This window comes from Meles meles, chromosome 11 (assembly GCF_922984935.1).
Source record: "Meles meles chromosome 11, mMelMel3.1 paternal haplotype, whole genome shotgun sequence".
In the NCBI taxonomy this organism is placed as follows: Eukaryota; Metazoa; Chordata; class Mammalia; order Carnivora; family Mustelidae; genus Meles; species Meles meles.
In genome coordinates this window covers 25,158,973-25,447,330 of record NC_060076.1, presented here as the reverse complement: position 1 = coordinate 25,447,330, position 288,358 = coordinate 25,158,973, and the positions used below count along the sequence as shown (strand labels likewise).

Sequence of the window (288,358 nt, the reverse complement as noted above, 5' to 3'; positions counted from 1 at the left end):
CCAGTAAAGCCACTGGATACCTGGCAAGGAGAGAGCAGGAATCCTGGAAGGCTGAGGGGATGTGAGGGTCTGTCAGATTCATAAGCAACATTTGGCAGTCTAAGGCCATGGTTTGGAAACTTTAATTTGAAGAAGAATCAGCCAGGGAGTTGGTGACCGTCTAGAGGGGAACGCAGGATTCTGTCGTTAGGAGGTCTGGTGGGATGTTCTCATTGCCCATGGTTACAGTGCAAGCACCCTCATTCTTTGGGTTCCCTTTGCACCACTGAGCACAAACTGCCAGAGAGTCCATAAAGGGTGGGTGGGTGGGCTTGGGGAGGGGAAGCCCAGCCTCAGAGCTGCCAGAGTAAGAAGATTCAGACAAGTTCAGGACAAGCTATCACTCCCTGGCCAACAAGAGAACAAGAAGTTCCTTAGCAATTTATTTGTATGTAACACATGTTGGGTAATTGTGGTTGTTCCCCCTACCCCCGACACTGCAGGGCGTGTGTGTGTGTGTGTGTGTGTGTGTGTGTGTGTGTGTGTTAGCTTCTTCTGGTATCCAACTGGGAGTTTGATTCATTTAACTTGTTCAGCGTCAGTTGCAATAAACCAGGTGGTTTTGCATTGCTCATGCAAATCACTTTCTCCCCACACATGGCTACAGTCCCAGCTGCCAAAATGTTGTCATGTTCTTGTCTCCAGAGCCTTAATAATAAGAAAAAATACAGTCTGTAGCATGTATGTGTTCAACACTCTCCCTAGTTATCTCTGAGCCTGTGTGGCCACCGCTAGTCCTGTACATGGGCCAGTTCAAGCCAGGAGAAGAGGTATACACATGCCAGTGGGCTGAAGGGCCAGTGCTCTGGCTCCTCAGGTCACAGATTTTGCTGACCTATTCAGAGTGTTCCTTATTAGAGCCAACAAAACCTTGGGTATGGAGGCTGAAATCCCAAATTCCAATCCTGTCTTTGTATTACTGACTAGATTTGGGCTCCACTTAATAGTGCCCTCATGCCCTAATTCTTGTGGGAAATAAGGTGAGACAATCAAAGTCAAGATTTAGTTCATGCTGCAGAAACAGATAAAGCACACAGGGATAAACATGAAAGGTTGCTCATGACCAAAGATAATCTTTAGAGGGTTTTGGTCACCGCAGCCTCTGCCCATCATTCTTTAGCTAAGGGATCAATGCCTCATGGTAAACTGACTGGCTGAGGGTCACCCAAATTAGTGGCTCTCCTAGAAATGTATGTGGTCTTGTGTCATGCTTCAGCTAATGAGATGGAAGCAGAAGTGACATGCCCCTTCCAAGCAGAATCTTTAGGAACCAGTGTATAACTCTGCCTTGCTTTTTCCTCCTATTACAGTGATCAGCAACTTTGTAGATCATCTTAAATATCAAAGTAAAGACTGTATGGAGCAGAGTCACAGCAACCCACAATGGCCATATAGGATAAGCAAGGAATGAACTTCTCTTGTTTTAAGAGATTTGGGGATCATTTGTTACTGCAGCAAAACTTTTCCCATTCTGATCATGCCGTGGCACACCTGATGGGACCATTTGATCTCAAAAAATGCTCTAATTAATTGGAGAGTGCCAGACAAATGTTAGCCACTCACTTAAACAAGCGCCAGTGGAATATAACCTTTGATTTTTTTCTATCAGTTTGTCCTCTGGGGGTTCAGCTTTATCCCCAAGCTTGTAAAGAGATGACTGAAAATTCCAGTTATCATACCCACACAAAAATGAAAAGTAATTGGGGATTTGTTACCTCGGCTTGGCCTAGCATAGCCTGACTAATATATCTGCCAAAGCCCGTGTCAGGCACTCTCATACCTATTCTCTTCATCGAGCCATCCCAATGAGCCTATGATAAACACAGGGCTTGGGAAGGAGCTTACAGACGTGCACATGGTTTGTAGGTGGCATAGATGTAACTTGAACCAATGGGTATGGATCCAAAGCCCATGTGTTTTCTATCCTGCCATACTGGAGCACATCCTATTCCCACCACAAAACCTGAAGTATCTGGCCATGGGTGGATAAGAAGCATTGACTTCTTGAAGCATTGGGAGGGACACAGAATTCTAACTGGTCAAGGTCTTCACTGGGGGTCCAGGGCTTCAGATTTGTCGCTCTGACCTCTCCTTCAATTTCTTTTTCCTTTTAGTTCTGGAGGCAAAGTAGCCCTGTAGTTGAGAGCATGGATTTTTTTTTTTTTTTTGAGCTCTGTTGCTCATAAGCTGTGTGACCTTGACCAACATACTACACCTCCAATTCAGCTCCAATTTCCTCATTAGCAAAAATGAGGAAAGAAGCATCTTCCTCATAGGGTGCTTTTAAGGATTAAGTGAGATGCTGTCTGTCTGCAAAATACTCAGTGTGGGGTCTGGCACATTGGAAATACGTGGTAAACAGTGGCTAATACATGTGATGGCCCAAAGCAGCCATTCATGTTAAGGTATAATGGATTATTTTTCCAACAAGTGCTTTCTCCAGGAGCTAGCTGTATAAATAGCCTTGAGACACAATGGGACCATAGTCCTAGCCTCAGAGGCAGGGGACATCTTGTCAGTTTGCTTTCCTTTTCCATGCTTAAATTCATGCCTACACTTCATTCCCATTGCTAGTTTCTCTGCTCCTAAAGAGCTCTGGACGTGGAATCAAGCAGGCTGTTCCAGGGACATCTGGGTCACTCAGTCGGTTAAGCATCTGCTGTTGGTTCAGGTCATGATCCCAGAGTCCCAGAATCAAGTCTCCCATGGGGCTCATTGCTCAGTGGGGAACCTATTTCTCCCGCTGCCTGCTGCTCCCCCTGCTCACGCTCTCTCTCTCTCTCTCAGAGCCTCTTTTAGAATAAAAGTTCCATCACAAATCTCAGGAACCTCAAAATCAGTTTCTCGCCTACAAAATGGGAATATCAATATTCACTTTACAGAGTTTATAGGAGGATTCAAGAAAATCCCATCAAGGAAAACTTGTCACACTGTTCCTAGTAACAGGCATTTCATTAACTGAACAATACAAGTCTCCTCACCTCAGAAGGGAAGTACTCTGTAGATAATGGTGAAGAGCTCAGTTGTGTCCTGAGGAACACACATGCCTTTATTTTTTTATGATTAGCATTTTTTAACTGTGGTAAGAACACTGAACATGGGGGCGCCTGGGTGGCTCAGTGGGTTAAAACCTCTGCCTTCCGCTCAGGTCATGATCCCAGGGTCCTGGGATCCAGCCCCGCATTGGGCTCTCTGCCTGGTGGGAAGCCTGCTTCCTCATCTCTCTCTGCCTATCTCTCTGCCTACTTGTGAGCTCTATCTGTCAAATAAATTAATTTAAAAAAAAAAAGAACACTGAACATGAGATACACCCTCAACAAATTTTTAGGTGCATAATTATAGTAATGCAAGCTACGGGCACAAGGTTGTACAACAGATTCTAGAACTCAACCATGTTCCATAACCAAATACCAACTCCTCATTTCCTCCTCTCCCTCCCTCCTCTTCAGCCCCTGACAACCACCATCCTACTTTCTGCTTCTGTGTGTCTGACTGTTTTTATATGCCTCGTACAACTGATGTCATACAATGTTCATCTTCCTGTGAGTAGCTTCTTTCTCTTAGCATAGTGACGTCAAGAGTCATCAATGTTTGGAATCTGGCAGGATTTCTTTCTTTGTGATGCTGAATAACATACAGTCTTTTGATAGTGATGACAGAGAAATTAGCATTTTAATATTTAATAATTTTAACTTAAAATAGTTTGTATAATTTATGCTAACTAGAAAACTTAGGAAAATTCAAATAAACCCCAAAGGGGGAGAAAGGAAGACCTCCCATAATTTTGACAGGAGAGATCCTTAGATACCTTCCAAGCATTTTTTTAGGCATGCATTATTGTTTTGGGGTAATCATAATGTATATTGCTTTATAACCTACTTTTTGCCCTTAACTATGTTTTGGATCTATCTTTACACATTGGTAAGTATCCATAACCAACTGCTGCTTACTACAACAGCTGTATAGTATTCCCTTATATGGCGGTAGCTTGGACTATAGGTGGTTTCCAATATTTTGCTATTGCAAGCAAAAATGTGATTCTCAATGCTGAAATAATCATAAGGCAAAGCATTATTAGCTCTGCTGGCTAATTTCTGTCCCCACTCCTGACTCCCTTGCTTGTCCGTATTATAAATAATTAAAACGTTTTCCAGTTAAACCTACCTAATTACATATTAATGGTTCCTAAGTCAAAAGATCATTGCTGAGATTAATTACAACAGAGACACTTGTTCACAAAAAAACCCAGTCCTTATTTCATATCAGCAACAACACATTAATCTACAGACTGAATTTCATAGACCATAATGATCTTTTACAACAAACAGATGTCAAGCAAGGCCTCTTTGGCAAGGTGGGAATTACATTACTACTTAATAATCCAGACAGGGAAATGAGTTCCAAAATAAAGGAATTTGCTTATGAGTGCAGTTTCTAAATTATAAGTGATGTTGCAAAGTGGACAGGCCAGGAGATGGGGTCAAATAAAATCAGGTTAACATTGGCACTGATCTCTATTTACTGTGTGCTCTTGAGCAATTTACTTAACTTCTCTGAGCCCCAGCTTCTTCATGTATAAAATACTTAACTTCTACTGCAGATGTTACCCCTCCTGGACTGTTAAGACATAGAGAATAGCTAGAGTGAAGTCTCTCTACCACTTAGAAGAAACTGTCTTTGGGTCCAATTCTATATTTGATAACTCGGGCCAAAGGAGTTCTCCATTAATAGGGTGGCCAAAGAATTTACATCCACACTGGGACACTTTTGAGACTTAAGTGGGGCACTATAAATAGTTAGCAAGGACAGCAGGTGCAAACTTGAGCTCCCCCAGGCAGACTGGCAACCCTACTATTAACTAGATAATCACCAGTCTACATGAAGCAAGTAGGAAAATCAGGTCATTTCATTTCGAAGTTGTCTCAGTTGTTCCCCATGTGATCAAGAAAAATTAATCCACTCACAGACTGAGTGTGCACAAAGTTTATGTGTCGTGTCCAGAATGATCCTTTTGGAACCTTCTCTTTGAATTATCAGTTCTGTTATCAGTCTTCTCAGAGTTAAGAAAACTTCTTTATTATGGGGAAGCCATAAATCTTATTGTGCAATTTTATATGATTGTTGGTATAGTTTTCCATTTATTTGACATTTTTTCACATTTATAATATGCCAAGCCCCAGCTTAAAATTATGGGAACTAGGGAGATGGCTGAACCATAGTCTCTGTTTTCAAGAAACCCACAGTTAAGACAGGGAGACTAACACAGAAGCCATTCATAAAAATGTACCACATGAAAAATTCCAACATGGAGGTGTGTGCAAAGCACTATGGGACATAGAGAAAAGGGTGATTGATTCTCCTCTACAAGACAGAAGTGGGACCATCTGAGACATCTTAAATAATATTTTCTAAGTAAATAAGTGTGGGGAGTCACTTGTAGGTGCAAGTTTAAGGAAGCCGGAGTGTGGAATGTGTGAGGAACTGCTCAAGGTAATGTGGCTGGAGGCTGCTGTGAAGTAGGGAGAGTGGTTGGCCTGCAAACTCCTCTCTCTGGGTGTTCTACAACCTTCTTCAGCTGTGGAAATCTAAACTGAGCAGTCTTCCAGCTCCTGTTGCCTCTCTAGCAAAACTTCCATGGTCCCAGAACTTCTCAGAAAGCTCCAACACGTTGTCTTTGAACTTATTTAACAGTGATGCTACTGTCTCTCAATTTCTTAAAGTGTGTATGTGTGTGCACACGTGTGTGTGTGTGAGAAAGTGATGCCACATGCCCACTAAATGCTGCCAGAACTTTTTTTAAGATTTTTAAAAAATTATTTGATAGACAGAGATCACAAGTAGGCAGAGAGGGGCGGGGGGAGGGGGGAGGCTCCCTGCTGAGCAGAGAGCCCGATGTGGTGCTCGATCCCAGGTCCCTGAGATCATGAGCTGAAGGCAGAGGCTTTAACCTACTGAGCCACCCAGGTGCCCCAATGCTACCAGATTTTTGCCACCATTTTGTATTTTGTGAATAGACTCCACACACCAGGAACCAATGTGAGACTGAGACTCTCCCTATATTGAGCCTACATCATTTTGAGGGGGGTTTTTTGTTATCATTTCTGTAAGGTAAGAAAAAAATCAGTGTGAGTCTAAACAATTCTGACCTCTTTAGAGGCAACAAATGTTTCATTTGATTCAAAACAATCCCTATGCTTAAAAAAAAAAAAAAAAAAAAAGCAATTGAGAAGAAAAGGCAGACTCCAGCCATATGGAGGTGGGATGGCTCGAAGGCAGCCCTGTCTCAGAGGGGCCCATTACTCACCAACCCAGGGAGTGCTCTCGTGGAGAGTCAAGCAGACATGTCCAGATCATTGGATTTGAGGATAAGGGAAGGGGTGAGAGGGTGTCCCAGAGTCTTACAAATGGGCCTCCATTAAGACTCTTGCTTCTAAGTGACAGAAACTCAATTCAAACCGAGCTCAAGAAAAGCAATTTTAAAGGATTTATTGGATTTCTTGGTCTAAAAAGTCTGGGGTAGGACTGATTATACCTGAAGTATATTACTGAAACGTACCTCTTCCTACCTCAGCCTTGCTTTCTTATTTGCTATCTTCATTCTCAAGCATGCTCTCCCATCATGCATACAAAATGGTTGCTCACTGCAAGACAGTTGCCCTGGTCCATAACTTTACAGCTCAGCAGCCCTGGTGGAAAGAGTTTCTCTTTGCCAAAGAAGTTCCAGTGGAAATCTAGTATTGACTCTCACTCATCTGATGTGGGTCATGTGTCAATACCTGACCCAATCATCATGGGCAAGAGAGGAAGTGAGCCCAGGTAACTTATTGTTATTATCCAGTCTGATGAGTCTGGATCTTAGATGAGGGGGATGGAGAGTCAGTAGCAGGGAACCCTCTCTGGGCCTGGTGGGCTGAGAGATCAGGAACAGTGGTTTCCCAGTGCTACAGCAATGCCTGTCTTTTTCTTTTCTTAACCTATTTTCTTCCTACATACACATTCTAAGTAATGTTTCCAGCATTCTTTAGAGTGGATGTGTCCACGTGACTCAGTTCCAGCTATTGGAAGATGAGAAGCAATGGGTATCCCTTCCCGGCCCGTCAAAACCACCCAGCCAACTTTGGAAGCTGTGACTCCAAGATGATGAAGGCACAAAATGGAAGAAGCCCAGTCCCTAAATCTCTACCACTTAGAGAAAAGCTGTACCCCAAACAGGAAAACACATTGTAGATATTCCATCGTGGTTAAAACCTTAGGGATTTGTTTGTTACAGCAGCTCATATTAACTAACAAAGGTGAGAATATAAAAAAGGGGGGGTTCACAAACTGAGTAGGCAAAAACAGTTCATGTCTACTACAAAGCTCCTTTGTGCTCGGTGCTGGAAATTTCAGACAGCCTGGTGGGTCTAATCAGTCAGTAACCATGGCCAACGAGTGAGAAGACACGGGTTCAAGGACTCACTCTGCTAATGATAGCTGTCTGGCCCTCAACCTCTCACTTCTCTCGAGCCCTTAGTTTCTTCATCTGTAAAATGGCAACCATGATATCTGCTGGACCACCCAGCTGCGGCAATCAGATATAATTGTATGAGTTAAAGTGAGGTGTAGGTTATTAAGTCCTGGGCAAGCCTTTATAGAAACCAAAAATCACGGTGATTTACCCCATTGGTTAGAGCGAAGCATTAATGAATCCTCTGGGCCTCACAGAAAAATATTTTTTTCCCATTCAGAACCATAAAGATTAGCACCAGAAAAAAAAAAACCTTGAGTCAAATATACATCCTGTCCTAGGACAGAGACCAGTGCTGCTGGGTGGCCAGGTCTGCTGTTAAGGCAAGCTTGAAGCCTCCCTCCTTCCCTCCTTCCTTCCTCTCCATTCACACAAATCCAATCCACTACTCAGACGAGTGCTTGTTTCTGTTTTCCAAAGCTGGCCAGTCCTCAGGTCTCTTCTCTCTCTTGGACTAGTAAAATCCAGACCAGTCCACCTTCCTCCGGGCTGCTCTGTGATCCTTCCAAAATGTAATTGTACCATTTCTCTGGGACCAGAAACCTGTTTTTTATCCTGAACCCAAGACGCATGAAGCCCCTTCTGGTGTGGCTCACCCTCAGCTCTCAACCTACATTTTCGAGTCTTATCTCCAGTTCAGACCTCCTTTCCATTTCCTGCGTGTTCCTGCTATTTTCAAGACTCGTCTCTGCCTGGGAGTACAGAGGTTCAGGGCACAAAAGAGGAGCTAGATGGGCAGAGTCTGTAGAGAAGAAAGAGCTGGAAAGCTGAGGCTGTGAGGTAAGCAGGCAGCGCAGGCAGAGAAGAGAAGGGGCATGGGGAGTGGAGTGGAAGGAAAGGGAGAGGAAGGGAGGGAAGGGAGTTTTGCGGAGACCAGTGTTTGGGGTAGGACTGTGAGCTACAGGAGGAAACCACAAGGCAGAAGAAAAGTCAGCAGAAGCTGGTGTGGGGGAGAAGCAGAAGAGGGACGCAAGAGAAAGTGACAAGAGGGAGTGAAGGGTCACCAGTATCAAGTGCCCCGGGGAGGTCAGAGGGACAGGAGTGGGAAGGAGGAAGTCCCAGGATTTAGGCAGGAGGGAGCCACAGAGTGTTCTCAGTGGAACGGCTGGGGTGGGAAACCATCTGTAGTGGGTTCAGGGATGAGGAAGAGGCGAGGAAATGGAGGCGGTGGGAGGAGCGAAGCTTTTGGAGAAGAAAGGCTGTAAGTAACCCGAGCCAGCTCCCTAAGAGGTAACCCACTCCGCCCGGCCCCTGGTGGTGAGGAGCTGCTCTCTGCGACACCAACAGAGACTTGAGCAGAGACTTGAGCGGCCACCACCGGTCCCCGGTGGCCCCGCCAGGCTGCTAGAGCAGAAGCCGGTTTCCACCCTGGCTTGAAAGCAACCGAAAAACCGGCTGAAATCCCATCTACTTCTGAGCTCCGCCCGGCACTCACCTGGCTCACAAACACCGCCCACCCCCTGCTGCTGGGGCCACGCCCCACAACCTGCTAACAAAGAAGCCACGCCTAGGGATGGCCTTGGACAGGACGCACGCTGAGCACAGAGCCAGAGGAATCAAAACACGCTTCCTCTAAGGAAGCAAGGCCCATCCCAGCCTCAGTTTCTTCCTGCGTCATAGGACAACAGTTTTTACTCCAGAAGGCAGATGTGAGGATCAAATCAGAAACCAGATATTCAGCCTCAAGGGAAATTGTAAAGCTTTGCACGAGGATTCATTGTTAACAGTGTCCTGATGGTGGAAAGCACATTTACCGGGAGCTCGTCAAGTATTTCATCCTACATTCCTCTCTTTCCCTCTCAACACACATCCGAGGCAACAAAACTCCCACCAGCTCGACCTCGCAAACATACCGTGAATCTCAGCACCTCACTGCTCTCTCTGTAGCCAAGCTGGCATCAAGGCTCTCTTGGGAATTTGCAAGAGCTGTGCAGTTGGTCCCAGACCTTACACCCCTGCCTCCCTTTCCTACTGCCTCTCTTCTCTCAGAGCAGCCGGAGCAGCCTTTTTCCAAATGCAGCCATATCATGCCAGCCTCCCCCCATCAAAACCCTACGGTGGCTTCTCCCTGTATGTACAAAACAGTCCACAGTCCCTGCTGTGCCCTGCCTCCCGCCATCCAGTGCCTTCTAGCTGCGCCCTGAGCACGCCACACTAGTTCCCACTTCAGGGCGTCTGCTCTGAGCTATGACTCACTCCCGTATTTAATTCAGGTCTCTGCTCCAACAGCAACTCCCCGGGGAGGTCTCCTGACTATTCTCTTTCAAAGGGCCCCCTTCCAGCACCCAGTCCTAACCTGGCTTCTGCTCACTCTTTATTCCCCTACCTGGTGCATCTGCCTTTGTAAAAGCCAGAACCCCTGTTCCTGTTGGTTTGTTTACAACCCACCCACCCAGACCCCCAGTTGGCTGCAAGTTTTGTTAGGGCCGTGGTTTGTCTTTGTCTTGCAGTCCTCAACACCCAGAAACAGTGTCTAACAGATGATAGTCCCTTAATGCATATCTGTTGCATGAAAGAATGAATGAATGAAGGTTCTTCCTGCCTCCATCTCAGTCAGCCATGTGCTCAGTTCTGTCCAGCCCCCTCCGCACAGCCCAGCTCCACATCCAAACAGATGACTTCTGCTAAACCCCTGATACTGGCCACCTTGACTCCTTGAAAGGGAAGGAGCAAGTTACTTAATCCAATCCATGGAACAGTGTTTACCAGTATTGGTTTAACCTTTTGAGTGCCAGGGAAAGGTGGGATCTTTTTCTTTTTAAGGACTTTATTTTTTAGAGTAGTTCTAGGTTCCCAGCAAAACCAAGAGTAGGGGGCGAAGGGGAACTCCCCCTAGTTCCCTGGCCCACACACATGCACAGTCTCCCCATCATCATCAGCCCCGGCCAGAGTGGTACATTTGTCACAGTCGATGAACGTATGCGGGCACATTATAATCATCCAAAGTCCATTGTTTACATCAGGGTTCACTCTTGGTGATGTTCATTCTGTGAGTTTGGACAGATGCAGAATGACATACATCCACCATGAAGGCCTCATACACAGTACTTCCGTTGTCCTAAAAAGCCGGCCAGCCACTATTCATCCCATCCTGCCGAACCCCTGGCAACTCGGGTCTTTTCCTTTTCTCCATAGTTTTGACTTCTCCACTCTAGTAAGAAGTGAAAACATTCTCGTTGTAAAACAGTCCAACAGCACATGTCTACAGACAGTAAGTGATGAAAGTTCCTTCCCTTCACCTGCGCTCTTCCCATCCCACTTCCCATCCCCCACCAGAAACGACTGTCGATGGTTTGATGTGTTTCCTTCGGGAAATTTCTATGTACTGACACACACATAAATATCCCTTTCTAAAAATGGTATCACATTGTGCATTATGCTGCAATGTGCCCTCTGGCTTCGCAATACATCTTCTGGATCTTTCCATGTCAGTTCACGTAGGTTGTCTGCATCCTTTTTAGTGGCTGCCTGGTATTCCCTAGTATGGATATAAGAGCACCGTATTTGATGTGCTGTGAAACATATAGGTCACCTCCCATTTTTGGTTATTCCAAACACAACGAAAGCCAACATCCCTGTACATACAATACAGTACACATCTGTATTTCTGTAGAAGAGATACCTAAAAGACAGAAGGCCATTCTCAATGACATGCATGAACATTTAAAAATGGAAATAATTATATCATAATCTTTTATTAGAACGATAACACCATTTCTCAAAGACTGAACATAAAATATGATCAGGGAGGAGGAATTACCATTTCATCAGGGCTCGTGGAATGGCTGACCACTTGACAGGGTGGGTATCTCTGTTGGAAGTGAGGAAGCCGGGGCTCAGGGAGGTGACCTGCCATGGCCAAAGTCCCCCAAGGACTGAGTGGTAGCGCTGAGACACACGCACAGTCCTGTTTCCCAAGTGCATTGTCTTTTCCACACACCGTGTGGTTTTCTCTTCACCCTCCTTTCCCTACTCAATAGAAAGGAACACATTTTGCTTGTGAAACTTGCTGATCTGTAAGCACACATTCCAAGTGGCTGGTCTTCGAATGTAGAAACCAGCCTCCTGCTTTATTTTGCTCATTACAGGAACCAAAAGCACCATCTGAAGAGTCTGTACCTTCACAGAAAAACCCCTCCAGGTCCTTCCCTGGGAGGGAGGAGAAAGGCACTTCTGTGAGGCTCTCTTGACCAGGGGAACCTATTAGCAACTCTCCCAGCTTTGATGGGTCCATGCCTGGGGCTTTTTGTAGCTCCGCCCAGTCCTGGAGAGGGTGGAGCCCTGAGGAAACAGACCCCACAACCTTGTGTGGAGCCAAAGGAAGCACTTTCTTGGTAACAAAGGAGGCTCCTAGATGTCTTGATAGCTTTGCTCTCAAATGGCAAAAGAAAGCCAGAAAAGGCAGTGGGGTGCTGGGATGGGGGTGCAGGGCAAACGTGCATCCATGAAGGCATCCAGTGTCGGGGAGTCTGCGGACCAGAGTGGTGTAAAGGGAAAAGCTGAGAAGTGGCCGGATATGCAGAAGCAGGGGCCATGAGTCAGAAGGTCCCTGCGGAACAGGGCTGGAAGGAGTCTGGAAGGTCCGCTGGTCCAGCTGCACAGCCAAGCCGTGGGTATCTCCTGCATCTCCCGCCGAGAGTCAGGCCCCCCAGCTCTTGCCCTGCTCACTGCCACGCACATCACTGCCCCAAACACCAAGGTCCATCTGCGCACGTCTCTGCCTGTCAGAGAGCTCTTCCTTCCAGCATTTGGAAACCTGCCTCCCGTTTCCTTCCACCCACTGGGTCCTAGGTCTACTCCCCCAAGACTCCAGAGAGTCCAGTCCTGCTTCCCAGAGACGGCTCTTCCAGCCCTGAGAAATGCCCGAATTCCCCAGCGGCTGTGAAACCTTCGCAGCAGGTCTGAAGGGGGCTGCAGGACAGAAGCCTTCTCTTCCTAACAAACAGGTCTAGCCTTTCTGGTTAGGAGAGCTGTCTGGACAAAGAAAACCAATCCTGCTTGTCTTTTGAATCTGCAGCCAGATGGGATGGGAACAATAGCCCTGGGAGAAGTGGGGGGAGGACCTGACTCTTCACATCTTAATGAAGGTGTGAACTTTGAAGCTTTATTATGAGCACTTGAAAGCCTACCCCTGGTTAAGCTCCTTTCAGCTGCTCACAGTCACCCTGGATAATGAGGCCGCAGCTGTGTGGGAAGCGCTGGGGCAGGAGAAGGGGAGGACCAGGGTTATCTGGAGGCAGGAGCCTTGCTGGTCCTGGCAGAAAAGCCACCCTTGGGGGCAGGCTCTGCCCCGTGACAGGCTCTGGTGGCTTTCAGGGACAAGGAACTCTCTGTTCAAGCCCAAGGAGAGCTGTAACCCTATTAAGGAAAAAGAGTACTGAAAAGTCCTTTAAAAAACAAAACCAAGAAAAAAAAGCCTTCCTAGGTCATAAAATAATGACTCACACCTGGATAGTATCTTCCATCACACCATCTTGATTCACACAAAAGTCTCTGTGAGGCAGAAGGGACGGTGGCTCAGAGAAGTTGGTGCCCGGGCATGAGGTCACTTGGCCCGTCGGTGGCAGGCCAACCTAGATCTCTTCCCACCTCACAACCCACACTTCCCTGGAAGCCTTCAAATCAAGTCTCAAGGGGTCCGCTAAAGGTCAGATCATGAGCTTAGGCAAACATGACACAGTAACAGTCTAACATTCATCAAGTGTTTCCTGTATCTCCAGCCCTGGACTTCATCTCCCTACAGGCATTACCTTATTTAATCCCCATAACAACCAAACGACCAAACAAGTTATTATTAGTATTATTATTGGTGGGGAACCTGAGGCCTGGAGAGGGGAGGCAACTGATTCAAGGTCATACAGCCAGCAAGTGAGAATGTATTTGTAGAAATCTCAACTCAAGCGGTTTAGAAGTTTATTTCACATGTCCCCATTTTAACTATAATACCTGTTTACTATAGAAACTGGGAACATCTATAGAAAAAAAATCCAAATACAAGTGCTATATTCACATCTTGGCTTTACGCACTTGTGTTTCACATGTACTCATTCAAGACGCATTTATTGAGCATCTCCTGTATGCCAAGCACCATTCTGAGTACTGGGGATCTGAGGGTGAACACGACCAGAGGGTCCCTGTCATCACACCCCTGGGAGCATCTGCTTGGGTGTTTCAGTGACCCTTATCATCTGCCTGGTGCACGGGCCTCCTGCATCAGCACTCCCTCACCCAGAGTGCCAGACAGTGTGTAAAGAATACAGTCACGGGACAAAGAAGCTGTAAAGGTTATTTGAATGCTCACGCGACTCCCACCTAGTATCTCTGTGCTCGGTACCTCTATGTTAATGGCCAATCTGGCAGCAAGTAATGAAAGTGCTGGATTTTTCCCACTCCTGGTCTCAGTCCCCACAGAGATAGAAAGTTACTCTGCTGCTCTGAAGGGCACAAAGTAGTATTTCAGTCTTGTGATTCTAAGACAGCAGTTGGACTATAAGACACCACCGGTCCCTTGGGCAGAGAGGCTCAGTGTTTAGCATGTGGAGCCAGGCCTGCCCTCCCAGCTGAGGCAGGAGAGTGGCCTCCTAAGTATTAACCTCCCATTCTCTAAATAGGCAAACTGAGGCTTATAGAATAAAAATCCATTTTCCCAAAGTCACCTTGAGCTGGGAATCAAAGTCAGGTCTGTATAGCCAGGCCAGCTTTCAAAGCCAATAGGGATAGGGATTTTCTGTATCTGAGGAACAGGGGACCCAGTGATCACCCCAGGATGGAGAGATCTCCACTGAAGGTATCTGCTCTGATAGAATCCAATCAGCAGCTGACCCTTTGGAGTGTGACTCTCAATTTCTTTTTTGTTCTCAGGACTCCTTTAACACTCTTAAATTTTATTGAGTCTCAACACACACCCACCCACACACACACATCCATACACAAACGTTAACCATGCTAACTTGGTCAGGTGATAGATGTGTTAATCAATCTTGCTCTTACTAATGATTCCACAATGTATACATGTAGGTATATCAAATCATTACATGGTACACTCTAAGTACATACAATTCTGTTTGTCAATTATTCCTCCATAAAGTTAAAAAAATTATTAAGGACCTCAAGCATTTTTGTTTATGTAGATTATATTTATCAATACTTACTGCACTAGAAATTAAAACTAAGAAGTTTGTAAATGTTTGTCAGTTTATGTTAAAATAACAATAATAAGCCCATATTGATTAACATATAACAAGTGTTTATAAAAATGATGGTATTTTCTAAAACCAAAGAATTCGGTGAAAAGGATGGCCTTGTTTGACATTTTTGGAAATCACTTTAATATCTGCCTTAACAGAAAAAAGCTGGCTTCTCATTTCTGCTTCTGCAGTCAATCTGTTGTAATACATTGTTTTGGTGGAAATATATGAAGAAAAATACAGCCTCGCACAGATATGTACTTCGGAAAGCGAAAAATGTTTTAAGAGTTTTTTTCAGGTAATTGTTGTTATTCTTCATTGGTACCTCACCAAAACTCAATACAGAGTAGCCTTTTAAAGATGAATTGCCATGTAGAATCTGAGAGCAAGTCAGAGAACTTTCCATGCTCGGTTACATTAAAATCCATTGGTCTATCTTGGGTATTGAATGGTTCTTTCACACATGCATGTTTTATAACATCATGCATTGGTCATTTGGAAAATAATGGTTTGCTGAGTTACGTAGATCTTCCAGATGTTGACACATTTCATTATAATAGCCTCTGGAAAACCTCCCTGTATCTCAGGAGAGAATGAAAATGGAAAAAAAGACAATATCTTAGCATTATTATGAAAATAGTTTTGACCTTGGAGATCGCCTGAAAGGGTCTTAGTGACCCCCAGAGGTTCACAGACCACTTTGCAGAACTACTGCTCTGGCATAAGGAACAGTGAAGACCACTGAGAAACCCAGGTATGGGTGGCAGAACTCCAACCCTCTGCAGGCAGGAAATACTGGGAAGCTGAAACCGAGAGTGAAGGCCAATCCCTTTGCTGGGGAAAAACAGAGGAAGAGTGCTTGGACAGGTGTTCAAAGGTCATTCCACATGAGTAGCGAAAGATATTTGAGAAGCTGCAGAGGGGCCTAGCAGAGAGGATACAGTCACTAGATCCCGGCCAGAGAGTTCATTTAAGCCCCACAGAAGGTACTGATCCACCTCAGCTAGACGGTGTCAGGGAGTGGAAGGGAATGCCAGCTACATAGAGCTGGGCTCAGCAGAGGCCAGGAATGAAGTGTTCAGGGTGGATGCCAGTGAAGGTGAACCTATGTGAAAAGAACACTTCCAAGTCCAATTTGGTCTTTGGGGTTGGAGTCAAAATAAGAAGAGTCCAGGGGTGACTGGCTGGCTTCTTGGGTTAAGCAACAAACTCTTGATTTCAGCTCTTGATCTCAGAGTTGTGAGTTTGAGCCCTGCTTTGGGCTCCATACTGGCTGTGGAGCTTATTAAAAAAGACAGACAGACAGACAGAAAGAAAGAAAGAACTAGAAGAGTCTAGAAAAAAGTAGGATCAAGAGATATGGGATGACATGAAAGGAAGAGAGAAAGGATGCTTGGGAGCCAGTAGGCACCCAGTTTGCCCTGTCATTTTTGCAGTCTTCCGTGCCACAACACAGCCCTTCCCAGAAAGGGACTCTTGACTTCATTCTCTGTCACATCCTCTGTCAGGATCTCATCACCTTCTTTAACTGGTTTCTCTGCTTTTAGGACCAGCGCTCCAACTCATGCCCAACTGTCAGTCGGAGCTATTTTTCTACAATACACATTTGGTCATGTCTTCCCCATGCTTAAAACCCTTAAGCATTCCCTCTGATTGTCCACAGGGTCAAGTCCAAATTCCTTAGGGTAGCAGAGAAATCAGGCACCGCCTGGCCTCTGCTGTCCTTCACGCTCATTCCTTCCTGTTCGACCACTGACTGAACTCTTTGCTCAGCCATCAGCACCACCCCTCAAACATACCAGCTTCCTCCTCACCTTTTGCCTTAAATACATTCTCTCCAGGCTGTGGAGGTCCTTGTCCTCTAACACCCAGCTCAGTACCACTACCACCAATATCTTCCCAAATTCCTCATGAACTCATGATGTGTCTGTAGTGTATCCTCTGAGATTTGGGGGTTATTTGTTCATGTGGCATGCCCTTGCCTGACTGAAGTGTGATTAGAAATGGCCGAACTGAGGCGGGGCTGCTGGAGGACAGGAAGATGGGAGGCTGAGCCCTGACCCAGAGAAGAGAGGGCTTTAGGCTTATTCCATTTCATCTTCAGGCTTAGGAAAGTCTCTCATACCAGGCTGCTGTTTCTCATGTAAGCTTTTGGTGTCTGTCTGAACTTTGTAAACTGTACTTGTATATTAGTTTAAGAATGGACATTAAAGGGTGCCTGGCTGGCTTAGTCAGTTGGGCGTCTGCCTTCAGCTTGGGTCATGATCCCAGGGTCCTGGCGTAGGGTCCTGGCATTGGGTCCCGCATTGGGCTCCCTGCTCGGTGGGGGGCCTGCTTCTCCTTCTCCCTCTCCCTCTGTTTGCATTCCCTCTATCGCTGTGTCTCTGTCAAATAAATAAATAAAATCTTAAAAAAAAAAAAAAAAAAGAATTGGCTGAACTGCCCTGGTTCTGGAACAAAGCTGACCCAGTCAGTACCCAACAAAGGAGTATACGCTCCAGCATAGTGGAGGCAGGAAGGCCTGCTTTTGTTGTACGAAATCTGTCCACTTCCCTGGTTTAGTCCTGAATTTCTAAAATATGAAGGTTTTGCTTGTTTTCCTAAATGATCTTCTCATGACTCATGACTGAGTTCTCCAGAGCCACTGTCCATTTAACTAAGAAATAGAAAAGGAAAGCAAAAGACACAACATCCAGGGTGCCTGCCACATCTGTCCCCTATCTGTTTCCAAGATGGCGGGGGGACTGGGATTAAAGGTGTCCGAGGAAGAGGAACAACATGTTGGGAGAAAGTGAGGTTTGAGAATTTTTTTTTTTTTTAGATTTTATTTATTTATTTGGCAGACAGAGATCACAAGTAGGCAGAGAGGCAGGCAGAGAGAGAGGGAAGAAGGCTTCCCGCTGAGCAGAGACCCTGATGCGGGGCTCGATCCCAGGACCCTGGGATCTGAGCTGAAGGCAGAGGCTTTAACCCACTGAGCCACCCAGGTGCCCCAAGGGGTTTGAGATTTGAATGCTAACTCTGATATATCCTAGCTGTGTGGCTTTTAGCTAGTTGCTTAAATTTTCTGAGCTCCAGTTTCTTCATCTGTAAAATGTGGATGGTAATGCTTACTTCCAAGACAAGATCACATACAGAATGTTCCCAATACAGTACCTGGCATACAGGAGCATACAAACAACAGCATCTAGTATGAGTGGAGCACAAAGGAACACAGCATATAAATTTCATGTTGGCCACATACTCTAACCACTAGGGGTCACTCAAGAACCCCCTTCACTCTCCATCCCCAAGGTAGAGACTCTCAATCTTTGATAGACCAAGAACTCAGAAGGACATCATGCTAGGGTATGAAGTCTTGGGAGGGGGTGGGGGGGGCGGGGCGGGAGACAAATGGAAGAAGTTAATGCTTCTGTGTCAAGAGCTGACTCTCAGATCTCTTGTTCTTGGTAGCGTCTAGCATCTCTCTCCTCTCCGTGGCTGGTCTAGTCAGGTGGTCCAGTGGCAATGGTGTACTAAAGCCTAGCCAACTGCTAGATTTTCAGGAATTCTGCAAGCTCGTTGCCAAACAGCCATTAGTAAATATCAAATTATATAAATTTGTAAATAAACCATATTAAAAACAAAGATAATACTAAAAAATCATTACTTCCTAATTATTTTATCGCATTTTACTATTAGCTATGCTCTTGAAGTATTTATGTCTATTGTTATCTTTACAGTGGAAATATAACTAATATGCTACCACACATCTCTTCCCAACTCAGCATTCAGTGATGTCAAGATGGTAGCTTGAAGTCTACCAAGTGGGGGTATTTGTACCACATAAATGAGCAAACACTAAAGATCTGGGCTTGACTTATTGCTTTGTTGATAGTCCAGAGTAAAGGTCAACAAAGTACAGTCCAGGAGCCAAAACCAGCTCACTGCCTGTTTTGTACAGCCTACCATGAGCCTATAGGCTAGTATGGTGAGTTGCAGAAACCAAGCTACACATCCCCTTGTGCCCTGTGTCCCCCTCTGCTCCCAGAACCTGCCTCCCTGGCTGGTGGCCACACCTTGCCACTCCCCAGATCCATGCGCGTTGCCCTGGCAACTCTGTTGTTGGAAACTGCTGAGCACTTAGCTGTAGAATCTCAGTCTAGGAGTTGGTGGCTTGGGGAGTCACTCTTCCTCTTGTCAGCTACCCCAGTCAAGAAGGCTGGGCTCCCTAGCAGAAGACATGGGTGCATCAGGATCTGGGTGTCCCTGGGACAGATAGTAAGACTGACCTTGGCACTCTCATCATGAGCTGCTACCCTTCTTCTGAGCATAGTCCTTGTGACAAAGCATGGCTCCTGTGTTGGAGAACAGCCTCTGCCTGAGAGAAATGTGGTGCCAGAAGGGATAATAGCTGGTTTGTCAAGCTGGAGACCAGCTCAGTCTAGCAGGCAAATATGCAATTATAATCCAGCTAGTGAGTACCATAGGACTGAGGCATACCGGTAACCGGCTGGATCCAAAAGTCTGGAGTGAAGGGGTGATATAACAAAAGGAAAAAGCTGTAAGGGAGCATGAATACTGAATTGTCCATGACATTCTGCTCTACATCAGTTGGACCAGGCCCAAATGTTCAAAGACGAGCATCATCTCAGAAGGAAGATTCCTTTATCCTCTTCGGGGGTTAGCACGTTATACTAGAATTTGGCCAAATCCTGGCTTGCCTCATCTCCCAGGATTAATTTTAAAGGCTTCCCAGAAATATTTTCATACCACACTCCTTTTTTTTAAAGATTTATTTATTTATTTATTTGACAGAGAGAGATCACGAGTAAGCAGAGAGGCAGGCAGAGAGAGAGGAGGAAGCAGGCTCCCCGCCGAGCAGAGAGCCTGATGTGGGGCTCGATCTCAGGACCCTGAGATCATGACCTGAGCTGAAGGCAGAGGCTTAACCACTGAGCCACCCAGGTGCCCCCATACCACACTTCTTTAACAGGAATACGGGAAGTTTGCCAGCGAGAAGTAGAAGTGGATGCCCTCCTTCCAACTGAGGGTGCGTTGGCTGGGAGAAAGACGCTGGGTTGGATCCACATTCCTTCTGAAACACCCCAGGGCAAACCCTAGGTCACTCAGGAGGTAAGAATCTATCCTATCACCTCTCAGATAAGGAGTACTTCACTTCAGGTTTGTAATATGTTGTGGATTAGGCCACATTTGCCCGGGTATTATCACGCTCACCCAACTTGGCATGGAAGAATGAACGCAGCTTCTAAGAGTATGGGTTCAAATCCTACCTCCATCACTGACCATGAGAACACATACAAACCAGTCCATATGTTAGAACCTCATTTTCCTCATCCATAATCTGGGATTCATGAAAACTCCCTGAAGGCATTGCTGTGAGGATGAAATGAAAACACTTGTGAAGCCTGAGAAGACATACAAGACCCCTACTAAATGGTGCCCATGTGTGCTGGAAACAGCAGGCTCACCACAGCCAACGATTAGATTCTGAAAACTGGCCAGCCAGTGATTAAGCCATTAGTAGCCTGAAATCATTCACCGTGTTAGTATTTATACCATAGAAATTGGGGGTTGCCACATATCATGGCTTTTTCATTTGGGGGGAGACCTAGTTTTCCAACACACTGTTGTTTTTATTATTTCCTTTCTCTTCCTTATGTCCTGGAAAAATCCCTGTGAGGTAGTATCATTATCCCCAGTTCACAAGATAAGAAAATGAGATTTAGGTTAAATGACCTGCCCAAAGTCAACAGGTCATAAATATTTTTGGTCTACAAATCTAGGTTAACCTTCGTTCTGCCATAGCAGTGTTAAGTCTACTTTTGAGGACACCCAGAGCCTATCTTGGTTCCTGGTGCCCTTTTTCCAGCCATTTCAGAGGATGTGACCTGTCAGGGGCCAGACCTCCCTGTAGACAACTTGGTTCTACCTTCACAACAGAATGCCAGAGCTCTGTGCCTACTACAGATAGATCCTGCCTCACCTACAAGGTTTCCCGTTTATTCATTTTACTGTGTATTTATCACTGCATTTCGACAGCCACTTTACTGTCTCTATAGCATCCTTATGCTAAGTGTTTTCAGGGGCTCCAGAAACATTATCTCATTGTCCCTTTACTTCCTAATGGAGAGGGTTAGAAACTTAGGGCCCTTATTTCACAACGGAGAAAAGTGACTTGTCCAAGGTCGCCTGAGAAATTGGAGGCGGTAGCAGCCACCCGTCTTTTCTCTCCTGCCTAGGCTGCTCCACCCAGGAGCAAAGAGCCCTGTAGCAGCTGCAGCCTCTCTCGTGAAGGAAGAGAAAACGTGAATGGCTATCAAGACTCTAGCTGCAGGGGATAAATTCATTACCACCTAGGGTTAAGGGTAAAAAAAGAGAAAATCCTCTGTGTGATATACTACTGTCCCATTATGAGCATCGCCCAGGCTTGAAGCAATTGTTATTGTCCGCAATCAAGATTCTAAACCCATTCTGGATGAGGATGTGGTCTCCATTTGCTGGCTGGGGGATGATATTGAAGTAGGTCCAGGAAAAAAAAAATACCATGGAGAGAGATAGGTTTATGCTGCCAGATTATTTGAGCTGACATTATTACTATCATGCCCAGTGGTTAAGAAGAAAATAAAGACAGCGTCCCACTTGCCTAATTTGATTATCTGAGAAGCTCTGTGTTGATGACCAACGTCTGCTTGCAGTTGGGGCCAAAGAAGAGGTATCCAACCAGCTAAGAGTTGGGAAATCACACACAGGAGCCCGGGGTCTGTGTAAATGAAATTTAATAATAAATGGGATGTGCTCCCAGGTAAAGAGGTAAATAACAGGCAGGGAAAAAGGAGTCGGATTATATAGGTGGGAAGAGGATTCCGGCCAACCTGACATATTTGGAGAAATGGTCTGTGTTGAGAGAGGAAGACAGGCTCAGGGCAAGAGTAAAGTGAAGGAGGGAAAGGAATGAAAAAGACAGTGAATCAGATGTGAAATTACGGTGTTGGTCTCAGGAGAGGCGATTATAAGGACTGTTGCAGGCTGTGCACAAGAAGGCTTCAGTGTATCGAGAGAAAAATGTGGCCAAATAAGGACCCCAGAGCCAAGGAGAGGAAGGTTGTAAGATGGGGGACTCGCTAAGCATCTGCTTGTAAACCACTGGCTAGGAAAGAAGGGGGCAGGCTCAGAATATGACCTATCCCAGCACATCAGGAAAGAGCTCGCTCAGCCGGGAGCAGTCCTGGCTGGGCACCTGACTGCAGGGGTGGCCACGCCATCGCTTCAGGACACTGACCACACGTGCACCCTCCACTTGAATGGCCCAAGCAGAACACTTCATACTGATGAAGCGGTATTGATACGAGGGGAAATGATGGGCTTGAGGTCCGAAGACCAGGCTCTGTCCCTCCTCATCTGTATAAGGGGATAACAATATAGTTCGGACTTGGGAATGGAGAGATTGTGAGGGGAAAAGGTAATTTAAAATAAGGGGAAGGAGGTAGCCGTCTAAAGATTAAAACTGTAAGTCGGCATTTACAGGTCCAAACAGAAACAGGCAAGGTTACATTAAAGTGACGGAAGAAGTCCCCACGCTGAGCAAGATTTTGCGACCAAAGTGGGCTTGGTGGAAAATGGAAGCATGACGAGAAGGAGCATCAGGGGGCAGGGCCCCTTCCGGGAGTTTCCTGTGGTATCTTACCACAGACCTAGAGAATTGTGGTCTCAGGGATAAGAACACACCTACGGTGGCCATACTAAGACGAGGCTCTCAGATATTCCAACCACCCAGCTCTATGACTTGGTTCCAAGTTCAACAGCCCGTCTTCAACTTGGCTTATTCTGCTGGGGAACTGCTCTGCTAATTTAAAAGATATTTATGTATGTATGAATTTAAGAGTGTGTGTGTGTGTGTGTGTATTTATTTGAGAGAGAAAGACTGAGGGCACAAGCAGGGCCAGAGGCAGAGGGAGAAGCAGGCTTCTTGCTCAGGAGGATGTCAGGACACTGGGATCGTGACCTGAGCTGAAGGCAGATGTTTAACTGACTGAGCCACCCAGGTGCCCTCACTCCACTAATTTAGTTTCCCCTGGGTCAGGCCTAGAAGAATGTGTCGGCTTTACTTGGAAAGCAAGACCACTGTGTTCACTGAGCTTTCCCCCAGGTGAGCAGATGGAGGAGGAACCCCGCTGCCTGACCAGTGCTCTCCCACACAGCGGTGAGGTTCTGTTCTGCCAGGAACCTTCGGGGCTCCGAAGGTACAGAGCTGTATTAGCCATGGTCCTTGCCTTTGAAGAGCAAGCTGATGGAGAAGCCAGGCATACCAATAATGGAATGTGGTAAAAGGCCAATAGAGACCTGGAGATAAAGGACGCCGTGCCTCTGCGATCCTCGACTCTAAAATGGGATAATGGCACAAATGAGCTGATATATGAGAAGCACTCAAAACAGTGCCAGGAACGCAACAAGCTCTCGATAAAAGCTAGCCACGAGCAATGACTGCATACAGTAGCACGGGTCTCCACTCCACTGGACCTACTGTACAGCCTCTTGACTTTGGAAATTTTTATTCTTTCATGCCAATTTTACAGCTGTACTGTCCTTTCTCATTATTAATATTATAGGATTACCAGGATATAAACACTATGCTACATGCAAAAAGAAAAAAAAAAACCCCAGCTTTGTTCAAGACTGAAATAATAACTTATAAAGTAGGGAACAGAAAGATCTTCTAACACATTCACAGGTTATTTTAATACTTTCCAAATAAATGTCAAGGAAGGCAGTGTTTATAAATAGCATTCAAAACAGCCCCCTCCACTTTCTTGGTGAATGTGCACCAGCTTGTCAATGTCCCCATTGTGCAGGGCCCAGAGCTGGATATAATTAAATCCTATTACCCAGGAAACTTGCAGCATAGTTGGTCTGACACATTTAATGATCTGTTAACTCAGTCTGCAAACATAATTGGAATAACTCCGTGCCTGGGCGAAGAGGGATGAATGTGATGGTAAAGCGCCATGTCTGCCCTTAAAGGGCTTATAATCCAATGGATGGGCTAGACATGGGAATGGCTAAATGTGATCTTGGGTAGAAATAAATGAACACTAGGTCAACATTCAGCAGCTGGAAGCACCAATCTCTGAACTCTTCGAAGGCAAGGTTTTGTCTGTACCCCTTCATCTGCAGAGAAAAGATGGCTTAGCAGAATTACTGGAGCTCTCACCTATGATGTCAGCTCAGCCAGGTGTAAATCTCAGCACAGGCTCTGGCCAATTGTATGATCTCAGTTTCAGGAGCTGGGTAACTTCTCTAAACCTCAGTTTCCTCATCTTTAAAATAATGGATAATTATAATAACTATCTCACGGGGATATCTCATTAGGTTAATAACTCTTATCTCATAATAATAGTAATTAACTCATTAGACGAAGGTTGAGATCATGGGCATGAAACACACATCACAATACCTGACACGTAATACATTGGTATTAAAATTATTCTGCTCACTTCCCCAACACCTAGCATAGAGCTAATTCATAGCAGGCACCACTAGGAAATGTTTGCAGAATGGAAATCTAAGAATACAATAAATAAAGAGTAAATAAATTATTCAATTAATGAGATAAATTATTGTGTGGGAATAAAGGTAGAAAAGTAATTCTTCTCACTCAGGGAAACAAGGAAGTTTCTTAGATAATACAGCATTTGGGAAAGCCCTAAAATATGGACTAATAAGGAGCCCAAGCCTGCATGGTGTATGTGGAACAGGGTAGATATTCATGGAATGAGGTTGGAGTCTTGGGAACAATCTACCTATTGTGGAGCTTCTTTCTGGGGAAAGAAGGGCCAGTGGAGAATTTAGTAGAGGGGGTTCCTATAATACCTGTTTTTTTAAAGTGCCATTCCGGCCATAAACAAAGAATGAAGTCATGGGAGACGAGAGTAGAAGCTGGGAGAACAATGAGGAAGCCAACACAAGAGCTCAGGCAACAGACATGGGAGTCTGACCTAGGGCAATGGCAGGGGGGATGGGGATGAGGCAGAGAGGGCTTATGGGAATGGACGGTATGTGAGGGGTCAAGGGGAGGGGCCAGGAAATGAAGACTTTAAGGTGTCTCACCTGGCTGATTAACATAGCCATTATTATACAGAGAGATTATTATTAAGCCACAGAGAGAAAATGGTGCATAACGGTCAGTTATTTCTTCTGAATCATATAATCCTAGATTACCATGGTGGAGGAGACCAGCCCCCCAAACATTCACCATCTGCTGCATCAATTTCACTCATCTGTGTCCTAATTCCAAAGCAGCTTCAGGACATCTCTTCCTCTTAGAAAGGTTGGACTCATACTGAATTAAAACCTGCTTTCCCATAATTTTCAATCTTTGCTTTCAGTTTGGCTTCTGGAAACCCAGATGAGATTTGGACCTTCTTCTCTAAGAACATTGTTTAGATTCAACTAGCCAAATCAGAATTCCACCTTCATTTTTCTAATTTGTCCACTGAAACAGGAGGCATTTCATCAAATACTTCACAAAAATCAAAATACGCCATTGGCCTCCCTCTACTATTCTTTTAAACCCGCCAGAAGATGTGGAGAGGGTCTCGTTATGCTAGTGCTCACAAACTAGACACTAATGACCATCAATTTTTGTATAGGGGCCCAACAATTATTTTTTAATAATGTATCCTAGAATTTTCCTCCAGGTCACCAAGTTGACCACCCAAGTTCAACTATAATGAAAAAACTCCTCTGGAATCTCCCAGTGTCCCCTCACTTGAAGGAAAAGCAGATGCTACTTTTGCGATCTTGAGCATACCAAACCAGATTTACCCAGCAGACATTTGTGTTAGCTGGTCCTTCTCAGGACACATTCCAGTTGTTTCCTATCACTCAGATTTTGGTTTTAATATCCCTTCTCTATCTACATTCCACATTACCCAACACTTTCCCAGTCCCCTATCCTCTTGTTTGTGGAGCGTTTAAAAACCATTTGCAATGACTTTGTCCATTGGTTTGGTTGCCTCCTGAGGATAGGGATGTTGCCTTGTGACATGTGGTCATCCCAGAACCAAGAATAACACTGCCTAGCACGGAGCCTGTGCTCTGTAAGCGGAACATGTGTGTGAATGGCCAATCACTGCCTTAGAATTCTAACTGTCCAGGCTCCAACCCTTTTAGCTTTCACAATCCCCAGGATCACGTTGTTGCTTTCTCCCAAGGTCCCTGTCACATCCACTTTGCCAAGCAATTTTTCCTAGTTGGTCAGAATTAGGTCCAGAACAGAAGTTCCCCAAATCTCTTCCGCTTCTGGCTGAAAAATGAAATTAGCGGCCAAGTCAAGCAAGGCAAAATGGATCAGATGCCCTGTGTGAGGCCAAAGGAAGCTCCCGGCAGTTACTGCCTGCACGCTGCTCCTCAAGTGGGGAGCTCTCACCCCCCCAGCGTCTCCTGCTATCATACACACCCCCCAACTTCAAGAAGAGGGTGGATCTGCTCTGGCCTTGTCGCAGCAGCGTCACCCTGACTGGCTGACTGCCTTCTCTTCCCTGACTCTGGCTCTTGCTTCTTGGCTATACTGATGGACATTAGACCAAACTCTGACAGGCGCTCTGACGGCAAAGTTGCAGTCAATGTCATTATGTCATTGTGTGCGTCAGAAACCACTCAAATCCCTCCAGAAGTGGAGTGACTGAAGACCAACAGAGAGTCTCGGGGGACTGTTGTCCCTGTCTCTGCCTCTCCCCTGTCTCTGGGGTCACATGCTCTTGCATCTCTCCTTCCTTCTACAGGGCTAAGTCATGTTCCCCTGGCTTGCAGACTGGCTTCCTCTCCTTGATTAGGGTTTCTGCATTCTCCCTAAACTCTGATCCACGTGTGCCGCGGGTTTGCTCTGTCACACTGCAAACTTCATCTCAAGTCCGCATGACCTTCCAGCTCAAACGCCCACTGCTGATTGACTAGCCTGTGTCTAGCCTGTTGATTCGATTACTCAACAGAAAAACATCTTAAAGGTCACTAGACAGCCAATGAATTCTCTTTTCATTTCAGGGTTTATCTTTTTATCTTTGATCCAAACGGGCCTGGGTTGAGAAGCCATCACGTGGTTCACACGGACGCTTCTCACGAGGGTGGTGCGTGGGGTTTCCTAAGGTGAGGGGTGGGCATAGGCAAGGGAGAGATGGCAAAAACATTCTCACATCCTTGTTAAAGGGACAGTTTCTTGCTCAGCCCTGCTTTGTCTCTCTGGATTGGAACCCAGTTCAAACCTTCACACCATCCTAGACCTGAACCTCTCTCCCCAATGAGGAAGAGGACCCCATCTCTGCCGTAGTTCTTTGTTCAGCCCTTGTTCTGCTCTGAAGCTGGGTAGTGTCAGCCAAACACTGTCACACCCCGTGCTGACCTTCCCTGCACTGGTGCAGCTGGTCTCAACCATGGGAGGCGCTACCACCACCAACGGGCTTCTGGGTTGATGGGGATCGCTGACACCCTTTGGTGGGCGGAGGCCAGGGGTCCTGAACTTCCTGGAGCATGCAGGGCAGTCAGTCCCTCTCAACAAAGACACGTCCTGTCCAAAGCGCCAGCAATGCCTCTATGGAGAAACCCAAGTAAACGGACAAATCCATGCAATCATCCACGGGGATGTTCAACATCGTTACTGCCAGGCTTCTCTGAGAATACAAAGATAAATAAAGGACAGGTATATTTATTTATATATGATAAATATATATGTTAAACATAATCCTTGTTCTGGAGGTTCTCATGGCCTGAAGGGGAAGAGAGTCCTATAAAAATAATACCAGGGCACCTGGGTGGCTCCATGGGTTAAAGCCTCTGCCTTCGGCTCAGGTCATGATCCCAGGGTCCTGGGATTGAGCCCGGCATCGGGCTCTCTGCTCAGTGGGGAGCCTGCTTCCTCCTCTCTCTGCCTGCCTCTCTGCCTGCTTGTGTTCTCTTCCTGTCAAATAAAATGAATAAAATCTTTAAAAAATAATAATAATAATACCAAATGGGAAAATAAGGAAAAACACAAATTCTAGATTTAAAAAAAAAAATACAAAACACTGCCTAAGAAAGGAAATATAATCATGGTATACTATTTGATTCAGCAGGGAGAAATACATAATCTGAATCACATAAACTCTCTCAATTTAACAAGAAACGAAGATGCAATTATTTGGGAAGGATGAAGAAAATAAGAAGTGGGGTGGTGTTTGTATAAGAAAACCAAATCCTCATCTACTACGAAAGGAGGTCAATAGATAATTCCAATAAATTGCAGCATGGCTGTATAAGCACATTATTTAGAAATATGGAGATAAATTTCAAAAGACAACAAGGAGAACTGGATTGGTTGTCTCTGGGGAACAGGGTGATAGGACAGAGGTCAGCTGGTTTTTGGTAATAAGCCTAGGAGAGAGAGGGAAAGAGAGAGAGATTTTTTTGATCTAGGTATGTGTATTATCCTTTGACATAAAATTTAATTTTTAAGTTATTACAATATAGGCTATGTAATTATTATGAAGCCTATCTTGGAAGAACGTATAAGATGCTATGCATTTATTCTTAATGTTATAATGTCTGTAATTAGTGAAGCTGTGAAAAGGTTTTGGTAGGCTAAGTGTGCAGGTCTGTGGAAACACACCAGCAATCCCCAACATATGGTAAAGGCATGTTCCAAAGGCTTATATATATTTTCTTAGCACCTCTGTTGGAACATTCTCTGATCAGCCCACCTGGGGCAGAAAGCAGAACCTCCGGAATTCCAGCATTGGCTGCCACTCAGGCTGTGGAGGAAAGGGTAAGCTACAACATATACCAGGGGGAGAGGAATTGGGACCCTAGGAGAAATCCAAGACAGAGAGGTTGAGGAGAGAGGAGAGACCAAGAAAAGAGACCCAAGAGGCAGCATGCAAGGACGGGGGTGTCTGTGAGACTTCCAGTCCACTCTAGGGTTTCCCAGTTTCCCCCTAGCAACTGGTCATTTATCTGCCTCCTCCTCCATCTGTAAGATCCTAGCCAGCAAGACCCACACTCAATCAGCTCTGAATCCCCTGCATCTGACAGGGACCCCTGCACGTGCTTCCTAAAGAGCAGAGAGTTCTTGAGCATTTATCCCTGATGGGTTTTAATGTATGTTCTAATGTATGAGTTCTAATGTATCTGTTCTAATGTATGAGATGGGTGAGCATATAATACAGATGCTGTCTCCGTATACAAACACATTTGGTCTTGACACACATCCAGGGAGGTAGGCACTGTTAATTTCATTCAACAGAGGAAGAAACTAAAGCCCTCAGAAGTTCAAAAACTCTAAAGGAAACACATTAAGCTCATCTGAAATCCTAGCTTTTTTTTTCTTTGTTTCCATTTTTAATTGGAGTACAGTTGACATTTAATTTAACTGGAGTACAATGTTACATTAATTTCAGGTACATTACATAGCTAGATGTTAAGTTGTGCTCACTACAAATGCAGCTACCATCTGTCACCATACATTGCTATAACAATGCTATTGATAGGGGGGTGGGAGGTTGAGGAACCAGGTGGTGGGTAATAGGGAGGGCACGTACTGCACGGAGCACTGGGTGTGATGCCAAAACAATGAACACTGTTATGCTGTAAATAAACAAATAAACAAATAAAAAAAAAAACAATGCTATTGATATATGAAATCCTAGCTCTTAATAAAAAATTGCCCTCATTTTTGGGAAACTGCCACACCAATATAGCTCCTTTTTTCTAGTTGTAAAAATGCAATAGAGGGCAAGTAGGAAAAAAAAATTGAGCTAATATTTATTAAGCTATATTTTTATGTGCCAAGCACTTTGCACTTGCTATCTAATTGAAACCTTACAATGATCACTTTAAGCAAGTGTTATTTATTTCTGTTTTGCTCATGGAGAAATTGCAGGTTAAAGAAATGAATGAGATTTTCCTAAGATCCTATTAGTTGCAGAAGCAAAATTTGAGCCCAGGTCTGTCTGATGACCATGTTTTTCAAGGTAGCCAGCATCCTGCATATCCTGGTGGCAAGTCAGGCCAACCTAGCCAAACCAAGGCTGGGTGATCTCAATGCTGGTGATACGGGCTTGGGAAGGCCAATATTTGGGGAATCTTTTCTCACCCGTGATTCACAGTCTCTGCACATCAGTGGAAGGATCACCTCACCATTCAAGATGTTTCTTCTGAACGTTACGCAGTTCTGGGCAGTGAGGACCATCTCCGAACCCATGGAACTCTGGTGTTCTGCAGGCTGGATGAGGCGTCAGCTGCCAAAAAAGCAGTACAGTGGGCCTTTCCCGATTCATGAAAACATGTTAAGCCAATGGTTGGAAATTTTTCAAGATGCATGTCCATGCTAGAATCTGGTATTGAATGATGTCTTACATACTTAACTATTTTACATTTCACATATCAATCTTTTCATGGTGTCCACCAAGGAGCCCAATTCAAGACATTGATCATGTCAGCCCCACTGCCTCTCCTGTCCGTCTATGCCTGCCCACGGCTCAGGACACATAGTAGCTGTGAAATGAAGACACTGACTGGTACATTTTCTTTTTTTAAAGGAGGAAAAAAAATTGTTATGTCCACATTTCTATGCCCAGCTCTTCCACAATGGGTCCTATCCCATCCTACGTGCTCAAGGACCTCACTCTTCTCCAACTAATGCCTGTTTTTCAGGTGCTCCTTTCAGAAAAGCTCTTCAAAGTTGCCGTCCTGGCTCGCTGTCACCTCTTCATCTCCTCCCGTTCTCTTAAAGTCACTCTCATCAGGTTTTAGATCCCACCGTTCTGCTGGAAGACCTCTTGCAAGGTCACCAATGATCTCCACATTGCAAAATCCTAGTCCATTCTTAGTTTTCTTTCTCAAAATCTCAGCTCATTTTACGCCCTCTTTCTCAAAACATTTTCTTCTCCCGGTTTCTAGGACATCATTCTCTTGTGGTTCTCTCTCTGCCCCACTATCACTCATTTTCAGGGTCCTTCCCTTGCTGGCCCTTGTGCCCCAGAGCTCGGTTCTTGGGGTCATTCTCTTTTGTATCTACTTCACTCCCTGGATGATATTCTCACCCTACTCTGTGTCTTAAATGCCATCTATCTGAAGGTAAAGCATTCCTATGAAAACCTCTGTAAGTCAAAATGGCATAAAACAAAGAAGCAATGACCATTAATCTATATGGAAAAAACATTTTTTCAAAGATTTTATTTTAAGTGATCTCTACACTCAACGTGAGGCTCCAACTCACAACCCAGAGGTCAAGAGTCCTGTGCTCTTCCAACAGAGCCAGCCAGGTGCCCCTCTATGGAAAAAAATGTTTACTGTTCTCAGACCCCCCAAAATAACCTCTCTGAGGCTTTTCTGATACTTTAGAACACATCTTGCTCATGGGTGCACGAACTAAATCAAGATAAGGCACCGAAGTTCACAAAGACAGTTGACAGTTCCAAGCTTTGGGGATTGGATTTTGCGATGCAGCATGTCTTTCCCAGGACCGAGCCTGGTGGGGCTGCGGCGGCTGCTCACGACGGGCTGCCTCCAAATCAGTTCTCTGCAACACCAGCACTGAACACTGTGTTTGCTTTCTGTTTTCCATAAAAGTAAAAATCTTCAAATTTCCTTCAGTTAGTGGAAACGGGTGCTAACGTAGGTCTTCTGTAAAAGGGGAATGGCATAGCATGAACTTTCCAAAAATGGGGGGATACCTGTGCCTGTTTTATGTCTATGCTGTTATCTATTTGTTGTCTCCCTGTCCTAATGCTTTGCCTTTTCCACTCGCTACCTTATCCCTAGCACTTGGAACAGTGCCTGACTCAAAACAGGCCTATACATTCTTGTTGAACAAATGAACAGTACAAGAAGGGAAATAGATGCATGAAGGCAGAGCAGGGCGAGATCCTCTGGAGAGGAAGAGCGAGTCCAAGGAGCCTCTTCAGACAACATGGCATGATGAGCTTTCTAGGACAAGTTTGAGAACTACTATCTGCTAACGAAGTAAGCACCATGCCCACTGAAGCTTGAACTTGACTCCAGTTCAAATATCACCACCCACAGGCATTATCTCATTGGTAAAAGAGTCACGTGTTACTCCAATCCAAACCTCTTTCACGTAAAAGAGATCCTGACTTTGGGGCTTCTTCCCAGCAGCACCCAACAGAAATGAAGGCCGATGGTTGTCAGTGCAGAGCAACTTTCCTTTCCCTGGTCCAGCCCACATTAGAAGATGAGCAAGAAAGAACATTTCCTCAAACATTTAAAGGACACATGGGGCCAAACCCGACCTGCAGGAGGCTTAATGTTACTGGGACTGTTTTGTTCCTCCACTGGAACGGAGGCACGGTAGCACTCTGAGAGAAAGGAGTCCGGCCAGGATGCAGAGGGGACACTGCCCGGGCTCTGAGAGACAGCAGGTTAATTTCAGCAGCTGCCACTAGAGGTCTATTCACAGCCAGAAATCAGAAGAGCCTTCATTCCTGCAGCCGGTTCAGGCTCCTAGTGAGTCTCCTGCCCTAGGGTCGGCCCTGAGTCTGCTGAGCTCACCTCCTAGCTTCCGGTCCCTCCACTTCCTCCTTTTTATCACCTCGTGTTGGGCCCCATTCCCCCCAAAACCATGGGAGGAAAACACTTAGAAGTGCTGGCTGTGGGGAGTCCCTGGTGAGCGGGTGGACAGATGCGGAGGTGGCTCCGGAGAAGTGAACATTGCTACATTCGGTAATAGCAATGCAGTGGCCCAGGCCAGGGCTGCTTCTCACTTTGCGCAAGAAATAGTCCCCTAAAGATCTACCTAGGAATCGAGATGCAAAAGAAACGAGTGCTTACAACCTGAAGGAATCCTGCCAGACTCCTGAGTGGTGAGCGGGTGACTCTGAATGATCTGTTTAGTGGATGAATGCCTCAGGACTGCTTTAGGTGGTTCTCAGGTTTGTCCGTACGTGAGTTAGACGTATCAGCCTTGTGTGCGTGAGAGTCTAGTTCCACTGTTCGTGCCGACCTGCTCTATTTTTTAATTGAGGTAAAATTTACATGACCTAAAATTCACCATCTTAACCATCGTACCAGCACACTCATGATGTTGCAGAACCATCACCACTAATTCCAGAACATTTTCATCATCCCAGAAAGAAACTGTACCCATTAAGCGATCATTCCTTCCTCCTCCCTCCTTTGGGCCCTGGCCATCATTCATCTGCTTTCTGCCTTTATGAATTTATCTATCCGGACATTTTATAGACTTGGCATCATACGATGCATGGCTTCTTGCGGCTGGCATCTTCCACTTAGCATACAGTTCAAAGTTCCGCCAGGATGTGGCAGGTGTCAGTATTTTGGTCCTTTTATAGCTGAATAATAGTCCACTATATGGACATACCACACACTGTTTATTGCTCACCAGTTTGGGTTGTTTCTACTTCTTAACTATTATGAATAAGGCTGCTACAGGCATTTTTGTACAAGGCTTTGTTTGGACATCTATTTTCAGTTCTCTCGGCTATACACTAGAGTGGAATGCTGGCTCGTTTTTGCACTGAACACCTAGTCTCTAGCAGGCATAGGAGTACAAAGAGGAATAAGACATGGCCCCTCTCTCCCACCAAGTAAATTCTCTCCATCCTCTTTGCTGTTCACCTGTTCAACAAAGATACACCAGGCACCGCAAGTACATCCTGGAACAAAAAGCACTGAAGTCCCAACTCTTATAGGGCTCACAGTCAAGTGAGGAGATAGGAACAAGAGCAAAACAAAACAAAACAAAAAAACAGATGAGCAGACCATTCTAGATGAGGGTTGACAGCTATTTTAAGTAGCACAAAGATACAGTTGTATACTGGGTAATTCTCAATTGCCACAAAAACACTTGATAATTAGCATGTCTAAAGTCAGACTCCACATCTTTATCCCTTTCTCCTCATACTTAACCTGGTTACCTTCCTGGTTTCCCTGGTTCTCCTATTGATCTATCTAACCAGGGATTTAAGCCGCCATCCTAAAGTCCTCAACTGTCCCCTCTCCCAGATCCCCACATCTAAGGGCTCCCAAGTCTTCTGCATTTCCCCTTCCACATCTTGAGTCAGTCTTCCTTGCTCTGTGACTTTTACCTCTACCTGGTTCAGACAACTGTCATTGCTGGGTTTCCAAATGGCTTCCCATCCCCCCCCCATCACCCCACAATCAAGTCTTCATGCCCAGAATTATCTTTCCACCATGCAAAGCCAATCCTGCTGTCCTCCAGCATAAAATCTTTACTAGTTCTCCATTCCACACAGGGTCAAGTCCAAACTTCAGTCTGGCACAAAAGGATTTCCATCAGCCAGGCCCTGCCTACCCCTACACCCATCTTTCCTGCTGGTCCTCACATCACCTTCTCTCCCAACAGAAATAAAAATCCTTTGCTGTCTTCAAATCCTACCATAGTTGTATGCTGTTATTCTCCCTCTGACCTGACCTTCTGTTCTCACCCACCTCGTCCTCTTAGAAGCCCCCCGCCCCCCACCGCTGCCACCAGACTGAATTAAATTCAGTGCTGTCTTCTCCAAGCTTAAACTGATTAGCAATTGTTTTTGCTAATCTGCAAGGGTTGATTTTCTCATAGGAGAGGCCCATGTCTGGTTATTTCAATGGCCTTAGGGCTGAGCACTTCCTGCAAGGTACACAATTTAGCCCCTCTGAAGCTCAAGTTTCCTTTTGCAAAAAGGAGTCAACACTACCCACTTTACATGGCTCTTGTGAGGATTAAATGAACAACACTTTATAAAACAAATTAACAAGCAAACAAACAAATTAAAAAAAAAATGCCCAGAGCTTTAGAAGGCACTCAAACCTTGTCACTATTTTTGCCCATCACACCACATCGAGAATTTCCTCCACCATCCAACCGCTGCCTCAAACAGCCTCTCACCAAGGCCTTTATATTTCCAGCAGTGAAAATACTATGCAAATCACTTAGGCTCCAAACTCCTCTCTCGTCCATTTCTACCTGCATTCATTTGTTTATAGAGACTTGTTGAATTTTCCTTTCACAATATTTCTAGCAACAACACCTCGCTCTCCATTTCCAAAGTCAACCTACCCTCGTTTAAAAGCTGATGACCTCAAGTTTGAGTTATTTCTTATGATCTCCACTGGTCTCCCTACTCCCACCCTACCCTCTTCAAGCCTTCCTTCCCCCTCCCCCACCCTCTCTAAAACTCCCTGTACTGCAGTAACCTTCTGAAAGGGCACAGTTGCCAAAGGTTCCCATTCTACCCATGCACACACACGGGTGAAATGTGGACTGCTTAATCATATTAAAAACAGTCCAAAACCATATCAAGAAAGTGTTGTTGATGACTTCCTGAAGCTGAAGGACTTCTTCTTCTTTTTAATTTAAAGATTTTATTTATTTATTTGACAGACAGATCACAAGTAGGCAGAGAGGCTGGTTGGTGGGGGTGGGGGAGGGGGTGGAAGCAGGCTCCCTACTGAGCAGAGAGCCTGATGCAGGGCTCAATCCCAGGACCCTGAGATCATGACCTGAACCAAAGGCAGAGGCTTTAACCCACTGAGACACCCAGGCGCCCCAAAGCTGGAAGACTTCAGTTCCTCTATGCCTCTGTCCTGTTCAACTTTTGGTCAGTGTGATGACTGAATTACAGAGAAGAGACATTAACCAAATTGTAAGTGACAGAAAAGTCAGAGGGATTGCAAATATGATAGGTATTTTTTCTAACCTTCTAGAATATGGAGTGAAAATGAATAAGCTATTGTAACAATCCATGAGGTTTCTATTAAGATTCCAAAAACCAACTGCATACACGCCAGGCCAGGGTGCTCTTGCTTAAAAGTGGCTCATGTGAACAGATGGGGTGATGTGACTGCTGGGAAAAAAAGGTGAGTCACAAAAGCTTGGTATTGCAACGCCCATTGTTTTTAGCTTCAAACACAGGATATTGGGAATGGATGGGACCATATTTGGGGAGGAACATGAACTAACTGCACAGTGTCCTTGAAGGAGCAATCAAAATAAAGAGAGGTAAAAATAACAACAGTGGAAAACAGACATCACCATTTATTTCCAAGCTGCATGTGGAGCCTCAGACATACGTCACATCATTATACTAAAGGCCAATTTTGTCCAATGTCAGTAAAAAGCGATAAACCTAAAAGACAAATAATGTGAAGGATCGCGTTGGCCAAAATGGTGTCTCGGTGTTGCCTGTAAACCTCCAGAGCTGCTTCTACATTTGGGTAAAGTTAAATATTCATTATTGTTGTTGATTTTCATTTACCTGAAAAAGTGGAAATCAACCCTGCTGTCCATCAGACTGTGATAAATCGTGTTTCTAACCAAACGGAAGCAAGACCATACTGGGGTTGAAAAACTACTTCTGAAGAAAGAGATTGCTGCTTTCTTACCCAGCCCTGTTTTGCTCTTTCTAATTCCCAGGCAAGGATTTCTAAGATACCAAGTTGCCGACTTACCCTAGGCTCCTAAAAGCATCCAGTACAAAACTGGTTCCGGTCTCTCTAGTCTTTCCTTAGCATCACCCAAATCCTTTAATAAACCCCATCAACACTCTCATATCAAGGCACCATGTGTTCTCCCGCACTGCAGCAAGCTAAGTAAACCTATGGTTGTTTAACTCTAGATATGTTCTTGGAGGTCTCTGACTGGTGGACTTTGATACAACAAATACTTGTGGAGCACTTTTAAGAGTTAGGTACCACACTAGGTGGTGGAAGAAAGCAAAGAGTTGATTATCGATGAGAAAGAAGAGGAAGCTGGATCAATGCCAGAGCTACTGATGATAAGAAGGAAAAAAAGAAATCAGGAAATAAGCCAGAGTAGCAGAAGTTGGACTGACTGTGTATGTGTACCAGGGTCCCTGGCCTGCCCCTATCTCCCACCACGGGTCCCTGCTGAACAGACATAGTCAGACTCTGTACCAGGTGGCACAGAAGAAGAGTGGGCACCAGCCCCCCACAGGGCCTGGCCTCTAGACTAGGAGCCTAGGACTTGTGTGGCCTTGCTCAAAGAAGATGAGCTAGGCCGATTATATTCTTATTTTGGGATGTTGAGCTAAAATTCACATAGGCCAGTTCCAGCTGGCAATGAAGTCAAAAGAATTATCAAGAATCACCCCATTGTATAGGGAACTGGGTGGTCATTATAGACCATCCGCTACTGCAGCCAGGAAGAAACTGATCCCTAGACAGGTGAGACTAAAGGTCATGAACAGAGGGCAGCAGGGTTGTCTTAAGTGAGGCCTTGAAGTCATCAAGAGATAAAGCGGCCTTTTTGTGTGATGATATCCCCATTCAAGTCCCCACGAAGCCTGAAGGAACTTGGGCTCCTGTCTTGGATTCTCATGAGCCTTTCTTTGCAATCGATGCCCCTCTTGTTAAGCTAGCTTTATGACTACAATTAGAGCACTAAGCAGGACAGGAAAGAAGGAACAGGGGATCCTTAAACAACATCCCTAAGACTAGTAACCTAGAAAGCAAAGAGGCAAATGAAGGGAACCAGAGTTCACACGGTGCCTTCTGAATTCAGCATGGGACCGGACAAGGACAGGCATACATGATGAAGAGGCATGCGTATGTGGGTGGGGGAGGAGGGGTTAAAGAGATACATGTATGTAAAGAGATTTGTTATAAGGGATTGGCTCACATGATCACAGAGGCTGACAAGTCCCAAGATCTGCAGGTGGGCTGCCAAGCTGGAGACCCAGAAAAAGGCAATGTTTTAGTTCAAGTCCAAAGGCAAGAAGAAAGCCGATGTCCCAGTTCACAGGCACTTAGGCAAAAAGAGTTCTCTCTTATTCAGGGGAGGGTCAGCCTTTTTGTTCTATTTCAGGCTTCAGCCAATTAGATGAGGCCCACTCACATAGGGAAGGGCCTTTACTCCTTTACTCCTTTACTGTCCACCAATTCAGATATTGTGCTCATCCAGAAACACCGTCACAGACGTAGCCAGCATAACGTTTGACCAGCTATCTAGGCAGTCCGTGGCCCAGTCAGGTTGACACATAAAACTAACCAAGGGGTGGGGGGAAGCGGGGAGGGATGGAATTTCTCTTGCTCGGTTTGTGTTTAGGAAAATTTTATGGTAACTGGGCAAATAGGTTGTTTTTTGGTTTGGGTTTTTTTTGTTTTTTTTTTTAACAACTTAGGGAGTTGTCCCAACTTTGCCTGGGCTCAGCCTTCATCTCTTGCCTGGAAGGAAAGAGGAAAGAACAGAAAGAATGGGATGAAATCCATCCATTCTGGTTCAGCACATGATTCTCCTCGTGGCACAGCGAATACTGCCGTTGCTGCTGGGGTGCTGGGCTTCTACTGACTCACTCAGATACAAAGAGGTGGGTGGGAAGACCACTAGGACTGGAGCTGCCAGGCCCTCAAAATTCTAAACCACACGAATCTGGGTCCTTGGTTATTCCTAGATGCGGTCATTGCTAACCCTGAAATTGCTGTTTTGCATAAGACTAAATGTCTTCATAAACAGATGTTTTGCTATTTCAAAAACTCAGACTCTGGCCTCCCAGCTTAGAAAACTACTGTTAAGATGCTCACACTCTTTGTGCCTGGGACAAAGGACTGTGGCACGCTCCTGCCACCTGGTGGCAACATGTTGAAAATTACACAATAGCTTTAACCCTGAAGTTGGGATTTGGGGCAAAACACAAGACAGGAAGGACATGCTTTGAGACTTGCATTAGTGAAACCGACTTATAGGTCAATAGAACAATCAACCTGCGAGGGAACTTACTGATTACTGAGTCCAACTAGCACAATTTTTGGATGGCGACAAGGCAAAGAGATACTTTATGACTCACTTAAAGATAGATAGGGAATAAGACCCCTGACCCACCTCACTGTCTCTAAACAAGTGTCATTTCCCCTCCAACCCAACTCTCAAAAACTATTTTTTTTTTAATTTGAGGCAGCTGAAGACATGAATAAGTGGCAGAATGGTGAGCAATTAAATATGAATATACAAAGCAAGCAAAGGGAACACATTTCTATTATGAAACCTCTTTTGTAAAAAGCACCGGTCTTTGTACAGAGACTATATTTTCAGAACGACGAGAATGTGCCAGGGCTGAATTCTGAGATTGCTTTCTCAGTTTAAATGAAGAGAGATGGGCTGACCGGGTGGCTCAGTCAGTTGAGCCACCCACCCTTGATTTTGTCTTGGGTCGTGACCTCAGGGTCTTGGGGTCAGGCCCCTTGTCGGGCTCCACATCTGGCATGGTATCTGCTTGGGATTCTCTCTCCCTCTCTCTTTCCCCTCTCACTCATGCATCCTTTCTCTCTGTAGAATAGGTAAATAAATCTTTACAATAAATAAATAAATAAATGGACAGAGATGGGTATGTATCAGCAAAAGCAAGTGAGTGTTTGCTTCTCTATAGGAATGGGGTATTATTTTTTCCGTTTATGCCTTTGTTTATGAAATTTGTATCAAACATCACTATGTGGTGTTAGGTGCTGTGCTAGGCACTGGGGATACAACGAGGGGTAAAATGGATGAGACTTCTTCTTTTGCGGAGCTCACGGTCCAGTCAAGGAAGACAGACAAGTTAATGCTCAAATACCGTGCAAGGTCGTAACAAGGATGTTGCACCTACGGTCGGGGCGAAGCAGGGATCTAGGACCACGGGGGTAGCTGTCAACAGAAACAGAAGTAACCGCAGCTGCTGGTCCTGGAGAGGCAGCAGGGTCTGATGAGGGAGCCAGATTCCAAACGTGCTCAGGGCCACGTGAGCCAAAATGAAGGATAAAAATGGTAGCACTGTGAAAACTAAAGAGGCAAGTGAGAGTGGACATCAGGTAGAAGATCCCTATGGTCCAGTATGCCTCCTTGGCTAGGGAGAACTCAGCTCTGGAATGCCAGGTACTAGATGTGATTGTCACGAGAAACAGGAGGAAAGACAGAGGGAGGTAGTAACAGAGGCTGGACTGCTGAGCCCCGGGTCTCAGAAGACTTGTCAGGACAAGCCTATGTCAGGATTGTCTCAGGGCCTGGCATTAGGCTGAACCAACAGGCAGTGGGGCAGCCAGCACAGATGGCTTCTGGGGTGAGGGTACTAGCAGGCTCCAGATGGAAATTCTGACCATAATGCTAATTCATGCCTCTGTGGTTTTCTGTTCAGACAAATGTGGGCCTCTCGTGGGTTTAGCTTAAAGCCACTGGCTGTGTGGGGCCAAGACCCTAACTCCTTGATTTGCTTTAATTTCCAATTCCCTGGTAGTGGAATTTAAAGGAAGAGATGATCAAGAGTCCTGGCTACTGGAGGACACCGCGGTGCTTCAGAGAGCAGTTGGGAAAAACACCAGTAGGTCCCCTGGGAGCTGAGCTACATCCCAGCCTGGGAAACTCATTCTGTCCTCCTCATAATGCAGCACCAGTCTGTGAGGCTCTAGGGCAGGCAGTGAGCCCACACCCTTTAACGTGTCCAATCCAGGGTCTCTGGGGCATGAATACCTACCCTTCCCTGAGGAAAGCTGGCTTGCAGCAAAGAAAGATGGAAGACGAAGCTTGGTTGATTCACAGTGTCATGTCTTGTCCACCTCTTAGATTGGATCCTCCTTGAGGAACTCTCTACACCCCGAATCTGCTCTGGGACATTGAGCTGGGCCCTTTGAAGTGCACTTTGGCCCCGTTGGCAAGAGATTTGTTTCTCCCAGGGCTTGGTCACAGACCAGTCCTATGACTCCAAGATAGTTCTCACTCACTGACTCAATCTCCTCAGCTACTCCGGGGATAATTTTTAACACCGAAGAAAAAAAAACTAGTGTCAGGGCCAAAAATAAAAACGTTATGCTGGATATTAAGTGTCGTCCAAGAGACAGTAAATTTAATGGCCCCAAAGTGGTTTCAGGCCTCCGAGAGAATTTTACTTCTGGAGCATGGGAGAAGCTAAGTGCAGCCTTCTATTTCTGTTCTGCATTTGCAAAGTCATAAATAGTTAACTGTGTGAGTCCTTTTTTAAAACCTCCCAGGAGCGTCTAAAAATAGCCTCTGGGGGCTCAATGCATACTTCCTCAGGTCCGCCTCTTAATCTTTCAATATTGGTGGTGACGATTTACTGTTTCTGTCACCCCCGGACTTGCACAGACAAAAACAGCTAGGCTGGAAGGCAGAGGGAGGTCGCTTGTCGGAAGGCTCCCTGGGGAGTTGAAAGCTAGCATCGATTCTCTAGATGCACACCGGGATGAGAGAAGTCACCTCTCCCTGACTTGGTTTCCCTGCTAGTCAAAGGGGAGCAGTGGGGAAGGCTCCATCTTCCCCAGGGTGCGGCAAGACTCTACCCTTGAGTGAGGAGTTTCCACAGCTTCAGCAAAGCAGGGCCTGCCAGCAGCCAAGTGTTATTATGACAAGTCAAGTCCACACTCATTATGTGCCTTTGCACCGCATGTCACCCCTGCCGTTTCCCATCTTCAGACTAGGGTGGGGCTCTCCTGCCAGAATTCCAGCCCAGTGGCATGACCCGAGGCTGACTGTCCATCACAAGCTTGATGGACAAGGGCAGGAAAGCCAAGCCCGACAGAGCCGCCTGCCTTTTCTTTGCAGCCAGGCCTCTGTTTTCTTCATGCTTCATCACAATGGTTAAACACCGCTTCTCTCCAGCTCTCGGCCCATCTCCTTCAGGAAGGCACCCCTTGCAAACAGACCACAGCCCAGAGCACTCCCGTCGCCCCAGAAGGAACAGTAGGGCAGCACATACCAGGCGGCCTCTGTGCCCTCCGTCTTCTCTGCAAACACTCCCGACAATGCACGGTGATTAGCTGCGTGCCGGGTCCCCTGACACCCCTTAACCTGGAAAATCAGGCAGACTTTTCGCGACAGCAATCAGCTCCCAGACACATCGAACCGTAATGTGATTACGCCATTTACCAAAATGCAAAGAGAGATACTTGAGGCGTTTCTGATTAGGGCTGACATTATCCCTCTAATGGGCCACCGCATTAATCAGAGCTGTTGCTATGACTATGGCGATGGTGGGGAAATAACCCCAGCTTGATTCTGGGCCTACCAAATGCCGCCAAGGAAGAGGTCAGCTTTTGTCAGGGACACAGCAGAACGGCTTCTTCCTGCTCAAGAAGGGCTTTCTATTGAAATCGTACCAGCAGCCAGAAAGTGGGGCCTCTGTTTTCTTTCACTATGTTGGGGTTTTCTGGTTCCATTGCTCGAGATGACTTGATAGCATTGTCCTAGGAGGACCAGGAGGAGTGGGGGTTGGGGGGGCATGGAGGCTGATTTGTGGGGCTGTCAGAGCCTTCTGTTTGCCAGAACTGTGTCTTAATTGCTGGTGGCCCCCTGGGAATCATGTGGGGCATGAGAACCTGCAGGCAGGGGGAGGGATGATCTGTGCAAAAACCCAGCTTTTCCCATGGTGTAAACACTCTGGGCTCATGCTGCTCTCTCTCTTCCAGAGCCTCTGAAGCATTTGGCAGAGGCAAGTCCCTACCACACACCCTGTGACAAGGCAGATGGAAAAACAGGCGGGAATGCAATGGATCTGACAGGCCCGTATGGAAAACCCCTCAGTGTCTGCTCTGTGCTGCAGGGAACCCAGGAGTGGCAGGGCTGGGCAGAGGAGACCGACAGTGGGTGCTGGGGACAGAGCCGTTGGAAGCTTGTTCCGGCTAGTTGGTAGCAAACTGTTCCATGGACCCAAGGCAGCCTTCTCCCAGGCACGGATATGCTCTGAAAGAGGAGCCTGCAAGGCGGGCAACATGGCATGGCCCCATCCCGTAGTATCACAGGCCCAAAGTGCTGGAACAGAATCAGGAAATGTGGTTTCCAGTCCAAGTCCTTCTAGAATTTTCTCTGAGCCTTGGTTTTCCCATCTTCAGAGTGAGGGCAATGAAATCGAATCTGCTGCCTCCACAGGGGAGTAAAATTCAAATTACTTCATTTGGGGGAAAGTGTCATGTAAACTCCAGAGCACGGATCTTCAAGCTTGGCCGCATTCTGGAGCCACTACAGAGTTTTTTCAAGTTCCGATGCCTGGGCCCCAGCATCTGACATTCCAGTTTCCCTGGTCTGGGGGGCACCCAGGGCAGGGAGACGTTGCAGAGCTCCCGCATACAGCCAAGACTGAGAACCATTGCCCCCAGGTGCTGCGGGGAGCGGTACCCCCTTGGAGGGTCATTGCCAAAGCTAACCTATATATTTTTTAATGAGGATGAAAATTTTTATAATAAAAGGCTTTTGTGGGTTAAAAGTAGAAAATACATGAGCGTGCATAAGGTGGTGTATCCCAGATTCCTAATTAATGCTGAAGGCTCTCATTAGAGGCCACTGTCTTCACTTCAGGGGAAAAACCCTTGTCCCCAGGGCTGAGACCCCAGCCAGCACCTCACACCTTAGCTGCGTGACAGCAGGCAAGTTAGTGAATAACAGGGAACATCTGCAACACCCACAGCCCTCCACAGGCTTGATCTAGCTTAATTATAGCAATCACCTGGTGAGGCGGGCTCGGACCGTTGTCACCACCCTCTGAAGCCACATCATAGGTGATTCAGGCAGTCAGTGGTGGAGCTGGGATTTTCGTCCAAATTTGTCTTGTTCTGAAACTGGAGTTCTTTCTACGACCTTCTTGGTTAGAACTGACCCGAGTCAATTTTGTCATTCACCATGTACATGCATGAGATCTTCAGGCCACAGGTCTCTGTATGTAATAATGAAAGCAGGTGTCAGATAGAATTCTGCCACACAGACTCTCATTCATTAGCAAGCAGGGGCACACACAGGCCTGTGGCTTGCTGTGTGAACTCAGTGATATCCAGAATCATTGTCCTTTTAGGTGCCCCAGCAGAGCCTTGCATGAAAGCCTTGCTCAAGGCAGAGGTGACATTTTTAGCCCCAGGATTCAGCTAACCTTGTCGTTGGGTCATGAAAGAAAAGTTCTCTGCTAATCAGACCAACAAACACGGGATCCATTTGGAGTCCTAAACTCACGGCGCTGCTCCGTTTAGCTAACGCGGCGAGACAGATCAGAAGGCCACTAGAACATTTCAGCCCAGGGTTGACAGAGGCCTTTCCCAATGGCTGTGAGGAAGGAGGAGAGGGGTTAGATCATTCATGGAACCAACCGAGTGTATGCGGCACGGGACAAGTTTCCTAGGGCTGCTGTCACTAGAACCACAAATTTGGTGGCTTGAAACAGCAGGATACATTTCCTCACCATTCTGACAGTCAGCAGTCCAAGACCCAGATTTCAGCTGGGCCACGGTCCTGTTGAAGACTCTGGGGAAGGGTTCTTCCTTGCCCATCTCATAACATCTGGTGGATGCCTGGAACCTTCGGCATTCCTAGGCTTGTAGCCGCATCACTGCGATCTCTGTTTCTGAGGTCAAATGACTATCTTCTCTCTGTGTGTCCTTTCTTCTTCTTCTTCTTAGGACACCCATTGTGGGGAATTAGAAACCCACCCTAATGCAATGTGACCTCCACTTAACTAATTACCTCCGCAAAGGCCTCATTTTCCAATAAGGTCCTATTCTGAGGTTCTAGGTGGACACATCTTGGGGGACACTATTCAGCTCAGCACAGGCAACGACATCATGCCAAGTGCTGAGATAAGACGAAGGTGAGTAAAACCGCCCTGCACGTGGGTGGCTCGCCCTCCAGGGAGGGAGAACGGCAGGTGGCTGAGGGCTCTCAGAGCAGTAAACACACGCAGCTGGTGCGGCACGAAGGAGGCATCTTCCCCAGCTTCGCAGGGTCATGGAGGTGACGGCTGAAGACCTGGCGGGAGGAGGCTGAGTGGAGGAGGCTGGGAGGGCGGCACAGGCTACAGGAGGGACGTGGAGCCCAAGGGTCTGGTCGTAGAGTCAGGAGGACTAGTTCATGGAGACAAGAATGAGGGTTCTGACACAGGCAGGAGGTGACCTATGAAGCCAGGCTGTTGGGCAGGGGCAGGTCAGGAAGGGCCTCACGTGCCAGTATGAGACAGCTGGATTCGCATGCTCCCTCGCTCAGGAAGCCAGCGGCATATCTTAAGCGAGGGAGAAATGCAGTCACACCTGCACGTTAGAACAATCACGCTGAGGCAAGGAAAATGATACATTGGAAAGGTTAAGACTGGAAATGGGAATTCGACAAAAGAAATGACAAGTTTCTGCCTCTGGCAGCAACTGTGGGGATATGGAGAAAAGAGAACTGATTTAGGGGTTCCTGGGTGGCTCAGTGGGTTAAAGCCTCTGCCTTCGGCTCGGGTCATGATCGCAGGGTCCTGGGATCGAGCCCCGCATCCGTCTCTCTGCTCAGCGGGGAGCCTGCTTCCTCCTCAAGAGAGGGGGCACCTGGGTGGCTTAGTGGGTTAAGCCTCTGCCTTCAGCTCAGGTCATGATCTCAGGGTCCTGGGATCGAGTCCCATATCCATCTCTCTGCTCAGTGGGGAGCCTGCTTCCCCCCCTTTCTCTGCCTGCCTCACAGCCTACTTGTGATCTGTCTGTCAAATAAATAAATAAAATCTTTAAAAATAAATAAATAAATAATTTTAAAAAGACAGAACTGGTTTAATATTTATTCAGAAGATGAAATTGGCAGAACTTGCTGATCGATGGAATGTTGGGTGTAAAAAAGATGGAGTCGGCAATGGCCTCCCTGGTGTTCTGTTTGGGTTTTTTGTTTTGTTTTCCTTTTGGTTCTTGAGGTCGTCCACAAACTATTTGGGAATGGATCAAGGGCTGAATCCTGGAGAACTTCCACATTGAAGGAGCGGGAGAAGAAACCCAGCTAGGAAAGGATTCAGAGAATAAAATAGTTGAGTGACGGGAAAACCAGAACCACACTTGGGGAGCATCAAGCAGAGGGCCCTGGGACCCAGCCAGAGCCAGTGTTGCCAGGCAGGACTCGCTGAGGGGCGGCCCCAGGGAAGAAAGGATGCTAGGAGGTTTGGAGACCCAGGTGGGAGGGTGCGGTGCACACTAGGACCAAAGAGCTTCATGTTGGGAGACTTGGCCAAGTCTTGGTGTCCCCAAGAACAGTTGCATCAGGGCAGTTCATTCATTTGGTTAGTTCACTAGGGTGACCTGGTTTGCCCAGGGCTGTTCCAGTTTTAACACTAAACACCTAACATCCCCAAAACCCTTCTGTCCCGGGAAAACCAGGATGGTGGGCCACCCTAGTTAAGAAACATTTCCTATGCATCTGCCGCATGCCTCATACTGCATTGGATGGTATAGAGGTTACTAATCCTGGGAGCAGGTGTTTCCTTGTCCCAAGCCTGGAGGGGAAATAATGGTTTAGAAGTGCTTAAAATCAGGGGCATCTGGGTGGCTCAGTCAGTTAACTATTGGACTCTTGTTTCCGCTCAGGTCATGATCTCAGGCTTGAGAGATTGAGCCCTGCACTGGGCTCCGCACTGGGTGTGCAGCGTGCTTGAGATTCTCTCTCTCTCCCTCTGCCTGGCCTCCCCTACCTCCTCGCCCCCTCCCCCGCTTGCCTGCATGCTCGCACACATGCATACTCTCTCAGTCTCTCAAAAACAGAAGAAGAAGTACTTAAAATCTGTCCAAGGGGGCGCCTGGGTGGCTCAGTGGGTTAAGCCTCTGCCTTCAGCTCAGGTCATGATCTCAGGGTTCGGGGATTGAGTCCCACATTGGGCTCTCTGCTCAGCGGGGAGCCTGCTTCCCCCTCTTTCTCTCTCTCTCTGCCTGCCTGTCTGCCTACTTGTGATCTCCAGTTTGTGAACTGCACAAAAACCTTTGGGGGGGGGATGCGGAAATACAGCATGCTCTCTGCAGTCCAAACCATATGCCTTGTCAGGACTTCACCTTTCTCTCTCCCACAAAGATACTGCTCAGGTCCTAAGCACTGTGCCTGCTCACGGGGGCTACTTTTTCTGATTTGAAAATAGGTGCTCTATAGGCCAGAGAAGAACCTGGCCATTGACACGCATTACTTCAACTATGTTTGCCAATAGCCAATTCGAAGTGATGATACCATCTAATTAACTAGAATCTTTCAGGACAATGTGAAATCTGCTGGACATTAAGAGAGATTGAAAGGAAACTGGTCATTTTTTTCAGAAGCAGCATCACAGAGGATTTGAAACAAGGGGGAAACTGCCACAGGTTGTGAGTTAAAGGGAGACAGTCATAAGAAGCACAGGAAGGGAATGGGTGATCTGGGGAGGTTTCCAGGCCAGAACAGACTACATATATGGATATACCTATCCTCACCCATTGCCCCTAAGCAGCAAGGCCTCATCCCCTCTGTGATAGGAAGGGGCACTGTAGCTAGGTTGAGATCTGTTCCCCAAGCCCACCTCTGCCTGCCCCATGTTCTGTAAGATTCTGAAGTAATCACCAGGACACCCTGCAGTAAAGACCTGCTTGAACATTCATTGGGAACCCATGCACTTCGCTTTGAAGAAAGCTGAGCTCTGAGAAGAGCAGTGATGTCCTCACTGTGGCTGACTGTGCGTCTAGCAGCAGATTCCCACAGGCAACGGACCGCCTGGAAGAAGAGCAAGACCCATCTTCACCTCAGTCTGCCCAGAGACCAGTCAGACGCCCATCCGGTAGAAGGGGACGGGAAAAAAAGGAGCCTCCTTCTAGTGACACTGCCGTTCCTTAATGTGTACAACCCCAAAGCCTTTCTTTTTTTTAATTTCAAGATTTTATTTATTTATTTGAGACGGAGAGAGAGAGAGAGCATGAGCGGGGGGAAGGGGCAGAGGGAAATGGGGAGGCAGACTCCCTGCTGAGCAGGGAGCTGGATACAGGGCTCCATCCCAGGACCCCGGGATCATGATCTGAGCTGAAGGCAGACGCTTCACCGACTGAGCCACCCAGGCGCCCCACCCCACAGCCGTTCTATAGCCACAATTCATTGGATCCTCCCAACGATGTCCTCCTGATAAGCCCATTTTACAGATTTGGAAAATGAGGCTCAGAGAGGTGAGAGTCTTGCTCAGAGGCCAGACTCCCTACTTTTGACTGTGCTTTGTCATTCAGGGTAGTGATTTTCCATTCCCACTCCTTCTGTGTCAGAAATGCTGAGAATCTTAAAGCTAGGTTCTAATCTAGACTCTCCCTTGCAGAGGTCTCAGGGACTGCCACTTAACCCTGCGGCACTGTTTACTCTGTAAATAAAAAGGAATAACAATTATCTTCCCCATGATGTCACTGTGGAATAGCCAATAAAAAATGATTAAAAAGCAATTGCCAACAATTGAAATCAAATACATAAGAAAGTAAATAGCTGTGTTCTACTAACTTCCATGGGAATTTAGATATAATTAAAAAAAAAAAACCAATCTCTGGATATCTGTGCAAGTTAGAGGGAGGCATTAGTGAGACAGAAAGAAAAGTGGATTTTCCTGATGGTTTTATTAATAAGAAAAAGAGATGTGTATTATTTGTCAAAAAAATGAGATTTTCAGGAGCATATGGCAAATTAATCATTAAGACTCTCTTATGGCTCAGACCCACTTAATATGTTCTCTGTGGTGTGTGTACAACAAACTTGCAAAATTACATTATGGTGGCTATTAAATGATTCATCAGGGTCACTTCCCCAGTAGATTTAGAATCTGGTGCTTATTCATGCTTCCCCCTCAGTAAGCTTTATTATCTTAATTGTGTTTGCCAGTGGCTAATTAAAGGTGATGGTACAAGCTAATTGCTAAAATTTTTCAGAACCACGCGAAGTATTTATTTTGAGAGGAGAGGGAAATTACAGTTCCGTCTTTGGCAGCAGAAGGGATGCACTGTGATTTTAACAAACGGTGTGGTTGCTGTTCCTTAAGCGTCCAGCATCGGTTTCATGTGCAAAGTGATTGGCTGACAGCATGGACTGGAGCCGAGAGCTATTATCACTCCTCCTCTCCAGGAACATTCAGGATATAGCTAGGCTCAGGATAGCTTGACATTCTCATTGCCTGGGTTTGGTCCATGAGGACTTTTTCTCTCTCATAACCCTTAACATAGTAAGAGGGGACAATGATGGGTTTGGCAAATTGAACTAGGCTCATGGGGAATGTCACAGGCAGGGTAGACCAGAGAGATGAGCTCCAGGTGATAAGAAAAAGTACAATCTGGAGGTAAGGGCATACTTCAAAGAGGAGAGGAAAGTTCTTTGGCAGCAGGACGCAAAGACAAGAGAGCCAGGAAAGGCAATGCATAGAAATTCAGGTTGGCAGCCCTGAGAAATCCGGCACCAAAAATCAAGTCTCCCCCTAGAATGGGGGTTGGGATTGAGACTGGTCCCTGAGGAGGAAGGGAGTAGAAGGCGGTGGAAGAGGAGAATGAAGGCTGGATCTCAGACACAGAGTCCCCTAGCAGCAAGAGGGCTAATGTCGAATGCTACAGGATGGGAGCAGGATATCTCATTCTTGATCCACATAGCTACTCCCACAGCAACCTTCACTGTCATGACATTTTGGTGGGTTGAACCACAGCCAATGCTCTCAGCATCATTTCCCACTCTTAGTACGCCTTCCCTTCAGAAGAGGCTGGAAATCAACACTTCAACTCCAGGGCTCGCTTGCAGTTAGGTTAGGTTCTCAGTTAGGTTCTGCCAATTAGACGCCCACAGCCAGGTGTGAGTGGGGGAAGTGAAGTAAAGACCATTTTCCTGCTGTATTTACTCTTTCTCCAGACAAGAAAGATCATGAACGTAGAGGACTGGGGAAGCCAGGAGAACGTACCTCTCACTTCTCCACTGCAAAGTCTGGGGATGACCTAGCTCCCTGTTACTGGGCTCTGCAACCCACCTTCACATCACACCGGGAGGCCAGGCTTCCCACAGGCTGAGAATGATCTCCTTTGATTGATTCATTGATATAGACAGATTTTATTTATTTTAGAGAGCAAGTGCACGTGCATGAACAGATAGAGGGGCACAGAAGAGGGAGAGAAAACCTCAAGCAGACTCCCCACTGAGCTTGGGGCCTTCCAGTGCCTCCATCTCACGACTCCAAGATCACAACCTGAGCCAACACCAAGACTCCATGCTCAATCAACCACACCATCCAGGTGGGCCATATCTCATTTTATTAAATTCTCACAGTGAAGCAGGTCTTATCATTAGCCCCATTTCATATCTGAGGATATTGTAGCTTAAAGAGATTATGTCATGGGGGCCCCTGGGTGGTTCAGTGGGTTAAAGCCTCTGCCTTCGGCTCAGGTCCTGATCCCAGAGTCCTGGGATCCAGCCCCACATCGGGCTCTCTGCTCGGCAGGGAGCCTGCTTCGCCCCCTCTCTCTCTGCCTGCCTCTCTGCCTACTTGTGATCTCTGTTTGTCAAATAAATAAATAAAATCTTAAAAAAAAGAGAGAGATATGTCATGTCCCCAAAGTATATGCACAATAAACCAGGCAGCAGAACCTACCCGTTATTACCCATGTAGCGTGGAACATGGTAAAAAATTATTTGTTGTTTATCTGAAATTCAGATTTACCTGGGGGTCCCATGTTTATTGGTCAAATCTAACAAGTCTAACAACAATGAACAAACCCGTACTAAAGAGCATGTAGCATGGGTAATAACGGGTAGGTTCTGCTGCCTGGCTTATTGTGCATGTACTACGTGTCACATGCCAAGCTGAGACCTACACGTCGGTTATTTCACACGCTCCCCACTATAAAGGCAATGCTAGCACAAGGAATTCAGTAGGGGCAGGCTTGGCTTAGAAGGATCTCAGAAAAGCTTCCTTGTTGGCTTTCTTTTGGATGCTGTTGTCCCATCTATAATAATTAAGATTGCCAGATAAAATAGAGAACACCCAGTTAAATTTGAAATTCAGATAAATGATGAATAATTTCTTTAGTGTAAGTGTGCCCCAGGCAATATTTGAACACACTTAGACTAAAAAATTATTTGTTGTTTATCTGAAATTCAGATTTACCTGGGGGTCCCATGTTTATTTGTCAAATCTAACAAGTCTAACAACAATGAACAAACCCATACTAAAGAGACAGGGAGAATGTTGTCGAAAGCTACGGTGTAAGAAGAATTTCTAAGCGTTTTCTAAGATGCAGAGCCAGCCATTCTTAGGAGAAAGATAATAATGGAAACAATAGTTATTTTGTTGAATACCTTTCTCCTTGGCAGGCCCTTACTTTCATGAAATAACTCACTCTGACCTCACAACAAGCCAGTGGCACAGGCTTCCCATCTGATAGACAACCAGGACAGACAGAAACTTGCTCAGTGGGATTCTAGCCATCATGGTCAGTTTCCAATACCACAAGTTAAACCACCATCCATTGTCATAGACAGCAAGGCTCAGTTTGCCAAATCATACAGAGAGTATTTGATTTAGGGCTACATAAACATCCTAGATTTCCTCTTCATTTGTTTGTTTCCAATTACCACCAACTTAGGTTCCGTTTTCCTCCCTAAAAGATACCATACCTGTTCTCCTCTGGTCTGATAGCAATCTAACCAGAGTTTGTTTGTTTTGTTTTTTAAGATTTTTATTTACTTATTATTTTTTTTTTTTTTTAGAGAGAATGAGTGGGAAGGAGGGACACAGGGAAAAGGAGAAGCAGAATCCTGGCTGAGCAGGGAGCCCAACGTGGGACTCGATCCCAGGATGCTGGGATTGTGACCTGAGCCAAAGGCAGATGCTCAGCTGACTGAACCACCCAGGTGCCCCAGCGTTTGTATTTTTAAAATACAATTTTCTTATTTAAAAAGTATTGCAGGAGCGCCTGGGTGGCTCAGTAATTTAAGCTTACAACTCTTGATTTCAGCTCAGGTCATGATCTGAAGCTTCTAACTTTTGATTTCAGCTCAGACCAAGAGATAGAGCTCCACCATGGGCTCACACTCAGAACGGAGTCTGCTTAAGATTCTGTCACTACCTGTCCCTCTGTCCCTCCCCCTGCCTGGTCTGGTATGCGTGCACATCTTTTTCTCTCTCAAAAAAATAATTAATTAATTAATTAATTAATTAAAAGTACCACATGTTAACCTTTTAAAATTTTGGAATACAAAAGATTACCGAAAATTACAGAAAGTATAAAGAAATTTAAAATCACTTTAATTTCTGTTTTTTTAACATGCTGTATAGTCTTCAAGTCCTCCTGTAGCTGCGTGTGTTTTCTTCTCACTTGCTCTCTAGGCAACATCTGAATCATACCATACACACCAGTGGTGGCTTCCGTTACCGATATATCGTGTACATCCTTCTTCTCCACAAGCGGTCTTTGAGAATGCTATGGGCTGAATCCTATCCTCCCAACATCCATATGTTGAAGCCTTAAACCCCCAGTGTGACTGGGTTTGGAGTAAGGCAGTAATTAGGGCTAAATATGATCATAAAGGGAGACCCTAGTCCAATGGGGTTAGTGTCCTTATAAGAGACATGGGAGAGCTGGCTCGTGCTCTCTGCTTCATACGGACATGGCAAGAAGGCAGCTAGCTACAACTGAGGAAGAGAGCCCTCCCCAGAAATCAATCCTGCTAGGTCTTCCTAGATCTGGGACTTCCAGCCTCTAGGACCACTGAAGAAGAAAATGAATTTCTATTGTCTAAGCCACCCAATCTGTGGTATTTCAGTAGGGCAGCCCAAGGTGACAAACATAGGGAACATGAGTGTTTAGAACTAGAATACTCCATCTGATGCATACACCAAAATTTGCTCAACAGATTCCCCATTGCTAACTCTGTAATTTGCTTCCAAGCCTGCACTTTCAGGATGAACACCTCCTATCCAAAACCTTTCCAGACTTGTTTAACCTGGGGACAGATATCGAGAGGCAGAATCACTGGTAGGTATAGTCCACTGTCCTAATTTGCCCTGGACCATCCTGGGTTTTGCAATGAAAACCTCAAATCCCGGGAAGGCCTCAGTCCCGGTAAACCGAGACAGTTGGTCACAGTATGACTGGGTCATAGGTAATACGTGTTCCACTGCTTTCCTACACATGCTGCTGGACCATCCACCAGACGTGCACTAATTTCCACACCCAGCACACCAGCGCTTTCCCTTCTGAAGTACAGTACCTTATCTGTCATTGACATCCACATGCCTCAGCATAGATACTGACAAATACGAGGTGTAAATTAAAAGTACTCTATACCCTAGAAACCGTTAATTAATATGTGAAGTACCCTAATCAAGAATCCAGATTCCAGAGGTGTCTGGTTAGCATTTGAAAGACCCTAATCAGGAGCCCCCGCTCCAACTCCAGCTACAAGCACCGTGACAAGTGCTTGCTTTAAATACCACTATCTGAAGCAGCATATTGAGCTTGTTAATTAGCACGAGGGATATTAGAAATAATGTTTCAGTGGCAAAATGTGAGCTATTCAAGAAGCATTCTGCCTTGCATTAACGGAATATTTTGAAAAATCTGGTCTCAAAACCCTGCAACCTAACACCTTTGGAGTGAGGCTTTCTATAAAGAACCCCATTTGATCCCATTATCCCTATATTTATCAAATTACAGAGATGTGGAATTGGGGGGGGAGGACATTCCGGGATCATCACAATGACTATAGAATAGTAGTTGTGGGGAGGATTGCTAAGAGAACCTGAGTCCCAGATTGCAAGATATCCTACAATACCCAGGGAAGTCCAGCACTCAAAATGCCAGGGATGCTGGAAAAGTCTAGCCAATGATCAGAACCTTGCAGCATTTTTGCCCCAAAGCAAGCCTTTCAGGTTGTAGAACCCCAAGGCCAGAGGGACCACACTTCAGTGGGCTCATCAAACAGACTGACTGATCTTTGTATCCATTTTCTGTAATTGTTTTGATTGTTTATTTTGTTGTTGTGTCTTAATTTAGCTCAAGACTTGCTTGCTTCATAACACATCAGCCAGAAGCAAGGTTTTGGGCAAGGAGACCTACCGCCCTCACACACCTCTAATCATTGGAAACCAGGAGCATTCAACAAAAAGAAGCAAAATCATTGTGAACAGGCCAATGAGCCTAGGTCAGCTCACAACAATGGATATCTTTAATGTTTGCTTTATTATGTCAAGATCCCTTTCAGTGCTTGCTATTAAATACCAAGAAAAATTAAAAGCAAAGAAAATAAAGCTGGTAAGTTCCTCTGTTTGATTTAAAACAAAGCATAAGTCAAAATTCTCTGATGCTACTGTTTGCTGAAAACTATGCCAGATGAAAGTGAACACATGTAAATGTGCATTCTTCTTGGTTAATCCAGTTATGATGTGTCCATTTTATTTAAGTAATGGACCAGCTTTTCAAAAAATTTTTCTTATTTATTCGTTTGAGAGAGAGCATGTGTGAGCAGGAGCGTGAGCGTGAGCAGAGGGGAGGAGTCAGAGGGAGAGGGAGAAGCAGACTCCCCGCTGAACAGAGCTCCATCGCAGGACCCCAGGATCATGACCTGAGACAAATGCAGACACTGAGCTGAAAGCAGACACTTAACCTACTGAGTCACCCAGATGCCCCATTGTGATGAACCAGCTTTAAACTTGATCCTCCAATAGGGAGGCTGAAACTCAGGAGCAACACCATTACTGAAAGGAAAAAGGTCCCCCCGCCCCACCAAAGAGAGGTCTCCCCATAGCCATCTGGACTGTCAAAGAGAGCCAACAGAGGCTTGTGTGGTAGAGGGCATGTTCTCCACAATAGCAGATCTCAAACTCGACTGAGCATCAGAATCCCATGGAGGAATTAAAAGACATCACTGGGCCCTGCTCTCAAAATTCTGGTTCATGAGGATTGGCATGAGGTCTGAGAACCTGCATTTCTAAAGCTCCACGGTGCTGTGGATGCTTCTGGTCCTGCGACTACATTTTAGGAACCACTGCCCTGGTTCTCAACCTTGGCTTCTCACTAAAATCACCTGGTGAGCTTTTAAAACAATCAAGACTCAGGCCACATCCCAGAATGATTGTGCCAGAATCTCTGGGATGGGGCTCAGGCCCCAGAATTTTTTTGATACTCCTTAGAATATTCCAAAGTAAAGCCAACGTTGAGAACCATGCTTCCAGAAAGAGACCAGAGTCAAGCTGTATCAGGCTTGGAGTTCCCACACTGGATAATAATAGCAGTAACAATAACAAAAATGTAGTTTATTAAGTCTGACTGTACGCCAGTTTCTGTTCTAGACCTCCTACATGGAACCATGAGTTAATCTGCACAAAAACCTATGAAATTAGTATTTTTGACCTTTTTATTTTAAACAGATGAAACCCAGGCTCAGAGAGGTCAAGTGGCTGGCCAAGATCACTTAGGAAACAAGTGCTGAATTCGAACCCAAGAGGATGTGACTCCAAAGTCTGTTTCTTAACAACCCTGTGATGGTCCCTCCTGTCACCCCTTCAAAGGGGTAGGGAAGAGCCAGAGCTACATGAAGTATTTAAAGTGGGCGGGTAGGGGGCACCTGGGTGGCTCAGTGGGTTAAAGCCTCTGCCTTTGGCTCAGGTCATGATCCCAAGGTCCTGGGATTGAGCTCTCTGCTCAGCAGGGAGCCTGCTTCCCTTCCTCTCTCTCTGCCTGCCTCTCTACCTACTTGTGATCTCTGTCCATCAAATAAATAAAAAAATATCAAAAATAAAATAAAATAAGGGGGGGGGGAGCAAACAAGAGGAGGCTGGGGCAGTTTTGGACGTGGTGTTGGTGCCCAGGGTGCTACATTTAACCATCCTTGTGTAGACTGCATAGACAGAGGGGGTCCATTTGAAGGGCCCAGGTACAAGGCATGTAAAGGGAGAAGGACTGGAGATGGGGATCTTTATGCTTCCTACCCCACGTTCCAGGTCATGTGGAGACATCTACTCTAACGGAGGTCTGGGATGAGAGCATAATGAGGAACTGGCTTAGGGAGAAGAGAGTTGGCACTGGGACACTGGCAAGATCTCCCAGCATCTAGAGTCTGGGAGCCTGCAGGGAGCTAAGTCAGCCCCTGCCAACCACAGGAGATATCCCTCAAATCATACACATGGGAGCAAGCTACTTTTCTCTTGAGGTTCTTCCTTTCCTGAAGCCTACAGTCATCCATACTTAGCCCATACAACAGACCCACACAGGCTGCATATTAGAGCCACTAGAAAATACTTCAGGTGCTAGTGTTCAGGCTCTCACCCCTTAACTCTGACTGCACTGGTCTGCGGTTAGATCAAAGCATCTTTTTTTTTTAATGCTCCCCAGGTAATTCTCATGGACAGCCATTTAAAGAGAGCCATAATTTACTTGACATCACCACAGACAATGTGATGTTATGACATCTTTGGATTAAGACAACAGTTCTTGACCTGGGCTTCAGGCTGAAGTCACCTGGGGGAAATTTTAAAAAACACCACTGCCCAGATGCCACCTCCAGAGAGTCTGATATATTTGGTCTGCAGGAGGAGCAGCAGCACAGATGGCTTAAAAAGTTCCTTCAGGTGACTCCAGTAGACGGTCAAGAATGAGAGCTACTGGATCAAGTTCTAGCCCAGAAATTGATAGTATCTTGAAGTATACAAAACTCAGGGGTGGCCAAATGGCATTCTAACCTAGATACTCATTCTTCAAGATCTTCTAGATACTCATTCTTCAAGTGGGAGGTACTCCATGTTCTACATCCAATCTCAATCAAAAACAAGTTCTTTGAAAATTAGCATACTGGGGTGGTTGGGTTATGGACATTGGGGAAGGTATGTGCTATGGTGAGTGCTATGAAGTGTGTAAACCTGGCGATTCACAGACCTATACTGATGGGGCTAATAATACATCATATGTTAATTTTAAAAAATTTTTTAAAGAAAATTAGCATATTGGACATCAAAGTAAGTTTTTTTTAAAAAGATTTATTTATTTGACAGAGAGAGATCACGAGTAAGCAGAGAGGCAGACAGAGAGAGAGGAGGAAGCAGGCTCCCCGCTGAGCAGAGAGCCTGATGTGGGGCTCGATCCCAGGACCCCAAGATCATGACCCAAGCTGAAGGCAGAGGCTTAACCCACTGAGCCACCCAGGTGCCCCCAAAATAAGTTTTTAATTGGACTATTTCCTTACACCCACACGAAAATGGACTCAAAATGGATGAAGGACCTCAATGTGAGAAAGTAATCCGTCAAAATCCTTGAGGAGAACACAGGCAGCAACCTCTTCCACCTCAGCCACAGCAACTTCTTCCTAGGAACATCACCAAAGGCAAGAGAAGCAAGGGCAAAAATGACTTTATCAAGATCAAAAGCTTTTGCACAGCAAAGGAAACAGTCAACAAAACCAAAAGACAACCAAGAGAATGGGCAAAGATATTTACAAATGACATACCTGATAAAGGGCTAGATCCAAAATCTCTAAAGAAGATTATCAAACAAACAAACAAAAAAGATTATCAAACTTATCAAACTCAACACCCAAAGAACAAATAATCCAATCAAGAAATGGGCAGAGGACATGAACAGACATTTCTGCAAAGATATCCAAATGGCCAAAAGACACACGAAAAAGTGCTCCACATCACTCGGCATCAGGGAAATACAAATCAAAACCACAATGAGATATCACATCACACCAGTCAGAATGGCTAAAATTAACAAGTCAGGAAATGACAGATGCTGGGGAGGATGTGGAGAAAGGGGAACCCTCCTACACTGTTGGTGGGAATGCAAGCTGGTGCAACCACTCTGGAAAACAGCATGGAGGTTCCTCAAAAAGTTGAAAATAGAGCTACCTTACAACTCAACAATTGTACTACTGGCTATTTACCCTATAGATATAAACGTAGTGATCCGAAGGGGCATGTGCACCCAAATGTTTACAGCAGCAATGTCCACAATAGCCAAACTATGGAAAGAACCTAGATGTCCATTACTGGATAAAGAAGATGTCGTATATATATACAATGGAATACTATGCAGCCATCAAAAGAAATGAAATCTTGCCATTTGCAATGACATAGATGGAACTAGAGGGTATTATGCTTAGCAAAATAAGTCAATCGGAGAAAGACAACTATCATATTATCTCCCTGACATGAGGAAGTGGAGATGCAACATGGGGAGTTTGAGGGGTAGGAAAAGAATAAATGAAAGAAGATGGGATCAGGAGGGAGAAAAACCATAAGAGACTCTTAATGTCGTAAAACAGACTGAGGGTTGCTGGGGGGAGGTGGGGTTTGGAGAGGGGGAGGGGGTTATGGACATTGGGGAAGGTATGTGCTATAGTGAGTGCTGTGAAGTGTGTAAACCTGGCGATTCACAGACCTGTACCCCTGGGGCTAAATATACATTATATGTTTATAAAAAAAAAATTTTTTTTAAATAAGTTTTTATTAAATAGCATGATGAATGCTACAAACAGGCTCTCACTGTGGAAATTACAGTGATATTATACATATATATAAATGGGCTAATAATATTTTAGAGATACTTCCTACCTTTGCAGGAGGAGGGTGTGAGAATCCAGTGAGTCCTATACCCTTTAACCTTTGGGATATCTTATTAGGGATTTACACTAGGTATATACCACCCTAAACTATATACCTAAGTAGTCCCATGTTTAGCAATGAAGTCTCAAAGATTCTGCCTAAGGCCAGCTCTGTGGGTGACAGGAGAATTTCCTTTACTTCAAATGAACCTTTGATGCAAAGTATAGATGAGCACCTAATAGGAAGTATGATTTTTGTGTGTGATGGCTTGCTAAGAAGCATTTATTTAGTAAATGTTTATAGACCTATCAGGATTTGCATATGTCCAAACTCATCAAATTGTATATGTGAAATATGTGGTTTTTTGTATATCAATTATAACTCAATAAAGCTATAAAAAGTTACCTTATAAAGACCCTCCCATCCACTTTTTTTAAAAGTAATTTTTTAAAATCTTTTTTTAAGGGGGGAGGGGCAGAGGAGGGGGAGAGAGAATCTTAAGCAGGCTCCATGCTCAATGTGGAGCCCGACCCAGGGCTCAATCCTAGAACCCTGAGATCATGACCTGAGCTGAAATCAAGAGTCAGACACTCAACCAACTGAGCCACCCAGGCACCCCCCAAAATTAATTCATTTATTAAAATTGCTATATCTGAAAAAAAAAAAAACAAACAGACTTGTTAAGTGAGGTTGTAGGAGTATTTAACTGTCACCTACCTACACCAAAGCATGATGGCTGTCAGCTCAGAGCTGGCCTGCTTCTAACAGGAAACCGTGTTTTTCTGTGGAACGCAAGGCCACTCTGACTGTGATGAGCAAGACAAAGGCAGGGCCGTTCTGGAATGTGTCTGAACGCAGACAAAGACAGGAGCACTGTCCAAACCACAAAAATGGCCAAACATTCCCTTTGCACTGCTGATGTGAGTGACTGGGGCTTCCTCATCCATTGCAGCTTTAGTCCCACCTCTCAGATAAAACTTATTAAGCGACCTAATCACAAACTAGTCTCCTCTTCCTGACAGCACACAAACCGGAACGAAACCATGCATCCTTGAACTCTTGCCCAAATCACCTAACACAAGCCTAGATTCCAGAACGACCCCCTCCACAACTCCCTCACTGAGATGCTCTAAGTGTCTCCATTTTGTTTTGTCTCCCTTGTTGCAATGAACCAGTTGCATTAGTTTTCTATTACATGTTATTGTGTAACATGTTGCCATAAATTTAGAGGCTTAAAGACAGTAGAAATGTATTATTTCAGAGGTTCTCTGGGACAAGAGTCTGGGCATAGGCTAGCTGGGTCTTCTAAGTCTCTCACAAGACTAAATCCCTCTCAGCTGGGGCTGTGTTCTCCTCAGCAAGTTGGGGTCCTTCTAAGCTCACCCAGGTTGTCAACAGAATTTGGTTCCTTGTAGTGGTAGGACTGAAGTTCCATTTTCTTTTTCTTTTTTTTTTTTTTTTAAGATTTTATTTATTTCTTTGAGAGAGAATGAGTGAGAGAGAGCATGAGCGAGAAGAAGGTCAGAGGGAGAAGCAGACTCCCTGAGGAACTGGGAGCCCAATGCGGGACTCGATCCTCGAAGTCCGGGATCATGACCTGAGCTGAAGGCAGTCGCTCAACCAACTGAGCTACCCAGGCGCCCTGATGTTCCATTTTCTTATTGGCTTTTATCGGTTAGCTGTTGACCAGGGGCCATTTTCAGCTCTGAGAGGCCATTTTCACATCTTAGCCACATGGGCCCCTTCCATAGTCAGTTCACAACATGGTTGGGTTTTTTCCCAGCCCAATTGGATCATCTCCCCAATGTTTCACTTTCTTTCAGGGGCTCACTTGATTAGGTCAGGCCCACCCAGGATAATCTGCCTTTTGACTGATTAGTAACTTAATTGTGGGAGTGACATTCCAACATTTTCATTGGTCTCACTTAGACTGGGGTTCACAGGTATAAGGCTTGTCCACCAGGGGGCAGAAATCTTGGGGGAGCATCTGCCTACTACATCAAGAAACCTAACTTCAACTACAAATGTGTTCCTGGTGATCTTTGGCTGAAAGACACCAACACTTTCCAGCTATCATTTTCTACTAAAATGAGTCTAAGACATGTCCATGATCAGACTGCATCCAATCAATTCTTAATGACAGGATGGGATACCAAGGGGCAGACTTCCCAGGAGACTTTACTGAGCCCCATCCAAATCATCTGGGTGAATCACAACCCTTTTTCATTGGCAAAGACACTGTAAGCTTCTCCACCAAAACGCAGGTAGAGCTGATACCCAGAGGAGTAAAAAGAAGTCTATTTGTTCAATGATCTATTTGCCAAATTTGAAATGCTTGTGAAATGATCTATTCCCCAATTGTACCAACTTTACCCATTTATTAAAATGGATCCTGAAGAATATTCTTGAGTATATTCAATAAATAATAATACACGCACCCCCTTTTATGTGGGGAATATGTTCCAAGACCCCTAGTGGATAGCTGAAACCACAGGTAGTACCAAACCCTTTGTATGCTGTTTTTTCCTATACGTACCTACCTATGATAAATTAGGCACAATAAGAGACTAACAACAATGACATAATAAAAGAGAGCACTTCTAACAATGTATTACAATAAGAGTTACATAAATGTAGTCTCTCAAAATACCTTATTTACCCTACTCACCCTTCTTCTTGTCATGATGTGAAATGATAAAATGCTTACTTGATGAGATAAAGTGAGGTGAATGGCGTAGGCATTGTGCCTAGCATCAGGCTACTACTGACCTTCTGACAATATGTCAGAAGGAACATCCTCTGCTTTCAAATCACAATTGACCTCAAGTACCTGACACCCCCGAAAGCAAAACCATGGGTACAGGGGGACCACCATAAATTCTGTTAGATATAGGAATGATTAGCAATGCTTCCCTTCTGTTAGGAGGAAACAATACTTGCTTAGTGAGCAAATAAATGGTATATCCATGATCTATAATTTTTAGTACCTCCTACCCTAGAAGTCCAATTTAAATTATCCCTGTGGAAGAAAACACCAGAATGGTTGGGCACCTGGAATTCACATCCAGTTGAAATATCTCTATGAACGACAACAGGCTGATTAACCTCTAAAGAGGTATCCTCACAACCCCCATTATATTTTAGTTTAGTGAGTCCTCCAATTATCTTCTTTTACTCAATATCAGGATTAGTCATGTATTCATTTGTTGATTAAATCTATCCTGAGCACCAACTATATGTTAGGTGCTTGATATGGAGATACAGCTGCAGACCACAGAATTGTCCTCCTTCACGGAGTTTCCAATGTAGCAGAGACACAGATCTTCAACAAATATTCAGCAGCAACAATAACAAAAATCCAAAAATTAACACACAACTACAAATTCTGATGACTACTGGGAAAGAGAAGTATAAGAGAAAAATAAGACCATGTGGTTGTGATATAGTAAATATGCAGTGAAAATCAAGTTTGGACATGTTCTGCTTTGTCTTATCTCCTCTACAAAGATTGATTAGAGAGAGATGCCCAAGAAAAGGAAATCACTATCTCAAAGAATATTCATTGCAGCATCATTTGCCAAGACATAGAAATAACCTAAGTGTCCATCAATAGATATATGAATAAAGAAAATGTGGTACACAGACACACACACTAGAATATTGTTCAGCCATAAAAAAGGACATCATGAGAAACAAAGGGAAAAAAAAGGACATCATGCCATTTGTGACAATATGAATGGAATGAAAATGAGGGCATCATTCTAAGTAAAGTAAGTTAGGGACAGACAAATATTATATGACCTCACTTACATGTAGAATTTTAAAGTGCTGAACTCATGGAAACAAAATAGACTGGTGGTGGTTGCCAGGGGTTGCGGGGGTCAATAAGGAGAGATGTTGGTCAGAGAGCACAAGCTTCCAGTTACAAGACGAATAAGTTCTGGGAATATAATGCACAGCCTGGTGACTATAGTTAACAACACTGTATTATATATTTGAAAATAGCTAAAAGAAGAGATTTTAAATGCTCTCACCACACACACACACACACACACACACACACACACACAGTATAATTATGTGAAGTGATGGATGTGTTAAGTAAACTTACTGTGGTAATTATTTTGCAATATTCACATGCATCACATTATTACATTATATACCTTCCACATAATACAATCTAATATGTCGATTATATCCCAAGAAAGCTAGGGGAAAAAGCAAAAGACATCCACTCTGGGAAATGTGAAGGACAATTAGGAATGTACCTACCTGTCCAAGGAATAAGAGATCAACTTCCTCAAGTTTATTTCAGGAATAGAACAGGTCAACTGTGTGACCATGACCTTCCACTCACCTCATTTCAACTGGAAAAACTAGAACACCCACTCCTCAACTCAAAGGTCTCCACTCCTGATATTACTTGCTCCATCAATCTTTGTTGTCAAGTCAGCTAAATAAGAAGTGCTTATCCCACTAATGGATTAAAAATTTAAAGACACCTATTCTGAATATATTTAATGCCCATTAAAATTGTGTGTGAAAACCAGGAATATCTCATGTTTAAATATTTACCAAACACAGATAAGTCTTAGGTCTTAAATAGAATGGTATAATTTAGTTCAGTTTCATTCATTCTAAAATAAGGATTTTCCACTGTAATTATCCAGGTAAAGTCAGTTATTCTTAAAACTCTTCCTGGATTCCCCCAGGCACAGTTATTAATAGCTACGTCCTTCCTTATTTTCCCACAAGACTTCCATTATAACTAATTTTTGCACTGTACCATAAATATCTTGAAGTCTTTGAAATTACTTTTCTGGCTCTCTTACTCAACTGAGGCCCTTGAGAAGAAAAACATGGTTTTATTCATCTGTGCACTTTGGTCCCTAGCAGAGGGCCAGGTTCATAGTAATAAACCTCAATACAAGTTTGAGTAAATAAACAAAAGGTATTGTTTAAATCTCATCTTATTATAACCAACGCAATAGGATGACACTTGACTCTTGACTTGGGCTCCATGTGAGGAGATAGCCATGCAAAGATCTGGTCAGGAACAGCATTCCAGAGAGAACTGCTGGTGCCAAGGGGTGGGGAAGAAAGAACACATAGAAAGAAGCTACTGGGTAGAATGAAAGATAGCAGAGAACATGAGGTTAGAGCAGAGAAGTAAAGAAAGACAGAATGAAGGGGCCATTTGCAGGTGAGGATAAGAAATTTGCATTCTATACTATGTATTACAGAATTCATTTGCAGCAGGATTACATCCTACAACTTGAATTATTCAAACATCACTCTGACTATTGCTTGGAGAACAGAGTATAGAGGTGTGTGCTTGGGAGCAGGGAAACCCTAGAGCCTAGTGCAGTAGTTTAGGCAAGAGACAATGGTGGCCAGTTCTGGGGCAGCAGCCACGGAGGTAGATGGAAGGTAGACAGATGTGAGATACTTTTGGATGTAAAGGCAACAGAACTTGGTAAGTGGATGTGGGCAGGACAGCTATTTAACTCGTAAGTCCTTGGAGAATCTTCCCAGTGGCCAAAATAGGAAAATATTTCTATACCGGTTGGTAAACAGTCACAGCAGAGAGCTCCCAAGTGGTGCCCCCAACCCAACACCCCAATACACCCAGACTTCCTCTAGAACCAAGAGCATGGTAGGGACCCCACTAGATAACTCTATAGTCTGAATTTGTTCTTATTGGTTCGTCCCATGCTGTACTGTTTGCTAAAGATCACAATGGGATTTAAATTTTTTTTAATTTAAATTCAATTTAATTAACATAGGCTGTATTATTAGTTTCAGGGGTAGAATTTAGTGATTCATCAGTTGCATGCAACACCCAGTACTCATTCCATCAAGTGCCCTCCTTAATGCCCATCACCCAGCTACCCCATCCCCCCACCCACTGCCCCTCCAGCAACCCTCAGTTCGTTTCCTATAATTAAGAGTCTCTTCTAGTTTGCCTCCCTCTCTGTTTTCATCTTATTTTAGTTTCCCTTCCCTTATGTTCATCTGTTTTGTTTCTTAAATTCTGCGTATGAGTGAAATCATATGGTATCTATCTTTCTCTGACTAACTTATTTCACTTAGCATAATACCCTCTAGTTCCATCCACATCATTGTAAATGGCAAGATTTCATTCTTTTTGATGGCTGAGTAATATTCATATATATATATATATATATATATATATATATATATATATATATCTCACCTCTTTTTTATCCATTCATCTGTCGGTGGACATCTGGGCTCTTTCCATAGTTTGGCTATTGTGGACATTGTGGCTATAAACATTGGGGTGTATGTGTCCCTTTGAAACAAACACTATGTTTGTATCCTTTGGATAAATACCCAGTAGTTCAATTGGTGGGTCATAGGGTAGCTCTATTTTTAACTTTTTGAGGAACCTCATACTGTTTTCCAGAGTGACCGCACTAGTTTGCATTCCCACCAACAATGTAAGAGGGTTCCCCTTTCTCTGCATCCTCACCAACAACTGTCATTTCCTGACTTGTTAATTTTAGCCATTCTGATGGGTGTGAGGTGGTATCTCATTGTGGCTTTGATTTGTATTTCCTTGATGCCAAGTAAAGATCACCATGGGATTTAAAGGGCAGGGAAAATAGAGGAATTGAGTGCTCCTAGGCTTTTGGCTTGAGCTGTTGGATGGATGCCTTGTCGTTTACTGACATGAAGGAACCCGGAAGGAATAAGTCTGATGGGAGGAAATGATTCTGTTAAATTCAATACTTACTAAAATCTAGGTGGTCAGGACCAATAAACTAAGTAAAGGTACACAGTCACTACCCATGCCAGCAAAGTTCAAAGCAACAAAACTCTAGAATGATGGAACTTGGAAATAACCCTGAGGACCATAATTGTGAATTAATGTGAATAAATCTATAAATAAATCTATAATGTTTGGGATTTGATTGATTCCATGAAGGCATCCAATTGCTTTATAAATCCAGGCTCTTATGACGCATTTGGCTGGCTAAAAGTAGGCTGAATAATGGCCACCCTAAGATACAAGATCCCAGTCCTGGTACCTGTAAATATTATCTTTTTCTGAAAAAGGTAATAAAAAAGGTAATCACATCTTCAGATGTGATTAGGTTAAGATTCTTGTGATGGGTATATTACCTTGCATTATCCAGCTAATCATAAATGCAATCACACGTGTTATGAACTGAATTGTGTACCCCTGAAATTCAGACACTGAAGCTGTAATCCCCAGTGGGACCGTACTGAAAGATAGGGCTTGTAAGAAGTAACTAAGGTTACGGGCGCCTGGGTGGCTCAGTGGGTTAAGGCCTCTGCCTTCGGTTTGGGTTGTGATCTCAGGGTCCAGGGATCGAGCCCCACATCGGGCTCTCTGCTCAGCGGGGAGCCTGCTCACCCCCCCCCCCACCTGCCTCTCTGCCTACTTGTGATCTCTATCAGATAGATAAATAAAATCTTAAAAAAAAAGAAGTAATTAAGGTTAAATGAGGTCATGCGCGTGGGGTCCCAATGTGAGAGGACTAGTGGCTTGCTTTCCTTCTCTCTCTCTGTCTCTCCCTGCACCTCTCCCCCACACACCCCATGTGAGGACCCAGGGACAAGGCAGCTGTCTGCCAGCCAGGAAGGGAATTCTAACCTGAAATCAAATCAGCCAATACCTTCATCTTCACTTTCCCAGCCTCCATAATTGTGAGGAATATCCTTTCTGTTGTTTAAGCCGCCCACTCTATGGTATTTTGTGAGGGCAGCCCAGCCAGCTAACATATATTGTACTCATATAAGAGGGATGCAGAAGGAAATTAGAAACAGAAGTAAGAGGTTCATCTAAAGGCAGAGAGCGGAGCAATGCGGCCAAAAACAAGGAATGCCAGCAGTCACCAGGCATCAGGAGAGGCAGGGAGCATGCTCTTCCCGAGGACCTTCAAAAGGAGTCCAGGCCCACGGAGGCTTTGATTTTGATGGAGCTTTAGAGATCTCAGACTTCTGGCCGCCAGAACTGTGAGAGAATATTTCTGCTGTTTATAATAACATCCTGGTACTTTGTTGCAAAGGTCATAGGAAACTAATATGCCCACCAAGGTGGTTGGGAGGAAAACGGGTGTTCTCATCCTCTTAAAAATGAAAACCCAGCCCAGAGGGATGCCTGGGTGGCTCAGTTGGTTAAGCAACTGCCTTTGGCTCAGATCATGTTCCCGGAGTCCTGGGATCGAGTCCCACATCGGGCTCCCAGCTCCATGGAGAGTCTGCCTCTCCCTCTGACCTCCTCCCCTCTCATTCTCTCTCTCTCTCAAATAAATAAATAAAATCTTAAAAAAAAAAAAATGAAAACCCAGAGACAGGAATGTTTACAACATTTTGCCAAACCCTTCCGACTTCTAAGGCATGCTCTCATTCTAAGACATGCTCCACGCCTGCTTTTCCAGCTAGAGTAGACCGATGGCTTCCAGCAGTCCTCTTTCAGAGGCTCTGTCCTATGTGAGAAGAGAGAGGTGGCAAATACTCTCTCCTTGACCAAATCTTAGCCAGGCTCCTCAGGGCCCTTCTCTTGACTGGACCTTCACCTTGACCAAATCTTAGCCAGGCTCCTCAGGGCCCTTCTCTTGACTGGACCTTCATCTTGGCCACCATCCTGTCCTCAGCCTGCCTAGCCCGGTTTTATCATGAGTCCTGCTGTTAATCTAGTGAGAATCGCCCCTCCCCCCAACCCTTGATACCTGATCAAATTCCTCATTCCCCACCTTTGATGCCTCAGTCCTTGACCTTCCTTTAGCAAAAATCCTGTTGGGTTAGTTTGGTAAGAATTCCCCTACCCTTGATGTCTGTCCTTCGTAATTTCTTATCCCCTGACCCCTTCATTCTGTTCCTTGGCTCTAAATCCCTTCGTCCTTGCTGTAGTCAGAGTTCAGCTTGATCTCCCTCCTCTATTGCAATAGAGCTGACCCTTACCATAATAGTCTGGAAAAAAGTCTTCCTTACCATTTTTGCGAGTGTCAAAATAATTTTTTCTCTAACAGAGATAGCATTGCTGGTGTATCAACTACCGACTTCCAGAAGTTAGGAGTTTTAAATGGCCCTCGCTTTCAAACTGCAAGGTTGCAGCTTCTGTTGAAAATGTTGCACAGGCTTAGGAAAAAAAGAAATATTCCTATTCTCTTTGGAGATGCTTGTCTTTGAGTTGAAACCCCTCAACCTTTTGTATTATGGAGGAAACTAAGAGGACTAGTCCTCCTGTTTTGTCTTTAACCTTCCTACCTTCCTTCTTTCCACTCATTCATTCATTCAGGAAATATTTACTTAGCCTGACTATGCACAAGGCTACATGCTCTGTGCCATAGAGTTACAAACACGTAGACACTGCAGTCACCACCCTCAATGGAGAAAGAAAACCATGGTAGGACTCAAAGCCCCTACCATGTATCTGGCAGCATGCTGGACCTTTTCACATGTTTTATCACATTTAATCCATCCCTAGGACCAGACAGATAGTAATTCTTTTTCTTTTTTTTTTTTCCCTAACAGATGATAAAACTGATTCTTTAACCCACTGAGCCACCCAGGCACCTGATGATAAAACTGATTCTTAAAGAAACTTAGCAACTTACTCAAGACAACACAACTATTGAACGTTAGAGGTAGGTCTCAAAACCAGATGGTAGACATCAAAATCTGTGACCTTTTTTTCTCGCTGTGATATACAACAATTAAGACATGCACACAAATAACTATGGTAAAAAGTAAGTGGGTAAATGCTCTTGGAGATCAAAGAATTAAAAATAGAAAGGAAAAGAAATATTGTGCCTGGTACATGCTAGACACTTGCCTTTGCATATCCACATACATAATCTTTTCATTGTATTATGGCAACAATTCTTAACACAAGATCTACCCTCTAAATAAATCTTTAAATGCACAGTACGGTATTGTTGACTAGAGGCACAACGTTGTACATCAGATCTCTAGAACTTGTCCATCTTTCATAACTAAACTTTTTACCCATTGAACATTAACTCCCCATTTCCCCCTCCCCTCAGCCTTTGGCAATCACTCTCTGCTTTTATGCATAATCTTATTCAGTCCTTTCGACAACCCTGTGATGAGAGACAACCCACTCTCAGCAAGAGAGTGAAAAAGTCTTCAAGGAAAGGTAATGCCAGCTCTGTACACTGAAGGATGACAGCCGAGCATGGGGAACCAGAGAGAAGACACACTCTAAGGGAGGAAACTGGATACTCTACAAAAAGGGAGGATGTGATCACAAAGCAGCTGGTGGTGAAACTGGCTGAGCAGAAAGAACACAAAAGAACAAAAGGTAGAGGGCCTGCAAGGACATGCTCAAGTCCTGGCCTTTATTCAGTGACCCAAGGGAGCTCTTGACAAGGAGGCCAGAACCCACCTTTGGTAAGCATGTGGTGTGAGGGGTGAATTGGAAAGGATAGCAGGAGGAGCATCTGGGTGGCTCAGGGGGTTAAGGCCTCTGCCTTCAGCTCAGGTCATGATCCCGGGGTCCTGGGATCGAGCCCTGCATCGGGCTCTCTCTCTGCTCGGCGGGGAGCCTGCTTCCCTTCCTCTCTCTCTGCCTACTTGTGATCTCTGTCTGTCAAATAAATAAATAAAATCTTTAAAAAAAGAAAAAAGAAAAATATGGCAGGAGAGCTCAGGGTCGAGAGAACCTCATGAGTGGTTATAAGGCTCTCCTGGGGCAGAGGCTGGAGCTGGAGGAAGGGGAGAAGCACAAAGTAAGAAGAACATACACACCATTTTTCAAAACAGCACTAACAACAGGAAAAGCTACGGCTCAGAATACATAGCTCTCTTTGGAAACAGAGGCAGCCACAGTCCTACAATGTTTTCACTTAATCCCAGGCTTGTTCGTTAGCAAGGCTGGCAGCTGGCTGGCAGCAAACGGCCTCTTATCTCCAAATCCGGGCCATTTCACTCTTCTGCCCAGAGTCCAAAGGATCAATTCTCTATTCCTCCAAAGAAAACAATGCCATTGAATGAGGGGGACATATCAAGAATAGGATGGCTTGGGGCACCTGGGTGGCTCAGTGGATTAAGCCGCTGCCTTCGGCTCAGGTCATGATCTCAGGGTCCTGGGATCGAGCCCCGCATCGGGCTCTCTGCTCCGCAGGGAGCCTGCTTCCTCCTCTCTCTGCCTGCCTCTCTGCCTACTTGTGATCTCTCTCTCTGTCAAATAAATAAAATCTTTAAAAAAAAAAAAAGAATAGGATGGCTTGATTTTATAGACAGAGTTTCATTGGATATATCATAACTCACCTATTTCTTTCCTGGTTGACCCAACAGCCTGACTCCCTGACCTTGGAAAGTTATTTTCTTCCTCTTGGCAGTACAATTTTAAAAACTGAAGTGTTTTTAGAATTGGAGAGACAAACCTAGGATGGGGCTTACAGCAAAGAACGGATAATCCTTCTATTCTAGGAATCAGAGTTCTTCTCAGAAGACTGAACAGGAACAGCTAGAAGCGCACCCAGTGAAGATTCTGGCTATGCAGTGATGGGGAGGGGATGGACTCAGCGGCACCTGTTACTTTTCCAATACTGAGCTTCATGGTGTGGATCTAACAATTAACAGGACAACCACTGACCTCATTGTGCTCACAGATATATGGAAAAATTCCCAGACAGTGTGGTGGAAACAACAATATGAAAAGTAGAGGTTTAGGGAGCAGGCAAAGTTTCCAGAGACCTGAGTAAACAGGCACCATTCAAGGAAGAGGACATCGGGCCTAAATCAATGTCTCCTAAACTTCCACATTATGCTTCCTGGTTTCAAACTACACTACAAAGGTACAGGAATCCAAACAGTATGGTACTGGCTTACAGACACACAGACCCACAGAACAGATTCAAGAGCCCAGAAATAAACCTTCACTTGTATGATCAACTAATATTTGACAAGGGAGCCAAGAATACTAAATGGGAAAGGACAGCATCTTCAATAAATGGTGCTGGGGAAACCGGATAATCACACGAAAATGGATGACATTGGACCCGCATCTTAGATCGGTCACAAAATTAACTTGAAGTGGATTCAAGACTTTCACAGAAGAGCTGAAACTGTAAAACTCCCAGAAAAAAATAATGGGGAAAACCTCCCTGACATTGGTCTTGGCAACGATTTGTTGGACCTGACTCCAAAAGCAAAGGCAACAAAAAGCAAAAATAAACATACGGATGACATCAAACTAAAAAGCTTTTGCATAACAAAAGAAACAATCAGCTAAATGAAAGGCATTGTTCAAAAGGGAGTGAACTACCTTGGGAGGATCCGAGTTGAGTCGTCTTATTTCTGCAGATATCAAACACAGGTGTGCTAAGCATTGGGAGGCATGTGGCAGAGGGGCTCAAAATAGCAGGAGGGGGTCATTTGGAATAGATGACATCAGGCTTCTTTCCAAGCCTGACATTTTACGACCCTATGCTGGAGCTCCATGTAAGGTTTGCTCCAATGCTCCCGTCCCTGCAGAGCTCCACGCTGAGGGATTTTATGTTAAGAAGTGGTAAACAGCACCTTGAACAAACAGATTTCATGGAATGAAACCAGATAGTGACTTTTTATTTTTGTCTCCCACCTCCTCTTCAAATGGTATTCAGTGGGGTGAAAACTCGAGCAATCTCAAGATTTTGGGATCCTTTTCGGATCAAGTCCGACAGCCACTTTAGGTTGTAGATAGAGTATAAACCTGGTGATTAAAAAGGTCAGGCTCTTGTGATAATAATAAAAGCTGCCAATTCATTTGAAGGTATGATGTTGCTCGCTTCCCAGCAAGGGCCTCACTGGGAGGGTGGGGCTGGAGGAAGGAAAACAAGTGTGGTAGTTTCTTCCACCTGCCAATTCTCCCCTCCCCCAGCTTGTCACCTGCAGTTTCTGATCCCCTCAGGGTTGGGGTAAGGCAAGATCAGGTAGGTATAGGTGGTGGGAACGAAAGGTAAGAGTGGCAGAAAATGCTTAACCTGACTATCATAAACGGATTGGGTCCTGGGGATGGGAAGATGTTTTTTGTTTTTTTGTGTTTTTTTTTTTAAGATTTTATTTATTTGACAGAGAGAGATCACAAGTAGGCAGAGAGGCAGGCAGAGAGAGTGAGAGGGAAGCAGGCTCCCTGCTGAGCAGAGAGCCCGATGCAGGACTCGATCCCAGGACCCTGAGATCATGACCTGAGCTGAAGGCAGCAGCTTAAACCACTGAGCCACCCAGGCACCCTGGGATGGGAAGATGTTAAAGTCATGTTCTGGGACAATTTGCTGGGAAGCAGTCACAGGTCATGCCCTTGATCCAGGCAAAAGGGCCATTGGTCTAGCATTGCTCACTCCTCTGGCCCTAAGAATCCAGAAAAATAGAGGCTTAGCCTCTATGGAGGCCATTTCTTCCACTTTCATAACTCTATTGGACAGGACGGATACTACAAGATGGCCCCATGCCAGGTTGCTGGGTAAATACACTGTCTTTGCCCTGACAGAATATGGGAGTGAAGGTCAGTAGCCCAAGAAAGAATAAGTCTCCTTTGCTTTGCTGCCACAGCCGCGAGATAGTCCAGGTGTCATACTGTAATATCCTGGGTGGGGCAGTGGTGTGGGGTCAGGCAACAGGCCTGTGTGTCCCCCTAACTGTTCTCTGGTCCCATTAGAACTCCTTTCCCTCAACAGGGTGGAAGGGGAAACTCCCTTGGATGGGGAGTGAGGACTCACAGCACAGCCACAATTCTCTCTAAAGAAATCCTCATCAGTTTTGTCTAGATCTCCACTCTCTCAACCTTTTTATATTCTTGATATGGCTGTGGGTTTGGTGAGCTGTGGTTTTCAATTTACCTTCTCTGTAATCCCTGCATATGGCTTAACATCACCTTTAGACTGTCTGTTGTTGTACCAGTAGGAACCTCCAATACAATAGCCATTTAATTTTCAGTGACCAAGCGGGGGAAATCTATAGACTTTATTAGTAGCTAGTTAAGAGCTTGATAAGGTAAGTAAAGTGGGTGCATGCTTCAATGCAAAGCCCTTGTAAGAGAAGAAAGAATGAAGATGAAGTCTAAATCCTCTTGCTTCCCACTCATTGAATCTCGGAGTCTTCCAGTCCCCAAACCCAAGGGTGAGATGTTATCACTGATGTGAAAGGAAAACCAGTGTGAAGCAGCACCAACTACCAAAGGAGCAGAGCAAATCAAGCCACTAAAAAGACCACACTTGATCCCAAGCCTAGGGCTGAGTATTCCAGGCATATTTTTATTTTTCTTTATTTTTTTTTTTTTAAGAGAAAGAGCACAGGCGGGGAGGGGCAGAGGGAGGGAAAGAATCTTAAGCAGTCTCCACTCCCAGCACTGAAACTAATGTGGGGCTCAATCTCAGGACCCTGACATAATGACCTGAGCTGAAATCAAGAGTCACACGCTTAACTGACTGAGGCACCCAGGCGCCCAGAGTATCCCAGGCATCTTAGTATGAGATGAAAAGAGTAGACAAGGTCAGATTACCATCTGGGAGAAATGAAAGCCAAATGAAGATAACCAACGCTTTTAACCAATCCTTTGAGCAGGAAGTAAAAGAGGAAGGAAATAGGAGAGCCCACCATGCATAGATTCAATAAGTGATAGAGAAAGAGCATGACTTGGTTCCTGCCCGAGTAGTCGAAAGCTTCCCAAATGGTCAAGTCATGTGCCATCAATGAGTTATAGGTATGCCACAAGAGCTTAAACCCCCAAGTCTCTGGGCTGCCAAAGATCTTGTACTGGTCACCTTTGCCCAAGAGCAGCCTTATTTGTGGCTCTGCAGAGGATGGCCCCAGATGAGTGACTTTCTGTATACCCCACAGTCCCTGCAGACAGAAGTATAATGAATACCACTGGGCACTACCGGTTCAGCCTCAACAGGCTGAGCAGAGCTAAGGAGGAGCCTTACCACCATACCAGCTGCTAACGATGGACCCAGACTGCCCACTGTAGACCCATGGCTACAGAGCTTCCGGAGGAGCTTGTGTTCTCAGTGCCCAAGAAGCACAGTGCGTAGCCCTAGGTGCCACCTGTATGTTGAGAGAAGGAGGAGCAAGAAGGTTGAGCTTCTGGTGGTGGCCTTCCAAAGGTGTGGAATTTCTGCCTATTTGTGTAGGCAGTCCTTTCAGTGAGGGCTGATACATGGGAATTCTGTAAACTAGAGCCACATTATTATCATTTTGAAGTAACAGATATGAAAAAGTTCAATTAGATTTGAGGAATATTTGCATTTTCACTAAGAACTGCAACATTAATTTTGTTGATAAAAGGATGGAGTGTTGTAGTCGTTAAGTATAGTTTTAACAACAATGAATTTGGGAACAGTTGTAAAGCAGCTTAAATAATTTTTTATGATCTTCTCATGCAAACACCGATCATCTTCATTGATAGCAAATATCCAGAAATTGAAGAAATCATTATTAAGGACTTTTCATCAGGAATTGAGTATAGCCATTTTAGCCATCAAACCTGATATAAAAAATTTTGAGAAGCAAATCTTTTTCTCATTTAAAAAGTTGACAACACTCAATTTGAATATTTTATGCAAACTTACTGTCATCTTCCTCAACATTTAGTTTTCCTTATAATTACATGACGTAAAAAATGATTTTGTTCACCTTGTCTTCCATGGATACTCCCAGAACCTCTCAGTCTACCCACAATGTGCTATAAAAATATGACCATTTTCTGTATGTGCCATGATTCAACAATAACCCCTTGTGTCTGAGCACATTATCTAATAGTCAGCTTAGGTAAGGTCTTTTTCCAACACCGTCTTGGGTTAGGTGAGGAAGCTTCGAGGGAAATTTTCTTATGAGAAAACTGCTTCAATGTACATATTTTTATATTTGCATGTTCCATCAAAAGCATATTCATCATGTAGTAGGTCAAGAATATTTCTTAAAAAATTTGATCTTCAACTATGGATCTCAGTTCTCGAGATTCTTACATGAATCCCACCTTGGGAGGATTGCTTGTGGCTACTTCATTCCTCAGGATCCTCCCTCCTCTGGGAAGACACAGAATAATCTGGGCCCTGCACTCTCCCAGTTGTTTGATATTAGCAAGCCACATCTTCTTCTTTGGTCATTTGGCCACTTAAAAAAATGTAATCTAATTTTAGTATATTCTTTGGCTAATTCCATTATTTTCCTTATTTATTTAAAAAAAAAAATTCTCTCCACTCCTTTAACTTAGTTGTATTTTCTCCTTTCTCCTAGTCTTAGGCGGTCATGGAAGGGGAAGACTGGACAGATGAAGGTACTCAGACATTTCATGCAGCACTGTTTATAGTCAGGCCCAGTTCTCAGGAAGCCATGCTGAGCTCCTCCTACACTGTCATCGCTCACATCTGTGTTAGGCACATTCACATGCTCTTGCCAGTCCCTACAAGGATCCTACAGTACAGGAGTGGATGCAACTTACAGACAAGGACACCAAGACTCAAAATGACTTAGCAGTTGCCTCGGGACACGTCCCTAGTGAGCAGGTGAGTGTATCAGGAGGTGCAGAAAGATCTGTTTGATTTTGAACCTGTGCTCTTTCTACTCCCATGGTGTCTGGCAACCTTTCCTAGGCTCCTAAGTCATGAGGCATCTTAAAATGCAGGTTTACCAGGTCTGGGGTGGAGTTTGAGAGTCTGCCCTTCTGACACTTGAGTCAAAAACTGCACAGGGTCTCAGCCAGGCTCCTCCGCGTACACGGGCGTCAACGGGATGGCCCAGATAGAGCCGTCGAGGTTATCATTCACAGCTGATTTAGCCTTCTCTCACTCACTGGCTTTTGATCAGGGTTCCAATGGATGGCTAGCAAGAGCTAATTACAATCCCGACTAATTCACTGTCAGTTGTTATTCATTAACAAATTATGTTCCTGACAAACTGCTCTAGTGTGGTACCCTAAGTACTGTAATTAAAATCTTAGAAAGTTGCATGTGGGCTTAATTGATTTCCTTAATGTATTACTCAGACTAAACATTGCATTATTTCGTGTCTTGATGTTTATGAAGGGGCAGAAGTCCTGCTGCCACCCAGGCAGCAGAGAGGCGGGCTCTGGGTTAACAGGGAGCCCGCCTGTTTTGGGGGGCCTGCTCTCCTCCCCAGCAGCGCTGCCTGAATATTCAAATGAAAGTGGTGATTGGTCTCCCCAGAAACATTCACAGAGGAAGGGATGGAGAGCGATTTGACTTGTGTCTCTAATTAATTTGTGTCCTTGGATTTCCAGACTTTGAGAACGTTATGATGACTCTCTGGCGTACTGATGGAGAAATGGAGAGATGTTTCCCCAGGCTGTCACAGCCCCATGTCCTCTAGGCTCCTGCTTTTAGCACTGAGTACCACGATGGAGAGGGAGCTGGGAACAATGTCTACATTTCATCTAAAGTCAAGTGTGATGCAGACAAGTCCAAGTGTATTTGGCAAATTTAGAATGCTATGGACGGCCAACATGGATACTACAAGCCATTGAATTTGCGTGTATTCATTCATTCATGTGTTTGACAGCCTCTTAGTGAGAACCTAGTATGGGCCAGGGCCAGTGTGAGATTTAAAACAAAAACAAAAACATGCAAAATATGCACAGCTTTTATAGTGGCAAACACTTACATATTAAATGCTAGGCACTGTTCTAGGAACTTTGAACATATTAACTCATTTGACCCTTACTCAGATCTTATGAAGTAGGTGTTCTTATTATCCCTGTTTTATAAATGAGAAAACTGAGGCAACAGAGAAGGTAAGGAACTTTCCTACGGTCACACAGCCAGGACTCAAACCCAAACAGTCTGTCTCTGACTCCTTGCTTGGACCCCTGCGCTATACTGCCTCTCCTTACTATAATACCAATAGCTAATGAGGACTTAGTGTATTCTCATGAGTAATTTTTATACTCACAAAAACCCTAATGAGAAAGGCACTGCCTTTATTTCAGTTTTGTGATTGAGGAGAATGAGACACAGTGAGGTCGCTGAACTAACCCAAGGCCTCCAGGCTTGTAAATGGCAGAGCCAGGATTTGAGCACAGGCTCAGAGCCTGTATGCTTAATCTCAATACATCTTAGAACCAGCAGAGATCTGAAAAATCATACAGAGATTTGGGTCCTGCATAGGCCAACCCATTTAAATAAATAAACTTTAGGTGACCCCTGCTCTAGATTTCTAGCAGATAAAGGTAAGGCCCAGGTTGAAAGTGCAAAACCGGGACAGGAAGGCAGATGGTCCAATGCCCAAGGCTGCCCTTGGCCTCTGTATTACCACGTCTTGCATACCTTCAGTTTTCTAATTCTCTGCCCTCTGCCCTACTCACACTCACTGGACATCTACACACGCCTGGTGGACCACACCTACCTAAGGATAAACCCGACAAGCTGACAATATGTTACATTATTCCCTATGCATTATATGTTGAAGAAACTAAAATGGGATTGAATTTTAGAACTTCACTTTCATTTTTTAAGAGCATACACATGAAAAAAAATGCAAATTATAAAAGAGATATTTGTCGCATTTTCCCGATTCTGAAAAAAAAAAAAAAGGCGTTGGTTGTGAGGTCATTTAAAAGAATCAGACTATTTTGTTCACTGGAATAGGAGATGGAGAGTTTTCAACAGGTAATTTGTCATGGTGCACCAACTAGCTGAAGGAGGCCTCCCGTTATCCTCCCGCTGCCCTAAGCATGATGTGCTTCCCTTGTTCACTTGTGCCTTCAAGCTCTCTCCTTGGTTCTGGAACCACAGCCTGACTCATCCCCACTACCCTCTGAGTCACTTCCTGGTCGCTTGTCACAGGCTCCCTCACAAATGACATCAATTCTGCGTCTCTCAGGCAAGTGCCTTTGCGTATGCCTGAACCCAGGTCTCCAGATCATTTTACTCTCAGACTTGTGGCCCAGGCAACACAAAGCTCTTTCCTTCAGTATCCAGGTGCAATCTGACTTATGTGCCATCCTTGGTGAGCCACTTTCAGTGGTTTCTACTCATTATCAGGTATGTTTTTCTCTCAGGTAAACCATCTGTGTGCCCTTCCATTGGACTATCCCACTGGTAGAACAGACAGGCTTTCCATTCATCGCTTTTATTTTTATTTTTATTTTTATTTATTAGATTTTTTTATTTGTTTATTTGACAGACAGAGATCACAAGTAGGCAGAGAGGCAGACAGGGACAGAGGAAGGGAAGCAGGCTCCCCGCTGAGCAGAGAGCTCGATGTGGGACTCTATCCCAGGACCCTGGGATCATGACCTGAGCTGAAGGCAGAGGCTTTAACCCACTGAGTCACAGAGGTGCCTCCATTCATCGCTTTTAACACACGATATTCTTCAACTGTTTTTGTTTTGTTTTGTTTTTTAAGATTTATTTATTTGACAGACAGAAATTACAAGTAGGCAGAGAGACAGGCAGAGAGAGCAGGGAGCCTCACGCGGGGCTCGATCCCAGGACTCTGGGATCATGACCTGAGCCGAAGGCAGAGGCTTTAACCCACTGAGCCACCCAGGTGCCCCTTCAACTGTTTTTTAACGCACACATACACACACGTATAACATACGTTTCTATTTTAATCCTAGAAGCCCAAATTGTACATTCCTATCATATTACTAAACAAAAACTGGGTTTGGGTTTAAGTTCAAAGAATCATGTAGACATTATTCATCTCTGCAAACTCCATTTTCAATTTTTAAGCAGGATCCTGGAGTATTGATGACTTAGCTAATAAAAATGCTGTCGGAAGTTAAAAATCGCTTCTGGGGTAGTGCTACCTTCCAGTAAGAGAGTTCTTAAAAACATTTGACAGAACTTGGTTGCATATGACAGATTTTTCCCTCTATACAAGTCACCGTATAAGAGCCAAAGAGGCAATGCGATCATCAGAAAAACTTCAACCATTCTTTTCAATTTATTTGACATAAAAGAAAACATCCGGCTTAGGGTATGTGTCTAGATACAAACAATTTGCAAAGCAGGTGTGATGCTGATCCTGGGAAAGGCGGAATTTCTTTCTCTCTTTTTTTTTTTTTCTTGGAACTGCCAATGGAAGGTTTCTGGCAACTTTTAGTTTGGGGAGGTTGAGAAATCTTTCAGAGTCTTTGGAACAGATTTCTTTTGTCTTTGGAAAATTTCCAGGCTTGGCCCTGAAGTTATATAAATATAAAGAAAGTACCCACCCACTGTCCTTGGCAAAAGCAGTGAAGTCACCATACATCTGAATGCTGCCGCAGCAGAGGAAGCTGCCTGTCCAGTGATGTAAGTGGGGTACCTTCAGGCAGACCCATGCCCTTGAAGAAGGTGAGAAACGTTTTGCCTAAATATGAATCTAGAGTAGGAGCACTGGTATTAAGTAGTATTTAAGGGTAAATAACACCAACTTTGTGAAATGTATTTTCAACTATTTGATTGTTATCAACTTTTTTGATACAGTTTTTAAAGACATTTAATTTATTTATATTTTTTAAAAGTATTTTTTTTAAAAGAGAGTGGGGGCTGGTGCACAGGGGAGAGCGAGGAGGGGAAGGGTCAGACAGAGAGAGAGAGAATCCTAAGCAGTCTCCATGCCCAGCCCAGAGCCCATGTGGGGCTCAATCTCACCACCCTGAGATCAAGACCTGAGCCAAAATCAAGAGTTGGACACTTAACTGACTGATCCACTCAGGCACCCCTAAACAAGACATTTTAAATGATATTTTATATTTTACAAAGTGTACCAGTAAACACATGCCACAAATACTTAACATAAAGTTTCAGAAATAATCCTTACCTTTATTATACTTAACACTGATATTTCTATATATTCTATGTCATTGTTTTTAATGTTGGCTATGTCCCACTGAATTCATATTATGATCTTTAAATGGGTCATAATCTACAATTTGAAAAACACTCAGCTACTGTGATTGCTTCATTTGGATCCAGTGATCAATCTGCGGAATCCCAGAGATTTAGGGCCTTAGACTTTCAAGTTCAGGGACCTAGAGAGATGGCAGTAATTTACTTTAGAACATGTCAACACTTTAAAAAAAAAAAAAAAAAAGAACATGTCAACACAGCCAGTGAGGTATTACACACACCATCTAGTTTCGTTTTTAACGCTAGGGGTAGCTGGGGTGGCCATCTGGTATTCTGATGTGGAGTCAATCCACCAATGCTTTTGCTGTCTGTATCTCAATTAATGGTCAAAACTTGCTCATTCGCACGTAGAATGTCAACTATGGTTCTTTATTGTGCAAAATGGTGTCTTGTTGATCAGCATTGCAAATGTCAGAAATGGGCTCTTATTAATGAAAAGCATTCTTTGTCTAATCTATTTCAACTAAAGAAAGGTTTTTTAAAGTTTTTAAAAAGAACACTTGTAATAAAGATATTTCTAAGAATGTGGGGGGTGGAAAAGTATTCTCAATATGCAGACTGGATAAACTATCTCGACCCTAGCACAACCAGGGTATCAGAATCCAGACAGCCCAGTAACTGACAACCCTAGGGACATTTGATTGCTAAAAAGCCTCCATGCATCCCGGTGTGTGCCCATCGATGTGGACTATCATTGGTGTCTGATATTGACTGAAAGGGTGACAGAACACTGCCTCTGCCGTCTTGGCTTTTGCCTCCAGTGAACAGAAGTTCATGCAAGGTGTTCATCAGACCATCCAGAAGGCCAGACAGAGGCTGTGACTTCATCAAGCTTCCAGAATAGATAGCCATGACCTGTTTTGCGCCTGCTAGCTAGTGAATGTGTGTTTAGCAAGGGTCTGCTTGGGTGGCAGAATTCGCTGAGACTTGCTCTCGTTATAACATGGTAGTAAGGTTATGTGGGAATGGCAAACTATTACCCACCCCAAACTTCTTTGGATGACTACTATTACCTTTTTTTTTTTTTTTAAGCCCTAAGAGCTGTGATAACCAAATTGATGAAATCCATCCAGTTCCTAGGCCTCTTTCCTACTTTCAAATCTATGTGGAGCATGAGGAATCCTGGAGAAACAGGTTACTTTGGGTGAGAATGTCTGATAAACACAACCAGCAGAACAGATCTACAGACCCTGTGACTGTTCTCTTGACTTCCAGAATTCAGTTGGTGAGGAAGACTCAGCAGAGGAAGGGTCTTCACAGGATTGTGATTGTATCATTTAGATCAGAAAAGGAAATATGGCCTTATTTGGTTATCAGACTGGGGAGGTCTGGAAATCCATAAACCACATTTGAAATTTCAGTATATAACAAGGATTTTTTGACATTCAACTCCCCTTAAACATTGGTGTTTTAGTTACAAAGTTCACTTTCTCAGGATAATATTGTGGGAGCAGAAGCAGTAGGACTTAGACCATGCCGAGTTTCAGACCTTCCTGACAAATCAAACAAAGGCTAGGCCGTAACTGAGTAACCACGGGGGAAAGGGTTTTCTGAATTATGGGAGAATTTGGAAAGAAGATAGTGGGAAAAGTTTGGAAAGTGTTCGAGAGAGATAAAGATGAAATGAAGGATTTGAGATCTGCCTTGTACATTGCTCCTTGGCCCAGCCCATGAACTAACTAGGTCCGAGCTCTCTGGGCTGCAGGCAGAATTAAAAGGAGTCGTGAAGATATTGCTCCCAATGCCCTGGACCTAGGGAATTAAGTGTAACCCAGCCAGGAAGAGGATCTTCTCTTCATTGCTGTATGGATCCAACACAGAGAAGATGCAAGGGAATGCAGAGCCAACTGCAAGCTAGAGTCAGGATCTGCATCTTGGGTATCACTTGGAGAACACAGACAACAGTGTTGTCATCCAAGGTGCTGGCATCAGCGACAGTCCCCAGGCATGACCACTGAGGGGCTTTCCAGTTGGTGGACAGTGACTGTGTAAGCCAGAAAGAATGAATCAGTGTTCGTAGGCTCATGCAGTTTGGGACAAGAGCCAAAACCATTCAATTATCACCCATGCTGAGCTCCATGATACTTACTTATCCAAGACTTGAGGAAACTTGAAATAAATTTGGGGATCTCGTTAGGATTGTAGTGATTATAGATTCTCCTTCAAAAACAGAGCCTGAGACGAGGAACTGTGTACAAGCAGTTTACTTGGGAAATGATCCAGGAAAGTGAGGCCAAGAAGAAATGGCAACACAGGAATATATTATCCAGGTGGTCCCCGCTGTGTTACCAGGGCTTGCCATTAGGACCTTCCAAGGAGCCATATATAACATGCCTCGTTTATCCACCAGCTCTCATCCCCCATTAGAACAGGGATGCCCCAGTGGGCTTTAACTCCCTTGCCCTTTTAGGTTGTGCATGCCTGAGTGCATGCCATTTCACAGCACAGCATTAGACAAGTCCCAGAGCAGGAGGACATGATGCAGATGAAGCGAGGCACTGTCAGAATAGGTTTGCGCAAAGCTCGCTGCTACAGCGGTGGCTGGCGTAAAATGTGAGCTGAGAAGAGGCGAAGCTGTAAAGTAGTACAGACCCAAGTGTCTGATATAGTCCAACTCTTGCACTGCTCAGGTCCACACTGCCCTGTGTGAAGTCCCATTCAGCAGCCGGCCTTCTGTGTCGTGGACTTCTGTAGTCTCTATAAAAGACGTCATACGGGAGTTTTCCCAGACAAAGCTACAGACCCTACTGCTGTAACTGGCATCGCAAGGAGGTATCTGATAGAGTCCGTCTGCTACCAGGTGTCTGGCTGATACCTTCCCCATACTTTCATTAGGAAGGGCAATTATCAATTATGGGAGTTGCAATTCAATTTCAAGTACTAGACAACTGATCCAAAATGGTTTAAACTGAAAAGGGGACTTATTGGCTCATATAAGTTAGCAGTCCAAGAGTAGACACGGATTCAGATGGGGCTTGAGGCAAAATGCTTGTGGTATTGTTGCCATGGACCAGAAGGAACTGATGCAGGGCAGTTGGGGGTGGGGGAACAGGTGTGTATTTCATCAATATTTTTAAATGTTTGCCAATATGAGAAATGAAAAAAATATTTTTTATTTGCATTTCCCTAATTGCTGCTGGTCTAGTGGTCGAAATGAGATTTGAACACAAGTCAGCCAACAGGGAGCCTGCTTCCTCCTCTCTCTCTGCCTGCCTCTCTGCCTACTTGTGATCTCTCTCTCTCTGTCAAATAAATAAATAAAATCTTAAAAAAAAAAAAAAGGTAATCTATTTAGTTACAATTACACCTGTGTTAAAAAAAACACAGAGGAAGGTGTGGTAGGTATGTTCTTTGTTTACCCTCATCCTCCCCAGTTCACGTGGTCCCAGTGGAACTATGAATAATGACGCCACCTTCCTCCCAACTCAACAGTAGTCAAGGTGACCAAAGACTAAACAAAGTACTCACTTCTCTGGTGAATGGCTCAAAGATGGACATGGGATATAAGCAGAGGCATGATGAGTGAAGTAGAAATAGAAAACATATTTATATATATATATATTTAGTAGAAATATATAATATATATAAATTATTTATATATATTTAACAGAAAACATATATTTAAGTGTATTTACAGATCTACACCCAGATCCAAAAAAGGAAGGCAAGAAAGAGAAAAGCAGAAAATAAAATAGAAGCAGTATCCATCACCACGAATAACAGAATATGACATGCAACAGTGTATGCTCTTTCACTAGTCCAGCAATGCTAGTCTAAGTGCAGTCCTCCCTAGGACTCGGCTTCTAGAATAATCAGAACACATCTTTTCTATTAGGGTGGATAACCTGGCAACTGAAGCCAGCAGCATCCCTGAATTTCTAAGTCATGTGAGCCAATACATTTCCTACTTTGCCTGAGCTGAATTGTTCAGATTTCCACTTTTCCAATAAGAAGTTTTAACCAATATGTTAGCTCACTCTCAAGTCTATTGGAGCTCCTTCTTCTGAGTCTGTTTATATGAGATGCCTTGTGTGCAAAAGGAAGACGCCAGTTGACTCCTCGAGAGATGGGTCCCCTCTCATCAGAGATCCCACGGTGAGTATAATGGACTCACAGGGCGAGTGTGATTCTCACTTCAGATTCATCGTTCCCATGTTCCTTACATATGATTCCAGGGCACATAGGGGAGAGACATTTAGGTGATTTACAGTGTGTAACAGATTAAGCTAGAATCCTTTTTCCTTTGTTGCATGAGACATGAAAAGTTGATTCCTACTTAACAATCATTCATGCAAGCCAGGTTCTGGACCAAGCGTCAGCCGTGGTGTGATCAGCCAAAACACAGGGCTTTTTCAACAGTCCTTTCTAAGCCTCAACCAGTAGAGCCATTTATCAGTCAGGATGTGAGTTGGAGGCAAGGCTGTGATGAATAAAGGCCAACCGCAGCCAACTTTCTGAGAGCCTTTGTAACTTGGGGCTTCAAGGGAACGGAAAAAGAAGCAGAACTGAGTCTCTGACTCTCAGGTATTTAGGTTCCGTGGAGAAGGGGAGTAACATCAAGCCACGGGAAGAATGGCCGCCATTTGTGGAGCCGCTTCCCCAGGCCAGCCACGCTGCCCGTTTTATCTCACTTGATCCCTACAAGGATGCTGTGAAGGAGGTATTTGTAATCCACAGACACTCATGCGGAGACACTAGGCTCACAGAAATCAAGGTTTGCCCACGGTTGCATGAAAGCACATGGAGGATCCACAAGTCAAGCTCAGTTCCAGCTTGTCCACAGCCTGTGCATGGCTCAAAAGACTGTTTTTCTCACACCGTTATATGGCCAGCCACGGTTATGTTCATGAACAGCTTTGTGTTTATTTATTTTAGAGAAGAGGATAGAGAGAGAGAGGCAGGTGGGGGACAGAGGGAGAAGGAGAGAGAAAATCCAGGGCTCCATCTCACAACCCTGAGGTCATGACCTAACTGAAATCAAGTCAGACGCCCAACTGACAGAGCCACCCAGGCATCCCAACAGCTTTGTATTTAAGTCATTTTTTTTTAAGATTTTATTTATTTGTCAGAGAGAAGAGCACACAAGCAGGCAGAGAGGCAGAAAGAAGCGGAGAGAGAAGCAGGCTCCCTGCCCAGCAAGGAGCCCGATGCAGGACTCGATCCCCAGGCCCCGGGATCATAACCTGAGCCGAAGGCAGTGGCTTAACCCACTGAGCCACCCAGGCGTCTCATTAAGTCATTCTTTCAAAAACGAGAAATCCAGGCAAGAGTTCCAAAGTTATCAAACCACATCTACAATTATCGCAGTACTGCTTGGTTTTCTCTTCTAGAACGCTCTTCTAGAGGAACTGTTCATTTACTCCCTTGAAATGCTGCCTTACTAAATCTCAGTTCAAAGGCAGTGTATGTCCCAGTAAACATACAGCTTTATATTTTTTGCCACTGGCTTACCAGTGCCTTACTCTCATGAAAAGTAGCATCCTGATCTCTGGTAAATCACGTGATATACTCGTTTTGTGTTATAACTATTGCCCTCGTTATATGTATGCTTATCGGAAATGTTTAGGTAGCTGTGATGGAGTCGGTTTTATTAATTTTACAGTGTTCACAGATTTCCCCTCTCCCCCGTCTGCCCAAGAGATCCTGTAATTAATTGCCTGCCCAGTTTTCCTCCTGAGGAGACCTGAGAAAATAAAAGAATCCCTCTTAATTATGTTGTGCTTATTTGTGCCTCTGTAAACCTGATTCTTCTCCAAGACAAAGCCACCTGGGACATAGCTTTTTGAGAGCCGCATAGTCACACCTGTGAAAAGTTAGCAGGGGCCCGGGGTACAGAAGCTCGTGTGTGCCTGGTGGCAATGACAAGGTTGGGTGATTCCCGGAGCTGGACCACCCCTGATGTGCCCTCCATGATTATATGTATCCTTAACGGAAATGTTAAATGGGATTTCATGAAACAACAGACGTGAAAATTCTTTCTGAATTAGAAACACTGTGCAAATGGGAGTTGTTATGACCAGGTGGTGTATGCAACGGAGATTACCTTTTGCCAGGGGTAAGCATTTCGGTTTATATAACACTTTTCATTCCAGAAGCCCTAAACCCTTGTGAATATTATCCCAAGAAATATCATTGAAATAAGATGCGCATAAACAGAGTCTAGCAAATGAAGGCATCGACGGTGATGATGATGATGAAGGTCTTCAATGAGAACATCAACATTTTGACATGCCAACTCTCGAGGATGTCGCCGCTGTAGTCACAACACCTTCTGAGGGGAAAATCCATTCTCAACATGAATGTTTCCCATCAGGGCTGACTGTTTGCAGTTGGGGGAGGGTGGGGGGGTGGGGACAGAAGTGGAAAAAACATTTCAGAATATGAATTTTATTTCCCATCGCAGTACATCAGAAAATTCAACTATAACTCCACAACTCTTTCAAGAGTTTCCTTTTTGTTTTCCGACGGTAAAGGGAGAGAGAAATAAGCTGTCATTATGAGAATGATCAAACGTGGAGAGAAGAGAGGCAGAGGTAAGTAAAACACCAATTACAGTGCTGCCAATCTGTTTGAGCTGGGCCCCTTCCAAACAACAGTGCAAATGGATCTGAGGACACGGGGAAGGGGACTGTGGGGGTAGGGAAGAGAGAGCTGCCAAAACCCAAACCCTAGCGAGCCCGGGAGGCGGAGAGAAATCGCCCCCTGGCGCTCTGGCAGCAGTTTAATCAGGCAGAGCCCCATGCATTCCCATGCACCAACTCCATTCTGTGTGTTCACTTGCAAATTTGGCTTCTGGCTCACTCTCTTTGTTTGGGTAGCTAGGCATGAAAAAGAATCATCGGCAACCAGAGCTCAACTTAATTCCCAATTCCTCTCTGGAAACTATCTGTTGGCATCGCAGAGTGTTCTGTGTAAAAGGCCATGCTTTGGCTGGTCCAAAGAGGAATTTCAGGCCCTCTGTCAGGGTCTTTGTGATAAAGCTAAGTCTTGGAAATTGACGGCGGAGTCTGTGCCTCTGGAATAATTTGTGTTGCCCCAGCATCTCGCTGTTCTGGCCAATGACACACAGGAACCCGTGACAATTTTTCCTCTTTCCTGGCAAATGGGATGATGGCAGCTGTTTTCTCTCTATAAAAAGACAGTCACTCCTCTCTGAACCTCCAACCTCTAACAAAGGTCAACGTATGTCAGTGACTGAACTACCACACAGCATACGAAGAAACACAAAAGAAATTCACCAGGAGAGACTAAGATTTCTAATCATTTTATCCACGTCCCAGGACCTAAATCTAAGTGTGGTGCTCACCAAGTTTTGAATGAATGCAGGAAAAGAAAACTGGGCTAAGTATTGCATTGTCTGCTGTTTTCATAAATTTTCATGCAGGGTAATTTCAATCTCTGCCCTTTTTTCCCTTTGGGTCGGGGAAGCCACCCTTACCATATTACGACTGCTTTGACGTGTTTCAAGTCCCTGTGGGGTTCAAGACACATTTAGGAGTGCTCTGAGAGAGGTAATAAAAATTGGAAAAAAGAGTAAGTGAACGGATTTCTAGTAAACATGAAAGATTATACATACAAATTTGCCTTTCCTTTCCCAAACTCCTCTAAAATGACAGTAACACTTAAAAGAAAAAATAGAACATGAACCCACAAGAAAAGAAAAAAGGAGATGGCAGCAGATTATTAAACAGTCACAGTACTTTGGGAATGGAAATCCAAGGAGGGGAAAGAAAGGGGGTACGGGAGGAGGAGTCAATGAGAAGCAAACCAATTCATGTCTCAGAATCCCCAGAGCCATGGGAATTGAGGATGCCAGGTGCGTCCAAGGGCAGAAATGCTGAGTGGGTTTGAAAATGAACAACCAATCGCAAGGTAACCAGGAAATTGGGACCTGAGCTCAGGTGATCAATTAAGTTTAGTTTGGGAGATTTGGAATTCACGTAGAGGATTAAGTTAAAGTCATAATTAAATGCTCTGGCCCAGAAGTGACAGATATTGCTCCTACTCATAATTCAAAGGCCAGAACTCATCACATGGTACCACCCAACAACAAGAAAGGCAGGATGTGTCGTCCAACTGTATGTCTGGAAACAGCTGAGTGTTAAATTAACACTCCTGAGCCACATGAATGACTCTCCGAAGGCCCAGGACAGAATCTGTATACGTGGTGCTCCAGAGATTTAAGAACTAAGAGTCGGCATGGGAAGAAGACAGAGAAGAAACAACCAGATACAGAAGGACCAAGAAAGCAGGAGTCAATGATGACAAGGAGGAAGGAGAGAGAGAGAGAAGAAGGAAGAAAGCGATCAGTGCAGAAGTTTCTGATAGCAGGGGGCACCGTGCATGGGGAGGCAGAGGGCTTTAGTGAAGAGGCACTTCAAGAGAGCACCCATTCCCTTGATGAATTTCTCCGTCACAATTTCTGTCCCTCATCCTAACCCTAATCCCACATCTAGCCTTAATTATAATAATGCATGTATAAGGTTCCCTTAGCCTGTTGCCACTGAACATTCTAAATATCTAATCCCAAAACCCTTCCTCTGATTTCGTTCCTATTAAGCAAACTTCTTATGATTGGGCTTTGCTTGAAAGTCTTCCTTCAGTAAGGGAATGTGTTAGTCATATTAGAGCATTTCAGACCACATATCAATTCCATTTCTCAATAGGTAAATTCAAAAACCCAGTATTCTGGGGCACCTGGGTGGCTTAGTTGATTAAGCATCTGACTCTTTTTTTTTTTTTTAAGATTTTATTTATTTATTTGACAGACAGAGATCACAACTAGGCAGAGAGGCATGCAGAGAGAGAGGAGGAAGCAGGCTCCCCGCTGAGCAGAGAGCCCAAGGCAGGGCTGGATCCCAGGACCCTGGGATCATGACCTGAGACGAAGGCAGAGACTTTAACCCACTGCGCCACCCAGGCGCCCCAGCATCTGACTCTTGATTTCAGCTCAGGTCATGATCTCAGGGTCGTGAGATCAAGGCTTGTGTCGGTCTCCATGCTGGGCATGGAGCCTGCTTAAGATTCTCTTTCTCCCGCTCTATCTGCCCCTCCCCATTCATGCTCCCTCTCTTTCTAAAATAAATAAATAAACTTTTTTTTTTTTTAAGGCATTCTGTTTTTATGCATCAGTGGGCTGAATCTGGTATATATGAATCTCTCACCAGACAGTTCCACCTTTGAAATGCAGATAAATATATACTTGTAAATGTAAATATACAAACGTAAGGCCTACCAGCCCTATGTGCAATATCTAATTTTTTTCTACCTTGAAACTTCGGAAGGAAAAATCCAACAGAAATAAGTTCCATCTTAAAGAGAGACAGAGGAAGGAGTAAAAATAATTCAGTTGGGGGGAAAGCTGTATAATAAGGTATTAGGAAGTAACAGAAAGGAGGAAAGAGATACCCTGAAGAGAGGCCACAATTTCAGAAACCTAAAGATCTTGAATGCTTTCTTACTTTGGCTGAATTTAAAACAAGACTACGATTGTTTACTAGACTAGGAAGTGTGCAGTCTGGCAAAAATCTAAATTAAGGTTATTGATGGTGGGATGAAAATACCAAAGCTGAATATATGCTAGAAGCCAAGGATGTACTAGATTTTTCTATTTCTAAAAATAAGTAGGGCACCTGGGTGGTTGAGCAGCTGCCTTTGGCTCAGGTCATGATCCCAGAGTCCTGGAATTTAGTCCTGTATGGAGCTCCCTGCTCAGTGGGGAGTCTTCTTCTCTGCCGCTTTCCTGGCTTGTGCACTCTCTTTCTCTCTTTTTCACTCTCTCTCAAATACATTAATAAAACCTTTAAAATAAATAAATTAAATAAATAAAAATAAGCATGTTGGGGATTGTTAAAGAAATTATAATAGGGCCAGATTACATATTAGATGACAATAGTAAAATAAATTATAACATTATAATGTGATAGAATATGATTCAGTCAGCAAAACCAAATTGTTGGAATACTCAAGAGCACAGAAAAAGGATGGCCTCAATACAATGTTCCGATGCAAAACAGTAGGGTTTTAAAATATGTTGGCATTCTCCTATGTTTATTGCAACATTGTTCACAATGGCCAAATTATGGAAGCAATATAAGTGTCCCTCAATAGATGAATGGAAAAAGAAGATCTGGTTTACATTTACAATGGAATATTACTCAACCATCAAAAAGAATGCAATCTTGCCCTTTGCAACAGTATGAATGGATCTAGAGGATACAATGCTAAGTGAAGTAAGTCAGTCAGAGAAAGACAAATACCATATGATTTCACGCATATGTAGAATTTAAGAAACAAAACAAACAAAGGGTTTAAAAAAAAAAAGGGAACAAACCGAAAAACGGACTAATTATAGAGAACAAACAGTTGGTTACCTGAGGGGAGATGGGTGGGGAATGGGAGAAATAGGTGATGGGAATTAAGAGTGCACTTATCATGATGAGCCCTGAGTCATGTAGAGAATTGTTGAATCACTATATTGTACTCCTGAAACTAATACAACACTGTATGTTAATGATGTTGTAATTAAAATAAAACAAAATAAATAACAAAATGTGTATGCATTATTATACCAACTTTGAAAACTAGAAAAGACTGGAAGATCTCAAAAATGAGTGTGAGAGTGGTGGTGTTTTTGTGGCTGATTTTTATTTTATTCTCTATACTTTCCTGTGATTTTCAAAAATTTCTGTAATGAACTTAGAATTCTTTTAGATAATGTAAATTACTTTTATAGAGAAACGTGCTTCCATTAGCAATTCTGTTTTTCAATTATTTTTGTTAGTTATATTGGAATTAAAAAGTTATTACATACATTAAACGTAACATTTTTAAGTGCTCAGGGTATATGTGCTCCCAACTGCTTTTAAAATGAAATTGTAATTAGATGGAATAAGAGAATTGAGACTGGAAAAGCTCTCTGAGGGTGATGGCAAAGGCATGAAATGCCCTATTTCAAATATTGCTAAATACTTACCATCCAAATGGTAATCTCGTGGACATATTTTGCAGAATGCAATACAAATAAATCAAAACTTGACTTTAGATCTTCTCACGTATTTTAATATAAATGGAAAAAGTTTTCAAATTTCAAATCGAGCTAAAAATTTATTTTTACATTATATGAAAATGAGAAGATAGGCAAGTTGATATTGAGAGTGAGATTATGGAGGAAATAGTCCACCTGCCTAAGAGAATACACTATTGTTAAATAGTGGAACCATCCTTTATGTATTTACAATATATGTGTCAATTAACACTTAACACTCTAACTGTAGTTTAGCTCCATTTAGTGATGCAGAAGAAATGGAGAGAATTTCCTCTCACCTGACAGATTCTCTCTTCTCTGCAAAGAGTGAGGCAAGATCATCTGAGAATAAGGGGCAGGTGTAAAGTTCAGGGATGAAGGAAGATAGAGAAGCATAAGGTAACTTTGCAGAGAATAGGACAGTACGTCCACCAGAAGTGTTATACTGCCATGGCCTCTGAGATTACTTCAGTGATACAAACTGAATGGTCTCACTGAGCAAGCTGGACTCACAGGCTGCAAAGAAAAATAATTTTATTCTTCACCTCCAACTGCCCATTTGAATCCTCTCTTTTGTACCTACTCTTCTCCATCCTTCAGATGAAACATTAGGAAGGTCTTCTGACTGTGATCATCTCAGATAACAAAATGTCTTTTGGTCACTTCATCCCCAAAGAGCCTGCAGTGGGGAACGTGCTGTTCATCTCTATTTCCCTGTTAATGCTACTTCTCCCTGACCCCTTGCTCTGTTCCCCCACCACTTGACATCTAATGGACCTCCCAGGATGGGAGTAGAGGAACCGAATGGTAAGAAGAGGGAGGGCCTTATTTGACTGGCAGGTATAAGCTCGTGTAGTTTCCCTTGATGGATGTTTCTCTCATGGGAGCATCCATAGCCTCCTTAGATGCTCCCCTGCTGGACCCCTCCATCTGGAATTCCTTTGTCTCAGGCGGTCCTCTCCTCAAATGAGCCACCTATGATTCCCTTCTCTACCCTGTGGAACCCCGAAACTCTTTTTGCCAAGGACACCTTATCGATTGCAGGAAGCCCTCGGGGTCAAGATTCCTTTCTAAATAAGGCAGACTCACATTCCCACCATTGGTTTGACATTTGGTCCCTGAAAAAAAAATGCACCTTTGACCTGGCAGAGGCCAGAATGTGGTTATTTCCTAAATGCAGCTCTCTGCTATGCTGACACACAGTTCACTTCAGCCAACCTCTCATTAAAGACTTTTTTCCCCTAGGCATGAGTCTAACGTCTGTCTGTATCCTCCAAGCTTCAAAAGCTACCTATCAAAGATGGCTAGGGGGTTAAGTAGGAGGGAGTATCAGATAGGAAAAATTCACAGCTCAAGGTAAGTGAAAGATAAAGATCATAAAGGCTGTTTCATCCACCTTCTTTAGGAGTCATGCATAGGGAGGGGCCAATAATTCGCTCTGGAATGTGAGAGTATTTGGCATCCCTAGTCTTGGGACCTCCGTGAAAACTGGAAGAGAGGCTTCTACTTTGTATTTCCCCTGTGCAATTTTTTTCAGTACCACTCAGCCTCCCAGTTGAAGGGCAAGAAGATGGTTGGCTTCAAGTCATGTCAAGTAGGAATGATGAAAACAGAGGGGCAAGGGGATTTTGGGCCCTGGTGAGAGGGACGGAACTGATGCACCATGGAACCAAAGCTGGGTAAGGAAGATAGTAAAGAAGAGCAGTGGGCTGAAGGACTCGGGAGGTTGGGGGCTATAGAAGGAATGGTTGAGCAAACATTCTGGAAAGATACTCTTAGCAGCTGACTGGCTAAAGGGAATAGAGATGAGAAAGGGCTGAAGAGTCTTTGGGGTTTGCAGCCAGGCAGACTAGCCGCTGGTTACAGAATCGTGGGCAGGTGCAGAGTATCACAGACGAGAGCTGCTTTTCAGGGCATAGTGCTGAACTCCACCTTGACCAAGCTGAACTTGAGAGGACAGGGAGACATCCAACTGGAAATGGCCCTGGAGGGCTGGAACTCAGAACAATAGGGTTCAAGAGAGGCCTGTGAGAGCCCAGAACCAGAGGTATTATTGACAGTGACAAGACTCATTGACTTCTCTAAAGGAGAAAGTAAAAGGCAGAATGCAGAGGCTGAGGACCACTTAGGAAATGCACTTTGTTAGAAGGAAGGGGTATAAAAAAGAACCTGTTAACGGAGAGGAAGCAGAGCTCTCTTCCAGCGAAGAGAAAGCTGCATTTGAGAGCCAAGCTAATCTGTTCTGAAGAGCACTTTATCCAAAAATACCTCTTCTCCCTCTTCCTTCCTAATTCCTAATTGCCTTTATCGCCTGGTTATGCAGCTCAATCTCATCCTACCTCTTAAACTTGGTTTCCACATCCATAAAAGGAAAGTAATAATTGTATCTGCCTTTTAGGGCCGTGGGTGACATGCCTGGCACAGAGTGCACACCCAACAAGTGACTATCCTTGTTATTGTTATTTTGTGTACTTGCCTCTAATCAAAGTCACTCCTTTATAAGGAAAGTACACCAAACTTATTTCCAGAGGCTTTGTCTTTTGTTCGTTTTTTTGCCTCTCACTTAGCTCTTCCCTCCAAGGCGAACGGCTGGGAAGGAGAGACTAATGCAAACACACTGAGATTGCAAATACTCTGGCATGGCTAAACAAATACGTTGTCATCATGACACCGGTTTGATTTTTAAGTCTAAGGTTCAAAGGCTACTAATTCCTCTGACAGACTATGCCTACAGGAGAGAGACATTACCACCAGCTGGATGGTGTTGCTGAATTATGCCATTTATTTACTGTATTTGTCTTCTACTGCTGTGTAACAAATCACAACAAATTTAGTGGCTTCAAACAATATGCCTGTATTAGCTCACAGTTCCGTGGGTCTGAAATCTGGCCACAGAATGGCTAGATTCCGGGCTGGGGGGAGGCTCACAAGGCTGAAATCAAAGCGTCAGCTACAGTTCTCATCTGGGGCTCAGGGTTCTTAAAAGCTCACTAGTTGTTGGTAGAATTTAGTTCTTTGTGGTTTCAGGACTGAGGTCCCTGTTTTCTCTCTAGTTCATTTGCTGGGGACCTGTCTCAGTTTCTAGAGGCTGCTCCTCTCCATTGGCAGTTCACTACACAGGTGTATGTATGCTTTCTTCTAGGCTGGCCGAAATGTTTCTCTTTTAAAAGATTCACCTGATTAGAGCAGGCCCACCCAAATAATCTCCCTTTTTGTCATACAACATATCATAATCAATCGACTGATATCTCATCATGGTTATATGTTCCACCCACACTCAAAGAAGAAAAGATTATACAAAGGCAAGGATTGCTGGACATGATCTTAGAATTCTACATGCGACATTTACCTATGGAACAACACTGGTTTCAGGCATTGAACAAAGCACTGCGTCCCACACGGGAGCCCCCAGCCACATGTGTCCATTGAGCACTCAAAATAGGGCTAAGCCAAATTGTGATGTGCATACTGGATTTCAAAGAATGGGTACCCTCCCTAAACTGTAAAATATCTCCTTAATACTTATACTTTAGTTACCTATCAAAGTCATAATATTCAGGATATTGTGGTCTCAATAAACTACATTGTTAAAATTAATTTCACCTGTTCCCTTTTCACTTTTTTTAGTGCCTACTTAAAAAAAATTTTTTTTAAAGTAACAAATGTAACTTCCATGATTGGGCAGTTCTGGTCTAAACCAAGAAAAAGCCAAGTGCTTCCATTCGTACTGGGTGTCATGAGAGGAGAAGCCAGTGGGGTTGGGACACAAAGAGGGAGAGGTCAGCTGTGCTGGGCAAGAGAGTGTGGACAGGAAAGCCTTCCCATTCACAGCAGACAGAGGGAGAGCATGCTTTCCCAGCAGTCCTTTTCCAATATTCAGGAATTCTCTATATAAAGTTGCAAAGCAATATCTAGTGACTTTTTCATTTCATTTGCATTTTTTGACTTCATTTTAGAATACACAATTCAGAGTTAGGTTCTGAAACAAATACAGATGTCTAAATACAAATGAACGCTTGCCTAACTAAACTTTTAACTGTTCTCCATCCACCTGGACCTTCTCCCTCTTTCTCTTGGACCCCCACAGACAGAGCAACACTGTCTGAACTACTTCGGAGGGTCCGAAACTTCAAGGCTGTCATAGAGAGCAGCCTGTCTTCAAAAGTCCTCCCAGGCAGTGTTTCTCTGGCCTTTGATCTCACCAATAGAGGGCAGCTATTACCAGCTTAATTAGAGAGTAGTTAATACCTTCTTGGCCCTCCCAATTAGTTCAAAGAACTCTCTTGGGCTTCCTTGACTTTTGACAAATCACAAAAAGAAAGGTTGAAATGTGATCTATAAAATGTTTTCTGTAATGGTCTTTTTTTCCAGTGGGAGATTCCCTGTCAGTTAGTCTAGTCTAGTCTAAAATGTTAGACTCAATCCCACTTCCCATAAAGACCCATGTGAATAATGTTTATTCTTCAGACAAATACCTTTATGTGCAAATAATTATTACCTGTTTCACACATGCCACGTATTAGATGCTGTGCTCAGTATTTATATCATCTCATCTTTATAGCTCTAAAAGGTAGTAATATAATAGTAACAATTATTGAGTGCTCCCTATGTGCTAAGTACTTTTTTTTAAAAAAAGGTTTTATTTTTATTTTTTTTTTTTTAATTTTTATTTTTATTTTTTTTAATTTATTTTTTTTCAGCGTAACAGTATTCATTCTTTTTGCACAACACCCAGTGCTCCATGCAAAACGTGCCCTCCCCATCACCCACCACCTGTTCCCCCAACCTCCCACCCCTGACCCTTCAAAACCCTCAGGTTGTTTTTCAGAGTCCATAGTCTCTTATGGTTCGCCTCCCCTCCCCAATGTCCATAGCCCCCTCCCCCTAAAAAAAAAAAAAAAAAAAAAAAAAAAAAGGTTTTATTTATTTATTTGACAGAGAGATAGCACAAGTAGGCAGAGCAGCAGGCAGAGGGAGAGGGTGACGCAGGCTTCCCACTGAGCAGGGAACCCAATGCAGGGCTCCATGCCAGGACCCTGGGATCATGACCTGAGCCAAAGGCAGCCGCTTAACCAACTGAGCCACCCAGGCACCCCAACTTTCCTAATCTTTATTTGTGATGAAGTTAATTTCAGAATTACATGAGACAAAATGTTGTAAGTGCCAAGAACAGTGCCTGGCACTGGGAGATGTGTTCCATAAATGTCAACTAATATTTCATTCTCACAAAGATTCTGTGTCTTGATGATTATTATTTCTATTTTACAGATAAATAAACTGAAGCTTGGAGGGCTTGAATTTCTTGCTTTAGATCAGTTGTTCTCAAATGGTAGTGGGCACCAGAGTTAGCCACAGGACTGACTGAAACGGATTGCTGGGTACCACCACTGAGCTTCAGCTTCAGGGGATCTGGGGTGGGAGCCAGGAATGTGCATTTCTAACAAGCTCCCCAGTGATCCCCGCGAGGCTGCTCAGGGATCGCCTTGCTTGAGATCATACAATTAATAAAGACTTCACCCCAGTGGTTCATGCTCTTTACCACAACTCAACACTCCCTCTTTGTCATCTTATGTTAATGGAGCTTAAAGTGTCTACAAATCAAGCTACTGTCAGAACTTAGACAACTTCAAACAAATTATAAAAGAGTTTTAAAAAACAGTATAACACGGTTGGTTCACACTACGTATTGGGAAATCCCAGCCCAAGCAGAGCATCAATTCCATTTCTAAGAAGCAGACCATTCATAAATCCTCATTAGTAAGGGTCTTTTGCTCACTTCCAGCTGCCACGTATGCTGGCAAAAATGAGTAATATCTCTTCCAAATATACACATAGATGGACCTTGCCAGGCAAATTACAGCTTCTTACAGTGGAGGAATACAAACCACCTTTGTGTTAAGGGTTTTCTCCAGGGAGGAGAAGATGGCTATGGGATTGAGAAGAATTCACAAGGGGTTTACTTAGAATACCACTGTTTTTCTTCTTTAAAAATGTGAAACAATTCTGGCAAAAGGTTGAGGTTAAAACTGGTTGATAAAGTATACAGATGCTTATTACCTTATTCTCCGCATTTTCCTGAATCTCTGGACTATTTTCTAAATACATAATTTAAAAGGCCCTATGTTTTCTAGTTAGTAGGGAAAGCATATGGAGGAAAACCAGACACAGCTCCACCTCCCATGGGAGTCACTTTCCTGGGATAAGAAGGTGACCCTGAGTCAAACAATCATAATCGGCACAGAACTACAGACTATGATCTGCCTTACAAGGCCAAGGGTGAGCGTGTGAGGAAAGGGTTTTAACTTTCATACGTGACCTAGTCTTCGAGTCTAGGAATGTTGCCCTGATGAAGCTGAAATTCAGCTACAAACTGAAGGACATGCACATGAGGAGCAGGTGGGTTGCAGCCTAGAGAAAACTGTAAAAAATCCAAGTGTGGGAAGGAGCAAGAAGTTTTCAAAGGAATAAAGGCATGCCTGTGGGTCTGAAGAATAGTGAGCAGGGAAAGGATGACCTAAGTTGGAGACCCAGAGTTTCTGACCAACATGAATTCTCAAATTGGTACTTTAAATGATCTCTCTTTCCTTTAGTGATCGCTTTAAACTCCTGGACTGGAGGAAAATTATCAAAGGTCAACCATCACAGGTCTTTTACTCAGACTTTTCTTTCTCATTACACTATTAGCCTTATTTTGTTGTCATTTCCGGTGTCTCCCTGCCTAGTGCCAAGACTCCTTCACTGCCAGAACTCCCAGTTGACAGACGATCCCTTCTACTAAAGGAGGTTTGTCTTTGTTGACTGTGTTGGATACAGCTGCCTCCCCATTTTGTAACTTCTCCATATGTTCCCCAACTGACCAAAGGTGACCCATAGGTAGTGATATCTCTACTCCCCTATTCAGCAGTAAGACATTGCAGAAGATGAGACCTTCCACTTTCAATAACCTTAAAGATTTATGGGTCAAAATTGTTTAGGTGGGAAATGAGGGAGCAGAAGGCTGGCTGAAAACAAAGCATAAGGTGACACGCCTGGGTGGGACAAGTGTGACATTCTTCTAGGAATCTCCCAACTATCTTTTTTTTTTTTTTAAGATTTTATTTGTTTATTTGACAGAGAGATATCACAAGTAGGCAGAGAGGCAGGTAAAGAGAGAGAGGAGGAAGCAGGTTCTCCATGGAGCAGAAAGCCGCAGAGAGCCGGACGTGGAGCTCGATCCCAGGACCCCGGGATCATGACTGGAGCCAAAGGCAGAGGCTTTAACTCACTGAGCCACCCAGGCACCCTTCTCCCAACTATCTTAACATAAATACCTTGCTAGAGGGGAAAACAACGTTGACCGTGGCAAGGCCTCACCGTACCTTGTGATTCCTCTCTACCATTATCTTGTAGGTCCTCTTTAGCATATGAATACCCTTTGGGACCTCCCTTTTCCTTACTTCCCCCAACTCCAGAGTATATTATCAGCCACTCCTCAAGACCCCCATGCAGCAGCTCTTTCTGCACAGGTACTGACCCAGTGTTTTAATAAAACCACCATTTTGCACCAAAAAAAGGAAAAAGAAAAAAAGATGAAGCTCCAGACATGGACAAGGGTCAGACCAGACTGAGCATTCTGGACTTGATCAGTACCTTAGCGGAATGTAATACACCTTCATGGTCATTTGTAAATTGGCTGAAACTATAAATATTAAAGCCTCAGCTATTAAGCATCTATTATATATCAAGTGGTGTATAGGCAAACTGGTTCTCCCAATTAAAAGAAAAAAAAAAAAAGTCCTGGTTGAGTGTGTGCCAATTTCTGCAGTGTAAATACTCCCACCATGCCTGATTTCAAGCCATCTACATGATGTTACAGAACACGGAGTTGGGAAGAGATGTGTAGACAGGCTCTCATGAGCTGACAGAGACACTGGATTCTGTTCACCATTGTATTATATCTCAATCCTAGACAAACTAGGAGTAGCAATGATATTGCGTATGTTGGTATTAGTGAGAAACAAGCAGTTGGTGGTGGCAGACAGAACATAATCCATTCTTTCACAAAGAATATAAAATGTGCTCTTATTTTATGAAGGAAGTAGCCAGACGAATTTTAGATTTTGCCACTTGATGTCATTAAATCAGAACAAACTATAATTTCAATCTAACCTTGAGTTTATAAGCCTCATTCACCCTTTGTTTCCTTATGCATAAAATGAAGAATCCCTTGAAGCGATGGAATCTTTATTATTTTATGAAATGAGGCCTTTAATAATCAAGATCTAATTTATGTTCATTAAGGGTTATAGCTTTCTAGTTTCATTGTCGGGGTGTGGTGGAAGAAAAAAAATCAGCCATCTGCTTGCTGGTGGTTGCTGACTCAAACTGAAATACCCCTCTTCTTTGCATGTTAGAGAATCACCACTGAGGTTGGTTAAGTGATTTAACGAGAGTCAAGTGATGGACTCTGCATTTTCAACACCTCGTTCTTAGCCAACTAAGAGGAGGCATCTAATAGATCAAATATCTGTATAAATAATATAATCATCCTTTATATCTACAATATATTTCATGAACATCCCAGAACATGGGATTAATCTACAATTAAAATTTTAGACACCAACTTTTTGAGTCACTCTAGGTGATGGCCTACAATGTATGAGGTCCTTGGGCATCCCTGACTTTCAAAAGAAGTTTAAAAGAAAAAAATTCAGTGTGAACTCATGAATCCCAGTTTGGTACACCATAGGTGTTTTCAGTACCTTTTATAAACCAGATTACACAGAAAGTAGAATTTCCTGATTGTGAAGGTTTTTTCCTTAAAGACTACACTGTAAGTATCCTCCTTGACAGAGGATATAAGGCAGAATCCTCTGGTGTCATTGACAAGGGGCTACAATAATTTCCCTTGTAAAATATTCCTGTATGATTCATTTATTGCATGAAATAAAAGTGAATGGTAGCAAGAGCTTGTGTGGAATATCATTTGAAATCTCTCCAAGGACTTGTTATTACTTAAAAAAAACCCATTACAGTAATATATTGTGAAATCTTATTCATGTTAGCCTCAAGGGCTGTACCTGGGAGCCCCAAAGAGCCACCCAGGGGCACAGGCCATGGACTGGCCATATTGCTCTGGGAGATCTTCTAAATTTTTATTATGGACATGAATTTTCACACATTCTCCAAATCAGGGAAAATAGCAGAATGAATTACTGTGTACTAGCTTCAATAATTACCAATTTATGGCTGATCTTATTTTATCATTACCACTACCCCCTTCCCATTCATCCAACCCCACAGTGAATCCCTGAGAGCTTTCAAAGGAAGTTATGGAATTTTACCCTGTGGCAATAACAACTACTCACCTTCCCTCCAGGAGACTAGACTTTCTTGTAACCTCACAGTATGAGCATAGCCAACCAAACAAGGAGTGAACATATTTTCCAATATGTTGGAAATGTTTCCATGCATTCAATCTACATGTTCAGCGTTTTTCATCAATCATGTGAAAGAGAGTGACATTTTCAGTTCAAACTAAAGTGACTCATCAATCCAAAGGGGTGGGTCATTGAGGACACATGACACCTTCCAGTGTAACCTGCTCTTTGACTGTCAACACCTGTAGAGTTGCCATAAATACCTTGCCATACCTTGCCATAAATCTCTCCCTGACCTTTCCATAGTGAAAGATTGTTTACTAAATCCTGAACCTTAGCAGTATAGAAAGAAATGGTTTCAGTATTTACTGCAGGAATCCTCGATTTTTGGACAGTTTGAATTTAAATCAAATTCAAAAGCAAGTCCATACATTACATGAGAAGTAAAGCAAACCATTGGAAAAAGCACTGGGAGGGAGAGAGACACACTGATTCTTTCAACCAGGAATTCTGCATCTATCAATCTTTCTTGTCCCCATAGATGTATGTGTTAGGGTATTGTTCACAATAAATTGAATGATACTGGTGACAGTTACTGAATAACTATTGGTGTCCAAATATTGGACACAATTAATTATCCAACAATAGAAGGTTGTCAAAATAAATCATGGAATGTCCACATGACAGAATATTATGAAGCCTTAAAGAATGATGGGGAAATACTTGTGATTTAGTAAGTAACCAAAAAAAAAGTTATCTTTAATAAATAAATTATAAAAACAAAAGTAATGACAGGAGAACCTACAGATTAAGACACTTAAGAGACATATTAACCAACTGCAATACATTGTATCACCTTTACAAGTCCAAGTGTGCACACATGTGGGTGCACACACACATGAAAGTGGAGAACATCCGAACAATGACCGTATATTGAACGATACTATGGCATTTTTATGATGATTTTTTAAATGTGATCATGGCGTATTATTATTTATTAAGTTCTATATTTAGAGATGAAATGTCATATCGGCGGTGTTCTAAAGCGATGGATGAAACAAGATCCACAGAGTCTGAGGGTTCACTATACTCTGTTCTCTACATATTTAAAATTATGTGCTGTAAAGAATATTTTTGAGTTACAAAACAGTATGTATACTGTGATCTTATTCATTAATTTAGTTTAGATAGCTTTTCTCTTATTCTTCTCTATAAAACATGACTTAGCTTTTTAACACAGACATAATATACTGTTTGTAAAAAATAAATTATTTAGGAACTTGAACTAATTTATGCTAGACATTAATCACCCACAATTTGCTGTTTCCCCATTATTTCTAATATGTCACTGAACTTAACAGTTCATAAACTGTTAAAAATAACAAGGTAAGGGCACCTGGCTGGCTCAGTTGGTTAAGTGACTGCCTTCGGCTCAGGTGATGATCCTGGAGTCCTGAGATCAAGGCCCACATTGGGGAGTCTGCTTCTCCCTCTGAACTTCTCCTCCTCTCTCATGCTCTCTCTCACTGTCTCTCTCCCAAATAAATAAAAACTTAAAAAAAAAACAAGGTAAGATGTATTGTCTCAAACTACAATTGCTGATCTTCTGGGGCGCCTGGGTGGCTCAGTGGGTTAAGCCGCTGCCTTCAGCTCAGGTCATGATCTCAGGTCCTGGGATCGAGTCCCGCATCGGGCTCTCTGCTCAGCAGGGAGCCTGCTTCCGTCTCTCTCTCTCTCTCTGCCTGCCTCTCTACCTACCTGTGATCTCTCTCTGTCAAATAAATAAATAAAGTCTTTAAAAAAATAAAATAAAATTGCTGATCTTCTGTTAACCTAAGGCTCACACATCAATATGAACTGACTTTTCTTCCATGGCCTAGGAGCAATTCATGCCTGAAGCAAGCGAAGAGATAAACACAACTCTTTTGAAATCCTGGGCTTTCAGGTTTTAGGACAAAGCTAGACCTTCATAAACAAAACAAGGAAGTAATCTAACAGGTGAATGTAGAGAAAAAAACAAAACCTTTTTTATAAATGATTTGAACGGTTTATAAAATTCTAAGGACCATTTTGCCTAAATTAGCAAGAAAATGTGATTTTTTCCAGGTACTAGTTTTGCTTTTGCTCTGTTCAGTTGGCTAGATTTATTTTGGAGAGGGAAAAAGTAAGTCACCAAGAAACTCCATTTTCAAACTCCTAAAAGAGGCATTTAAGCCTTAAGTGGGGCTTCTAGAAAATGACTGTAAGCATATGAAATGGAATTAGGATGGATTAAATATCCAGTATTTTGTCATATCATAGTATTTGCTGATGGATGTATTGTACTTGCTCCTGCTTAAAAACTCAGCCACAGCTCCTATGTGCAAGAAAGAATGCAGTTTGGAAATGGATTTCTGTGATTCTGCTTGTGTCCCTCATGGCTCCAAATGTTTTAGCTGACCAGAAAATCCTGCTTGACTTCTAGTGTTGGTCTCCCCTCCCTGGTCCTCTCAACCACAGGCCCCGAACTCCATTTCATTTAATTAAGTTCTGTCTCACTCAAGCTCCTGAGCCCCAAGTGCATATTCTGTCCAGAGTGAGTCTTCACCTCACTGCAATCGGCCCTCGTCCTGTCCTGTCCTGAAGCCAGATGGGTTCTGGGAGGATTCTCCCCTGATCCCTTCTCCAATAGCAGCTCAGGTCTTGTGTTTTGGTTTCCAGATTGCTCCCCTGGTCAGCACCAAAAGAGAATCCTCAAGTCCCTCCAGTGGTGATGCTTGTCATTATTCAACCAGTAACCACAGGCTGAGGTCTGGCTCCCTACTTAAGGGACCACCTGGACCCACACTGCCCCCTGGTGGATGCTGTTCTTCCTGCCTGGCAATCCCTACAAACCGCCTGCCCCTTGCTCCACCTGTGGCACCCCAGTATCTCCTAAGATGGGGGCTGAACACAATTCAGACTGTGGGAGGCTTCTCAGTGATGTGCTGACTGATAAATTTTCAGGCTTTTTATAAGTTGGACTGTTAAACACAGCTATTTATTATTAAAATTTATATTATACAAACATACAATTAATTCACATTAAAAACAAAGGTCATAAATATGCAAACTCATCACTTCTAAATAATCTTACTACATTTTGCTATTGTCTATGCCTGTGAGTTATTCACATCTATTGTTATCTGGATGGTGGAAATGACTCCACTTATCAAATCATGGTTGAATTGCATCCACAGGTTGGCTATGGATAAAAGATTAGAGCAAAAATCAGTGAAAACATTCAGTGAGAATCAATTGGCTACATGGAATTTAGAAGAGAGTAGTGTGTGTTTTATTATCATTTATAAATTGTGTGCTACACACCCTTTATACCAGTAAAATTTATAAATGGGTATCTTTATTTTTAACCCCAGAGAGCTCATTGTTAACCAGTTTGAAGCACACTGTAGTATCCCTTCCTCCCACTTAGGGCCAGTTCTATAGACTGATAAAATTCTGGGTTCTGTCACCTTGCATGACTACCTACGAGCCAGTTAGAGGCTGAGACTCTCACATCCAACCCCCTCTTGTTCTATCTTGTCCAGGTCAAAGGACATCCACTTGCAGAACACACCTGGCCTCTTCTGTTCCCTTACACATTCCTCCACACACACACACACACCCCCGGAAGTGAACTGACTTACCTGGTTGGTGAGTTTAGGAGAAAGAAGTCATGCACAGCCTAGCTCTTGCTTCCTTTCCTTTTCTTCGGGAATACCCACAGAAAGAGGCATCTTTCTGCACGTGGGGGAGGTTGCCGTGTTCCAAAGTTGCCTGAGGTTGATGAGTAAGTTGGTCAAATGCCTGAGTTTGATGCTGAGAACTCCACTTGCTCAAAGATAGCAGTCAAGTTCTGTAAAGTAGCATTGATCAGTAATGAGGGCCATATATTGGCCTCCACTGATGACTCCTTTGGCTTAGATCTCAAATGGTTCAAATATTGAATGGGAAACAGGAATGCTACTTTTTGGGTCCCTTAGAAACTCCAGACACATCCTCCTCTGCCATCAGCAGAGTGCCCGAATGCCCTTGCGGCTCTGCCCATATCCAGCCTTTTCTAAGATAGAAAACTTGGATGGCAAACTTATTTAATTCTAATTCCTTTTATTACCAATATGTATATGTGATGATAATAATAATGCTGACACAACTGGGCACCTTTTGTATGCCAGATATTGTACATACAAAGATAGACCCTGTTGAACAAGTCTTTTAATGACCTAGAGTGTTTAAATAACTTTCCCAAGGTCACAAAGTGACCAGACTAGTTGTCTGATTGCAAGGCCCTTGCTCCTTCCTTTACACTTTCTCTTCCTTTTCTTTCTTCCTCCCATCCCCATCCTTTTAGTCTTCTGGCCTCTCCTCTCTCTCTCCTCTTTCCCCTATCCTTCTATGATGTTCCCTATGAAAAATTTCCATATTTTCTAGCCCTGTGACACAGAAAACTAAGACAGCATTTGAAACCTCAGGTTGCAGTATGTGTGTGCTTTTATTTTATATATACATATATAGATAGATTTCATATGTATATATGAAATCCTACAAATCTTACCCCAACAGCTGAGCCCTCAAGAAACTTGGCAGCAAGCAGAAGGAAAACTGTGGCTGTCTTTTCAGTGTCCGCCTCAGGTTTCTGATGAGGAATGATCAGCATCCTTTCAAGGTCCTGGGGGAGGAAGTCACAAAGAAAACAGTATGTGAGAGAGACCACAAGACTTCATCAAGCTGAGGTCTGTCCAGGCTTGACCTGAGGGTTGGGCTCTATGGAGAAAATGCAGCCTTTCCTTAAACCGAGTGTTTGCTGTTACCTCTGAATTAAGGTTTCTTTCCCTGGGGTCAATAGTTGTGTAGTAGGTTCAGGATCTGAGCAAACAGTTTGCAGATGCTTGGGGAATGACTGAGGGAAGGGGAGGAATACACACACACACACACACACACACACACACACACACACCACACACACGTATTCTCAGTGGGGGTAATATCACCCTCAGGGGGGTAAAAATTTGTTCTTGGGGGAGAAGGTGAAAAGATCTCACTCTCTTCCCATATAAATCACACAAATTACCTACATATATACAGTACCTAAACAAGCACACAGTGTTATCTGTGTTATTAAAACGTCATAGAAGGGCTATTAAGAAAAACATGTCTAAGAATGGCGAGCAATTCTTAGGAGAGCAGTAATTTTTAATGGTTGAAAAGCACTGATGTATAAGAAAGAGCCTAACAAAGTAATGGATGTATGGCAGGGATTCAATGCATGTGAATTTAGTAGGTATTATCACAGTTGGTTGCTATTATGTTGGTCCTACAAACTTGCTAGAGAACCATGCCATCCCATCACGGTTAGGGTGGAGAAGGGGGTACTGTGGAATATTCCCAGATGAAGTTAGCTTAAGCTGGATCCAGCACAAGCCAGAGGTCCAGGGTTCTAGAAAATGAGCAGATTCCTGCACACCACTGGGCTGACTTCTGGGTGCCAAGAAGCACTTGTTGAAGTGTTAAAACCCAAAGAACAAAGAACATGGCACAGATAACTGTAGGAAGCATACAGGCCAGCACAACACCCACTTGAATCTTCTGGGCAAAAGAAACGTTCCTGAATTCAGTTTCCTCCTGGCCAAGTATTCCACCACCAAGTTTTGTGCACAGGCCTTGTTTCTCCTTACAGAGGACCCAGCTTCCAGGAGGCACTCAATAAATGAGTTAATATGGGGTTGGAGCCAATGTTGAGAGACTTCTCATGCATACTTCATGTGTTCTGCAGAGTGGAGGAATACTAAATAATCCAATGATTACTCTTAAAACCTATGTTTGTGCTACTTTTAGTTTATAAAGTGGTTTCATTTGTAGTATTTTATTAAATCATTACAATAACTCTATAAGGTCAGTATTCTATTCCCCACTTGGAGGATAAAGAAGCTGAGTCTTATAGAATTCACTTATTTGTCTCCTTAGCTACAAAGTAACAAGTAGCTTGGAACAAAAGGAACAAAATTCCTTTCTACTGTACCATACCACTTGTAATAATGCTCTCTTACAGAGGAAGAAGACACATGAAATGATAAAGTTATGGAGGAAAAGCCAAGCACTGGGACTTGGGGACCCCCTTGTGAGGGATATGGTAATGTCTGTGAATTGACACAATCAAGTCATGCAAGAATGGGTGTTTTTTTAAATTAATTAATTTTTTAAATAAACATATAATGTATTTTTATCCCCAGGGGTACAGGTCTGTGAATCGCCAGGCTTACACACTTCACAGCACTCAGCATAGCACATACCCTCCCCAATGTCCATAATCCCACCTCCCTCTCCCGACCCCCCCCCCAGCAACCCTCAGTTTGTTTTGTGAGATTAAGAGTCTCTTATGGTTTGTCTCCCTCCCAATCCCGTCTTGTTTCATTTATTCTTCTCCTTCCCCCCTAACCCCCCATGTTGCATCTCTACTTCCTCATATCAGGGAGATCATATGATAGTTGTCTTTCTGCGATTGACTTATTTCACTAAGCATGATACCCTCTAGAAGAACGGGTGTTATCTTCATGGAGTATAAATCTAGCACATGTCAGAGCCTGCTGAGGTTGGTCAAAGGTATCACTTGCCAAGTTCAGGGAAATGAAAGCCCATCAAAATAGACTATGAAAACATCTCCAGATGATGTGAAATTTGGGACATAAAAGACTTAAAGGCAAATGTTTAGAACAAAAATATGATATGAAAAGTGAACCACTAGGTACACACTTGTACGAATTTTTATTTCAGGGCCATAGCTTCAAATGTAGGAATGATGGATATTTGACCAGGAATGAAGAGAATTTTTCAGACTGAAAAGAATGTGTTTAGTCAGATACCAACTCATCTGGCCAAAGGGGCTGTAAATGGAAAACAGATGGGAAGGGAGAAAAAAACACCTAGATTAAACTGAAATGGGTTTCCATGAATGACATTAAGGAGGGGCTGGGAAGAATTTCAACAGTAAGGGAGGTGCTGAGTGATTCAGTAAGAAAACAATCAGGAAGGACATCAGAAAGAAAACATAGGCAGCAGATATCCAGATATCATGCACAGAACATAAGCAACACAGCAACTTTGATATTTAGCATAGGGCGACAAACAAGACCACACAGATACCACTGAGAGCTGGTGAAATGGAAGAGATCCATGGGAACACAGTAATAGAAGGGTGTGTGTGCATAAAGAGCTGTTGGAAGGAGATGGAGCGGCACTGTAGGCTGTGATAACAACAGATTCAGAGGACTCTCTGAACGCTTGGATGAAGATGAGAGAGAAGAATAGAAGCAATGTTTTCATGGAAGCAGAGCTGAGCTACATGGAGGAAAGCCACAAAATTGGCAGAGCATACACAATGCAGATAACATTTGGATACTTCATTCAGATAAAAGCAGAGTTTTTCACTTGTCTTCGTAACAATTCCATGTCCTAGAGGGTAAAGGAAGTAATAGAAATAATTGTGCTCTGCTTCCAACCAATGGGAAGAAGCCATTCTTCAGAGTGGAAGGGATGGGAACCTGGAAGAACATGGCCACATCATCTTCAAAGTAGGGCAAAGTACAGAAGACTTTAGGAAGCTAGACCTCGACATATTTTTTTTAAAATACAGGCATAATTTCACAAGTTTCCAAAAGAAGACCGAACCAGGAAGTCCTTGGAAATATGACCTTGGGCAACTCCAGTGAGGAGAAAAAGATGGGGAGATTGTTAAAAAGGAATTTAAGTGTTGACATAGAGCTCTTTAAGCTAGGATACAGAATGAACAATGAGAAAGATGGAGGTAAATAACAATGCTACGAGAGTGACATGGAACCCCACAAATAGTAGCAGAAATGTTAAATTCCTGGAAGAATGAAAGCGTGCACAAATGGTAAGGACCAGAGAAAGTGTTATGGACCCAGGGAATTATGATAATGGATGGTAGAAAGGATGTACTAGTTCTCAAATGATGTCACATTCCTTTAGGCTTCGAAAAGGACTGCCACTGTGGGGCTGAAAACGCGAAAAGTGTGTAAGACTATGGTGAAACCCAAGTTTGGGGAAGACGTTACCAACCCTTTTTGGAATCTAATCTGGGACCAGACTTGGTGTTCCGCAGTCTGTGAATCAAATGGCATATATTTGCCTATCTCCAAACTTTCTTCCTACAAAGTATTTCAAAGTATTAATTGTACTTCAAAAAGTTGATCTGAAAATTCTTGCAGAAGCTACATATCATTCTTTAGGGTCAGAAAATTTTCTTTCAATTGCATTCTTTCTTTTCCTATCAGAGTTTTACAACTGGATACATTAAAGCTGGTTTTAATTGAAGACTTAACTAGCTACAGAAGGATAGTTTGTAAAGTCCTCAGCAGAATCCTGTTTATACCTCTAGGCAAAGAAATCTTAATTAAGGAATTTCTCCTTTACCAATGAAAACTGAAATACGTTGGAGTTTCTTAAGAGTTGTCTGGAGTAGTTCCTCTTAAAATAACTTGGAAAAATGAGTGTCATCTTTTAAAACAACTATGGGGTTAGCTCTTAATCAATACACCATTTTATGAAGTTCAAGAATAGGCAAAACTGATCTGTGGGGATGTAAATCATAATAGTGGTTGCTAGTGAACTTCCTAGGATAGGATGATGGCATATTCTATTTTTCAACTGGAATGTTGGTTACATGGATATATGCATTTGTCACAACTCATCAGACTGTCACTGTATATAATTATCCCTCTATAGAATACATAAAAAAATTTAATAACTCTGGGCAGTGATATGAAGAGAAAAAGGAATGATTTTCTATGATGACTTGACAGTAATTAAAGAAAGCTAACATAGTCGAGGAATCAAGAGAAAAGCAGAGGCTCAGAGCTTGAAATTAGCAGTGTTCTCAAAGCAGATTTTTTTTTTCTTCTTTTTCTTTTTCTCTCAAAGCAGATTTAGAGAAAAGTATGTCTTACCAACATGCTTGAGTTGTTAATTTCCCATTGTGGAGAAAGGGCATCATTACTTTTTATCCAAGTACCAGTCGTTTACAAACCTCCATGCACATAAATAACACCTTGGGTGCTTGTTAAAAATGCAGTTCTGGGGGCGCCTAGGTGGCTCAGTGGGTTAAAGCCTCTGCCTTCGGCTCAGGTCATGATCCCAGGGTCCTGGGATTGAGCCCGGCATCATAGGCTCTCTGCTCCGCGGGGAGCCTGCTTCCTCCTCTCTCTCTGCCTGCCTCTCTGCCTAGTTGTGATTTCTCTCTGTCAAATAAATAAAATATTTTTTTAAAAAAATGCAGTTCTGGGGTCCATACCTGGAGATTCTGATAAGGTAAATCTAGGTTAGTGTTTGGGAATCTGCACTTCATAAACACCCTTGATGAGTTTGACATTGGAAGTCCATGGACCTACACTTTGAGAAATACTTCTTTGATAATCAAATCATGAAACAAGCTACCACTTCCTCTAACTTCAGGCTCTCCAGGCAATCTTCTGATAATAAAGCATTTTTCCATGCCTTCACAGGAAAAAATGTTGCTTACACCAACACATGTATTCCAGCTGACATGACAGCACTCTTTAAATAATAAACAGACATTGGTTTTGTATCGCAGTTTGAGGAGTTTGGTAAATATTGGTTTGCCCCTTATAAATGGATGTATTTACCATGTGATACTAAAAAACTGTGCTTCTGGAATTGTGAGAAAGAGAACTGTGATTTGTGCCAAATTTACTGAGATAAAACATATTTCCAAAATTTCCTCTTTAAAGAAATTCTATGCTTGATGTCATTACGGCTATTGTATTAACTCTCTGCTTTTTAAAATAAACTTTATTTTGGGGGCACCTGGGTGCCTCAGTCTGTTAAGTGTCTGACTTGTGATTTTGGCTCATGATCTTGTGGGTCATGAGACAGAGCCCCGCATCAGGCTCTGTGCTCAGTGGGGAGTCTACCTCTCCCTCTGTCCCTCCTCCAACTCATACATGTGCACACATACACTCTCTCTCCTCAAGTAAATAAATATTTAAAAAGAAAAACTTTATTTTTTAGAGCAATTTTTGGTTCACAGCAAAATTAAGTAGGAAGTACTGAGGATTCAAATATCCCCTATCCTCCACCCAAGACCACCTTTCCCACTATGGACATTCTGTACCATGGTTGTACCTTTGTTATGGGCCATGATACTACACTGACACATTATTATCACTCAGAATTCATAATATAAATTAGGGTCCACTCCATCTTGTACATTTTATGGGTTCTGACAAATGTCATGTTCCTTTAAGTGATTAATAATAAACTCGTATTAAGTTCATAATGAACTTAATAATAAACATGTATAAATTAGTGTTTTCATTTTAAACTTAATTCTATGGATTTTTCAATGATTTGTATGTGTTGTGGCTTTCTGATTCTAAATAAATGTTCATTATTGACACTTTGGAAAGTGGGAACATATAAAAAAAATTACCAAGTATTCTCCTACTCTGGGCTAAGCACTGTGAATATTCTAATTTTCTTCCAAGTCATTATTCTGTCCTTATGTACATGTATTTATTGTGGTGGCAAGGGTTTTTGTTTATTTCTTTACAAAATTGGGATTATACTATATAAACCTCTCCCAACATTGTATCATTATATATTTTAACAGCAGTAACTCTCCTGTGATTTTGTTTTTCTTCTTAGCGTTTATCACCACCATACATAATATATTTGTTTGCCTGTTTTTGTCTTTTTTTCTGTTGTCTCCTGAATGACTGTTCCAGGGGAGTAATTGTTCCATAAGAGAGTTCTGTTCACTATGAAAACCCAGTACCTATAATAAGGCCTGACACACATTATTTATACATATTTGCAGAATGAACTAATAAATGAATGAGTGGCATTTCATTGTCAGTAAATATGCTCCAAAATCATTACTTTCAATGACTAAGCAACTTTAACAAATGTATACAACATAATTTGTTGAACCATTCTTCTAGCATTCAAGAGTAGGGCTATGTCCACCTTCCAATTCTTATTATTATAATTCACAATGATATGTTACTATTATTTGTAAAAGGGAATTCATATTTCTGAATGTTCCCTTAGGAATAATACCTAGAAATAGAGTTATTATGTAAAAAATTATAAAAAATCTTAAAGACCTTTTCACATATTGCTAGCTTCTAAGAGTGTGTAGGGGACCAGAATATGTTACCCCAAAATATGCCACTTTGACATAAGGATTATTTTGAGCTGGAGGCAAAAGAGAATTGACAGATGCAGAAAGAAATCTACCTAGCACTTTCATATCTGACCAAAAGCAGGAACTTCTGAGAAATGAGGACTGCCATAACTCTCCTCTCCCAGGGAAGTTTTATAGCCATGAAAAAAGACAGAAAGCAAATACTGAAATGGACCTGCACAAACCAACCTACTCCATTAGTTTCCCCCAAATGTTAACCTTCCCATAGTTTGCCACCCTAAGAAGCCTATAACCCTTTTCCTTTGTCTTGTCACTTTTCTAGGAATTCATTGTGCTTTGCTAAGATACTATATAAGCCCAAGTTCTAACCACCTTTTTGAGTTACACATCACTGAGTTCTCCTATGTATATAGCAATGCCCGGTTATTATTAAATTCTTCTGTTTTTCTCTTGTTAATCTGCCTTTAGTTGGTCTAATCTGCGGGGTCCTAGCCAATGAACCTAAGATGGATAGAGGAAAAAAGCTATTTTCCTCCCCAATATGTGTAAAAGAGGAAGACACCAGGACTTTTAAAGGCTTAGATTCAAATGGCACAGCATCACTGTCACTTATCTACTAGCTAAAGTTCAGCTTCAGTGTGGAAGGGGGCTATACAAGGATGTAGTGCCAGCAAGCTTTGTTCATTGGGAACATTTTTATGCAACTATCACATCACCCTTTTTGGTTTTCCAGAGGTCTTATGGCTTTTCTTTTAATTGGATTATTTCAAAAAGATTTGGAGGAGAGGAAAAAAATAGTGAATTCTTCATTTTAATTCACCATCTTCAAAGGAGAAGTTAAGTATGTGCTTTGAAAATGGCTATGTACAGTATTTTGGGGTATTTATATCATTCTCTTTTAAAATATATGTATCATGTATTACAATGTTTATAATAATCCTCATTCTCCAATCCTGTCAATATCACTTAATTGAAAAAATATTTTTTCTTTGACAATGAAATTCCTCAGAATAAGTACATTCAATCCCATAATTCAATAAGCATTTTTAATTGCCTATTATGAGCTGGTCCTACAATTAAGGGGCAGGGTAATATTTTCAATGCAATAGTAACTACAAATAAGTAGTTATTTGTATTTTAAAAAATAAATATTTTTGTAAAGTGCACTGAGCTCTTGTTAAATGCATGGTACTCCAAGGGATATAAAGGATTATAAGACACAGTGCTCTTCAAGGGGCTTTGCAATATGGAAAATTATCAAATGTAATAAAAATGAACGTCTAGTACCCACATGCAAAAGAAGGAAATTGGCCCCTCCATAACACCATAAACAAATTTGACTCAAAATGGATCAAAGACCTAAACATAAGATCTAGGGGCACCTGGGTGGCTCAGTGGGTTAAGCCGCTGCCTTCGGCTCAGGTCATGATCTCAGGGTCCTGGGATCGAGTCCCACATCAGGCTCTCTGCTCGGCAGGGAGCCTGCTTCCTCCTCTCTCTCTGCCTGCCTCTCTGCCTGCTTGTGATCTCTCTCTGTCAAATAAATAAATAAATAAATTTTTAAAAAAAAATAAAAATAAACATAAGATCTAAAACTATAAAACTTTTGGAAGAAAACATAGGGGAAAACTTCATGACATTGGAAGTGACAACAATTTCTTGGACATAACACCAAAACCACAGGTTACAAAAACAAAAATAGATTGTATTTCATGAAAATTAAAGAGCTTCGTGCATCAAAGTACACTACAATGGTCTGAATATTTATGTCCCATCAAAATTCGTATGTTGAAATCCAAACCCCCAAGGTGATGGCATGAGGAGGTGGGGCCTCTGGGTGGTGATTAGGACATCAGGGCAGAGTCCTCAAGAATGAGATCCCTTATAAAAGGGACTCTGGAGAGAGCTCGCAGCCCTTCCACCATGTGAGGACACAGTGAAAAGACTGCCATCTACGACCAGGAAGTAGACTCTAACCATGAACTAAATCTTCCAGTACCTTGATCTTGGACTCCCTAGCTTCCAGAGCTATGGGAAATAGATTTCTTTTGTTTATAAACTACCCAGTTTACAGTATTTTGTTATCATGGGCTGAGTAGACTAAGACAGATAATATTAATAGAATTAAAGGCAACTCACAGGAGAAAAATAATTCTAGATCACATATCTGACTAAGGATGAACAACCAGAATATGTAGAGAACACCTAGAATTCAACATCAAAAAATACCCAGTTCAAAAATGGGCAAAAGAATTGAATAGACCTTTCTCCAAAAAGGACACACAAATGGTCATGAAGCTCATGAAAAGATGCTTAGCAGGATTTGAATTCTTGAGAGGCAGAAGAGATTTGCCACGTTGGCAAAAAAGGGAAATTACAGAGCTTATTAAGTGTTGGCTTGGGTCGGGGGAAAGTGATCATCTCAAACCGTGTTGATGGGAACGTACACTGACATGGCAATGTGGACAGAATTTTGGTAAGACCTATTAAAAATACACAATCTCTACAATCCAGCAACTTTACTTCTTCTCATTTTTCATAGAAAAATCCTTAGACGTGTGCACAGAGGAGGGAAACTGAAGCACAGGAAGTTAAGTAACTTGATCAGAGTCTTCTCGTAATTGACATGAGGGCTAAAAGTCAATCTATTAGGCATTTAGAAAAACACCTGGGTATATAATAAGCACTACTAATTGTATTTTTTCCATGAATTTTCTGTACAAACCTTTTATGCTTTTGCTTAATTGGATCCCAATGCTTTTCTTTCCAATTTCTGAGTAATTTATATATTAAGGATATTAAATTTGTCACATGTTGGAAATATTTTCCAGTTGGTTGCATGCTTGTTATTCTGTTTACATTGTTATTACATGATGAGGTCATGAAATCCTGATGTAGTCAATTCTATTAATTATATGTAATTATATATATGTCTACATATAATTATATATACAACTAGTTTATATATAAACTAGAAACTATAAAAGCAATTTCATATAACAATAAATACACAAGAAAAGATGTATGGGGGGGGCAATTGCTATCTAAACTTCAAACACTTTGGGTCCTGGGGTTCTTCTTAATTAATACATAGTGTAACCACTCTGCAAAACACAGGCAGGCATATATTGCAAAACCAGAAATAATGAACACGGGTCCATGGAAAAGGAACCCACACTTCCCATTTAAAGTTAAAAAAGATGTTTTTTTAATGGTCTAAATAGAGTTTCTTCAGAGACGCTCATAGAATTGTATTAATTTATTCTTAGTTTCCTTTACGACAAGATAGCATTCTAATTCTATTACAATTTGCAGAACATTTGGCCAATACATAGATTAGATAACCAGCTGTGGAAGAGAGATAGAGCTGAAAAGATGCTGAGTCCCTGTGCCCATCTCCCACCCCACCCAGAGTTAATCAAGCCTCACTACCTTCCTGGAACCTGCCCCAATCCCAGCACACCACACAGTTACTTGTTTGTTTCTCCTACTAATCTCTTGAGGGCAGAGGAAGCCCAACCTATGTAGGGCTTGGCATATCACTGCTTCCCAATGAATACTGGAGGATAAATGATAATAAAGTAATTAATAAACATGATTTCAACAAAAAAACAGATATGATTTTTAGCTCTAAAGATAAGTCAGGTATACTTGAAATAAATCATGAATTAAAATCAACTTTAGCTGGAAATGAAAAAGCCTGTCAAATTAGAAACAGAATCTTGAGCTGGGAAAAACGAGAAAACAAAAGAACCAAAACTGTTAAACATATTAAACTTTAGCAAAAGATCTATTTCACAATTTATTGCTAACAGTTTTCCTAGTCTTGCAAAACTATGAGAAAATCAGTTCAAATGAGAAAAAGGAATGTTGGGGTTGTGTAAATGATACTGTTTAAACATAAAACATGTGAATGCCAGGCCTTTGCCCCACTGGCTCAATGACTACACCATTAAATCAACTTTTCAAGTCATAGTTAGATAACTATGCTGAGGAAAGTAGTTTCGGAGGTATTCATGTAGACTGTATGAGAACTGAAATGTGAGAAGTTAAGAACCAGCTATATTGCTAAATTGCTTTCCAAAAGGTTGTAAACTCACTAGCAAACTATGGAAACATCTTTCCCACACACTACGGGTATTTGGGGAGGTTACAGAGTCTTAATCATTAATTTTAACACAAAAGTATCACCTTGTTTTAATTCGCTTTTATTCATGGGTGGCTCAATTTTCCTTTCATTATTAATTGAGTTCTGTTTCTGTGTCCAGGCACTTTTCCTGGTGCTTAAAGTATGTGAGGGGGCAAAACAGACAAAAAGCCCTGTCTTCTGGCAGGGAAGACAGACACTACACAAGAAACACAACAGATAAATAAAGTAGCATGTTAGAAGACAGTAAGTTTAATAGGGGAAAAAGGAAAGCAGGGTAAGGAGCGTAAGAATGCTGGGCAAGGAAGTGTAGGGCATTTTGTCATACTAAGTGGGATAATAAAGGGGCAGGGCAAGTTTCACTGAGAAGGTGAAGTTCAAACAGATTGGAGGAAGTGAAGGAAAGGGTTTATCTGTCTACAGAAGAGTGTTTCAGGGAGACAACAAAAGACCAGGGTGGGAATGGACCTGTGCAGTTCAAGGGACAGTAAGGAGGCCAGTGCAAGTGGAACACAGTGAACTTGTGGAAATGTGTAGCTAAACAAGTCAGGAAAGTAATGAACAGGAGGAAGGAGGAAGGACATTGTAAAGACTTGGGATTTTACTCATTGAAGTGGGGAACCATTACAGGGTTTTGCATGTAAATGAATTGATCTGACTACTGTATTTAGAACAGACTTTAAGGATGCAAGAGTAGAAATATGATGGCCACATGAGTGGATTGACCACAGTGGCAGAGATGGAGACTAGGCATAGTCCCTTGGCATGAACTCTCAGTAAGAATGATCTAGCTACCATCACCTCTGAATTTCCAAACTGCCAGAGAGACCACTATTGAGTTATCAGTATAGTACTATTCCTTGAATGATCAACCAGCCACTTAGTGGGAAGTTAACTGCGTTGGGCCATCTGCATACTGTAGGGTCAATTTGTTCTCACAAGAAAAGACATTTATTCTTGGTGTAGGTTTACATTTCCTGCCAGCAGAGTTTTAGCCTATATCACCGTACAGGAGTTTACAGAGTACCTGGTCCACAGACATGGAACCCCACCCATCATAGCATCCAATCAGGGGATCCATTTCACAATGGAGGTTTGGGAGTGATCCCATGATTATAGGATCTGTTAGTCTTTTCATATACCACTCTCTCCAGAAGAGCCAATCTGAGAGAGCAATGGAAGGGCTTGCTGATAGTACAGCTGAAGCACCACCTCAGAGGCAATACTATGCAGGAGGGTTTCATTCTCCAGGATGCAATCTACATGATGAATCAGAAAACCCTAATGGGCACTCTGTCACCAGTAGGAAGACCAGTTGGATCTATGAACCAAGCCAAGGAAGCAGGAGTGGTTCCATTTACCACTCCCAGTGACCCACTGGGTACCTTTCTGCCCCCTTGGAAGGACACCCTACAGAAGCAATGACCTTGTATCAAGGGCACAAAAAAGAATAAATCCCCTAACTTCACTCTTTTTGTTCACTCCTATCTCCTGCCAGGACTCCCCAGGAAGCCAGTTGTGGTAGTCCATATAGGTCAGCCTTTTTTTTTCTTTTTTCTTTTTTTTTAATTTATTTGACAGACAGTGATCACAAGTAAGCAGAGAGGCAGGCAGAAAGAGAGAGGAAGGGAAGCAGGCTCCCTGCTGAGCAGAGAGCCCAATGCAGGGCTCCCAGGACCCTGAGATCATAACCTGAGCCAAAGGCAGAGGCTTAACCCACTGAACCATCCAGGCGCCCAATAGGTCAGCCTTCTTGGAACCAACTGCTGGCAAAGAAGAGGGGAAAAAGAATGTTGGGGAAAAGAATGAAAGATGTCTAGCACCATTCTCTGTAGCAACCCTATTTCTTCTGAGCACTACTAATCCTCTTCATGTGCTTTTTTAAAAATAGCACTATCACCTGACAGATTATAAATACTTTTTATTTTTAATTCATTATCTATGTATCTACTATCCCACAAGAATATAAACTCCATGAGGACAGGCACTTTTTTTTTTTCCCTATTGTATTCTCAACACCCAGAGGAGTTCCCGGCATGGAGAATCTCAATAACTATTTGCTGAATGAATGGCTTGAAGTCTGGCATTTTTGCCCTAACATTTTCTAAGTCAGCAGTTGCTGTATCTCAGCTTGCTCATCTTCTTCCCTAAAATCATTTGACTGATTTCCAAAAATGCAAGCAAAATTACCTGGCTTGTTCCCAAGTATTTGGAATCAATTACTTCCATCCATCTTTTTATCTTGGCCCAATAGTTCATGGAGAAGCCCAAGGCCTATCCTACAAGGCCTTGCTCATAAGCATCCTCACCTCCGCAGCCTCTGTGTTGGGAGGGCCAGAGGTGGGGTCCTATCATCTGTTATGTGAACCATGGGACTCTAGGTAAAGGCAACTAGTCTAACAAGGAGGCATGCAACCTGTCCAACCTGAGATATTGGGCCAAGAGTGATTATGTCTGGCCTACAGTTTTTCCAGAAATTAAAAGAAAACAAAAACAACTTTTTATCTGAACACTGTACTTTAGAAAATGTATTAGGTGAATCTTTCAATTGGCATTTAAAATCTACTGTTGCCACAAATATTTTGGGGGGGATACATTCTTGTATATATTTAGAATATGTCTAAAGACTCTCAAAACAATTATTATTTCTAGGGGCTGGGCAGGGGGATGTATTTTTCAATCAATCCCTTTCTATATTATTTATTTTGCCATGAGCAAAAGATTTTCTTAAAAACATACACTAATTAAAAAAATGTACTAATATATGGAGAGGCATCTCTCACCTCCTTTTTTCTGCAGACGGATAAGAGCAATTGTAACAGAAAAAGGTTTTAGTATTATAACAAATAAATATAATTATAATGAATACATGTTATAAAAATAAATAAATTCTAATTTAATTATAATAAATGAATGAAATTTATAATGAAACTATAACAAATTATAAAATGGCTTCAAATAGTTTCTTACAACTTTAAAATTTCAACTAAATCAACTCATTTTAATTAAAGCAACTTCACCATTTTTTCAGCCAATGTATATTAAGCATTCACATTGCGCTAGACTCTACAGATACCATTCTGAACAAGACTGACATAGCACCTGGCCTCATGGAGCTTTGCAAGAGAGTTGGGATTCAGTCAATATAAGCTACTGAGCACTTGTGTTCCAGGCACTGACCTAGATACTTGGGAAAGAGCCATATGAGTAAGGCACGTGAGTTACTTTCCCCAAAAAGCAGAGGTGGGAACTGAGTAGTAATGTGGATGACTACAAACAAGTTGAAAAATAGTAATTTCAGGTAGATCCATGAAAAAATTGAAGCCAGGGTAATGTTGTACCTATCTCATGGAGTTTTGTGGGGGCTCAAATGAGATTATCCACATAATCCACATAAAGTGGATAGAGTCTCACTTAAAGAGTTAACATTTGTTTATCATTTATCATTGCAGTAGTTGAAGAAGTCCTCTCTAAGGAAGTATACCATGACCTGGAATTTGAACGATGAGAAGGAGTTAGACATTCGAAGATGTAGGAAGAGAGAGTTTCAAGCTGAAGTGACCTCATCTGCAAAGTCCCACAGGTTAGAACCAGCTTAGCCTGTTTGAGGTATGAAAGAATCGATGCCAGTGAATGAGAGGCAGACAGAAGAAAAGAGATGAAGCCAGACCATTTGGCAGGAGTCAGATCATGTGAACTCTTCAAAGCCAGGTAAAGACTTTGAACTGTATTCTAAAGTGTAATTAGGTATTAAGAATAGATGTGACATGATTTGAATTACGGTTCAAAAAGACTACTCTGACAGTTGGGGAGGCTGGTGGGGGGAAAAGAGAAGCGGAGAGACCAGTTGGGAAGCAGGTGAAGAATTATGATGGATTAGTTTAGGGTTGGAGAATCAGAAATGGTGAAAATGGCTGAATTTGGGATATAATTTGGAGAATAAAATTGACAGGACTCGATAATGGATTACATGTGGTGGGTGAGGAAATAGGAACAGAGGAGAGATTTACCAGGGATGATGACTAGAGTTTTGGTCTGAGCACCTGGGTAGATGGTGGTGCCATGAATTATAAGTGGGGGAAAACTGGTAAAGGGGCAGGTTTCACCGGGAAGAGAGGTCCAGAGAAAAATCAATGGTTCTGCTTGGCCATAATAGGCTTCAGATCCTTGTTATATTCTAACTGAAGGTATTCTGTAGGCAACTGGCTAACTCTATCTACAGCTAACGGGACAGGTCCTGGCTGGAGGTATTTCAAAACCAAGTACAAGATGAGATCACCTGGTGACTAACAGTAGATATACAGAAATACAGAGGGCAGAGGATTAGATACTGAATTACAATACAGGGCCATACGTGCTGTGCAAGGGGAAATGCCAGGTTAGTGGAGAGGGAAGTTGGTCAGGGAAAGTTCCATGGAATAATTATATCTGAGCTCTTAAATACAGGAAAAACCAAGCAGTGACACTGTATCAGTCAGGATGATGGCACAGAGATGTAATTTGCAATTGGCCACACGGTTAGTGATCTAACTGTAACTTTCCTTTATACTCAAACCAGCTTATGTCAAATTTGCCACATGGTACCTTAGTAAGAGGCAGAATAGCCTGGTACCTAGAAACACATGCTCTAGAGTCATTCTGTTCCGGTTAAAATGCTGGATCTATCACTTACTAGGTGGGTGACTCCAGGCACATTACTCAGCATCTCTGTATTCACTTTTCTTATCTGTAAATGGGCATACTACAAATAGCTACATTCCTTGTCTTTACATACATTATTCAATACCCCCCTCCAATAATCAATGGAGTTGAGTGCTATTATTCCTTCCCTAACTGATGAGGAACTGGGAGCACATTCGCCCATTCCACTAACATTTATTGCGTGCCTGCTGTCAGGCACGTTTCTCCACGCTAGAGACACGTCGGTTAACATAACAAAATCCTCGCCTTTGTGCCGCTTCAGTCTGGGGCTTGGAGGAAGATAGTATCTATGTTATGTAGCAACTGGAAGATGATAAATGCTATGGAGGTAACATTGTAGGCTACTGCAACTAGGGACGCTGCTGTTCTAAGCCGAGGATTAGGGTAGACTTGACTGAGAAGGTGACATCTGAGCAACGATTTGAAGGAGGGGAGCCAAGTGAGCCACCCAGCCATCTGGGAAAAGAGGACTCGTAAACGGGCGCAGCCAATGCGAAGACAGGCCTTTAGGCGGGAGCAACTGCCTAGTACCCACCAACAACCCCAAGGACCGGGAAGAGGAGGGGGATGAGGGAAGAGGCAAGGGCTATGAATCCAGTACCAAGAACTGGGACTTTTACTTCTCGGTGACAGGAGTCACTGGACAGTTCTATCCACGGAAGTGTTGGAGAACTTGACCTCCTCTGTCTTACTTAGGCCCAAGGTCCACCTAGGCAGTCCGGCACTGGGGTCTGTACTCTCAGGAGAAAGGAATTCGAGTCGCCACCACAAAGGCTCATCCACACAGAAAGCGTCCGGTAAGCGCCAGCCCAGTACCTTGGTTACCAAGAGCCTTTCTCTTAAACCCCGCTCCAACCTACCGCCCTCCAGTTCCCCAGCTCCAGACTTCGGCTTCCACTTAGCGCGGTCTCCACGTAGCGCTTCCCCGGCTACGGGTTGCGCAACTCAAGCAGCCGGGAGGAGTCTGGACGTAGGCGGAGCAGCAGCAAGCGGGAGAACGCCCCGGCCGCAGACGCCACAAGGAATCCCCGAGAGCCCTCCAGACCGCCCACTGACTGCGCCTGCGCACGCCCGATCCAGGCCACCGACATTCCAGAGCCGCAATCCGCCCCGCCCCAATTCCGGGGCGGAGTTCTTGACCGCGCCGGCGCACAGCCTCGCCGCACCCTACGCCTGCGCGCTTCGTCAACCCGGCCCCATCCCCCAGATTTTTTCGGGTGGGGGAGGGGGCGCGTCTCGGCGAGTCACGTTGATGGCGGCCACCAGCCTGTGGTGAGCTAGCGGATTCTCTGCTTGTCTCGCAGAGCCCCTCGTGCCTCCTGCAGACTCAGTGGCCGGCGCCGGGCGCGTGAGGAAGCACGGCGGCCAGAACTCGCGAGGAAGGCCGCAGTCGCGGAGGTAGCGGCGCGGCCCGGGCCCAGGGCTGGGGGACAGGCCGCTCCGCAGGGCGAATGTGACAAGCCCCCACCCCCACCGCCTTCCTCCCGAGTGCGCGAGGAGCGCGGGCGACCCCGGGCCCCGCCAGGCCACAGACCCCGCCCAGCGGCCAGCACCCGGAGCAGGCCCGGCAGCGGAGCTGCGCGCCGGCACCATGCTGGTCACCCTGAAGACCCTCCAGCAGCAGACCTTCAAGATCGACATCGACCCCGACGAGACGGTGCGATTGGCGGGGAGCGTGCCTGGGCAGGGAGGGGGCGGCCGCGCGCGGGCCGCGGAGAACGCGAGGAGTCCGTCGGGCCTGTGCGGGGGGCGGCGCGGCGGTTCTGTGCGCCCGGCTGGGGCCTCAACCCGGAGCAGGGCCCCGCAGCACAGTCGAGTGGGGAAAGCCCTCAGCACACCCGGGAGTGTGCGGCGAGCGTGGGGCTCGGGCCCCGGGCGCTGGATAAGGCCTGCTAGCCCTGGGCAGGGCCCGGAGTCCCGGCCCCGGCCGTGTACGGCCCACCGGAGCTTTCGGAGTTAGCCGCAGGCTTTGTGGCAGGAGTAAGGGGAAGCAGTGGCTGGACGCCGAAGCCCTGGTGGCAGATGGCGTGGAGCACACGGCCGCGGGGCACGGGAGGCCTGGGCCCGGGAAACTCTCAGTAGTGGGGCCGGAGGGGGAGGGGGAGGTCAAGGCTTCCTCGGTGATGGAGTCGGCCTCTCTGGGTCCTTAGGTGCGGGAGGGAGATGTAGGCGTCGTCACTACCCCTGCGTGGACCGGGTTAGGCGCTGAAGTCTAGGAGGTGGTAACTGGAGAGAATGAGCTTTAAAAAAAGGTATCAGGTTCCGTCAGCCGCAGAGTGAAAGGTGAGTGGAGAGGAGTGTTGAAAATGAATTATTTGCCCCCCTCCTCCCCAGAATTTTTTATTGGCATGTACTGTCTTGAATCCTGTAGCCTCAGTTCTCCCGCCACCGAGCCCACACCCATACGTAGATTGCACTTCCAGGCCTCTTTGGTGGTGAGGATTTTTTTGTTTCACATCTAGGCTCAAACTCGCTTCCAGATTGACTCCTCTTGCGTTAGAAGTCTTGTAATGTAGGTACTGGAAAACTTGCACTCTTCCCCCAGCTCTCAAATAATAGCATTTCAAGGTAGAAAAAAAAAAGAAAATAAAAACTTTGGATCTTTCTGCAGTTAAACCCTCGAACACTTCAAAAGTCCACGTGGTAGATTCTCGTGCCATCTTCTGTATTTGTGACTGCAAAAAGAGCCACAGTGTTGGAGTCAGTACAACTTTATGCCGAGAATCTAAATATGCCACCGGTGTGAATTTGCTGTTGTTTTGGAATTGTGGTTCTGTACATCATTAAGACTGTCATATTTAGTTTAAATCAGCTGCTTTCTGCCCATCTGTATTTTAAAAAATAGTTGACTCTGGTTTTGGTGAAGGTCAGGGATCTTGCTGTTAGATCAGTTCCATTTGTGCTTCTGTCTTATTTGCTATGTACCTGCCTTTTGGAGATGTGAGGTTATTAAATGGTGTTTAATTGGTGGTCAGTAAATGAAATCTGTAACGGATACCTTTGGGTGACGATATAGTTATATGTTTTACTTGTCTTATTTAATCTGAAGTTTTGCACCTCTTCAGTTATTTAAGAAACATAGTTCCCAATCTTTAGAACTGTGGCACAAAATAATTCTATTGCAAGAATATGTAAAAGTATACTTTGTGATTAAATTCTTAAAGGTACAGGAGATAGCAATTATAGATTAGAAGCTGTTGCCCTGCGGATTGATGTAAGTAATAGAAGTCAAATTTTTCTTAAAATTTTCTTCATTGCTGAGTGTGTACTAATAAGTTAAAGGATGAAAGTTTAAAGTGCAGCTGTATAATGTTTTCAGACAAAACTTTTTATAAAATGTCTATTTGATTTTGGTTCTTTGCAGTAATATTGGTGCAGCAGGAACTTTACCAGCTTACAATATTCAAAATTAACTCCAGAATTATCGAAACCTAAAGGAGGTTTTTGTAAATACCTGTGGGTTTATTGAAGTTATGCTGTAACTTTTCTACAGCTCCACTGAATGTTCTTTGATATTTGGATAGCTCTTCTGCACTTTGTGCATCTTAGAGCCAATATTGTATTTGTATATGCTCCTCGCTATGTTAATTATTTACCAGTTTACTTCCAAGGAATGTCTTGAGTTATATGATTTATAAATATTCCTCTAAAAGTGTATTTTCAGAAAGACCATTGTTACAGAGAGTGGCTTCAGCTTTTTGTTCCTATTTGTTTAAATATATTTTTTGTTCTATTTATATAAACATAAAAACTAATATTGTTCATCTGGAACAGGAAATGAAGACATTAATCAGTGGTGTGTGGAACATTTACATTAAATGACGTGTAGGATTTCTTTTTTTTTTTTTTTTTCCTTGTAAAGCTTTATTTTTAAGTAATGTCTACACACAATGTGAAGCTCAAATGTAGAACCCTGAGATCAAGAATCCGTGCTCCACCCGCTGAGCTAGCCAGGCCCCCTTTGTAGGATTTCATTTTAATGAATTAAGTTTCAGAAATGTTTATAGGGTTTTTTTTTAATATCTATTTATGATACCGTATTTAGGTAAAATTCCTGTAAGAAAAGAAACAGTGAAAGTTGTAATAATAATAAGGAAACTCTAAGTGTCCTGTTTCTAATTTGTTGTGAAAACTAGGTAATCAAGGTTATTAGAAATAGGTCTAAAATAAAGGAGGAGAAAAATAGGATTTTAGTGAGACCTGTAGGGAGATCCACATAAAATGAACAGTTTTTGCTCTCAGAGACCTTGATTTTGGCTACTCAAAGGTTTGTCCTTGTTTGATTTTTACCTAGAAGGAAGTAAGAAAATTAAGTAACTTGAAGCTGCCAGTACAGAAACTCTGAACTTGAGTTGAGCAGAACAAAAATGAATGCAAGACAAGACTGATATAAGAGGAATCATGGGAGTGATTCATTTGTTGAACATGTATATGTTTGGTGGTTTGAGTGTCAGCACTGGAGTACAGGAACATGTGGACTGTGGTGGGTCTTTTGGGAGCCTTCATGACCTAGTAGCTCAAAAGCTATAGAGCAGATGTACAAAATGGGGAAAGCAATGGAATTTGTTTTTATATTGTTTGTATTAGCTTTCGTTTTTGAATGCTGAAAGTCCTCTCCCCCTTTTACAGCTGCCAAAATTTTCTTAACACTTGCTAACCATTCTGGGTTATTTACTTGCCCATTCCCGTGCACTGCCTTTAGTGTAATCATTGCAAGTTTTCACTATAATAAGTAATCTGTCTCCTCTTATAGTCAAACAATACAGAAACAAAATGAGAAGTTTGGATGGGAAGACCATTGCTAAAAGAGAATATTCTTAATTGTGTGAAGTTTTATTTTAAAAAGAGATTTACTGTAAAAAAAACAGATTTAATCTATATAAAGCATTCTGTGATAATCTAATAGACTGCTACATGTATAAAACTTTTAAAAATTTGAAAGTTGATGATGTGATGGATGGACATACAGAGGAAAATGGAGTTCATAGTTTTTCTTAAAGCTCAAATCAAAAGTCACTTTGTTTTGTTTTGTGGTTACTTCAACCATTAGTTAAGAACAGGTATATTGGGGCACCTGGGTGGCTCAGTGGGTTAAGCCACTGCCTTCAGCTCAGGTCATGATCTCAGGGTCCTGGGATCGAGTCCTATGTCAGGCTCTCTGCTCAGTGGGGAGTCTGCTTCCCTCTCTCTCTTTCTGCCTGCCTCTCTGCCTACTTGTGATCTCTCTCTCTCTCTGTCAAATAAATAAATAAAATCTTTAAAAAAAAAAAAAGAACAGGTATATTAACAAAAACTGACATGATTGTAATACATTGCAGATTTTATTGTATCACTAATAATGGTAACAAGAAAAAGTGTGGTATTAAGATTTAATTCTTCAATATGCTAACCCTTGTCACTGTTGTGTGCTTTCAGTAAGTGGAAAAACAAAGTAAGTTTGAGATTAGGTTTTAAATGAACAAGCTGAAATGCAGTTATAATAGTACATAAATGACATCAAAGCTGTAGTATGTATACATTGGAAGTTTTGGATAAAAGAACTGTAGAGATATAGTAGTTTTAATTATTATAGATAGGACATTTAGTGTACCATACAGTAATGTGTAAAGAATTACCTTGCTTTGTGATTTATTTTTATAGTATTGGTGCTTATGCTGTAAAATATTGTTTAGTACTTTTCTGTATATGGTATTTGTTAACCATCATTTATTAGCAGTTTGTTCCTATTGTGATTTATTGTATATTAATATAGTTGTGCTGGAGATAGTACTTTATTATAGACGTTTCCTAGATTTTTAATATGTTAAGAGTAATAAGTTTATAAAAATACTGTATCACAGGGGAGGGGACCGGGAGGGGGCACCTGGGTGGCCCAGTCGGTTGAGGGTCTGACTCTTGGTTTTGGCTCAGGTCATGATCTCAGGATCTGGGATGGAGCCCCATGTTGGGCACTGTGCTCAGCAGGGAGTCTGCTTGAAATGCTCTCTCTCTCTTTAAAATAAAAAAGTAAATCTGAAAAGCTGTATCACAGAGATGAAATTTAGGTTTCTTGGCATATTGGTAAAACAAAGCTCTCTCTCTCTTTAAAATAAAAAAGTAAATCTGAAAAGCTGTATCACAGAGATGAAATTTAGGTTTCTTGGCATATTGGTAAAACAAAGCACTGGGAGATAGGTATGGTTTCTTCCAGACTTTTTTTCTTCCTATACCTAGCACATAGTGGGCATTTAATAAACACCTTCTGAATTAATTTAATACATTCTTTTAGTGATCCCTCAGTATTTGCATGTTGATTCATTTATTTAATGTTTGTTGAGTACTTACTAAACATTCAGTCCTACTGTCATGGTGCATATATTACAATGGAATAAACCCGTTAAAAAAACAAATTTTAATAACCAGATAATGCTAAGAGCTATGTAGAGAATTGAAATAGGGTGAGGTAATGTGATAGTGTATGACTGGGTGGCTACTTTTAAATTGACTAGTCATTGAAGGGCTTTTTGAATACAGTGACATTTAAACTGATATCTGAATAATAATAAGTACTCAGATGGGGATGAGTGTTTTCTGTGGGGAAAGACCTTTAAGAGTGTGGAGAAGAGAAGTAATAGATCAGCATTAGGCAAGGGGCCAGAGCCTATAAGGACTTTACAGTAAGCTGGGGGGGTTTTCAAGGTAAAATGGGAAGCCTTTGAGAATTTTAAGCAGAGGAGGAAACTTTTTTTATGATTTTAAAGGTTACTTTGCTGGATGGGAAATGCGGTAGTAGGATGAGCAAGAGGGATAGCAAGGAGACAAGTTAGGCTTGTATAGTAGTCTTAAACAGTCAGGGCTTAACTAGGGAAGTAGGAGCCACAGACAGATAGGAAGAAAAATGGATGGATTTGAGATGTGTTTGGAAAGGTAGAGTTGAGAGAATTTTTGTTGGGTTGGAATGGGGAAAATTAAGAAATTGAAGATTAAGCCTGGATTTTGATTGTATAAATTATGTGAATACTTGTGGTCTTTCCTGAGATGTAGAGAGCTGGGAAGGGAGCAGGTTTGGAGTTGCGGTGGGAACCCAAGACTTAAGTCTAAAATGCCTATTGAACTTTGAAGTAAAGATAGCAAGTAGATTTCTTATGAATCTCTGTTCCAGAGAGAAGTTTGGGTTGGAGATAGAGCCCTGACAAATAGGCAGCATATGTGGTTGACTTCAATCCATGGGATGGGATGAGATCATCTAGCAGTCTTTTTCAGTGTCCATTGCTTGTGCAATTTGAACCCGAAATTATCCACTATATGTAATTGTATTCTACTAGAATTGAAGAACTATGCTGAGGATGTACCTAGGTAATAGGATGGGGCCTGGGGTTGAAGCCTGGATTTGGAGATTTCATGTGGAGATTGAGTAAAAGAGGTCAGTCGAGGAACAATCTTTGAGGTAGGAAGAATCCAAGAAAAGAAACGTTTCAAGGAGAAGGAAAGGATCAAATGTGTTTGCTGCTTGAGAATTCAAGAGACATACCCTTTGGTTTTGACAACTTGGAGATTATTAGTTACCCTGACAAGTAATCTCCAGGAGATGGTGGAGCCAAAATTTGTGTTTGAATGGACTGAGGAATGAATGGGAGATGAGGAAATGCAGATAGAATTATGAACTTATATTAGTTATCTTGACATTGTCATTTCCCCTGATGTAGCTGCTTTTATCTCTGCGTTAAAAACATGTGAAAATGATCACAATTCTGAGCTTCACAGCGTGTGATAGACATTGTTCAAAAAAGACATCCACACCAGAATTGTGGAAATAATGTAGTAGTGTATATTTTCAAAAGAAGAAATGAATGCCAATGTGACTAGTAACTTGCTGCCATCACCCAGTTAGTGGCTTTGGTAGTTTCATTATCTATGAAAGATGGCCTTGCTTAGACACCTGGCCTTGCATTCCTTAATCTCTCATCCAGTGTTCTTTCCTTCTATGCTACCTCAATTACTCAGTCCCATGACTGGTAACTAGATCTTATTACCAGTAACGGTAGCTATTCCCCCATTCCCAGTAATCTGTTTTTAGTACCCTACTTTACCTTTCTTCTGATTTCAGTTGTATTGAGACCTATAGTTCATTTGATCCACTTTTTTCTTTTTTTTTTGCTGGCCCTCCCTTTATGTTATTGCTTCCACTCTTGCACAGCTAAAACAGGGTCAGTGATGATAATCACTCTCCTGCAAGGGTCAGCATAGCAGGCTGTCTGAGTTTCAGTTTTGGCTATAGCACTTGTTCTGTGACCTTGGGCAAGTTACCCAATAATGTGCCTGTCTGCTCATCTTAAAATGAGGGTATTGCCACTGGAACTACTAACCTCATATGGTTGTTTGGAAGGTTTTACGAGTTTGAGAGCATACACATAAAACTGAGAACATACACATAAAACCGTGACCATGCTTGACAGCATGGTCCCACTCTTACTTCATTGTTTTTGCCTGGAAAACCCCAAATGTGACTAAATTCAGTTTTGTTTGTGCATGTACTGTGTAGCTAGAAGACAAACACATAGCCATATTGATTTGTCTCACTTTAAAACTCCTGAACATGAATTGGGCACTTTGTATTGCCTGTTAGGTATACTTCACTAGTACACTAGTCAGTCCATTCACTCTTCCACTGTCCTTATTTTCAGCCAATAACCCTAGCTTTTAGATTTTATTAAGATTTTAGATTTTATTGAGAATATAGAAGCAGTTGGGACAGAACTTTTGCAGAGTCCTACCACAACTACCTACTTCCTCTGTTCTCCTTTAGTTGGGGGTTGGTATCTATTATGGGTGGTACTAAGGCTCTCCTTTGCCACTGTACCCTATACAGTGAAGGTACACTGTACCCTATATATCTGTGAAGGACCTCAATCCATCTCTTCTTTTCTCTTCTGCCTCATTCATTTTTCCACTCTAGAATATTCAGACATTTTCTCCATCTTAAAAAACTCTCACTTGTCTCCATATCGCTTTCGGCTGCTCCATATCCTATTTCCCTGCTGCTCTTCATAGCAACTTAAGGGTAGCTGTTGACTCTTTACTTGTTTTTACATCTTGCTCTCTTTCAGATACATTGTACTATTGCTGAGGGGTGAGTTTTTTCCCCATTTTGGATTTGTCCTACGTCCTTGAGCTCTTAAATCTCTTTTTTCATTAGTAAAATAGAAGTAATAATAACTTGCTTGCCTTTTAGAATTGATACGAAAATCAAATGAGATCACGGATCTGAAAATTTTTAGTAATAAAAATAAACGTATGCCAATTTTTTAAAACAAATCCTGCTCTTTTGTCAATTTTCCATTATGTTGATCAATGCTTTCACTATCATCTTTTCTTAAAAAGGATTGTATGGATGTGGTATCCTCTCATTGTATCAACTTGATGTAATCAGCAATTTCAGTCTTTAAGAGTGGTGTTCTGCTTTTTTTTTTTAATTTGGAAATTATGAGATATTTGATAGGTAATGTATAAAATTTCTGTTACTTTTGGAAAGAAATGTGCTAAATTTGAACCTGTCATAGCACAGAATGCTGCTGAAGGACATCACACCATCTGTTCCTGTAAGTTTGGATAAATCCCTATGTAGTGTCTCCAAGAGCTAATTTTATAACTCAGTGAACTTTATAAATCCTTTAAACATTATATAAACCTTGTCTAGCAGAGGAAGTAGACTGGCTACAAATGACTAATATATATGAGCAGATCCTAAATACTTCAACAAGTAGATAAAAATTATGTGTCACTCCCTCTCTCCTTTTCCTCTTTCACTTTTGGTTGAACTAGGTGGGTGGCTTTTTTGTAGTGTGTAAGATCCTTTCTCTGCCTATATAGAAACTTTAAAAGTTATAGGTATCTTGAGATACCTACTTTTCTACTTAGTTTTCAAAATCTGTGTCTGTTTTAATCTTGTTGAAATCATACTGTTAAGAATATATTTCAATATATATTAAATTGTCATGAATAGTTCAGCTTAGGAGCCTAAATATCATAGTTTCTGTGGGAAAGATAGATTCTGGATTTCAAATTACATTTTTTCAAAGATTATTTATTTATTAGAACAGAGAGAACATCAGTGGTGGGGGTTGGCACAGAGGGTGCAGGAGAAGCAAGCTCCCTGCTTGCAGAGACACTGAGGCGGGAATCATGACCCCTGCGGAGCCACCTACACATCCCCCAAATTATATTTTAAAATCATAGCCTTTTAGATCATAATCATAATTTGAGAATTGATGGCTTTTATTTACTTGTCTATTAACACATTATTAATACTGTACTCTCAGTAATAAAATCTCTTCTGCTACATTCTTTCATTCCTGGGGTCTAGTGGGAAGATTTTTCCTTTTGCACTAAAATCAGCTGATTCTTTATAGTCAGTTCTATTTTTAGAATTAGCAGGAGCCTACTTTGAGGAGTAGGCTCATCATGAAGAGTAGGAGGAATCCAGGAAATACTCCTTGGTGCCTGCAACTTTCTCATATGGAAGGATACCAACCAAAGAATTATTTAAAAAAAAAAAAAAAAGGGACACCTGGGTAGCTCAGTTGCTTAAGCTGCTGTCTTCGGCTGGGTCATGATCCCAGCGTTCTGGGATCAAGTCCCACCAGGGGCTCCTTGCTTGGCAGAGAGCCTGCTTCTCCCTCTGCCTCTGCCTGCTACTCTGTCTGCCTGTGCTGGCGCGCTCTCTCTCTCTCTGACAAATACATAAATAAAATCTTTCTTTAAAAAAAGCACTGCCCACAGTGTAAAACTGTGAAATCCTTTTTGCTTTAAGACTCCCCTTTTGCTAATGGTTAATTGCCAAATTTTGGTTGCTCTTTTGTTTTTCAGAATTTAGCTAGGTATTAGACTTTCTCTTTTTCTTTTTTAAATAACCTCTGTGCCCAGCGTGGGGCTCAAACTCAAGACCCTGAGATCAGAAGTTGCATGCTCTACCAACTGAGCCAGCAGGGCACCCCAGACTTTTCTAATTTCAGTCTTATTCCTCTCAAAATTGCAATGTATTCTTGTATAAGTAAGTATGTGTTAATAAGCAATGGTTGGGGGGAGGATGCAGTGATTTTTTTTTTCTTTGCTTTTAAACTTTTAAAATTTTCCCTTAAATTACTAAAATAATCCAGGCTTATTACAGTTAGTAAGTGTATAGAAGAGGGTAAGGCTTTATGCTCCTGGTCCCACCATGCACTCCGTATGCTGCTAGACATTTTTTTTACGTACATGTAACACATAAACAACTACACTATGGTGTTTTTTTTTTTTAAATCAACCAGCTTTTGCCCCTGAAAGATAATTATAAATGTGTCATTTATTCATACGTACACGCATTCAGTGAATATCTTGCATGTACGGTGATTGTTCTTGTATTGCATTGTATTGAAATGAATGCGTGTACAATAATCTATTTTACCATTGAATGTTTAGGGCTTTCAGTCTTATAAACAGTAGTGTGGTACACATATTTTGTTCATATATCTTTGAAGTATTTGTGTGAACATGTCTTTAGCATTGATTTCTAGATGTAGAATTACTGGATCAAAGGCGTCAGTTTGCTTCAGAATTGCCTGCATCACTGCTCACAAATATCAACTTCCACATGAGTAACTAGCCAGGATTCAAATAAGAGATGTAGCACAGATTAAATGAGTTAAATTTGTGAAGCTCTTCATATACTGCCAGGCATGTGGTAAGTACGTAGCACCCATGAGCCGTTATTCATTCAGCCTCTGTATTTCAGGGCTACCCATTAAAGCTTGCATAATTTTTTTTTTTTTTTTACTACTTACAACAGTAGTAAGTAACAACACAGTTATAGCAGAAATAAGGAAAATATACTGTAACATTTAGGAAGCTGGCTTATCATGAATATTCAGTTGCTAACCAAATCAACAAGCTCTAGTCCTAGAAATCTCGTGTGGAAGTGCTATGTAAGAAGGCTGAGGTGCAAAACATTATGTTACTATGGTGGGTATATAATTTGTAAGACATTATTTTGATATCTTAAGTTTGTTGAATGGAAAAGACTACTAATGGTTATTGGCCTGAACTAGGGTAGTGCCAGGGAATGCAATGTAATATTCACATTTGGAAATAATTAGATGTAATTTGGAACCACTGGATGAATGATTTGGTGTGAGGAATGTGGAAGAGACAAGCAAACCTCATGGGAATGGGATGAAAAAGGATAACTGATCAGCTTTTGTGTTGGCAGCTTTTAATACACTATTATTACTGTGATTGTCTCCCTTTTGTGGGGGGTGGGGAAGCCATGTCAACCATGTTTAATGTTAGATAAAGAGTATATTTTTCTTTCTTCTATCTTTTTTTTTTTTTGTTAAGATTTTATTTATTTATTTGAGAGAGAGACAGAGAAAGAGAGCATGAGAGGGGGGAGGATCAGAGCGAGGAGCAGATTTCCCCACCAAGCAGGGAGCCCGATGTGGCCCTGGGATTCCAGGACCATGACCTGAGCAGAAGGCAGTTGCTTAACCAGCTGAGCCACCCAGGTTTCCAGGAGTATGTTTTTCTTTTAAAATGCACTTCTTTCATAGGAGAAGTATGCGACTAGGAAAAACGTTTGATTCTTGATTGTTAACAGTGCTTTATTGATGGTTGGGTTGATGATAAACTCATTCTTTAGGGGGGAATAAACAGCAAAATGAAAGGATAGCCTTGGTTATTTACTGGGACTGTGGTGATCAATTCTAGATCCATCCTGTTTACTACTTAATGAAATAGCACTGGCATGGGGCTCAGCACAGTTAAAGGAGTCATAACTACATCCGTTGCTGGTCATAACTTTCCCAAGAAAAGCCATGTGCAGAGGTGCTACCTCTTCTTTTTTTGCCACATCCAGAAAGAAGACATTTCTTTATAAGCTGTTTAAAGTGTGTCCAGTTTGATCAGTTAGGATTTAGACTAATTAGTCTATAAACTATCTTTCAGCAAATACATTATGGTTGAAATGCCTACGGGATTCCAGTAAAGGTGTTGAGTAGAGACTTAGGTATGCATGGCTAAAGTTAAGGAGAGGGCTAAGAAGTGACACCTGGATGGTTATTAAAACTAAAGGAGATGGATTATCTGGGAACTTTGTATAGAACAAAAGGCAGCCTTGGGTATAACACTGAGCTGCACATAAAGGGCTAGCCGAGGGAGAGGATTTCACAAAGCAGTGAACAGAAAGATAGGAGGAAATCCAGAAGGTATGGCTTTATGGGCTCAGAAGGAAGGCAGTGTGAACAGGAGAGACAGGTCAGTATTGTTTCATGTGACAAGTCAAGTAAGGTAGGGAAGGACTAAGAAATGACTGGTTATGATTTTTGCTGAATTTAGTGATACCGGAAAGAGCAGTTTTACAGAATTGTGGGGATAGGGAGAAGATAAGCAGCAGGAGGAGAATAAAGTCCATTTTTCTGTCAGCACTGTATGGTTGAGTAATAGGTGTGGTGTTAAGAGTAAGTACTACAGTGTGTGTAGTCAATTTTTTAAAAAATGCCCGAGACTAAGGGGAGGAGAGAGATGGGGAGTTGGGAAGTTTTTGTTTTGTTTTTAAGAGGTTAGAAAATTGGGTCTGTTTAAGTTTGAATGGAAATGAACTGGCTTTGAGGGAGAGGTTGAAAATACAGCTGGGGGAGGGTAGGAAACAAATCTAGCAAGGTACTGAAGAACACTGGAGGGAGAACCAGGGGAGAGGTGGAAAGAATTAGGTTTGAAAGAGAGGGATGCCTCTCTTGATAAGTGAGAAGGAGATTAGGTGGATCTGGATGCAAAAAAATAAAAATAAAAAAGTATATCCCTTTGGTGGCAGAAAGTGGAGGGTGTCCCTCCGACATCTGCTGTGTTTTGAATGAAGTAGAAGATGGTCATCTGTGGGGAGGAGGGTAGTGTTGGGAATCAAACTTAAAGAAGACTGCAGGTTTGAAATACCTCTTGGGAGAATGGAGGAGAACCAGAAGACAGAGGATTTAGTTACCTTTCATTTTCTTTAGCATTTAGAAGACGGGATATAAATGGAAAGGCAGGGGGTGGATAGTTAAAAGTAAAATTTGTTAGCTAAGTAAGGTAGGAGATACCACAGAGTGGTTGAACTAAATTTTACATTAAGTACTGATAGAAATAAAATCAGTTGTGTTGGTCCAGATAAGGAGCTTCGCCTAGCAGAAGCAACAGAAAGACAAGAAGGTCTGACAATAGGAAGAAAAGTGATAAAAACAGTGGCATTGCTTGTATGTGCTGAATAGTGCTGGCAGTAAAGATCACAATGAAAATAGGGGCTCTGGAGACCAGAGTCATAATGAGATGCAAGACCAGAAGTGGTATTGCTGGAGTGAATGGCCAACCCCTGAAAAATGTTGACCTTTGGTGTATTGCCCTTAAATACTTCATTGTTTGATACTCTGTCTGAGAGTGTATCTCCTCACACTTAACACCAGGAATTGTTCAAGGCTGTCTTTTCTAGCATCGTGGTACAGTGGGCTAATCATATCTGACTAAAAATTGTGTTTTGATTAGTAATAAGGTTGAACTTTTTATTGACCACTTGTGAATTGCAGCCCTGTTACTTGTCTCGTTTTTCTGTTGGCAAAAGACTATTTTCTTCCATTTCTCTTTTCTTAATTTATTTTCATTTTTCCTTGTTTTTGTCTTCTGTTTGACTTGCGTGCTTAGTTTATTAATTTTCCTTTTTTAATAATAATAAACAATTTTTTTTTTTTTTTTAAAGAGGGAGTGCACAGGTGCCTGGGTGGCTCAGAGGGTTAAGCCCCTGCCTTTGGTTCAGGTCATGATCTCAGGATCCTGGATTCGAGTCCCGCATCAGGTTCTCTGCTCAGCAGGGAGCCTGCTTCCCCCTCTCTCTCTGCCTGCCTCTCTGCATACTTGTGATCTCTCTCCCTCTCTGTCAAATAAATAAATAAATCTTTTATTTAAAAAAAAGAGAGTGCACATGACGGGGAGCAGGGGCAGAGGGAGAGGGAGGGAGAATTCTAAGCAGGCTCCACGCCCAGCACAGCTCAGCATGGCACTTGATCTCAGCACCCCAAGATCATGACCTGAGCCGAAATCAAGTTGGATGCTTAACTGACTAGCCACCCAGGTGCCCCAATAGTAAACACTTTAAGTATTGGGGTGGTTTTTTTAAGATTTTATTTATTTGGGGGAGAGAGAGAGAGCACACGAGAGAGAGCACTGGCAGGGGTGAGGGGGAGAAGCAGACTCCCTGCTGAGCAAGGAGCCTTGCTATGGGGCTTGATCCCAGAATCCTGGGATCATGACCTGAGCAGAAGGTGGGTACTTACTGAGCCACCCGGGCACCCCTAAATACCTTTAGTGTTAGTCTGTGTAATTACTTTTTTAGCCAAATTTTACAGGTCGTGTCTATAGAGTTCTCATTGTTATGTTCTTAATATGCTTTAATCACTTGTTTGGTTTCTTTGGAGCAAAATGATTGGAGGTGTTTGTTGTTGTTCTGTTTTTTTAACTTCTAAGGGTTTTTGTCCCCTCCTCCCTCTTTTTGAGATAGGAAACTAGAGAGTGAGTCAGTCCATTATTTACTTAGGCTTATGGAAATAGTGAAATAGTCTTTGTGGCCTACATTTTTAAAGTATATATATCCTATGGGTGCTGGAAATAAAAGTACAATTTTTATTGGATAGAAACTATATGTGTGTGTGTGTGTGTGTGTGTGTGTGTGTGTGTGTGTGTGAATTAAGTCTGTCTTAATTGCCCACATCCTGACCTGTCAGAAATGAAATTCCTGCTTATTTTTCGGTTTTTTGCTTCATATGTTTTTTTATTTCCTTTTTCTTCACATATTTCTGTGCCATATTAATTTTTTCATTCAGCAAGTATTAATTGAGCAACTGCTGTGTACTACACCATTATGTGCTATTCTGAGAACTAGATTCACTCCTAGTAACATATGTGATCTGTAATTCATTTGTGTTTTGTTTTTTTTTTTAACCAAGCAACCACAGTTGCAAGTATTTCGTATTTCATCTCTTCTTTGAAGAAACAGGTGTGTGGAAGGAAATTTATCATTCACCACAGAGTGCGCTAACTGAGCTCTGCCATCACTCAGTTGACTTTGGGCAAGTCATTTAGCATGTAAGGTAGCAGGTCTCAAAATTTTTGTTTTCAAGACCCTTTATACTCAGAATTTCTTGAGGACTCCAAAGTAACTTTTGTCATTGTGCTTGTTACCATATTAGAAATTAAACTGAGAAATGTTTTAAATGTTCATTTAAAGATAACCCAATAAATGTTATATTTGTATGTGAAAAGTTCTTTTCCAAAACAATAACAAAAAAAAGTAATGAGAAGACATTGTTTTACTAGTTTTGCAAAACTTTTTTTTAAGTAGGTTTCACTCCCGGCGTGGGGCTCAAACTCACCACAATATGGGAAAACGCTAATTTGCTTAGTGCTGTGTATTAGTAAAGTTCATTTCCTGTCATTTCTATTTCTTTTTAAAGTAGGCTCCACACTCAGTGTGGGGCTTGAACTCACAGAGTCGTATACTCTACCAACTGAACCATCCAGGCACTCCCAGAACTCTTTAATGTTTGGCTTAATGGAAGGTAGATGGTTTCTCATCTGATTCTGCATTCAGTCTTTTTGGTATTACATAACCACTGGAAAACTCAAGTATATACTTGTGAGTAACTAGAATGGAAAAAGGCAAATAATGTCTTTTGACCTTACAGACCACCGGATAAGGTCTTATAAACCTTTTAGGCTCCCTGACCACATACCTAGAATTCTCTAGGCCTTAGCATCCATATCAGTGCAGGGATTTAACAAAATGGTCTTTCCCTGGTAACTCAAATCTTAACCATCTGCCTTCGGCTCAGGTCCTGATCACAGCGTCCTGGGATCAAGCCATACATTGGGCTCCCTGCTCAGCGGAAAGCCTGCTTCTCCCGTTCCCTCTCTCTCTGTCAAATAAATAAAATCTTTTTTAAAAATATACTTTATCTTAGAAATTTGGATAGTATCTTTTATTTCCTTGTATATGTAAAACCAGAACTATCAACGTTAATTTAAAGCAAGGACCAACTGTAGAGTTATTGAAGTTGTAAAGTCTTTGTACTTCTTTATTCTTTTTTTTTTTTTTTTTTTTTTTGATTTAAATATTTTTTCGGGGAAAGGACACTACACTTCTACTCAAGAGAAACAATTTTACAGTCTTGAGGTCTTTTATTTTCTTTATATTTATCATGCCATGAATTCATAGGGAATGGGTTCCAGCAGTTTGGGCTCCTTTCCATTGTACTTCTTTATTCTGAAACACACATAGCAGAGAGTTTATCATCTGATAAAGAACAGTATATGAAATTGAATAAGGCCATGGAATTTTATAGCCTGAGTTTACTGATGTTGAAATCAGATTCTCTGAGTGCCTTTTTTTTTAAGTTGTTACTTGTGTTCATTTAACCTTTGAAATTTGGGACAATAAAAAGTACTAGGCTTATATTGTGATGGATTTCTGCTCTGGGGAACATCAGAAGAGTGGTGATGCTGTTGACTCATTTCAGGAAGATCAGTACAGCAAGGGTAATTTTTATGGTGTGTGCAAAATACTCTAAAGCTTCAAGTCAGAAAGGTGTTTTGGGTTTCAGCTACTAAGTAGTAGCTGTGTGACGTGGGGAGGAGATTTAAACTCTCCCCTTCTCATCTGTAACATTGAGTGGATGATATTCCCATTTGTCTCAGAGTTTTGAGAATTACACGAAATTGTGTACATTAATGTACTTAAAGCTGTATAAGCATTATTGTCTTTTTTCTTTTGGAAAATACACTATTGCTTTTTAATTGTACAGAGGGACCTTCTCTTTATATCTTAGACGGTTTTTCATCTAAAGCTCAAAACTATTCAACTTAGACAATTTTCAGAAGTATTGTGGGAAATTGAAGGAAATGGAATTTTCCCCTTTGATTCCTTTGTATCCCTGTCTGGCAGCCTTTCACCTAAAGCTCAGAACTATCAACTTAGACAATTTTTAGAAGTATTCTGGGAAATAGAAGGAATAGAATTTTCCCTCTTGATTCTTGTGCCTAGTTTCTAATGAAACTAGTTCCATTATGTCTTCTTGCCTCTTTTACTCCTCTGCGACCCTGCTTTCTGATCAGTTTCAGAAATCGATTGGACTCATTTTCAAAATGCCTTATAATGAGCCTATCGTCAGTAATTTTAGGAATCAAAGAGACCGTAAAGATTATCTATTTCAGTCCCTCTTACTTTGTAGATGAGAATGATAATGAGAGAAACTAAGCTACTTGTTTAAGATCATTTTAAGTGGTACAGTGGTCCTCAGCCAAGGCTGAACTTTGGAACCACCTGTAAAGCTTTAAAAAAAACACAAATGTTCACACCCATCCCCAGAAATTATGTTTTACTGATTGGTCTTTATGAAGCCCCCTTGGGTATGATTATAATGAAATGTATCCCACTTTTAAAGTGAATCATTTGCCATTTAACATTCATATTTGACTTCTCTTATTGTTACAGATGTGACTATTTTGTTTCTTAGAACTTCTAGGTTAGAAAGTATTTCTTTACCTTTTTACTCTGGGAAATAAGCTCATAAACTGTAATGAGAATCAAAACTTTCTATGTTGAATTCTGATGTTGAATCTTTATTTTGAATGGATTTATTAAGTCAGCTGGTAAAGTTTTTTTTTTTAATTTTTGTATGCAGCAGGTGTGGTAAAAAAAACTTCATACCTATTATGCCTAATGATATGCATTAAGAATGAGTCTTTTTTGAAATAATACTATAAAGATATCTTTAAGTTTTTGGAAGTATTGATAATTAATACGCATAAAACCTTACCTTGCATTGTTTATGCAAATTCTGGATTTTCATTTGTTGTTTAGACTTTTTAGAAAAAAGTCTTTATTTTTCCTATAGGTGAAGGCACTGAAAGAGAAAATTGAATCTGAAAAGGGGAAAGATGCCTTTCCTGTAGCAGGTCAAAAATTAATTTATGCAGGTATGAATTAAATATTGAAAGTAATATGCTATCTTCTTGCTTACAGTGACATTCTTTGGTTTTAAAAATTGTCATCTTATAAATTGTGTATACAAATTGAGTCTGTCAGAAACATATATGGTGTTTGGTGTTTGATATCTTTTAGTTAAATGTTAGTGCCTTTTTACCCAAGTATATTTCTATTTATATTTATCTTGGCTGATTAGTTAATGTTTTTCTTATTGATAGAATTGATGGTGATTGTTTGAACTTCGGTTATGTGTAAGACAAAGGTTATGGGGCTTCAAATAATGTGTTCTTTTTTTCTTAATGTGCTAGGCAAAATCCTCAATGATGAGACTGCTCTAAAAGAATATAAAATTGACGAAAAAAACTTCGTGGTGGTTATGGTGACAAAAGTAAGTTTGAGCCTTGTTCTGTATATATGCATGTGAGAGGTTTTTTTTTGTTTTTTGTTTTGTTTTTTAAATAATGGTCCTAAGCCATTATACTTTAAGCGAATACAGTTTATGCACATCCATATGGCAAGTACTTAACTGTTTCTTAAAGGTTTTTAACAGTCTACTTTGGGTCAGCCATAAAATTAATTATTTCATACAATATATAGCTTAAACATGATTTTCTTGTTCTTTTTTTTTTTTTAAGATTTTTTATTTATTTATTTGAGAGAGATCACAAGTAGGCAGAGAGGCAGGCAGGGGGGAGGGGAAGCTGGCTCTCCGCTGAGCAGAGAGCCCAATGCGGGGCTCCATCTCAGGACCTGGGATCAGGACCTGAGCCGAAGGCAGAGGCTTTAACTCACTGAGCTACCCAGGTGCCCCTATATAGCTTAAACATGATTTTAAATGAAACAGTTATAAAATGTCATGTGAAAATTGTTAAGTTTTGCTAGAGCAGTAAAATCAGTAATTTTGTAATTAAAAATGTGATTCTTAGTAATTGAGTAAATAGTTATTTTGTGGTTTTAATAGGGGTGCCTTAAAGGGACTTGGTAAATTATATACTAGATCTGACCAACTCCTCCGGCAGAAAAGGCATGTAAACTCCTAATTTCAGTGATGCTCCTTAGTTGAGGGGGTAGATTTTTAGACACTAAAAAGGGAATAGGCAGCTGAAGAAATGATTGATTGTTGTGAGAAAGGTTTTGGTTTGGGGGTGTTTTTTAGGTGGTGGGGCAGAAGGAGAGAATTTTAAGCAGGCTCCATGCCCAGTGCAGAGCTGGGCATGGGGCTCAATCTCAGGACCCTGGAATCCTGAAAAATGAGGATTCAGACACTTAACCAAGTGAGCCACCGAGGAAGTTTTTTAAAGGGAATTTTTTGTGACTTACTGGAGTGAAACATATTTGGGGCAGTTTGTAAAAGTCAAAGTTTTTCTCTTAAGCGAAGAATGAATTTGAGTTCTTTCAGAGATACTGTTACATTTTTGTTTAAAGATACATGAGCGGGGCGCCTGGGTGGCTCAGTAGGTTAAGCCTCTGCATTCGGCTCAGGTCATGATCTCAGGGTCCTGGGATCGAGCCCCACATGGAGCCCCCTCTCAGCAGGAAGCCTGCTTCCCCCTCTCTCTCTGCCTACCTCTCTGCCTACTTGTGATCTCTCTCTGTCAAATAAATTAACTAATTAAAAAAAAGTAAAGATACATGAGCATGCAGTGGAGAGTTAAATAGAGATGTGGTGGTACTTGTGATAGGAATTTTTTGGATTGAGTTGTAATCTGAGAAGATCAGTGATACTTGTGACACTGAAAATAAGTTTAAATAAGTAATTGGAAGCCAGTTTATCAAAGACTGAAAGAATAAATGAGGATTTTTTTTTCTAAGTTTAAGGTAATATATGCAGTAGAAAACAGTTGAGCAAGTAAATTCTAATTAGCTGCATATTTTGTTCTGAGAAAAAGCAGCTAAACAGTTTATAGGTGTTAGATTTAAAAGTTTTTAATCCATTAAGAACCATAGTGATTTTGTTATATTAAAGCACTTATAGTCACTAAATGTTAAATAGAGGAACAGAATCATGTACTCAGTCCAGTATTGTTAATTGTAATAAAATATACATAACACAGAATTTATTAGTTTAACCATTTTTAATTGTACAGTTCAGTGGCATTAAGTACATTCACATTATGCGACCATCATCACCATCTGTTTCTAGAACTCGGTACCCCCTAAATAGTGACTCCTATTTCCCCCATCCCCCAGTCCCTGGTAACCACCATTCTGCTTTCTATGGGTTTAACTACTCCACATACTTCATATTAAGTGGAATGTGTGTTTTCTTTGTGTGACTGGCTTATTTCTCTTAGCATAATATGTCTTCTGGGTTTATCCGTGTTGCTATATGCCAGACTTTGTGTCCTTTTAGGGCTGAATAATATTCCATTGTCTCATCTAGTTTTATCACATATAGTACATAATGGAAAATGCGGTAACCATATATTTGGATGTGTATGTTATTGATCTTATTTTGTTTAATATTATAATAACCTTGATTATTTAGAACATTACTAAGAATTAAGCAGGATAGGTCTCAGAATAGATCCATACATTTATAGAACAGCTACTTAAGCCAAGCCTTTTCTTACTTTACATAGGATTCTAATGATATTTGCAGTTACTTTATTTTCAAGTTAATAAGAGAAGCCACCGGGCGCCTGGGTGGCTCAGTGGGTTAAACCGCTGCCTTCGGCTCAGGTCATGATCCCGGGGTCCTGGGATCGAGTCCCGCATCGGGCTCTCTGCTCATCAGGGAGCCTGCTTCCCCCTCTCTCTCTGCCTGCCTCTCTATCTACTTGTGATCTCTCTCTGTCAAATAAATAAATAAAATCTTAAAAAAAAAAAAGATTTAATAAGAGAAGCCACCTATTAGAAGGGAAAAAAGTAGGCATTATGGAAGCAATGAGAAATGACTTTATTATAAAGAAGAGACAGGAAAAAGCTGTTTAGATCAGAAGTGAGCAGAAAAACTTCAAAAAGCGGATGGGTTTGATACCATTGAGAATGAGGCTTAAATAGCTCTGTGGCAACAGAGACCTTGAGGGTATGGAATGTGACTATATGATACTGACCATAAGTAATCTTAAGGGAAATAATGAGCATAGTAATGCATTTAAATTTCACTTCATCTAGATTGTAGTTTTATGACATTAATAATTTGCAGGGTATTGGCAGTTTGAAAAGTTACAGGGCTAAACACAGGACTCTTAGAATTAAAGAAAGAAGAGAAGGAACACTGCTAGTATTTTTTTTTTTAAGTCCGCTGCCCTACCTTGCACAGCCACTCTTTCTCCAGTGTGCTTTATATTAGCCAGATCAAACAAAAAAGTTATTTTGGTGATGTTTTAAATGACAATAGATACTTGAAAGTTATAACCAAGGAACTTAAAGTGTAATGTTTGAGGGTGGTGGGACAATAATTACATGGTGTGTGTTTGTTTGTCAGTATACATTGTGTATATTTCTGAGTAGTGGCTGCTTCTGGTTCTTCTTCATATTAACTTGATAACAAAGACTGAAGCTATTAGCTAAAGCTAATTATTTGAGAGAGTAACATAAGTAGTGATTCAGATGGCTAATATTGATCACTTGTTATGTTGCCTTACGAAATTATTTTCAAGTTGCAAGTTTTTATTGGTGTTATGTTTATAGCCTCCTGTAACAATACTGTCTACTTAGAAATCAGGTATTTTATCATAATCCATTGTTTTACTCTTTTAATGTGCTTAGCCCAAAGCAGTGACAACACCAGCACCAGCTACAACCCAACAGTCAAATCCTGCCACTACTACCACAGTTAGCTCCTCCACAGCTCCTGCTGTGGCTCAGGCCCCAGCCCCTACTCCCGCTCTGGCTCCTACTCCTTCCCCTGCATCCATCACTCCAGCACCAACGACAGCATCTTCAGAACCTGCACCTGCTAGTGCAACGCAACCAGAGAAGCCTGCAGAAAAGCCAGCAGAGACACCAGTAGCTACGAGTCCAACGGCAACTGACAGGTAAGACCTGCAGTCTAGGAAATCGTATTTCAACACAAGTTCATGACAAGAAATTCACGCGTGTATTTATCTTGATGATTGTTTGGATCAAACTTTGTTTCTGCTACATTAAACTTTTTCTAAACATTGGACTTGACTAAAACAGCATGCTGTTGTGCCTGTTTAAAATAAATTTCCATAATCCAGATTGTATACTCTGCATTTTTTTTCCCTAAGGGGAAGGGAAAGAGGGTCAAAGTCATTATTCATTTTGTGTAGAAAATTAAGAAAGACAAATGACCTGTAAAAATTATAAAAATATAACTTGCTATTTTATATAGTTTGACATATAAATAACTTGACTTTGTTCCCTAATCATTATTTATATTTGCTCTATATTCTTTTCTGATCGTTGTCATTTATATTATAAATATCCTTCCATGCCACTAAATATTTCCAGTTGCTACATAGCATTGTCTTTGGATCTGACATTTGTTGGCACTTAACCTTAGAAAAGTGACATCTTTGGGTATTTTCCTTATCTGTAAAATGTGGATGACAATAGGACCTATATCCTAGAGTTGTTATAAGTATTAAATGAAATAATGGGTGTAAAAGCTGTGAAGTAGCACATTTTCACAGCAGAGTTAAATACCAGCTGTTGCACGTAGTTAACCTACCACCTTTTGTTGAACATATGGATTGTTTGAATTGTCTTCTGTTTAACCCATATTTCTTGTGAACTTTTGTAGAAATTTAAGTCTTACCAGTGTAGATCTTTAAAACAAAAGAAAAGGTGCAGGATATTTGAGGAACAAGAAATAATTTCTTGTGCGAAAGTTGGCAGGATTATTGAATAGTTTATGACAAAAGTTTTTTTTCTCCCAAGGATAAATAAAATAAACAAAACATGTGCTTTGGTTCTCTTGGGTGGCCTTGTATAGGGAATTTCTCCTTTATCTGAGAACATGGGTTATATTCAGTCCAGTGTGCAACGGCCTGGAGCTGTTTGTATTTTGTGACTTTAGTACAACTTGGGACCTCAGTGGCAGTATTTAAAGTTCTTGGAATCAGAACCAGATGGAACAGAGATCTATACAGGATGTGGAAACACTTACTGATAGGAAAGCATATTTGTGATAAATATAGTAATGGTTAGAAACAATTTAATTATAATCCTTTATTTTAGTGTTTTGCTTTTATGTCTGGTTACTGTGTCTGACCCAGTCCACGGTGTTTAAAGGGGTTTGAGTCATCTGATTAATTGCTCACTTAGGGCTTCTTTCCAGGGAATTCATTCCCTACCAGGAGAGCATAGGCTCTGGTAATAAAATATTTCCCCTATGCCTGCTTGCTAAACTTTGCTTTAGGCATTCTGAGACACTTTTTCCTAATTTGATGCTTCTCCCGTGTATATTTAGAAATGCGTTCAAACTCTTACCTGGTGGGAGACAACCCAGACTCAGGTTAAGCTGTTCTGTCAAAAGTTGTTCATCAGTTCTGTGTATGGGAGAGAACTGAACAAATTTAACACATTGATTTCTCAGATCATTTTAAACATTGTTACTGTAAATATGTCTTCATTCAGTGTAATTTATCTTATTTTCTTATGTTTTCAGCTCTTTGAAAAGCTCATTGTGAGAATTTCAGAATCGATTGATACGTTTTAATGTGCTAAGAGCATTTATCCAAATTTCTTTATTGTTAGCTTTTTAAAATTTCTTCCTGGGGCTACAATTTGATTTACCCGTTCTCAAGAGTCAGTATTATTATGTTTTCAGATGTACAGAAGTTGTATAAGTCAGGAGATGATCAGTGATACAGAGAGCAGATGTTGGAGTTACTTGATTGGGCCTGATACACCAGCTATTTGTTTGTTTGTTCGACAGCAAGGGAACCACAAGCAGGGGGAGAGGGTGAAGCAGACTTCCTGCTGAGCAAGGAGCCCAATATGGGGCTCCATCCCAGGATCATGGGATCATGACCTGAGCCAAAGGCAGCTGCTTAACGGCTGAGCCACACAGTTGCCCCCCCCCCAACTGTTTATTCTTATTTCTCCAAATGATCACCTTAGAGAAGGATAACACAGGAAAGGAAGGATGAGAGAAGCTCAGAAAACTACTTAAATGTGCCTTGGTCCTTTCCTCTGTATTGTAAAACACGGAGTGTCCTATAAAGCACAAAACTTAATTATCAGGAGAAATGTTGGTATGAATTTGAGGGACACCACTGGCATGACATTTCATTATAGGTTTGTGTCTTTAGGCCAGTTTTGTTCTTGAGAAACCACCAATTACAATGCATATTCTCCTTGTTTTTGTCTACCTTAGAGAAGTTGCGCATGTGCACAAGACTACATTATTCATAGTCCAAAGCAAATAGGAACCAACTTAAATACATTAGTAAGGGAATGACTTGACCTGTAATTTATTCATATTAGAGAGCAGTGCTAGTCAGAGTGATAGTAGACAGCATCAGCATCACTGGGAGTTTGTTTGAAATTAAACCCTCACCCAAGTCAGAATTATCTAGGGGTGGATCCCAGAAATCTGTATTCTTGGGCTTCCTGAAGTGCTACCGGCCAGTTGAAGTGTGTAGTATATATCATATTGAGTGAATGTGGTTTTTTTTTTTTTTTAAAGATTTTATTTTTTTATTTGACAGAGAGAGATCACAAGTAGATAGAGAGGCAGGCAGAGAGAGAGAGAGGGAAGCAGGCTCCCTGCGGAGCAGAGAGCCCGATGTGGGACTCGATCCCAGGACCCTGAGATCACGACCTGAGCGGAAGGCAGCGGCTTAACCCACTGAGCCACCCAGGCGCCCCGAGTGAATGTGGTTTTAAGGCTTTGTCATCAAGTGAGAAAAACATTACAAAACAGTGAGCAGTAATCATAAACCAAACAAAAGCTACAAAACAACATCATGTATTTTCTGTTCTATGGCTGTGTATAGCAATGTGCAGAAGAACAGTAGCAACGAGACAGCACACTAACTCATAAGTCGTTTCCTCTGCAGGTGGGCAAGGAGAAGTGGTGAGGTAGAATCAAGGTTGAATAATGGTGGTTCAGCCACACCTCACTCTTATCTGAGATAGATAAAAGGAAATTTTAAAGCATTGTGCAAAACAGCACAGATTGTTCTGTAAGTGAACTGGAATGAAGGAGATTAATCCTGTCAGGTAGTAAAATGTATTATACATGGTGGTAATGATTTCAGTAATTTACAATGGCTCTTACTAAAAAGAGTGCTTAAGTAAATAGATGGTAGTCTAGAAACAGACCAGAATACATACCAGGGACTTAATGTAAGATAAAGATGTAATTTGAAACCACCGTGGGGAAGATGCTGTTGGGATTAATGCCTAGCCAAATGGAAGGGGGAAGATGGGTCATATACCTTATACTCCTAAAAATAAATTCTAGCTAGATAAAGAATCAACATAAAAGGAAACTAAACTAGAGAACAGAAGAAAAATAAAAATAATCTTAATCAAAGAAGTCATAGAAGGAACAGTTGGTAAATTTGACTACAGAAGGAATTTAAAAGTTGAGAACCAGGGCACCTGGGTGGCTCAGTGGGTTAAGCCTCTGCCTTCGGCTTAGGTCATGATCTCAGGGTCCTGGGATTGAGTCCCGCATCAGGCTCTCTGCTCAGCAGGGAGCCTGCTTCCCTCTCTCTCTCTCTTTGCCTGCCTCTCTGCCTACTTGTGATCTCTCTCTCTGTCAAAAAAAAAAAAAAAAAGTTGAGAACCAAACTGAAAATTCCCTTTGAAGAGCTTGATTTGGTCAATTAAGTGGAGTACTGTGTGTCTGGGGAAAATGTGAGGTCATTGTGGTTTTGCTGACATGAGATAATTAAGTTGAATAAAACACACCCAAAGGCAAGACACAAGTCATTATTATATAGAAACTGGTAGTAGTGATTATATAGAAACTGGTAGTAGTGATGGGGACTTGGGCAGGAGAATTACTTGTTCTATATATAATTCTAGTATATGTGCTACCGAAGCGAGCACTATATATAATTCTTTTCAAAGTTTTGCCTTCTATGTAAGTTAGCTTTACTATCTAGTTAAATGAAGATCATTTAAAAATTACACCAGAAAATTAGTTTAATCATATCAGATGTTACGATGCCAGGCACTTTGCTAAACACTTTACCAGTAGTAACCCTACGTAAAACACTTTGGGATACATGGATATTATTATGGACTTCATTGTATTGGTAAATAAACTGAGGATTAAAAAATAATTTATGAATTCAGACTTAACATATTTCCCTTATGGGGAGGGGGGCAGAAGAAGAGGGAGAGAGAGAATCTTAAGCAGCTCCATGCTCAGTGCAGAGCCTGACATGGGGCTCGATCTCTTGACCCTGAAATCATAACCTGAGTCGAAATCAAGAGTTGGACACTTAACTGATTGAGCCACCCAGGCACCCATACTGTGTTGTTGTTTTTTTTTTGTTTTTTTAATTGGGAGAGGTTTAAGTGTGTGTTTTGTTGTATGTATGTTTTAATCTAGACTGCCAGCTGCTGCCTTTACTAGTTTGTAAACTTCAGCTTATTTTTCTTTGGCCTACTCTTCATGGTCTTTCATAATCTTGTTTTTGTCTACTTTGTTTTCTAGACTCGTCTTCTGCAATTGCCCAGCAGAAACTTAGTCCTTTTAAACTGGTTTTCTTTAGGTTACAACTTGGATTTTATCACACCTCTCCATTTTTTGCTTTTGCTATATTCCTTGACTTGAATCCCTTCTTATCAGCTCCTGTGTGAAAAACTTACCTATAAGACCTAACTGAAATTCTGTTATGTAAAGATTTCCCAGGCCTTTCCAGCATAATGTGGTTTCTACCTTACCTCTTTATTCTGTACAGGTTTCCCCCACTGTTTAAAAGTAGTGTATTCCTATGAAACCTTTTGTAAGCCGAGTGGCATAAGCAAAGAAATAATTGCAAAGAAGCAATTGCCATAAATTTATGTGGAAAAAGTTTTGAACATTTCCAGACCTATAAAATAACCTCTCAGGCTTTTCTGATACTTTAGAACACACACACACACCTTGGTAATGGAGGCACAGAATAAATTTAGATGAAGCGCAGATGCTCACAGACACAGTTATGGCGGCTTGATGCTGAGATGCTGAGTATAGTTCTGGGGAAGGAGCTTCGGGGTGGCGCTGGCTTCTCAGGGTGTGTTCCTCTGTAAAGGCTTGCTGCAAAACAAAACACCATTTTCACTTTTCTTGCACAAGCAGAAATCCTCTTCAGAGAAAATTCTCTTCAGATTTCTTCTAGTTAGTGAAAATGGGTACTAATGTAGGTCTTTGGTAAAAGCAAAATGTGGTGGAATGTGAACTTTGGAAAAGTGGGGGATACTTGTGCTGTTTGGTATTTCTTCTATTGTGACTTGACTTACAGGTTATTTAACTTATTGTAAATTCTTTAGTTGTGCATTATCTTTTTTTGTATTCCTTAAATGGTAAACATTCTGTTCAGTTGTTATTTTATATCTTTGGACATTTAAAATGAGGCATTTGTAGAACAGTATGAATATCAAGATTGAAAATTCTTCCCAAACCATAAATGTTATGGATAAAGCTTTGGGGTTTAATGTAGAAGATGGTTTAAACACTGTAGCCAGACTTACACATTTGATTAAAATCAAACAGTCTCTTTACAATTTGGATCATTACTAAACTTCAGTGTAAGTTTTATATACTTTCTGATGTACAATTTTCTGAAAACCTTTTGCAGTACATCAGGAGATTCTTCTCGGTCAAACCTTTTTGAAGATGCAACCAGTGCACTGGGTAAGTATCTACATTATAAATAACCTTATAAGAGGTAGGGAGGAGGTTCTAATTTCATTTTTCTAGATCATGAAAATCTTCGCTTTCATGGTTGCTTATTATCAAGCTATTAAATGATTTAGATAATTATTTGATTAATATATTCCTAAAGACTTCGTAAGTTTGTGTGTTATATATTGAACTCTTTTTTTTTTTAAGATTTTATTTATTTATTTGATAGACAGAGATGACAAGCAGGCAGAGAGGCAGGCAGAGAGAGAGGGGGTAAGCAGGCTCCCTGCTGAGCAGAGAGCCCGATATGGGGCTCGATCCCAGGACCCTGGGATCATGACCTGAGCCGAAGGCAGAGGCTTTAACCCACTGAGCCACCCAGGTGCCCCAATATTGAACTCTTTAAATTGTACTATTTAAAGTATTATTAGAGTTAAGCATACTCTTTTGGTTAAAGCAGGTTATTTTCTATTTTCCAAATGTGAATTTTAAATGAAGTCTTAACAGAGTTTGAACTGTTGACAGGTTTATTTAAAAGTGTTTATAAAACGGGTCTAAAATGTTACTAAATCCGGGGCACCTGGGTGGCTCAGTGGGTTAAAGCCTCTGCCTTCGGCTCAGGTCATGATCCCAGGGTCCTGGGATCGAGCCCCGCCTCGGGTTCTCTTCTCGGCAGGGAGCCTGCTTCCTCCTCTCTCTCTCTCTGCCTGTCTCTCTGCCTACTTGAAATCTCTGTCAAATAAATAAATAAAATCTTTAAAAAAATAAAATAAAAATAAAATAAAATGTTACTAAATCTGCCTTGCACATCTTTATTCCACTTTGGAGCCCTGTCGGGTCTCACCTGTATCTTGTTTCTTTTATGGTACTTCAGTGAATGTATCTTTCTGTCCCAGCTTTAACTATTGGATAATGCTTTTTCATCTCCCCTTTACACTTAGTCTGTCAAAATCAGTTTGGTTTTTTTTTTCCCCATTTTCCCATTGTGACACCTCTAGTACATTTCCTACTTTGCCTGCTAATTGTTGGTCTGTTGGCTGGCAACTCCATCCCTCTCCCTTGTTCTGTTCTCTATTACTGGAAATGGTAGGGAGGTAGAAGACTAGACACAGCAGCTTCAGTGGTATGGGCTTCTAGCTTCTTAGTTGCTGCAGCAGCAGGTTCCAACAGCAGTAGTACCTCATACTATCTGGGGGGTTGGCCTCTGATCTGACTGACTTGAACTCCATGATCCTTTCATTGCCATGGAAATGGCATCTTGGTTGTCCATAGCATGTAGGGTCAAAATGGTTGTAAGTAATCCACCTAAGGTACCATACCCACATTTACTCTTTTACATTTACTGTGTTCTGGGATTAGTCTGTCAAATGAGTATGAGTTAGTGTCCAGTCAGCAAAACAGAAATCCCTTTCAGACTGGGAAAGGCTTAATCCTAGGAAGTTATTAGTCAGATACTGGAAGGACTAGGAGAGGTGACCCAGAAATCAGCCAGGTGCCATCTGCCCACAGAGCTCGAACCACCTGGCACTTGCCCCTGGTGCTGCTGAACTGTCTGGCTGACACTACTCCCACCTCCGTTGGAAAGCATGGTCCTGCCGAATTCTAGCTGCCGCTGTTAACGCCTAGCCCTCTGAAGGCAATGTTGTACCTTTATGTCTTCTGGCACCCTGCACAACTTAGGTCATAGGACCCCTTTACTCTTTAATCCTCCCAGTCTTTACGTTGATACCCTGCTGCTTTAAACTTGCCTTCTGTGGCTATGACACTGCTCTTTTCTTGATCCATGCCTCTTGACTATTCCTTTGCAGGCTTTCTAGTTAACTCTTCATTTTATCTGACCCTTAAGTGTATGGATCTTCTGTGGTTCTGCTGCAGATCATAGTTCAAAGTTCAAACTATGGGAATGGCAAATGTCACCCATATACTGTAAAGATCCCCAAAATTGTAATTCCAGTACACATCTCCCTCTGAGTCCCCAGACTCATTCTTTAAGCCACCATGTGGGAAGCCTACAACCTCCATAAATTCTTCAGGTTCCAAATGGAATCCTGTTTTATCCTCCCATCTGATTTTTCTTTGTTACTTATTGCTTCCTCCTTCCTGAGGTTCCTGGAATATTTGTTTTCGCTGCCACTTGACTACTTTAGTTCACAGCCTTACCTTACAGATAACTCCTGCATTATTCGTAACTGGTCAGTGCCGTGTCATAGTGAACTTCATAAAAAGGCAGATCTCATGAGGTCGCTGTTAGTTCCTTTCGGAGCTCTGTGTGACCTGGAAGATAAGACCACAGCTTATCTATACAAGGTTCTTCATCACTACTCCACTGTAACCTCATTAGCGCTCTCTCGTGTTGTCCATTGTCTCTAGTTTTTCTGTGAGTCATTTGCCCTTGTACTATCACTATCTGAAAAGTATCACACTGCTTGTAGGCATTTCTTTCTGAGTTCTATAACTTGATTAATTAGGAGGCATAATTTTAGGAGGTGTAGCTTGATGACTAGGTGTGGGAGCTCTGGACTCTTAACAGCCTGTGTTAGTGTCTGTACCATGACTTGCCAGCCATTGTTAACCCATGATCATAGTAAACCTTTCTCATGGAGTTATCGTGAGGATTAAATGAGAAACACCATGTCATAATAGTGTAGTTCAGATACTCCACAGTTCTTAATTTTGTTTATATTGATGCTAATTTCTGTACCTAGGAACTTGATTACTGAAGGGATATTGACACTTAAGTGGCTTTGTGCTAACGTCATTGGAATGGATAATTAAGAACAAATATATTAACAAGTCCTTTATGGAAGGGGAAAGGAAAAGTCATTACTCTAAGCAAGATCATGAATGCCACATTTGCTCAAGGATATTTAGTTTCTTTAAACTATACTTTCACAGCTATTAAATGCCTTTATTGAAAATTCTGCAAAAAAAAAAAATCAACTGATGAGTGTCACCTGTGCCAGGGAAATGGCAGTGTAAAACAACAGGGTCCCTTGCACAGCTGAACTTTTTGTTCAGATGGGGGAAGGAAGTGGTGAAACAAAGTAAGTTGCAAATCACGATTAATGATTTTAAGGAAACTAATGGCTCCCATTAAGAAAATAGAAGGTACTTATACTTGGGATAGTTAGGCAGTACATCTCTGGGGTGTATTCTCAGTTTAAATTGAGAACTGGAGCTGTAAAGGAATTGACCCCTCAGAGAAGAGGGGTGTGTGTGTGTGTGTAAAGGTTCTAGGACTGTTTCTAAAAGGTATGACTTGTGAAGTAAACTGGAAAACAACAGCGTGGCTGGAGTGTGGTGTCCGGAGATTGTTGAGGGTTGGGAACCCAAAATGAGTGAGGTTTTCTTTTTTAAAAAAGCTTGCTTTTCCAGCCGGCAGAAGAATAGATTATAGGCTCAGGGGCAGGGGAGGAAGCAGGGTGTTATCCAGATGAGAGATTGTTGTGGCCTGGTCTTGAGTGAAGGCAGTAAAGAAAGTGGGAAGTAGGTAGTTTTGCGCTGTAATTCAGATACAGAACCTAGCAGATAACACTGGTAGATAAGTTATGGAAGGGAAGGGAGAGGGAACTTGCAGTCACCAGGGTTCCTGGTTCTTGTGCTTAGGTGGATAGAGGTGCTAGTTATTGAAATGGAGAAAGCAGATAATGGTGGGACACATCTGAGGGGGAAATCTTATAGATTCAAAGTCACAGATCAATATTGGCTGAGGAGTGGGTGGAATGTGAGAAGTGGACACAGCCTGTGCAGTTTGCTATGGCTTGAAAGGGAAGGCAGCAGACAGATGGACCAGTTTCTGAAAGAGGAATTGGGAAAAGACCAAGGGGGTTGGCTTCTGCTTTTAGGATGACATTCTAGGATATAGTCAACTGCTGATCAGGATGATTAAATGGAGAGTGAAAGATGGGAGGTAGACAAGAGAGAGAATAATCAAAGGGTCCAGTTCTTTAAGGAGACAAGAAGGGAATGGTACCCAGAAGAGAAGTGAAAGACAAGATGGCTTAAGTGAAGTAAGTTTGGTGTAGAGAGCTGGCTTTCTTTTCAGACTGTTGTCTGTGGTCTGACATTTCCATGAAGAGCAAGTTTGGGTTGGCGATAGCCTGTGGGATGTGACTTCCTGGGATAGCAGTGCTTGGGGCATTACGCAAGCTCTGTATATGAAAGCCTAACTTTCCTGCTTCTAACCTCCTTTTTTCTTCAGCTTTGATAATAAAAGATGTCGAAGGAAAACTGAAGTTGTTACAGTAGAATTGATTGCTTGAAATATCTCTTCTTTGTTTTCAAAAAAATTAGTTCATCTTCCAGGTTGCCTTCTCTGACCTGCTAATTCTGTCGTATATTTGTATCTGATGTTTTTATTGTACTTACTAAGCATACTGTGTTAGTTTTTGGTTGCTACTGTGATAAGTTTTCACAGACTTCTTGGTAGGAAACAACAGATGAGCACCTATCTTAAGGTAGGTTAGAAGTCTAACATAGTCCTCACTGGACTAAAATCAAAGGGTTGAATCACTGGGCTACCATCAAGGCGGCAGTCCTTTCTGTACATTCCAGGGGGGAGAATCTGTTCTATGTCCTTTCAGCGCTTCTGGAAGCTGCCCTCATTCCTTGGCTTATAGCCCCTTCTTCTATGGTCAGGCAGCAGCATGGCATCTGCAACCTTGCTTCTTTGCTCTTGTCTTTTTATATCTGTTTTTCTGACCCTCCCCTCTGTTTTCCTTCTGCTTTTAAGGACCCTTGTGATTACATCGGGCCTACACAGATAATCTGGGATAATTTCTCTTTCCTAAAGTCAGCTGATTAACAACCATAATTCCACTTCGCCTCGTAACCTAACATATTTATAGGTTCCGGGAATGGGCAGGGGGGCATTATTCTACCAATATACATATATGTTGTAGTTTATACTGTTACTCATTTTTGTACCCCTAGTCCTTTAGTGCCTGAAATATTGTATATACATATACATTCAAGAAATACACAGGAAATGCATATTTATTAAATGTTTTCTTTCTTTCCCTTCCTCCCACACCACACACCTTTTCTTAGTGACAGGTCAGTCTTATGAGAATATGGTAACTGAGATCATGTCAATGGGATATGAACGAGAGCAAGTGATTGCAGCCCTGAGAGCCAGTTTCAACAACCCTGACAGAGCAGTGGAGTATCTTTTAATGGTGAGAAATATTTCACTTTATTTATTGTAGTTTAATGCCAAAATCTCAAAGACTTTTAAGAAACAGTAATAATTCACAGGAGAATGAGAATATATGCTAGTAACTTATGTAATGTTTTTATTTTTCTTAATTTGTTAACATTTTGTGTTGGTAAAATGTAACCTCTTCTAAAAGATTTTGATGTGGTTTTTATTTAGGAAACAACATAGCTAAATGAGTTGTAAAATTGGCTCTCCACTTCGAGTAGTAACTTCTACCCCATTCATGTTATCCTCAAAGGATGACAGTTTGTTTGGACTGTGGGATAGATTTTTTAAATCTAATCTACCATTTTAGTGGCTTTTTTGATGGCCAACGTATTCCTGGGTATACTTTTTTTTTTAAAGATTTTATTTTTATTTTATTCTACAGAGAGAAAGAACACAAGCAGGGGCGCATCAGGGAGAGTGAGAAGCAGGCTTCCCACTGAGTGGGGAGCCTGAAGTGGGACTTGATCCCAGGACCTGGGGATCATGACCTGAGCCGAAGGCAGATGCTTAACCAATTGAGCCACCCAGGCACCCCTCCTAGGTGCTCTTCCTCTACAACAGAGGGCAAAAGTACAAGTTGGAAGCCCACACCCAATTTTGTCTTGTACTGTGTACATTTTTATAATTAGTTGCCAACTTTTAAAAATGAAGAGATTTCACTTACAAATTCAGATAGCCAAGAAAAAGAAAAAAAATTGACATCCTAAATAAAAACTTAAAGGGGTGCCCGAGTGGCTTAGTTAGTTAAGCATCTGACTCTTGATCTCAGCTCAGGTCTCAGTCTCGGGCGTGAATTCAGGCTCTGAGTTAGGCTCCGAGCCAGGCATGAAGCCGAGGTAAAAAAAATAAAAGACTTGGAAGATAGATAGGTAGATTGATTAATTATTTCAGAGAGCTGGTTTGTCTGGACAACTTGGATTCTGGATTTTTGCAAGGGTTTAGGAAAAGTTTTAGATCATAGACTCTTTATTTTTTTTTTTTTTAGATCATAGACTCTTTAATTCATTATCTTCTCATCCATTCCCTGTTACCTGACATAATAGCATGCGTTTAATTCAGTGTATGATGTTATTTACCTGGTTCTATTCACATTTGAATTGTTAGCTTATTTATTGTCAGTAATAGCCAAGGGAGTCTCAAAAACATTTGTTTCTAATGCCTAGAGTGACATCTAATGCCGGCAGCCATTACCCTTCATGTGGTTCATTATGCATAATTCTTCATATGTTTATGGTTTCAACTTCTGATTTATTGGGAAATGGAAGCATTAACCATTACCCTCTCTTACCCAAATGTAATACTTCTTCCTTAATTCTTCTCCTTCACAATCTATATGGATTTCATAAAGACTTTTTTAATATGTTATATATGAAAAGTCTTGTAAATCATGCATCAAAATAGTGCTCCAGAAGTCTCAGTGCAGTTTAAATTATAATAAGTTCAGAAGACAAATGCTATAAACTTAGAAAATATTGAAATATTTAAGGTTCCCATATCTACTTTTGTAAATTTTGAATAATTTAATTTTTTGTATGTGATACTTTCTGGAGAATGCTTTCTCAGAACCGTGGTTCAATAGAGGAGATCCTCCTTGCTTGGCCACTGTTGCCACCTGCTCTGTCTCCATTAGATTTTTACCCGCCCCAGGATTCACTTCAGAACTGCACATGTGTCAAAACCTATTTCTTTGGATAATTTTCAGGCTAGGTTTACAAATGCAAACCTTTCTATCACACAGCTGGTGAAAGTTTCTATGAAATTCAAAAATTAGAGTAATGTATAGCATAAAAACCAAATGTCCAGTTTTGATAAGGTTTGTATTGATATTTTAAAAATTGTATTATTATATACAAATTTAGGATCTTTGATGTTAGATGTAATATGTTGCTGTGTGTAAACATCATTTTATGACTTACGTTTTAAATTACACATCTCTTTATATCTTAGATCTGCACTGTCTAGTAAAATAGCTGTTAATTAGTATTAAGTACAAGCAGTTATTTGAATTGAATAAAATTAAAAGTATATTAAAAATTAGTTCCTTTAGTAACATTAGCCACATTTCAAGTTCTCAATAGCTTCGTGTGATTAATGAATATTTTATTAGCATAGATACAGAACATTTTTGTCATCATGGAAAATTCTGCTGGACATTGTGCTGCCTTACATTATTGCACTATGGGTTCTTCTATATCATGGTCAGGTCATTTCTAATCTAATTCGAATATATGCAGCTTTTAGATAAGTCTTAATCTTTTACTTTTAATAGAAGTAGACATCTGTTTGATGCTTTTGGAAATTAGACAAGTACCTTAAATAGATCAATAAATCTTTTTCTTTGTATAGTATTGAACTGTCTTTGAATGACAAGATATTTTAAAGCTGGGAAATTGTATTGTAGGGGATCCCTGGAGATAGAGAGAGTCAGGCTGTGGTGGACACCCCTCCTGCGGTCAGCACTGGGGCTCCTGCATCTTCGGTGGCAGCCGCTGCAGCGACTACGACAGCATCGACAACCACAGCGAGCCCTGGAGGTTAGCGTGGGCTAGTGGGGGTGTGGGGGCACAGTCCTGAGTTTCTCGTGTGAGGTGAGGCTTGTTCCTGGAGCATCTGGAGGACTCTTCAGACAAGTTCTCTATCCATTAATGTTAGAGAAGGGCCCAAAACAAATTCTCCGGAGTAGCAATTGCATAACTTCTCGCTGAGACCTCAGTGCCATAGTTTTGGCAAAGGGCACATTCTGTTTAGCCTGTTCCGAGGAAGAGATGCTTCCCAGTTTGTTTGTGTTAACATTCTGAAGCCATTCGGAATGTTTACTCACCTTGTCTCTTCTCTCTCCCTGTGCATGTCATAAACTATGTATAATTTCAAAGCCAGGACGATCTTAGTCTCTGTTACACCACCAAAAAATAAAACACTGAGAACTTTGAAGACATGTATCTAGAGCTGAAAGCCAGTCTTGAATTCACCTCTGTTTACTGGTCAGCATCCACCCTTCCATTGATGAAGGTGTGACTACAGAGGAGGCCCTAGAGCCTGTGGTGGGCTCGAGTTACTTTGTTCTCCTTCAGGCTCTGTTCTGTACAACATAACACAACATAACACATAGTACAGCAGTAGTGATAAAGTAATTTAAACTTCATTTTGAAGAGGCCCTTCTTTTTTTTTTTTTTTTTAAGATTTTATTTATTTGACAGAGATCACAAGTAGGCAGAGAGGCAGGCTCCCTGCTGAGCAGAGAGCCCAATGCAGGACTTGATCCCAGGACACTGGGATCATGACCTGAGCCGAAAAGGCAGAGGCTTTAACCCACTGAGCCACACAGGCGCCCCTGAAGAGGCCCTTCTTGATGCTTTTCCTAGCTCTATGTAATGACAGCTCTGGTTGACAAAAAGCCATTAGTATTTTGTGTACAGTCTCCCAGAGAACAGGCTTTCATTTTTGTGTGTACAGTCTCCCAGAGGACAGGCTTTCATTTATGCAGAGTTGGCATAAGAATGGAAAGAAGAGGCCACTGCTTTGGTTCAGGTAGGGACTGCTGTCCCATTTAACAGTCCTTAGTGGGTTAATTTAGTTCCTGAGTCTCATTTTCTTCATCTATAAAACCGGTGTCACAGAAGGAAGGTTACCTCTCATACTCATGTGGCCATTTTAATTTGAATGATTTTCTTGAATAAGTAAGGAAGTAACATCCCAGAAATGCCCATAGTTCATTAGTAACCTCAAAAACATAATTACATGCAGTTCTTGGTTTCCTGTAGTATGATCAGAGCACAACCACTATCCCCCCCCAAAAGTTGCAAGTTCTGTCTTATTTGGCATCCTTAATATTTATTATTGTCATGGAATTTTGGACTAAAGAGTTCTAAATGTATTAGTACTAGATTGACCTGTAGCTTATTTTATTCTTCAAAAATTATTTATTTGACAGCAAACACGCACAAGCAGAGGGAGGGACAGAGGCAGAGCGAGAAGCAGGTTCCTCTCAGCAGGAAGCCTGATGTGGGACTCAGTCCCAGGACCCTGGAATCATGACCTGAGCCAAAGGCAGATGCTTAATGACTGAGTCACCCAGGCGCCCCTACTTGTAGCTTACTTATCTCAAGCTTTTATAAATTAAAATGTATGAAGCTTAATTGTAATAACCAAAATTGTCTTCCTAATTATAATTTAAGTTTGTATTAAAATTTCTGATCTGCATATCTGAACTCTTAACTTTTAAGTATTATCTTTCACTTCTTTGGTTTAGAATTTCCCAGGAATTTGAGCTTAGATTGTTTTGTTTTGTTTTCTTAAAGGTTTGGGTTGTATTAGAAAGTAAGTGGAATTTTTGGTTTTGTTAATCGTAGATATATATTTTTCTTAGGAACAGTGTTAGTACTTTTTATTTTGATAGAGTGCATGCAGATCATAATTTCTCGTTATTTGATGATACTAACTACCTGGGACAGTTGTAGGAAAACTTCATTCTTTCAGTGTTCTGTACTCTACCTCTACTGATAGGAATAATTTCTGTAGTATAAGATTTGCATGTTGGTATAGTTGAAAGATTTCTGTCATTATTTACTCCTGTTTTTATATACATCTGAGAACTCATCGAATTTTTTTACTTGTCAGCGTTTGCTGTCTAAAATTATGATTGAACCACGTATATGTGTATATATTGTATACATAATTACTGCTTTTGTTTATAATGTTATGTGTTTTTTAGGACATCCCCTTGAATTTTTACGGAATCAGCCTCAGTTTCAACAGATGAGACAAATTATTCAACAGAATCCTTCCCTGCTTCCAGCATTGCTACAACAGATAGGTCGAGAAAATCCTCAATTACTGCAGGTAACTATTTAATCAAAGTTAATTTCAAAAGTGGACTTGTAGAATATATCCTATTTTTTTTAAAGTCCATGTGACTCCCCTTCCCCTCCATAAGCTCTCTAAACTTTTCTCTTGAGTTGCAATCAATAGTATGTGCTATAGATTAGATGTACTAAAAAAAGAATTGGGGGGTGGAGGTAGGTTAATTTAAGTTGGTCAAATAATAATTTGGGGAAACACTTGATTAAAAAATCCTAGAAACTCTTTGTGAAAGAAATCATTTGTAAAATCTTTTTTCCCCAAACTTACTATTAGTGGAGCACTGCCTCTTAGAGACATACCCATGGGCTTATTTAAACCTCAAGTTATGAACCTCAGCATTGTACTGCATACTAGTGTGGAAGATATAGAAGTTCTGTTTCTTTTTATAATCCCCAAGTGGTTTTTTTTAAACATTGATTTGGGGAGATGGGACCCATTTATGAAAGAGAATTTGAATTCTCTTAATTCTTGACTATTTACCTCACTGAAAAGTGCCAAGTTTCTTTAATAGTATGTAAGAAATCACATCCTTCCAAAGATTAAATAATTCAGAATCATTTTAAAAATAAAGCAGTTACAAAATTCTAGCTTTCTCTGCTGTTTGAATTTAGAATTCTTAGTTTCCTGAAGATACTTTATATCATTGTATTGTTTTTTTGTTTGTTGTTGTTGTTGTTGTTTTTTCTGTCCTTCAAATTACCACAGCAAATTAGCCAGCACCAGGAGCATTTTATTCAGATGTTAAATGAACCAGTTCAAGAAGCTGGTGGTCAAGGAGGAGGGGGTGGAGGTGGCAGTGGAGGAATTGCAGAAGCCGGAAGTGGTCATATGAACTACATTCAAGTAACGCCTCAGGAGAAAGAAGCTATAGAAAGGGTGAGTTGAAGTAAAACTGAAAATTTAGTTCCTTAGTCACACGAGCCCCATTTCAGATGCTCAGTAGTCACATGGGGCTAGAGGCTACTGTGCGGGGTATCACAGATAGAGAATATTTCTGCACTGGAGATAGTTCTGTTGGACACAGCCAAATACAGCATTGTCCTAAGGATTGCAATAAAGACTGTATATTTTTATCCCCGCTCTCACATCTTGTCCTTTGTGCTAGCCAAGGACTAGCAGTGAATGGCAGCTTTATAAAATAGTTATAAACATATTTTAGAAATTAAAATTTTCTTTTTATGTCTGAAAATTTATGAGGAAAATGATCTTAGGGAAACCACCTGGGTGGTTCTGTCGGTTAAGCATCTGCTTTCAACTCAGGTCATAGTTGAGTCCTGCATCAGGCTCCTTGCTCAGCACGGAGGGGAGTCTGTTTCTTCCTCTCCCTTTGCTGCCCCCCCTGCTTGTGCTCTCCTTTTCTCTCTCTCAGATAAATAAAATCTTTTTAAAAGAAAGAAAATGATAATAAAGTGAATGCCTAACTCAAGATTATCCAGTTTTTAAAATTTTACTTTAGTACTGTCACTAAAATATAAAATAGATATGTATATTAATTATATATAAAAAATATGTACATTAAACATCAGAAGCTGATACCGTGATTCTGTTTACATCCTTACTAGGTCAGCCAGTTCATGTGAGGCACTGCAGTGAATTAGTTTGTATGATATTATGACAGGTCGTTCATTTTTCTCTAGGCTCCATTGTTAATATTTTAAATTAGAAATCACTATACTTACCCTGTGTTATCTTATGAAGTATCTTGAGGTGGAAATCTGATAAAGTTCATTTTAACTTAGTACTTAGAAAATCATCTGAAAGATAATTTGTCCATATTTACAATAAACATTTCTTCAAGTGTTCAGTGTTTATAATTACGTATTTCTTAAAAGATCTTTTATATATCATGCTAATATTTCTCCCCCTTCAATAAGGCAAGTGAGTGAATGACACTTGCCTCAGTTGTTCTATAGCGTCTTTTTTTTTTTTTTTAATGGTTAGGGATATCTGTTCTTGATTTCTGTTTTGGAGAAGAAATTTTTTCTTTTGTTATTTGTGCTTTCGATGTCATACTAAGAGAAGTTGCCTAATCCATGACCAAAAGATTTACTCCTATTTTTCCTCTGAGGAGTTTCATAGCTCTTGTTACATTTAGGTCTGTGATGTATTTTGAGTTATTTTGTGTTTATAGTGTGAGGTGTAGGAGTCTAGCTTCGTAATATTTTGCTTGTGGATATCCAGCACCATTTACTGAAAATTCTTCTCTTTATCCATTAAATTGTCTTGGCATCCTTTTTTTTTTTTTTTTTTTTTTTTTTTAAAGATTTATTTATGTATTTGACAGACAGAGATCACAAGTAGGCAGAGAGGCAGGCAGAGAGAGAGGAAGGGAAGCAGGCTGTCCGCAGAGCAGAGAGCCCGATGCGGGGCTCGATCCCAGGACTCTGGGATCTTGACCCGAGCCGAAGGCAGAGGCTTTAACCCACTGAGCCACCCAGGCACCCCTCTTGGCATCCTTTTGAAAATCAACTGGCCATGATTATGAGGGTTTACTGGGCTTTCAGTTCTGTTCCATTGATCTGTATGTTTATCTTATGCTACTACCTCATGGTCTTGATTACTGTGGCTTTTTGTAGTAAATTTTGAAATCTCCAATTTTCTTTTCTTAAGATTGTTTTGGCTGTTCTGGATCCCTTGCATTGCTGTATCAAATTTAGGATCCACTTGTCTGATTTCTGTAAGAAAAGAGAAATAAAAAACTGAGGTTTTAATACTGTGGTTTTTTTGGGCGCCTGGGTGGCTCAGTGGGTTAAGCCGCTGCCTTCGGCTCGGGTCGTGGTCTCGGGGTCCTGGGATCGAGTCCCGCGTCGGGCTCTCTGCTCGGCGGGGAGCCTGCTTCCCTCTCTCTCTCTCTCTGCCTGCCTCTCTATCTGCTTGTGATCTCTCTCTGTCAAATAAATAAATTTAAAAAAAAAAAATACTGTGGTTTTTTTCTACAGATCAGTTTGGAGACTATTGCCATGTTAGCAATATTAAGTCTCACCAAGCCATGAACATGAGATGCTTTTCCATTTACTAGATTTTTTAATACTTTCAGAAATTTTATAGTCTTTGGTTTATGCTTTTGTTAAATTTATTCCTCAGTATATTTTTATTCTTTTTGATGCTGTTATCAGTGGAAATATTTTCTTAATTTCATTTTTGGATTGTTCATTGCTAGCTACATACAAATACAACTTAATTTTGTGTGTTCCTCTTACATCTTGCAATCTTCCTGAACTCATTTATTAATCCTGATAATTCGTGTGTGTTTCTTAGGATTTCCTAATTGTAGAATATCATTTGCAAGTAGTTTTAATTCTTTTCCAGTATGGATGCTTTCTCTTCTCTTCCCCCCTTTCCCCTTTCTCTCCTTTCTTCCCTTCTCTTATCTTTCTCCCTTTGTATCTTTTTCTTTTTCCTTTTTTTTAAAGATTTATTTATTTATTTATTTATTTAAGAGAGAGCATGAGAGGAGAGAGGTCCTGGAGAAGCAGACTCCCTGCAGATCAGGGAGCCGGATGCAGGACTTGATCCTGGGACTCCAGGATCATGATCTGAGCCGGAGACAAGTTAACCAATTGAGCCACCCAGGCGCCCTCTTTTTTTTTTTTTTTTTTTTTTTTTTTTTTTTTTTTTTTTTTAGATTTTATTTATTTATTTGTGAGAGAGAGAATGTGCACAAGCAGAGGGAGAAGCAGGCTCCAAGAGCCCAGTGCGAGACTCAATCCCAGGACTCTGGGATCATGACCTGAGCCACCCAGGTGTCCCTCTTTCTCTTTCTCTCTCTCACCTAATCCTGTCTGTGGCCTTCTGTGTATGTGTATTGTTGAATAGAAGTGGTGAGAACCAACATCTTTGTCTTGTCCCTGATCTTAGGAGAAGATAGTCCTTCACCATTAAGTATGATGTTAGTTAGCTGTTGGTTTTACTAGATTTAGATTCTCAGGTTGAGAGAGTTTCTTTCTGTTCTAGTTGATTGAGTGGTTTTATCACAAAAGGGTCTTGGATTTTTGTCAAATGGTTTTTGTGTGCTGAGATGATATTGTGGTTTTGTTCCCTTTTTTATATGCTTTTTAATAACATTGATTTTTGTATATTGGACTAGCCTTGCATTCCTAGGATAAATCCCACTTGATTGTGGTGAATAGTCCTTTTTATATGTTGCTGGATTTTATCTGCCAGTGTTTTGTTGAAGATTTCTGCATCTGTATTCATAAGGAGTTGTGGTCTGTGGATTTGTGTGTGTGTGATGATTTAGTCTGGTTGGGTATCAGTAATATTGGCCTCATTAGAGAATGAGTGAGGAAGTACTCCCTCCTTTCCTTTTTGTTAGAAGAGTTTATGAAGAAAAGTTTTAATTCATTCAACAGTTGGTAGAATTCACCAGTAAAATTATCTGGGCCTGGCTTCTGTTTTTGGAAAATTTTGTGGTTACTAATTCAGTCTCTTCATTTGTCATAGGGTTATTCAGATTTTCTGTTTTCTGAGTCAGTTTTGGTGATTTTGTCTTTCTAGGAATTTGTGTATTTCATCAGTGTTATCTAATTTGAGGGCATATAGTTTTCACAGTATTTCCCTAAAATTAGATTTTTTTATACTTTCAGAAATTCTATAGTATAGTACCCTATAGTATTATTTCTCTAAAAAGTAGTGTTCCCACATTTCTGATGTTAGTAATTTAAATGTGATTTGTTGTTTTTTTTTTTCTCCATTAGTTTAACTAAAACATTTATCAGTGTTGTTACTCTGAAGAAAATAAAACCAACTTCTGGTTTTATTGATTGTATTTTTCTAGTCTCTAGTTTACTTGTTTTCTCTTTAACCCTTACTCTTTTTCTCCTTCTGTTTGCTTTGGATTTCGTTTTCTCTTTTTTCTAGTTTCTTAAGCTAGAACCTTAGATTATGTATTTAAGATCTTTCTTACTACAGATAAAGCTGTAACCGTCCCTCGAGGCACTGCTACAGCAGCACCCTATAAGTTTTAGTGCATTTGGTGATGCTTTCATGCATCTCTCAAGTGTTTTCTAATTTCCTTTGTGATTCCTTCTTTCATCATTGGTTAAGGATTATGTTAACTTCCACATATTTTAAATTTCCCAAATTTCCCTCTGTTGCTGATTTCAGATCTCATTGTGTTGTGGTCAGAGAATGTACTTTGCACAATTATAATCCTCTTGAATATATTGAGGCTAGTTCTGTAGCTTAACATTGTCTTTATGGAGAGTGTTTGATACATACTTGAAAAGGACATGTGATCTCCTGTTGTTAAGTGTTCTGTAAATGTCTGTTAGGTCAGGTTGGTTCATAGTGTGGTTAAGTTTGGCTTCCTTGTCAGTCTTCTGCCTGGTTGTTGTGTCCAGCATTGAACGTGGGGTTAGCAAAGTCTCCAACTATTGTTGAATCACCGTTTCTTTCTTCAGTTCTGTCAGTTTTTGTTTCGTGTGTTTCAGGTTCTCTCGTTACATGTCTTTATAACAAGGTCTTCCTGATGGTTTGTCATCATAAAATGTCTTGTTTTTAGTAACAGTTTTTAATCTTCATGTGTATTTTGTCTGATACTAATGTATCTATTCCAGCTTTCTTTTTGTAACTGTTTGCATGGTATATATCTTTTTTCCATCCTTTTACTTTCAGTGTATTTGTGTCTTTGAATCTTAAGTGTGTATCTTGTAGCGGCATACAGTTGAATAATGCCCTACCTTTTCAGCTAGGCAAGCTTTAATCTGGACAAGACTTGGGTAACAAAATCATTTTTAAGTTTTGTCTTATTTCATGGATGAATAGTTAATCATGCTGAATTGAGACTTCTGCTCGTGTTTTTTAAGGCCATTTCTTGATAATAGTCAATGCAAGGTGATTTAGACAGTTGAACAGAGGGTTCATAAAAAATACTTGGTTAACAAATATACAGTACCTAGTGAAATAGATAATTGACCCGAGTGCTTAAAAACACTTTTAAAAGCAGATTTTTGAGTCACAGGGATATTTATTTATTTATTTGTTTGTTTATTTTTAAAGATTTCATTTATTTCTTTGACAGAGATCACAAGTAGGCGCCGGGGGGGGGGGGGGGGGGGGATGCGGGGAAGCAGGCTCCCCACTGAGCAGAGAGCCTGAAGCAGGGCTGGATCCCAGGACCTGGGATCATGACCCGAGCAGAAGGCAGAGGCTCAACCCACTGAGCCACCAAGGCACCCTAATCACAGGGATTTTTAACAGACTAGGAAAACAAAATTGAGTGGCTGATACCACCATTTAAAATTCTGTAAAAATCAAGCAGATATAAATAGAACACCATATGTCTGATTTCAAAATATATCATGTAATATTAATAATTGATCACCCATTTTTCTGTTATGAAGTTTTTCATAAGCCAAGGAGATGGAGAGTGATACTTGATCTAACTGACCTTCATTACAAATAATTGGATGAAGTAGTTAAACTCTTTTCCTGTTGCTCTCATCTGTATCTCCCCCCACTTCCATACTCAAAGCTGTTTGATTTACGCATTTCTGTAGGCTGTGGGGTCATTTACTTTTAAACCATCACAGTCAGCAACTAATTTTTAGTATTAATGCCAGTGAGTATTAGCAGAGGAGCTGTTCATCTAAAAGCTTTAACTAGGAACAGTTGGTGGTTGATACAGGAAAGGGCCTAGGCTCTATCTCGCTGCTCAGGTTGGACAGTGGATCCATACTTAGGTAGGCATGTGTTCACGTAATGTCTTCAAGAGTTTTTTTGTGCCTTTCATGTTTTCTAGTGCTGATCTGCCCCTGTTGCTATGCTGGAACCCATGTGTGTTTTCTCTTTTCTTCCAGTTAAAGGCACTAGGATTTCCTGAAGGACTTGTGATACAAGCATATTTTGCTTGTGAGAAGAATGAGAACTTGGCTGCCAATTTTCTTCTACAGCAAAACTTTGATGAAGATTGAAAGGGACTTTTTTTTTTAATCTCACACTTCACACCAGTGCATTACACTAACTTTGTTCACTGGATTGTCTGGGATGACTTGGGCTCATATCCACAATACTTGGTATAAGGTAGTAGATTGTTGGGGGAGGGGAGGGAGGGATCTAGGATATAGGGCAGGGATAAATACAGTGCATGTCTGCTTCAATTAGCAGATGCCGCAAATCCACACAGTGTGTAAAATATTATACAACCAAAAATCAGCTTTTGCAGGTCTTTATTTCTTCTATAAAACAGTAGGTAACTTTTCCTAGGTTTCACTCTTTTTAGTGTACTAGATCCAGAAATTTAGTGTAATGCCCTGCTTTATATTTCTTTGACTTAACATTGGTTTCGGAAAGAATCTTTGCTACCTAGAATTTACAGTCTCTATTTCATGGCAACACTGGATAATGGCTTTGTGAAACTGAAAAAATTTTTGCAGCAACCATAAACAGAAATGCCAAACTATTGATGGTTATTGTTGCTGCTTCAAATACGGATTGAATTAATGTGTAAGGACGCCCTTTCTTTCATGTTAAATACTTAGGGTGGGGGAGGGAGAAGGGGAACCTTTTCTTAAAATGAAAATAATTACTGCTATTTTAAAATTTCCTGATCATTGAATGTGAGACCCTTCTAACATGATTTGAGAAGCTGTACAAGTATAGGCAGTTATTTTCCTGTTTACATTTTTTTTTTTTCCAGTTTGTTTTGGGAAAAAATTGGTAGGTGTCTAATTACTGTTTACTTCATTGTTATATTGCAGTAAAAGTTTTAAAACCACCATTGCATGTTTGCTTTTGATGTATCCCTTTGTGAAATTAGCACTTTGGGGCCAATGGAGAAATGCAGCATTCACTATCCCTCTCTTCCCCATCCCTCTGCAGAAATGTGTTTGTCAGTAAGTTGTGAGTTCAAATTGCTGCCTTTTTTTAAACCCACAAAATGCTGATTCAGTTCAAAATTAATGCAAATGTTTCAAAACTGGGTTTCTGATATTTGTAAGTGTTTTCCTTATTAGATAAGAATGTATGACCATTAAAGTCATTAGGACTATATTACTTTCAAAAAGAGAAGGTAGACAAAAGTATAATCCAGCATCTTTTATTGCATTGAAAAGACTGGCGGAATCTTCTGGAAGGGTTGGGAGATGCACCTGGAAAAGTACTTTGGAAAATATACAATCAAGAATATCTCATGGCATATTAAAAGAAAAATCTTAATAGCAGTGTTGGCTTTTATTTGGATTTTTTTTTCAACTTTGTTTTTTTATTAGACTCTCCTTCATTGGCATTATTATTTGATCATAAAGAGGGGGAATATGTCTACTTGTTAGTTTTTCAGATCTTTTTTCCTCAATATAAACAAGACTGTTTAAGGAAGAATTTTTCCCCCTACCATCTGATACTGAGTAAAGAAAATGAATTTGCACAGATTTCTCCCTGCATAATCTCTTGCAATAATTCTTAGCAAAGTTTGGGGGTGACTTTTAAGCTTTTACGTCATGCACTCGTACCTGTCACTCATGAAAATAAGTGAAACCATGATTTCTCCCCACAGTGTTATCATGTAGTTTAATCTTCATGTGTGTACCCCTTAAACACAGCACACCTTTGGATTTTGTATTACCTGTATGTTTTATAATGGATTATGCAAAATGTCTCAGGAGAATAAAATGAGGATTTGTAAATATGTTCATCCTTCAGGGCAGAGCAATGAGTTGGGAGGAGGGGGGCATTTCTGGTCGAATAATGGAATATTTTCATTTATTTTACGTCATTCTGTCTGCTACCTAATTGCTCAGCATAGCGAAAACTGGAAAAGAGGAAAAAAACAACACAAAAACAAAACCCCAGCAGCAGCCTCTTTTCTCTGGAAAGTGACATCAGAAGTTGGTGGCACGGAATTTTTGTCCTCGGACAACAAAACCACAAATAGTGGGATTAATCATTACAAGAAGACAGTTGAGGCCAAGTTTTGACCATTCTTTACCATGTTCTATCCGCTTAAAGAATTAGCCAAGATGCTGTGGGGGGGGGGGGGGAGGAACCAGGCCTTTTATGACCCTTTTGCTGTTGTCTTTTAATTTACAAACAGTTTTGGTAAATCTCTTAATGTAAGTGGCTCTTTGATTTTGGAATTTTGTGTTTGAGGTATTCTATCATCTATTTCTTGAAATATTTTTATTGTTTAGTTGCTCTATGGAAAATGTGAGGAAGCTTAAGTTTATATTTGTTAATTCTTATTGCCATCCTCTAGTCAAATATGTCTTTACATTGTTTACAAAATACTGAAGTGTTCCACCATATAATTTTTTTGTGTACTACATGGCTAGGGTTCTAGAGAATTAATTATAAAATATTTTCAATACATCCACCATTGCATTTCTCATTTTTTAAAATGACCCTTTTGCCCTTAGATTGAGAGTTGACAATGCTTCTGTCACCCATAGTTCTGTTTTCTCCAGTGATAGGCAAGTAGGGGGCCAGGTGCTAGATCATTTTTATTGGTTCTCCTGTTTTGTTTGTTTTTCAATCAAAACATCAACACAGAGATGGAATACTAGATGGACCCTAAGTCAAGATTCATAAGGACTTTTAGAAATTTTAGTTCAAATTCCCATTTTCCCATGCTCTTATGTTATAGTAGCAGCCTAATAAGACTGCTACAAAATATTCAACCAATATTAAGCAATTTCAGGGCATCAGCTCTTCCTGACCAAGTCTGTTCTGGTGAGTTCCCTGGCCATGAGGCTTGAGTACAACATGTCCTTTTAATTGACCTTCCATGTCCATTTTGTTCTACTTTGATCTTCTAAGCCAGGGGCTGGCAAACTTCAGTCCCATGAGCTAGGAATGTTCTTTACATTTTTAAGGGTTTGTTTTCAAGAAAGGATTTTACGATGTGAAGATGATTCAAATTTTAGTGTCTATAATTTTATTGAAACACAACCATGCTCATTTATTTACATATTGCCTATAGCTACTTTTGTGCTAAGAGACTTGCTGTCAAATAGTTGGAGCTGAGACCGAGGCCTACAGATCCCAAGTAATTATTATCTGGCCCTTTCCAGAGAAAGTTGGCCACCACTGTTCTAACTGACTAGCCCATCCCATATCAAAGTATACGATGCTTTCTGTTGCTTTTTGGCATCTTGGCCTCTTGACTTTGGGTCTTAGCTTCAGTGTGGTTTACTTGTGACCATCACAGGTTCTTTCCAGAGGAGTGGTATTAAGCAGTGTGTGCCTTATGTGCTCTCCTAATGTATGTGGTGCCCTAGGGTACCACCTTGGAATGACTTATTCTGTTGCTGCACTGTTCCTTTCTCTTACAGTCAGATGCCATTCAGCCACTCAGAAGCACCTGGTATGGTGAAGAATTGGCCAGAACAAAGCAATCAGATGAATACATCTAGGAATCTTTGGGCCCTAGGGTCAGAGTTGAGACGTTGAAGGAAGCAACTTAACCATGGCTGGAAAAAGAGTGGGTAGAACCCCAGAGAGGGAGTATAGCTGCTGGACCTGTCTGGGTGGCAGACTAGTTTCCAGCACAGTGTGCGTAGTTTGGGAGCCTGGGAGGGGCGGTGACAAGGAGACAGGGAGAGAAGCCCTGGGCTAGCTAGGGAAGAAGTCAAGCACCGCAGCCGTGCGTGGGGAAGCACAGGGATGGTGGTGGAGACAAATTCTCTGTAAAAGGCTTTCTCTCCAGATGTTCAGTAGGGAAGGCAGTCGTTCCCCAGGCAGGGTATTCAGTGGAGAGGAGGCAGGGATGACTGAAGAAACAGTGGTGACAAGTTCGCTTCATGTGCCTGGTGCTGCTGATAGCAGAATGAATGGAGACCAGGACTCTGCCATTGGGTTTTAAATTCTTTGACAGAACATTTAACTAGGAATGAATTCTTTTACCAGGTATGGCGGAATTTGTCTTCTAGGAGCGCAGATGAGAAGATAGCCAATCGCAGACTTCTGGCTCATGTTGCACTTAAACTTCATTTTCCATTCTTCTTAACCTAGACCCTCATCTTTTCCCAGCTGGTTTGCCATGAGTTATTGATGTTGAAGGCGCGTAATCCTCCCCAGGCAGGGAGGTGGTCTTTAGAGCACCTGGGAAAGCTGTTCTCAACTCCGGCTGCCTCTCAAGCAACCTCATATTCCCCCCACCCCATGTTTTGGACAACTACATTTGCTGTGACGAGAACGTTGGGAGGCTTTATCCTGTCTGCTAGCTCTCCAGATGGGCCTTCTGCATGGAAGCCTGTGGAACTGACAGCTTCCATCTCTTTAACAAAGTCCCCAGTTGTCTCAAAACTGCTCCTAGGGGCACCTGGGTGGCTCAATGGGTTAAGCCTCTGCCTTTGGTTCAGGTCATGATCTCAGGGCCCTGGGATTGAGCCCTGCATCAGGCCCTCTGCTCAGCAGGGACCCTGCTTCCGACTCTGCCTGCCTCTGCCTACTTGTGATCTCTGTCAAATAAAATCCTTAAATTTAAAAAAACAAAAACAAAAACAAACAAAAAACTTCTAACTAAAAGTTTGGCCGTAAGTTGTAGAAGCCAGTCTGGGTTTTAATTTGCCTGCAATAGTGGATTAGAAGGATACTTGGTAAATTACTCAAAAGTGATTGATAAAAACTGGATGAGAATGATTGGGGCTGGAGATGATATGCCTTAGAACAGCTCAGGTGGAGGTCTTCTTGAATAATGTTAGGAACCCTGGAGTGATTTTTGCAACTTTTTTAGGAAGTCGGGGCGGCGGTGGGTGGGGGGTTCAAACTTATTTTTGGTCAATTAGGCATGCTTGTGCTGGTTTGATAGCTGTTTTGCTCATTTTTATTTTGTCTCCAGTTCTAAGAAAACTAAAGGAAAGTTCAATATTTTCATGTCTTTAACTTTGGTGTTAAAATTTTTAGACCGTGTTTACATTTTTGCAAAGAGCATTAACTTTTCACCCGCAAGTAATTTCACATGTATTACAGAAAAGTCCCAGGGACAGTACAAAGTGCTCCCATTTACCCCACCCCACCCCTGAACCTTTTCCAGTGTGCGAGAGTCCCAGTAAATGTCGTTGTAGTAAAGGGACCCAATCCAGGATAACAAGCCACTTCTATACCTTCCTCAGTCCTTACTTGGTCTTCATGATCTTAACATTTTGTGTTGTTTTAACATCACAGGACTGTTGCCTTCTAGAATGGCCCTCAATTTATGTTTAGTTTGTTTCCTCATGACTAGACTGCCGTTCTGCAGTTTTGGGGGGGAAAAAGAACAATAACAAAAAAGCTGTGCTTTTTGTCACTGTATCCCATGAGCGGGGCACAGAGTATCAGCTTGTCCCACTTTGGTTCACTCTGGCTCAAGGAAGGTGATGTCTGCCCAGCTTCTCTACTGAACAGTTACTCATTGTTCCTTTGTGTTTAGTAAGTGTTTTATGATAAGGTATTCTGAGACAGAATATCCTATTTCTCCTGAAAATTTGGCCCATTCATTTTAGTATCCATTGATGTTTCTTGCCCGAGTTACTACTAAGATGGTTGCCAAGTGATTTTCAGATTGCGTAATTTCTCTACATTTATTAGTTAGCAATCTCCTGGATCCTGGCGTTCTCTTTCCCCCATTCAGAATCTGCGTTGAGTATGGGCTCAGATCGCTGTCTCACCCAGGGGTATACGATTCGATACTGTAATGGGGTTGATGCGCACACTGTCCCAGCTTCTGTCATTGTGTGCCTTCTGAGGGCTGCCTCCTGTGCTTGGCCCACTCTTACCATTCTTTCGAATCCCTCCTTGACTTTGTGGCACAACACTGTGGCCCAGGCTCTTGTCCTCCCTGTGCCACAGCCCTGGAATTCGCCGTTTCTTCAAGGAGACCTAGTTCCTTCCGTGGAAATTGTGTTTAGAAGCCGCCAGTGGGTGCTGGGTGTGCTCTTCGCTACTTGAGTCTCAACGTAGGAATTAAGCACACGTGCGTGCACACACAGTTGGGTCTGTTTACGTATCTGCATCTAAATACTGATAAGTTCACGCTGGTACTTTTTCATTCTGGTCCAACACCACAAGGCCTAGGCTAGCTTCTCACTGACCATGTTCTAACTCCTTCCTTGGTCAGTGAGCAGCTTGGCTCTCGTCATGCTCAGCCTGTAACCCGTCCCCTTAGGCACTCGGGCTCCTTTCTTGGTTGAGCGCCAAGCCGTTGGCTGTGTAGCCACTTCTTTCCACAGCTGGAACATGAATATTTTAAATGTTATTTTTCCCTGGACTTAAATGGAGGTGGTGGCGTAGACAAGTTCTGAGTTCAGCACTCCAGTAATAGCGCCTGTCTGCACTGGAGAAGGCCTTATTCGTTCCCATTACTGGGCCACCAGATCAATCACTAAATGCCCTGGGATGTGTTAGCACAAGGAGTTCAAATGCCCGAGTTTTTGCAGTGTCTTCTACTTGGGACCAGTGTGCGTTTAGGTGCAGGCAATGGTCAGGGAGCCGGCAGGAGGGGCTGGCTGGGGGAGAGGAGTACAGCCCCCATGCTGGGCTCTGTGGTCTCTGGTCTCCCCACCCCCAAGAATTAGTCACATATCTGTCTTGACAGAGATACTTCCCTGATCCATATATTCAGCAAATACACATCCAAAACTAGACAAGGCACCTCTTCCTGGAAACCCGTGCTTCTCACCTCTGTATCCCCAGAACCTGGTAAAGGGCTAGTCCAAAGGAGATGCCCAGTCAATATTGGATACACGTGGGCCATGAACACATCGTCGGGACGTCTGTCCTCTCTCCTGGGGCTCTGGGCTCTCCCGTGCCTTCTGCTACCCCTTCTGTTCTAAAAGCTAAAAAGTTGAGGGACAGTGAGCAATATCCTGAAGGCTGCTCTGTTTTTGTGTCCTCACCCTAGGGACCCTTGCAGCAGATTCTAGAAGACCTGACGCAATCCATGAGCTGGTTGTAGACACAGCAGCAGCTGGTGACATGTTCCAGATGGGGCTCCATCTGAGACTCAGGTGGAGAGCGGACCAACAGCTGCACTCCTGAGAATCCCAGGCCAAGGCCAGGTCAGAGAGACATGGGGGTCAGGACCCGGACTAATCAGGCCTGGATTTCTGCTTTCACACCCCACACCAGCTATGTGACATCAGCCATGCCTCTCTCCGTCTGTGTCTGATTTTCTCATCCATCACATCGAACCTTTCTTGAGTGAGATGCTGGATGGGAGGACACCCTACCAAGGCCAGGCCTGTGCTCTGATGTGGGTGCCGACTGCCCACCCTGCAGTCTGGAAGAAGCTCTCTACCTTTCTCCAATGACGAGAAGGTTGCCACCAGAGGACTGAGTGTGGCTGAGTTATTTCCAATAGTGCTGAGTGTCTGATACGGTGCCTTTGTCCTCCCTGCTTTAGTGTTCTCACTGTATTTGCACAAGGCCGGTGGGCTTCCCACTCAGCTGGGCAGCACGGCTCAAACATTGGGCATTTCAAGCAAGGAAAGATTTAATTTCCATGAACTGTTTCTGAGCGATGCTGAATTTTCTCTGATCAGGTTCCAGGCCAAGCAATTAGCAGGTATATCTCATCTCCAGATAAAATTCGGCAGAGAATGCAGCCCACCTGCCTGACAAAATGGCGACTGTTCCTCTCACCCATCCCTAGGGACTCTCTTCTCCATATTTTCTTTCCATTTCCTCTGACAGTCTTTCCATCCTGCCAGTGGCACGGGAACTCAGATTTGGAAGGGGTCTGTGGGTGCCCGCCAGTGATCAAGCGCAGTGCCTCCTGCATGCCTGACCTCCAGCCTCCACTTGAATACTTCTAATCATGTGACCTTACTGCAGGCTCAGACACCTTAAATTTTAGACATTCTAGTGGTTGTCAAACCCCTCTGCTTCCCAGCTTAGGCCAGACTCAGGCTCTAGTCACTTCTGTGGGTCGCTCTGTCAACCTTTCAAGAGTGACCATCTCTCCCTGACCACCTCTCACCCTCTAGTCAAGTCTTGTAGGTGCTGAAAAAAAATCCTTCACCTTATGTATTATGGCAAGTCCCTTCCCCACGCTGATGAGGCAAATACTTCAGGGAAGGGCAGTATGAACTGTAAGAGGAGTTCTCACCTCCCTTGTTCTGTGCCTGATACCTCTATTAATGCACCCTGATTTTGAGATTGCTAGTTTTAACAGCCACATCACACCATAACAGCTATGCTGATATACCATAGTTTTCAAGGTTTTCTTTCATTTGGAGTCCACATCTGATCTGTGTTACAGAAGTAAAAGCAGCCCACCACAAACTCACATGTATTTCCTAGCTCCTGAACAAATGCTGTTTTTACAAAGTCCTCTCCTGGCCCCAAAGGAGAGAGTTAACAAGACCAGGTGCCTTGCCCTGTGCTAAGTGCTTTATCTGTACTAGTTGCTATTTTACAGATGGGCCAACTGAGATCAATCAGGCCAGTGTGGCAGAGCCAAGAGGCACACTGATATCAATTAGCTCTCAAATCACCCAGGGTAACACTGCCTCACATTCGTCCCTTCTTTGTGTCCAAGACCTAAGTCTGTTCCTCCTATGGTGTTGCTTTATTTTGTTTTGTTTTGATTCCTTCTAGCTGTTCAGACAGTTCTTTGCTCCTCTGGTGACCTGCCTGGCTTCGCTGGACTAGCAGTTCTTCATGGGTAACTTGTGGGCCATTCACAGGGGGCATCTGTGAGGCTGGCAGTACTTCTGGAATAACCCTACAACTCGGCTTGCTGCTTACACTCCCACTCTCAGAGCCACATAGTGGAGCTTGCCAGAGGCTGTGTGACCTGCGATGGTACCACAGATCGAAGGAGCAGAAGTGGCCATCCGGCTGGCCTCCACTGAGCCAGACAACAAGGAGATTTGCAAAAACCGAACACAACACCATTCTTCTCACTTATGGTTTAAAAATAATTATTTTTCATGAAGACTTTCTTAAAATTTTGCCATTTGGGTTTCTCTTAAGTAAATTAATATTTTTTTAGATTTCTCAACTTTAATTTCTGATCAAGTACATCCTGATAGAACACACATGAACAAAAAATCCTGGGCTTCTCAACAATTTTTAAGAGGGAAAAGAGGTCCTAAGAGCAGGCAGTTTGAGAACTGCTCTAGGTGGTGGTTTTTCCACTAGTTAAGTGACCCAGAAACCACTGGGAAGGTGCCTGGGGCACCGGGGAAGTGTTGTCTCTTGTCTGCTGGAGATATGATTGGGCTATCAGACTTCTGGAACTTTCTGAGACCCCTCTGCCATACTGCTCTCCATGCCTACTTTCAGGATAACAAACATGAAACTCTTCTGCTTGACTTCCCACACCTTTTTCATTCCAGCCTGCTCCAATTTATACCTTCACCTTGTCTCCTTCCTTCTCTACCACAATACAGCCAGATCTCATCATCCACGTCTTTCCACACTTCTACACGTTTACATATGCTGGGCTCTCTCTCTGCTTAGAAGTGTTCCTCCCTCCTTGTGGGAACTCCTATCCAACCTGCAAAACCCACTTCACTTTACATGCTCTATGAAGGCTTTCCTGCCCAGGAACCAGCAGAGGACTGCCTCCTTGTTCTACTTTCTGAGCATGTAGCATACAAAAGGTGCCTCTCTGAGCAGAATTATTACTTATTTGCACATTTGCTTTTTGGACACTGTGTCAAAGCCAAAAAGCAAAACTTGCCATACCAGTCGGTGGCAGTTGGAGCTCAGCCTCCACCACTAACAAGGGAACTGTTAGAGATTGTGCATTGAAGGCTTGGCGATGGGGTTGGGGTGAGAGGAGGGAGGGTCTGACATCGTAAAGGAAAAGTAAAATGAAAAGCCCAGGTAAGGGATGGGAGAATGCCAGGACCTGACAGAGAACAGGTTGGAAAGGTGACCGCCCTCCACCATGCCCTCACATGCCCCCTTGTGGTGAGGGAGAACCATCCTGTGTTTCAGGTAGGAGGGCAAAGTGGGGCTTGCCAGGCAGGTGAGGAGGAACCAGCACTTCTGGGTCATGGGAAAGTTGAAGTGAGCTGTGGGGAACCCATCCAGAGAGAGGAGGGGAAGATGCCAGGCTAGAAAACACAACCCTTCTGGACTTCTAGTGCCCACGCCATGCAGGGGAATGGAGGGAAAGGAACCAAACCTACTGGCAGGACCGTGGGCCCTAAGCCTTATCTGCACTGACTCATTGAGTCCCTGTGGAGAGCTGCTGGGCAGGTGAGGAAGTCGAGGCTCCAAGTAAGCCATCTGCCAAGTTCTCATTAGAACATAGCCGAGGTCTTTGCTCAGTGGGGAGCCTGCTTCTCCCTCCGCCTGCTGCTCCCTCTACTTGAGCTCTCCCTCTCTCTCTTTGTCAAATAAATAAAATCTTTTTTAAAAAAGAAGAAAAATCAGGTTGTTCACCTTCAGAACCCAACCAAACAGAAACAGCTGGCCCCTCCAAGGGGCTACGAATCACCCGAAACTCCCTGCTCCTTGTGTCTGTCCCTAACCCGGTCCAGGAGCCACCTTCTAACTGGAAGTGGAATGACCCTCACGTGACCATGTGGCTTCTCCAAGCAGAGGCCCCTACAGCCCCCAGGTAGAGGAGGGTTTCTGGAAGAAGTGAACGGATGACATTTCCAAAGGGCCATTCTTTTCCTATGGCCTGGAACGCTTTTACAACATTTTCGTGTCCCTTTCTTTACAACTTCACAAAACTAATCATCTCAAGTCACACACTGCAATTCTGAGCAACATTGGACTTGCACAAACCCCAGGAATTGACTGTGGCCTCATAAATTTCCCACTGTGGGCTTGGAACATATACACATACACCGATGGCTGTCTGTCCACCTGTTCTCGGGGCCTACAGAAAAGGCCTGGCCTCCAGACCTTTGCACATACCGCTCTAGGGTCTTCCTCACACTTCTTCCCCTTGCTTTCCCATTCAGCCTTCTAGATTCATCCCAGATATGCCCTCCCCCACAAGCCTCACCAGATCTCCTGCACTGGGCAGGAATTTCTCATGATGCCCACACTGGCTGGAGAGTCTCCCACGCGCTCCACCCTGGACCAAGAGTTTCCCACAATGCCCCAGACTGCCGTAGGAGCTTCCCATGATCCCCCATGTGAATGGAGAGCCTCCTGTGGACTGTCCTGTCACACTTGCCACTGATACAAGCTTTGCCTTTGTCTGATTTTCTTTTTTCCATCACTAGACCCTGTGCTCCTTCAGAGATGGTCTGTATCTTATGCCTTTTTTTTTTTAAGATTTTATTTATTTATTTGACAGAGACAGATCACAAGTAGGCAGAGAGGCAGGCAGACAGAGAGAGGGGAAGCAGGCTCCCCGCTGAGCAGAGAGCCCGATGCGGGGCCCGATCCCAGGACCCAGAGATCATGACCTGAGCCAAAGGCAGAGGCTTAAACCACTGAGCCACCCAGGCACCCCTGTGTCTTTTTCTAAGTACTCTTAGTGCCTGGCATCCAATAGGTGCTCAATATATTGTGGTTGAATAAATGAACCAATGTTAAGGGATTTCATAAAGGACCAGTTAAGGATCACACCCATGAAGGCTTCTCTGGTGCTTCTCTCCCCCATGAAAAAACCAACCAACCAACCAACCAGCCAACCAACCAGGGAATGGCCTTATTTTCAAGGTTCCTGCAGCAGAGGGATGTGGGTTCTTTTTTTTTTTTTTTCTTTTTTTTTCATTTTATTTATTTTTTCAGTGTAACAGTATTCATTCTTTTTGTACAACACCCAGTGCTCCATGCAAGGATGTGGGTTCTGATAGCAGTTCTGATATTCATTGAACTGTGAAACTTTGGGCAAGTCATCTCTCTTCCGTAAGCCTTAGTTTCCTCATCTAAAAAATGGGAATCTTTATACTTGCTCTTCAACAGTCTGATGGGCCAGACATTACCATGTATGACAGCAGCTAGTGTCTGACATCAGGTTGGTGCTTACTGAAAGCATACCCATGTATACAGCAGACCACAGTATCGCCGTTTACTGTTGTCCCCCTTGGAGTGGAGCTCCTCATGGTTCTGTTCCTGCTCCAGGGCTGGCTAGAGCTTGTTGATGGTTTCAGTGACCTTTCTGTGTTCCCACAGATCTGCTGCATTATTGCTATTCATTGAGCCTCTAAGACAAAGCCCAGCACAAGGTCCCCCATGGACCGGCAGAGAGAATGATTAATAAGGCAGGACCCAAGACCCCCAGAAGGATCACTGTCTGGGAAGGAGCCTCAGGCAAGTTCTCCTGGATGAAAGGAGCTGTTGGTATCTGCCCATGAACAGCCAACTACGAGATGCCCAAGGAAACTCGGCACTTAGAATGAGGAAGGGGCTCTTCCCCAGGGCGGTCCAGAGGCTATGGAGGTAGGAGTGATATCTCTATGGCCCAGGTCTGGGATGAACAAAGAGAGGTGTGTGGGTGCTGGAAGAGAGGAGCCCTCAGGCAGCAAGAGCCCCCTACCCCTGCAAGAATTGACCCTTGATTGGCTGCCACTTCACAGCTATAGTTGATAGGAACCTAGCCCCATAGATTCCTACCCCTCCTGGCCTGTGACATAGCTAGAGCCACCTTCTTGGGGCTTGCCACACATCACTGGGTGTTGACCCCCGCTGGTCCTTCTTCGAGGGCTGTCCTGGGCTGGATCTTCCCATGGCAGACCTCCAGTGGGTTGACAGATGTCTCCATATTCATAGATCAATTCACTCCTCCATTTGTTGATTTCACATGGCATTTGTTGAGCACCAAGAGACCGAATGCTAGACTGAGAATGGGGACAAAGGGCCCAAACCCTGCCCTGGGGAGTTGTGGGACAGAGTTCTGGCAGCCATGACAAGTATGACAGCAGGTGCACAATCAGTACAAAGATGGGGCTTCCAGGTAGTTGGCAAGACATCAAGGAAAGCTTCGTGGAGCAGGGGATGTGTGAGCTGGGTTACGAAGATTTGATGGTTCACAAAGCAGGAGACAGGGGAGGAAAAGACACTCCAGGCTGAGAAAACCGCTTTTGCAAAGGCACAGATACAAGAAAGGACCGGGCACGTTTGGGCACGGTGAGCTGGTAGGTATGGCTCAGGTGTCGGTGTAGGAGATGGGAGGTTAAGTTAGGACAAGACCAAAGTTAGGCATTTATGTGCTGTCGTGGAGGCTTATGCTTGACTTCAAGGACAGTGGATACCAGATGGGTTCCATGGACAGGTCCTCAAGCTACTTATCAAATCCACACATATTAACTGAGCACCTACTGGGTGCCAGGCTCAGGAGGGAGGTGAGCAGATCTACCCTTTAGGCTTTAAAAAGCTACACTTTAGGCAGCTCTTTCTGCCCGTGCATGCTTTAATAAAACCAACTTTTTGCACAGGAAAAAAGAAAGAAAAAGAAAAGAAAAGAGAGAAAAGAAAAGAAAGGAAAGAAAAAAGAGAAGAAAAGAAAAGAAAATCTACACTTAATAAAGCCACATTTTATTGTTTTACATTTGGGGCTCCTGCATGCAATTCTATTAGGGAAAAAAAAGATTTATTGACTCAAAATAAACACAAACACAAAAGAGTCTGCAGCTGGGGCACCTGGGTGGCTCAATGGGTTAAAGCCTCTGCCTTCGGCTTAGATCATGATCTCAGGATCCTGGGATCGAGCCCTGCATCGAGGACTCTCTGCTCCGTGGGGAGCCTGCTTCCCCCACCTCCTCTCTCTACATGCCTCTCTGCCTACTTGTGATCTCTGTCTGTCAAATAAATAAATAAAATCTTGAAAAAAAAAGTCTGCAGCCTATTGCTTCATTGAGGAGCCATGGCGGGTTTTGCTTCTTCTCGGTGGGTGGTGGTGGGCGGATGTGTAGTGTCATTTCTTTATTTTGTTTTCAGCAGGGCAGATAGATATGGTCAGATCTATTTTCAAAAAGATAAAGATAATTCTGTGGTTTCTCAGCCCTTGCTTGCAGCCACAGGACAGGAAGCATGAAGCCCACTCGCTGGAGGGCTGTTTCTCTGGGCTCCAAGCTCTAGGCTGCTTCTCTCTACCCTACTGGGTGCTCCCAAGGATAAGCCTTCTTATCCTTTGGTTCCAGGAGCCAAAAACAAATGTTGGTTCCTTCTGGGAAGAAATGTGACCTCCTTTGAGGCCAGAAGCATGAAGCCAATGTAATCAAAATACCCATCCAACCTCTCCTCCTTCCCAGGGAAAAAAACAGCTCTGAGGACAGCCTGGAGGAGTGGAAAGAGCCCAGTCTTTTAAATAATGCAGATGTGATGGGGCACCTGGATGGCTCAGTGGGTTAAGCCTCTGCCTTTGACTCAGGTCATGATCTCAGGGATCTGGGATGGAGTCCCGCATTGGGCTCTCTGCTCCGTGGGGAGCCTGCTCCCCCCACCACCACCTGCCTCTCTGCCTACTTGTGATCTCTGTCTGCCAAATAAATAAAATCTTTAAAAATAAATAAATAAAGCAGATGTGGGTTCAAATCCTGGTCTGGACACTTATTAGTCATGTGATCTTGGTCAAGTCACTTAGATTGTCTGAGTTTGAGTGTCCTCATCTGCAGTGATAATAATTATCAGTCACACTCAACTCCCTCACCAGCTATTAAGACATATTACGAAGTCATAAACAAAGAAGCAGGCAGGGCACAAAGCAGAAAATGGAAGAAAACATGACATTGTGAAACAGATTTAACAATCCATGAGAGCTTGTTGTAGGAAAGAAGTGACATCAAGAATGGATGGACAGGGGTGCCTGGGTGGCTCAGTGGGTTAAAGCCTCTGCCTTCGGCTCAGGTCATGATCCCAGGGTCCTGGGATCGAGCCCCACATCAGGCTCTCTGCTCTGCAGGGAGCCTGCTTCCTCCTCTCTCTCTGCCTGCCTCTCTGCCTAGTTGTGATCTCTGTCTGTCAAATAAATAAAATATTAAAAAAAAAAAAAAAAGAATGGATGGACAAAGGATGGAATCGGCAGTAAATGGTGTTGGGAACTGGCTTCTGTCCAGACAAAAATAAAAGCTCCTAATCCTTGTGTGTCTTCAGTTATCTTTGGTTGACTAAAGACCTAAATGAGAAACGTAAAACTATAGAAATAAGAGAAGGGTTTTACAGACCTGGTTAGGCAGGAGGCACCATCCTGGGAGGGCATATCCACCACAGCAGGGACCTAAAGGTTCGGCACAAGAGCCCCAGAGCCGGGACGTCTACCGAGGCTGTTGGTAAATCTGCACACATCTCTGGCAGAACAAACCAGCTCTACCTTCAGCCAATTTGAGCTGAAGAGGCTGTTCATGAGTTGCACTAACTGATGGCCTCTGTTCCTTTCCTAGATGCCTGAGAAGATGAAGCTTGCTGCCAGGAAGACAAAACAACTGTGCTTGTAGGAGCTGCAGTGGGGGGTGTGCGCATCCCAGAGGTCCCCAAACTAAAGGTATATACGCTACACACATGAGCCACATCAAGGCCAGGAACAAGATTGTCACCTTCAACCAGTTGGCCCCAGACTCCCACAAGGGCTGTGTCACCCTCCTGTTCTCTGATCCTCGAAAGGGCCCGGAGGTGTACAGGCATTTCAGCAAGGCCCTATGAACCCTACACAACCCCACCAGTCCCTGTGAGGGCTCCAAGGACCAGAAGTCCAAGTGCACCGGAGGCCAACTGGCCCATTGTGGCTACAAAAACTAACCTCAGATCCTGCCTTGTTATTAAAAAGATTTTGGATGCTGGGGGAAAAAATAAACCGATAAGAGGAATATAAGCAGGCAGCTCTCTTTGCCAAATCTCCTGCAAGAATGAAGACCATTCTCAGCAATCAGACTGTCGGCATTCCAGAAAATGTCAACATCACTCTGAAGGGATGCACGGTTCCTGGGAAGCCTCCTGCAAAAGGGCTTCAGTCCTATCGATGTAGAAGTCATTGGAAAGAAAAAAGTCTCCTCGGAAAGAAAAGGAAGAGGCTCCTAGCTGACAAACGGTGGGAAAAAGAAAAGAACTGGCTACTGTTCACACTATCTGTAGTCACGTACAGGACATGATCAAAGGCATGTTCTACTGGGCTTCCCTTACCAGATGAGGTCTGGGAATGCTCACTTCTCCATCAACGTTGTTATTCAGGAAAATGGTTCTCCTGTTGAAATATGTCCACAGGGCTCAGATGAGGCCAGGTGTTGCTTGTTCAGCATCTCAAGCCCAGAAAGATGAGTTCATTCCGGAAGGAAAAGACATTGAACTTATATCAGACTCAGCTGCTTTGATTCAGCAAGTCATAGCAGTTAAAAACAAGGATATCAGAAAAGTTTGGGATGGTATGTGTATTTCTGGGTTTTTTAAAGAATAAATTTTTTTAAGATTTATTTATTTGACAGAAAGAGATCACATGTAGGCAGAGAAGCAGGCAGAGAGAGAGGAGGAAGCAGGCTCCCCGCTGAGCAGAGAGCCCGATGTGGGGCTCGATCTCAGGACCCTGGGGTCATGACCTGAGCCGAAGGCAGAGGCTTTAACCCACTGAGCCACCCAGGCGCCCCTAAAGAATAAATTTTTAATGATTTTATTTATTTATTTGACAGAGAGAGAGAGAGAGGGATCACAAGTAGGCAGAGAAGCAAGCAGGGAGAGAGGCGGAAGCAGGCTGTCCACTGAGCAGAGAGCCTCATGTGGGGCTCCATCCCAGGACCTGAGCTGAAACCAAGTCAGACGCTTAACTGACTGTGCCATCCAGGAGCCTCAACACCGCTACATGTTCTAACAGTTGAAAACCACCTTTCCCTAGGGCATGCCTGCACTTCACCCCCCAACCCAGAAATGGGGTCCTCCCTGCCAGCTGAGGGGAGATAGTACAGCTCCCAAGCCCCCATTCTAACCACCTGCTTTCTTGGACCCCTCCCAGCACCAGCTGCAGCAGGTAAGAATGTTGGCAAGAAAACAATGAAATGGGGCTTGGGTGGAGGTGGGGGCAAGATGTGGATCAGGGATCCATGACTGTGAGGAACTAGGCTAGGGAAGTCCCCTGCCATGCAGGCCAGACAAAACCTTGGCTTATCCCCTGGGAGGCCTGGAGCAAGGCTCGCTGGGCAGAGCTGTCCCCCAGTCTGGACTAAGCGATGGAGCCTTTACACCACCCCTCCTCCCATCACTCTGCCACGGGGAGGACATGACCTTGGGAAGGCCTACTCACTGAAGCTGGCAGCAAGTCCTTCCATGCAGGGGGCGCTGGGAGCCATCCCCATGGGGCGCATGACAATCCCCATGTCAACCACAACCCAGGAATGCAGTTTACACTTGAAAGCAGACCTTACTGATAATAATAACAGTTAACACTCATTTCCAGGGCCAGATGAGGCTCAGTGTCATGGATCCTCGAAGGCAGGGACTGTTATCATCCCCTTGCTTGTGTGCACCAATGCAGAAACTGAGGCACAGAGTGCTTAAATGACTCAGTCAAGATTGCATGGCATGGGACAGAATTGAGATTCCGTCTGGAGATGTAAAAAAAAAAAGTTTAATAAAATTATTTTAACTTTTTTTTAAAGATTTTATTTATTTGTCAGAGAGAGAGAGAGAGCACGCACACAAGCAGGGGAAGTGGCAGAGGGAGAGGGAGAAGAAGACTCCACGCTGAGTAGGGAGCCTGACACAGGACTTGATCCCAGGATCCCGAGATCATGACCTGAGCCGAAGGCAGACGCTTAACTGACTGAGACACCCAGGTGTCCCAGTTTTATAAAATTCTTTTGGAATTTAAAATTTTCAGGAATAGGTAATACAGAGAGCTCCTGTACACCCTTCAGCCAGGGTCCCCTGATGGGAACATCTTGCACAGCCGTTCTACGCTTGTCACAATTGAGAAAATAATACTGGTATATTACCATTAACTAAACCACAGGCTTTATGTGGCTTTCCACTAACATCCTTTTACTCTTCTGAGATCAAACCAAGATACTATGTTGCATGTAGTGTCCCACAGATTTGGACTCTCCAGTGTAAACTTTTGACCTGTCCGCCTCACTGCCTGCTGTTCCCACAAAGGCTCTGTGGCGATAAACCCCTCAGGGGCCGCTCACAGCCCCAGGTGTGTGTGGGCAGCTCCAGAATGTGACCTACTGACTGGCTCACTGTTTTCCCTGCGTCTCCTCTCTGCTGGCGTGTGGAGAAAACTCCCACCTCCGCTCAGTCATGTGCTTGTTTTGATTTCACCCATCAGACGTTTCCTGGTGCTCTCCTGTGTGTCTGGAGGCGGGCGCCGTCTCGGGGCACCCGGAGCTTCCTCTAGCTCGGCTCTGCCCCCTAGCAGTTCCCGGCTTGCTGCCCCCTCCTCTCCGACCTGCCCGCCACCTGGGCTCCCTGGCCCTGCAGGTTTGGTGTGAAGAGTAAAGCGGGGGACCCCTGTTCTTGCCCCCACACCATGCAGCCACCTCACAGACCACATAGCCCCCTGTCACGTGTCGTGTGTCTGCTCTGGGTCCAGAGCCCCAGGGGCAGCTGCCCACTGAAAGCACATGACCTTTCTGCTCTGGAATGACAGAGAGAGACAGATTCCTGGCTTGGAATCGGAGATCTGAATTATTGCCCTCCACTCCCACTTCTGCCAATTACCACTTACGTGGGAGACCTCTCTAGGTTTCCATGTCCAGTTTCCTCATGGAACCAACAAGAACAGCATCTTGCTTCGTGGTTAAAAAGGGCACACTGAGGCCGACAATCTGGGGCTCTGCTGTTTGCTGTGTGACCACTGTCGCGTGTTACTTCACCCCCTAGTCCTCGGCTCCCTCATCTGTATCTACCTTTTTAAGGCTCTTGTGAAGATAAAGGGAATCATCTTTGAAGACAAAGCATCTAGAGCTGTGTCTGGCATGGACACACTGTCAACGAATATTAGCTCTCGGGTCATGGACATGGATGTTTAGACAGAATCAAATGAGACCGTTAATCGAAAGGTGCATTGTAACTGGCAAGGCATGCTGAAAGGTGGTTAGTGTTATTACCTTTAAAAACCACTTTATTATATCACGGAACACAAGCCATCCATAGGAAACTATTACCGTCTGGGTTGATTCCCATGGCCAGTACAGCTAGAAAAGGGATGAGTTCACGAGGTCTACAGTCCTTAATTGTGTGTTACCTAGAATTTTAGGCATGTGTACTTAAATGTTCTCATTTAATCATCACCAAACTGATGGCTATTTCTCTTCTTCTTCTTCTTCTTCTTCTTCTTGGTTTAAGACAGAGGGAGAGGTGGGGGGAGGAGGCAGAAGGAGAGGGAGAGAGAATCTGAAGCAGGGAGGGCTCAATTCCATGACCCTGAAACCATGACCTGAGCCAAAATCGAGAGTAAGAGGCTTAACTGAGCCACCCAGGTGCCCTGGGGATAGCTGTTTTTATCCACATTTAATGGCTGTCTAAACTAAGCCTCAAATGTGTTCCATCCCTCAAGAAGCAGGAATCAGCCTATTTATCTGAAAGCCTCCCATGTTCAGACATTTCTAGGTGCTGGGGAGTAACCACAATGGGTCCCTGCTTTAAATGACCAGCATTCCAGTGACAGAGTCAGCGGATGCGGGAACCCGCGTTTGCCTGTCTGCTCTCAGGTCCTTCCCTGCGTTCCCTTGCTCCTTTGTGTGTCCCAGAGGGGTGGCCCTGAAGAAGCAACATCCCCCCTTCAGTGCCCACCCCGAAGCACCCAGCAGAAGCCAGCTATGAGGCTTACTGTTACTGCTGCCATTGATGTTATTGTCAGCTGCGTCTGGGTGCAGGCTGGCTCGCAGCTGGGGCCCAGGCAGAGTTCCAGCTGCGGGAATGGGGTCGCCCACGGCGGGGCTCCCCGAGGGCTGCATGTGTTTGGAAGCCTCGGCTCAGCGTGCTCTCGTGGTGGCTTCCCTGCGCGCGAGTAATGCCGTAATTGCAGCCTTCCCAGCTGTCGGCCATGGAGACAGCCCAGAAAATGAGGTTGGCTCAGTAAATATTGAACCAAATTATGCAAAAGAGCTCCACAAGAGACTCAGCTGCAGAGACGGGGGCTGATTGGTGGGCCCAGCTTACAGGAGACCCCTCCTCTTTCCCCCAGACCGCTCTATCAGCCAAGGCAGCCACCTGGGGCCCATCACAGAGTCTGGGACTGGATTGGGGTCTAGGGTCACCCTGACCTGCTCCTGAGGCCTATCAGGAATGAGGATTGAACAGCTTTGCAAGTAAGGTTAGTGGGGAGAGGTATCATGGGGTGAGGGAGGGGGAATGGCATTGAGTTCCTGCCACATCCTCACCTCTCCCCAAAAGAGGCTTCTTTTTGTAAATAAGTCTTTGAGGGCACACGGCGGGAGGGGGGGGGAGCAGGTGCTGAGCTCATTGCTCAGCACGCCCAGCCGCAGATGAGAAGTGGGGTGATGGGAACCCCCCTCTCCAGAGTAAAGCATTTCAGTGGCTCTTTCCTACTGGCTAGTCAAGGTCCTAAAACCTCCACAGTGGCTGAGTTCACTGTGGCGAAAACGAAGAGTCTAGAAACATGGGTTGGGGAGCAGCGTGGGGCAAGTCAAACTCCAAAGCTCTTTTGTGGCTGTGGAAGGGCCTCGTTGTGGCTTAGCAGGGATGAAAATGTGTCCGGCATGTCTGGTGAGCATGCATGTCGGGGGAAAGGGAGTTCGTGGGCGTGACACTCCCTGGCTGAAGGAGCAGGGCAGGTCACAGCAAGAGCCTCTGGGAGAGCCGGGACGGGCAGATCCCTCTCCTGCCCTGGAGGACATGGGATGCCAGCTGCCTGTGTTGCCCGGGAACACAAGGAGCAGCCCCTTGAGCCCAGAGGCCCGAGCAAAGCATGGAGTGGGAGAAGCAACCTTCTTCCAGTTCCTTCATAGACAATGGTGGGGTTTGAAGTAATGGCAGCAGGGACAGCGTCACTTTGGAAACCCCAGCAAGTGCTGCTCTGGGTGGCCTGTAAGGTAGCTGTTTTTATCCACATTTAATGGCTGTCTAAACTAAGGCCCTGAGGATGGGCCTGGGTGCTCCCAGGGGATCCCTGCCGCAGTGACAAAGCATGGCCCAGGGCGACGTGGGCATCACACCTCACCGCAGGAGCTGCAACGGAAGAATGCGGGAGGTGTGTTCGGGAGCTATGTGAGTCAGCCCAGGGACGTCTGTCCAGAAGAAGCAGGAGACTTGCAGTGGGTAGAAAGGGCTTGCTCCTCCGTCAGCAAGGAAGGGCGTTATATTTGTTTCCCATTTCTGCTGTAACCATCACTGGAAAAGGAGCAGCTTAAAATAACACGTGGGGTGCATGGGTGGCTCAGTGGGTTAAGCCTCTACCTTTGGCTCAGGTCATGATCTCAGGGTCCTGGGATCGAGCCCCGCATCGGGCTCTCTGCTCGGGGGTCCTGCTTCCCTCTGTCTCTCTGGCTGCCTCTCTGCCTACCTGTGATCTCTGTCTGTCAAATAAATAAGATCTTTTAAAAAAAATAACACAGATTCATTATCGCACAGATCTGGACTTCAGAGTGTCTCATGGGATTAAAATCAAGATGTCAGCAGAGCTGTGCTCCTTTCTCAAGAGCGTGGGGGAGAATCCTTTTTTTCCTTGCCTTTTCCCATCTCCTAGAAGCCACCCACATCCCTTGGCTTGTGGCCACATTCTTCAGGCCTCTGATGCCATCGCTGCATGCCCTACCACTCTAATTCCCATCTCCCTCCTTTCAAGCCCGTTGTGATTACACTGGGCCTACAAGGACTGTCCCCTTAAGTTCAGGTCAGCCGATCAGCGATCTTAATTTCGTCCTCAACCTTGATTACGCCTTGTTGTGTACTCTGACATAGTCGCAGGAGCTGGGGATCAGGGTGCGGACCGATATTCTCTCTGTGCTAGGCGTAGACTAAAGAAACTGAGTTATTGGTGTTCAGGATAACCCCCCGACTACCCGCAGGTTGGCAACTCCTGGACAAACTAGGTCATGCTCAGGAACATTTTTACCTTCCTGAGAACAGTCTGATGAACATGGCATGTTCAGCAAAGCCAGTAAGTGCTGGTGACCTGGTTTCTACATGAGATTAGAAATTATGGGGACCCTGTTGTCATTTTCCAAGTACGACCTCTCCCTCACTATAAACCTTAGAGAATTTCCCTCCGGTGGCCTTAGGAAGAAACCTAAATGCTTGTGTTGCTCTGTTGCAAACAGATGAAGCTGAGGTAGCTTTTTGTTTGTTACTTTGTTTCTGGTTGTTTTAGTGTGACCTTTCCCTTCAATAATCAAAACCTTTCTGATTTTATAACTGAACGTTCCTAAGTGTTCCTACTCCCAGATTCATAAGAGATCATCTTTATCTGGAATTATCCTAGCAGTGGGAAGGGTAGATTGGGAAATCAGAGGGATCCGGAAAGAAAACTTGCGACCGGGCAGAGAGACAGATGTGTTCTTCCAACAACAAAAATTCTTTCCTGCTGCCAATCAGTTGTGGGGTAGCTGGAGGCACCCAGGAAGTTCCATTTCTTTTCCAACTTGCCTAAAATAGTCTTAGTCGCAGGAGTCTGGTTTGATCCCCGTCATGGACCCGCTAGGCCACGAGCTAATTTTGTTCTCCATTTCACCTCCCTCCCCCCCGGTATGAATCTGGTTCCTCTTCAGTTCTCCAGGCATATCTCTCTCCACACCCCCTCCAGCCACCTGTGAGGTCCAAGGACATGCAAGAACCTTCATTCGGAGAAAATGCCAGCACCCTCACACCTGCTGGCCGTGGCAGCCTCTCCCTTGTTTGTTCAACTTGTCACCCTTTGAACCCCAGATCAAAATGTCAGCCACTCATGCAAAACAGTGCCACGCACTCAAAGACTGGTGGGCCTAGGCCTCTGTCTGCTGGGAGCAAGGGAGGAGAACCAGAGCTAATGAGCCAGTTTTCAAAATCCTCATAGAGGGGCGCCTGGGTGGCTCAGTGGGTTAAAGCCTCTGCCTTTGGCTCAGGTCATGGTCTCAGGGTCCTGGGATCGAGCCCTGCATTGGGCTCTCTGCTCAGCAGGGAGCCTGCTTCCCCCTCTCTCTCTGCCTGCCTCTCTGCCTACTTGTGATCTCTCTCTCTCTCTCTCTCTGTCAAATAAATGAATAAAATCTTCAAAAAAAAAAAAATCCTCATAGAAAATCTCCACTGCTGACATCCAACCAAACCCTGTGATGAGATGCTCTGTATGTGACCTCAGTTCCTCTCTGGGACCTTAGGAGACAGAGCTCACTGTTTCCACTTTTTGGCTGGCCAAAGTTGAGAGAAATAGGGAACATGTCCCAAATTACAGAGCTGGCAAGAGCCAGAGCCGGCTCTCTGCTAATCCCCAAACCCACGACCTTAGCCCCCGTAGAGTACTGCCTCGCACAGCAGAGGCAGAAGCAAAGGGCACTGGCAGTCCTTGCAGGTGGCTCAGAGCCATAGACCAAGCCTGGAAACTGGCCTGAGAAAACTTTGGTGTCCATCCTTGAGGGGACTCTTGCCTGCTGTGGAGTCCTGGGTGGGTCGCTTGGTCTCTCGGAGTCTCGAATTCCTCGTGCCTTTCTCACTGTCGCGAGGATCAGGTGGATGGAGCCCATGAAAGCCTAGGGGAGGTTTCTCAATTGAGCATCGGGGATTATCAGGGGGTATTGGGAAAGGCTTCTTGGCAGAGGTAGCAAAACAGACACAGAAACAGACAGCCTCTGTCCTGGGGCCCTCAGGCCAGACACCGGGCAGATAGAGAGAAGGCACAAGGGGCCCAGCTGCACAAGCATTGGCTTTCTCTAGAAGCTCCAGATGCTGCAAGCATGTAGGTGGGACAGTCCTTGGCTTGGCCACCTCCTACTGCTCAGGGAATCAGCTCTGCTCTGCAGTAGGAAAAAAGAAAAAGAAAAAGCCTCTGGGGCGAAAAATGCAGGCTTGCTAAAGTGCTCAATCGGGGGTGGGGGTCGTGGGGAGAGGCACTCACTCTGGATGAGGATTTATGACTGGCTTCCTTTCATTGAACCACACAGTGAGCTCATTTGGTGAGTAGAAAGCCCAGTCAAGTGCACCTGGGGTCTGTCAGATTGGGGGTCCCCATCCACATTGGGCTTGAATCTGTTGCCATCAGAGAGTCCTGGAGTCTCAGCTTCCTCGTTTGTAACACAGAGTGACAACTGTTCCATGACCTACTTTACTCTGGTAGGGTGAGTAAATGGAAGAAAGAAAATCAAAATTATTTCTAATTTAGAAAGTACCCACTAGTGGTACTTCCACGGGTGGGGAGCTGGGCGGCTGGGAGACAGGAGTGGGAAGGAATCTTTTCCCTTTGTACGTTTGGGGAGTTTGAACCATGGGAAGGCATTATTTATTGAAAAGGTAAACTTGGGGAAAAAAAAGAAGTCTGCAAGAAAGTCAAAACCGATACATGCAAATATTTCCCATAATCATCCTAGTTTATGCTTACCAGGCACTGAGAAAACTGGGTTCTCAGTTTTCATGATTCCTGGTGTCCCACCGCACCTCACCGCCTTCCCAGCAATTTCTTCCGCAACGGCAAGGATCAGATTCCTTGGGGAAAGTGGGTGGAGAAATTTCCCCTTCATGTAAGTGGCCACAGAATATACAGTAGTCACTTAGGAGGAAATGAGTCCCTTTCAGGTGACCCTGGAGGGATTTCCAGGCATGCTGCTGACAGAGACAAATCAGATGCAAGGAAACAGGTGATCATTTTATAAAACAAAGACCAGGGGCGCCTGGGTGGCTCAGAGGGTTAAAGCCTCTGCCTTCAGCTCAGGTCATGATCCCGGGGTCCTGGGATCGAGCCCCACATGGGGCTCTCTGCTCAGCAGGGAGCCTGCTTCCTCCTCTCTCTCTGCCTGCTTCTCTGCCTACTTGTGATCTCTATCTGTCAAGTAAATAAATAAATAAATTCTTAAAAAAAAAAAAAACAAAGACCAATAGCAGGCTGCCACAAACAACAAAGTAGACGTTTGTATGGTCCTGGTCCAGAGTAGAAGGACACGAACCAGATTGTGAACAAGGACTGCCTGAGGGTTGTGGGCAGGGTCGGGGGATGGGAGGGCAAAGGGCAAGGTGTAGATGATTTAGAAAATTAATAACGCCTTCTCGTTTAGGCAGATGTATACATGCACGTGTACCTAAATGCAAAAGGAAGTACCAGGAAAGGTGAAAACCAGTGTTAATGGTGATGATCTCAGGGTGCTACCATTCTAGGTGACATTTTTTGTTCGGATCTCTATATGAATACAGTTAACCCTTGAACAACACAGAATAGCACAGTCAAAATCCACATACATACGACTTTTGACTCCCCCCAAACTAAGTACTAATAACCTACCATTGATCAGAAGCCTTACCAATAGTATAAATAGTTGATTAATACATGTTCTGCATATTACATGTATTATTATACATGGTATTCTTGCTATAAAGTAAGCTAGAGGGAAGAAAATCTTAAGAAAATCGCAAGGAAGAGAAAATACATTTATAGTACTCTACTGTATTTACAAAAAAAAAATCCACATGTCAGCGGACCCTTGAGGTTCCAACCTGCATCGTTCAAGGGTCAACTGCAGTTCTCATTATTAAGAATTATTATGGGGCGCCTGGGTAGCTCAGTGGGTTAAGCCTCTGCCTTCGGCTCAGGTCATTATCCCAGGATCCTGGGATCAAGGCCCGCATTGGGCTCTCTGCTCAGCAGGGAGCCTGCTTCCCCTTCTCGCTCTGCCTGCCTCTCTGCTTACTTGTGATCTCTCTCTCTGTATCAAATAAATAAATAAAATCTTTTTTAAAAAAAGAATTATGTATTATTTATGCAATCAGAAAAATATCGAATTTCTATGTGGAAGATAACCAAGACAAACTAAGTAACTGATATGTACCACGCTAACAGCTAGAATTACAAATAAGGTCAGATTTCTTCAAAAAATGTAAGTGGAATGATTCCAGACTGTTTACAATGAGGCCTTTTTCAACTTCTGTACTTCCCCCTACCCTGGTGAATCCGAAAGTTCCGGAAGGGTGGCTCAGACCTCAGAGGTGGTCCGTCCTGGGGTGTCACAGCTGCACATGTGGGGAGCAAGGTCACCGGTGCCGGCCTCTGTGGCCGGCTGCGGGGAAGGCTGGCTGCTGATGGTGCCCACTGTGGGCCCCCCCCCGCCCCGGTGCTGCCACCTGCCATGGATCTCCCTCTCTGGACCCCAGCCCCACCTCAAAGTTAGGTTGAGATGCGGTGTCCTCTGATGGCCACTACTGATACTCGTCCCCCAAGCTGTTCCCCAGGATGGGGGACTCTTTCCCCTTCAATGTCACCCTGGGCGAGCCAGCCCCGTGGCAGAAATGAGTGCCAGGGACAGTGCTCTAGTGACCAGACTCCTCCAGTCTATACACACACACACATACACACATACACATGCATTCGGCTACTTCCTGCCGACACCTTGCGGTGGCTCAGGGTCAGGGCTCCCAGACCAGCCCGTCCCGTGCCATCAGAGGAGCTCTCAGGGAACAAAGCAGTGTGATTAATTAGCCAGAACGTCCCTGCGCCACCAGTCAGGACCCACACTTCACCCGAGAGCCAACTTCACGGCTGCCCCGTGCCTCACCATCAGCTTCCCCGGAGGGAGTGCCTGCCTTGTCTGGTAGCCAGGGCCACCCCATCGTCGGCCCCAGGAGAGGTGGCGGCTGGGATACCCTCTGCTTTGCCGCTACGGCCCCCCAGACAGTGAAGGAAATAAAGTTGTGTGACAGTTGACATTCCGCAAGCTGTTTGTTTATTTAGTCCTATTCTTATAGATTGAGCAACTAAATTGATGTTGGTCAGCTGGTTGTCCTACACTCTTCAGGAACGGGGAGCTTGGCTTATGCTGCCTGATTTATCCTTTTAGCAGCCGTATGGAGTCAGCATCATTAGTTCTCTGATACAAGTGACGGAACGGAGTCTGAGGGGTAACATAGCTTTGGTAACCAGCAGAGTTAGCACAAGGATCTCTGAGCCACCTCAGACATAGGGTCACTGGCCCAGACAGGTAAAGACTCCAAGGTCTGAGCTTCAGCTCCATGGGGTTCCTCTTCTAAGTTTTTAAGATCTAGGTTTGGTTTTTTGGTGGTTTTTTTTTTTTAAGATTTTATTTATTTATTTGTAAGAAAGAGAGTGCCCAAGCATAGGGAGGGGCAGGCAGAGGGAGAAACAGGCTGCCCACTGAGCAGGGAGGCCAACATGGGACTCGATCCCAGGACTGCAGGATCACGACCTGAGTGGAAGGCAGATGCTTAACTGATTGAGCCATCCAGGTGTCCCTTAAGTTTTTAATTTTTAATACTTAGAGCATCTTTCCTTTGTTCCATTGTTTCCTCTAGAAATTGTAGCTAGTCAAAACCACCATAAGATATCCCTCACACATGTTAGAATGGCAATTATCAAAAATACAAGAGATAAGAAGCATTGTCAAGGCTGTGGAGAAAAGGGAACCCCCTCGTACATTGTTGATGGGGATATGAATTCGGTACAGCCACTGTGGAAAAGAGTATGAAGGTTCCTCAAGAAATTAAAAACAGAACCATCATATGATCCAGCAATTCCACTGCTGGGTCTATCATCAAAGAGAATGAAAACAAGGTACCAAAAACTTATCTGCGCTCTCATGTTTATTGTAACATTATTTATAATATAAGATTGTATTGTATAGATATAGACATATATATTTAATATATTATATATTGTATAGTATATGTATATATTGTATATATTGTATAGATACAGAAACATATATTTATATATGTATATACATATATACAAATATATAAGTAGACATAGAAATATATATATATTTCTATATCTATATATACCAAGATATGGAAATAACCTAAGTGTCTATTAATGGATGAACAGATAAAGGAGATGTGATACACACACACACACACACATCCCAGAATATTATTCAGCCATGAGAAAGAAGGCTATCCTGCCCTTTTTTATAACATGAATGGATCTTGAGGGCGTTATGGTAAGTCAGAGATAAGTCCGACATAGAAAGGCAAATGCGATAGGATACTACTTTTTCAAAGACTGGAAGAGTAACAGCATCTTTGTATGCTGATGGGAATGATTCTGCAGAGCAGAGAAGGGAAGAATTGTTAAGAGAAATATTCCTGTAGCACATGAAGGGGGAGACTAGGAACGTTAATCATTCCTCACCCTTGATCATCAGCATGGTACGGTTGGATTGTCCTAATTTATTCAGCATTGTGGAGCCGTATGGCTATTTTGTGGATATCTCCACCTTGATAGGAAGGAGGAAGGATTCAGGGAGCTTGGAAGTCACTTTGAAGAGATGAGAGACAATGCACATTTTCCGTAGTGCTTGCTTGAGCACCTGACACACAGTCTTCAGCTCCTCAGGCACCTCTGTCCTGGGTTTCCAAGCTCTCAGTTAATAGTTAGTGGGATCCTGTCTAGCTCCCAGGAAGCAACCTCGCTGGGACCCCAGATTTCATGTCCCACTTCTAATTACTGGTCTGTTCTTCCTGCTGTCATCAAGACTGAGGAAGATATAACCAGGAAAAGGAATAAGATGCCAAGAAGGTAGGAGGAGAAACTTGAGGGAAAGGTGTGGAGCCCCAGAGAAGTGAGCTTCATGAAGAATGGGGTGATTAACATGAGCCTCACAGAGAGGTTGAGTGAGATAAGGACTGAAATGCACCTACTGGGTTTGGCAAAAGGAGCCTGTTGACCTTTGTCAGACAAGTTGCCATGGAGAGGTCGGGAAGCAACCAGATGGCTGTGGGTTGAGGATGTGTGGAGGTGAGGAAATGGAGACCAAGTGTGAGAGATATTCGTTCAATTTATGTGCTGTGAAGTGTAAGGCAAGAGATGTGATGATCACCTAAGGGCAAGCTGGGGTCAAGGGAAAGTTATTTCAGGCTGGGAGATATTTGGAGGGTTTAGGAGGGATGGGGGGACCCATAGGAGAAAGAATTAAAGGTCAAAGACAGAAAGTGAGGGAAGTCCATGGAAAAGGGTCTCCAAGGGGATTGAAGGTCTTCCTAGTGCAGGTAAAGGAGAGGAAAGAAGATAAGTGAAAATACAGACATGAGTTGAGAAGGAGAAGCCGGATGTTCAGTTGGTATCCAGCTGGTGCAGAAGGAGACAGAGTTCTAGAGGATGAGGGACTCTGGGAAATGCAAGATGAGGCAAGACATTTTTGAAAGCCTGGATCAGTGAAGAGGCGAGAGCTGGGCGAAAGGATTTTGGAGCCACATCATGGGCCCACGGACGCGACCAGCCTGAGTTTAGAGCCTGGCGATGTTCCCTGCTCCCCCAGAGAGGAGGCAACTACATGTGACTGAAGGAGAAAGCGTAGTAATGTGACTCCCACAGATCAGGAAGACGCGACACCATAAGGATCCTGTGAAGTGTCATGGAGGCACTCTTCCCCCGCTGTGATAACCTCTAAGAATCAGGCTTACCATCCTTGCTCTCCCTGGCCTGTTGCCATGTGGTGGGATACAGAAACTCAATTTCCTCTTTCTGTCAAAGAAAAAACTGGAGAAGCAGAGAGGAGCTCTTTAGAATAGTTCCAGACAGCTCAGTCAGAAAGGAATTCAGCGAATGTGGGGCTCTCTGTAGTTAAAAAGAGGACAAAGAAGTTTCTTTGAGCACAACAAGGCCAGGGCCATGGTGTTACTAGGAAAAGGGTGCATTTGTTTCTCAGAGAAAAAAATGTGTATTCATCCTATGAGACAAGACTGTTCCCTTTGGGAGAAAGCGAATGGTTTCAGTGGTAAAGGGTATTGTCGGAAGGTAATTCCGAAGGAATGGGCGAAATCTTCCTCCGTCACAGAGATCAGACTGCAGCTAGAGTGCCCGGAGCCTCCACACCCCCTCCTCATCCCGGTCCGAGGGGCTGATTCAGAAAACAGGTAGGGCAGCATTTCCCATAACAACTGGTGGAACAGGATTCCAGAGCTTGCAAGGTGCAAAAACTGAGTCAGAGATCTCCCACAGGAGGACGAAGGGGTTACCCAAGTTAGGGAGGTGGGGGATACTGGGGTGAGGGAGTGGCTTGAGGAGAGTGTGTGGGAGGAATCAGACAATGGGAGACTGAGGAGTCAGAGAAAGATGGTGGTGGTGGTGTGTGTGGAGGGGGTGTTGATGTGACGGGCAGGGCGGCTTCCTGGGCCGAGCAGTCACACACAGCTTCCTGCTTAGCAGGGCCCTGGGCTTGGCTAACTCCTCTGCTGTCGCCTTCTTAAAATGCTTCACATTTTGTTTCGTTTTTTGCTTTTTCAGTTTTTTAAAGGTTTATTTTTTTGAGAGAGAGGAAGAGAGAGCGTGCATGCAAGTGAGGGGAGGGGCCGAGGGAGAGCGAGTCCTCAAACAGACTCCCCACTGAGCACAGAGCCCAGGGCAGGGCTCCAGCCCAGGATCCTGAGGTCATGACCCGAGCCGAAATCAAGAGTCAGCCGCTTCACCCACTGAGCCAGGAACCCCCAAATGCCTCATATTTTATGAACATTTTGCCCTGGGACCTACAGACAATGTGACCAATCTCGTGAGAAGGTTTCGAAGAACCCAAACAAGTTGATTGGGGTCGTCACTACTCCTTCACTAGTAGTCACTCACTACTCCTTCGGGTTGATGTTTGATGTGTTGGTATTAATGCCATTTGCGTACCACCAGGCAGAAAACACCTCAAAGCAGCCAGCGTCACCAAGACGAGAGCTCCTCAGCCTGACTTGCTTGGTATTCCTCCTCAGAACAATAGGGGATGATAGTTATCCACACCATCTACCGCCGTCATGACTTAGGAAAGAATGGCCCAGCTTCACCCTGGCAACCAAGGTAGTGGCCTTATCCTTAATCCCCACGGGATGGTACTGTGTGGTTGCCATTACCGGAGATCGGTGTAGCTCATGGTTCCTTTGAAGTGATTCCTTCCGTTTGTCTTAATTCTGTTGTTCACTCAACAACCATTTATTGTTAGTTATTATGTGACGGATGGAGTGTTCCCTCACTAACCCACCCACTGAGAGCTTACTACGCCCTAACTACGCTTCGAATTAAAGGAGCTCAACAGAGAAAGGCCTGGAATGAGCAGGAAGGAAGGAGTGGCCCTGCACAGTGTTTCATACTCCTCTCCCCATCTACTTTTCAAAGCAAATTCGAAGTCAAACTCCCTTGTCTCCTGAGGCAAGCTCACAGTTTGAAAAGTAGCAATTTATCTCGCAGTACGAATGTAAACCCTTTCCATAAATTTCCACATTGGAATCTAGAGACAACTATGCCCTCTCCTTGGCCCAGTGCAGGAGGGCGGTATGAAATCAATGGAGCTAATCACTTGACATCGTGGAAGACAGAAGGAATCCAAGTAGGAACACCCATTCCCAGTACATGCTCAAGGTAAAAAATAGAATGGAAATGAACTTCCACCTTCACACAGCACTTCCTCAACTTCTCTCCTCCACCAATGGCAAGAGTTCCGTGTATATTATCCTAGCCCTCCCTCTTTACATGGAAAGTTGTATATATGTATGTATATGTGTGTATATACACACACACATATATCTTACATCTGATTTTTATAATGTATAACATGAAATTTTCTTTTTTTTCTTCCTTGTATTTATTTTTATTAACATATAATGTATTATTTGTTTCAGGGATACATGTCTGTGATTCATCTGACTTACACAATTCACAGCACCCACCATAGCACATACACTCCCCCAATGTCTATAACCCAGCCACCCTATCCCTCCCACCCCACCACCACCCTCCCACAGCAACCCTCAGTTTGTTTCCTGAGATTTAGAGTCTCTTATGGATTGTCTCCGTCTCTGATTACCTTGTGAAATCATTCATTCATTTTTCTCTCGCTTACCCTATGATCCTATGTCTTCTCAAATTCCTCATGTCAGTGAGATCATATGATAACTGTCTTTCTCTGACTGACTTATTTCACTCAGCATAATACCCTCTAGTTCCATCCATGTCATTGCAAATGGCAAGATTTCATTTCTTTTGATGGCTGCATAGTGTTCCATTGTGTATATATACCACATCTTCTTTATCCATTCATCTTTTGATGGACATCTAGGCTCTTTCCATAGTTTGGTTATTGTGGACATTGCTGCTATAAACATTCGGATGCATGTGCCCCTTCGGATCACTACATTTGTATCTTTAGGGTAAATATCTATTAGTGTGATTGCTGGATGATAGGGTAGTTCTATTTTCAACTTTTTGAGGAGTTTTCACACTGTTTTCCAGAGTGGCTGCACCAGCTTGCATTCGCACTAACAGTGTAGGAGGGTTCCCCTTTCTCCGCATCCTTGCCGAAATCTGTTGTTTCCTGACTTATTAATTTTAGCCGTTCTGACTGGTGTAAGGTGGTATCTCACTGTGGTTTTGATTTGTATTTCCCTGATGCTAAGTGATGTGGAGCACTTTTTCATGGTCTGTTGGCCATTTGGATGTCTTCTTTGCAAAAATGTCTGTAACATGAAATTTTCTATCTTAACCACGTTAAAGTATACAATTCAGTTGGTGAGCAGCACCATCCATTTCCAGAACTCTTCCCATCCTGCAAACTGAAATTTTATAGCCATTAAAAGGTACCTCCTCGGGGGGCGCCTGGGTGGCTCAGTGGGTTAAAGCCTCTGCCTTCGGCTCAGGTCATGATCCCAGGGTCCTGGGATCGAGCCCCACCCACATCAGGCTCTCTGCTCTTCGGGGAGCCTGCTTCCTCCTCTCTCTCTGCCTGCCCCTCTGCCTAGTTGTGATTTCTCTCTGTCAAATAAATAAAATATATTAAAAAAAAAAAAAGGTACCTCCTCATTCCTCCCCCTCCCAGCCTCTGGAGAGCACTGCTCAGCTTTCTGTCTCTATTATTTTGACTGCTCCAAGTACCTCATATGTCTCTGTTCATTTGAACAACTGTAATGGAACACCATGGACTGGGAAGGCGATATATTCCTCATCATTCTCGAGGCTAGTAGTCTAAGATCAAGACTCCAGCAGACTCGATATCTAGAGAGGGCCTGCTTCCTGGTTCATAGATGGCTGTCTTATCTCTGTGCCCTCACATGGTGGAAAGGTCAAGGCAACTCTCTGGGGTCTTTTTTATAAGGACACTAATCCCATTCACTAGGACTCCACCCTCATGACCTAATCACCTCCCAAAGGCCCCACCTTCAAACACCATCACACTGAGGATTAGGTTTCAACAGATGAATGTAGGAGAGACACAAACACTGGTCTATAGCATCATATAAGTGGAATCCTATAATAGTTGTCTTTTTGTAACTGGTTTATTTTACTTAGCATAATGTCTTGGAGATTTTTCTAGCATATACCAGAATTTCTTTCCTTTTTAAGACTGCTTAATAACCCATTGTATTTCTTTTCTTTTTCTTTTAAGGTTTTATTTATTTATTTGACAGAGAGAGATCACAAGTAGGCAGAGGGGCAGGCAGAGAGAGAGAGAGGGAGAAGCAGGCTCCCTGCTGAGCAGAGAGCCCCATGTGGGGCTCAATCCCAGGACCCTGAGATCATGACCTGAGCCAAAGGCAAAGGCTTAACCCACTGAGCCACCGAGGCACCCCGTAACCCATTGTATTTCTATACCACACTTTGCTTATCCATTCACATATAACTTTTAAATTTTAAAAAAATGTAATGGGACCACAATGATGTAATATTCTGAATCTTACTTTTTTAACTTAATGACATCTATTCCATTCTAGTTTATGTAGATTGATGCAATTCTTTTATAATAGTAGGAATCCAAGACAACTGGATTTTTGACTTGGGTAATTTGGTACCATTTACTTTGAATGGGGAAATTGAAGGAGAATCAAATTTTTCAGGAAAAAAACTAATAATCATATTAATTATATAACTAGAAATATCAAAGTTGGTTATGCAAGTCTGGATCTTCAGAGAGATGTCTGGGCAAGAATCACAGGTTTGGAAACTTCCATACATGGATGGTATTTAAACCAGAAGATCAGTGGGATCACCTGGGCAGAGGGTACATGGAGAAGAGAAAAAGTCCAGGAGCAGTGTCTAGCTGGCTCAGTTGGTAAAGTGTGTGACCGTTTCTTTTTTTTTTTTTATGTTATTTATTTTTTTTATTAACACATAATGTATTATTTGCCCCAGGGGTATAGGTCTGTGAATCATCAGGCTTACACATTTCGCAGCACTCACCATAGCACATAACCTCCCCAATGTCCATCACCCAGCACCCTATCCCTACCACCATCACACCCCAGCAACCCACAGTTTATTTCCTGAGATTAAGAGTCTCTTATGGTTTGTCTCCCTCCCAATCCCATCTTGTTTTTTTCCCTCCCTATCTCTCATGACCCCCTTCCCTGCCTCACAAATTCTTCATATCAGAGAGATCATATGATAATTGTCTTTCTCTGATTGACTTATTTTGCTCAGCATAATACCCTCTAGTTCCATGCATGTCATTGCAAATGGCAAGATTTCATTTCTTTTGATGGCTGCATAGTATTCCATTATATATATACCACATCTTCTTTATCCAGATGTTGATGGACATCTAGGTTCTTTCCATAATTTGGCTATTATGGACATTGCTGCTATAAGCATTTGGGTTCACGTGCCCCTTCAGATCACTATGTTTGTATCTTTAGGGTAAATACCCAGTAGTGTGATTGCTGGGTCATAGGGTAGCTCTATTTTCAACTTTTTGAGGAATCTCCATGCTGTTTTCCAGAGTGGCTGCACCAGCTTGCATTCCCACCAACAGTACAGGAGGAGTCCCCTTTCTCTGCATCCTCACCAACATCTGTCATTTCCTGACTTATTAATTTTAGCCATTCTGACTGGTGTGAAGTGGTATCTCAATGTGGTTTTGATTGTATTTCCTTGATGCTGAGTGATGTGGAGCACTATTTCATGTGTCTGTTGGCTATTTGGATATCTTTGCATAAATGTCTGTTCATGTCTTCTGCCCATTTCTTGATTGGATTATTTGTTCTTTGGGTGTTGAGTTTGATAAGTTCTTTATAGATTTTGGATACTAGCCCATCATCTGATACATCGTTTGCAAATATCTTCTCCCATTCTGTGGTTGTCTTTTGGTTTTGTTGACTGTTTCCTTTGCTGTGCAAAATCTTTTGATCTTGATGAAGTCCCAAGAGTTCATTTTTGCCCTTGCTTCCCTTGCCTTTGGCAACGTTTCTAGGAAGAAGTTGCTGCAGCTGAGGTCGAAGAGGTTGCTGCCTGTGTTTTCCTCAAGGATTCTGATGGATTCCTGTCTCACACTGAGGTCTTTCATCCATTTTGAGTCTACTTTTGTGTGTGGTGTAAGGAAATGGACCAGTTTCATTCTTCTGCATGTGACTGTCCAATTTTCCCAACATCATTTTTTGAAGAGACTGTCTTTTTCCATTGGATATTCTTTCCTGCTTTGTTGAAGATTAGTTGACCATAGAGTTGAGGTCCATTTCTGGGCTCTCTATTTGTTCCATTGTAAATGTGTCTGCTTTTGTGCCAATACCATACTGTCTTGATGATGACAGCTTTGTAATAGAGCTTGAAGTCTGGAATCATGATGCTACTAACTTCGGTTTTCTTTTTCAACATTCCTCTGGCTATTTGGGGTCTTTTCTGGTTCCATATAAATTGTAAGATTATTTATTCCATTTCTTTGGGAAAAATTGATGGTATTTTGATAGGGATTGCATTAAATGTGTAGATTGCTTTAGGTAGCATAAACATTTTCACAATATTTGTTTTCCAATCCATGAGCATGGAACTTTTTTCCATTTCTTTGTGTCTTTCTCAATTTCTTTCATGAGTACTTTATAGTTTTATGAGTACAGATTCTTTGCCTCTTTGGTTTGGTTTATTCCTAGGTATCTTACGGTTTGGGGTGCAGATGTAAATGGGATTGACTCTTTAATTTCTCTTTCTTCTGTCTTGCTGTTGGTGTATAGAAATGCAACTGATTTCTGTGCATTGATTTTATATCCTGACACTACTGAATTCCTGTATGAGTTCTAGCAGTTTTGGAGTGGAGTCTTTTGGGTTTTTGACATAAAATATTATATCATCTGCAAAGAGTGAGAGTTTGACTTCTTTTTTGCCAATTCAGATGCCTTTTCTTTCTTTTTGTTGTCTGGTTGCTGAGGCTAGGACTTCCAGTACTATGTTGAATAGTAGTGGTGTTACTAAACATCACTGCCATGTTCCTTACCTTAGGGGAAAAGCTATCAGTTTTTCTCCATTGAGAATGATATTCACTATGGGTTTTTCATAGATGGCTTTGATGATATTGAGGTATGTCCTGTATATCCCTACACTGTGAAGAGTTTTGACAAAGGGATGCTGTAATTTGTCAAATGCTTTTTTTTTTTTCATTTTATTTATTTTTTCAGCATAACAGTATTCATTCTTTTTGCACAACACCCAGTGCTCCATGCAAAACGTGCCCTCCCCATTACCCACCACCTGTTCCCCCAACCTCCCACCCCTGACCCTTCAAAACCCTCAGGTTGTTTTTCAGAGTCCATATGAGAGTATCATATGGTTCTTGTTCTTTCTTTTATTAATGTATTGTATCCCATTGATTGATTTGCAGATGTCGAACCAAACTTGCAGCCTGGGAATAAATCCCACTTGATTGTGGTGAATAATCCTTTTAATGTACTGTTGGATCCTATTGGCTAGTATTTTGGTGAGAATTTTTGCATTTGTGTTCATCAAAGATATTAGTCTGTAATTCTCCTTTTTGATGGGGTCTTTGTCTGGTTTTGAGATCAAGGTAATGCTGGCCTCATAAAATGAGTTTGGAAGTTTTCCTTCCATTTCTATTTTTTGAAACAGTTTCAGGAGAATAGGTATTAATTCTTCTTTAAATGTTTGGTAGAATCCACCTGGGAAGCTGTCTGGCCCTGGACTCTTATTTGTTGGGAGATCTTTTTTTTCTTTGAAGATTTTATTTATTTATTTGACAGAGAGACACAGCAAGAGGGGAAACACAGCAGAGGGGATGGAAAAGGGAGAAGCAGTCTCCTCGCTGCAGGGCTCAATCCCAGGACCCCAGAATGATGACCTGAGCTGAAGGCAGACGCTTAATGACTAAACCACCCAGTCACACCTGCTGGGAGATTTTTGATGACCACCTCAATCTCCTTACTGGTTATAGGTCTGTTTATGTTTTTTATATCTTCCTGGTTCAGTTTTGGAAGTTTATATATCTCTAGGGATGCATCCATTTCTTCCAGATTGTCAAATTTGCTGGTGTATTGTTACTCATAATATGTTCTTATAAATTGTTTGTATTTCTTTGGTATTGGTTATGATCTCTCCTCTTTCATTCATGATTTTATTAATTTGTGTCCTTTCTCTTTTCTTTTTGGTAAGTCTGGCCAGGGGGTTTAATCAATCTTATTAATTCTTTCAAAGAACCAGCTCCTACTTCTATTGATTTTTCTATTTGGTTTCTATTTCATTGGTTTCTGCTCTAATCTTTATTATTTCTCTTGTCCTACTGGGTTTAGGTTATCTTTGCTGTTCTTTCTCCAGCTCCTTTAGGTGTCAGATTAGGTTGTGTACTTGAGACCTTTCCTGTTTCTTGAGAAAGGCTTGTATTGCTATATACTTTCGTCTCAGGACTGCCTTTGCTGTGGTCCAAAGATTTTGAACAGGTGTGTGTTCATTTTCATTTGTTTCCATGATTTTTTAAATTCTTCCTTAATTTCCTGGTTGACCCATTCATTCTTTAGTAGGATTCTCTTTAGCCTCCATGGATTTGAGTTCTTTCCAACTTTCCTCTTGTGACTGAGCCTTAATTTCAGAGCATTGTGGTCTGAAAATATGCAGGGTATGATCCCAATCATTTGGTACTGGTGGAGACCTGATTTGTGACCCAGGATGTGATCTATTCTGAAGAAGGTTCCATGTGCTCTAGAGAAGAATGTGTACTCCATTGCTTTGGGATGGAATTTTCTGAATATATCTGTGATGTCCAGTGTGTCATTTAAAGCCTTTATTTCCTTGTTGATCTTTTGCTTAGATGATCTGTCCATTTCAGTGAGGGAGGTGGTAAAGTCCCCTACGATTATTGTATTATTTTTTATGTATTTCTTTGATTTTGTTATTAATTGGTTTATATAATTGGCTTCTTCCATGTTATGGGCATAGATCTTTATTTTTTTTTAAGATTTTATTTATTTATAGAAAGAGAGAGAAAGCACACAAGCAGGCAGAGAGGCAGGCAGAGGCAGAGAGAGAAGCAGGCTCCCCGCCAAGCAAGGAGCCCGATGCGGGACTCAATCCCCGTACCCCGGGATCATGACCTGAGCTGAAGGCAGCAGCTTAACCCACTGAGCCACCCAGGTGTCCCATGGGCATAGATCTTTAAAACTGTTAGATATTCTTGTAGGACAGAAACTTTGAGCATGATGTAATGTCTTTCCTCATCTCTTATTATAGTATTTGTCTTAAAATCTAGTTTATCTGATATAAGGATTGCCACCCCAGCTTTCTTTTGATGTCCATTAGCATGGTAAATTGTTTTCCACCCCTTATTTTAAATCTGGAGGTGTCTCTGGGTCTAAAATGAGTTTCTTGTAGACATTATATCAATGGATCTTGCTTTTTTTAATCCATTCTGATACCCTGTGCCTTTTGATTGAGGCATTTAGCTCACTTACATTCAGGGTAACTATTGAAAGATATGTTTAGTGCCATTGCATTGCCTATAAGGAGACTGTTACTGTATATTGTCTCTGTTCCTTTCTGGTCTGTTACTTTTAGGCTTTCTCTTTGCTTAGAGGACTCCTTTCAATATTTCCTGTAGGGCTGGTTTGGTGTTTGCAAATTCTTTGGGTTTTTGTTTGTTCTGGAAGCTTTTTATCTCTCCTTCTATTTTCATTGACAGCCTAGCTGGACATAGTATTCTTGGCTGCATATTTTTCTCATTTAGTGCTCTGAATATATCAATCCAGTCCTTTCTGGCCTGCCAGGTCTCTGTGAATTGGTCTGCTGCCAATCTAATATTTCTACTGTTGTGTGTTACAGACTTCTGGTCCTGAGTTGCTTTAAGGATTTTCTCTTTTTCACTAAGACTTGTAAGTTTTACTATCAGATGACGGGGTGTGGACCTATTTTTATTGATTTTGAGGGGGGGATTCTCTGTGCCTCCTGGATTTTGATGCTTGTTCCCTTTGTCATATTAGGGAAATTCTCTATTATAATTTGTTCCAATATACCTTCTGCCCCTCTCTCTCTTTCTTCTTCTTCTGGGATCCCAATTATTCTAATATTGTTTCATCTTATGGTATCACTTATCTCTCAAATTCTCTCCTTGTGGTCCAGTAATTTGTCTCTCTTTTGCTCAGCTTCTTTATTCTCTGTCATTTGGTCTTCTGTATCGCTAATTCTGTCTCCTGCCTCATTTATCCTAACAGTAAGAGCCTCTGTGTTTGATTGAATCTCATTAATAGCTTTTTTAAATTTCAACTTGGTTAGATTTAGTACTTTTATTTCTCCAGAAAGGGACTTTATTTCTCCAGAAAGGGATTCTGTAATATATTCCATGCTTTTTTGGATCCCAGCTAGCACCTTGATAATCATCATTGTAAACTGTAGTTCTGACATATTACTAATGTCCGTAGTGATTAGGTCCCTAGCCATCAGTACTGCCTCTTGTTCTTTTTTATGTGGTGAGTTTTTCCAGCTTGTCATTTTATCCAGAAAAAAATAGATGAATGTGAGACCAAAATACTACAAGGGGAGCAACAACCCAAGAAAAATATACACTAACCAAGTCAGAAGCGACCCAAAACCAGGGGGAGAAGAAAGAGGGAAAAATGGTTTTAAAAAATTAAAAAAAATATATATATATATATATATATATTAGACTGGGACTGGTAAATAGAACAGAGCCACACACTTGATTTTTGGGTGTATTTTGGTCTGTTAGAAGAAAGTATCTCCCAGAATTTTAAAGAAAGAAAAACTTATAAATATACATAAAAATAAGGATAAACATGATGAAGGAATGGAATATGATTGTAAAGATGAAAATTAAAAAGATTCTGAAAAAGGAATTAATAAGATAAGAAGTTGGTTGGAAAAAAAAAAAGAGGAAAGAATGTGATCAGGCTGGAGACTAGAGCAAAGCCATGCACTAGAATTAGGGTATATTTTGACCTATTAGAATAAATTATATCCCAAAATTTTAAAGAAAAAAAAATAACCTATATGTATACAAAAAAATAAGGTTAAATACAATGAAGGGATAAAATATGACTATAACAATGAAAAATTTGGGGGCACCTGGGTGGCTCAGTGGGTTAAAGCCTCTGCCTTTGGCTCAGATCATGATCCCAGGGTCCTGGGATCCAGCCCCGCATCAGGCTCTCTGCTCAGTGGGGAGGCTACTTCCTCCTCTCTCTCTGCCTGCCTCTCTGCCTACTTGTGATCTCTGTCTGTTAAATAAAATCTTTAAAAAAAATGAAAAATTTTAAAGATTTTTATAAGGTATTGATAAGGTTAAATAGTTAAAAATCATTAAAATAGGAAAGCAGAAAAATTTAGAAAATAGAATAAGAAAAAATGAAATTGAAAAAATTTAACTTTGAAGGACTAAAGGATCATGGGAGAAAAGCCATGAATTCCATGCTTTGCTTTCCCCTTCTCTAGAATTCCGCTGTTCTCCTAGATCAGTGAGCTTGGTCTTGGCTGGATGTTCTTGCTGATCGGGGGAGGGGCCTGTTGTAGTGATTCTCAAATGTCTTTGCCCGAGGCAGAATTGCACCACCCTAGCCAGGGACCCGGCTAAGAAATATGCTCAGGTTAGCTCTTGGGAGCTTTTGTTCCCTGGACGCTTTCCATACAGCTTTGGAGGGCGGGAATGAAAATGGCGGCCTCCCAATCTCCAGCCGGGAGAATCCAAGAGCTCAGGCCCCACTCCTCAGTGTGCCCTCAGAGAAAAGCAGTCAATCACTCCCATCTCCCTGGTCTCCGGCCACATTCTGTGCTCACCCAGCTTGTGACCAAGAGTTTCTATCTTGGCACACAGCCCCATTTGGAGTCTCCAAACCCAGCAGATTCCCGACTGTGCTGGTTCTCCTGGAGGAGGAAGTGGACTGTCTCCCTGGATCTGCCGCTTGTGGTGTCCCTGCCCAAAGAGCAGTGGCCCAGCTGTGCCTCAGATCACAGTTTAAGGTAAGCCCGAGCTGAGAGTGCACTCCTTGGCTCCGTCTCTATTGCCTGTTTTCCCGCTCTGATACCTGGCATCTCTGCCACACTCAGACACCCCCGATCTTTCTGTGACCCTGCGGGACCTGAGACCACACTGTCCCTTCGAGGGCTCCACAACCATGTGGAGGGTTGTCCCTCAGTGGAGCAGACTTCTAAGTTCTGATTTTGTCCTCTGCTGCTCCACCTCTTGCCAGGAGCCAGCCCCTCCCCTCTGCGGTCTCTCTTCCATATACCATCTTGGATTCACTTCTCCACACGTCTTACCTTTCGGAAAGTGGTCAATTTTCTGTTCCTAGAATTGCTGCTCTTCTTCTCTTCTATCTCCTGCTGAGTTTGTAGGTGTTAAGAACGGTTTGGTAACTATCTAGCTGAACTCCTGGGACCTGATGATATTTTGATCTCCTACTCCTCTGCCAACTTGCTCCTCTGAGTGTGTGACTCTTGATCTCAGGGTTGTGAGTTCAAGCCCCATGTGGGGTGTAGAGATTACTTAAAAATAAAAACTTAAAAAAAAAAAAGAAAGATAAAGCCCAGGATTGAGTCCTGAGTTTTCTGAAGTTGAGAAATTAAGCAAAAAATGGAGAATCCGAAAAGGTCATGTGAGGAGGAGCAGTCACTGAGGTAGGAGGAACATCACCAAGTAAGAGTGTGCAAAAGCCAGGAGAAGAAAATGTTCAGTACAGGGTACAGGTCGGCTGTGTCAAATCTTGCTAAAACATCAAGTAAGATGGGAACTAAGAAGTAAACACAAGGTTCTGGCACCAGGGACGTCATTGGATTTCTGCAGATGTTATGAACGCAGAAGGCATGCCAATTTTGGAGCCCAGTAGCACTGGGTTTGAATTTTTGTTCCACCACTTACTAGCTGTGTGACTTTGGACATATTATTTCTCTTGTCTGTAAATTTGGATAATGATGTTTCCCTGATGGGATTGTTGTAAAGTGTCCATGAGATCAAGTACCATGAAATTACATAGCATCAAGTTCATTTTGGTTCCCATTTTCCAGGCAGCTGCAGAAAGGCAGGGAACATGAGGCAGTCCCAGGGAAGAGATCTTGGTGTGTTCAGGTTCTGGTTTAGAAACCTCCACAGTGCTCATTTTCAAAGAAAAGTAAAGGGTTATTGACCCAGAAGCCAGAAAATTGGGGCTGCTGACTCTGTCCAAGAGGAAAATGAGGGCAGGTTTCCCCTTGCAGCTCAGCTAAGCCCTTAGCCTCTTGGTGTGTCCTCAGGCATCTTCCCTAATGAAGTTTGAGGTCATATGTTTTCATACCAGTTGGTCCCTATCCTCACTCCTATTGAGTTCTGGACTGAGCAGGATGGATTGAGGCTAAAGGTGACTGACTTGCTGCCTAAAACCTTGAAGGGTATGTTCTCAGCAAAATTGCTATTGGAGATAATACTCCGGTCACTTGGACAAGTTTCTGGGTGTATAAGAAGTTCTAGTCCCTGTGGTAAGAAGACTGTGTTCCCAGGGCACCTGGATGGCTCAGTGGGTTAAGCCTCTACCTTCGACTCAGGTCATGATCTCAGGGTCCTGGGATCGAGCACCGCATTGGGCTCTCTGCTCAGCAGGGAGCCTGCTTCCCCCCACCAACCCCACTGCCTGCCTCTCTGCCTACTTGTGATCTCTGTCAAATAAATGAATAAATCTTTTTTTTTATTTTTTATTTTTTAATAAACATATAATGTATTTTTATCCCCAGGGGTACAGGTCTGTGAATCACCAGGTTTACACACTTCACAGCACTCACCATAGCACATACCCTCCCCAATGTCCGTAACCCCACTTCCCCTCTCCCAATCCCCCCCACCCCAGCAACCCTCAGTTTGTTTTGTGAGATTAAGAGTCACTTATGGTTTGTCTTCCTTCCAATCCCATCTTGTTTCATTTATTCTTCCCCTACCCCCCTAACCCCCCATGTTGCATCTCCACTTCCTCATATCAGGGAGATCATATGATAGTTGTCTTTCTCCGATTGACTTATTTCACTAAGCATGATACCCTCTAGTTCCATCCACGTCATCGCAAATGGCAAGATTTCATTTCTTTTGATGGCTGCATAGTATTCCATTGTGTATATATACCACCTCTTCTTTATCTATTCATCTTTTGATGGACATCTAGGTTCTTTCCATAGTTTGGCTATTGTAGACATTGCTGCTATAAACATTCAGGTGCATGTGCCCCTTTGGATCACTACGTTTGTATCTTTAGGGTAAATACCCAGTAGTGCAATTGCTGGGTCATAGGGTAGTTCTATTTTCAACATTTTGAGGAACCTCCATGCTGTTTTCCAGAGTGGTTGCACCAGCTTGCATTCCCACCAACAGTGTAGGAGGGTTCCCCTTTCTCCGCATCCTCCCCAGCATCTGTCATTTCCTGACTTGTTAATTTTAGCCATTCTGACTGGTGTGAGGTGATACCTCATTGTGGTTTTGATTTGTATTTCCCTGATGCCGAGTGATGTGGAGCACTTTTTCATGTGTCTGTTGGCCATCTGGATGTCTTCTTTGCAGAAATGTCTGTTCATGTCTTCTGCCCTAAATGAATAAATCTTAAAAAAAGAAAAAAAGAAGAAGAAGAAGACCATGGTCCCCCCAGTCCTTGCATGGGGACGAATGGATCGGACATAGCAGGGGAGCACATTTTGGGTCCATATTTGTGCTTTCTTCCTGCAGAAATGTAGCTGGGACAATAGGGTGGAAAACAGCCAGAATGAGAGGTCACTGTCTGCATGGTAGTGAACAGGTGCTGGATTTAGTGCTTATCCTAAATGGTCAGGTCTGAAGTCATCCTTTTATTATTCCCAGGAGTTACAGGGAAATGCCAGGAGCTGAATAGAGTTGTAAATGAGAATGAGTGCCAGGAAAGCAGGTAGAACCTAGGATAGGGAAGGCAGTGCGTGGCACACATGCAGCCACTCTCTAGACCCGGGTCCATGGCAGACACTGCTAATCCATCACCACTCACTCCTACTAAACCTAAATTTAGCCTCTAATCGAACCCAGACCTAAACACAGTCTCAGCATAGAGCCCCGCGTTGCCACAACCTGTACTTTGGCCGTGGCCTACAAGACAGACAGTGAATATTCTTGAGCTAGGACAACTTTGCCAATTGAGCTGGTGCCCAAATAACTCTCTCTAGTCTGAGGAAAGGAGTGTTCGGTCATTTTTTTTGTTTTTGTTTTGTTTTGTTTTTAAGATTTTATTTATTTATTTGACAGAGAGATAGAGAGAGCACAAGTAGGCAGAGAGGCAGGTGAGGGCAGGGGGAAGCAGGCTCCCTGCTGAGCAGAGAGCCCGATGCGGGGCTCGATCCTAGGACCCTGAGATCATAACCTGAGCCAAAGGCAGAGGCTTTAACCACTGAGCCACCCAGGTGCCCCTCAGTCATGTTTCTTGTTTTGTTTTCTTTTCTTTTCTTTTCCCTGGGTCATGTTTTAAGAGTATCTTGTACTTGACCATCTGCCATCTTTCATGATATGAAACTGATTTCAGGAGATGATGGGGTTTTGGAACTTAACAGTCATGGGCACCTGAGAGCAGCTCTTTTCAAGGGTTATGATCATGGTAAGGGCAGGCTGTGTGTGGAGCCTAGAGCGGGAGCTGAGGTGGTGCGTTGTGAGCCAGCTCCCAGGTGGCACCAATACAACTGAATGAACTACAGTCTACACTCTGAGTAACGAGGGACTCGACTGTGTTAGGCAATGACTCACCAGAGAGGAGAGGAAAATCTCAGACAAACAAGAACCTAATAGGGCTCACAGTGTTCTAGAGAAAACTTGGCAAGATTGTGCAGCCACCTGGAGAAGCAATCCGGGATGAAGTAACTCGGCCATGCGCACTCATCTTATGAAATGCATGAGTGGCTTGAAGAGAAGATGCTCTCCGAATGCCTGTCGCCTTGTGTGCAGGTTGCTGTTCATGAGTGGAGAAGGGTGATGGTTGCTGGGCACCTTGCCTTGCCACGCCACTTGGGCAGAGAGGCAGTGAGCAGGCTGCAAGGAGACTTCTTGAAGTTAGCTGGGATCAGGGTGGGTGAAGGAGAAAGTCTTCCAGGAGCAGAGTGGGTGGCCAGGGGCTCTGCCCTTGGCGTTGGGAGCTGTAGCTTTTTCAGGGCCAGAGGTGGTCCTGGAGCATAAGCCACCAACCTGAGGTCACCTCTGTGGCTCGCTTCTGCACCTTCTCCCTCCGTTTCGGCAGGGAATGCTTATTGGAGCAGCCTTCCTGCCACAAGGGAGCCCAGTTAAGATGGTTGATTTATTGGCTCTTTCAATGCATGTATCTCCTGTTGGGTACAAGGCTGACCTGACTCAAGGTATATTCAGATAAGTGACTGCTGAAGCCTAGTTGGTTATGAGAGGTGGGCACAGAATGCTGGGGAATGGCTCCCACCCCCAGATCTAGTTCTTCTTAAGAACTTCCACGCTAAGTATACCCAGGAGCCCCACCAGGCCACCTAGCATGATGGGAAAGGTACTGGTTTGAACTCGAATCTCAACTCCTCGCTTAAAGCCTCTGGGTGTTGGACAAGTGACTTGATTTCTCTGAACATTGTTTTTCTCACTGGCAAAATATTAGCTCCTTGCAGAATGTCAGGATTAAGTGAGGCAATGAATGGGTACATGCTGAAGGCAAGACCTGCCTCATCTCAAACACTCACACAGGGGGGTCCCTTCCCGGCTCTGCTTCTAACACAGCCTCTGCTGCCCGGGAGTGGCTGGGCAGGGGAGCTGCTGACCCCAAACAGTCTCTGCTGGCTCGTCTTCCTCTTCCATCCTTTTGGCAGCAAGCCACCAGGAAACACGGGCTTCTCTTTCAATGTAAAACGAAAACACGAGGGTTTCATGAACCACTAGATTTGGAAATATCAAGAGTGAGCATACATCATGGTACCTCCAGAATAGTTCCAGTATATACATGATGTCCTGTCCTGTTTAGCAGTATGACCCTCTCAAGGGTCCCAGTATTTTTTTAAGGTTTTATTTATTTATTTGACAGAGACAGAGAGATCACAAGTAGGCAGAGAGGCAGGCAGAGACAGAGAGGGAAGCAGGCTCCCCGCTGAGCAGAGAACCCAATGTGGGACTCAATCCCAGGACCCTGGGATCATGACCTGAGCCAAAGGCAGAGGCTTAACCCGCTGAGCCACCCAGGCACCCCTCAAGTGTCTCAGTTTGAGTGATAAAGTAGAAACTTTAAGGGGCAGTGCAAATACTCGACTTGTACAAATACTTGTACATTGTATTTGTAGTTGGAAGTTATATACATATTTGTATATATAGTTGGAAGTACATTGTATTGTAGTTGGAAATTAACTGTACAGTATAACTGGAAACACAGGAGTTGAAATGGTTCTTTGTACCTTTCTCATTTGACCTGGCCCCCTTGTTCCTACCCTTGTCTTTGGTGTGGGGGGAGGGACAAGAGGAAACCCAAAGAGTTTTGATGATTGGACAGAGCCTCAGGAGCAGGAAAATCTCCCTGGCCAGGAGAGGACCCTCCTAGCCCCCCTCCACTGGTATGCACAATCAACCTCCAGGCTCCCTTCCAGCTCCATCCAAGGCCAATGACTCATTCCCACTCAGGCCTAGACCTGTGTTCAAACAGTCCATGAAGAATCTCCACTTTCCTTCTGCCAGTGAGGGTGGCAAATATTTTCCTGAGATGTGAAACCCACATGGGCTCCAAGAGACCAGAGCCCAGCTGGGCCATCCGTATTGCTCAAACACCTCTCTTCTTCCTTCTCTCTCTCTCTCTGGTCTCTTATGGGAGCTATATTGAAATTGAGCAACACTCTGGAATAACTGGGTCAAGTCAGCCACGTATGGGGAGGAGAAGACTGTGTAGGTGACTGTGGATTAGGCAGACACACTATTAGATAAACAGGAAAATCTGGAACACCTACGTGCTAACTATCCAACGACCCCTCACTTACTGGGTCAAGGCTAGCTCCACTCAGAAAACTAGAGAGCCTTGGGGGCACCTGGGTGGCTCAGCGGGTTAAAGCCTCTGCCTTCGGCTCAGGTCATGATCCCAGGGTCCTGGGATCGAGCCCCGCATCGGGCTCTCTGCTTAGCTGGGAGCCTACTTCCTCCTCTCTCTCTCTCTCTGCCTGCCACTCTGCCTACTTGTAATCTCTGTCTGTCAAATAAATAAATCTTAAAAAAAAAAAAGAAAGAAAACTAGAGAGTCTTCACCACCAGGTCCCTTATCCTCAGCCTCATCTCCCTCCATGCCCACCATGCACCCTCGTCTTGAGTCACCCTTTGCAGTGTCCCCTGAACATGCTGACTATTCATGCCTCCATGCCTTTATTTACCCATGCTGTTCCTTTTCCTTGCAATGCTGTCTCCCTTCTTTATACCTGTGAACACTCCTCCTCCAGCATCCGCTGCCCTGACAGGGTCTCCCCAGGTAGAGTTAATTTCCTTTTCTTCTCTCCTCCCAAAGCACAACAGTTGTATTCCCATCGGCGCTGTAGAGATTTGCCTCCCAACTTGTTTGATTGTTATCTTCTCAAGAGAGGGACCTTGTCTTACACAGCTTTGTATTTCCAGAGCCTGTCACCATCTTTGGCTCATGTGAGGTTCTTAGTAAATGTAGGTCGAATGGATGGATGGATGGATAATGGTAAGACCACTGGCTGTGGGATCCGGACACCTTGATTGGTGCCCCAGCACTGCCAACGACCACTGCGTGATCTTGGCCAAGTCACTTGACCTCACCTAACCTCAAATGCCTCACTAATAAGACAGTAATAATAACATCCACACTATCTACCTCATAGGGCTGCAGTGAGGGCCCAATGACATAAAGTATAAGAAAGACCTTATAAGCTAGAAAGGAAGATACCAGCACTCCAACACCATGAAGTCTATTACATTAATTGGGCTTCAAAGCCCTCACTCCCAAGTGAGGTGAGTGCTGGAAAAGAGGCCTCTAGTCTCTGAACCCTCCAAGAAACTGTCAGCAGAAGTATCTTTCAGGGCAAGTACAAAGACAGATGGATGTGCTTATATGGAAATGAGTTTTTAACAAATATAACATGAGAATGGAATTCTTTTTCCCCACATCAAGACTTGATTACTAATTAATTCCACCTGGAGGAGAGCACCAGGCATTGGAGAAGGAAGAGTTCTTATTCCATGTTTGGGAAAGAATTTACAGTAGCTATCTCATGGCGATCTGGAGAAAGGCAATGGACAAACCAAGTCATTGGTTTTGAAGGATCTCAAAGCTTATTTAGTCTGACCTCATCGTTTTACAGGCAACCCAGAGAGGGGACATGATCAACCTAAGATGCTGGGAATTGGCAGAACTGGGCATGGCCTCCCTTGCTTTTTCTCCTACATGGCTGATTCTGCTGAGCCCAGACTGGGATGACACTTCTCAGCCAGAGTCATTTGATGGTTGTTAGACCAGCCTGTGGACAACATTAATGATCAAAGGAAATACTCTTCACAGGAGACTTCATATTTTTCAGGGCAAATACTGTGCCCAAACGAATGCTTTCAAGTTGATGATCCTTGACACCCCTTGTCTTCTCCCTAATAATCTCCATTTCGTCAGGTCTCACAGAGTATTGAAGCATTTATCTTTTTAATATGCCTTTAAGTGTGGAGTGCCTAAGTAGATGCTGAGCACTGTGCTGGTCTTCATGACAGTGAGACATGGGATCCAAAACCACAATGAGGGGCGCTATGGACTGGTCTCCAAGCACCTGGATTCCTACTCCCTGACCCTGCCACCAACTCGCTGTGGCACCTGTACAAGGCATTTCCATCCTCTAAACCTCCATTTTCAACTTCATGGAATAAGGCTGAATTCCTTCCCAATTTTGGATCTATGAGATGAACAGGGATTCTTGATGCCCACCTGGTAAGAACAGGATGTTGCATTCAGATTTATTTGTTTTTAACTCAGATGTTATCCCTCACTAGGCTAGGGGCGCATGGTAGGGTAGGGGGTCAGAGACTGTGTTCTTCCAAATATTTGAGTAGTATATTAGGCAAAGTTTCAGCTTTAGCTGGGAGCCAAGTCTGCCTAGCCATTCTCTTTTCTGTGTTTTGCTCTCTAGGATACTGAGAGATAAGAATCCTTGGCCTTGGAGCGCCTGGGTGGCCCAATGGGTTAAGCCTCTGCTGGCTCAGGTCATGATTTCAGGATCCTGGGATTGAGCTCTGCATTGGGCTCTCTGCTTGGCAGGGAGCCTGCTTCCCCCGCTCGCTCTCTGCCTGCCTCTCTGCCTACTTGTGATCTCTCTCTGTCGAATAAATAAATTAAATCTTTAAAAAAAAAATCCTTGGGGCGCCTGGGTGGCTCAGTGGGTTAAAGCCTCTACCTTCGGCTCAGGTCATGATCTCAGAGTCCTGGGATCGAGCCCCGCATCGGGCTCTCCACTCAGCGGGGAGCCTGCTTCCCTTCCTCTCTCTCTCTGCCTGCCTCTCTGCCTACTTGTGATCTCTGTCAAATAAATAAAATCTTTAAAAAAAAAAATCCTTGACCTTAGCCACAGTCATAAATATTTTGTTTGTTTACCATGACTTTCTTATTAATTATTTCCCCCTTTGAGTTGATGTTCTTGACTCTGTTCCCACCTTCTCTCCTGGCCATCACACCAACTCCTATAGTTTCAACTACACTTAGATGCCAAGGATTCTCAAACCATCCTTTTGATCTGGGGCAGGCCCATATACTCTTCCCTGTGGGCATCACCCATAAACTCTAGACAACACATTCAATATGTCCTCCTAAGCAACCCACAGTCCTACCACATTCAACGTCTCCTCCTCTCCCCCTCCTTCTTCTCTCTCAGTCTTCCCTTCCTAGGCCATGGTGCCATACTCAACCAGGTGACCAAGCAGAGCCCTGTGAATCATCCTGATGTCTCCCCTGTCCTGCCTATCCCAGCCAACTCCTTCCCTAAGCTAGCGCCTATCCTTCTTTTCCTATTTTCAGCACTTTTGCTTTGGTTCCTGCCTTATCATCGCTCACCTGGACCACTGTATCAGCCTCCGAACCTGCCTTCTTGCTTTTTCATTAGCATGTCTTCTTCCGGTCTGCCCTCCACATGGCATCCATGAGCAGTAGCATTCATCCTTGATGTAACTGGGATGACCTGGGATGATTTAAACCACTGCTGCCTGGGTTTTACCCCCAGAAACTCGGATGTATTTGGCCTGGGTGTGACCCAGACCTAAATGTTCCTCAGCTGATTCTAAAGTCAAGTCAGGGCTGGGGGCTACTGAGCTAAAATAATTTTCTGGAACTACTTAACAGGGTGAAGTCTAAATCATAACTGCATTACCTAACCATTCCCAACCGGACCCCAGCCTCCCTCATCTCTTGCCTTATCTCCCCCAGGTGATTCCAGTATATGAGCAAGAATGACACTTCTCTTAGTGGTAGCACGGATGCAAAGGTCCGGGGGAAAATGATGAGCAAAAATGAGAACAGGATGGAGATGGTGAACTCCACTGACCCTTTCATCTTCCTTCAAGCCCAGATGCATAATTAGTAAAAATATTCTTGGATACAAAATCTGTTACACCTTCCCCCAGTTCCTCTTCATTGTATATCCTTCCAGCACGAAAGTGAGTTTGGCAAAGCAAACAAACACCGAAACTATTATTCTGGTGGAAGGGAGGGTGGGAAGGGGCTGCCTGAGACCAGAGAGGCCCCTAGCAAACTATTGTGTATGCAAGCTTAGTCCCAAGGATGGTGTAAAACAGTTCTTGGCTTTCCCTTGGGGTAGCCCCCTACCCTTCCAAACCCACCTAAGCTGGACATCAAAGTTTGCCTCTCTGTCGGCCCATCTTTCCTTTATATCAAACAGTCCTCTTTGTTTTTTTTGTCTTTGCCTGCCCTCCAGTCCCAACCCCCACCTCAGGTTCTGCTTCTCTTTTTCTTTACTCTGAGTCACCCTCAGCCAGTTGGGTGCATCTGGTTTCCCTTTGAATGAGCTGATGGAAGGGTGGTTTAGGGACTCCATAGTCCATGTCCTTTCCATTGTACCAAGCATCCTTTAATAACTTTTCTTTTGTTGATAAATCAAAGCTTTTCCAAGAGCAATCTAATCTGAACAGTATGAGGCCAGAAAGCAGATGTGACCTCAGGAGTGAGCCTTTCCAAAGTCTTGTGTTTTCCAGATTAATGTTTGCAATGAGGGGGTCACACTTCTCATGGGATTTCCTAGAAGAGCATTCTTTGGAGGTGGCAGGGGAAGTAGAAAGGGCAGGGGCAGGAGTCAGGTAAACAGCAAGAATCTTGAATAACAGGCCAGGTCTGCTTGAGAAAGTCACTTACCCTCATTTTTCTTGTCAATAACTGAGAATAATATAGTTGCTTTTGTCTGGTTTGCTGTGAAGATCCTATGAAAGAAAGTCTGAGGAAGTGCTTTTAAAGCTACGCAGAATTCTGAATATATAAGTCATCGTTATTCTCCGTGCAAATACAAACAACTGATGCCTGCAAGTGAATTGTGGAATAGATGCTTTAATTTGAAAAGGCAAGACCAACCAGGTGTCAGATTCAGCAAGTGGTTTGTATGGGTTTCTAACAAGGGATCATAGTTCATCTTAGGACATTCAAAAAACTCCTATAAAACAATACTGTGCAGGACATAACATATTGAAGATGAAGATGTATGGGCACAATACCCAGATATACAATACACTGGCTGTTTTGCAATTTGAAAATCAAAAACCAAATTTGGGGAAGAAATGTTTCTCTCCCAGCCAAGCAGCCAAAGACAGAATCCAAGGGAGAAAGTCCAAAGTACTTCTAAAGTCTAATCTGGGTTAGCAAAGCTAAATGTCCACACAGTGAGATAATGGTGAGGAATGAGTAGACCGAGCTTCTGAAGGACAGTTACAGGGGAAATGGCTACTCCATATCTGCCCATTGTGGCCATGTCAGAATCCAACTGAGTGCACCGGATTTTCTGATTTTTCAGGAAAAGCTGGACTTGTAGGCTTTGTTTGTGCATGTCTATGAAATTTCCATTTTTAAATGCTGTCAGTGGAACAAATTTAAAATACTAGGTGGGGGCGCCTGGGTGGCTCAGTGGGTTAAGCCGCTGCCTTCGGCTCAGGTCATGATCTCAGGGTCCTGGGATCGAGCCCCGCATCGGGCTCTCTGCTCAGCAGGGAACCTGCTTCCTCCTCTCTCTCTGCCTGCTTCTCTGCCTACTTGTGATCTCTCTCTCTGTCAAATAAATAAATAAAATCTTAAAAAAAAATAAAATAAAATAAAATAAAATAAAATAAAATACTAGGTGGGCCAAACCAAATAGATGAGCTGATTGGGCTTGGCCCTCAGGCCACCCACCTATAACTTCTGGGGCCAGCTAGCTACCCATTACAACTACCTTGTGGGGCTTTAGAAATCGCACTGCCCAGGACTTACCCTGAACCAATGAAATGAGAATTTTTGAGGGTGAGTCTTAAATATGTATATAAGTTAAAGCTGGCCAGGTAATTCCAGTTTTCAACCAAGTTTGAGAACTAGTGTTTATGAGCCTTGTTACTTAAAATCTAGTCTTGGGGTGCCTGGGTGGCTCAGTTGGTTAATTGCCTTTGGCTCAGGTCATGATCCCTAAGATCGAGTTCCACATCTAGCTTCTTGATCAGTGGGGAGCCTGCTTCTCCCTCTGCCTGCTGCTTCCCCTGCTTGTCCACTATCTCTCGCTCTCTGACAAATAAATAAATAAATACAATCTTTAAAAAGAAACATCTAGTCCTCATCCTTAAAACTGACATCAATGAAAGAAACTGAAGAAGACACAAATAAGTGTAAAAATATTTCATGTTCATGGATCAGAATAATTAATGTTAGGATTCCAAATCTACAGATTCAAAGCAATCCCTATCAAAAATCTAATGACACCTTCCATAGAAATAGAACAAACAGTCCTAAAATTCAAATGGAACCACAAAAGATCCTAAATAGCCAAAGCCATTTTGAGAAAGAAGAACAAAACGGAGGCATCATATTTTCTGATTTCAAACTATACTGTGAAGCTGTAGTCATCACAATACTGTTGTACTGGCAAAAAAAATAGATACATAGACCAAGGGGACAGATCTGGAACCCAGAAAAATCCCCACACATATACAGTCACCTAATATTCAACAAGAGAGCCAAGAATACTTGAGGGAGGAAAGGATAGTCTCTTTAATATATAATATTTACAAAACTGGATAGCCACATGCAAAAGAATGAAACTGGAACTCTACCTTACAGCACTCACACAAAGTGTGACTTAAAAGGCTTAAAGATAAGATCTGAGGCCATGAAACTCCTCGACGAAAACATACGGAAAATGTTCCTTGACATGGATAGGGCTTGGCAATGATTTTCTGGATATGACACCAAAAGCAGAAACAACAAAAATAAACAAGTGGGACTACATCAAACTAAAGAACTTATACCAAACCCCCCCCCAATAAAATGAAAAAGTAACCCACAAAACGGAAGAACATATTTGTAAATTATGTATCTACTGTAAGGGGTTATAACCTAAATATATAAGAAATGTACAGATTCAATAACAAAGCAAACAAACACAAAACCACCCACACATAATCTGATTAAAATGGGTAGAGGACCTGGATAGATGTTTTCCCAAAAATTGAGGCACTGGGTGGCTCAGTGGGTTGAACCTTGTCCAGCTGCTTGGGTCATAATCTCAGGGTCCTGGGATCGAGCCCCACATCCCTGCTCGGCAGGGAGCCTCCTTCCCCCCTCTCTTTGCCTGCCTCTCTGCCTACTTGTCATCTCTCTCCGTGTGTCAAATAAATAAATAAATAATCTTTTTTTTAAAAAAAACCATTTTCCCAAAAATATATACAGATGATCAACATGTACATGAAAAGAAGCTCAACATCACTCATCACCAGGGAAATGCAAGAAAAGACCAAAATGAGGTATCACCTTATACCTGCTAGAATGCTATTACCAGAAAGATAAGATAACAAATGCTGGCAAGGATATGTGGAAAGGGAACCTTCCTGGCCTGTTGGTAGGAATGTAAATCGGTGTAAATTGGAAAACAGTATGGAATGTTCTTCAAAAAATTATACATAGAGGGGCGCCTGGGTGGCTCAGTGGGTTAAAGCCTCTGCCTTCGGCTCAGGTCATGATCCCAGGGTCCTGGGATCGAGCCCCACATCGGGCTCTCTGCTCCGCAGGGAGCCTGCTTCCTCCTCTCTCTCTGCCTGCCTCTCTGCCTAGTTGTGATTTCTCTTTGTCAAATAAATAAAATATTTAAAAAAAATTATACATAGAGCTACTGTGTGATCTAGTAATCCCACTTCTAGGGATGTAGCTGAAAGATCTCAAAGATCTCAAGGACCTCAAAGAGATACTTGCACCCCTATTTTCGTGAGCGCATTTACAATAGCCAAGACAGAAACAATCTAAGTGTCTGCCAATGGATGAATTGATCAGTGTATACACACACACACACACACACACACAGGAACATAATTAAGTCATAAAAAGAAAGAAAATCCTACCATTTGCAATGCCATGGATGGACCTCGAGGACAGTATGCTAGGTGGAATTAGTCAGACACAGAAAGACGAATGTATGATCTCATTTACACATGGAACCAAAAAGAATAAAAGAAAGTAACTATGTGAGATCCCGAATGTGTTAACTCATCTTATGTGGTAATCCTTTCACAATACATACGGATATCAGATCATCACATCAAGTTTCGAAAATGAGCTAGACTAAACTCAACCTTGGGGTGCACACGTGGGTGGTACCACTATGAAAGAATCCACGATGTCTTCCACAGGGAGCCTGCTCCTAATGACTGACTCAAGCCCGCCTGTGCTTCTGGTAACCTTTTTGGCCACCTGGAAGTCTAGTCCATTGCACTAGCTTGTGACATGTTTCTCTGCCACTGGTAGGTTTCATAATCTTGTGGCAGTCACATGCTCCCCAAAAGGACTTGAATCCCAGCCTTGGAAGGAAGAGAGAAGGGTGAAGGGGTATCCTTCTAAGTCCACTGTGCTCCCAAGCTAGTAAGCTGCTCTCTACTCTTGCTGCTTCTGTGTCTTTTGTCCTGTTTACTAATTAACCATACTTCCCTAGTTCAAAGTCCTTTATACTTATATAGATACCCAAAGTAGTCAACCCACAGAGACAGGAAGTGACATAGTGGTTGTTGCCAGGAGCTGGAGGGGGGTGGAGGGGGAGGAGAGGGGAGCAATAGTTAGTGGGGACAGCTCCAGTTTGGGAAGATGAAGGCATTCTGCAGTGGGATGGTGGTGAGGGTTGTACAACGGTGTGACTGCTTCATGCCGCTGAGCTGTACACTCAATGATGGTTAAACCGGCAAATTTTATGTTGTGTATATTTTGCCACAATTAAAAAAAAAAGTTTTTTATATTCCATTCCCGAATTATAAGTGTGGTTTCTCTCTTGGTTGGACCATGGCTGATACTCAGGGGCATGGTAGCTGCCTTCCAGTGGCTTCTCCTCCTTCTGGCCTCCCATTTTGATGCCTCATTCATTTGGCAGCAAGATCCACATTCCTAACAAAGCCCTGGTCTACCACTCTCCCACCCTGAACCCCACTCCTTGGCTTCCCTCTGTTGCGTGAATCAAGCCCTATCTCCTGAGCTAGGCATTCAAGGCCTTGGTCATCAAATGCCATCCTTCCTTGCAAATCTCAGCCACTGTCACTCCCTATCACATTGTCTCGTTTACTTAGCCAGATGGTGCCCCCTGCTCTCTGCTCTGCTCACACTGACTTTGACTTCTCTGCACTTGCTCATGTAGTTCCTTCCCTCTAGAATCCCTTCCACTGCTCCTTCTGTCCCTGTACTGCTACATATTAAAAGCTCATATATTCTACAAGACCTTGTCCTACCAGCTCCTGGCAGGAAACATTCATCCCTCATAATACATTGGGTGCATCACCGTGTTATCCTTGCATAGCTTGTGATCTAATGTTATACCTAACTTCCCTCCTGGCGTTCTAGAGTTTTCCTGAGACTGAATCCATATTAAAATAATTGTATTCCTCTATGGAGTTCCTGGCTGGCTCAGATGGTGAAGCATGTGACTCCTGATCTCAAGATTGTTAAGTTCGAGCCCCACTAGGGTGTAGAGATTACTTAAAAATAAAATTAAGCCGCTGCCTTCGGCTCAGGTCATGATCTCAGGGTCCTGGGATCGGGTCCCGCATCGGGCTCTCTGCTCAGCGGGGAGCCTGCTTCCCTCTCTCTCTCTCTGCCTGCCTCTCTGTCTACTTGTGATCTCTCTCTGTCAAATAAATAAATAAAATCTTTAAAAAAAATGAGATAAAATAATACTTACATTCTTCTAATGCATATACCTCAGAGCCCACATAACAGACATTCAGTTAAAAAATTGTTAGAAATAGGGGCACCTGGGTGGCTCAGTGGGTTGAAGCCTCTGCTTTCGGCTCAGGTCATGATCCCAGGGTCCTAGGATCGAGCCCCTCATCAGGCTCTCTGCTCAGCAGGGAGCCCACTTCCCTTCCTCTCTCTCTGCCTGCCTCTCTGCCTACCTGTGATCTCTGTCTGTCAAATAAATAAATAAATAAAATCTTTTTAAAAAATTGTTTGAAAGAAAGACAGAGAGAGACTTTAAAAATATTGTGGCACTTTTGAACTCATCTTTGTTCTAGGGCAGACATGACCAAACAGGATTAGTCTTGCTTCTCTATCTAACTGATCAGAAGTGGTTGCTTGAAGTGTTGTGTGCAGATGAATAAAGCCACATCTGGCCTTGGGGGAGAAAGAGTACATGATTGATTAGTAATGTCTGTCACGAGTGCAGGATGGGTAAATGGCAAGCACAACGTGGATTTGATATTTCTGTTCTATGTGCTTGGCTGAAGAGATTATGATTCCTTGGAATAGGTGCACAATTCAAAATAGAACTTCAGGATCAGGAAAGATAGAATTGTTTTTCTTTCCTAAAGAAAATGTAGCTTCTTTATGGCTTCATGAATCCTTTGAGTCATAGAGCACACGCAGTGCAGAGTCTGCTTGAGATTCTCTCTCCCTCTCCTTCTGCCCCTCCCACTCATGCTTGCACACACACACACTCTCTCTCTCTCTCTCAAAAATAAATTTTAAAATATTAAAAAAAAAAACAACAGGGAATTCAGTGCTGAAAGAAATAATTGATAAGGTTGAAGGACAGGCTCTGGGCTGAGCTTTGGAAATGGTTCCTAGAACGAAATGACAGAACAGAACTGGGCTCCAAGGGAGCTGCTGCTTCCTCACGACCAGGAAGGGTGGTAAGCATTTCATCCGACTTCAGGAACACCAGCTCAAGCACTGTGCGCAGGTCTAGTGTAGCTGACTCTGCATATTTTCTCTCCAGATTGTTTCCCTGCCCCCCTCTGATTCAGTGCCCTGGAGGGCCTTATTCTCATCTCTTCCTAGTCACGAGGACAGCAGGAAAGCTGGAGAGTATAGCCTGTGGAAGGGAAGAGGATTTGACTGGCCCGTCGGGCTCCCATTTCCATTGCCATCCCTCTGTCCTTCCCCAGGTGGTGATGCTTCGGGGCTCTGTCATGGATGGCTGGGTGATGTCAGGACAAGGGGAGGAGTGAACCCTTCATCTTCATCAGTTTAACCCAGTATCCGAGGACTTTGCTGGGGAAATGGCCTTGGCATAGGTGGCGAGTGTGGTTTTCTTTTTTTTTTAAAGATTTTATTTATTTATTTGACAGAGAGAGAGATCACAAGTAGGCAGAGAGGCAGGCAGAGAGAGAGGAGGAAGCAGGCTCCCCGCGGAGCAGAGAGCCCGATGTGGGGCTCGATCCCAGGACCCTGAGACCATGACCTGAGCCGAAGGCAGCGGCTTAATCCACTGAGCCACCCAGGCGCCCCGCGAGTGTGGTTTTCGCAACGAGTCCTCAGCATCAGAAGACTCCAGTGTGTCTGGGCACAGCCAAACAAGCAGCTGCATCCGTCTTTGACACCACCCACAGTTTGCAGCCCCCCCATTCCCCGAGTACGTTCCATCGTCCAACATTGCCCGACTCCTGACACCTCACGTGTGTCGGGACAGAAACTGGTGGATCCCTCCTTCACCCGCTAAGACCTGAGTAGACCTGAGAGGTGGCATCCATCCTAAGCACACTTCACCTGCACTGGGGCCTCAGAAAGCTCCAGAAGAAGTATGGGAGCCCATCCTTTTGCATAAAGACATTTCCAGACAGCAGGGGTTAGGAGCCCAGCATCCCCGGGGAGAAAGCTTTAGTTGCTACAGATGCTGCATTCCTCCTTTAACACTGAAAGAAAATGTGGCTATCACTGGCTGCTAAGGTCACAAAAAGAGAAACCAGATATGGCATGCCTCCTATAGTCTTAACAAATACCACTGATAATTCTGCCAAAGGGATTAAGCTTGATCCCGTGTCTGGACCCAGCTGTAAATTTCCAGGAAATACAGAAGAAGTACACCAAGAATGTGCAGTCAGCAAAACTGACCATGGAAACTCTAGGGGCCAAAAAGTCTGGTTCATCCCCTCATGAGCTGCAATGATACGAAGGAGCTGGAGGAGAAACATCTAGGTAAGAACGTATGGAAAAGAGGCGTCAAATGTTTAAAGTGAGCTCGACTGAACTCAATGTGTGCTCTCTGTTACAATATTTGTAACAAATATTTGTGTTCTCTGTTAGATAAAAATATTTTTGAAAAATAAAAAGTCAGAAAGGAGAGCAGGACCTTGTTTCCAAGAGGGGACCTCAGCAGGTGGCAATGCGGCACCAGAACGAGAGTCACAGGTGGAAATGACCATCTGCCACTGTCTCTGACAAAGCCCTGCTCTGTGCCCGCGTCCCTCACCTCTGTAGTAATGCCCCAGCCTGGCGAACCCTGTCGCCCTTTAGAGTCTATGAATTCTGGGGTGGGTTGGACCCATGGACTGCTTCGTTTTCAAGCCGGCATGACCCTGGATGACAGCTGAAGTCCAAAATGTATTTTGTAAACAAAGAACGGGTCTAATATGGCAGACACCGCAGGAGCCTACCCAGTATCCATTGGGTTTCCCCATTTTCTCTCTAACAAGCCCCTATTGGGGTAGCAACATGTCAGCTAAAGCAAACTCCATGTCCCAGGCTGTCCCATGGGAGAGCCAGTGGGTGGGGCTTCCAGAGAATCGAATGTGGGTCTTCCTGATAAAAATAATTGGCTTAGGGCACCTGGGGGCTCAGTCGATAAGCGTGTGTCTTCCTTCTGCGCGGGTGGTGATCTCAGGGTCCTGGGATCAAGTCCCTTGTCGGGCTCCCTGCTCTGCGGGAAGCCTGCTTCTCCTTCCCCCACTTCCCCTGCTTGTGTTCCCTCTCTCACTGTCTCTCTTTCTGTCAAATAAATAAAATCTTTAAAAAAAAAATTTTTTTTTAAATAATAATTGGCTTAACCTGCTTGTGGTTTTTACCTTTGTTCTTCTTCCACATCCCCCGAGAAACGAGCGTTATGGCCGGGAGGTGCTGCGGCTCTGAGCTTGCGAGAGAGAGAGTTGTGTGCTGAGGGCACAGACCGGGATCATGGATGCGTCTAGTTCCTCGAGGCCCCACAGAATCACGGCTCATCCCTGGCTGCTGCTAGACTTCTCGAGACTTGAAAAAAGTGAAAGCAGGTGGTTGTTAAACCTCTGTGACTGGATTTCTGTTACCTGCAGCCAACAGCCTCCTGAAGCATTGAGGGCTTCCATCGGCAACAACAGAGGGCTCACAGTGTCAAAGCCGGGACTGCCCTGAAAACGAAAAGCTGAAAGCACAATTGTCCCCTCTTTACAGTCGGGGCATCTGAGAACCAAATTTGAGATGATCTTTGCTCTGGCCCAGAAGAAGAAATGGCTCCCTTGTCTTGCAGGCTGAGGGTAGGGAGGAAATGTTTCTGGATAACAGAGATGCAGGCAGGTGATTCCGAGGCCCTCAACAGAGTTGACTGGGAACATCACAAAAGCAAATATACAGGGGCGCCTGGGTGGCTCAGTCGGTGAAGTGCCTGCCTTCAGCTCTGGTCATGATCCGGGCTCACCCCTGCCTGCCGCTCCCCCTGCTTGTGCGTGCGCTCTCTCTTGATAGATAAATACATAAACAAATATCTTTAAAAATTTTAAATAAATTTTGTTTACAACATTAATTATTTAATTAATTTTATTAAATTTTTTTATTTTATTTATTTATTATTAAATAAATTAATAAATTAAACAAATAATTTTAAAAATTTAAAAAATCTGGGTTCTTATGCAGTATCTATCAGTACCAAGTCTCATTCCCATATGCCAAGAGTTGTGTAGAGGCTACCCCAGACATGGGGGCGTAGTGGTCTGCTGTTCACCATGTTCCCCCCTCTCTTGACTGTCTTCCACGCATTTGGCTTACCTCATTTATATTTGATACCTGGGCATTAAGTCTGTGTAAACTGTTCATTTTCACTCAGGACCAATGTACAACACCGTCCCAACAGGCAAGTTGACTTTCTAGAAAATTCCTTCATTTTTGAATACCACTATATGCTCAGACTTTTAGAAATCTCTAACATATATTAAGTGAAAATAGTTAAATTGCAAACTAATATAAATATGGCACAATTTATGTTTAAAATCCAAAATAACATGTTTATGAATAGATACCGGTCTGTAAATTGATAGAAAAGGCTCAAGAAGGCAATCCATCAAACTTACAGCAGAAATTACTGCTGAAATGAGACAGGCATTAGGAATAATAGTCAAAGAAGATATCGGCCTTATTAGTATTATTTTCATTTTTTTTCCTAGTGAGAGTTTACTTATGTATTGTTTGGGTTCTTGAAATCAAATGAAAAACACAGTTCCCACTCTGTGCAGAAGCATGTTCCTGGAGATCAAGACTGTGAGTGTGTGGGAAACCATCACTCTGAATCACATTCTGTTTGCAAGCTTCATTAGCATGTCATGCCTTTCCACGAGTCCATACCTCTGGGTTTTGGTGATAGGGTTCCAATTTTAAATGTGCTGTATTCCTATAAAGGCACTCATTCTTGCCAGAACTTAGTCTTCTGATTTCAGGTTGGAAAATACAGTCACTGTATACCTTACACAAATGGCTGTTTCGAAGCAACCGTGTATCAGAAATACATCAAATTTACCAAAAATATCCTCTAAAAGCTTCCATGTCCCCAAACAGGGCTCCATAATGCATCACATCTGACCAGCATAAATTCTTGTGGACTCAGAGCATTAGGGAAATTCATCCAAGTGTTCCATCTTAGCTCCGAATGGTGTAATGACAGCCCGATGAAAATAGCACTCCGAGGACATCACTCTGTAGGGCTGTGCTGTCTGCCGGCCTTCACGTTTCCTCTGAGGCTGAGCCCTGAAGCCTTGGCTGCTGCCAGCCCCTCCATCTCTAGACAGATGCCTGGCTCCAAGTGAGGCAGGCCCAGGAACGTGCTGGCTGTGGCATTCCCACATCTGGCAGGAGCCTCTGAGCCATGCAGTCCAAGACAAGAGCGGGACTCGATGTCTATGGTGAATTGGCCAAGGAGAGAAGTGCTGCTCATAGATGCACAGGCTCTCTGGGTGAGTGGTGACCTGGTATTTCAGGGATGGCCTGGGTCCCTTGCAGGACAAACCCAGTGGGCATGCTGCCCCTTGAGAAGCAGCTCAATCAGAGCAGAGGGACGAAATTTGATTGGATCAAGAGGGGTGTCAGAAACCCAAATGCAAACTACAACGAGCTATGACTTCATAACCATGAGGATGGCTCTGATCAACAAAAACCAGCAAACAAAACAAGCAAATGAAAGCAGAAAATAGTAAGTGTTGGCAAGGATGGGGAGAAACGGGAACCCTTCTGCCTTGCTGATAGGAACGTTAAGACGGGGCAGCATCTGGGGAAAAGCGTAGGTGCTCCTCAAAAAATTAAGCATAGAATTACCATCTGAACCAGAAATTCCACCTCTGTGCATATTTCCAAAGGAATTTAAAGCAGAGACTCGGACAGATAATTGTACCCCAGTGTTTGGTATACCAGGTGCGCAGCAATGGCCAAAAGATAGAAGGAACACAGATGTCAATCAACAGATAATGGATCAACAAAATGTGGTCTATATATGCAATGGAATATTCTGTAGCCTTAAAAATAAAGGTAATTTGGAACCTGCTATGACATAAATGAACCTGGAAGACGTGCTAAGTGAAATTCAGCAGACAGAGAAGGACAAATAATGTATGACCCTACTTATACAAGGTACCTCGAATAGTCAAATTCAGAGACAGAAAGTCGAATAGTGAGCACCAGGGATGAGAGGGGAGGTGGAAGGGGGACTTACTGTTTAATGGGTACAAAGTTTCAGTTTGGGAAGATGAAAAGGTTCTGGAGATGGATATTTACGATGGTTGCACAACCTGTGAATGTACTTACCATCACTGGACTGCACATTTAACAATGGTTAAAATGGTAAATGTTTTATAATTTTTGTAATGTTTTACTGTCATTTTTTTAAAAAAAAAACATTTTTTCTTTTTAAAACATAAAACATTTTTTATGTAATTTTTGTAATGTTTTACTGTCATTTTTTTAAAAGAAAAAATGTTTTACGTAATTTTTGTTATGTTTTACTGTCATTTTTTTAAAAGAAAAATGTTTTATGTAATTTTTGTAATGTTTTACTGTCTCTTTTTTAAAAAGAAAAAAAAAGGGAGCAGGGCATTACTTGGGGCACAGAAGGCCGCTGTGGTGGCCCAGGGGTGTGACAGAGGAAGCCAGAATCACCCCCAAAGGCCGTGGGCTTTCATCTGGTGCTCCAGCCACGTTTTAGTGGATGGGCTCAAGTGAACAAAGTTTTATAGCAGGCGTTAAAGCTGGTTCCGTGCCACTCTGGACCCACTGTCATCATAAATGCAGAGGGAATAGAAGCTAATGATACCTTTGGTGGGACTGAGTGCAGCTCTTCGTTCTTGCTCTGGCGGCTGTCAGGAGGGTAGGCGTTCGTATTCAATGTGACAGGTGTGCGCTGTGCTCGTTTTCCCGTAGAAGGTCATGCTTTTCTTTTTTGCTTTTTCTCCCCCCTTCTCAGGAGAAAGCTATATGTTAAATCCACGTGCATGCCCGCTCGGGGATAGGGAGGCTGACTGGGTGGCAGGGACATGGGATCCCAGGCCCTTAGGTGGTTTTGAGGGAGGAGCGGGACCACAGAGGCCTGTCCTGTGGCTCTGGGAGAGGCGCATGTGGGCTGAGACCACTGTGTGGTTAAGAGGGTGGGTGTGAGTGCCATGTGGTGGGGGAGGGGTGGACAGTGCGTGTGAGTTCTCACCCGAAAACCTCACACCAGCTCTGAGAGGTAGGCATGACTTTCAACCATTCCCACAAGTCAGACAAGAAAGTCAGCTCAGAGAGAGAAAAGAATTCCTCTACATTGCTGCCGTGAGCTCGTGGTGAACTAGGGATCAGAACCACGGTTTCCTCGGCTCAGGTCCAAGGTATTATGTATCCGTTCTTAAGTATATAAAAACGGAGGGTTCCAAGTAGCTTATTGATCATCGCTGACATGTTACATTGTAAATCTGCAAGTCTAGATATTCTAACCACAGCCAGCATTATCCTAGACAGGAAGAGTGTGGCGGGGAATTCTGAGACTCGCCCATGCTCTCTCCTCCCTCCGGAGTTCTGCCTGTAAATCTCCACTCCTTGTGTATGGGTAGGACCTGTGACCTGCTTCCAGCCTATAGAATATGGTAGAGCTGATAAAGGGTAGCCCTCCTTAATTACTTCATATTATGTGGCAAAGGTGACAGGAGCTGGCCAATATAATTAGGGTCCCTAATCAGTTGACTTTGAATTAGTCAAAAAGGATAATTTTCTAGATGGGCTTGGCGGAATCAGAAGAGCTCTTTATTTTATTTGTTTGTTTATTTATATTATTTGTTATTTATTTCTTATTTTTATTGTATTTATTTATTTTATTTTTTCAGTTTTTTGAGATTCATTGTTTATGCACCACACCCAGTGCTCCATGCAATACGTGCCCTCCTTAATACCCACCACCAGACTCACCTAACCCTCCCTACCCCCCTCCCCTCCAAAACCCTCACTTTGTTTCTCAGAGTCCACAGTCTCTCATAGTTTGTCTCCCCCTCCAAATTCCCCCAATTCACTTTTCCTTTCCTTCTCCCAATGTCCTCCATATTATTCCTTATGCTCCACAAGTGAGTGAAACCATATGATACTTGACTTTCTCTGCTTGACTGACTTATTTCATTCAGGATAATCTCCCCCAGTCCTGTCCACGTTGATACAAAAGTTGGGTATTCGTCCTTTCTGATGGCTATGTAATATTCCATTGTGTATATGGACCATATCTTCTTTATCCATTAGACGAGCCCCTTAAAAGGGGCCCAGACCTTCCCTGACATCAGAGACTCCAAGCACATTTTGTATGATCCCACTTAGAGAAAATGCCAGGAACAGAAAATAGATGAATGTTTACCAGAGGCTGAAGAAAGGGGATGGGGAGTGACAACTAATTAGTGCAGGGTTTCTCTCAGAGCTCATGAAAATATTCTGGAATTAGATAATCGTGATAGTTGCATAACACTGTGAATATACTAAAAACCATTGAACTGGATGCTTAAAAGGGGGTAACTTTTATGATAAGTGAATTAATCTCATTTTTAAGAATAAAGTTAAAAATATATTTTAAAAAATCAATAAGGAGCATTTGCAGTATAGTGGCTATATAAATATTGCCTGATGCTAAGTTAGTGATCTCTTTGGGTTTTTTGGTTTGTTTGTTTTTTCTGGGGGCAAAATGTGGTTTTATTAAAGTTCAGGGACAGGACCCATGGGCAGAAGGAGCTCCTGCCCTTTCTCTTTGATGTCATTTCCTGTCTTTTAAAGTTTTAAAAAATTTTCCTGTGGCTTCAGTCTGTCTTTTCAATTTAATTAGTTAATTTTCTAATTTAAAATTATAAATTTTATAAAAGGTAGCAGTTACACATGGAATAAAACCTGTCAGGTACAAAAAGGCCAATAGTGAAGATTATATGATGTACATTTCACCTTTGCAGAGCACCTACTCTGGGCTCCTTTCTGTACCTTTTCCTCTTGCTTTAAAACATTCTTTTAATCTTGATGGTAATCTTCTATCAGCCCATTTAACTCCTTCCTTTGTTTGTTAACAGCTGCATTTTATTCCAGCGTACAAATGACCGTACTCTATTTAGCAAGTTCTCTCTATAGAGATTTCCAAACTTTCACTGTTATAACCTACTTGTGATAAATACTGATGTACGTAATTGTTTTGTACATGTTTGAGTGTATCTATGGGGTAAATTCCTACAAGTGGAGTTTTTAGGTTAAAGGACATATGGGGGCACCTGGGTGGCTCAGTGGATTAAGCATCTGCCTTCAGCTCAGGTCATGATCTCAGGGTCCTGGGATTGAGTCCCGCATCAGACTCTCTGCTCAGCAGGGAGCCTGATTCCCCCTCTCTCTCTCTGCCTGCCTCTCTGCCTACTTGTGATCTCTCTCTTTGTCAAATAAACAAATAAATAAAATATATTTTTTTAAAAGGACATATGCACTTTTAATTTTGACAGATGTTGTCAAAGGAGCATCTATGGAGTTTGGGACAACTGACACTCCCCACAAAAATGCATAACAGTGTCTCTTGCCCCATAGCATTCCCAACAGGGGTATTATCAAATGTTTTAGTGTGAGTCTCAGAGCGTCTCATGGTAGTTTAAATTAGCATTTCTTTTTTTTTTTAAGGTGTTTTTTTTTTTAAGATTTTATTTATTTACTTGACAGAAAGAGATCATAAGTAGGCAGAGAGGCAGGCAGAGAGAGAGGGAAGCAGGCCCCCTGCTGAGCAGAGAGCCCGATGCGGGGCTCGATCCCAGGACCCTGAGATCATGACCTGAGCCGAAGGCAGCGGCTTAACCCACTGAGCCATCCAGGCGCCCCAAATTAGCATTTCTTTTATGAGTAAGGGGGAGCACCTGTTCATATACTAAGCACCTTTTCTGTGAATTGTCTATCCAAGTTCTTTGCTCACTTTTCTATTGGATTGTTGGTCTTCTTATTAATTTTAAAAATGTTTACATTATATATATTACTAAAATTAGCCATTTATTGATCTATATGTTCAAATAATTTTTCCAGTGTACAACTTGGGTTCTGATTTTGTTATATTAATTTTGGCCACAGAGTTGGAGGAATTAGTTTTCAGATAATTGAATCTATCGACCCCCTTTTTAAAAAAATGATATTTTGGTTTTGTGAATATGTAACTTTCTAACTCTGAGATTTATAAAATGTATTATCTCTATTTTATTCTATATCTCTCTATTTTATTCTAGAACATTACAGGGCTTTCTCCCCTAACTTTTAAATTCATTATGTCTTACACTTTTTGCAAGAAATATGACATAAAGTGTTTCCAATCTCTGTATGTAATCATGTGTTCCTTCAGGTGTTTCCAGAAACCTCTCTTTGGGGATTTTTCAATTTGCACCAATCTGGTCTTGCGTCTTCAAACCCATCGTTATCTGGGACTTTCTTCATTGTTTCCTGGGTTGATTGCACTGTTCACGGATACCCAGGTCTTTTGTTTTTTCCTCCCTTCTGCTATCCCATTTCCTTTTTGTCCTCCACCCATCTCTGGCTGTGCTAGTAGAATCTGGATACTTTTGAGTTTTGTGAATCGGGGCAAGTTATGTGAATTTACTGACTCTCAGCTTTCTCATCTGTGAGGAAAACATCTTCCCTCCAAGGAGATGGAGGGTGCCTAGGACTGTGGCTGGAACACGGCAGGAGCTCAAAAGTAATAGCCCGTCCAGGGCTGAACACTGAGGTGGACTAACACGGTGCTCAAGCCCAGGTCTTCCTTTCTGCCCCCACACCCATGCCCACACCTCCTCAGGACAGGGACACTTTCCATCCAGCACACTCAAAGGATTCTCTAGTCTTTCTGGTGTGAATGCATTCAAGTTGTCTCCAGGAATCAAAACAGTTCCCGAAGTTTTTTGTTTTTGTTTTTGTTTTTAAATGGCATTTAGGGTGCCTGGGTGGCTCAGCGGGTTAAGCCTCTGCCTTCGGCTCAGGTCATGGTCTCAGGGTCCTGGGATTGAGTCCCCCATTTTCTGCCTTCTTGCTCTGTAGGGAGCCTGCTTCTCCCTCTGCCTCTGCCTGCCACGCTGTCTGCCTACGCTTGCTCTCTCGCTCTCTCGCTCTCTCTCTCTGACAAATAAATAAATAAATAAAATCTTTAAAAAAAAAACCTTCAGGGACCCAACTCTGGTCACTTCAGGGACAAATTTATGTCATCTCTACCTCCATGCATTCCCTACCTACCACTCCCCATAACTGTAGGATCATTTCACACCAATCACAAATCATTTCATTGATAAATATTTCAGTGGATATCTCCAAAAGACAATAAGCACACATATATGCACAATACCATAATCACACCTAAAAATTAAAAATAATTTTATTATTTTTTTATTGATAACGTTTACCTTTTCCTGATTGTATCGTCTTAAATAGTTGGTTTGTTCCAGTCTGGATACAAACCAAATCCACATGTAGCACTTGGTTGCTGTGTCTTTTCACTCTAAAGTTTCCCACTCCAGGGGCGCCTGGGTGGCTCCATCGGCTCAGCATCTGACTCTTGATTTCATCTCAGGTCATGATCTCATGGTTGTGGGTTTTTTGTTTTTTTTTTTTTTTTTTGAAAGCCTGGTTTTGTTTTTATTGAGGCTCGGGTGGCACATGACAGTTCATTAAATGGCTTCAGAGGTAGGGACTAGAGGAGAGACAAAAATAAACTGGGGTGGGAGAAAAAAAATCAACCAGGAGGAGGCAGGAGCTGGCTGGTTCCTTCGCAGCCTGATTTAAGGGAGGGACGTGGTGCCTCTTAACAGTAGGATGGCTCCCTTCTTTCAGCCCTTGGTAGGGACAGAGAAAAAGCAAAAGGCTGTTGCTTCGGCCCTCCTGAGTCTCAAGGGAAAGGGGAAAGCTGGTGTTTTTGACTGACTCCATAAAAGGCAGAGTCTGCTTGAGATTCTCTCTCTCCTCTCCCCGCCCCTTGCTCCTTGCCCCCACACGTATGTGTTTGTGTGTGCGTGCTCTCTCTCTCTCAAATAAACAAATCTTTAAAATAAATAAATAAGTAAAATATATATGTAAATTTAAATAAACAAATAAATAAATCATTAAAATAAATAAATAATAAACTTTCCTTCTTCCCCTTTTTCTTCCTTCTGCAATTTGTTTGTTTTTCCCTTGCAAGTCCGGTCCTATTATCTAGAGTTAGCCACATTCTGGAGCTTGCGGATTGCAACTTCAAGATGTCATAAACTCTGTGGCTGGTTCTTCGGGGCCTGTGGTCCAGCGGGGACACTGAGTGCTCAGACAGAAGAGGGTCATTGGTTTGAGAACACGGGCAGGGCACTTGTTTCTTCTGCCCCCCTCTGCATCAGCATCCTGACCAGGCTTGCCACCAAAGCCAGCTGGCCATCCTCAGCATGTGGAACTCTAGAGAACAGAGTGGCTAGTGACCAGGTAGAGTATGGGGAAGTATGGGGAAGAAAGTTTTAAATCAAAGTAAGGAAGAAGCTTCTTATAGCGGCCGAAGAATAAGATTTGAACCAGGACAATAATAAAAACTCAGATGTCAGAATGACTTTACAGTTCATGGAAGCTGCCTTATTCAACCTCCTGGGATCCTATGGCCTAGGGATCACGAAATCTTTTACAGAGGAAAAGACAAGCTTAGAGAAGGAGAGCAGCAGCATGGCCAGTCTCACAAACTGCGTGGCGGAACCAGAAGTTTTCTGCCCTCTGAAGACATTCCAGCAGAGCCTAAACTGCAAGTTGACAGAGGCGTCCAAGAGAAAATTCAGACACCAGATTGTGGAACTCCCTTCCTACACTGTCCCAATGCTAGAAGTTTCCATCCATCCACCCACTTTTCCTTGACCATCCACCAGCCATCCAATGAGAGGACACTATAACCCAGGTGCTGAGCAGCGGCTCCCGAGATGTCTAGTGAGAGATTCATCAGAATTAGCCAAGCAAGGTAGAGATGGTGAAGGGTGGGGAAGCACAAGAGAGAGTGTCAGAGCAGGGGAACCGCAGGAGCTGAGGCCTGGAATCCAGGGAGAGCCGGAGTGTGGGAGGAGCAGCAAATGTCCCAGAATGGCTGCAGGAGAGGGTGAGGAGGGCAGGGATGGCTTTAGACCTTGGAGGCCCCAGGTGCTGTTACTCTCCGTGGCCCCACCCCACCTCACATCTTGCCTATGAAAAGTCACCCACACTGCATGTTTAATATGAGCGATTTGCAGTGTGTAACAGTTGAGGCTAGCTGCAAAGACAGTTGACAGAATGTTACATTATTTTTTAAAAGATTTTATTTATTTATTTATTTGAGAGAAAGAGAGAGACCATGAGAAGGGGAAGGGTCAGAGGGAGAAGCAGACTTCCTACCGAGCAGGCAGCCGGAGGCGGGACTTGATCCCGGGATTCCAGGATCATGACCTGAGCGGAAGGCAGTCGCTTAACCAACTGAGCCACCCAGGCGCCCCAGAATGTTACATTTTGCAGACATTTCATTTCGCATGTATTAAACTTGGCAGCTTTTTTGTTGTAGAATTTGGGGAGAATGTATACCTATACAGAAAGAGAGGTTCTGGAAAGAAATCTTTCTGTAGCTACATCTCGAATACCTAATTGATAAATCAGCCCTGGAAAGTGGGTTCCTGAGAGAAAGGAGCCTAGGAACACCGGGAAGCTGCCATCCAAGTGGGTCTTGGCTGTTCTGCGGGGAGCTTGGCCCGAGAAGCCTTGAGGGTTTTAAGCAGGGGCTGGTGGGCAGACTAGGAGGGCATTAGTGGGAGGGTCTGGAGGCAGAGAGCCCAGAGGAAAGGCCCTGCAGGGACCAAGATTAGAGAGAGACACAAGATTACAAAGAATACCGCACCTCTGCTCCCAGCTGGCATTCATTTGCATGCCTGACGGTCTCCCCACCCCTTTCTCCAGCAGGGTCCTAGGTCAGATGCCTGGGGCCCAGGGATTCAAGGTTGAGCACCCGGCAGCAGAGGGAAGCCCTGTGTCCTCTAGAGGGCGTCGCAGGACCACTTTTCCAAGGTCAGGGCCCATGCCCTCACCAGGGCTGCAAGCAGACAGGGGCTGAGAACAGCAGTTTGGCTGGGCTGGAAGCCAGAACCTGGGGAGGTCCCAGTCCGGCCAAGAGAGAAGGAGGGCTCAGCCTTCTGGAGCCAGGCCGAGACACAAGCTTGACAGAAGAAAAGACCTTAAGGCATCCCGAGACTGGCAGCTTCTCAGCACCGGAGTGAAAAACAGAGGCTAAGCCCCAGCTTCATCTTACCTGAGAGGAAGCCGAGGCCAGAGAGTGGTGGAGGCCACCCAGGGCTCTGGTATGTCTTACAGCCCAGTCTGGACTGGAGGCCCTCTCTGTCCCGGTGCGTGCCCTGCTGTGATTACATATGTGGCTCAGTGCCTTGTAGCACTGAGGCCAATACATATAACACTGAGCTGAGCATTTCCCTTGTGTTACCCGCTTTCCTCTCATATCTTCCCTGCAAGCTGGGTAATATCACCGTCATTTTCCCCACAGGGACACGGATAACCTGAAGGTTAAGGCCTTGCCGCGCCTAGAGTCACACAGCTGCACTTGACAGAACCAGGGACCCCCGAAGCCTCTCTGTGACTCAGCCCCAGCGCTCAGTTTTAAGTTTGAGAGGAAAACAGCAATGCCACTTTACTGTCCTTTCTAAGAATATGTCACTGTATTCAATGCCATGATGTCCTAGAGCTGGAAAATGGATTCATATGCTATTCAGATTTTCAGTAGGGATGTTCTAGTTAGTTGATCCTTCGCCAGGAAGTTAAGGACACCTCTTGCTCCCAAGCACTCCTGCTAGGTGGTTAATGGAGACCTTGCCATGCCAGCTAAGTGACTTGGAGTTCAAAGCAGGGTGAAGTGCCCTTGGCAGTTGCCCAAATCCTAACACCTAAATTCTCACCTTTGGGCAAGAGGAACCCCTAGAGATCAGCACTTCAACGACACCAGAGCTCCAAGAAGGCTCTGACCAGGCCAGAGGCATGGACTGATGGACAAAACCGAGACCCGAACCTTTGATGTCTAAAGACTGAACTCTTCACCTTCAGGCCAGGTTGCAAACTAGTAAAAGAAAGGACTGTTCCAGTCATGCAAATCCACATTTGCTTTCCCACTTCCCAGCACAAGCATCAGAAAAGGCAAAACAAAGGATCCATGAGAATAGCCAAGTCAAGCATACAGACTACACACACAGAATTGTGACTTTTGTTGACTTCGAATTTTGAAGGCAGACGAAGGCAATTGAAGGATCCATGGGTCCACATCAGAGGGGCCCCTCAGCATTCATTCAGCAAATACCGACTATGGGCACCAGCAAGACCACAGTGACCAGGATGTTCAAGGTCTCAGCTCCCGGGTTGACCTTCTAAGGATGAGAGCCACTTGGGGCTGGGGGAGGGGGTGGAGAACAGGATATAGAGAAGAGTACTCAGTGCTGTGAAGACAGTTGAACTAGATCGTCTTCATCTGATGAAAGGGAGCTGGAGGGGACTCTTTAGGAGTCAGATCTGGGAAACTGGAATAGAGATCGGAATAAAGAAAAAAAGAAAGTCATGCTGAGAGGAAAGCGCTCCAGGCAGAGAGAAAGACAAGTACAGAGACCCTGGGGCCAGAAGGAAGCTTGGCATGCTGCGCTCCCAACAAATTAAATGCGAGCCACGTGTGTAAATGTCCTGGCAGCTGCATTCTTAAAACATGAAAAGAAACCGGTAAAATTAATCTTAATGTATGCTATTTAACTCAATAGCCAAAAGACTTTTTTTTTAAGATTTATTTATTGGGGCTCCTGAGTGGCTCAGTCGGTTGAGTCTGCCTTCAGCTCAGACAATGTTCTGGGTTCGAGTTCCACATCGGGCTTCCTGCTTGGCAGGAGTCAGCTTATCCCTCTGACCCTCCTCTCTCTCTCTCTCTCTCAGATAAATAAAGTCTTTTTAAAAAAGATTTGTTACTCATTTGAGAAAGGAAAAATGCAAGTGGGGGGAGGGGCGGATAGAGAGGAAGAGGGAATCGCCAAGCAGACTCCCTGCTGAGCAAGGACCCAACTGAGGTCTAGAGCCCAAGATCCTGAGATCATGACCTGAGCTGAAATCAAGAGTCAGGAGCTCAGCTGACTGAGCCACCCAGGTGTCCCTGCCAAAAAGATTATTAATAAGGTATTTACATTCTCTTGTTCATACTGAAGTCTCTGAAATCTGGGGCAGATTAGGCGCACAGCTCAGGTGCTCACAGTAACACAGGTACCTAGTAACTAGTATTGGACAGGTCAGTGGGTGTAACAGGAGCTTAGGGAGTGCTTCAAGCCAGGGATCCGAACTGAGGGGTCCTGAGAATCCCTGCCAAAGGCCCTCTTTGCAGCAGTTGCCTCCTGGCACAGGTCGGTGCACACAAAGGGGAAAGCCCCCAGCTCTCCTCTCCTAGGAAGCTCCATCTCTGCCCCTCACTCCCCACCCCAGTCTGGTTTGGGGGAAGCCAACACCTGCACACATGGGAAAGCAGTGTGGCTGGCCCTGGGGCCTGCAGCCACCTCCCGAGGCCCACTGGGCCAGGCCTCATTCCAGATGCCAGTGTCCGCCCAGGTAAGGTGGGGCTTGTCCTCCAGCCGCCCAGCCACGCCCCTTGGACTCGGTTTTGGTTTTCGGGTACAGACAGGTCTACATTCCTCTGAAGAAGGCTTCTCCCTCCAGGCCTCATCAAAGCCAGCGAAATCAACAAGAACAGTGAGCCAGGACATCAGCCTGCAGTTCCTGCGACCGCCACCAGGGGCACGAGCAGATAAGGCCTGTACCGGCTGCTCCCCAGCCCCCAAACCGCAGGGCCTCCCCTCTGTCCCTACCTGGACCCCAAGCTGGCTAGCCCAGCGGAGACCTCACTTCCCACCCCTCTGTTCCTCCCACCAGTCTCACTCCTAACCTAGCCAATCCGTGTCCGCAGGGGTGGCCTAGTTTCCTTAATTTTCCAGGTCTCAGGCCCCAGCCAAGGTGGCAGCTAGGGTGCCGCTGGGAACAGGCCAGCCTTAGGAAGAGGGAGAGTAGGTGTGCGTCAGGAGGCCCTTATGTTTGGCGTGGTGATAGGTGGAGACAAACAACGGTGAATCCAAAGTCTGTGCATTCCAAGCTGGAGCCAGGTACAAAAAAGATCCCACTGTTCAGATGTTTTCACCCCTGGGGCTGAAATAACAGCAGAGGCCTGACTCCCCACGTGGTGTCTGTGGCCAGAATAGGACCCACATAATCATGGCTTAGATTGGGGAAGAGCCTTTCCCATTCTGTGGTGTAACATCCTCATCATGGCAACAACGGCTTTTACGAGCTGCTGGAAATCACCGCGAAGGTCTTGCCTCTGCCCTCCCCACATTTCTGGACACTCCACGGGTGTTCCTGAAACACGGTGTGATAACACCCTGACGACCGGGTGTGAGACCCTACAGGGACCTGGCTGATCCCTACAAGACAAGAGACTGGCCCAGCTACTTCATCACGTCCAGGTGACCTTCCCTCAGCCGAAAGTCAGGCAGAGAGAGGATGTTTGGGGTGGGCTTCCTGGTAGGGTGGGGCAGTCGTGTTCATATTTCTAGAAAGGCCTGTGTTGCTTGTGACCATGCTCTTGTAGGAAAGCAGTCAACTTTAGGAGGAGCTTATGTCAAACAGCCCTAGTACAGAGACCAAGGCCGGCTCACAGATGTCCTCACAATCTGACATTTCCAAGGGGGAGGATGAGGCCCAATGACTAGTCATACATGTCTGGAGAGATTCCAGTTAGGAAGATGAAAAAACCAGTCTGGGGATGAGACAAGCCCACGGAGGGGTGGGTCAATGAACAGGAAAGTCAAAGAAGACAATTTGGAAGGGGCCTGCGTGAATGCAGGGTTTGGACAGGATACCTGCCTCATCTACGTACCTCGGTTCCTCTGGAGCCCAAGCCCTCACTCAAGAGCTCTCACGTGTACTTTCAGGGTGTGTCATCCTCGCAGTAAGCCCCCGGGGCAGGTACAAATCTATAATCTCAAGTCCAAATTCCAGAGAGCTCCCCCCCCAAACAAAAACAGTTTCGTAGCATATTTGGTGGTAAAAGTTAATTTGAAGCAACCGTGTCTTCATCCCACTCTGTGTGAATATTTATACTTTTGCTGCAAAAATCATCATGTGTTCAATTTGGGGGGTGCCTTTCAGACTCCAGTGGGGTGTTAAGTAATACACAATATGGGGTGCATGTTGGCTGTCTAAAACCTGGAAAAGGCTGAATTCTGAGACACCTGGCTCGGAGGGTTTTGAGGTAGGAGATGGTGATCCTGGATTATTACCATTTTCCAAGTGAGAAAACTGCAACTGAGCAAGAGAAACAAATTGTCTTGAAACCCGGAGGTGCCAAGGCAAAGTGGAGGACTCCAGCCTTGGTCTGATCTCAAGTAAGGGACTGTGACTTCATGAGACTGAGCAGAGGCTGAGCCTGGATGACAGTGAGATGGCCTGATGGAAGAGAAGACTGTGTGGTCATTTATGGCACCGATGAAAACGCCAACTCATGGAGAATAGCCCTGGGAGGCAGAAGGAACCACTATTCCCCCAAGCGGTGCTGTCTGCAGAAAGCTAGGACCTAAGCTTGGGGGCAGCTCTGAGATCTGAATCCAGGGGTCCATGGCTCCTTAATAAGTTATTCTGTTTCTCTGTGCATTAGTTTCTTCTTTGGTGATATGGAGATAGTAGTAATATCTGCTTCCTAGAGTTGGTGCTTATATTGCATAAAATATGTTTGAAAGCACTTAGCCTGGTTCCCTGGGACCTAGTAAGCATTCGGCAAACGTTAACTGTTACTCTTGTTCTCAAAGAGGGGCAAGCATGCCTTCTGGAGAGTTCCAAATCTCAGTGTGAATGTGATTAATCATTTTTGGATTGCCAATTTTGCTTGTTTTCCAGTAATTTGAATCATCCTTTTGTTCCCATGAAAACTGTCCTAGAGTGAGACTATTTGACACCCCTGGACCCTTGAAAATGGTTAAGATGGTCAATTTTATGTTCTATGTATTTCACCAAAATTAAAAAATAAAATTAAAAGAAAACTGGCAGGCACTTGGGTGGCTCAGTCGGTTAAGCCTCTGCCTTCAGCTCAGGTCATGATCCCAGGATCCTAGGATTGAGCCCCACCTTGGGCTCCCTGCTCAGCGGGGGGTTTGCTTCTTCCTCTCCCTCTACCCCTCCCACTGCTCATGCTCTCTCTCTCTCTCTCAAATAAGTTTAAAAAAAAATTTTTTTTTTTAAAGCAACATCTGAATGAGGACATTTTCCCTAGATAGGGGTTCTCAAACTTAGGCATGCATCCGAGTGCCCTGGAGGACTTGGTAAAATTCAGACTGCTGGTTTCCTTGTCCAGTGTTTTTGGTTGAGCAGGTCAAGGGTAAGGCCCAAGCGTTGGCATACCCAGCAGGCTCCCCAGTGCTGCAGCTGCTGTGGCACTTTGAGAACCACTGAGCTAGATCAAGAAGAACAGAAAGGACATGCCAGGAGGCAGGGGAAGCAGTGCAGGGACCGGAGGGGTGAAAGCAACAGATGTTTAGAGAGGGAAGAGCGAATCCGTGAGGCTCGAGCACGGTGGGTTGCCAGGTGCAGATGATGATGGGCTCGGGTGCCAAGCCTCGAGTTTGGACTTGATCCCGGAAGTGAAGGGCAGCCAAAGGAGGTTTTCTTGAGGAGGGAAGAACACGAGCAGATTGGCACTTCAGCAAGATCGCTTCGGAGGGCAGGTGGAGCAGGGAGGAGAGACAGGAGGAGGAGGGATGAGTTAGGACGCTGTCACATTCAGCCTGCCAGATCTCACTAGCCTTGGACTTATTGGTAACCAGGGTCCCGGCAGCGGGAAGTCATCAGAAGTCTCGACGAGCAGCAGTCCCTATAAAAATAGCAACAGGAACAAGCACTCATCTGACTGTCTGCAGTAAGCATCCTCTCCTCCAGTCCTCCTGACAGCCTGTCGTTAGATGCTACCGTGGCAGCTCAGAGTTCTGGAACTTGCCTAGGGGTGGGACAGCCAGAAGCAAACGCAAAGGTGAAGCCCATTCTCTTTCTGCCACTGCACATTTCCCCATGTCCAGGCTCCTTAGGAGCTTGCCTCATTCCTCCAGGGGCTTGGTGGCTGTGTGTGTTGGGAGAGTGTTGTGTTGTAAGTGCTGCATGCTGTGACGGAGTTGCCTGCCAAACCCTCCTGTCCCAGTTGCAAAAAGGTTAAGGGTCTTCTTGCAATTCCTTCTGGGTTGGAGGGAGCGAGGGAGGGAGGACTCTGCTGGGCATTGGGTTTATCCCCTGGAGCAGTAAGTCAGGCACTGGGGGTGAAGGGTGTCACCCTGCCCTCCCGCTCCACTGACATAACTTGGAAGACGTCTTCGAAGGTCCCGGGTCAGTGGGTGAAAAAGCGCTGAGCCAGGCCTGCCAACATCCCAGGGACAATGGGAACAATAAGAAGAGCTCACTTGTCAGGTAGAAAGTGATTTCATTTCCCCCATGGATTTAACTTAGTTAGGAACCAGGCACAGAGGGAGAGGCAGAAGAATGAAAGAGGAAAGGATGGCAGAGAGGGAAGGACTCCTTGACCTGGAGTTAGAAAAGCTGGGTTCAGGAGTCCCGGCTGCCACTTGCTGCTGGCTGTGTGACCTTGGGCAATTCCCTTCCCCTCTCTGGGCTTCAGTTCTTTCAACCAGTAAAACTTTGTAGAGAGATGAGATTATCTCTAAGCTCCCTTCCCACCTTGACACTGTATGCTTTTTCTTTTCAATATACCCAAGTGTGACTTTTCCAGGAAAATGTCAGACATTTCAAAGGGCAAGCTTCTGTGTTTGCCAGACATCCTTTGTCACTCTTGAGCTGATCTTGCCTACCTTTGTGTCCAGGGGATTTTTCTACGATGTATGCATTTTCTAATTTCTCCAGCTATATTTCCTTGTTTGCGTTGGTTGACTGTTGCAGAAACAGGGCACTGTTTTTTTAAGCAAATATGCAGTCCTATGCCAACAGGAATATCCTGTTTACAAGAGCCTTCTTTTACAAGGTACCAGCTGTTTGAAAACATTTGTGTATTGCCACATCAGAATAATCTCCTGATAAGCAACTAATTTTTTCTAGTAATATAATTTTCTTTAATGTCATCATATGGTAGGGTAGAGCTCCTTAAAAAGTAAATATCCAATGTGATTACCATGATAACCTGGTTTCTTCCTCGTCTTCTCTTTCAATCTGCTAGGGCCGCCCCATAGAATACTGCAGACTGAGTGACTTGCACAACAGAGATGGCTTTTCTCATCGTTCTGGAGACTAGAAGTCTGAAATCCAAGTGTTGGCGAGGCTGGTTCCTTCTGAGGGCCTTGGGGAGAATCTGTTCCATGTCTCTTGCCTTGCTTCTGGTGTCTTGCTAGCAATCTCTGTCATTCTTTGGCTTGTGGAAGCATCACCCATCGCTGCCTTCATGTTCCTATGACACTGTCCCGGGATGTGAGTCTGTGTCTAAATTCTCCCATTTTATGAAAATGACAGCCATGTTGGATTAGGGGCCCATCCTGCTCTAGTAGGACCTATTTTAACTTAAGCTTCCAACGATGGAAAGAGTCATTCACTGTAACTGATCGCGAGCTGCTCTGAAATCCTTCATGGTGTTGGTACTGGCTGCACTTTCCACGGGCTGCTCCTAGCCATTGACTGAGTGTGGCGGGCATACCAAGGCAGCCCTGATCCTGGGAGACGCTGGACCCCTCTGCGAGGTGACACTGGCTCGAGGTCTCCCCCACGACCTTGCAGAACCTTCCTGAGACTGCGTGGCAGTCTAGGATGCTTCTGCCCAACTTCCTCCCTGTCCCCTTCACTTGGGGCCATACTTGCAGCCACCCTTGTTCTGCCTCTTGAGATGACTCCACAGACCACTCTGTTCCCCTTCCCACCCTCTGGAGCTCCCCTAGCCTCCCGTGGCTCCCTGTAGGTTTTCCCTCCCAGCTATTTCTCCTAAGAAAATCCCTCCATGTTTAATCTGATCTTCCATTGGTGGAGGGCCTGGAGTAACACGAGAGATGACTAAGAGTTAGTGTCTTCAAAACCACGATGAGATACTGTCTCACAGCCATTAAGATGGCTACCATAGGGGCACCTGGGTGGCTCAGTGGGTTAAAGCCTCTGCCTTCAGCTCAGGTCATGATCCCAGGGTCCTGGGATCGAGCCCCGCATCAGGCTAGAGAGCAGGGAGCCTGCTTCCCCCTGCCCTCTGCCTGCCTTTCTGCCTACTTATGATCTCTCTCTGTCAAATAAATAAATAAAATCTTTTAAAAAAAAAAAGATGGCTACCATAAAAAACAAAAATAGAAAATAACAAGGGTTCATGGGGTTCTGAAGCAGTTAGAACATTTTCTCACTGTTAGTAAGAATGTAAAAATGGTGTAGCCACTATGGCAAACAGTATGGCGGTTCTTCGAAAAGTTACCATATGACCCAACAATATCAGCTCTGGATGTATACTTAAAAGAACGGAAATCATTTTTCAAATAGATACTGTGCACCCATGTTCATAGCATCACTAATCATGATAGCCAAAAGATGGGCACAACCTACGTGCCTAACAACAGATGAGTGGACAAGCAAAATATGGAATATATGTAATGGAATATTATTCAGCCTTAAAAAGGGAAGGGAATTGTGACATATGGACAACATGGGTGAATCTGGGGATATTATGCTAAGTAAAATCAGCCAGCCACAAAAAAGAAAAGACTGTGTGATTCCACTTGTTTGGGATAGCGAAAGTAGTGAAAGTCCTAGGAACAGAAAGTGGAATGGTGGTTACAAGGGGCTGGGAGGGAGGGGGAAACGGGGAGTTCATGTTTGATAGGTATAGAGTGTCAGTATGAGAAGACGAAGATGTTCTGGAGATGGCCAGTTGTGGTGGCTGCATGACATCGTGAATGTCCTTAACGCCTCTGAACTGGACACGTCAACATGGTTCAGATGGGACATTTTATGTTGTGTGTATTTCATCACAATGAAAGATAAAGAACAAAAAGTCCTTACCCCTTTGAGAGTGCAAGATGGAAGTTGGGAGATAAGGGGCAGCAAAGTTGAGTACAAAGAGCCCTGAGCTTGACGTCAGGGAACCCCGGCTCTCATCAAGATATAAGTTCAGAGTCTCAGCTCCTGGTGGACACAGGCTTCAGGAAATGTGACCGCCAGGCTGCTAGACCCTCCCCCTGAGTCCTCTCAAATGACTACCCACACTCCTCCAGCAGCTGCCCGCCCCCCACCGCGCCGGTACTATTGAACACTGTGGCTTGCTATAGAGTTCTGCTGAATGTGGAGCGTAAGCGTGCATCCTCAGTCCTGGGTCCATTCCTCGGCATCCCTGGGGACAATTCTGCTCCCCTTCCGAGCTGTGTCCCCCACTACTCCTTCAGCCTAACCTCATCCTACAGGGAGGCCACAGTCAGAATTTTGAGAGGAGGCCCTTTACAGATCCCCCCACAACTGTCTGTGGGCAGAAACACCCAAACACCAAATCCCACTGAAAAGTGCTTAGAAGACCCGGATGAAAAGTCCTGGGAAGCCTCAAGCAGAGCGCTTATTCTTTAAAAGACCTAAATGGTCTGAAGTCTTCTGGTTACTAGTTTATATACTGCTTTAAAACCACAAATGTCCTAATCTTTTTTTTTTTTTTAAGTAGGCTCTATGCCCAACATGGGGCTTGAGCTCACGACCCTGAGATCAAGACTTGCACACTCTACTGACAGAGCCAGCTAGGCGCCCCTAAAGCCTCCTGATATTTTCACTGTTGGGATGGTCCTCATTCACACTCATTTCAGGAAGCTTTATGATTCACCAGACAGCTGGTAGTGAATTGGAAAACATGTTTATAGTGCTGTCTTATTGCTTCATAAACTTTTTTTTTTTTAAGGTGAGAGAAAGACAGAAAACAGCAGTGACTCTTAGCAAGGAGGTTCCCCCTGAATGAACCATTGTGACTGTTTAAATGCATCCTTTTGGTTTGGTCTGCCCTGGCTATACCAGGAAGGCATTAGATGTAAAAATAACCAGGCTTTTCTGTCTGAAAGTATTCATTTTTAAAGAGAGAAAATACAGACTTGAGCACCGGCCAAAGGAGTTTGGCCAAATATTCAACAGACAGAAAAGAAGAAAATACTTTCTAATTTTAATACTTTCTTTTTTGCCTCTCATCTCCAAACTGTAGTTATGGAAAGTCATTAGGGGCTTAGGCTTGTTGTTAAGGTTCAGATCCTAACTCAGCCGTATCCCTCAGGCAAGCTATAGAATCTCTACGTGCCTCAGTTTCCTATTCTATAAACTGGGAATAAAAATAGTGATGCCTTCATAAGTGACTCCTTCATAATGGTATGAATACTAGCCACAGCTAGAAATTACTGCACGTTTTCTATGTGCCAGGCATTGTGCTAAGTCTTTTATATACGTTGACTCACTTAATCCTCAAGCCCAGGATGATCTAATTCCAGAGCATATGACCCTAAAGACAACATGATACCACATTGTGTTAATTGAGGAATGCACGTAAAAAAAAGTAAGCCTGGCCTCAGTAAATATTCAGTAGTCATGGCATGATCCCTCTGTCTTAGGGGTGTGGACCGGTAGTTCAGAGATGAAAAAACTTTCTAAAATCACACCACCATGAGATGGGGTAGAGCTGGGACTTGGCAGTGGATATTTCCTACCTGAACCCAAGCAAAGTGCAGTGGTGCAGAGGAGACTGGCCATGAAGCAGGGAAGTGAGGCTTTGAGCTGTACTTTTTGAGAGAAGAAAGGAAATGGAGGAGGGGCTGGAAAGGCACGCTGAGCATGGTCAAAGTCCTAGAGCCCATGACGTGCAGGGCAAATCCGCATTCTGGGAAGGGCACAGGGAAGGTGGCCGCAGCGAGGGTGGCAGAAGCAAGGCTGGGGAGATTCTGGGCCAGGTCTCAGACAGCTCTGAATGTCAGGCCATAAATACACTTCACCTGCTCCCAAACGTTCTGAAACATTCCAGTGATCTCCTTCGCGGTATACACTTGAGATGAAGCCCTAATCATGTGCACCAGAAAATACACACAGAATATTCACAATAGCATTGGAAATTATGGCAAACACTGGAAACAAGCATAATGTGCATCAGCGGGTGAATGAATGAATGAATGAATGAATGAACCAATGAATGTATTTTTACACAATGTTATACAATTCAGAGGTGAGCATGAATGAATGATGGCCATGTTCAATTACATGGAACTAATGAGTAAAGAAAGCAAGGTGCATAAGATTTCACAGAGTGTTCCTTTTTATGAAGCTCAAAACAAGTAAAACAAAATAAACCCAATAGGACGCCTGGGAGGCTCAGTTGATTAAGTTCCTGCCTTTGGCTCAGGTCATTGTGCCAGGGTCCTGGGATCAAGCCCATTTTGGGCTCTCTGCTCAGTGGAGAGCCTGCTTCACCCTCTCCCTCTGCCTGCTGCTCTGCCTACTTGTGCTCTCTATCTCTGTGTCAAATAAATTAAAACCTTTAAAAAATAAAAAAAAATTTTTAGTAAACCCAATAATAGATTTGTTCCATTCTACATATATTTGGAACGAAGCCATGAAGTCATAAATGGAATAACCAACAGAAAGTTGAGGAAAGTGGCCATAGAGATGGTCTGTGAGGGCCTTCAAGGGGAGGAGTTGAGAGAGGGGACGCATTAGAACTAGGAATGGTCCAGTTCTTGAGCTGGTTGGTGGTTTAAGGATATTCATTTTTTAAAGATTTTATTTATTTATTTGACAGAGATCACAAGCAGGCAGAGAGACAGGCGGGGCGGGGAGTGGGGGGAGCAGGCTCCCTGTTGAGCTCCATGTAGGACTCGATCCCAGGACCCTGAGACTATGCCCTGAGCCGAAGGCAGAGTCTTAACCCACTGAACCACCCATTCGCCCCAAGGGTATTCATTTTTCGAAATTATGTTTTATAATTTACATATGTAGTATATAGATCTTGCCTCTTAATACTATTAGTACTTTTAGCAAGAAAAGGCAGAAAGGCCTAATTGGAAATGCTGAGATAAATGAGGGAACTCTAAATCAGAGCCATTTGTAACCCTTGAAAATGCAAGCTTCAGGACAGTGGTGTTATCCCTCAAAGCTCTTCTTTGTAATTGTAATTGTAATGCCTTTCCAATCTTGCATTCACTCAACAACCATTCTCAGGGTCCCTACACTGTGCTGGGGATTTGGAGATAAAACGTCGGTCCTTGATCTAGAGGAGCCCAGAGTTGGGAGGATGTGAATGGTAGGGACCCACAGAGTTGTGGCACCAGGGCTGGCTTGTCTGGCCCCCAGAGGGTGGCCCCCAGGGCATGCTTCGGAGGAAGTCACGACTGGCAGGCAGGGAGCAGCTTTCATTGCCGGCATGGATGTCATCCTCTAGGCAGGCTTCCCTGGTCCCTCTTGGCATCAGGTATCATCACACTGTTGCCCCTCGGTGGTCTGACTTGCTGACGTGTAGCCAGCACACACCCCCTGGTCCTCCTCCAGCCCCCAGGCCCCACACAGGACTCGACCAGGCAGTGGTGGCTGGCGTCGACCAGGCAGTGGTGAGCTGATGTCGACTGTGCATTTATGTACGGCTTTGAGGGTTGGCGTCGAATATTCTGCTTGCCACTGGGGCCATGCTGGGAAGTACCAGAACCCGGGCTCCAGGCTTCAGGACAGCTCAGGACAAAGCTGAGCTGAGTGCCCATCTGATCCTCTCCCCAAATGCAATTTAAGAACACCTCTGAAAAATAAAGACAATACAGTTTTCTGGGGAATCGTGTCTAAGATGAGTAATAAAGTAGCATTCCATTTCTTTCATCTTAAAACAACGTCTTTCTCATCTGTCTTGCAGGCTTCCCAGGATTACGGGCCTACATCGGGGAATTCTTGCAGTACCCTATGTGTCGTGAGTTGTGGTCCTCCTAGCTCAGCACAGAAGTCCTTCGTCACGCTTGTGTCCTGCCTGCTGAAATAGATGCTTTTCCAGGCCAGAGACACGTCCTTCCTCTCCATGTCTCCAGGGCCCAGCTCAGCGGTGCGACTCAAGCAAGAGCTGGTGAGTGTGTGTTCTAATTGTCTTCTCTGAGCTGCTTGCATTTGCTGGATCTCAAAGAGGCCTCAAAACCGCATTCTGTAAGCAGGGTGTGTGCACGCACGCATAGATGCACGAACATGCAATCCGGTTATTCTAGTTACACAGCATCACACTGAAAACCCAGAGCACCAGGCTGTCCTCATTTAGGAGTTTAAAAATAACAACCCCTTCCATTCACTGAGAAGTGTTTACGGTTTCCAAAACGCTCCCACAGCCATTCACTCAGGTCAGAACTCACGGCAACCATGGGAGGTAGGTGGGTATCCCTCCCCGGTCCCATTTTATGGATGGGAACACTGAGGCTCAGAGCGGGAAAAGGAATCTGGCCAAATGCAGACAGAACGAGGTCTCCCGGGCCCGAGCTCAGAGACTCTTTGGCACACAGCGACAGGCTGTGTTGTCTCAGCAGGGGTCCAGTGCTACCTGATGCTTGGTTCCTGTCAGGATAAATGCGGACGTAACCTTGAAATGTTCTGGAGCCCTGGCTTGTCACTTAGGTTCTGTTTAGGTCAGAAGCTCTTTCCTGCATGAACTGGAGATGGGAACATCATGGTAAAAAACTGCGCCTTGTGCCTGCTCTTCTGGAATTGCTCAGAGCCCCCGCCACTCAGTCTCAGGCTGCGTTAGGCGGCTGTGTGTCTTGCCTCCTGGAATTCACAAAGGAAACCCTGGACCGAGCTGGGGCCAGAAGCCGGATGGGAATCAGAAAGGCTTCTGGAGGAATGAAAGCCTCGGCTGGGTCTTCAAGCCTGAAGAGGCAGGAGCAGTGCACGTGGTGGGACGAATTAGGAGGCAGGGAGGCGAGCTGGGGAGCTGGCAGGGGAAAGTTGTCGGAGCTGAAAAAGAGCTTGTGTAAAGATACACTTCGGGTCTATTCACACTGCCATCACAATTTTTACCACTACCTGTACAGTATCTAGGTGACGTTTTTAATTGACAATTTCTAAACTTAAATCCATTCATTTAAAAACCACACGCTGGGAGTTCCTGGGTGGCTCAGTCGGATAAGCATCTGCCTTCAGCTCAGGTCAAGATTCCAGGGTCCAAGCATGGAGTCTCTTGTCAGGCTCCATGCTCAACGGAGAGTCTACTTTTCCCTCTCCCTCAGCCCCTCGCTCCCCACCCCATTGTGCTCTCTATCACTCACTCGCAAATAAATAAATGAAATCTTTTTAAAAACCACACACTGTATCATGGGGTTGCTTGCTGGTTTCTATTCTCCTAATACCCATTAAAACAAATACCTATGTTCAAGTGAAAAACAGTCATCCCTTTATCCCCCTAAAATTACCGGGTGTCTTCAGGTAGAGCAGGTACGGATTTGGCCAACAGGGAACAAAGGCATGGCTCTGAGGCCGAACGGGAAGGGCAGTGGAGAAAGCCTTGTGGAACTGAGGGAATTGGGATGGGAGGCTGAGCACTGAACGGCAGCCCGACTTGAAAGGGCTTGTATGCCCCAACTCAGAAGCTGGGCTGGATCATCCGTGAGTCGGGAATGGGAAACCAGTGAGTGTTGCATGAGCAACTCCTAAGGAAGTTTCCACTTCCTTCTTGGGGTTCAGGTTGTCCTTTGAAGGTCATATTTTAAAGGAATGCCATAAATCTCAGTGATCAGGAAACCTTGAGGAGGCGATCTCTAACAGAGAAGGAGCCTTAGAGTCAGGAGGCCACCTCCCCAACAGCTCAGTGACTTTGGGCAGGCCATAGAACCTCTCAAAATCTCTAGCATTCTGTCTATAAACTGGGCACAGGCCTAAGTGCCTGGAGAAGGGCCTGCAGGTTGCAGACCACCGGCCTCCTTGCCCACTTCCCTCCAGATCAGTTTTCTCAACCTTGGCATTATTGACAATTTGGGCCTGATAATTCTTTGTGGTAAGGATCTGTCTTCAGTGATGTGGAACGTTTAGCAGCATCCCTAGTCTCTACCGAGCAGATGCCAGGAGCATCTTCCCAGTTATGACAACCAAAAGTCTCCAGAAATTGCCAAATGGCCCCTGGAGGAGCACGATGTTAACCAGACTTATCTTTGAAGAGGTGGACTGTCAGACAGGTCCCGGCAGCCTCAGCGGTGTGGCTCGGAACGGGCCCAGGAGAGTAGGTAGGGGTTTCTCGCAGATGGGCCCATATCTCCCAAATCCAGAACCCCAGATGGAAACGAATAGTCAGTGAAGGTGTTGTTTTGTCGTTGACTTTCTTACTGAAAGGGTGACTCATTGATTCCTTATATAATGTCCTCAGGGAAAGACACCCCAGAGAGCGTCACATGCTCCAGTCACTCAAAGGTATGACTCTATGCTTCCTTGCTTGGGCCTGTCCTCATGAGAAAGCAGAAGACAGGAAGAGAAACGACCCCTGGGCTTAGAGCAACTATGGGAATGATCAGAATGACTACCCAACAAGGCAGAAGATTTACACACACTCCAGGTCCCAGAACCTGGCCAGCCTGTTCTTTGACTCATAAAAATAATTACAGTAATAGCATCACTTGAGCATCTACTGTATACCCTAGTACATACTTACCTAAGCCTCACAACAATACATTCTTCCTGTTAGATACATGAGGAACTTAAAGCTCCATGGGATCTGGAAATTTACATGACATTGCTCAACTATTAGATAGAAGACAGCAAGTGAACCGCGTAGATAGGAGGGTTTAGTCCAGCTCTACCTAATTCCAAATCCTCTGTTATTTCTCTTGTGTTGGGCTACAAGTTCTCCTTCTTAGTGGCGCTGTGAGAAGGAAGACAGCTGTGAAATTGTGAGGGTTTTGAAGAACTGCTGTCATTGACATCCTAACTGTTGAGCTGGGTGCCAGAGCTTAAAGCCACATGCACATAAAACTGGAAGAAGCTGCCTCTGATATTTTCAACCTTGTAAAATTAAGCGCAGGTACAGAAAACCACACGGATGGATAGCTCGGTGAATTATTATAAGGCACACATCTTTTTTTTTAATTTTAATATTTTTATTTAAGAGAACGTAAAACCTTTGCAGAAGTAGATGGAGTGGGATCATAACGAACACTCATGGACCCATTAACCCCAAGAATCACTACCCCATGGCCAGTCACATCCCTGCCATACCATCATCCTCTGACCCCTCTCCTGTGTTATTGTAAGACAAATCCCAGACATCATTCTCTCCTGATAAACACAATTCATCTGTGTTGCTAGTACCCAAGGCCTTAGAAATTATATTTCGTTTTTATCAAGGCTCTAATGAGGCACACACCTTCTTAAATTCCACCAGTCAAGAAACAGAACTTTGAGGGGTGCCTAGGCGGCTCAGTCGGTTAAGCATCCAACTCTTGGTTTTGGCTCAGGTCATGATCTCAGGGTCATGGGATAGAGCCCCAAGTTCAGCTCCTCTGGGCTCAGTGGGGAGACGGCATGAAAGATTCTGTCCCTCTGTCCTTCCCCCCACTTGCCAGTGCACATGCACTCCCTTCTCTCTCTCTCTAATAAATCTTTAAAAAAAAAAAAAAGACCTTTGCTATCCCCCCAGAAGCTCTCCGCATACCTTATCCTAGTCACAGCCCTGACCTTCCCTCTAAAAATAGTCACTTGCTTGAATTTATCATCTAATTAGGCATGTCTATTTCCCTCCGTGGGTTTCCCCTTCATCCTTTTCCTTTCCCTATACTTTATTTTTGAAGAACACTAGAGACTGAGCTGTGGTTTCTCACACTCTGAATTTTCTGGTTGCATTACACACTCTTGGTGCAGCTCAACATTTCCCTCCATCCCCTATATTCCTTGCAAATTGGTAGCTGGCCCCAAAGTCTTTGTCAGACACAGAAGTGATCTCTTTGGCAGTCATATAGAGGACACTGCATTCTTTCATCAGGGGACACATAATGTCTGGTTTTCATTTCTTTTTTGATGTTAGCAGCCATTGATGCTCAATGCCTGTGTCTATTAACCCACCACGGGTTGCAAATACTGATATTTTAACTCTAGCATTTCATTTTCATACTTTATTTGGAAAAATTTTTTTTAAAGATTTTATTTATTTATTTGACAGAGAGAAAGAGGTCACAAGTAGGCAGAGAGGAAGGCAGGGGGGGTGGGGGAAGGAAGCAGGCTCCCTGCTGAGCAGAGAGCCCGATGCGGGCCTCCATCCCAGAACCCCAAGATCATGATCTGAGCTGAAAGCAGAGGCTTTAACCCACTGAGCCACCCAGGTGCCCTTTATTTGGAAAATCTTATAAGGACACAGTTTTCTTCATCTGTTATTTGGTTGTACCCTGATGTGGTTTACCCAGCACATCTGATTCTGGAGGGGAAGTAGGTGCCTTTTGTATAAGAGGCTGATTCCTGGGCGCCTGGGTGGCTCAGTGGGTTAAGCCGCTGCCTTCGGCTCAGGTCATGATCTCAGGGCCCTGGGATCGAGTCCTGCATTGGGCTCTCTGCTCAGCGGGGAGCCTGCTTCCCTCTCTTTCTCTCTCTCTCTCTCTCTCTCTGCCTGCCTCTCTGCCTACTTGTGATCTCTCTCTGTCAAATAAATAAATAAAATCTTTAAAAAAAAAAAAAGAGGCTGATTCCTCCCAGCCTGCCTGTGCATATTTCCCCATCTTCCCCCACTTTAGTTTCTTCTGTTGTGACTTCAAGTTCAACCTGTCCATTAGCTAGATCCTCCTATCATTTTCTATGGGAAGGCACTTTTACTCACTTTATCCATGACTTCAGCTCCTCTGATTCCTTGGCTCACTGGTGGCTGGCTTCCAGCCCCAGCCTGCAGGGAACCTGTCCCAGCAAGGTACCAACAACCTCCGTCAAGGGAAATTCATGCAAAATGTGTTTGGCCATGAGGACCTCTCCCCTGTTAAGGGGGAGGGGCACATGGAGGTTATTTGAATAGGGTCCTGCATCACGAGTGGCCTCAAACATAGGCTTCTGATATAACCTCCAAATAAGGATGATAATGTGCAGTCATTGCTGTTGATGTGTTTGTATGTTCAGGGCATTGATCTACTATGATCGTTCTCCTCCTCTTTTGGCACTTCTTCATTTTTTAAAATAAACTAGGACCTCAAAAATGAGCATGACCTCAGCCCCAGTCTCCAAAAAGCCCTGTGGGGACCAACTGGGAGGCTTGGGTGAGGTGACCCTGGGGACAGCATGGAGTCATGTGAGCTGAAGGGAAGGCCCTAGACCCAGACTGTTAGTCCTGTCTTCTGCTTCCTCGGCTACCACGTACTCCTCACCTCACAGAGACACTTTGAGAACATCCAAAGGATGCTGAAATCATTCACACAGGAGAACTTTATAAAGGGCATATATTATTCAAAAAAGCCACCCAGGATCTCTCTACCAGCATGTTTTCTTAAACGAAATCAGAATCAACTCCAAAGACGCTGCCTGAAGGAAGGATCCGAGGAGTGTTTCGCAGTGTCTGCTGCACTCACACACATGCGTGCAGACACACGTTTCTGGGTGTGTGTGCTGGTTGTGATGCAAAGTGTATTCCCTACCACAGGCCACCTTTTCCTTAGAGTTTGAAAAAACGGCGCATGCCCTGTTAGGCTCCTTTACCCACGTCTCCCTGGAGAATGGGGATTGTTATCTTCATTTACAAATGAACCGATTGACGCTTCCAGAAGATACCTGATCTGAGATTTATATGCATGTTTTAGACCTAAGGCCTTGGAAATCTTTTCCAACTTCCTGAACTTAAGAATCACCTGGGGACACCTTTTACATGCTAGTTCCTAGTCCCTCTGCAGAGATCCTGGCTGGGGGCAGTGGTCCTGAATGGACATTTGTAGCAAGCCGCCTCTGTGATCTGATCCTGGCCGTCCTGCCATACTGCACCTTGCTGCTTTGGAACAGTGATCCGGAAGGTTTGCCTGACCCCCTGTGGGGCTGGAAAAAAAGCACCTGAACTCTAATTTCTGCCTAGTATCATGTCATTCTTTAATAATATCTATGCATTTTATAATGTACGTGCTATATTAGTACGAGAACTCATGTATATAGTTTACAAATACCCTATGGGCGTGTGCTACACCTATGGCCCCGTGCACTCTTGACTATGTATGAATGCACATAGGGGCTTACAATGTAAATGCAAGCTTGGGTACATAATGGGGAGGGCGCATTAACATTTGCACCTGTGGGGGAGCAATGAGGAGAGGAAGGAGATTGAAGCTTTGGGTTGTAGTCATCACCGTGTGCACGCTGTTTTCACGAAGATACCTGTTACTCGTTCAGGCTGCTCATCTGAAGATGTCACGGTATCTGTGGTACCTCCTATAGAGGTACACAGAATGCGGCGGTAATGGCGCTGGCGTTCTGCAATGCCGGGGCGGGGGAGGTGATCAAGAACAGGCATGGAATTTGCAGTTGGCCAGTGTTGAGGTCAGACTGGAGTTCTATGGAGGACTAGCCATGACCCCCGGGCCCTCAGCTCCCTCCTCTGTGAATGAAAGTCGTAGCAGTCCTGATCTCCAAGGGTTGCTGAGGTACTCAAATGAGCTCACAGCCACCAGGAACACCTACAGGGCTTTCCCTTTACAAGCCTGGCTTTCCCATCCACACTGCTCCCCATTTTACAAACAGGAAACCAAGGGCGAGGGGGGTTGACTTCTTTGCTCCAGGTCACAGCTAGTATGTGACAGATCTAGTACTGAGACCGAGGCTAACTCTAGAAGCCACATTCAGCCATGCTCTTCTGTAGTGTCTCCCTAGCAGGCCGTCTTGGATGCTGCGCACAGTACCTGGGTCGGAGTCAGCGTTCAAGAAAAGGTTATCGTTGCTCGCACTCTTCCTACTCTTCCTACAGGTCCTATAGCCAGGCGCCTGCTGTATGCCGGTGCAGCTCCCTCCATACCCATTACTCACGGAGTCTGTAATGATATGTAATGATATGGCCAAGGCCATATCATTAACCCTGACTTATGGGAAGGAAACTGAGGATCAGAGAATTTGCCCATAAGAACTTCCTTGGAAGACTTCTCATTTGCTTTTGTGCCGGAGATTTATTCTTTTTAAAATATATATATATATATATTTTACTGTATTTATTTGGCAGAGAGAGACACAGTGAAAAAGGGGACAGAAGCAGGGAGAATGGGAGAGGGAGAAGCAGGCTCCCCACTGAGCAGGGAGCCTGGTGCGGGGCTCGATCCCAGGACCCTGAGATCATGACCTGAGCCAAAGGCAGACACTTAGCGACTGAGCCACCCAGGTGCCCCTGCAAGAGAATTATTCTTATGAAATGTGGATGATCCTGTTTAAAAACTTCTGGTAAATAATACTAATACTAATACTAATACTAATACTAATACTAATACTAACAAATAAATAAATAAATAAAAGCTTCTGGCGAGGGGACCTGAACGGACAGCGTCATTGCAGTGAGTCTCTAGAAATCAGCTCCCTCCTCTCTAGCGGGATCATCCTTTCTGAGCCAAACGGGATTAAGATGGCCCATCCGTCATTTGTCCAGAGGAGGTCTGAATTCCCAGGAAAAGGAAACTTGGAATTAATTGTCAGCCAACACTTGTACCAATCGTGAAAATGCCCAGCCAGTTTGTTGGAAATGAAGAAACAGGCAAAACAATGATGTAGCAATGTAAGTGTTTGGGAAGATAAGATACAGAATGGTAAATGTGATAACAAATGCCAACCTATTTCTTTCCTCACATGTATATGGTTTTGAAACACGCCGCTTAAAACATCCAGGGGTTTCCTTTTAATTGCAGGTTCAGTCTGCAGAGTTCCTGCTAAAAGCTCCCCAAGCCTTTCCTATGACTGGAATGTGCTCCATTTTAATCCTTCTGTAGTGATCCCATTATTTTTAAAGCTGTTTCTACTATCACATATAGGATTTATATGCAAGACCTGGTTCCTTTTTTATGTGGGTATGTCCTGACCCTGGAAACTTAGTAAACTCCACGAAGCACAGGGCCCACGTTGGCATGTCATGGGGAAATGGGGTCAGCGGCCCTGGGCTTCGAAGACAGATGTCTCCGGGCCAAAGGCAGGCTCGACCACATGCTGGCTGTGTGACCTTGAACAAGCCATTTAGTGCGGGAGCCCCCCAGATCTTAATTCAGTCATACCTGGCAACTGTTTGTAGCAGAACTAGAAGACGCTGCATAGAAGCCCATTGGGTGATTGGCTTGCAGAGGATCTGCATACTCCTGGAAAGTCAGGACTTTACAATGGAGTTATTGCTTGCAAACCCTTGTTCCAGAACCTCATCTGTTTGCTTTAGAGCTCTCCCATTAGCTGGGAAAGGATTAACAAAACAGTCAGGGGATTCGTGTCCTTTACTGGGTTCTATATTTTTAAATTTTTACTTGGAAATCATTTCCAACTTATAGAAAGTTGCAAAAAAAAAAAAAAAGTACAAATCACCTCATTTACCCTTTACCCAGATTCCTCTACTGTTAAGATTTGACTCTATTTCAGAGTGAGTTACATGCATCATGGCTTTGTTCCCCTAAGGACACTCAACTCCATTCAACTTCAGTGACTGGCTCCATATATTTCCACTGATACAGGACTTTTGTCTTCTGTACCATCCATATTCCAAGTGGCGTCAGTCAATGTGTAAGAAGTTTTGACGGTATGGAGTCTTGTCTCAAGGCACCAGATTTGGTCCTTGGGGTGCGCAACTCGCAGCCATGGTGAGTAAAATTAATTCGGATTCTTCTCTGCTTGCAGGGTAAGGAATTGGAATTGGATAGAAGAAAAATGAATTTTTGGATGTCTTAGACCCTAAGGGCAGGGAGCAAATCCGGGAAGGAACCAGAGCCAGAAACCACCAAATATCTGGGTCCCGAAAAGCTTCATTCCTAAGAGCTCTTCTAAGACATGGCATTGTCAGCATTCGTGACTGAACCTCAGCTCGCATTCCTCTTCCTAACACTCGAGAAATTTGACCCAGATAGTAATAATACTGATAAAAAAAAAAACAGGCGACACTTAGGGCATGCTTACTATGAGACAGACACAATGTTCAACACCTTTATGCGGTGTCCCATTTAATTCTTACTAACCATCTTACTGTTAACAAACCCTATTGTCTTCCCCATTTTACAGGTGATGCAACTGAGGCTTAGGCAGGTTAAGTAACCTAACCAAGTTCCCGCCCTTAGAAAGCAGGTACCTCAGCACTTGATTCTAGGCTTCTGGTGTCGAGGTTCTTTAACCACAGCTCCAGGAGGAAGGGAGTGAGCACCAGGGCCTTTGGGGGTCTGGGTTTTGGAGGAGTTGGAGGAGGTCAGGTAGGGCTTCTCAAATATGTTCCAGAATTCCTGTTCCTCACAGCCGGGTGTTTGCAGACACTTCCCATTGGTTGTTTCCTTTTGTCCCTCCACCTGCCCATTTGAAAAAAGATGAACATAAGGTTCAAAGTCGTTCCATGAATTCTACAGGATCCCATGGCTATTCTGACTGAGTGGAGACTTTCATTTTTTCCCCCGCTTACAGAGGGAGTGGGAGGGGCAGAGGGAAAAGGAGACAGAGAATCCTAAGCAGGCTCCACACCCTGGTGGAGTGGAGAGTTGACCTTGGCCTGCTGTTTTTACAATTCTGCTACCCAAGCAGACAGATGAGACGTAAGCAAGCATAGAATGATATATTTAAGAATTTTCAGAATGCATGGTGTTTTGTAAAGAATGTCAGAAGAGCTATGTTATCTGGACAAACTTGAAAGCTACCTGCGGATCTAAATGCTGCTTCCTGGGGATGCCTGAGTGGCACAGCCTATTAAGGCTCTGCCTTTGGCTTGGGTCATGATCCCAGAGTCCTGGGATGGAGCCCAGCATCGGGCTCCCTGCTCAGCGGGGAGTCTGTTTCTGCCCCTTCCTCTGCTCATGTTCTTGAATGCATGTTCTCTCTCTAAAATAAAGAAAAAAAAAAGCCTTTTTTAAAAAATGCTACTTCCTGGGGGCGCCTGGGTGGCTCAATGGATTAAAGCCTCTGCCTTCAGCTCGGGTCATAATCCCGGGGTTCTGGATCGAGCCCCACATCGGGTTCTCTGCTCCGCAGGGAGCCTGCTTCCTCCTCTCTCTCTCTGCCTGCCTCTCTGCCAACTTGTGATCTCTGTCTGTCAAATAAATAAAATATTTTATAAATAAATAAATAATGCTACTTCCTGTATGCCAGAACAGGACAGTGGTTATTAAGGCTCCCAGTCCTGAAGTTTTCAGATTATTTCATCTTAACAAACCACCTCTTCGTGCACTAGCTGCCACCATCAGCAACAGTCAGCAGCTGAGGCCAATATTGGGGAGAAACAGCTTTCTCGCGGTGGGCTTGGCTGGGGCACACTCACAAGAGGGCTGAGCTCCATCAAAGTGAGAACGTGCTGAGACACCTGATTCTCCCAAACTGGTGTCCTTAGTCATTCACCCACTCCTCCCAGATACTTATTAAGCATCTATTGCATGCTGGGCACTGTTCTGGATGCTGATAGAATAATGAACCGAGGTAATGATACATAACTCTCTTATGTTTGAGTTTATGAAATGCCAAACACAATTGCAAAAAAAAAAAAAATAGAAGAGTAGTAATGCCACTAATTTTTTTTATCTTTTATCTCCTCTATTCATGACATTAATAACTGGAGGGTAGGGATGTAGAACCTGAACCTCAACAATTGCAAGGGACTGGTATAGGTCTGCCGGTGGAACAACAGAACACAGGTCGCCTCCCCCCTCCCCAGAAAGCTCATGCTGCGGGTCACCAGGCAGCCTTGGAGTCCGTATCTGTTTAGAATGCCCTGGTAGTTCTGATACAGAGCAAAGATTGGAATCTCAGGCTTGTCCTGCCACCTAAGCTTCAGTTGCCTGAGTTCTAGGAGAGATAATATCTCCTATCCAAGGACTTTTGAGAACTAAATGATAACAGACCTTTAATTTATGGGGCGCCTGGGTGGCTCAGTCAATTAAACAGCTGCTTTCAGCTCAGGTCATGACTGTGGGGTCCTGTGTTGGGCTCCCTGCTCAGCCGGGAGTCTGCTTCTTCCTCTGCCCCTCCCCTGTTTGTGTTCCCTCTCTAAGAAATAAATAAAATCTTTTTTTAAAAAGATCTTCAATTTATATTAGCTTCTTTATTAGTGTTTATCTCCGAGAATCCTTTTTGAGCCTATGCCTTTAAAGACTAGGAATTAGTAGGGGCTCTTCTCTTTATATACACATGTATTTGTTTTTGTTTTTTTTTAAAGATTTTTATTTATTTATTTGACAGAGAGAGATCACAAGTAGGCAGAGAGGCAGGCAGAGAGAGTGAGAGGGAAGCAGGCTCCCTGCCGAGCAGAAAGCCCGATGCGGGACTCGATCCCAGGATGCTGAGATCATGACCTGAGCCGAAGGCAGCGGCTTAAACGAACCACCCAGGCGCCCCATGTATTTGTTTGTTAAGAGCACTATAAGATAGGGGCGCCTGGGTGGCTCAGTGGGTTAAGGCCTCTGCCTTCAGCTCAGGTCATGTTCCCAGGGTCCTGGGATCGAGCCCCGCATTGGGCTCTCTGCTCCGCAGGGAGCCCGCTTCCTCCTCTCTCTCTGCCTGCCTCTCTGCCTAGTGTGATTTCTCTCTGTCAAAAAAAAAAAAAAAAAGAGTACTATAAGATAGGGGCAGCTGGGTGGCTCAGTCAGTTAAGCATCTGCCTTCCTCTCAGGTCATGATTCTGGGGTCCTGGGATGGAGCCCCGTATCCCTCTTCCTCTACTTGCCACTCCCCCCGTCTGTGCTCTCTCTGTCAAATAAATAAATAAAGTCTTTTTTTTTTAAAGATTTTATTTATTTGACAGAGAGAGATCACAAGTAGGCAGAGAGGCAGGCAGAGAGAGGAAGGGAAGCAGGCTCCCTGCTGAGTAGAGAGCCCAACGTGGGGCTCGATCCCAGGACCCTGGGATCATGACCTGAGCCAAAGGCAGAGACTTTAACCCACTGAGCCACCCAGGCACCCCTAAATAAAGTCTTTTTAAAAAAAAGAGTGATAGGGGCTCCTGGGTGGCTCAGTAGGTTGGGCCTCTGCCTTCAGCTTGGGCCATGATCTCAGGGTCCTGGGATCGAGCCCTACATCAGGCTCTCTGCTTGGCGGGGAGCCTACTTCCCCCTCTCTCTCTGCCTGCCTCTCTGCCTGCTTGTGATCTCTGTCTATCAAGCAAATAAATAAAATCTTAAAAAAAAAAAAGAAGAGTGATATAAGACATATACAGAACATTCCACCCATCAGCAGCACAATACACACTCTTCTCAAGGGCACGTATACCACTCTCTAGGACAGATCACATGTTAGGCCACACAAGTCTTAAAAATTTAAGAAGATTGAAATCATCTTTCCAGCCACAATGATATGAAACTGGAAATTAATAACAGGATGAAAATAGAAAAATTCCAAAATATGTGGAAATCAAACAGACACCTAACAACAAATGGGTCATGGAAGAAATCAAAGGGGAAATAAAAACTTATCTTGACATAAATACAAATGAAAACACAACATACGCAAACTTAACGGGAGACAGCAAAATCAGCACTGGGAGGGAAGTTTATAGCAACAAATGCCTCTATTAAGAAAGAAGCAAGATTTCAAATAAACAACCTAACTTTATACCTCAAGGAAGTAGAAAAAGACGAATAAATAAAGTCCCAAAAGATCAGCAGTAAGGAAATAATAAATAATACAGTCGAAATACAGGAAATAGGGAGTAGAAAAAGGACAGAAAGATCCATGAATCTAAGAGTTGCTTTTCTGAAAAGATAAATAAAATTGCCTTTTAGCTACAATAAGAAAAACTTTTAGCTAGAATAAGAAAAAAGAGAAAACTCAAATAAAAGTAGAGGAAATAAAATAGAAGATATTAAAAGGGATGACACACAAATATAAAGGACCATAAGAGACTATTATGAACACTCTATGCCAGTGAATTCGATAACCTTGAAGAAATGGACAAACCCCAAAAAACATCCAATCTACCAAGACTAAATGAGGAAAAAATTGAAAGCCTGAACAGATCAATAACAAATAAGGAGATTGAAGCAGTAATCAAAAATACCCTACCAAAGAAAAGCTCAGGACCAAATAACTTCATTGGTGAATTCTACAAAACACTGATAGAAGAATTAATGCCATCCTTCTCAAACATTTCCAAAAATCTGAAAAGAAGGGAACACTTCTAAACTCATCTTACCAGTGTTACCCTGATACCAGAGCCAGTCAAGGGCACTGCAAGAAAAGAAAATCATAGGCCAATATCCCTGATGAACAGAGACACCAAAATCCACAACAAAATACTAGCAAATCAAATTCAACAGCTTATTAAAAGGATCATTCATGTTGGGCACCTGGGTGGCTCAGTGGGTTAAGCCTCTGCCTTCAGCTCAGGTCATGATCTCGGGGTCCTGGGATCGAGCCCCGTGTCGGGCTCTCTGCTCAGTGGGGAGCCTGCTTCTTCCCCTCTCTCTGCCTGCCTCTCTGCCTACTTGTGATCTATCTCTTTGTCAAATGAATAAATAAAATCTTTTAAAAAAAGGATCATTCGGGGCGCCTGGGTGGCTCAGTGGATTAAGCCGCTGGCTTCGGCTCAGGTCATGATCTCAGGGTCCTGGGATCGAGCCCTGCATCGGGCTCTCTGCTCAGCGGGGAGCCTGCTTCCCCCTCTCTCTCTGCCTGCCTCTCTGCCTACTTGTGATCTCTCTCTCTGTCAAATAAATAAATAAAATCTTTAAAAAAATTAAAAAAATAAAAATAAAAAAAAGGATCATTCATGATGCTTAAGTGGGATGCAAGAATTGTTCAGTATATGCAAACCAATAAATGTGAGACACCACACTAGCAGAATGAGGGGTAAAAAGAATAGATTCATCTTAAAAAATGCAGAAGTATTTAACAAAATTCAACACTCTAAAAAAACACAATAAACTAGGTGTAGAAGGAATGCACCTCGACGTCAAAAAGGCCGTATATGGCAAGCCTATAGCTAACATCATATTCAACAGTGGAAAACTAAAAACTTTTCTTCTAAGATCAGGAACAGAACAAGGATACCCACTCTTATCATTTCTATTCAAGAAAATACTGTAAGTCCTAGCCAGAGCAATGAGGCAAGTAAAAGTAAGTAAAAGGAATAAAAAGCATCCAAATCCAAATCCAAAGGAAGAAGTCAGATAAATATCTGTTGGTGGATGATATGATCTTACAAGAAATTCCTAAAAATTCCACCAGAAAGCTATTAGAACTAATAAATGAATTCAGTAAAGTTGCAAGATACAAAATCAACATATAGAAATTAATTGCATTCTATATAGTAACAACAAACTATTGGAAAAAAATTAAAATAATTCCATTTATAATAGCATTGAAAAGAAAAAAATACTTAGAATCTAACTTACCCAAAGAGGTGAAAGACTTATACACTGAAAACTACAAAACATTAATGAAAGAAACCAAAGAAAACAAAAATAAATGAAATGACATCCCATGTCAATGGACTGAAAGATTTAATATTGTTAAAATGCCCATTATTCTCAGTGATCTACAGATTCAAACTGCCATCAAAGTCCCAAAGGAAGCTGTTTTTGTTGTTGGTGGTGGTGTTTGTTTGTTTATAGAGATAGAGAAAAATTCCTAAAATTCAGGTGGAGAAGACCCAGAATAGCCAAGGTGATTTTGAGAAAAAATAACAAAGTTGGAGTCATTGCACTTTCTGATTTTAAAAGATATTGGAAAGCTATAGTAATTAAAACAGTATGGTACTGGCATTAAGGTAGACATATAAACCAATAGAATGGAATAAAGAGCCCAGAAATAAATCCATACGTATACAGTTAACTGGTCTTCAATAAGGGTGCCAACAGTACATAATGTAGAAAGGACCATTCTTTCCAAACAGATGATGTTTGGAAAATTGGATATCCATATGCAAAAGAATGAAACGAGTCCCCTGTGCTACAACATGCACAAAAACTAACTCAAAACGGATTAAAGACTTGGGCATGAGACCTGCAGGTATAAATTTCTAGAAAGAAAACATAGAAGAAAAACTTCTTGACATTGATCTTGGCACTGATTTCCTAGGTATGACACCACAAGCTCAGGCAATAAAATAGACACATGAGATTTCATCATGACAACATCATAAAAAGTTTCTGCACGGTAAAGGAAATAATCAACAGAGTGAAAAAGGAGAAACCATTTGCAAACCTTTTATCTGGTAAGAGGTTAATATCCAAAACACACAAGGAGTTCATACAACTCAATAGCAAAGAAATCAAATAGCCCAATTTTCAAAATGGGCAAAGGACTGGAACAGACATTTCTCCAAAAATATATATATGTCCACTGGGTATAGATCACTCATCATTGGAGAAATAAAGTCAAAATCACAAGGAAATATCACCTCACAACTATTAGGACAGTTATTACCAAAAATAAAACTAAACTGAACAAAACAAAAGACAGCAAGTGTTGGCAAGGATGTAGAGAAATTGAAACCCTTGTATACTGTTGATGGGAATGTAAAATGGTGCAGCCATTATGGAAACCAGCGTAGAGGTTCCACAGAAAATTAAAAAATAGAACTACCAAATAGTCCAGTAATCCCACTTCTGGGTATATAGCCAAAATATTTGAAATCAGGATCTCTAAGAGGCATCCACCTTTCCATGTTCATTGCAGCATTATTCTCAATAGCGAACATACAGAAAGAACCCAGTATCGATCAAAGAAAACATGTGATATGCATACAATGGGATATCATTCAGCCTTAAAAGAAAGAAGAAAATTCTAACAATTGCGACAATATGGATGAATTTGGAGGACATCATTCTAAGTGAAATAAGCCCGTCACAGAAGGAAAAAGACTGCACGATTCCACTTACATGAGGTATCTAAATTAGTCAAACATAGAAACAGAAAATAGAATGGTGGTTGTCAAGGGTTGGGAGGGGAGGAAAAGGGGAGTTGTTGCTCAGGGGGCATAAAGTTTCAGTTAATGCAAGATGAATAAGTTCCAGAGAAGTGCTGCTCTCTAGCATAGTGCCTGGAGTTAACAATATGGTGTTGTGTACTTCAAAATTTGTCAACAGGGTAGAACTCATGTTAACTCTTCTTGTCATAAAAAAACGACAACACACACACACACACACACACACACACACAAAGGAGCATAAGGAAACTTTTGACGGTGATGGTTATGTTTATTATCTGGACTGTCGTGATAGAATCATAGATGTATGCATATGTTCAAACTCATCAAATTTTATACATTAAATATGTGCAGGTTTTGGTGCACAAGGATATCTCCATAAAACAGAACAAGAAACAACAACAACCAAAAACTTGCTTTGTCCCCAAAGAGCTTGAGACACCTGATGTATTGGCTTGCTAAATAAAAACCAGTCATTTGGGGAATGAGTGAGAGAAATTGTTTCATTCAATTTCCAGCATAAAAACAGAGACTGGAAGTTAGACTTCTCTTCCAATAGAACTCTATGGAAAACCAAAACACAGGAGAGGATGGGGTTGCCCCGGGCATGGTTTAGAAACCTAACAGGCCAAAAAGCTAACATACACCGGGACAAACGTTAATTCCCACTCTGTACACAGAGACCAGTTACAGACAAGGCTTTCTCAAAGTGCCAATGACTTGCCCTGGGCTGGAAGAAGACATACAAAATTGCTTTGAATTGGATCCCTGAATCTGAATCCTGACTGTACGGCGAAACATCAAATCTCCTCTGCTCTTAGAGCCTCAGCTTCTCTGTCTGAAAATGAGGCTGCCAAAACCTATGAACGCCTGCCTGCGGGAGGGCCCTCACCAGCTGCTTCTCACCCATGCCTTCCGTGGCCTGACCTCACAAGCCCCCATCAAGTGGTTGCTGGGCTTACCCCCGCTTTGCAGAGACGTGACTGCTGGATCACTTAGTATACGCATCCCTTCTACCAGATTGAAAGACTGGCTGACAGAAACCACATAATATCCCTTTGTGTGTTACCCAGCAGAGAAACTGGCACACCGAAATTATTTAACAAATGCTTGGTAAATAGATTTGTAGGGGGGGCCTGGGTGGCTCAGTCGGTTAAGCATCTGCCTTTGGCTCAGGTCTTAATCCCAGGGTCCTGGGATCAAGCCCCATGTTGGGCTCCCTGCTCGAGAGGAAGCCTGCTTCTCCCTCTGCCTCTCTCCCTGCTTGTGCTCTCTCTCTGTCTGCCAAATAAATAAATAAAATCTTTTTTTAAAAAAACAGATTTTTAAAGATTGCATAACACGAAGAAAAGCTTAAATTTTGAGCAGCCTGACACTTCTTAGTTTGAAAGTGCAGCCAACTGCCCTCCTCTCGAAGATGACAAACCCTCTCATTTTTAGTTTGGCTTCTAAGTATGACCATCACCTGATAGTAACTTATTTTTGTTTCCTGTGAGTCAGAGAGCCAAAGACACTGTCCCCAAGCCACCAGGACAGCCTTTAAACAAAGGGCCCCATAATGAATAGTTTTGGTCAAGTAACAGCTTTCACACACCTTGTCACAATATGGGAAAACTCTAATTTGCTTAGTGCTATGTATTAGTCAAGTTCATGTCCTGTCATTTCTCTTTCTTTTTAAAGTAGGCTCCGCACTCAGTGTAGTGCTTGAACTCACAACCCTAAAATCAAGAGTCACATGCGCTCCTGACTGAGCAGCCAGGCACTCTATTGCCAATCATTTCTAAAGAGCCTCTAAGAATGCTTACTCAGATGGCCAGATGAGCAGTCCCATGTCATAGCCTAGGAGAGCCGTGCAGAAATGCGGCAGGACCAAGAGGCAGCTCCGTGTTTTGGAGATGAGTGCTGTGTCAGTCCCTCTGTCTCCATAGGGTCCATCTGGAGGATAACTGTGCTAAAGATTAAATGATACAACAGACACAGTAGCGCAATGAGACTGCCAAGACCCCGGTAATGACTGGATGCTGTATCCCCCCCCATTTGGAAAATAGGATACGATCAGTTTCAGAACAGGCTTAGAGAGGTGATACCAGGCTTTGAACTCTGGAAGGATCCATCACACTTCCTGTACACAAGGCACCAAACTCTAGAAAGCAGGTGGACAAGGCAGGTCACAGGGCAAGACATTTGACAAAGTGGAGGACAGGGAGGACACCTAAAGGGCAGATTTTCCAGGTACAGAACTCTGCAAAGAGGGCAGCCCAGTTCAATCCAACAAATATCCACTGGGCACCTGCTTGATGCTTGAAACAAAAAATGATAAATTGGTATTTGCTGAGCATGCATTCTTATTTTTCACACTACTAATTTCCAGAAAGGATACAAGGCATCTCTGGAAGGGGTTTTCCAGGGGCAATGATATAGAGGGAACTCAGCTGCTAAAATCTCCTGCAGCCCAAGCTGGCTGAGTCAGACAGGTACATACTAAGTTCTCAGTAAATGAGTACTGACTGACAGGGGGCGGGCAGCTTGCCTTGAGCACCTACTATATGCTGTAAAAGAAGAGAAGCTGGGTGTGTTGACTGCCTGTGTGTACGGGGACTCAAGTTTTGCGCCGTACCCAGCATGTGCTACAGGGACAGGCATTGTGGCACCTGCTGGCTGCCAGCTGGAAGTGAGGTTTGCCCTGAGCATGCACTACGTGCCAGGAGTTCTGCCTTTCTTATCTCACAGCAACTCTGGGAGTCGGATATGATTATTCCTATTTTGCAATGAGGATATTAGGTTCGAAGAGGGGACGCTAAGTCCACAGCTATAAGTGGAGTTGGTGGCACAGAAAGGATCCCAGCTGGGTGCTCAGGTTCCTCCTCCACTTCCGAGGAGAAACCATCCTGCCCTGTCCTTGCCCAAACCCACCACAGAAGAGTGGACTTCAGTGAGACTCCCATCCAAAGCCTAGCCAGCTGATGGTGATGATGATGATGATGATGATGGCTATTCACTGACTACTTACTCTATACCCAGGTACTTGAGTGCATGGTCTCAAATTTCTTTTTTGTTCCGTATTATTCACATTAGCCAAAGGGAGGCAGCATTCCCGAGTTCCCGCGAGCAGGAAGCCAGTAAGTGACAAAGTCACTTGGACTTGGTGACAATCCACTTGGACTTGACTTTAAATTTCTTAACCCTGGGTCAGCCTCCGCAGAGGCAGAGGCAGAGGCAGAGGCAGAGGCAGAGGCAGAGGGGCGCGGGTCTCTCACGAAGAGGCGCGGCGCGGGGAGCGGCGGTCCGGAGCCGTCCTGCGCCCGGCCGTCCGGCTGGGGGCACTGCAGACCGCGCTCGCCTCTGCGCCCGCCTCCAGCTCCCAGCGCCCCGGGCCGTTTGTCCGCGAGCGCGATTCGCGCCCCCGCCCCGCCCCCGCCAGCCCCGGACCCCGAGCGCTGTTCGGCGCCACACGTGAGTGTCCCCGCGCTCGCCCAGCGTGTGCTGGCGCCCAACCTCCATTTGGGCACGGGAAGCCTCCAGGGACAGGGTCTTCCCAGCTGGACGTGGTGTTCCGGGCACGGGGTCCTGCGGGGCATCTGGGAATTTAGACGCCTCTGGCTCCCACCGGGCGGAGGAGGGGAACCCGGCCCCGGCCAGGGAGCTGGGACTCCGCGAGGATGTCTTTCTGCTGCCTTTTCACCCCACCCCGCCCGTGCGGTCACCTACTCTCCTTCTATGCTGCGGAGTCCACACTCCAAGCAGCCGCCTCACCGAATTCCTACTTTGAACCCAAACGCAGTCCCGAGTATTTGGTTTGGGCCACAGCCAGCAGGCGAGGCGCTCTGGGCCTCACTAAAAATCCCTGCGAGCGTGCATCGCCGTCGCTGGGGAGGGGACCCCACCTGAGGCCGACCAAGATGAGGTCACGCTTTCTGAAGTTACTCCCAGGCAAGTTAGGAGGCATCAATCCACTGACCTTGACCCTACCCTGGGTCACGTGGGACCCTGGCATTTAAGGTGGGCAATTTAACGAGGTGATAACGAAGTGAAAATGGTCTAGTAGCCTCTTGAATTTGAAGCCTGACTGAGGCTTTCTTTAGAAAGGAAGGTTTATGAATAGGTCACCCCCATGGAACTGTTACCAGTAGTAACCCCTGAATGTTAATTGGTCATAATTACCTTGTTAAAAGTCTGGTGGACCCCTCCAAGAGCTAAGAGGACAAGGGAAGGAAAGTTTCTGAGATTTACAACTGGGAGGGAAACGTCATATTACTTTCTGCATTAGGTTATACATTAGCATACTTATTCAAGTGAATTTTCCGCTTTCAACTTTTGAAATATCTTTCCAATTCCCAACTGGTCTCTGGAAATTTAAAAAGGGGCGGCAGGAGGATTGGTGATGTGTATGCCACAGATGGAGATGGAAAAGCTGCCCAGAACATGTTGACATTTAAGAAAAAAGTTAACATCCCCCACACTTTAAAACTACGATATTAGGAACAGAGTATAATGGCAAAAGTTACTCGTAGAACATCTGTTCCTTCCAATGGGAGGATTCCATTCCTGCCAAGAATTTATGAATTTTATATAGGAGCTTGGTTCTGTTTGGGGAAAGGAGAAGGAAGCCGGCCAAGGCAGCCCCCTCCTCAGCATGGAATGCAAGGATGCTTTGCTTCTGACTTTGAGATAGTTTGTGGGGCTGCCGATGGGGCAGGACTTGCCTTCCAGAAGGACGTGGCTGAGAATGCAAAATCTCAAAAAAATTTAAAAAAAAAACCTGCCACACATAGTTTCAACTAGTAGGACCATACAAAGGAAGGTCAAGGCCATAGGACTTGAAGACAACATTCCCATTCATAGGAGGCCTAATCCTTTTTAGACGAGAAAGGAGAGCTTATAATTGGGATAACACATAACCAACTGCTATCTGTTCATTACAAGTGTTCCTTTCATTTTCACATTGGCCAGATAGGCGGCTATCCATTCATCTCAAAAACTGAGTTAGTCCCTTCAGCTGCGGTCAATTGTCCTTCCTTTCACCCAAATGAGCCTGGTGACCGGGAAGGTTTATCTTTTCTAAAACCACCAGGGGGGTGCTCAGAAAAGCCTTCTAGGTGAATAGGACACTAAATGGATTAGCAGTTGAAACATTAATGAAGCAAGTTTATCTAAGGAGATTTCCAGTGGCCTCCTGCCATTGAAAGAACCTTCCACTGTGGGGAGATCAACTTTTTACATTTTGAAGGAGACCGTTTTAGCTTCTTGATCTTTAAGTGGAATGAATTTTTTTTTCTTTTTAACTCAGAGGATTTAAATGAAACATTAAAAAAAAAAAAAAAAAAAAAACGCTGGGGGCGCCTGGGTGGCTCAGTGGTTTAAGCCTCTGCATTCGGCTCAGGTCAGGATCTCAGGGTCCTGGGATCGAGCCCCGCATTGAGCTCTCTGCTCAGCGGGGAGCCTGCTTCCTCCTCTCCCTCTGCCTGCCTACTTGTGATCTCTGTCTGTCAAAAAAATAAATAAAAATCTTTAAAAAAAAAAAAAAGCCCCATCCGTTTAAGTATCAGGAACCTAAATTGTTCTGGGACGCCTGGCTACTTCAGTTGGCAGAACATGGGACACCTGATCTCAGGGTCATGAGTTCAAGCCCCACACTGGGTGCGGGGCCTACTTAAAAAGAAAAGAGTATCTAAATTGTTCCTCTTTGACAGTGAGGGGGGAAAAAAAACCCACCAACATTAGGGTTTGGTACACTTACTCAACTCAACAAATATTTATTGAGTACCTGCAACATGGCAGGCATTTTGGTAGAAATTGTCCTATCCTTCATTCTGAAGGGGAGCTAGACAACACACGGATGCAGCATCTGTTACATCTCAAGTAATGAGAAGTGCCATGAGGAGAGATCGAGCATGTGATTGAGATAGAGAATAACAGGAGCAGGGTGTGATGGTTTCAGTATGGTCAGGGAAGGCTGCCCCAAGGAATTGATCTTTGAGTGGTCCTTCTAGAGTTTTCTCAATGGTAATATACCCCAAACACGTCAACGTGAATCTATTTTACCAAGTTGGATCTTACTATATAGTGTTTCCCTGTCTCATTAACTTCAGAACATTCTTCTTCGTGTGTAGGAAAATATATGGCTCAAGACCCTGGGACTCAGGATGCCTGGGTGGCTCCGTTGGTTAAGTACCTTCCGCTCAGGTCAGGATCCCCAGGCCCTGGAATTGAAACCACCTCAGGCTCCCTGCTGAGCAGGGAGCTTCTCCCTCTGCCTGCAGCTCTCCCTGCTTGTGCTTTCTCTCTCTCTCTCTCTCTGACAAATAAATAAATAGAACCTTAAAAAAACAAAACAAAACAAAAAATATGGGACTCCGTAGAATCAGGTTTAAATGCCAGCCTCACTTCTCAATGGTTTTGTGATTCTAGGCTCTCATTGCCTTAGCTTCCTCATCCTTAAAATGAGGGGAATGATATTGCCTATCTCACAGGGTCATTGTGGGAACTCAATGAAAAAAATGTATGTAAAATGGTGAGTATAGGAGCAGCATGCAGTAAATCTCAATAAACGTTAGCTCTTATTCATTATTGTTTACCAGATCATTTTAATGGAGCATGGTAGTCCGTTCTAAGGATGTGCTAGGATTTACTTAACCATTGCCCTACTGTTGAACACTAAGAACTGAACACAAACCAAAGGCAGATGATACAAATGAACAAAAGGAGAAACATAAAACAGCAACAGAACAAAACCCGAATATAGAAAATGTGCCAAATCAACACATTTTCTAGGAGAGACTCATTTCCCTTCTGACATCCTTGATGCTGAATCACACCCAGACATTAAAAACCTGTCTGCCTGAGGGATGGGGTAACTGGGTGGTGGGCATTAAGGAAGGCATATTATGTAAGGAGCACTGGGTATTTTTTTTTAAGGATTTTATTTATTTATTTAGCAGAGAGAGAGAGAGAGATCACAAGTAGGCAGAGCAGCAGGCAGAGTGAGAAGGGGAAGCAGGCTCCCCGCTGAGCGGAAAGCCCAGTGAAGAGCTGGATCCCAGGACCCTGAGATCATGACCTGAGCTCAAGGCAGAGGCTTAACTCACGGAGCCACCCAGGTGCCCTAGGAGCCCTGGGTATTATATAAGACTGATGAATCGCTGGCCTGTACCTCTGAAACCAATAACACATTATATGTTAATTAATTGAATTTAAATGTGAATATATATATTTTTTAATCTGTCCATTTGCCACCTTTGCCTAGGTTAGGGGACCCCTGGGCCTTGTCTGTTAATTTATGGCCTTATGTGCAGGCTGCGAATGAAGACCTGGAGAAGTCAGGCCAGAATGAGGTCCTGCAGGAACGTCACTGTGGGGTACTTAAGCCTCAGCCCTCTCCCTTGAGCGAAGGAGCCTTTAGGTGACACATTCTTTGGAACTTCTTTCCAGCTGTCTTTGGTTTGTTCCTTGAGTACGAGCTAGCTTCCAGGCTTTGCCTCTGTGCTGTGAAGCGTCTTCCCTGCCTCTGAGATCTGAAATGGCCCTCTGAGTCATTTGTTCATGCCCTGTAGCACATACTCAGATCTATTTTAGGTTGAGATCCCATTTAGGGGAAAGAGGATTATCTTTAGATATTGGGAGCAGCAGCAGAATGTTGGCAGAGCGTTCTGGAAGGTGGTGAAGCGGGAGTGTCTCCCATGGGACGAGACTGAGAACGTGGGCTCAAGGCACTGCATGCCAACAGGCCACTCCCCTGGGCTAACATCACCGTCCAGTGGTGTTCTCCATTGAGGGGGGCTACAGAGTGCGAGCTCTTCAGCAACAGAGTCTTTCTTTGACTTACCTCCAAGTGGCCATGCTATCAAGAGGGCTCCAGGTCTTTATTCTAATTGGTTACATGTATAAAGCGCTCTGGAATCGTTGAATGAAGTATTTGAGAGGAAAAGCAATGGCTTATTTACTCTTGATTTAATAGAGGCTGTGGGGGTGCTGTGATGCAGAAACAGATTGTCCTTTCTTGAGTCATTCTCCGAACTGGATCTTAGAGGAATGCGGTGTATTTTTAATAGAATGACAGATAAGATTACTTGTTTCTATTAGCAAGAGGGATGGGTTAGGTCAGTCTTGTCCATGTAGCTTCCTGTGCACCAAACATATCCCCTGTTTAGATTAAAAAATACGCACATTCCAAGGAGGTGAGGAGCAGATAATCCTTCAAATGAAATTAGCTTTACTTTATCTGGGAGGCACTTGTGATGTGGCAGAAAGAGCCTGGGACTAGAAGCCAGGTTGACCTGGGTTCTGATCACAGGGGAGGGTATGACCTTGGGAAGTCACTTGACTCCCGTGGGCCTCAGTCTTGCCCACTACAAAATGGGTACGATAACAAATTCTTAAACATCTAGCAAAATTCTGGACATATCATCGGTGCGCTATGAATGTGAATACTTTTCATCAACCTCCAGCTCATTCAGTCAACAATTCCAAGTCCTGGTGCCAAGCACATTCATCCTAACGCACAAGAAATGTTCTCCTGCGGTCAGTGATGATAAAGGCGCAAGAAACTAAAGCGTTAAAAAGAAAACAAACAAATAAACCACGCGTCCTAAACCCACAATCTAAGAAATCGTCCCTCCTCACGCAGTTTCTATTCTAGGTTTTATGTTGCCAATCTGGGAATATTGTCAAAGCAAATATTAGTTAAAAGTTGTTTACCAAGGGACAGGTAATTAAATAGTGTGTACAGCAGAGAGTATTGTTATCACAAACCTAAAATAATTTTTCTCTAACCTTTATTTATAAAGGGAGACGTTGGACAGAAGTGTTCAAATGTGTCCCGAGGCAATCAGAGGATTTTTTTTCTTGTTATTTCCTTTTGTAGACCCAGTGTCCGATTGGACCATCGTAGTGCTTTCTTTTTTAGTTGGTTGTTTTTAAGCAAAGTGCCCGTGCATTCTGATTAAGGAAATAAATGAAATATGTGTGTACCTATACCCTATGAATTACTTGTCAGTTCCTAAATAGATTGATTACTCCATCAGTATTGCTGGAGCCCAAGTAGACTCCACCATTCAGAGAGAAAATCAATCTATTACACTCCCTTAATCAGTGCAAACTTTAGCTAAGCAGTTTTATCATTTTTTTTTAACATACAGTATCGATTGTGTATCAGGACAAGAAACTGAAAATGAAGAACTCTGAAGAGGTCACGCATTTCCAAATGCAAATTGAGATCCAAACATTAAACAATAGGGATCTTCTAATCCTTTTACAAAGGCACAAATTGCAAATCAGACTCCCAGGCCAGAGTGGCTTTGCCTAACAAAGTCTTTAATGCAAAGAATCCCTTAGGCAAAGACTCCTCTGTTTCTACAAGCTTTGGCACCAAAGAGCCTTAGATGTCAGTTATGCTCCCTAGCTATAAAGTTAATTGTGTCTAAAACAAAATCAGGTTGTCCCCCTGATTTTGTTCCAAGACACCATGGAAAGGTGTCTTGGTTTGCAGATTAAGTTTCATTTTGCCTGAATCATTAATTCCAACAGAAGTTCGAAGTATTTTGTTGAATAAGGCTGAAACGTTCATGCTAAACCTGAATAACACGTTTTAACATGCTTTAACATGCACCTGATAAACAAGTTGGATGTATGTAGAACAATAAGCAATCAAGAAAATTGTGGGGGAAAACATGGTATATGTCGTTGTAGTTCATGTGGCTGAGTCTGTCAAAGAACTATCCCATCACTTTCTAAGAGAGGTAAACAATTTTTACTGGCTAGGAGGCTGATTTTTCACTGCAGTCACATTTTATACCCCCTGTGGGGCAGTTCTACCGGGAGGAGAAATATCTGCAGACTTGCATATTTATATTTTCTTATTCACCTTTGGCTCCCCTGCCCTTTGCACCAGTGGCTGGTCAGGTAGGTCTCTGAGCAGATGATATATGTTTGAACGGAATTGCAGGGGAAGAGAAAGAAGCAGAACAAAGCCAGAAATATATATTAACACTTCTGTGGAATGGCTCCTATGTTCCTCTGTAGAAGGAAACGGGGGTTAGTATTATAGTACCTGACTCAGCTGGCTGACAGCACCATACTAACAGAAGTACTAGAGAGAGCAATCAAATACTTTTTTGGACCTCAGATCACAATGTGACACTGAATTGAGAATTTTTTTATTCCCTCTGGGTTATTTTTCCTTTCTTCTTGTCCCCCCCCCCCCTTATTGTATAGAACACTTCAAGAATCTGCATGTCCTCCTCGCACAAGGGGGCCCTGCTAATCTTCCCTGTGCTGTTCCAATTCTAGTATATGGGCTGCCAAAGCGAGCACCAGAACTTTCCTTTTAAAACCATCCTTTTTGCATGGTGTTTTTAAAATTCTTTATGCCCTTCTAAGCTTCCCTTGGGTCCTCAGGATACAGGCTTCAGCTGCTGGCCTGTTAACCCCAAATGAGGTCATTAGTGGTTGGTGTCCTGATCTGAACTTGATGTGACCTTGGGCAAGCCTAGCTTTTTAGATGGGCCTCCATTTTCTCCTGGAGTTGAATGGTCTTGAAGACACTTTCCTGCTCAGAAAGTCCATGGAATTTTATTTATATATTTATTTATTTCAAAATCTATGTTAGTTTCTAGCTTTAGGGTTTGCAATCTGTTCCCCACTCCTCTGTGAGGCGGAGAGGAGGCACTTTGACAACTTCCTGCAGGATTTTCTAGATTCAGTTTACTTAGACAGGTTCAGAAGTCAGAAAGCTGCTGTCATGGCAAGCAGCAAGGAGAGTTCAAGCTTGAAGAGCAGCAAACCAGGTGGGTGGTGGTTTCATAGCCACCAACGGTTGACCCTCCCTTATTCGGATGGACAGGCTCACCCAGGATCTTGTGAAGTGTCTTTGTTAAGCCTGTCTGTCTGTCTATCTTTCTTTCTTTCTCTCTTTTTTCTTTCTTTCCTTCTTTCTTTTTCTTTCTTTATATTTATTTTTAAAGATTTTATTCACTTGCCAGAGAGAGTGCAAAGTTGGGGGAAGAGGGGGTAGGGAACAGGCAGGGGGAGTGGCAGGCAGAGGAAGAAGCAGGCTCCCCGCTGAACAAGGAGCCTGATGTGGGATTCATCCCAGGAGCCTGGGGTCCTGAGACCAAGGCAGATGCTTAACCTACTGAGGTACCCAGGCATCTCTTTGTTAAGCTTTTAAAGTGTGACTAAAAACAAAAAACAAAAACAAAGAATACTTCATTGTCATAGGTATTCAGGACACTTATAATTTTGTTTCTGAAAAGAGGCACAGTAGACCTCCAAGGGTAAGGATAAAACATTGCCTTTTTGGGAACTGCTTCCAAATTCTGGCTTCCTGAAGGCCATGTCCAGTGATCCCTTGTTTCCTGTGGGTGTCCTGACACCCATCCGCCATCCCCAAATCACAAAAACCCCTAAATGAACAAAATTCTTTCCAGAATCAATGCAGAAATTCACCTGGCAAGGAGTCCTCTGAAAAGAGATGCCAGGACTGGGGGCTAACTATTCCATAACTGATTTTTTTTTTTTCAATTAAATCTAGTAATTCTGGGTATTCAAGGGCGAATAAGGGAAGCTTCTAGTGCTCTCCAGGATCTCATTTCTGTTGGAGGAGCCAGACCCATAAAACCTTGTAATATGTGAGGATAAGATTTTAATGAAAGATCCAGATCGATTGAAATGAAGGAGATTTTTAATAAAAGCTGGGCTTTTAAGGTTAAATAGGAGCTTGTCAGGGGACTATGGGTTTTTCCAGAAGCATTAGAGACCCACATCTGCAAGCAAAGACCCACATCTGCATTGCACAGCTGGTACAATTAAGGAGTGACTGGATATTTAAGAAGAAAATACTGGACACGAGGTAGTGGCCACAGTTGGAAGGCTGACCACGTTAAATCTTTATTCACCAGGAACTGGGGACCATGGGACGTTAAGGAGTAGGGGAAGGGTGGCCAGATCTGTTTGACCAGGAGAGTCATGTGCTAGGCCAGAACTGGGGATCAAAACAGGAACTTTTTCATCCACCTCCAACTCAAAGTATAGATTTTGCTCTTGCTGTAGTGACCAGCTTAAGAAACATCTGTGGGAAACTCAGGCTTCCCTGTCACACTACCTCGAAATAGTACATTGCTTGGGAGACAGAATGTCTGGGGTTTTTTGACTCTTTAGAGGATTTATTGGAAGAACCTGGATATCGGCAAATCCTGCTAAATTGGGGTATATCCATTTTGCATGTAACCTTACCTGCCCAGCAGACTGAGGACGGAAGTATTAGGAGAAAAATGCTTTGAGTATGTCAACAAGAATGAGAAACAAAAATCAAACACTAACTTGTAAAGGGAACCTCAGTTTCCCCTTTCATAAAATGGAGGTGGGAGAGGGAACTCCCACCCCTCCTTTGTTGTGAGGATCTACTGAGGTAAAGGAGAGTGTACAGGCTTCAGAGGTGTCACCGGGGTATGCAGGAGGAAGGGGTTACTATACACCAGCGAAAAGTGAACTGATCAGACAGGACACATGCTTCCTGAAATAGTCCCTTCCATCTGTCATGTCTAAGGGACTCTGCCTGTGGCTGACACAGATTCATTTACCTCCCTAGCTTTCAGCGAGCGTATCTAGAGTTCCTTCAGTATCTCTGTAAAGTTTTACCAATTTTAGTTGTGGTTTTTTTCCCCGTCTTAGCTTCTAAGTGGGTATGCAGATACAGCATCTGAGCGTCTCAGGGGCTCAGCCATCATTCAGTAACCCGCCGATTCAATGCCAGTGAGTACAGATCTAAATAGCATAGGTGACGTGGGTTTTAGAATCCTACTCAACCCCCGCTGGGCTGGACAGGGTTGACTGCTTGCCCTCACTGACTTTAGATCATTGCCAAACCTCCACCTGAGGGCCCATCCATCAATCGGTCTATCTACCTACCTACCTATGTCTCCATAAAGAGCTATTCTCGTCTTTTGCTCTGTTTAGAGGATCATGTACGATGGACATGAAACATACAAGGATGACAAATGGTCCTCCCACTTTAGGGGATCATTATGATTATTGTGCAGTATGAGTGAGAAATGTGCTAGGTGCAGTCAGATGTCAAAAGGATCCCGGAAATGTGAAATTACTTTCCGAGGTTGTGAAGTTGCGTTTGTATTTATTTCCTCCTTTTCCTTTAAGAACAAGTGGAGGAATTTCAGGAGGGCAGGTGGCAACATGCTGAGTTGTCTAGGGTGCCAGAGAAGGCCAAAGTGATTCGAAAGTGTTACATCAATGGTATCGTGGAAAACAATTAAAAAAGGTGGACTCCCCGTGTACGTGATGCCAGAGAAGCAGTCTGATTGACGCTCCTACCCTAGGCACCTTCCTCCTGCCCAGCTAAGCTAACTGGCTCTGGGAGCCTTCTAGATATTAGCCCGAAAGAGTTTCTGTGTTTATGCTAATATGGCAGTGGTTGGTTTCCTCCCCGTTTTGACCACAGCCAGGGCATTGAAGCTCTAGGTACCTTCCTCAGGGTTTAAGAATATTTGTTTTTCAGGAGATGGTAAGAAATTTACTCAAGATTTACTTTTTTGTTCTAAGGTAAAGGCTTCCAAAGGGTGTTGGTTTCCAACTTTCGTTTTAGTTTCACTTAATATGGAAAAAAAAAAAGGCTTTATTTTCATAGAGCATTCTGATTGTAACAGTAGTTCCTTTGCATTTTCACAGGTAGAACATTCCGTGATACATTCCACAGCATCCATTAGGTAGAGAGCTCTTGGTAGTTTATGAAATATGACTGAATGATTGCATGTGAACAGTGAATGATGGTTTCATAAACAAACTTTAGGAACCATAGATTCAGTTTAGCGCTATAAAAACATGTCAGTATGGGCGCCTCGGTGGCTTAGTCAGTTAAGTCTCTGCCTTCGGCTCAGGTCATGATCCCAGGACTGGGATCGAGTCCCACATCGGGCTCCCTGCTCAGCTGGGAGCCTGCTTCTCCCTCTCCCTTTGCCGCTCTCCCTGCTTGTGTTCTCTGACAAATAAAATATTAAAAAAAAAACAAAAAACCTATCACTATACACTAGCCTCTAGAAGGTGCTAATATGAAGAAATGGAATACATAAAGTATATAATAAGTAAAATGAGAGAAGAATGGAATACATATACCGAAAAGGTTGGTGTCTATGTGTGTTTGAGAGAGGAAGGAGGAGGGGGACAGAAACTGGAATACGGACTACAAATTCACTTAGGTATGTGTGGTGGCGTATTGAATGGGGCCTCAGAAGCCGGAGCATACAGTAGCACAGGTGGCTGCTGAATTTAGATACTTCCATACATCAAAATCAAACAGGTACCATCCCTGCTTGTCTTTTAAGTTTTCCTGTGGACCTGCTTCCGTGGCAAAAGGAGTGCCTCACCTGGGCTTTCTGTCATGTAAAGAAATTACATGTAAAAATTGTTAATCTCCAACTATGAAATGTTTCATGTTTCTAAAAATTGAAGTCTTTGAATGGAAAAAAATTATTCCATTTGACCATCCTATTTGAGATGGTGAAGGTTCTTGTTCTAACAAACTGAAACAGAATTGATAGTAGGGAGTTAAGCAGGTTTTCAGGGAGCGTATTTTGCCGGAAAGGACATTTTGCTGGTCAAGTAAGAGATAGACTGAAAAAGATCTGTTGATGTGTTGCAAACACCATTGTTCATCTTTTGTGTGTGTGTGCGCACGCGCACAAGTTAAAATCTAGGACATATAAAATTAAATGTCCTAAGAAAATGTAATAAGCAGGCATCTCAATTGTTAGGTGCTCTTTATTATACAGTATAAACGGCTCTGTAATGTGGTAATGACAGGACATCTCGGCACTCAGAACTGATAGGTATGAGAGTAAACAGTTTTGTTTTTTTGTGTGTGTGTGTGCATGTTAAATAGTTTTGTCCTGTGCCATTTTCAGAAAATCTGGATACCGAAGCTTGCTTTTTCAGGCTAGAAAAAGTCAACGCAAGTGATGTTTTTCCCAGTGACATCAGAAACATTTTAATTAATATGTTCTGGTATTTGGGGATGTTTCTCCTATTTGAGGTAATAAGCACTTAGCAAACATGAAGATGGTTATCAGCCATTCAGTAAACACTTTCCATACACAACCATGTGCCAGAAGTGTGTGTGTTAAGAGAAAGGTGTATTACAAAAGCAACCACCACAATGGACCAGAGAAATGTGTTCCAGGCTTCTTGTTTAAATGCCTTTAACTGCTTTTAAAAATCAAGCCTAAATATTTGCACCTGCATTCTTAAAAAATTTTCCCATGTTAAAGAGAAACTGTAGAAACTACAGAAAACTGTAGAAAATCTAAAATGGAGAAAACCAGTGTTAGTATTTGCTATTTCCTTCCACTCCTTCCTCTTTAAAGTTTCTGGTGCTTCCCTCTCTCCTTCAATGCATATACACTAACTTATACAATTAGGAATCATACTGTTTATACTCCTAGGTCCTGCTTTTTCCACTTAACATACCATGAGCATTTTTCCATGTCATTAAATATGCTTTGAATATGTTCTTGGCCACATCAAATTCCATCCTATCGATGCACCTGTTTTCTTTTAAGCTAAGACACATGCCGTGTTTTTCCAGTCATGCTGGACTCTTGAAAGCCAAGGAAAATACTTCATGTTGATCCACCATTAAGGCTCCTAAGAATTTGTTTTCTATTTATAAGATGCACCCACACTTTGGACACAACGTATAATAGAGAGTTAATAAGCAGCCTGAAGGAGGTGCCAGCTTGTTTGCTTAACGATGTTGGTCACCTGCATCACCATAACAGATTTATCAAGTGCCAGCAAGGGTCACAAATGCTTCTTCCCTTTTGTAACCTCCACAAAATTCAAACCCTTGTGTACTCACTCTCAATAAAGGATCTGTGCAGTTTTAAAGCTGAGTAACTTCAGAAATATGCAACCAGCTTACAGAAACACTACTTAAAGATGCACTTCAACTTTTTACGCCGTAAGTTTGTGACGGAGTACTTTCTAATTAATGCATTTCAGTCCGCTGAGTTTGCAGAGGACAGATGAAATTTTTAAACATTCCGCCAGAAAATTTGGTTCTAACCTCTTGAGGACTGTCACTACTCTGTTAACACACATGAAGCATAAATGAATCCTTTAATCCTCAGGAGGGCACTGTGGAACTATGTTCTTAGGGTTCTCTGCAGTGGGAAGTTTCTTTTGTTCCTCAAATTGTTCTGAGTGCAAGGCCGGGTCCCTGAAAAATTTTTATATTTTCATTTAATTTTAAAGAGAAACCATAAGGATCTTTTAAAATATGGGGGCGCCTGGGTGACTCAGTGGGTTAAGCCACTGCCTTCAGCTCAGGTCATGATCTCAGGGTCCTGGGATCGAGAGCCTGCTCAGCGGAGAGCCTGCTTCCCTTCCTCTCTCTCTGCCTGCCTCTCTTGTGATTTCTGTCAAATAAATAAAATCTTAAAAAAAATAAAAAAAAATAAAATATGAAACTGGAATGTATTTTGTGAATACTTCCCATTAAAAATTGAGCATATTGAAGAATGACAGGGTGGTTTTCTACCTGGAAATTCATGTTCAGGTAAGGAAAATTGCTTTCATGTACTTTTTACATAAAGAGCAACCTCAACCAGATCAAGTTTACTTCTATGATCTCCAATAGGTTCCAGCCTCAAAACTTCAATTTCTCCCAGTAAAACTAGTCTTAAAAAACATCCTCCTTTACCTTTAATCTCTCAAGATGAAGTTTGGCCTTTCAGTGTGCCTTTTCCATGCCCGCCTGTGTTTTAACTGAAATTTCTAGGACATGCTTTTTCCAGAGGAGAAACAACAAAAGCAATATTCAGATAAAATATTATAGGTTTATTTAAAACTTAATTCTCACCTTGAGTATGCAAAATACAAACTCCACAAAATGTTCATTTTTTTACTTTGTAGTTTACAAATATACAAAATAGAAGTTTGCTTAAATTTATATTACATATTTATTAAGGCAAGGAACTATATAGAAAAAACATTTGTTCTGCTTAAGGCATACTTGGGAATAAACCATTGTACAAATTATTGCACATCTGAAACCACAGTGCATAACAGACTGTCTGCATAAAAATGTTAAAGTAGTAAACCAGGCGTATTTACCTGACTTAGGTCATAAATGTAGATCGGAAGACAAAAATAGATTTTCCTTGTCAAAGTATGCAGCAGTTTGAGAACTTTGGCTTCCTCATTTGGTACCTTTAGAACCAAGACTCACCAAGCACCATCGTTTAGGTTATTAAGAACACATTTTCTGTACCTGAATTTCTTCCTCTTCTTCTAAATATCATAATAATGGCTTTTTAGAAGGCAAAGAAAATACAAGGTGATCTTTATGCTTATACTGCTTCAAACACAATTCAAGGGAATTCTGGTCTTCCCTCCCCCCCAACTCATGGATCTAATTTATACCCTGATATCCACACCTTCCAGTCACCCCCCTTGGTGTTTTTGTAAGTCCAGGAATATTCAAGTTGGCTTTAACAATGGAATGATAGAAGATCCAGTCACAGACCCCATATCTGTTCTTTGATTTGTCTTCTGGTTTCCTTGTGTCTCCTGATTATCCATTCACAAGTTGGCTTGTTGGGAACTTGACCATGATTGTAGTGCTTTCCAGCTGGGATTCTCCCCTTCCCCCCAACCCCCGAGTTAGGGGTGGGGACAGTGTGAAAGATTTAAAAAAAAAAAAATACTGAATTCTCTCTTCTGGCAGTGTGGGTCATATCCACTGTTTGGGAATTTAAAAGTGCCTCTTCATGTGTAAGGCGAGGTGGTCCGACCTGGAGAAGGCCCGGTCGCACTTCTGGCACTGGAAGGGGCGGTGCCCCGTGTGTTTGCGATAGTGCCTGGTCAGTTCATCCGAGCGGGCAAATTTCCACCCACAGCCGTCCCAGTCACAGTGGTAGGGTTTCTCACCTGGGAGAGGAAAAGAAATCCGGTGAAGCCATCCATACCTAATGCACTGACCAAACTCGAGCCTGAACGTCAAACCAACTCCCCGCAAGCATCCCACTCTGAAAGAAGCCAGAGTTTTTAGAACAATTCAAGGTCACATTCAATTTCAGATCATAAATTGAAATATTAAACCTTAATACTCTTTGGGTTTTTTTGTTGTTGTTGTTTTGGTTTTGTTAGGGGAACAGACCTACAGTTCTATATTGCTAAGATTTTCATTCTCTTAAGCCCAAATATCACCATGGTAGGTAATAGTTGTCTGCTAGTTAGTCTCTCCCCCCCACCCAAACCACTCACTCCCATCCTATATCCCACTACAATTGGATCGAAAACGCCACCAGCAACCACTTTTTCTGCATCACCATTTCTATTGTTTTCCTCAGTCCTACCCCTAAAATGCCTTATGCACCTATACTTGAACAGACATGAAAAATTCTCTGTAAGTGACCATCTTAAACCACAATCTTAGCCATCACACAACCACTCAATTCTTGAAATTCAAGTAAAACCTACTTACCAAGTCTACAACTAAAAATAAAGAGCAGTATGAAATTTGGGAACAACCAGTGAAAACTGCCTAAAAATTAATAACTAGTAACAAGACCTAACATACTTTTGCACTGCAACCTGTAGTTCCTTGTAAGATTTTATTTTCAAGTATCTCTACACCCAGCTTGGTAGGAACCCACAACTCGAGATCAAGAGTTGCGCCAGCCAGGCGCCCCCGAAGTGTAATAATTTCTTGATTACAAGGCCAATGCTTTGCTCAAACGAGGAGAGGCCCAAACAGCCTGGTGGAATCTCCCTGCCTTTCAGAAGCCTAACAGAACTGCATATTCAAGCACTGATACCATCCATCAAGCAAAAGGCTCTTGGGCAAAAAAGGGAGGCACCGGTTTGGTTTGCGGTTCTCCCCTCTGATCCAGGAGATGGAGGAGATAGACCGCCCCACATCTCCAAGGGAGGCCAGGCCCTGAGAAGTGTCCACAGTTAACCAATGGGGCTGCAGACCAACCCCCCACCACCACCCACCTCCCTCAGTTTCTGTTCTCCTACCTGTGTGGGTTCGCAGGTGTGCCTTGAGATGAGAACTCTTCGTGTAGGTTTTACCACAGCCTGCATAATCACATGTGTGAGTGGCTGTCCTTTTCCGGGGCCACGATCTTCTCCCCCTCTTTGGTTTCGGCTCCTCCGGCATGCAGGAACCAGGAGGCATGAGCTCTAGGGGTGAAGAAGGTGTGGTCAGCATCATCCCCTGCTCCCCGGAGGGCTGGCACAAGCAGGGCTCCCCAGCCTGAGCTATGAATCCCCAGGACTGACCTTGGTAATGGAGCGGTGGGACCTGTGGCTGCATCTGGTCTGGCAAAAAGGGTGGGTAGTTGGGTCCCGGGTGGGGATGAAAGCCAGGGGGGAGTGATAGGGCAGGATGACAGTCCCTGCTGGTCAGCAGTTCCTCGGCACCCAGGGTCGGGGTAGTCCTGTTGGGGAGCTGCCGCCCCAAGGGGAAGTCGTGTGCTGGTGGTCGGTGACCATTGCTGAGAGGGGGTCCAGTGCCCAAGTGGGCCTCTAGGGGCCGACCAACCGTGCACGACGAGACTGCCTCCTGCTTTATTTTGGGGCACATGCGCGGAGGCCCGCCGCTGTAGGGCGCCACCACGACGGGGTGGCTGCCATCCGGGCTGCCTTTGGTAACACTGATGACCGACGGGCTGCCGTACTCGCTGCCAGGGGCACTCAGCGACGCCTTCAACACAAACTTGCCCATCAGCCCGCCACCTGGCGGCTGCGGCTGCTGCGGCGGGATGTACACTGGGTCCAATTCGGGCCGAAGGAGCTCAGCTACGAAGCCGCCAGAGGGGCTCACGTCGTTGATGTCCGCCAGGTTGAAGGGAGCCGTGGGAGGCGGCACAGACTCCCGGCCATAGATGAGACCGCCGCCGCCAGTGCTGCCCGGCGCCACGCCCGGGTCCCCTCCGGGCCGGATCGGATAGCTGAAGCTGCAGGTGGAGGGCGCGCTGGCAGGACCGCTGCTCGATGGGGAGGACGATGACGACGCTGACGCCGACGAGGACACGGTGGCGGCCACTGACTCCGGATGGGACAGCGAATTGGAGAGGATAAAGTCCAGGTCCAAGAGATCGTTGAACTCCTCCGTCTCCCTCCGGGGTAGGAGAGCAGGATTGGTGCCGCCACACGCGCCGACTCCGCCGCTTTCCAGATCGGTGGCCACGGTCGCCGCCGCCAGGTCGTAGGGGCGGCCGGGAAGCACGGGGGGAAGTCGCTTCATGTGGGAGAGCTCCTCCCGCCAACGCTGCGGATATAGGACGGGGGAGAGAAAACCGTCGGTACTGGTCCCCCTGCCCGCGCCTATACCGCCCAGACACCGGGACCAGAAAGACACGAAGCGCGGGCAGACTCCAGGTGCCAGTGCTGCGATCTCGGCCGACCCCCGGGCCAGCGGAGAGGCGGTGCGTCGGTTTGGAGAATACTGTGTGTGCCCGATTGCGTGAGAGCAAGCGCCGCGGCTGGGCACCTCCGGTGCTTCCCCAGCCAGATCCCGGGGACGCTCCAGCCACCCTTGGAATTGGGACACCGAAGATCTCCCTATGCGCGCCCTCGCCACGGGTACGCCTACGCGCCAAGTTCACTCGGGCCCAGCTAGTGCCCAGGGACCCATCCACCTCCCGCCCGGTGGCCCCCGCGCCAACCCTGCAGCCTGCGAGTTACGAGACGTGTGCGGACCGGGTGTGCGCCCCCGGCGGCTCCCCAGAGTCCGGACCACACGCATGTACAACCGAGCCAAGGCCACGGAAACCATCGTTAAGACAACTGCGGGGCCGGTGCGGTGGCCACTCCTTCCCTCCGCCGGGTGGTTCTCGACGACCCCTGGGCTCCGCCCGTCCCTACCCCACCCACGTAAGGTCACTAGACGCTGCCGAACTCTCCGAACAGTACTCACGTTATTTGGGGCACCTGCTGGACGCAGTGTCTTCTCCCTTCCCGCGGGGCCAGACGCGAACGTGGAGAAGGACGGGAGCAGTGCGTCGCTGACAGCCATGTCAGACTCTCCAGGTGGCTGCCTGCAAACCGGGCGGGGCAGAGGCAGGAGTCAGGGGGCCACTCTCCACCGCCGCTCGAGCGCGCCCCACCGGCCTTCACCCCCCCCACACCCCGCGCCCCACGCTACACCTACCTCATTAATGTGGGGGCCCAGAAGGTCCTCAGGAGTTCAAAGCAGTGGGGGTACCCAAACCCCAAAGTTAGGAGGAAAAAGAGACTTAGAAACGAAGCCAAAACCAAAAACCCAAAATTGCCCGAAATTCTTCGTTGGATTAAATATAAATGAGGGATGTCTTTTTAAAGAAAGTTCCTTTGTATATAAAAGTTCTTAAAAGTTGTAAACTCGTAAAAACTGACGATCAGCAAGGCGCAAGGCGGTAAGTAGGTCCGGTGGCCGAGCTGCGCCGTCGACTCAGCAGCGTCTTCCACCACTGTTGCGGTCGCCGCGGCCGTCGCCGTGGGCGCTGGGGCTGTGGCCGGGTTGGCGGGCGGGCGGCGCCGCCAGGTGAGACTGGCAGCAGCGGCGCGGATCTGCGGATTGGGCGGCGGCGCGGGGTGCGGAGTCCGGGGGGCTGCGCGGGGCACGCGCGGCCATGGGCGCTGGCCGCGGGCGGGTGGGTGGGTGGGGGGCCGGAGGGGCGGGGAGGGGCACTTGGCGGCTCCCGGTGCCGCCGCCGCCCGCCACCGCCTCTGCTCCCCGCGCGCCCGCAGCCGCGCTCGCTGTCTCGGCCCGGGGAACTGCCGGCGGCCGCCGCGCGCTCCTTACTTAACTTCTCGGCTCCCGCCCTACCCCCCGCCTCCTACCCGCTGTACGCCGCGGCTCGCCGCCAGGCCACGCCCCTCCCTTTCTTCTCCCCTCCCTTCTACGGCCCCCCCGCGCGTTGCCATGGCAGCTAAATAAACAAACTCGGCGCACGTGGGGGCGGGGGAGAGGGAGGGGCGCGGGCGGGGCCGGGCCGAGCAGTGACGCCAGCCCGGCAGCTGGCGAGCAGGAGCCGCGCTGACGCCGGCGGTGGCGGCCCCGGCGGCGGCGGCGGCGGCTGTCCGGTTGCGGGGCGGTGCGTACTGGGCGCACGTCCGGTCGCTCTGCGACCGGGGCAGTCTGCGTCGCGGTGGTCCGCTCCGGGGGTTCGAAGCCCGTGGCGGAGGAATCTGGTAGGGGTTGAGGGGTCGGTTCCGCTCCCCCACCCCTGCTCGCGTCCGTGCTTGCGGCGCACTCTGCGCGGTAGAGAAAAGCGCGATTATCCGCGTGACTCATTCAGCTTTCCGTGCAGCCCGGCGCTGGTCTCTGAGTGCCCGTGCGGGCTCTTGGCTTGGCTTCGCGGGGTTTTTCGTGGGTTCTCCGGCCGGGTGGAATGGGGGTGGGAGGCAAGGAAAGGTGGGTGCCCAGCACTGTGACGGAACTGGGAGCCAGAAAGGGCCTGAAAGGGTAGAAAGAGGTTGGAGCGGGAAGCGGAGTTATGGTTTTGATATTTCGGGGAGCCAGAGAGTGAGTGAAAGGGCTTAAGACTGTGGGGTGGAGACGGCATAGAGGCCGTGAGGCGCAGACATCTTTCAACCCGAGAATCTCAAGGGCGTAAGCCCGCACTCTCCTTTCCACTTTATAGATGGGCAAACTGAGTCATAAAGAGGTGAAAGAAACGACAAGGTATATGTGCTGCCGAAGCGAGCACGAAAGAAACGACAAGGTAAAGATCGGACGGGGAACTCTCTCCCTTGGCTCAGGTTCCGAGCGGTCAAGCCCACCGAGAGGCACTTAGCTAGCCAGGAAGTGGAGCGGTGCTGGGGGACCCCGGTTCCCGAAAAGGGCACAGCGAGCTCGCGGCAGCCGTTCCTGCCCCACCGGGAAGAGAAGAGGAAACGGTGATCGTTATTTCAGCCTTATAACTTTGCCTCCCCACCCCCACAGTCCCCTTAGTTTGTGATCAGTAATTTTCCAGCTGGGAAATGTTTTCGCCCTCATCTCTGCAAACTGACCCCCCCCCCCCACGTGAATGTGGTGTTCGGTATCGCCTGCTAAACGTAGGCTTGCGAAGTGTTTGGTTTGGATTGGGGCGCCTAGAGCTGGGCTCCACCCGCCCTCTCCACGGAGCCTCCTCACCAGTAAACGCTGTCGATCCCAGGAAAGACAAGGGGAAGAGGAAAAGGGTCGAAGCCCCGACACGGGGCGGAGTGTCCGCTCACTCTCACAGAGCTCTCTAGTTGCTTCCTACTTTAAGTCGTTGTCACCTGTTATTTGAGTTCTGCGATTCTGGTACCTATTAGGTTTCCTCAGAGTATTTGTTATGCCCTAGTTTTCCACTTCTTGCCGACCACAGCAGCATTCTTGGAATGCATCTCATCCCGAGTGAATCCACTGTGCCCCCTCTGCCAACGACAGGAATCCCTCTAGGTCCAGGGAGTTGGACACCTTTGAATATGACTTCCATCCTTTGGCCAGGGCCTGCAGCGGGTGGGGGTGGGGGGCGGTGCTTTAGCAGGCAAAACCCGACCCTCAGTCGGGCTGGAGGGTTCGGCCTCACTCCATAGGAGCAGCCCAGTTACTTTAACTCTGAAAACATTGCCCTTTTCAAACGGAGAAGGCAAGAAAGGAAAACACCTGCTACCCCTCCCCCCATTCCTTTCATTGTGATGGCAAAAATTTCTTGGGATGCTAGAACTTGAGGATTGTATGAAAACGTTATATACTTTTACATCAAGGTCTAGGTTTCTAAACCCCAATGAACTTGATTGGTAGCCATTTCCCTAGGCATGTAAACAACGTAAATCAGGACTTGGAGTTTGTAGCCACTGCCTGAGGTTTTTTGTTTTTTGTTTTTTTTTTTCTGTTTTGCTCTTATCTAAAGCAGTAACCCTTCCCCTTCAACAAAAGTAACCACCACAATGAAAAAAACAGTATTACAAGGGCTCCTGGGTGGCTCAGTGGGTTAAAGCCTC

General features: G+C 43.7%; 2 protein-coding genes, 1 long non-coding RNA gene, 1 other non-coding gene and 1 pseudogene across 5 annotated transcripts; 2 read left to right on the top strand and 3 right to left on the bottom strand.

The window, feature by feature from the left end:
* Positions 1 to 45,216: 45,216 nt before the first annotated feature.
* LOC123952950 lies at positions 45,217 to 120,363 on the bottom strand. Its single transcript, XR_006820785.1, has 4 exons — positions 120,159 to 120,363; positions 103,824 to 103,937; positions 102,916 to 103,124; positions 45,217 to 45,460 (listed from the first exon to the last, which is right to left on the bottom strand). It is a non-coding gene; the product is annotated as an uncharacterized LOC123952950 (long non-coding RNA).
* Positions 120,364 to 120,519: 156 nt separating this feature from the next.
* Positions 120,520 to 167,116, top strand: RAD23B (RAD23 homolog B, nucleotide excision repair protein). Its single transcript, XM_046022693.1, has 10 exons — positions 120,520 to 120,955; positions 138,225 to 138,306; positions 138,625 to 138,704; positions 142,031 to 142,299; positions 148,033 to 148,088; positions 153,129 to 153,256; positions 155,687 to 155,819; positions 157,997 to 158,124; positions 158,851 to 159,021; positions 164,946 to 167,116. Exons 1-10 carry the CDS (start codon positions 120,890 to 120,892, stop codon positions 165,057 to 165,059), a joined length of 1,227 nt encoding a protein of 408 aa, XP_045878649.1. The 5' UTR covers positions 120,520 to 120,889; the 3' UTR covers positions 165,060 to 167,116.
* A 13,705-nt stretch (positions 167,117 to 180,821) lies between these two features.
* Positions 180,822 to 181,366, top strand: LOC123952552 (annotated as a pseudogene).
* A 93,221-nt stretch (positions 181,367 to 274,587) lies between these two features.
* LOC123953675 lies at positions 274,588 to 274,696 on the bottom strand. The gene has a single exon (XR_006820935.1). It is a non-coding gene; the product is annotated as a U6 spliceosomal RNA (small nuclear RNA).
* A 6,519-nt stretch (positions 274,697 to 281,215) lies between these two features.
* KLF4 (Kruppel like factor 4) lies at positions 281,216 to 286,119 on the bottom strand. 2 transcript variants are annotated; one of them, XM_046023770.1, is made up of 5 exons: positions 285,555 to 286,092; positions 285,321 to 285,441; positions 283,682 to 284,672; positions 283,418 to 283,582; positions 281,216 to 282,322 (listed from the first exon to the last, which is right to left on the bottom strand). In XM_046023770.1, exons 1-5 carry the CDS (start codon positions 285,557 to 285,559, stop codon positions 282,147 to 282,149), a joined length of 1,458 nt encoding a protein of 485 aa, XP_045879726.1. In that variant the 5' UTR covers positions 285,560 to 286,092; the 3' UTR covers positions 281,216 to 282,146. The 2 variants fall into 2 exon arrangements, with proteins under 2 accessions (XP_045879726.1, XP_045879724.1); XM_046023768.1 differs by having other exon boundaries at positions 283,418 to 284,672; positions 285,555 to 286,119.
* Between the last annotated feature and the right edge of the window lie 2,239 nt (positions 286,120 to 288,358).

What these genes read in the sequence shown, in the direction of transcription:
- RAD23B (XM_046022693.1), top strand. Translation starts at nt 120,890, where the DNA reads ATGCTGGTCACCCTGAAGACCCTCCAGCAGCAGACCTTCAAGATCGAC. An exon ending in TCAAAAATTAATTTATGCAG is followed by an intron (nt 138,307 to 138,624) that starts GTATGAATTAAA and finishes TTAATGTGCTAG; the next exon opens with GCAAAATCCTCAATGATGAG. An exon ending in AGATGCAACCAGTGCACTGG is followed by an intron (nt 148,089 to 153,128) that starts GTAAGTATCTAC and finishes ACCTTTTCTTAG; the next exon opens with TGACAGGTCAGTCTTATGAG.
- KLF4 (XM_046023768.1), bottom strand. An exon ending in CAGCAGGTGCCCCAAATAAC is followed by an intron (nt 284,673 to 285,320) that starts GTGAGTACTGTT and finishes CTATATCCGCAG; the next exon opens with CGTTGGCGGGAGGAGCTCTC. An exon ending in ACACCTGCGAACCCACACAG is followed by an intron (nt 282,323 to 283,417) that starts GTAGGAGAACAG and finishes TTCCTCTCCCAG; the next exon opens with GTGAGAAACCCTACCACTGT.